This window comes from Cetorhinus maximus, chromosome 4 (assembly GCF_964194155.1).
Source record: "Cetorhinus maximus chromosome 4, sCetMax3.hap1.1, whole genome shotgun sequence".
Lineage (NCBI taxonomy): Eukaryota > Metazoa > Chordata > Chondrichthyes > Lamniformes > Cetorhinidae > Cetorhinus > Cetorhinus maximus.
In genome coordinates, this window is record NC_135882.1 from 76438996 (window position 1) to 76698975 (window position 259980).

General features: G+C 40.5%; 1 protein-coding gene across 9 annotated transcripts; it reads left to right on the forward strand.

Moving 5' to 3' along the window:
• Window positions 1-34946: 34946 nt before the first annotated feature.
• Window positions 34947-238491, forward strand: ncoa2 (nuclear receptor coactivator 2). 9 transcript variants are annotated; one of them, XM_078540350.1, is made up of 22 exons: window positions 34947-35030; window positions 98069-98191; window positions 103368-103475; window positions 110168-110340; window positions 142163-142263; window positions 150538-150715; window positions 151537-151725; window positions 155890-155991; window positions 156120-156260; window positions 157769-157916; window positions 159845-161123; window positions 169797-170010; window positions 176445-176648; window positions 189584-189805; window positions 189969-190098; window positions 191879-192053; window positions 195705-196001; window positions 203219-203308; window positions 205890-206328; window positions 211582-211759; window positions 213495-213693; window positions 237974-238491. In XM_078540350.1, the coding sequence occupies exons 3-22, from the start codon at window positions 103387-103389 to the stop codon at window positions 237983-237985; spliced, it is 4560 nt and encodes a 1519-aa protein (XP_078396476.1). In that variant the 5' UTR covers window positions 34947-35030; window positions 98069-98191; window positions 103368-103386; the 3' UTR covers window positions 237986-238491. The 9 variants fall into 9 exon arrangements, with proteins under 9 accessions (XP_078396476.1, XP_078396475.1, XP_078396481.1 ...); XM_078540349.1 differs by lacking the exon at window positions 98069-98191; XM_078540355.1 differs by lacking the exon at window positions 98069-98191 and having other exon boundaries at window positions 205890-206121.
• The last annotated feature ends 21489 nt before the right edge of the window (window positions 238492-259980 follow it).

The window sequence follows — 259980 nt, forward strand, 5'->3', positions numbered from 1 at the left end:
TTTCCATCTAGGCGGTATTTAATACACACACCAGAGAACAGTTGATCTTTGGGTGAATAGGCACTGTCAAGCAGATTGTGAATATTATGGCAACTTTGCTTGACACCGGTCTGGATTTTGAAAGCGTCTGTTTCAGATCTTCTACTCAAGACGGTCACATTTAAATCATCATGAAGCATTGCAGGATTTTGATGAAGTTTCTTGGACATCCAAATCTTTGGAGCACAAACCACAGAGCCTCCTGATTTACAGAGTCAAATTCTTTAATCAGCTCAATGAATGCAAGGAAGTGTTCCTAGTGTTGTTCTCGATATTTTTCTTGGATTCGTCTGGGAACAAAGACCATGTTGGAGGTAGACGTAATCTATAGTTTGCAGATGACTGAAGGTGTCGTTAACCCACTCTGCACCAGATTTGCAATCCACTTTCAGTCACTTCAATTCTGCATACAAGGAACTTGACCTGTCCTTGAATGTTGACAAAACAAAACTCATCAACCCACACCTGGTCAATCAAATATTCCACCCCTCGTATGTGTTGAAGGAAAGACTCTGGAATACATTGAGAACTTTCCATATCTAGGCAGCTACCTCTCTCAAAAGGGCCACCATTGATGAGGATATCCAACATCAGATCAGCTGCACCAGCTCAGTCTTCTACAAACAATGGCTGCAAGTGTTTGACAACAGAGACCTCTGCAAGTCAACGAAAGGTCTCAGATACAGAGCAGTTGTTGTCACCACGCTCCTGTACTGCAGTGAGACCTGGACTGTCTATTCGTGACACATAAAAGTGCTAGAAAAATTCCATCAGCAATGCCTCTGCCACATCTTCCAGATCCAACAGGAGGACTTTTGAACAAATGCTAATGTCCTCCTTGAAACCAGGTACCCAGCATTCAGGCAAAACTCCGACAAAGCCAACTTTGATGAACTGGACGCTGTCCGGATGGCTGAATACCATCTGCCTCGCCAGGTCCTGTTCTCCCAGCTCTCAAATGGCCAACGTTCCAGGTGAGGACAAAGAAAATGCTTCAAAGATGCTCTGCAGCTCACCTTCAAGCACAGAGGCACTGACCTTAATGACTGGAAATAACTTGCTACCAGTTGTTCAGAATGTCTACAACTTGCCCAGCAAGCTGCATCACACTTTGGCCCCAACGGCTTAATAATGAGGGACAGTGGCGACAATTAAGGAAAGAAAAGGAAGCAAATCTTTCATTCCGAGTCCTATGACCTTGAGGAACGGCCTACCCCATTTGTCCAAAGATCTGTGGGTCAAGAATCTGCCTGTTCAGTCACTTGAAAACCCACGGCAGAAACTTCCGAGCCTGAGGTAGATGTCATCCTCAAACCGAGGGACAGCCAAAGACTTTAGTTGCTTCCTCAAAAGATTCAGACAGGTTCATTTAGGTATGACCTACCCTTCACAAATCTATGGATTGGCTCTCTTTGGTCAGTTCAAATTTCTCAAGTGTCCAGTCATTCTGTCCTTAATTAGATTCTAATAATGTTTCTCCAACAGTTAGAAACCAGGAAATTATAGAACTGTTAGTCTATCATGTTAAAGATGTTTATATGCTCTCATTTTGCATGCACTGTGCCCAATGTTTTGGTTAGTAGCCATGAAAAGAAATGTTTTTTTCAATGCAAACATTTAACCCTGTTGTTGAAAGTTTCTGAAGTTCAGGACGGGCTGCCCCATTGAAGTCTGTTCTAGGTTTCTAGGGTATTTGGTGTTTATCAACAGTAACTGCATGCCTTCAGATGTCCGTGTGTACCTATATTTGACCAACTGGCCGGGGTTGTCAGTCGCGACTATTGGTACTTTGGTGATCCAGCAAATAACTGATACTTTCCAGAGATAATTATGAAGCTTGATCATAAAGTTTCAATTAATTATGATGTGAGATGTTTACATTTTTAGGGTGCAGTTATGAACCAGCCAGGTAGAGTTTTCTTGTCTTTAATTTCATAGTATTTTCAATGTGCCTCCTTAGAGGCATCATTTATCATAGCTTATTTACCGATACTAGGGCAGATGCGAGTAGCCATCCTTGTGGTATTGATACACTGCTGTTCACAACAGTCTTTTAACTAAACCTGTAGGGTTCTCTTTGGTGACCTGATTCTGATGGGGCCAACTGTGGATTCAGGGGAACAAAATCCTACAAGCTACTTTTCTTTTCAACCATCTCCCTCTGTTACGAAGTGGGCACCAAGCAATTAAATGATATTAGCCGTTTGGAATTATGGGCAGTATATGTATTAAATGGTAATACTAAGCAGTGTGCATTTGTGCAAATGACATCACGATTGGGGAGGAGCTTATTCTTTTGCCTCCTGGCAGAGTGCATTGGTCTCCAGTTCATGGAACATCTCTCTTGGCTCAAGCATCTAGGTCAGACAGCACAACCTCACTCCATCCGGATAACATAGATCCACATAGATAATTTGTGGGACCATTGAGGTATCAGATTACCTGGAAATGAACATAGTTGCATTTCCAGTCACCCACCAATTCCTTTGTTTCTGCTTAGATTGGCCTGAAAATTGGATTACTTCACCTTTCTTGTTCCTGAAAGATCCTTTATATATTTTGTCCTTTACTGCTGGTCCCCATGTGAGATCTGCTACTGTAAATGGGTTGATAAATATCCTACTCCCAGGGAGTACTTTAGCTGATGATGTGTTGAATGATCATGACTGTTGAAACATTCTCCTCATAGTTCAGTTCAGGTTGATGTCAGGATGCAGCTCTTCTCTCTCTCTCTCTCTCACGCGCGCACACACACATACACACGCGCTCTGATTAATACTTGGAGTAGTCTTTGGTAGGATGCTGGAAGTAAACACTTGGAACAATTAAAAGGCATCCAGATGCTGTGATGTGATAGGTTTCAATGGAATGATATTCCAGATTTCTACATTGCTTTTTAGTGCTTGTGAACTGATTTGAATGTTATTTCTTTTTTAATTTAAGTGGAAATTAAAGTTGAATTTTGTTTGCTTCCGTGAATTATTTTAGCTGCACCATTGGTTTCATGCTTAAAAAAAGAAAAAAAATGCTTGCATTTATATAGTGCCTTTCATGACCCCTGGACATCTCAAAGCCAATGAAGTGCTTTTGCAATGTTGTAATATAGCCACTTATCAAATCACATGTACTGAACTAGTATGTGGTAGAATTTAGTTTATAAAGTATGCAAAAAACAAAAACTGGTGTGAGTAGGACAACAGATTTTAGCTGCAAGAAAAGCTATTTAGTCTAAAGGAGTAAATGTAATGGCTTAGGCTTATGAAAAAATAATTGGTTCCCTCAACCCAAATTGTTGATAGTTTGAGTCATGAGGTGGCCCATTATTTTAAGCAATTTGCCAGTTTGATTTTTGTCATATTTGCAGAAATTGCTCAAATTGATAGCTGGTGAAACAGTAAGAATGCTGAGCCGCCTTTATTTAAGAATCAATTACATAAACTGGAACCTTTTGGTTAAATATATTCTTATTTTTGTTAATATATTGTTTTTTGCTTTTCTGTTTACCAACAAAACATAGTAATTTTTTTTATTATTACAGACTTTGGAGATCTGTATAGTTTCACCTTTTTAAAAAAGTAAATTATTGAGAGGAATTACTCCCTAATACAACCTATTCCTTTTTTGAAACTGGTAGAAAGCTGTTCCTGTACAATGCAGTGAGATGAAAATGGATGTGCTTGACTGAAATGAATAAAGCACAAGCCTGGCGCTGCCAGTCGTTCATAATGAAAGCAGGTAGTGTAGTTTAGAGTCAGCTTCCTCCTGCTTTGTGAAGAAAAGCCTATGAGACAACACGTGATTGGCAATTAGCCTGGTGTGCCTTGGCAAGTAGAACTGGCTTAATACCAGCAGAATTCAGAGGGAAAAAATAAGTTTAACAGATGCGTAGTGCACAACATCTGAAGCATAGCTTCTTAGTTGTGGGTTATTGGCAGGGCAAAGCCATTGGAGCAGTGAGGGGAGACTACGTGTCTATATTAGCTAAAAATTGTTAAACTGTATTTAATGCAATTCTTTATTCAGTGTTTTTTAATGTTTCACATTTTGTTTTTTGTGAGCTGGAGCCAATTTCATTATTCTGACATTTTAACAAGTAAATGAAGCAACATGTCAACATTTTCTTGATCTTAATTACATTAAGAGCACTGGTTTAAAAAAAAATATCCTTCAGGAAAACAAAATGTAAGTTTTGGTTCTAATGAGACTGAATATTTATTTTCACTGACTAGGTAGGCGATTATTCATTCTAGCACAAATAAAAATGACACCAATTCATTGTTACTTTGGCAAGCTGCATGTCGTATTGTGGAACAAACCTGTGCATCTACTAGGAAGTGGGGCTAATTGGAAAGTTCTTTCAAAGAGCTGGCATAGAGAAGATGGGCCAAATGGCCACTTGCTGTTCTGTAAGATTCTGTGACACTGAAACAAATCTAAAGACCCTGTAGGTTAACAGGAACAGGGTGACAGGTGAATGGGACTTGGTGCGAGTTAGGATATGATCAGCAAGGTTTTGGATGAGCTCAATTTTATGAAGGGTGAAAGACGGGAGACTGACCAGGAGAGTGTTTCAGCAACAGGTGAACAGAGCCAAGAGTGGAATCGGGTAATATTATGGAGGTGGAAGTAGTTGGATGTGCTGATGGAATGAATATGATGTTGAAAGCTCTCCTCAGGGTCAAATAGGATAGCAAGGTTACAACAGCATGTGACCAGGGAGAGTGATTTAAGTCGGTGGCTAGGGAATGGAGTTGATGGGGGGGACCAAAGACGATGGTTTTGATTTTCCCAGTATTGAGTTGAAAGAAATTTCTACTCATCTGACACTGCACGATGGACAGTAGTGTGAAATCAGAGACAGTAGAGAGGTTGCAAGAGTTGATGGTAAAGTAGAGCTGAGTGTCATCAGTGTACACGTGGAACTGATGTGTTTTCAGATTTTGTTGCTGAGGGACCGCATGTAGATGAGAAACAGGAGGTGCTACTGCATTCTTCTGAGTAAGATAGGTAGACACGAGGCCTGAGCTGATGGACATATATGATGGACCATTGGTACATAACGTAAAATCTCTATCTCTGTTCATTTCATTGTTTGCTGTTTTACTTGCAGGTTCATTGTTGTGCCATGTAAGAGCGTTAGTTTATTAATATTTGCACATTGCAAAAGAGTAGTTTGAGAATGATCATGTGGGAAATTCTGAAAATAATCTGTATTCTTTGAACAAAGTTATCTTGATCTCTAGCTTCTGATCTGGGCTGAGTACGGGAGTTCACCAGTTGTATAACTTCAAACTGAGTGGTCTAAATGTTCATTTGGAAATGGATTTTAAATATTTAACCCTTCTGAGTGTTGCAGCAGGATTCCCCGTCCAAAAATATTAATTGGAAGCAATTTAACTTGCAGGCCTGTGCCATGATTTCTTCGAGTGCTCGACATTGTTTCCTGTTTCATTACAAATGGCTCATTTATGTTATCAATGCAATGTCAGTCTGTCATTGAAATTGTACTTAATTTGTACATCATTTTTTTGCCTGAATTTGCCCTTCAGATTCTGGTTTCTTTTGAGTTTTCAGCCATGACCCATAAAGGGTCAATAAGTACTCACTTTTTTGTTAATGTTGTGATTGCTTATGTAGCATATTGATTCTTTAGCAATTAACAAAGTATTTTACTTTATTTGGGAGTTATTTTTGACGAGAGCCCACTGGCAAGAATTGATGTTTGGCTGTTCGTGGTGAGCTGGCTTGAATTCTTGTTTGAATGAGAACTGCATTTAGCTATTTTTAGGAAACCATCTTTCCTTTCAGTGTCTTTTTTTAATATAGAAAAAGGATTCAGCAGCAGTTTAGTTTAACCTCTCCTCCGGAACATGGTGAGTCATGCCAGGCAACTGTCCCACGTGCACTGGCACCTCTCTCGTCTCACCCAAATGGCAGATGAGAGCCTAAACTGGAGTGTTGATGAGCTATTTGACTATGAGAGCATCCTGTCCTGGTCAAACATATGCACATGCTCAAATTCCATCCGGGTTCATTTGACAATAATTAACATCTAAGAATGAGACCAAATGAAGTTTACCTACCACATCACATGCTTGGATTGGGAGCTGAATCTGGGACTGCCTGAGCTGAGTTGTCTGGCTTAGAAACACTGCCTCAAGCAGACTTTCTCAAGTCTGACAAGTTTATTCAAAGAATAAGTCCTTTTAGTATATCTGTCAGGAGTTCTCAAAGTTTCAGCTTGAAAGAATAAGCTCAGATTTCAGTTTCAACATGTTAACTGTTTTGATTGTATCTGTCAGTTCCTTTGCCAGTTTTAGATGCTTGATGATCAGCATGTTTCTGGTTGAAGTTGTTGCTGTATACTTCTAGTTGTTTTAGATCTTTTTTGCATCGAAAGATTCTGCCATTTGATATTAAAATTACAAGTTATAACAAAATAGTGCTTTATGGTCCTCTGCTTCGATCTTATTTTGCTTGAGAATTCTGCATATTAACTGAGTCATCCCTTTTAAGGGAAGGCAAGGTTGCCCAGGGCAATTGGTTTCACTGAAAAATGGTGTTTTGAGTTATCCATTCCATTAGTCTGTAAAACAAACTGGTATGTTTGGGAACAGGGCAAGTTTTCAATACTGATTTGTTTTCTTCCTTTATTTCCCTCGTTTTTAATTCTTAGCTGTTTGGAGGTGATTAGCAGTGTGGCCTGTACATCAGCATCTCATTGGCCTACCTATCATTGTCTGTAAATGAATTGAATCAAAACTGTATATCTGTTTTTAAAAAAAATTCACCTGTGTAAGACATGTCGGTATTTCAAGTGTGAGTTAGGCTGTTCAATCTTGATATTTTATGACAACTGAAGATAGAAAACACACAGTTTTTAATGGCTTTTTCCTTTTTATTTTAGCTCGGGATTAATATTCTTTAGTGGCTAAATAAATTGCACCATTTTAAGGTTTCATGCTGCTTGCATTTAGGGTATCTACGTGATTTTTCTAGCTTTCACTATTGATTTGGTAGAGGGCTTTGTTTGGAAGTTCTGATATGCGAGTGGAAGAGGAGAGGCTTTTCGAAATGTTGGGATGCGCTTGGTATTGGTGGGAAGGAATCCGTGGGTGCTTGGAGTGGTTGTGCGTACCCATAATTTTCAGGTGTTTTCCCAGATCCAATTGTGGCTGCTGTATTGATTTGCTTTTATACACAGTATCTCTTGAATTTCCTGAGTGGGAAGGGGAAGAATTTTGCTACAGCACCCTTTGCGGATTGACATTTCATTTCCACCCTTCAAAAAGCCAGAATTTCTAGTGGGGCTGGAAACTGCCACAGAATGCACTATCCCGCCTGACTGTGTTATACCCCAAGTCTGGTCAGATAAAGCAGCACTCCCTCACATGACAAGGCTGGATGGAGGCAATACATGCGAAACAGTCAAATTGCTGCAAAGTGTTTTGGGAGGATTTTTTTCCCCCAGAGGAAATAAGGGAAAATATGTTGAATGGCCTTAATCATTTGCCTTTGTCTTTGAGTTTTTGAATAGCAAGTGTTCAATAAGCTGATCCAGCTGAGAATCCATAGGAAAGCAGATGGGTATCAACTGCTAGATCTTTAATTGTTCTGTATTTTTAGCCTACCCAATTACTGCGACTATAAGAAGAGCAATTGCACCACACCCCTCATCACATTTCTCTTGATGTGAGCTGTGATGTTGGGCTGTTGGTGATGTAGAGGAACAGACATGTATGCAAAATGTTTAATTATCCTTGTTGCAAATGGTTACTTGTGGTCACTTTTTGAATTAACTGGAAAGTGGCCTCTTTTTCTTAGTAATTCAACAAAAATGTATAATGTGCCTTTGAATTCAAGAAGGTTACTTTCTTTTAATAAATAGGTAGGATTTTACTTTGTGAGGATAATCAAGTCTCATCAGTTTAATTTTCTCTTTACAGGTGACTGCCAGCCATCTTTCATAAACATTTAGCTTGTATTAAAAGTTAATTTCTGTCTTGATCTATGCACCAGATGCTCATCACGTGATGATGAATATGTGAAAAATAATGGACAGGCAAAGACCTACTGGCCCATTCAACCTGTCCCAGAAAATCGAGATGCCCTGTGCAAATAGTTTTCTCCTAACAATGTGCAAATGTATGGAAAATGAGCTATAATTAAATGTCCCAAGGTGCTTCATAGGAGTGTTATAAAGCATAATTTGACTACAAGCCACACAAGGCAATATTAGGGTAGATATAGGTTTTGAGGAATGTCTTAAAGAAAGAGAGGGGACAGAGATTTAGGGAGGGAATTCCAGTGCCTTGGCAGCTGAAGGCACGGCCACAAATGGTGGAGCAATTAAAATTGGGGATCATCAAGAACCCAGAATTAAATGAGTGCAGATATTGTGGGGGATTGTAGGAGATTAGAGGTAGGCAGAAGCGAGGTCATAGAGGGATTTAAAAATGAGGCTGAGAATTTTAAAATGGAGGCATTTCTTGGCTGGGAGCCGATGTAGATCAGTGAACATGGGTGATAGGTGAACAGGACTTGGTGTGAGTAAGAACACACGCAGAAGATTTTTGGATATCCTCCAGCTTATGGAGGTTAGAATGTGGGATGCTAGCCAGGACTGCAGTAGAATAGTCAAGTTTAGAAATAATATAAGAATAGATGAGGGTTTCAACAGACAGTGAGCTGAGGCAGGGCTCGAGTCGGGCAGTGTTACAGAGACTGAAATAGGTGGTCTCACTGATGGAGCGGAAATGTGTTTGGAAACTCACCTCTGGGTCAAACACAACACCAAGGTCACGAACAGTCTGCTTCAGCCTTGGGAAGTTGCAAGGGGGAGAGATGGAGTTGGTAGCTAGGGAAATGAGTTTGTAGCGGGAACTGAATTCCGTGGCTTTGGTCTTCCTAATGTTTAATTATAGTTGGAAATTGGGAAGTACAGTAAAGCATAGTGTGCATAAAGAATTGCAAATTGGTATGCATGGATAAAAGTCAGTGAAATGAAAACAAATAGCTGATTGCTGGTTCACATTATAATAAAAGGTAAAATAATGGTTGAATAAGTTTTTGTATCGAAGTGCATATTGGAAATTAGGTTTCCTAGAATGTGAGGACAGGTTCAGTGTTAAAATAGCTGTCATCATACTGAGAACTGGCCCCCTCTGTGGGGGAATTGACAGATGGGAGAGAGTTATGAATCATGGTCACTACTGCTCTTGCATATTGCTTCCCTCTAGGCATGCAAATAGATCTGTATTTGTGTCTAATCTTTTCTATGTCTGTTTTTTTGCTTCTGGGTTAATAATGAAATACTTTTTCCACAGTAAAGGATAAGATAATGATCCCAATAATTGTTTGGGGAATGGGTGTGGATGTGGTGGAGTTCAGAAGAGGAGGAGAAATATTTCCAGTTTACATGTTACTTGGCTGACTGTTTCACTAGTTAGTATTCTATGTGTGGTTTTAAAATGAGGTGGATGAGAGGGTGAGTATTTAGTGGGTCACACGGTACAGATGTAACTTAGTCCATGTATATATTATGTGTGTGTGTGTGTGTGTGTATATATATATAATATATATGTATATATATAATATATATATATATATTTATATATATATGATATATACATATATAATATATATACCCTGAAGACATGAGTGTCACCACTTTCATGAAGACATGAACTTTGTAATGCATATAAGGCTGTGATTGGATGGCAATGAAAAATATTGCTTAACCAAAAAACAGACTTATTTCCCTTAATGTATTAATTTTTATTAGGCACCATATTCCTGTGCATCTGTCTTCTCAATGGCACTATGGTAAGAATGGCGCTGGGAGTCCTTAATATTAGCATCGTGGCTTCAGGCCAAACAAGAACAAGGCAATCCCTTCAAATGATGAATCTGTGGTATTCCATGTTGTTCAAGTTGGCGAACGCACTTTTAAAAAAAATTCATTCATGGGATGTGGGCTTCGCTGGCTGGGCCAGCATTTATTGCCCATAGTTGCCCTTGAAGGTGGTGGTGAGCTGCCGCCTTGAACCGCTGCAGTCCATGTGGTGTAGGTACCACCCACAGTGCTGTTAGGAAGGGAGTTCCAGAATTTTGACCCACCAACAGTGAAGGAACGGCAATATATTTCCAAGTCAAGATTGTGAGTGACTTGGAGGGGAACTTCCAGATGGTAGTGGTCGTGGGTTTGGAAGGTGTTGTCGAAGGAGCCTTGGTGAATTTCTGCAGTGTATCTTGTAGATGGTGTACACTGCTGCTACTGTGCGTCAGTGGTGGAGGGAGTGAATGTTTGTGGATGTGGTGCCAGTCAAGTTGTCTGCTTTGTCCTGGATGGTGTCAAACTTCTTGTGTTGTGGGAGCTGCACTCATCCAGGCAAGTAGGGAGCATTCCACCACACTCCTGACTTGTGCCTTGTAGATGATGGACAGGCTTTGGGGAGTCAGGAGGTGGGTTACTTGTCTCTTTACTCCCAGCCTCTGACCTGCTCTTGTAGTCACAGTATTAATATGGCTAGTCCAGTTCAGTTTCTGGTCAATGGTAACCCTCAGGACGTTGATAGTGGGGGACTCAGTGATGGTAATGCCATTGAGCATCAAGGGGCGATGGTTGGATTCTCTCTTTTTGGAGACGGTCATTGCCTGATACTTGTGTGGTGCGAATGTTACTTGCCACTTGTCAGCCCAAGCCTGGATATTGTCCATGTCTTGCTGCATTTGGACATAGACTGCTTCAGTATCTGAGGAGCCGCAAATGGTGCTGAATATTGTGCAATCATCAGCAAACATCCCCACTTCTGACCTTAGGATGGAAGGAAGGTCATTGATGAAGCAGATGAAGATGGCTGGGCCGAGGACACTATCCTGAGGAACTCCTGCAGTGATGTCCTGGAGCTGAGATGACTGACCTCCAACAACCACAACCATCTTCCTTTGTGCTAGGTATGACTCCAACCAGTGGAGAGTTTTCCCCTTGATTCCCATCGACTCCAGTTTTGCTAGGGCTCCTTGTTGCCACATTCGGTCAAAGGCGGCCTTGATGTTAAAGGCAGTCACTCTCACCTCACCTTGGGTGTTCAGCTCTTTTTTGTCCATGTTTGAACCAAGGCCATAATGAGGTCAAGAGCTGAGTGGCCCTGGCGGAACCCAAACTGGGCGTCAATGAGCAGGGTTTTTGCTAAGCAAGTGCCGCTTGATAGCACTGTTGATGACCCCTTCCATCACTTTACTGATGATGGAGAGTAGACTGATGGGGTAGTAATTGACAGGATTGGATTTGTCCTGCTTCCTGTTTACAGGACATAGCTGGGCAATTATCCACATGGCTGGGTAGATGCTAGTGTTGGAGCTGTACTGGAACAGCTTGGCTAGGGGTGCAGCAAGTTCTGGAGAACAAGTCTTCAGTACTATTGCTGGAATATTGTCAGGACCCAAAGCCTTTGCAGTATCCAGTGCCTTCAGCTATTTCTTGATATCAGGTGGAATTAATCAAGTTGGCTGAAGACTGGCAACTGTGATGCTGGGGACCTCCGAAGGAGGCTGACATGGATTGTCCACTCAGCACTTCTGGCTGAAGATCGTAGCAAATGCTTCAGCCTTATCTTTTGCAATGATGGGCTCCTCCATCATTGAGGATGGGGATGCTTGTGGAGCCTCCTCCTCCAGTGAGTTGTTTAATTGTCCACCACCATTCACGACTGGATGTGGCAAGATTGCAGAGCTTGGATCTGATCTGTTGGTTGTGGGATTGCTTAGCCCTGCCTATCACTTGCTGCTTATGCTGTTTTACATGCAAGTAGTCCTGTGTTATAGCTTCACCAGGTTGTCACCTCATTTTTAGGTATGCCTGGTGCTGCCCCTGGCATGCCCTCCTGCACTCTTCATTGGACCACTGTTGATCCCCTGGCTTGATGGTAATGGTAGAGTGGGGGGATATGCCGGGCCATGAGGTTACAGATTGTGTTCGAGTACAGTTCTGCTGCTGCGGATGGCCCACAGCACCTCATGGATGCCCAGTCTTGAGTTGCTAGATCTGTTCAAAACCTATCCCATTTAGCACAGTGGTAGTGTCACACAACACGATGGAGGGTATCCTCAATGTGAAGGCGGGAATTCGTCTCCACAATGACTGTGCGGTGGTCACTCCTACTGATACTGTCATGGACAGAAGCACCTGCGGCAGGCAGGTTAGTGAGGATGAGGTCAAGTATGCTTTTGCCTCTTGTTTGTTCCCTCACCACCTGCTGCAGACCCAGTGTAGCAGCTATGTCCTTTAGGACTTTGCCAGCTCGGTCAATAGTGGTGCTACCGGGCCACTCTTGGTGATGGACATTAAACTCACCCAGGGGAGTTGGGAAATGTTTTTCACCCAGAACATGTTGGGGATGTGGAACTCACCACCTGGAAGGGTGGTCGAGACAAAAACACTCATCACGTTTGTGCTTGGATGTGAACATCAAGTGCTGTAACTGGCAAGGCCACAGAGCAGGAGCTGGAAAGTGGGATTAGGCTGGAGAGCTCTTTTTGGGCAGCACAAACTCCTAAATTGAAAAACATGTACTGTAAATTTCTGATTGTGTATTATGGTCCCACCACCGTGCTATCCCTGATCCTAATTTGTATGTTCCGTTTGCTAAGTGCAACAGACTACAGACAGATATTGTAGCCCAAAATTGGGCCATTGGCAACAGAATTATATATTTCCACAATGGGTAATCTCATGACCTGGCACATCCCTTGCTCCTTGTTGCTATCAAACTGGGAGACCATCCTGGTTCAATTCGCACGCACTAAAGTGAGGTACTAACTTAATGCGACTACTGCACAGAGCAGCCTTCGTGATGAACACCAAAAGCAATAATTTGGAAATAGTAGTGGTCGCACAATCATAAAAGCAAAGTTCTGTACTACATCCAGTCAAGAATGGTGGTGGACAATTATGCAACTACAGGAGGGGAAAGTGCAGTGAGCATTCACATCCTGAACCATTGGAGCCCAAGAGATCAGGCTGAAGTGTCTTCAGGCCAAATTTAATACTAGACTTCCTCCCATGGTTCCTGTCATCATAGATATCAGTGTCCAGTCAATTTGGTTCACTCCATGTGAAATAAGATAAGGGAAATATTAAGTAATTAGGAAGTTTTTTTTTCAGCTTGAGTGCTCAAGTGTTCAGCTGTAGCTATCCTACCTCAGTTGAGCAAATTGGAAAATAACTGACAAAATATTAACCAGTTTCTGTCAACTAACCACTCTTAAAATCAAAACCTTATGTAGTAGCGTGGAACAGTTGTTTAGTTATAATATTCTGCAGTATAGACCTAAACAAAATCCTGTTTGTTTTTATAAGTATTATAAATTTCTATCTGTTCATACAAAGGAAATTGGTTTGGACTAAATTCTAGATTTTACAACCGACTCAAATAAAAAGGAAATAAACTACAAAGCTGCAAATCTGAAATTAAAAACATATAACATTGGAAATATACAGAAGGCCAATTGATATCGGTATAGAAAGAGGTAAAAGAAACACACATTTTCAAACCTTTTATGTTCTCAGGAAGTCACTGGAATTAATTTCATGAATTATTCTTTTAATTGTATACATTTTTTGGCATTGTGTTTCATTTCTCTATAGTTGTTATAGGTTAAATGAAACATTTAATTGACTGCGTAGTCAATTGAAGAATGGTGGTCCACTGACCAAACATACAAGTATTTTCTAGTTTGTATACCCGCAATCCTTTTTGAGCAGCAACCCCACCCACTCTGTAGTTCACTGTTTGCAACTATCATTAAGTGACAAATTTGACAGCATTTAGTATTAAATTGACTACATTTAATTTGCTAATCATTAATCCAACTGGAAACTAATTTAGAACCACAGCATCCCTTTTCATTATAAACAGGTCTAAGATCCTAATGTATTTATGTTGATTTCTTTCATAGCTAAGAAATTCACCAGCTGGTTGACTAAATAAATGTTTTGTGAAATTGAAGGAAAGGGTTCCATTTCAAGAACAGCATTGCAGTCAGCTTCAACTGTCCAAATACTGATGTGCATTGAAACTTCTGATATCTTCCAATTTAAATTCTGTAAATATTTAAATACTGTATTGCCAAAGCAGATTTGCAAAAGATTTTTCACTCAGCAATTGTCAGAAGTGGATAATTTAGTTAGTTTAAGATGACTTCCAATCTTGTTGGTTCAGGGTCTAAATTATTTTATCAGTTTCTCCCATTTAAAATTTAAATTCCAAACCTGGCTGTTGTGATCATAAGAAATGGGAGCAGCTCAGCTCATCAAGACTGATCTGATTGTGCATGACCTTGTATTTTGGTGTGGGAATTCAGCTTAATTCTTGAAGTAAAAAATCTCAGTTCAGGAAAAAATTAAGAGGAAAGAAAATGAGCATTTAAACTTTTTTTAACAGGATATTGTCTTGGAAAAATATCCATTTGAGAAACCATATCTACTGGACATGTAAGAAACAGCAAGCAAATGCAAATGGATAAACAGATGGCCAATCTGAACGGTATCTGGGGGAGACTGACCCGATATAGTCGGACTAGCCATAATGACCCGTAGTCTTAATCTAAATGTGGGTGTATATCTTAAGGCTAGAAGATGTTTGAGAGACTTAGCAGTCATGATTGAGTTTTGTTTACAGATAATTTGTTTATTCCTTTTGCTTTAGCATAGAAATGATCCTGTAATTATAAACGTGAATGATACTTAATTGTATTTTGAGTATTGTGCTGTACATGTCCTAAATTTTGTGCTCATAAACTTTAAACTACCAAATTCGAAATTGCAAATTGATTATGGGGCAATTGTGGACCAGTGGTAATATTAAATTGTTCTGATTTCCAGGCAGAAACTAGAAGCCTATTTATTCTAACTCCCCAATTCTGGTTAAGATACTGAAGTTTTTGCAGCCAAGTTCAGTTTGTCCATACTCATCCTGACATCTCCCATTCACCTTGGTTCCTGCCAATTGCTGAGGAACCATCTAGAAATGGAAGATAAGTAGAGAATTAAGTATGTGAATCCTGCCATGCTACAACTGACCTCAGGTGTGAAAATATGAATTATTTGGGAGAGACCTTATTAACTGGCAGATAGGAGTTAAAGAAACTTGCATTGGTGATGTGAAATAAAAGGGTAATTGCATATCATTTTAACATTGCATGAAATCTGCTGCATGTCTGTACAAGTGGATTTCAATTGATTGCTTTTGCAAAATTTTTTTAGATCTAAGTCCTCATGGATTTGGAAGTTTAATCAGCGATCATGCTCATACTTTGATTTTGGACATTATTCAAAGAAAGTTCTGCATTTAAAACTATGGTACATTTCAATCTTGAGTTATGAAAATTGCTCAAGCTGGAGCTTTTCATAGTCCAAAATTCTATAATTTTGTGTAGCTTGTTTATTTAAAAAGGAAACTACTTCAAAGCAGTTTTTGATGGGCCTGCATAAATTATATTTTTGCTATGCATTTTCATAAGTTTCATAAATGTTTCATTAAATGTAATGTACATAAATGATGTATAATTGTAAACACTAACATAACAAATATATTGATTCTTCAATAATATACTCCTGGTATCCTAATTAAAATATAGCTACAACATTAGATGGTTATGAAGTGCATTTGTGGGGACCTGGTGTGCTCAAATTCCCCAATATTAAAAGCAACTTGGTTAACCTGTAGTTGAAACACTAATGCAGTGTTTGTGGGCAAATTGTATTGAATTCCCAGGTCAGCAATTAAATCAAAAATATTTATCCTACTGCTTCATGGCCTAGGACAAATCCTGTAAACCTCCCATATAGCATTAATACTTTGTAGGCTTTGAGCATATTGTAAATGTGAAGAGTGATATTTTGTCAGTGCTTGTGAATAGTGATTGATTTAAGTCTTAGTAATTTTGGGGGAGAAAGTTGTTGAAACTTTTCAGCCAGCACTTTGGGGCAGCTTATAAAGTTAGCTCTAATCCAGTCACTTTGTCCAAACAATAGTAAACCCTTGGGAGCAGTTATTGGAAAGTGAGGCAGTAGCTGAATAATTAGCATGCCAACCTTTGTATGCTTATGAAGTTTAGGTTATAGTTAATAATTTGAGTGATTATAATGGCTGGTGTTTTAAGGAACTCGATCTTTATTTTTGTCTAAAGGCTATTCCAAAATATTGAATACCTGCACACTGATATCTCATAGCTTTTTATTAACAACTCATCGTTCCAATGCTCTTGAACACCCTATCCTGGATGGTAGAAATCTCTGCATAGGTTACAGGCTTTGTCTTGAGCAAAATGTGTAATTGATTTGTGTTATTGATTGTATTCAATATGCCCACTTACTAATTCAGCTAACACTAATATTAAAAGATTTTATTTTCTAAGTTTTCTTTTTCTCTGAAACAATATGAATTGAATTAAGAAATTTGAACGTTTGCCTGACCATGGTGGGGAAATGTACTGCTTTGGCTATGAAGCACATTGGCATGTCTTGAGTTTATGAAAGGTACTAATATAAATGTATGTTATTTTCCTTATCTGAGTTATATATCAGAACAGAGTCCCTCCCTGCCACCAAACCACGCCCCCCCTGTCTTTTCCATGAAGTTTGTGAAGGACTTAGACCATAAGACATAGGAGCAAAAATTAGGCCATTCGGCCCATCGAGTCTGCTCCGCCATTCAATCATGGCTGATAAGTTTCTCAACCCCATTCTCCTACCTTCTCCCTGTAACCTTTGATCCCCTTACCAATCAAGAACCTATCTATCTCGGTCTTAAATACACTCAATGACCTGGCCTCCACAGCCTTCTGTGGCAATGAATTCCATAGATTCACCACTCTCTGGCTAAAGAAGTTTCTCCTCATCTCTGTTTTAAAAGGTCTTCCCTTCACTCTGAGGCTGTGCCCTCGGGTCCCAGTCTCTCCTACTAATGGAAACATCTTCCACACGTCCACTCTCTCCAGGCCTTTCAGTATTCTGTAAGTTTCAATCAGATCCCCCCATATCAATGTAATTTAAGGGTAATTTTATACCACACATCTGCTTCATTGATGGTAGCGTCTTTAAATCAGTCTCTTAATTTACATAGAAACTAGGAGCAGGAGTAGGCTATTTGGCCCTTTGAGCTTGCTCCGCCATTCATTATGATCATGGCTGATCATCCAACTCAATAGCCTGCTCCCGCTTTCTCCCCATATCCTTTGATCCCTTTCGCCCCAAGAGCTATATCTAACCCCTTCTTGAAAACATACAATGTTTTGGCCTCAACTACTTTCTGTGGTAGCGAATTCCACTTTCTGTTTACGAAGGATATGCCAGTGTTCCTGTTTTGGTTTCTTGGCCAACGTTGGGAGGCTGCTTCACTTCTTTTTGGTGACAGGTGTGTTTAAGACCACCTAATGTCCAAGCATTAACTGCTTGCAGTGAGTGAGCAACTTGCCTTATATTCATGAAGCTAAGAAGTTTGCTGCAGTGCTTTGACTTTTGGAATCTTCAGAATGGATGACTGATTTCACATACTGCGTGAGACTTTTATACAGGTCAATGCTACATTATGAAGTAAAAATTCTATTGTAGTTTATGCCTAGGTTGCAAACTTTTAATTTGAAAGTTGTGTGGTAGACAGTTTGCATATGGGAAGAGGTTTCTGTACAGTTGCTCTTCTTAGGTCCATCTTTCTCCCTCCTCTCCCCCCCGCCCCCAAATTAAATACACAGCAGTAGTAACCCACTCTGGTTCTACATTGAATATTTGAGTGAAGGAAAACGCTTTCCTCTTCAGTCTCTGGCACGTGCCCTGTCTGTCTCTCTAGGTTTAATTATGATCATGTTACATCATGCTTGAGAAGGCATTATAACAACTGCAGTGAGAGCACCTCAGGAGATTTGATAGTGCATGTCCCCAAGCATGAGCCTATTGGAAGTTCCGAATACTAGATTTGTGGTTCGTTAATTAATGTTGTAAATTTATGACAAAATTAGCAAATAACGAATATTCACTTGCTTGAATTTCAACAGCATCTATGTTGGCAGAGAATGAGACTGAAGTTTCTAGAGACTTTCTGCTGGCTTGAAACTGCCGATTAACAGGAATAGAGTTCAGTGAATATCAGAATTTTGCTACAGGCACTAAACTACTACATTTTTGATTAGGCTTGCTCGATTTAGGAGAGAAATCTGGAAACTGTTGACGGCTCTTTGCCTTATATTTTGGCATGTGAATGCTGAATGGGTCTGCAGATTTGCAATAGCCATATTTGCTTCTGTTTGTGACCCTGCTACTATTTTCCCTAGCGTTCTGTAATTTGACACCATTGCCAGATGTTGAGGTGGAGCTTAAGCTTTCATGAATACGTGAAGATTGTTCAGTACAAGCATAGTCTAAAATCTCAGTAAAATAGAAGCACTTTTAATCAAGATTGAAATAAAAGCCTTATGGAAATATGAAGTAAGTGCAAAAAACTGAAATTAGATGTCAAGAAATCCAATGCAAATACTACCGATAAGCAGAAAGTTAAGCATAATTATCTTTATGGTCTGGATTTAGTTTCGACAATCAAATGAATAAATTAATTAGACAGAATCAGGACCTTTCCTGCAGGGCTGCATCCCCGTATCATTTTATAAACAGCCGTATGGCTCATTTTATTTAACTTCAGTTTATTCCTTAATCAATTGGAAAAATTACTGACACCCAAGTATAGCAACATTAGATATTAAAGTAAAATTGATTTTATTCATTTGTTTACTTTGACATTTGTTTGCCATGGGCGTGTAAACACTCAAGTGTGCATGTGAAGTTTCACCTTGTATCTCTCTTACCTGTCATGTTTTCAGCAGCTGCAATGCAATCCTATTTTGTGGATGACTTTGACACACAAATGCAGCTGTAACAACCCAAATTCCTTCATATAGAGCAAGGTGTGGTCAAATGTGCCATTTGTGGCTAACAGGTCACAACTTGTATTTGCATAACGCCCTTTAAAATAGGAAAATTTCCAAAGATATTTCATGGAGGTGTAATTACAAATAAATGGACTCAGCTCAAGAAGGAGGTTAGGAGAGCTGGCCAAAAGCTTGTTAAGGGGGTTGGGGTGGGGGGGGGGCGTGGGAGATGCTTATGCATAAATTGTAGAGTTTGGGGCCTAGTTGGCTAAAGACACAGCTACCAATGGTGGGGCAGAGGGGCTCGGCCGGGAGTGGTGGCAGGTGGGGGGAAGCAGGGGAGAAGGAGAAATTAAGCATGCACAAGAGACTGGAGTTGGAGCACGTCAAGGGGAGATGGAATTAGGGGGCAAGGTTGTGAGACTGGAGAGATAAGGCCATGAAGGGGGTTTAGCACAATTTTTGGAGTTTTTAATTGGAGGAGTTGGGGGACCAGAACCAGTATAGCTCAGTGAGTACAGGGGTGATAGGGTGAGTAAATTGGGCGTAACAGGATGCAAGCATCCAGTTCTGGTGAACATTTAGTATGGACATGAGTAATGTCATAAAACCTTTGTATTTTAATTTAGAGGTGTCCAAGTTTTTTTTGTTCCCTGGTTGCAGTTGTGCATACCATGAAATCATGGGGAACACATAAAGTTTGAATCAATGTTACTGATATTATCATAATTTACATATGTCTCAAGTTGCTGACATCAATAGACAGTGGTGTCCTGGTTAAGGATTTATTCATCATTCAGGCAAGTGCTTTTTTTTTGAAAAAATAAGAAATTCTGAAACCTCAAATCCTCCCCCCAACTCCAAAGAGAATCAGCAGATAGGATCTCACTTGTCTCAATTTTAAGGGCTGAATTGTCAGGGCTGTATGTGGCTGTCTGGCTATAGGCTGGACACTGTTGCTTTCAGTAGCTTCCAATTATTTTGTTTAGTAATGTTTCCGTAAATATTTGAGATAAAGATAATCCCATTTACTGAACCCCTTCTGTCCTTCCATCGTACTAAAGCAGTAGTTTCGGTTATGGAAAGGGTACCTTGCCTATATTTTATGGTATGCTCCATTTCAATTGGCAGAGGTTTCCATAGAAAAGTTACAGCACAGAAGGAGGTCGTTTGGCCCATCTTGTCCATGCCAGCCCGAGGACACCCTTTCTAATCCCACCTTCCTGCACCTGACCCATAGCCCTGTAGCTTACAGCACTTAAGGTGCAGATCCAGGTATTTTTCAAAAGAGTTTAGAGTTTCTGCCTCTATCACCAACTCAGGCAGCGAATTCCAGGCACCCACTACCCTCTGCGTAAAAAAAGTTCTTCCTCATGTCCCCCCTACACCTTCTGCCACTTATCTCGAATCTATGTCCCCTGGTTCTAGAATTCTCCACCAAGGGAAACAATTCAATGTGCTTTCAAAAGAAACCCAAACAAACATTCATATTTTTAATGGTAGTAAATTGCCGTTCTGAGCATGAACCTATAAAATCAGTAAATTGAACCCGTTTTGAATTTTAATTGTCAAGCCAGATGAAACCTGGAGAGGTGCAAGGACCCTGGCAACATGCTTGACACAGCTGATATAAGAACATTGTTTTCATTGGAGCAGAGAAGACTGAGGAGGCGACCTGATCAAGGTGTACAAGATTGAGGGGCATGGACAGGGTGAATAGGGAGAAGCTGTTCCCCTTAGTTGAAGGATCAGGCACAAGGGGGCATAAGGTCAAGGTGAGAGGCAGGAGGTTTAGGGGGGATGTGAGGAAAAACTTTTTTACCCAGAGGGTGGTGACGGTCTGGAATGCACTGCTTGGGAGGGTGGTGGAGTGGGGGTTGCCTCACATCCTTTAAAAAGTACCTGGATGAGCACTTGGCACGTCATAACATTCAAGGCTATGGGCCAAGTGCTGGTAAGTGGGATTAGGTAGGTAGGTCAGGTGTTTCTCACGTGTTGGTGCAGACTCGATGGGCAGAAGGGCCTCTCTGCACTGTGTGATTCTGTGATATGTGAATAACAGTTGGATGGACTGTGGATTTGTATGGTGTCTTTTCAGCTGTGGGATTGGGTTTGAAATTGGCCTAGAATAATGAATAAAGGTTTCCCTCTTGTCCCTGTAAACATTCTAGATTTTTACTGAGAAACCTAGGTCAAGGTCCACTAGGCATGGCAACACCCAGGTTGAAAACAGTAGGAGCGATGAGGCAAATGAAAGTTGTAGTGGTCTGATGCCAATTTTATATTAAAAGCTGGCAGCTTGTAGAAGAAATTGAGTTTCGGCTTGGTTGCAGACTCTTTAACACAAAACTGTCCACAAGTGGGCAATCATTTGGCAATTTCACTTGGGTTACTGGGGTGGCTGGTGTCAGAAATGAAAAATTCACAGGTTGTCCTTGAGGTTGGAAATAAGGTACATTTTAAGGCAGAGTACTCTTGCTTGAAAATGCCCCATTGATCGGCACTTGTCACCCCACCTTGTTCCGTGTATTCATTTAGCAAAAAATCTTATTAGACCAATGCATTGAGTTGGTGCTTCCTTCCTCAGCAGTGTATCATGGGTATGATATGTTTGTTAGGAAGTTTAATTGTACATCTGATTCAGGTGTGTTTCATATATTGCAGAGCCACTTGAAACTACTTTGTTTATGCTAAATATTGGTTCCGTGACTGCCGTAGAAACATTTTGCATCTTTGCTAGAGTTAATCATGAAACTTTCAGCAGGCCAAGACCATTACATACTGTGTTACCCACGTTCTGCTACGGTGGAGCAATTTGTGCTAATCCCATTGTTCTGCTCGCTTCCTGTCCCATTTAATACCTTTCATCAACAATTCTTCCTTCAACGCTATGAAGTGTCTGCTTCAATAGCCACTAGTGATAATGCATTCTTATAAAAAAAAACTTGGAGCTCTCTATGTCTCTAGTACTGTACTAATGCTAAATTTATGCCACTGTTATCTCTTTACTGACAGTGGAAGTAGGCCTTTTGGTGTTATCATCTCAGAAGAGTTCAAAATTTTGAAATATTTTGAGATTTACCCATCAACTTTCTCTGTTCAATTAGGTGCATCACTAATTCTTTTAAGTCTCAACTCTACTTTGCACATTTTCCTATGGTTTCGCCATGCCAAAACTGGACTGATACCTCCAACAGTCCTCTAACCAATATACTGTATTATTTCATCATTATCTTGCTTTTGTTATCAGCACCTTTTATTTATATATATATATATATAAATAAAACCCAGGATCCTATTTTGTCCCTAAGGTGACCCTTCTACTTGTAATCCTGCCTTTTAAAGAGATAACATATCTGTATCCTTCAATGTACCTCTCATCACTCTCTCTCTCTCCTTTTTCCCCCACAAATTGCAGTTTACATTGATCAATGTAAACCAAATTTGCCACATATCTGCCCATCTCCTAACCCACTTATGTCTGTCTCCAGTCTCCCATGCTCTTCCTCCGTTTCCTCTGCTTCCTAATTTAGCTTCAGTAGAATTATCTGCAACAAAGATTGCTGGGGCCTACTACAAATAACATTTTCCCAATCCAAGAAACATCCATTGATTTTCTTTGCTTTCTAACCTTCAACCTTCCGTCTATTTATTCTGCTACTTTACCTTTTAACACTGAGTCTTGATCTTCAAGAAACCCCTTGTGCGCAACTTTTCAGAAGTTCAAACCTATTGTTTTAATACATTCCTTTAACTAAATTCCTCAAGGGTATATATAAAATAATCGCGCATTGCCTGCCTTTGGCAAACCTACCTTGAGGCTAATTAATCTATTGTTACCTGGATTTTTTTTTTATGAACATAAATATAACATTTACCACTCTCTCATTTGGTACAGCCCTGTTTGCAAAGATGTTGTGGAAATGTATGGCTAGCACCCTTGCTATTTCTTCTTTAACACTCGCTGGAGTGTAGGTTGCTTGGGCCTGTTAATTATCAATATTAATTCCCATTGAAGGTAAGACCTCACATTTTATATAGCGACTTTCATGTCCTCCGAGGCTCCCAAAGCATAAAAATATTGGACTGTGAAGTGCAATCACTTCTGTAGGCAAACAATTTGCACACAGCAAAGTTGAACAAATAACAAAGAAGATAAAATGATCACTTACTCTGTTTTTGTGGTGTTGGTTAAAGATTGATTGGCCGGGGCACTAGGAGAACTGCCCTGCTCGATGGGGGGAAACTATGGGATCATTACATCCACCCAAACAAACAAATGAGGCCTCAGTTTAATGTCTTTTCCAAGGTTCAGTACTCCTGATAATGCAGAACTCCCTTGGTTCTGCATTAAAATGTCAGCCTCGATTATGTACTTTGGTCCTGGAACTTGTAACCTTTTGATCCAGAGGTGAAATTACTACCATTTGAACCAAACTGGAATCTGCTAAATGAAGTTTTCTTTATAATATTTAGGCAACTTTTAATTGTGGTTGATAGAGACTTGATTATTGTTGCTTATGAAAATCCTATAAATAAATTTCATTTTCTCATGGGTAAGATATCTTTTATACATTTAGTGAATAATATTCAAGATGTTTGAGACATTGCTTTGTTTGTTAATCAAAGGAAGTCAACATAAAATTTTAACTAAAGAAACAAGAAATGAATGTACAAGTGAGGTTTTCATCATAACTCCCTTTTGTTCATTTATTAAGTCTATAATTAGTGTTTCTGCGAATGTTCATCACGACCGGAATACATAGTTAAAATGAAACAAAAACAGAAAATGCTGAAAAAACTCAGCAGGTCTAGCAGCATCTGTGGAGAGAGAAACGTGTTAACATTTCGAGTCTATATGACGCTTCTTCAGATCCCTTCTTCATGGTTAAAATGAGTTTGGTAAGGAATTGCCTCCATTGTATTTTACTGCTTTCCTCTCTGGATAATATATTTGGAATAATTTTACTGAGCGACATTAACATACACAAGTCACAAGCGCAAGTTTGTATGCCAGGAGACTGGAGGCCTCAAGTGATCTTTTTTAAAAAAAAAAAAATAGTTTTTTGTAGCATTCAGTAGAACCCTGATACAAATTTTCTTTAGTTCACCAATGGACCAATGCTGTGTTAGAAATATTATGTGGCAGTCATTCAACAGGATGTGATTACGTTTGAATAAATTATTCTGGTTTTGTAAGTATGGCAAACCATTGGGCAGAATTACACAAGTGATTTGTTTTCTCTAAGGGATTGCTTGAGCTATATTTGATACAAATACAAATGTACTAGCTGAGATTTGGAATCCACCATCTGGAATATTGCAGGGACACATCCACTTACTCCCACTTTTGGCACAGCATTTTGTGCTATTTTGATGTCTTCATCCAACAATGTATAACTGGTAGGTATGAGCAAATGTATTGGATCATATTTGGTTCATATTTTGCCTTTGTAAATCAGCCGGGTATAACAACTGAACAGGTGGGTTTTCCTAATCAAAGTAACTACCAATCATGAATTTCTAAAATCTATAAATCAAAAATGGATAGTTAGCAGCAGATATTGATCAAAAAAGGGGAAGGTGAAAAGGCAAAAAAATGAAATCACTATGTTTAGAGACTTTTCAAAAGGCTAACCTTCAGCTTGTCTGGATTTGGAAGGGAAGCCTTGCCAACAGTGAGTTTGAAAAAGGTTTAGAAAGTAGTTGTGTACAAACTCACAAATACACCTACCAAGCTGAAGTCGTCATAAAATGTGTCCATTATAGAAGCAAGAACTCCATTAGGGAATAACATATTTTCTTCAGCGCTCAACTTGAAGAGCAGGATCAGGATCGATCTTGGGTCCTGAAATATGCTTTTTTTAAAAAACATGGCAAACTTCAAAATTAGAAGATATACCCCATTTACCGTGGCATTTTCTGTGTTAAATGTGTTTTTCATTGAGGCTTGTGTCTGACTTGAAGCTTGAATCTTATGATTATGTAGATTCCCAGACATATCCCTGTCAGCTGAAGAGACTAATTGAGTTAGTAGACTGCTGGTCTCATAACTGTGCCTGTAAGCACTAGAAATATTTGACAGGTTGACTGACCATTCACAGAACGGGAAAAAGTCGTCTTCCTGTCATTTATTATGAAAAATTTACTGCAAGTAACACCATCCCGCCCAAAAGTAACACCACCCTGCCCAAGAAATTCCCTTTTAGATCTAGTTAAACTAATTCTGAATTTGTCTTGTGAACAGCATCAAAAACAACTTAAAACATCAATTTCAGTTTTTTCTGTGTAACTTTGAAAGCAAAGTTTTACTATACTGGCCAAGTAATTCAGAAGTACAACACAAAACCCACTCGGTTAAAGTTGACAAGTGGGGGGTGAGCGTATTGTGCAATTAATCGTATTTAATTAAATGTAGGTGGTGGAAATTAACTAGGAATTCAATGTAAAAAGGAAAGGATTGAAACTGTGGTGGTGTGTTCAGAGGTGCATATTTCTAATATACATTTATGTAAATAAAAGCTTATAAAAGTGTGTAAAGATTAAGCTCCGGTTCTATTCTTCACCGCCCAGCTTTCTAAAATAGAAGAGAGCAGTCTGTTATTTTGCAATGTACTTTAAGTTGTTACAGCAACATTTTATGTCTTTCTGAATAGTTACACCATCTTTTTATTTATGTTTACACTGAGAACTCAGAAACCTTGTTTGTATACCGAATAGCAAGTTATGGCATTTTTCAAGTTTGGAGACAAATACTGAATAAAGTCCTGAATTAAATACCCATTTAAGTAGAATATTTTAGTAATATTGAGTACCGGCGCAGAGAGATTTGGTAAAGAAAGATGCTATTTAATTTATTCTTCTTGGGATGTGGCTTTTTATAGCAATCACCAAAATCAACCTAACAGACAGTAAAAGGTCACCATGTATGCAGAGCTCTATGCATTTACCTACAGTGAATAGGTGAAGAAAATTATTTCTCAGGAACCCATCAAAAAAAGCACTATATTGTATGGGGAAGATATCGTATAAGCCTACTAAATTTTTAGTGTTGATATTTATTCCTCCATCACTTTCAAAAGGGATTATTTGGCTTTGTAACAGTTCAAATACTAACTCACCTTAAGTAATGTTAAAGCAGGTCTGCTAATATGCAAACATACGAATTGGGAGCATACTGATACAAGATTTATTTTTGTACGTGAAGCAGATTTAACCATAATTATTATCAAATTATCCTGTGGAATACTTTGCAAGTCAATCCAACTGAACAGGTTCAAGAGTCCCATGTCATTGTGGTCAAGACATTTTTAAAACTGTGCATTGAAAATCGGACTGCAGCAACTGTATCCATTTTATTTTTTAATATTTAAATTGAGCACTGAAGCAAATACATTATTTCCTAATGGAGTTCTTGCTTCTATAATGGACACATTTTATGATCACTTCAGCTTAGTAGGTGTGTTTGTGAGTTTGTACACAACTACTTTCTAAATATTTTTCAATCTCACTGTTGGCAAAGCTTCCCTTCCAAATCCTGACAAGTTGAAGGTTAGCCTTTTGAAGTAAAACGCCTTTCATCTAAAATGCTGTTTCATCACCAAAAACATTGAGTTCAGAATAGAGCGTAAACATGCTTTAAAATTGTTTTTAACACAAAGTATAAACTGCAGATTACAAATTCTGCAGAGCTCTGATTAGTATTTTGTACCAAAGTGGAAACCTGGTTACTGGTTCAGATTGGAAAGTTGCTACATCTTGCATTGGAAAAGCTATTGTATTTTGAAGATAAAAAGCACAGTGCAGAGCAATAACAGATCACATGACAATATTTGAAACTGAAAGGGATTAGGATATAAAATTCTAGTTCTGATTTTTTTTTAAATATGGGGAATAAAGGTCAAACCTTTATTAAAGTTGCTGCATAATGTGATTCCTGCTTCAAAGCATAAGAAACAATAGCTTATACCTTGTATGCAGATATGTAACTATATAGTGCCAGTTCCTTAATTAGCTTGTCACTGTTTATTTTTAGGAGATTCAAAACTTACATCTGACACAAATACTTTCATTATTGCTTGGCCTTCCCTCTGGCAATGTTAACTTTTCATTGCAGGATAGGGAAATGCCTATAGCAATAAGATTCAAATAAAGTGGGGCAAAGGACTTTCACCTAAGGCATTGATTGAAGGATGCACTAATAACCACCTGCATTTATATAGCGTCATTTAATATATTAAAATGTTCCAGTGTGCTTCACGGGGGTGTTAATGGAGAAAGTTTGATCCCGAGTCACAAGGGATGTTAGGACAGGTGATTAAAAGCTTGGTCAAAGAGGTAACTTTTAGGGAGTGACTTGAAGGAGGTGAGAGATGAGAGAGGTTTAAAGAGAAAATTGCAGAGCTTGGGGACTAGGCATGTCAAGAGGTGAAAATCAGGGGTGCCAAGAAGTTGTATTTGGAGAGCAAAGAGATTTGAGGGTTGTAGGACTGGGGGAGATTTGAACAAGAGTGGAGTCAGGCCATGGAGGGATTTGAACAGAAAGATGAGAATTGTTAATTCAAGGCATTGATTGATCAGGAGCCAATATTGATCAGTCATAGGGGTGATGGGTGAATGGGGCTTGGCAGGAGTTTGGACACTGACAGCAGAGTTTTGGATGAGCTCAAGGTTGTGGTAGGTGGGAGGCTGGCCAAGAGGGCATTGCAATAGATAGCTCTGGAAGTGGTCAGAGCATGGGATTCTGAGGCGGGGCAAAGGCAAGTGTTGGAAGTACGTAGTCTTTGAAGGGCCACCTCTCCCAGTGGTTTCACATTGATCAATGAGGGTTCTTGGCGATGCCAACTTTAGTCTAGACATAGTCCTTTGGGACTGTACTGAGAGGTCTTTGGTCTTCCTGTCGCTCTTCAGTGACAGTAAATTCCATTTGCAGATTATTTTTGTGATGTATAAAATGTGTAAACAGCTCTTTTTCATAGATCATACCACCTAGATAAGCAATTGAATTGCTAACTTCAGTCCATGTAAGAGATCCAGTACCAAATCTTTAGGTAGATTTTATGGGGGAACGGTTATGGAGAAGAGCACTTCTTGATTATGCTTCTTGATCAAGTTGTACATTGGATGGTAATTATGAAGATGCTAGGAAATTGGCTTTATTCTGCCCTAGGAGAATAAGCCTGAAACGTTTTCCCAAACTACTACTGCATTTTTCAGGTGGGGAGGCTGCAGTTGTCATTTGTAAATCTGTGATCTGTCAATATTGCGTTGAGAACATGATTGTTGAGGATAATTAAAAGTAGTCTTTGAAAAGATACTAGGCAATAGAAAAGCTGATTGTAGGCATAAGAAAGAATGATGCAAAAAATGTTCCATCTATATGCGTAGTCACCAGAAGATAGATCCTGCTTTAGGGATAGATTGGGCTGAAATATAAGAGAACTAGGACCTGGCAGAGATGTTAAGTGGATTCTTCTCATAAAGTTTTACAGACTGTACTGAAGTTCATTTTGGCGCATAACTTCAAAATACAAATATACACCAGTAAAATGTGTGCTTTGAAGAAAGTGAATAACTATATCTGTCTGGCTAGACCAGTGCTTCTCAAACTTTTCTGTCCGCAGACCACTTAGGTGGGGCAAAAGATCAACACCACCGCCCCCCCCACCACCACCACCACCACCACCACCACCACCACCCCCACCCAAGACCACTTACCGGTTCTACCTCGCCACTTTTTTTGCTGCTACAATGCATCAGAATTAATGAAATGTTAAAAATCTGTGTGCACTTTTTAAATTAATTATCATAAGCCAATGCTTAATTCATGCCAGGAACAAAAGTATAGACATTATCATATTATGAACAGTAATGCTACAAGAGAACGCGCTTACTTGAAACTTCTCATATGTTGTCAAATCATCACAATCGTCTTCTGAAAAATTCATACCTTTCTTAGATTTATATTAATCAAATAAAATCAGCAGTAACATAAGCAAGATTTATGAAACTACACTGTTGTTGCTTGCACTTATGATTACTCGTGCTACACGTGCAGGAGCCAGGCTGGTTGTGTGAAGTTGTGCAAGTGGTTGGGATCAGGGTTCTAACTTATTCTCTCATATCTGGCCTCAGCCTTGGCATTGTGTGTCAGCGACTTTCATTTGGGACCAACCCTGGTGGTTTGAGGACCACACTGAGAATCACTGGAGCAAACCTTAGAATCTTCAAAGAAAGAGTAAGGCTCGAGTTAATGATTTCAGGAAATCCAGTTACTGGTGCTGTACCTAAGAACTAATGGGTTGATTATATTATCACAATTATTCAAATAAAGCAGGGACTGGAACCCGGAAATTGTACATCTGCAATGTGATAAATGCTTAGTTACTTATATCAAATGCTCCTAATTGTTATCTAATGAGCCCTAGGACAATAAGATATAACCTGTGAATTTAAAAATGAGATGTGAATTTTTGGTAATTTGTTGGAATCATATAAAATTTTAACTTGAATACATTATGCAGTAAATGTAGCTTGGACTTTTAGAATGCTTTTCGTGAAATTCTTTGAAGTTTCCTTTAAAAGACCTGTTGAGGCTTGGTAGAGTCACTGACTACTAGAGATTTTTTGTCTTTTCAGGGTTTCAACACTATAGAATCTCTTTTATATTTATTTCTATATCTCCATATTTCTACCTATGGCCGGAATTTTCCAGCCTGTTGGCGTCATGGTGGGCGGGAGGGTGGGGGGGGGGGAAACGACAATATGACGAGAAGACCAAAAATCTATTCCACACCGTTGTGAAACCAGTTTACGATCATCTGTTCCACCCATCAATGGCGGGCCATGTTTCCTGCCATCACATGTCGGGAGCCTACTTTCAGTACTTCAGCATCTCAGTGTATGCCCTGCTCACCGGAAATAATCCCCACAACTGTACATGAGCGACGTGCACATGGCAAGCTGCACTTCTCTTAGGACTTTGAGGCATGTTTGCCTACCTTGCTTCGGGCATAACTTGCAGTTGTCAGCACCAGGCTTCGCAGGCAGCGAAGGGGGCTCATGGGCAGGTCTCTACCTACCAGACCACCATAAGGCGGGGGTGACTTTTCAACAGCTATAGGGCTAGGGCTTGTTTCGGGAAGGGGGAGAAGTGGCCTCAGGCAAGGGAAGAGGCTGCAGGGTGAGGGCTGTACTAGGGAAAGGGATTATCCCAGGGTGTGTGGGAGCACGTGTTGACCTATGCAAGCAGCCTCAAGATGGTGAGAGCTGAGGAGGCAACCTCCAGAGGAGATGAGACCAGCTAGAGATTGTGAGGGTGTGTGTGGGAGTGAATGGTGATGTCCCTTGAGCTGGCAGTGAGTGAGATGCCAGTGAATGTGTGATGGCCTTGAGTGTGTGAGTTTAGAGTGATGAGATGGTTGCCATATCCTGGTGGCACAGATGAGATCATTCATCTGTTTTCTGCACTAGATGGCCGACCACTTGTGTGCAGCATTGGCACTGACCACCTCTGCCGCCACCTCCCAATCCGGAGTGGTGAGACTGATGGGCCTCCTGTGGCCACAGTGGGGGTAGAGGACATCACGGTGGGCCTCCACAGCGTCCAGCAGTAGTCCCAGGGATGCGTCACTGAATCGAGGGGCTGTACTCTTCTTGGTTTTCACTGGAGCGGTTTTGGGCTGCAAGCATTGAGAAGTGTGTGTGCAGGTGCAGTTTAAATATGGTGCCCTGTGTGAGGAAGTGGCGAGCTAGCAATGTGGTGGGCTAATCGGAGGCCAGCTGCCAGCGATGTGGCTGCATAATTTGGGGCGGGAATGGGATGATATGGCGCAGAAACCTGCCATGGCGGTCGGTGGGTACAATGACATTTTCCCGCCCACTACTGCACTTAGGGCGGAATCATCCCTTTCACATCTCCCTTTCCCCTCTCCTTCCCCAATCGCTCTCTCCCTCCCCCTTCTCTCTCTCCCTCCCCATTTTTTTTATTCGTTCGTGGGATGCAAGAATCGCTGGTTAGGCCAGCATTTATTGCCCATCCCTAATTACCCTTGTTCAGAGGGCATTTTAAGAGTCAACCGCATTTGCTGTGGGTCTGGAGCCTATATGTGACTTCAGACCAGGTAAGGATGGCAGAATTCCTTCCCTAAAGTACATTAGTGAACCAGATGGGTTTTTGTAACAATCGGCAATGGGGTTTCATGGTCATCATCAGTCTTTTAATTCCATATTGAATTCAAATTCCACCATCTGCTGTGGTGGGATTCCGTCTCTCTGTCCGTCTCTCTGTCCGTCTCTCTGTCCGTCTCTCTGTCCGTCTCTCTGTCCGTCTCTCTGTCCGTCTCTCTGTCCGTCTCTCTGTCCGTCTCTCTGTCCGTCTCTCTGTCCGTCTCTCTGTCCGTCTCTCTGTCCGCCTCTCTGTCCGCCTCTCTGTCCGTCTCTCTGTCCGTCTCTCTGTCCGTCTCTCTGTCCGCCTCTCTGTCCGCCTCTCTGTCCGCCTCTCTGTCCGCCTCTCTGTCCGTCTCTCTGTCCGTCTCTCTGTCCGTCTCTCTGTCCGTCTCTCTGTCCGTCTCTCTGTCCGCCTCTCTGTCCGCCTCTCTGTCCGCCTCTCTGTCCGCCTCTCTGTCCGCCTCTCTGTCCGCCTCTCTGTCCGCCTCTCTGTCCGCCTCTCTGTCCGCCTCTCTGTCCGCCTCTCTGTCCGCCTCTCTGTCCGCCTCTCTGTCCGCCTCTCTGTCCGCCTCTCTGTCCGCCTCTCTGTCCGCCTCTCTGTCCGCCTCTCTGTCCGCCTCTCTGTCCGCCTCTCTGTCCGCCTCTCTGTCCGCCTCTCTGTCCGCCTCTCTGTCCGCCTCTCTGTCCGCCTCTCTGTCCGCCTCTCTGTCCGCCTCTCTGTCCGCCTCTCTGTCCGCCTCTCTGTCCGCCTCTCTGTCCGCCTCTCTGTCCGCCTCTCTGTCCGCCTCTCTGTCCGCCTCTCTGTCCGCCTCTCTGTCCGCCTCTCTGTCCGCCTCTCTGTCCGCCTCTCTGTCCGCCTCTCTGTCCGCCTCTCTGTCCGCCTCTCTGTCCGCCTCTCTGTCCGCCTCTCTGTCCGCCTCTCTGTCCGCCTCTCTGTCCGCCTCTCTGTCCGCCTCTCTGTCCGCCTCTCTGTCCGCCTCTCTGTCCGCCTCTCTGTCCGCCTCTCTGTCCGCCTCTCTGTCCGCCTCTCTGTCCGCCTCTCTGTCCGCCTCTCTGTCCGCCTCTCTGTCCGCCTCTCTGTCCGCCTCTCTGTCCGCCTCTCTGTCCGCCTCTCTGTCTACCCTCCACCCGCCACCTTGCCTCATGAAATCAAAAATTGGGACCAGATAACACTTGAAACATGTACTGGCAGTGAATTTTAGGCATAGCTTTTGAGGTGATACATATTGGAATAGTTAACGTGATTTACACAGGTATACACAACAAAAGGGTAATCTTATTATGAACTGCAAAAAGATTTAAATGTGACTTATTGATGATTAATTGCAAGTTACGTGTTAATGTTCAGTAATAGAAATGCAGCTCTCTTTTTCAGTTCCCCGATTGTACTTTGTAGTTGCGACCAATTTCGCATTATTGCCCTTCCCCAGTCACTCCCCAATTGTGCTTCTTCTCACTGAATGATCTCGATCCTTATGATGGTTTTAGCTGGGGAGTCCCAGGGTTATGATCCAATAATGGTGAAGGCAAGTCAGATGGTGTAGAACTTGAGAGGGGTAATTGGAGGTGACTGTTTTCACATTCCTATTGATGGAAGTTGGTGGGATGGAAGGTGATGGCGAAGTTATCTGGGTTAGTTGTTGTAAAACATCGTCACTTAGATAGTACACATTGCTGCTGTAGTGTGCTGGTGGTGGAATGGATGGATATTGTTCAGCACAGCAGACACTGAACAAGTGGGCTGTACTCTTCTTGAGGTGGTGGTCTCCTTGACTGTTATGGTTGCACCTATTCTGGTGCATAGTGAGTAATTAATAGGAAAGTGGACTGCTTAATGTGAAATAGCCAATAACTGCTGTGCTTTTGTAACCATACTGTGAATATAGCTGGTTTCATTAAGCTCCTGGTCAGTCGTGATCTCAATTTGCGTGATTGATGAGGAGTGTCTAAGGGTGTTGTATGTTTGGATTGCTTAGGCATTTGTTAAGGTCCGCATGAGATTAATAATTAAAATATAGTGCCTTTGACGACTTCAGGACATCTCTGAGCACTTTCCAGCCATTTGAGTACTTTGGAAGTGGTCATTCCTACAATGTAGGGACTGTGATCAATTTATGCACAGCAGTGAGATGCTGCTTGAGGGATAAATATTGGCCAAGACATGGGGGGGCGGGGGGGGGGGGGACTCCACTGCATTTCTGCCACTAAAAGTCATGTTAGGCCTGTTTTTGCTTGCGACTTATGTGGGCCGAATGTTACTTACTACTTGCCGGCCTAGGTCCTATTGTAGGCCAGCATGAGCTGCTTCTTTATTGGAAATGTTGTGATTGGAACTGAACATTGCAGAACATCCTTTCTGGCCAATATTGGGCTAAGCAGCTCAGGCCATCTGTGGAGGCCTGTAATGTGCGAGATATATGGGTGTTTCATGCTCCAGTCCTTATTGAAGCTGTTAAATAAACCATAGGTTGCAGCGTTCTTTCACTGCAAAGGGGCCCCATTTAGGGTATATTAAAGTTCACACATAGAGTACTGTTTAAAAAAAAGCTGGCTCAGGCCAATTTTTCTGAAAATTATTTTAATATTCTCCATGCTGAAATAAGTCTAGTTTAGATCAGGAAGAATTTAAAAAGTTCCATGAGGCCATAATCCTAATTTTAGGTTTTAATTATTGTGTAGTTGTAGTTGCATTGCTACAGCTGGTACTACAGAAAAGTGTGTGTGTTTATACATGTATCTTCTGCAAGGGTTATATATAGAAATGTAAACAATGCAGTTAAAATTACAATCAACATAGTGTGTGCCAGATGTCAATTTAATAGTTCAGCTGAGATCTGGCAGAATTGTTCTTGTATGATTTTGGAGCCCAAATGCGAATGAGAGTGGGATTGTCAGTGTTATAGTTTGGTTCTTGTGCTACAGTGCTCAAATAGAGCTTTAAATATTAGTTCTGATAAAGGGTCATACGGACTCGAAACATCAACCGTATTCCTCTCTGCAGATGCTGTCAGACCTGCTGAGTTTTTCCAGGTATTTTTGTTTTTGTTTTAAATGTTGACTGTTGGGGTGAGATTTCACAGTTGTATTTTTGAATTGGAAATGATAAGATTATCAACTTGTGCAAATGTTCAAGCAATGTTTGGATTTCTGGTGTGCACAGGTAAGGGAACGTAAGAAAAATAACTTCTGTTAATTGGGAATAGTCTTTGTACTGTGACATGATACAGATTTAGAAAAGATTTATATAAAAGAGGCTAAAACAGTTTGATGAAGAAAAACAGGATTTTTTCTGAGGGATTGCTCAATTGGAATTGAGCACTCCTGTTAAGTAAAAAACAGATACAGTGCTGCCTTAACCTCTGCACTGAACAACACCCCCTACTGCATCAGTGTGGCATTTCTGTTTTGTGCATGCTTGTAGCCTAAGTACTAATTAATTCAGAATTCAAGGAGAGAGCTTTTGTGAAATAATGTCCACTAGAAACACAAGCTTATTTAAACCCAGAGCCTTAGAGCTAGTAGAAATGATGCTCAGCCTGGGATTCCGGTCATGGAATCCATGTGTGAATGAAAAGATGGTATGTTGACCCAACTAAACCAATCTAGTATCTGCTTAAATGCATTCTAATGCTTTGATTTAACAAATCCCATGATGGTGTAATTTTGTGCAGTTTGTTCTTCAGTGCTTGGTCCAAAGGGGTAAATCATGATTGCATTATAATCATTAATTATTCCACTGTCGTTTGATTCGAGTATATATTCTGAGTGAAGGATTGGATTGGCAATGTATAATTTTGATAAATATTACATTTTCTTTGGCAGAGTGAGGAGGATAATGTCTGAAGATTGTCAATCATATTGCAACCGAAATGCCCTAGGGGTGTTTTTGGAGTAAAGCCAAGGTATGTTAACATTTTGACTTTTTCCAGATGATTTTAACTGTTAAGAGTTTATAGTACTCAATTGTCATTGGTGCATAAGGCCTGTAGTGTTGTAGAAAGAAAGAACTTGTATTATAAAGTGCCTTCACATCCTCAGGATATCCCATAGTGCATTGCAGCCAATAAAGTACTTTGTGTTCTAATGTATGGCAGAATTTGGGATCCGCAAGGTTGTGTGACTGAAAATTAGATAAATGACTAGATCTATTTTAGTGCTGCTGGTTAAGGGATAAATGTTGGCTAGGACACAGCGAGAACTCTTCTGCTCCTGGAACACTACCATGGGATCTTTTACATCCATCTGAGACAGCAGACAGAGCTCCTGGGTTAAGCCTCACCCAAGTGATGGCACTTCTCACAGTGGAACGCTTGCTCAGTACTACACTGAATATGGGCTATGTTGTATGTTTTTATTTAACAAAAATAATATAAAAATATTACACTATTTTACAATATGCTTTTATATAACAGAAGCAATGGTTGCTTTGATTGTAATTTTCTGTCTTGGATTCTATATAGCTTGGATGCTTTCATAGGAAGATTTAAATTGTGAACAATTCTGATCCAAATTCATATCTGATTTGTATCTTCTAACTTGCAAATTTTTACCCACATAATTTCCTATGTTATAACTAGCAGATAGGCCAGCAGTGTTTTCTATGAACAGGCTATAACGGAGCTTTTGAATCTCACAATTGTAAGCTTATTATTATCTTCATTAACAGGAAATTCTGCACTTGGAAAAGAAGTCATAGGAGTTTTCAATTACTCGGCTGTTTGAGTTTGAGGACCTATCTGATTAGCAAGTCTAAAGGATTTGTGTAGCTAGCTTGTCAGCTATCATTGGGTAGATGACAGAGGAGATAGATAAGCTACTGCTTGCCTCCCTCAGAATGTGCTCTGGTTTACTTCATTTCAGCAGTAGTTGGTTTAAGGTTGTCTGCTTGCTGATGAATTTGTATTAAATAGTTATGAGAATGGAACTAAAGGTTTTCTTTACATCAGACTTTAAAAAGACAAGAATGAAGGTAATATTAATACCTTTTTTACTACAGTCAGTATAAGTCTAGTTAGCTTCCGGTTTGGGCTACTTTGCCCAGTCCCATTTCATCATGTAGCATCTTTTTTCCCCTCATTGTCTCGCGAGCACAATTCAACACGAGCTAACAAATAGTGACTTGAATAACTAGGCGAACCCTTTCAGAATTGATCACTATAATTATCAGGCTAAGTCATTACATTGTACATGGTGGTAACTTAAATGTAGTGACTATTAGAACCCAACTTGGGGAGGAGATCCAATCTTGATGCTATCCAAAAAGCAGCTGCCCTCAATGGCTGACTTTTGTTTACTCTTGACTGAGTCACTATTTCACCTTGGGGCAAAGTGAGATTGGCAAGGAGAGTAACTCCATGCTGCAAAGTGTGCCTCCTGTTGGCTTACATTAAGGTTTTGAAAGCAGTTGTGGAGATGTCCAGGTGGTTTCACCATCTGAGCTAAAATGAGACCAGATTGAAAAGTGAGAGAAAGGAAACAAAAATCTAAGTAAGATTTGATAAATGAAGCAATTTATCTTAAAGATATTTGAAAATACATTAAAAGAAAGGACATACTGTTTCATTGTAATTCTTGGTGTGTGTGTGCCTGGATTCCCTTTTTGGATTGTGTAATAGGTGAAATTGATCGCATCACAATTTTTTTTACCAGTTTTCTTGTGAGACTAACTGAGAGGTGCCTAACCAAGTTGCAAGTTGGTGAAATATGTCATCCAAAAGGCTTCCATGTTTCCTTATGCACACACAAACTGAGGTGATTCAAGGTGAACTTCCCTGGTCTGGTTCGTTCACTTTTGTACAGGGCTTTTCTGTGCATGAATCAGTACTAATGCAGCATTCCATGACCTGAACTACAAACTTAAATGACTGGTTGAAGATTTGAATGAAACTTAAAATTTTATTTATATTCAAAAAGATTTTGTAATAATGCAAGTCATTTATTCGGTGATAAGATTTTCTACACAAACCACATGTTTATTTAAAAAGTGAATTCCTTATGGTGAAAGATCCCTTAGTCACTGCACTGTATTAATTTCTTTCTACTGGCAAGAGGCATATATATTGATAGATTTATTAAGTTATTCAAGTTTCACTATTCTCCAGCCAACCATTTCACTTGCTTTTAGCCTGTGATTGAGACCAAGGAATGTTAAGCAAGCATTGTGTTGCCGTGTAGAAATAATATTGTCTTTTTAGAAGGCAAAAGGCATTTGTTCATTTGAGGCCAAGTGTGGTACTGAACCATTTTTCCTAACAAGAATCCTTAGTAAAACAGGGCTGTAGGAAAATCTTCCAGTGGTTGGTATACCTGATATGCAGGAAGATGGTCCAGATTGTTGGAGGCAAATAATTGCATTCCCATGAGGTCATTAATGGACTTACAGCAACGTTTTGGGCCCCAGGCCTAGGTAAGGTCCCATGCTCAAGGCCAATGGTGAAACCAGAGAATTTTCAGTGCTGATGGCAGAAGAACGAAAACCTTGAGGGACAGCAGTTGTTTACAGGTGCAGGATCCTTTATAAAGAGGATTTTAATCAAACGTGAAGCCTCATGTCTTCTTTTCCCTTGTTATATTGTTTATTGAGATTGAAAATTTGAGGCTCTTGGAAGCAACTGAAGAGGAAAGCGCAAGACCACAAGGCATGGAGAAATGAGAGGAGGACCTGGTCTTGGGTAGATCACCACTATATTTTTAGCTGCTTTACCATTCTTTCTGTCCTTCTCTCTAACAAAGATAGGAGTGGGGCCATTTGCTGATGATTGTACAGTGTTTAATATCATTCACAACTTCTCCAATAATGAAGCAGCCTGTACCAACCTACAGGAGGACCTGGACAGTTTCCAGACTTGAGCTGACAAATGATAGGTAGCTTTTATTCCACATGTAATTATGGCACCACATTTGCACCAGACAATGACTATCTAAAATAAGAAATGGTTACCCCATCAACTCCTGGCCTTCAGTCAGCCACCATTACTGAATCCTTTGTCATCAACATGCTAGGATCACCTTTGACCAGGATTTCAACTAGACCAGCTCTGCCAACACTGGCTACAAAAATAGGGCAGTATCTGAGAACACTGTTTCACCTCCTATTCGCTCTTGGCCACTTCATGATCTATGAGGCTGAGTCACGAATGTAATATGCTACTCCACAATTGCATTGAAAGGCGCCGTCAAAGAAGCTCAACACCATCCAGGATAGAATAGTCCAGCCTATAACACCCCTGCAGCAGAGCTCAATAGTCACCCCCTTCACCGTCGGCAGTGTGTGATTTGAAGTACTAACTGCATACAGCATATTGCAGCAACTTGCCAAGCTTGCTTCATAGCTCTGCTTGCCCTGAGACCTCATTAAAAAGGACAAAAGCAGCAATGTCAAAGTGACATTTAACACCTCCAAGTTGCATATCATTCTGACTTGAACATGTATCACTGTTCATTATTGCTGGATTAGTATCCTAGAATTCTCTACATAAAACCATCATGGGAGCACCATCGCCTACACTATACTGGGACAATGCATACTTAATGTTCACCCAAACCTGTTCTCCATTTGCAGGCCTTGGTTTAATATCTCATTTGAAAAACAGCAGTTTCAGCATTGAAGCCCTGTTTTAGTACGGCACTGGAATGCCAACTTGTTGGAATGATTTGAAGGAGAAGGCCCACCACCTGGTTGCAACTCGAGATTGGTATTAAATGTAGTCCTGCCAATGGTACCTACAACCTGATTACAGATTTTAAAAATTGCAAATGAGGAAGGACCCACGTTTGAAATCTGATCTGATTTATGCTAGCTAATTGTTCTTGGTTGGGTGGCACCTGTGCTTTGGGAGGGAATGAAGAACAACTAGAGTTTCTGGTCTTGAATGTCTTGAACTAGCATTCAGTGATCACTGGAGCTTCATTTGTGTGCTATTGTTTAAGGAATTAATTCTGACGTGATACGGCTCACACATGCTGGCTCTCATTATTTAAGCTCAAGTGAAGAATAACAATTAAATGGGAGAGGACCAGTGAAACTGTTGACTCTGCAAAATGTCTTTACTTTCAGGAGAGGAACTTGATAGTGGATGGGGTAAATGTCTCTAATGGCCTCTTTCATTTTGGGGGATGTCCTTCTCCATTGTATTGCATACTTGTTTCGTTTGCACGCTTTTATTAAAACCTAATAAGCTGGAAATCCCAATATGATTCTGTTGATAATGGGTTGTGCTAAGTGTGCATGTAAGTCAGCAAATATTTTTAGGTTGAGAACAACACCTTATCTACTCAACAGGGGTTGATTTGTTTTAGCTCAACACACAGAGACTATGTTAATTAAAGTGCAATCTTCCAACTAGTCCCGTATGCTGGACAAGCGGCACTTAGTCATTTTAAAAAATGTAATTAATTGGTCAAAATTGGAAAATAATTTTGATTCTTCCATTCATCTGACTGAAATTCTCATACCAAATGCTATTCGATATCGTGACTGATTTCACTGTTCTTGGTAGTTTTCGAGTCAAAAATTATTTTTGTGAAAAGGGTAGCAGATCAAGAAGATAAAATAAACTTGCTATTGATTTGAACCATTAACAACAGCAACAGATCCAATTATTTTTCTTGTTTGCTTTTTTTCCCTAAAAGTACCATGTCATAACTCCCAAAAATGTGGCGAGTAAGGAGAATGTAAGCAAGGATTTCAGTAGGGCACGCAACTCTGCAAATGATGCTGTGAAGTACTTTGTGCCCATCTAAACTAATCCTCAATTTACAGGATCTTGGTTTAATATCTTATTTGAAAGAAAGCGCCTTCAACAGTGAAGCACTTCTTCTGTATTGCACTGGAGTGCAACCTAGTTTACATTCTCCTGGCTTCAATATGTGATTTTTGTTGTGGTATGGTTCCTTGGATTCCAGTTATATTCTAGTACCTTGCTCATGAGCTTGGATGGTATTGGCAGGCTATTTGGTTACAGGAGCATCAAAGCGAGCCTGATTCTGTCAACATATGTGGGTGTTCAGGTTTTGCTGATTAGCAATAATTAGTGGGAGTTCTGGACAATTTTTTTTCCTTTATAACCCAGGGCTGAAATATATTAATCGCAGCTTCCTTGACTGACTGGTTTAACTATTCGCCAGATAAACTCATTGAGGCATTGGCAGAACCCTATAGTGAATTGCTTAATTCTTTAATCACTGATTAAAGTTGTACATCCAGGAGCACTGAATTTCCAGTGCTAGTTATGGCAATTACAACATGTTTGATACAACACCATTAATTATGCTTTGTCTGAATTAAAAAACAATCCTCGTTAATTGAAATTTTCAGTTCAGTCAGTATTCACTTTTTTTTGGTTTGGTTAGAAAAAGATTGCATTAGTGTCAGCATTCCAAAATGTATATCTCTTAATTTTTTGATGGCATTAACCTTTTAATTTTGCTTCTGTTAGTTTTAATTTTTGGTTTAAATCATTTTACATATAGAATGTTCTGTAAATAAAATGTGCATAAACCAAAGAACTTTGAAATTTGTAGTCATTTTCCAATTAACTCTACAGTGTTCTTATGTTGAACTTCTGCACCATCAAGAACTCAGAAGTGCATTTCCAAATTGTGACTTTTTGCACAAAACATTTAAAGAAAAAAACAGTTGTATCATCACTTTTGATATAACGCCAGTAGAGATTGTGCTATTACAAGGAACTGTGAATGCTGCGTTGTGCATGTGAGAGAGATACAGAAGCCCATTGAGAATTTGGGAGAATTTAGAGATCTCTTCAGGAACAGCAAAGTGTTTTTTGATTGGTCCCTGGAAAGAAGTACTATAGATTATATAATGAATACACTTGCATGGAAAATAGAGTAATTCTTAACTGTTTTGGGAGAGGGATAGCAACAGAGTTTAGTCATCTAACCTGCTTTCTTTATTCCTTTACCAAATATCCCTGCAGCAGCAATAAAACAGAAAAGGCTGGAATTACTCAGCAGGTCTGGCAGCACCTCTGGAGAGAGAAACGGTTAACATTTCAGGTGGAACTGAATGATGCTCATGATGCAGTCTCCTCTGCATTAGGAAACCAAATGCAGATCGGGTGACCACTTTGCAGAATACCTCGGCTCAGTCCACAAGTGTGACCCTGAGCTACTAGTCGCCTGTATCTCTGCCCCCATTTTGTTTCCCTTCCCTTTACTGATTTTGGTTTTCTCTCTCATTTTTCGGGGGACAGCTGTTCATGGTTCTGCCATTCACACTGCCTCTAAACACATTTTTGATCCTTGTCCTCTTATCAAACCTTTTGGCCCTGCACCATCAATCCTTTTTGTTAATCGATCGCTCCTATTTCCCATCCTATCACAGGCATTCCCTTTTGTTCTCGTTCCCAATTTTCCCCTTTCACTTGTTTAAAACCTGTTGCATTTCCGACTTTTCCTTGTTCTGATGAAAAGTTACAGACCTGAAACATTAACTGTGTTTCTCTCTCCACAGACGTTGCCTGACTTTCTGAATATTTCCAGCATTTTTTGTTTTTACTTCAGATTGCTAGTATCTGTAGTGTTTTGCTTTTGTATCCCCTTATTTAAACTGAATCTTTTCTTGTTAAAGCATTTTATGTTTGACCATTTTCAGAGCATTCTACTAAACTGAATAATACAACAGTTCCTTCAAAAGTTTATTTTCTTTCCTTTTGTCACTTTTGCTGTCCTAAAAATGGTTTGTGTGTGAGTTTTTGTTCTTGGTATTTTCCATTTGAGGCCCACACTTGAGAAAAGCAAGACCTGGCCCACAGGTCAATTTTGAGAGGTGTAATTTGCCTGCATAGGGATCTTCAGGTAATCCTGATGGATCTGAAAACAAGAGCCTTTGGTTTCTTATATAGTAGAGCCCTCTGATGGAAAAGATTTAATGGACATTTTAAGTCTAGAGAAAGCTATTCTGTAGATGGGTTAAACATTATTTTGATGAGAGATGTAATTTTGGCAGATCTGGAATGAGGATCAAGATGCCTGGATTTAACATTGAGTTCAACAACTTCAGATCATGAACTCTCTCCTCCATCCCCACCCCCTTTCCGATCCCCCACCCCTTTTCCAATAATTTATATTTTTAAATATATTTTTCTTTTCCCACCTATTTCCATTATTTTTAAATGTATTTCCATCCATTATTTCATCTACACCTTTTTAGCCTATTTCGATCCCTTCCCCCCACCCCACCCCCACTAGGGCTATCTGTCACTTGCTCATCCTGCTTTCTACCCTTAATGTCACCATTAGCACATTTCTTAGCTAATATCACCATCGTCAACACCCCTTTGTCCTTTTGTCTATGACATCTTTGGAAATCTCTTCTTTGCCTCCACCTATTACTGGCCCTCTATCCAGCTCTACCTGTCCCACCCCCCTCAACCAGCTTATATTTCACCTCTTCTATTTTTCCTTAATTCTGATGAAGAGTCATACGGACTTGAAACGTTAACTGTATTCCTCTACGCAGATGCTGTCAGACCTGCTGAGTTTTTCCAGCTATTTTTAATTTTGTTTCATGATGCCTGGTTGTCTACAACTACAATATAAAATGTGCATTGCCCTAATGCCAGCTATCAGGGCTAAGTTGGGTCAAGTGAAGGTTGCAGCGGCAGACCCAGGAGCAACAGCAACATTGTGAGGAGAAATAGCCTGAAAGGTGTTGAGTGAAACCTGTGGATTTACTATGGTTATATTGTGGAATACTGTTTCCACTGGTGGGCAAATGAGGAACAAGGAGACTAAGACAGAGGCACTCAATAAAAAAAACCAAAGGAGAAGGAAGAATTGTGAACTGTACACTATTACAATCTTCTCTGAGTGGCTATTAAGGTTCTAAATCTAACCACCTTCAGCTGCTTCATCAATGACCTCCATCACAAGGTCAGAAGTGGGGAGGTTCACTGATGATTGCACGATGTTCAGTACCATTTGCAATTCTTTAGATAATGAAGCAGTCTGTGCCCGTTTGTAACCAGACCTGGACAACATTCGGGCTTAGGCTGATAAGTGGCAAGTAACCATACAAGTGCCTGACAATGACCATTTCCAATGAGAGAGAATCTAACCATTTCAACTTGACATTCAATGGCATTACCATCACTGAATCCCTCACTATCAACATCCTGAAGCTTAGTGCCACCCAGGACAAAGCAGCCCATTTGATCAGACACCACCTTAAACATTTACTCCCTACATCACTGACATGCTGTGGCAGCGGTGTGTACCATCTATAAGATGCACTGCAACAACTCAACAGCACCTTCCAAATCCATGACCTCTACCACCTAGAAGGACAAGGGCAGCAGATGCATGGTAACCACCTGCAAGATCCCATCCAAGTCACACACCATCCTGACTTGGAACTATATCGCAGCTCCTTCACTGTCGCTGGGTCAAAATCTTGAAACTCCTTCACTAACAGCTCTCTGGGTATACCTACACCACATGGATTGCAGCAGTTCAAGTAGGTGGCTCACCACCACCTTCTCCAGGGCAATTGGGGATGGACAATAAATGTTGGTCTAGCCAGCAGCTGCTGGCGCAAAATCTCAAACTGAACTGCAGGAGACCATGTAACTGTCATCAGGTAGTCATGTGATCAAAGCTCCCCAGAATGCCTCGAACCAGAGTTGGGAATTCCAGTGAGAGTGTGGGATGTGACATGAGGGACAGAAAATGAATCCATGCAGATGTACATGAGAGTATGGACACATGCCTTATATCCCTCCCTAATGTTTCGATACAGTGTTGGTGGCCCGACGTGCACTTTTATGACATTGTTATGGAAACTGGACCCTAAGCTCTGGAATTACCTCTCTGCCCCTCTACCTCACTTTTCTCCTTTAAGATGCTCATTAAAGCCTACCTCTTTGACCAAGCTTTTGGTCATTTTTCCTAATATCTCCTTATGTGGTTTGGTATCATATTTTGTTTAATAATGGCCCTGTGAAGCACCCTGGGATGTTTTATAATGTTAAAGGTGCAATGTAAGTTGTTGCTGTTGCCCAATGATCAAACTACAGAGAAATTTGCTGTGTGTATCTTCCTCCCCTCCCCATTCCCTATCTATGTTTCTTTGAACTCTGATTCCGCATCTGTGAAAATCATTGCAAAATTTAGCATTCACTGTGGAATCTTAGCTCCTGCCACTTTTTTTTTTGCCCACAGACATTTTGCCATCACCGGCTTTGCCAATTTACTAATTCACTGGGAGGTAATGTCTACATTATTAATTCAATGCAGGTCTTTAATGCCTATGTATTTTATACCCTGCACATTCCAGCTGCACTTGAAATAATGTACAAGGTGTAAAATGTGTGGGGACCATGTAACACCATGGATTCTGTTTCTTAATTAAATGACATTGCAAAAAATTTGGAGTCCTTTTTCAGCAGTGAGGAAGTGTGAATATCATGGGGGTTAATGAACTACATTAATAGGGATAAGAAAATTGATGTCAGGTGAAATTAGTGGCAACACTTATGTAAAGGTACAGGTGGTGGTCACCTGTTATTTAATACCTAGCTGCTACTTAAAACCTTGCTATTTTACGACGTAAAATGTCAAATCCAACAGCTGGGCTTGAGTGACAGATATGAGTAAAAACATGGAGATTTAGAGAATAGGCATATGGAGATTTAGAGACTAAGCACAAATACATGGTGATTTGCATACTAGTTATAAACTCTCTAACCAGTGGAAATCATTTTCCCCCTATTTACTGCATAGTGAACACCTACAAGATCATCTTTTGACTACTACAAATGGAAAGGACCCCAGTTTCTCTAGTGTCTCATAACTAAATCTCCTCATCTTTGGTACCATCTTCGTAAATATCTATGGCCTTGACATTCTTCCTAAATTGGGAAGACCAACACCATTGCTTTTAGTCCCTGCTCCAAATTCCATTCCCTAGCTGCCCACTCCATCTCTCTCCCTAGTAACAAGTTGAGACTAAGCCAATCTGTTCACCACTTTGGTATCATATTTAATCCTAAATTGAACTTCCGGCCTATTTGGACCACTGTACAACTACCTGTTTCCACCTCCATAACATCACTTGACCTCACCCCTGTCTCAGCTCGCCTGCTGCTAAAACCCTCGTTTGTGCCTTTGTCACCTCCAGAGTTGACTATTTCAGTGCATTCCTGGCTGACCTCCCATATTCCAGCATATGTAAACTTGAGGTTATCTGAAGCTCTGCTGTCCTTGTTTTAACTAGCACCAAGTCCCATCCCATTCATCTATCACCCCTGCGCTTGCTGACCCACATTGGCTCTTGGTTAAGCAATGTCTTAATTTAAGAATTTTTATTTTTTCAGATCTCTCCATGGCCTCAGCCCTCGCTATCTTTCTAATCTCCTCCAGCCCCACAATCCTTGGAGGTATCTGTGCTCCTCAAATTCTGGTCTCTTGTGCTTCCCTGATTTTAATTGCTCCACTGTTAGTGGCTGTGCCTCAGCCCCAAGCTCTGGATTTCCCTCCTTACACCAGTTTACTTCGCTTTCCTCTAAAATACTTCTTCAAAGCCCACCTTTTTGAGCAAACCTTCGATCATCTGACCTAATATCTCCTCATGTGGTTCAATGTCATGCTTGAAAGCTCCTGTGAAGCGTTTTGGGACATTTTATTACATTATAGAGGAAATATAAATATTTGTTTTAGTTCTGCTTTTTAGATTATCTTATAGGTGAAAATATTTTCATAGACCCTTAGTTCTATTTACTTTTTTCTATCATTGATTCCATGATTTCTGGCCATTCTTTTCCCTTGCAGTTCTTTTTACACTTGCTCTGTAGATGCACCATAAAATAATAGAATGTTTACAGCACAGAAGGAGGCCATTCAGTCTTGTCCGTGCTGGCTCTCTGCAAGAGCAATTCACTTAGCATCACTCCCCTGCCTTTTCCCATAGCCCTGCAATATTTTTCTCTTCAAATATTTGTTGTGAAAATGTCTAATTTCATGATTCATATGTTTTAGGAGTATAACTTTTAAGTGGGGATTGAAATTGTTAAATGTAAGATAACGGAAGTGCTTGGTGAGAGGCTGGTAATTACAATTCAAAGGGTAGCCTATGTTTGCTTAATAAGGTTAGAGTTAGAAGTGGGAAAACAGTAAACAATAGGTGGCCCCCTTCATAGTTTCTTGGTATAGACAATATGCTTACAGTTGTCACCGTAGGGGTTTAAATTATTCATGTGGATCCCAGATTTAAGAAGCTTGAAAGCAATGGGTAAACAAGTGAAAACCTTAATGTATCCATAGGCATTTCAGATCCAAGGACAGGTTTAAAGTGAGGAATAATTAAGTCTCTATCTGGGACATCTCAGGTGTGCCTTGTTGTGGGACTAGATGACAGGGAGGTCTGTTTTGTTTTGGGTCTGTGTTATGTCACAGAAACTGTTAGCTCGGGGGCAGCTTTGAAACGGGCAGTTTGTGTCTGGAACTGGGATAGCTTAGAAGCAGAAAGAGAGAGAACACTGCCAGAAGCTGTAGACCAGAAGCAAAAGGCTATCAGAAATCAGGGGCATTTCTGATTTTGGAGTAACTGAGCAAGAAAGCGGTGAGGCCCATGCTTGAGCTGGGGTGTCTACAATTGTGAGGTGCTTAAGGACAGTTTGAGGGTTGCTTAGCCAAATCCTGGTGGAAGAACTCCAAGAAATCTCATACCTTGGAGAATAGTGGGAACCCTGAGGAGAATCCAAGTGAATTCCTGAAAGCTGTAGCACACCTTGGTTTGGCCCCAGGAGAAGAGAACGAGCCCTCAAGATCCTGTAACATATGGGGGAACACTTAGGTGGAAATATATATTTTTTTAAAAAAACATGGAGTGTCATGTTGAGAGTATTGGGCTTGAAGTATAAGTGTTTATGAAACATAGTGTGGAGTTAGCACTTGTTTGTTTAGCTCTTGTACAGGTTTTTTGTTTAAAACATGAAACCTTGTGGCATAATTCTTTCAGTTAATAACTGAGTTTAAATTTCTTTTTAAAAGTTAATGGTCTCCCCAAGGATCATAACATAATTACCCAATTCTCTTTTGAAGGCCTTGATTGAATCTGCCTCTGCCATTCTCTCAGGTAGTGCATTCTAGGCCCTAAACACTTGCTGCATTTTTAAAAAACAAGTTTTACATCTTGTTGCTGTTGCTTCTTTTTCCAATCGCCTTAAATTGGTGTCCTCTGGTTTTGGATCCTTTTGCCAATAGGAACACTTTCTCCTCTCCTATCTTGTCCAGGTTCCTCATGATTTTGAACACCTCTATTAAACCTCTTAATATTCTCTTCTCCAAGGGGAATAGCCCCAGCTTTTCCAACCTATTCCTGCAATTGAAGTTCCTCATCCCTGGAACCATAATCTTGAATCTTCTGCATCCTCTCTAATGCCTTTACATCCTTCCTAGAGTGTGATGCCCAGAACTGGGCACAATACTCCAGCAATTGAGGCAGGACCAGTATTTTATACAGGTGTATCATAAATTTATTTTTTTTGTACTCTATACCACTATTTATAAAGCCCAGAATCCCTTATGCTTTCTTAACTACAACCTGCCTTGCCACTTTCAATGATTCGTGCACATATACCCCCAGGTCCTTCTGTTCCTGCACCCCCTTTTTAGGATGGTCCCCGTTATATCACCTTTCCTCATTCTTGCTACCAGAATGAATCAATTTCAAACTTCTCTGCATTAAATTTCTTCTGCCACTTGCCTGCCCATTCCACCAGCCTGCCTATGCCCTATTGAAGTTTATCACTATCCTCCTCACAGTTCACAATTATTGCATGTTTTGTGTTATTTGCAAATTTTGACATGCCATCTTTGCCCATGCTTTCCTGGTTTCTTGCCAATTCTTCCACGTCTCCCCTATCTGATTCACCTCATGCCTTACCCATGTCTATTTCTCCGCCTTTAGATCTATAGATCTACAGCTACTGCTCAGACTATATGTTTACTTATTACCATAAGAGCCTTGGAAATAGGGGCAGGAGTGGGTCACTTGGCCCCTCAAACCTGCTCAGCCATTCAATAAGACCATGGCTGACCTTAGCTCCACTTGCTCCCCAATAAGACTTAACTCCCTTGTAGATCAAAAATCTGTCTAACTCAGCCTTGGGTATATACAATGACTGACTGAGCCTCCACTGCTCTGTGGGGTAGAGAATTACAAAGATTAACAACCCTGGAAGGAGACATTCATCCATCTTAATGGAGACCCATTATTTTGAAACTTTGAAATTGTGTCCCCTCGTGTTTCCTCTCACAGGGGAATCTAGAGCCTGCCTCCAATGCAAGTATGTCCCCCTTTAAGATGACCAAAACTGTATACAGTAAACTAGGTGTGGCCTTACAGTAGAGCTGAGGCTTCCCTACTTTTATATTCTATGTCCCTTGTAATAAAAGAGTTGGCATTCCACTTGCCTTCCTAATTACTTGCCGTATCTACATACTAACTTGTGGTGTTTCATGTACGAAGACACCCAGGTCCCTCTGTATTGCAGTATCATGCAGTCTTCCTCCATTTAAATAATAATTTGCTTTTCTATTCTTCCTGCCAAAGTGGACAACCTCACATTTTCTCACATTACAGTCCACCTGCCAAATTTTTGCCCACTCACTTAACCTATCTATATCCCTTCGCACATTCTTTGTATCTTCCTCACAGCTTATTTTCCTACCTGTCAGCAAATTTAGTTCCAATACACTCAGTCCCTTCGTCCAAGTCATTAATATAGATTGTAAGTAGTTAAGGCCCCACCACTGATCCCTGCAGCACCCCATTTCTTGGACCACTCCTTGTTGTATAAAAGATCAGAACAGCACCTCTTTCCCCAGTGGCACTGAATTCCCTCATTCACCAAATTCCTGAGTCCAGATGAAGCTTTGCTCTGTTGAACTGGCCTCCATATTACTTCACTGCATTGATGAACTTAATTCTCTCCCTCCCTCTTCTCCCACTCTCGCAACACCAATTACTCTATATTGCAGTGCAATTGCTCACTATTAGTGAACACTAAAACTTTAGAGATTACCTAGCTAACATGATTGAAGAAGACATGAATCAAGGTTTTAAATTTAAAGATGACTTTGAAGAAATGAAGCAGAAATTGAGCACAGTAGACTTGCCTGAACTGTTAATGGATAAAACTACAGAGAAACAGTGGGAAATGTTCAAAGTAATATTAGGTACAATACAACACTCTAAAGGGCATGAGCTCTACTTGTGTAATTATATAACCTTGGACAACAAAAGAAGTGAGGGAAAGTATAAAACTGAATGGAAGAGCTGTACAAATGCAAAGAATAGTGGAGATCCCACAGACTAGATGAGATATGAAGAATGCAAAGGGATCCAAAGAAAATAGCAAAAGCTGTAAAAAGAAAATGATTAAAACGTTGAAGCCCTGGTACAGATCCCTGAGGGATAATACTAGACACATCCTGCCATGAGAGACTTCAATTACACAGATTGGCGAAACTCGGGCTGTTCTTAGAGACGTGAAGGTTCAGAAGAGATTTGACAGGTGTTCAAAATCATTTGAGGCCTGGACAGTGTTGATAGGGAGAACACCGATTTAAAGTGATTGGCAAAAGAACCAAAGGCGATTTGTGGGAAAAACCATTTTACGCAGTGAGAGTGGTTAGGGTCTGGAATCTGCTGCATGACAACGTGATGGAGGCAGATTCAATTGTAGCTTTCAAAAGAAAATGTAATAATTACCTGAAGAGAAAAAAAAATGTAGCGCTGGAGGTGAAAAGGCAGGGAAAAAGAGTGTGAAAAGCTGAGTTGCTCTGAGAGCCAACATGGACATGATAGGCTGAATGTCCTCCTTCTGTGCTGTAACTGTTTTATGATTCTAAGTTCAATGTGAGGAAGAGTTAAGCGAATCCAAGAAAGACAAGTGGAAAATGTTCTTAATGGTGATGCTAGAAACTAGAGCAGCAAAGGAATTTGGATGCACAGGTCTGAAAGGTAATCAGGCTAATGAAATGTTGCATTTGTCATAATGGGGCTGAAAAACAAAGGGGAGGAAGTTACGCTTCACTTGTACAAAGTCTTGGTCAGACCTCATCTAGAGTATTGTGTTCAGTCCTGGGCACTGTTCCTTGTGAAGGAAACATTGACCTTGGGAGGGAGCTCATCACAGATCCACTAGAATAGTACTTAGGGTGGATGAGTTAAATTACCAGGAAGGGATGCTTAGACAAAGCTTACACTCCACTCCCTTGATTATGGAAAATTAAGAGATGATCTAAGTGATTAAAGGATTTGATATGGTAGATTTTCTGTAGTGGGGGAGTCCAGAACAAGGAGGCATAACCTTAAAATTAGAGCTAGACTATCCAGGAGGTACTTCCTCACACAAAGGATGGTGGAAATCTGGAACACTCTCCCAAAGAGTGTTGCAACTAGCTCAAGTGAAAATTTCAAAACTGCGATCAGTAGATTTTTGTTGGGTAGGATATTAAGGGATATGGTATCAAAGAGGGTCATCGGAAAGATACAGATCAGATATAATTGAATGACAGAATAGGTTCAAGAGGCTGAGTGGCCAACTGCTGTTCCTTCATTTTTATTTTGGTGTTCACCTTCCCCCGAATTGTTTTCATTGCCGCAAGTATTAAGTACTGAATGTCTGTTTTATAATGCAGTACCCTTGGGATCCCTGCACTGCTTCCTGTCTTCTCTTCCTACCCTAATGGATGCTCACTCTGTTCCCTTCCTTACTAACTCACTCCATCTGTGGGGTGAACACTTCCTGGAGTTTTTAGTTTTCCAGATGAAATGGAGTGTCCCCAGCTGCTAATCAGGCTAACAAACGTCTTAGATTGAGCATAACCAGTTAGAGACACTTCCTGCCTAGGTAGCCACCCTGCACACACGGAGCATTGGAATCTTCTCTTATTGTGCAGACGCTACACGTCACAAGCAACAGCCCTTTCTTCTCTTTTCTTTCCTAACTGCCCCTCACCTTCCAAATACTAAGCTAAGAGTTACTTAACCCTTTGAGTATATCTTTAAGTCGCTTGTACCTCAAGGCTAAATGCCACACCCTTCTGTCCTTTTTCAATTCAGTGGTCTCATGTGCAATACTAAGTTGAGCAACAAAACACTCTTCAATCCATTATCTTTATACTGCTGACTTAGTTGTTCTTTAGGTTCAGTTTTGACAAAACAAAATGACAGTAAAAATTGCTACAATGAACTTTAATATTCTACACTGTGCTGTGAATTTGATGAATCAGACCAATGTGTATTTTCACACATTTCCTTAATAGTAGCTTTGCAGAGGCCATTATAGAAATGTTCTTTTGCCTCCAGATGAAGATCACAATCTTTAAAAGAAGGGGATTGTGAAAATTTGCTGCAGATTGTATATTATTGGATCCAGCATTAGGAAAATGTGATTTTCTGGTCCTGAAGACTGAGGACTTGAATATGTCTGTGCCTTTTTTTATTTTCTTAGTCGAGTACATTATGATGGTTACCACAAATTCCCCTTAATCAGTAGTTTATGAAAGTTATGTTGACATTACTAGTTTTTCATATGTTTCAGTCAGGCTCAGTTAGCTCCCTGCCATCTGTTTATATGAAGCTATTAATGATCTTACTGAAGTAGTTAATAGTTTCTACAAGTATGTGGAAAACATTGACTGAAACCTGTTTATAGTATGTGAATGAAATAATAAAAGATTAGCTTTGGGAACAGAGTGTTTTGGTTATAAATATGTTGAGATGCTGCACTGGTAGTTCAGTATTACTGAGCTTATTTCACGCACTGGGCAGAATGCCCTTTTCATATTCCTACCATATGTGTTATTTTATGAGAAAGCCACAATGCATAAGCACCTCAGTGATTTATGAGATCTTCATGATTGAGGCCAGTATCCCACACTGCAGTATTCTGTATATTAAAAGTAAAAAATGGAATTTTAGAGTTAGGAGTGTAGCTGGCACTTGGATAGGAACAGGAAGTGAAAATTTATTAAAGCAGAAATGGAAGCAGATTGCCAGGGAAAAAGCTAATTTGTTTCAGAATTTTACATAAATGCCTGATGGTTCCAGTGTGATTTTTGTACTTAAGTTGCATGCAATCAGTGCTCCTCCTCTCTTCTTCGCACCCCACCCCCAAGTTATAGAAGGGGGTCATTTTTGCTATGGACTGAATGGGGGGAAAAAAGCAGGCACTCCTATTGAAAGTACCCTACTCAAGTTGCAGCTAACCAAATAGCAGTATAGAACTTCAGAAATTATGATGTGTCACCATTTTGTAGAATATTACAAGTTTCATTTGTGAATTTTTAAAGTAACTGTACAATAGCTTAGAATAAGAATGAAAAGAAGCTAAATGGGCTGGAAGCCTAAAATAAAAAAAATTCTAGACGTACACGACGGGCCTGTCAGTATCTGAAAGGAAAAAAGATGGGTTTACTCATCAACAGAGGCTTCGGGACAGTCCTTTGTCAGAAACACCATCTTTTTCTCTTTCAAAGGCAGGTGGCCTGTTTTATGGGTCTCTCTTTTTCTGTCTGATTTCATATTGTAACGTGTAATGTTAAGTGCTCATTTTTGAAAAGAAGGGGATATAATAAAATCAGAGCTAGACCAGTTAGGAAGAAAATTAGGAAGCACTTTTTCCACACCAATGGTGGAAGTCTGGAACATACTTGCCCCAAATGGCTGTGAGTGCTGAGTTAATTGAAATTTTCAAGACAGAGATCAAACAGCTTAACATTAGTTATGGAACAAAGACAGGTAAATGGAATTAAGGCACAGATCAGGTAATTGAATAGTGAAACCGAGTACAGGTGCTGAATGTCTTATTCCTGTTGCACTTGAGATAATTTGCGTCATGAAAACAACTTAAAATATGTTTAATGAGGACTTTGGGCCTTAATTTAATTTCATTGGAAAACCTACCATTTTAACTTTGCGCTGCCAGAAACCAGTATGTCACAGCATACCAGTCTTGCCCTCTTTTTTTCTTTTTATAATTGAGAACATTTTTTTGAGCTGAGTTATTACTGTACAATCTCCCATAAGCTTAGAACCAGTACCTCTTTGTAGGAATTTATGCTTTTGATATTGATGCTGTAGTATAAGGGTCTGGCGCATAGAAGGTAACGTGGGACTGAGTACATTACCGCCCACACAGTGAGGTAAGAGAACACATGACCCGCACCTAGGGGGCCAGCGTAGTGTTGGACAGGGCTGTATGTAGAAGCAAGCATGGAGACAGCTCCTAGATTGGACGTTTGCTGTATCTTGTTTCTTTATAGTTCAACAGTATTTATTAACTATCTAAGACTATGAATATCTTAAGACCTACTGAACTATTCCCAATGCCTTACAAAATGATGGTAGTGAATAGAACAACTGAAAACCTCAGACTGAAGAAAATTAAAATCCTGAAAAAATCAAAGTAGTGTTCTGACCTGAAGAACCGAAAACGCTGAAGGAAATTGCCAGAGGAAAGCTCCAAAGAAAGGCTTGGAAGCTGAAGGCAGGAATTAAGTTCCTCACTGCAGCAGAAGACTCCATTGAAGCCTGTGGAAGTCCAGCTTCAATACTCAGTGTGCAGAGTCAGCAGACCTAGTGGGGGTGAGCTAAAATTCCTAGACAACAGAAGTTCTGAAAAAAGTTAAATACTGTAGTGGTCAGAAATTGCCATTTAAATTGCAGCTTGAGAAACTGTTTTCCAAGACCTGAGCAAAAGGTGGCTGAGCTCACTCCGATCAAAGAAAAAAAAAATTAATTAAAAAATAATCATGACTGGGAGGCAACTTAAAAAACCCAGCAAAAGCTAGGAACTGACACTTCCAAGACCTGAGAACATTGCGCTAAAGTGAGAAGACTCTAACTAGCCGATCCAGGTAACATTGTTGGAAAAGTTTAAACGCCGATATTGCGAACACCGTTTCTATGGGAGCCCACAAAAATTGGCAAGCGCAGGAAAACCCTTTGCAAAGAAGCATAAGATGACACCATCTTGGATTTTTGGAAACCGCTTTAAAAAATTTTAAATTGCTGGTTCAGCTTTAACCATGGATCAGAAATCCACTCTTTCAGATCAATCCAAGGGCCAGATCAATCATAAAATTGGGGGCTTTGGAGAGGGAGATTCCTTAGATACATGATTTCTTTAGGCCTGAATAAAAAGATGAAAGCTGAACAAGTTAACACACTGCTTTATTCTGTTGGCCCACTAGCCACTAACATAATAGCTCGACAAGGAATCAATGAATCATCTGAAAAATTTGCTGAAATTTTAAAATCATTCAACACCTATTTTAACCTCCAAAGTACCAAAATCCTTGAAAGGGCTAAATTTAATAAACGTGTCCAGCAGCCAGCAGAACCTGTTGACTTCATTACTGAGCTGTCCAGAATGGCTGAAAGCTGTGATTACAGTGACATGAAACCTGAGCTATTCGGGGATAGAATAGTTGTAGGACTGGCGGACAACGCACTCTCAGACATGCTTCAAGTAAAGGAAAACCGAACCCTTGAGAAAGCCACCCAGATTGTCAGGAAACCTGAAATCCATTGCAGCATAGATCCATATTATGGGGAGAAAGCAAACTGTGGTACAAAGTAAATCCGTCTGTCCAGCTAGTGAAACAACACAAACAGGGGCACTGCAGGCCAACAGATGCAATACCTTAACTGACCAGTAGAGTGACCATGCCAATGCTGTGGAGCAAAGCACCTCCACAGGTATGATCATTGTCTGGCAATTCCGGCCCAATACTTTAAATGTAACCGAATATGGCACTTTGGGAAGCTGTGCAAAGCCAAAGCATCGAAACGCACAGAGGATCCCAAGAGGATTCAAGAGGCTGAGACAGTATACCAAGGACACAGAACCATGCTACTTGGGTGAGGTTTAGAGATCCTGGATTTTCATCTGGAATGTGGACATCTTGGTTAATGACCATCTCTCAAACGTTGTTGGACATGGGAGCCAGTGTTATGGTCCTATCGGACAGAGAACTATGTGCTGGCGATCCAACGGTTGGTGACACTCACAACGCAACTGTATGGAGCAGGAGGCACACAGCCCCGGTGAAAGGCACTCTGCAGATGACATTCGGGTGCAAAGACAAAAGAATCAGTGAGACCCTGTTTGTAATCCAACTATTCACTGCTCAGCCAAAAAGCCTGCGTCAACCTTAACCTTTTACAAAAAAATTGGTGAGATCACCCAACAAAGGCCTGGCTCCAAGTATAAAAAGGAGTTCCTGAAGCTCTTCACAGGATTGGGGTGACAGAAAAAAACACAGCATCACACTGAGGGAGGATGCTAAACCTTGTGCCTGTTCACACCACAGAAGATTCCCCATCCACTCACGAAGCAGAACTGAATGGGTCCATCCCCATACTTACATTGACTTCACACAGCTCAATATAGCCGTTGCCAGAGAAGTACACCCGATGTCCTCAGTGTACGAAAGCCTGACTAAACTCTATAAGATCAGTCTTTGCTAAACTCAGTGCCAACAGCGGCTTTTGGCAACTTCCCCTAGATGAAGAGTCCAGGCTGCTGACCACATTCATTACCCACTTTGTCAGATACTGCTTCAACCACCTGCCATTTGGAATCACCTCAGCACCGAAAATATTGCACCGTACAATGTCAGTCATTTTACAAGGTCTACAGGGTGTCACCTGCCATATGGATGATGTTTTGATTTGTGGCACAACAGTGGAACTCAACAAAAGACTTGCAGTAGCCCAAGAATGCCTGCAGGAAGTGGGGCTGATGCTGAATGAGAGATGCAGTTTTTAAAACTGAAAGATGTTTGTGAGCCATGGCATTCCAGGCGAGGTTGTGTCAGATAACGGCCCACAATTTTCAAACAAGTACTTTGCACAATTTGCCATCACACCTGGCTGAGGAAGCTGAAAGAGGGGTCCACACTATAAAAGCTCCCCTGAAAAAGAGCAGACTTCTAAACAGCACTGTTAACCTACAGGTCCACCCACAATGCAGTCGAGCCCAATACAAACTCCTGACGGGCAGAAAACTCCACACACAACTTCCAGTCCTGGCGAAGAAACTAATACCGGGGTTAGTAGACAAGAATTACCAGGACATCCCAGGCAGAGCAGTGCTACAGGCAGAGCCAGGCTTCCACCTGCAACAAAAGGTACTGCACCAGGTATTTGCCACAACTTCAAAAGGATAACGCGGTCTGGATTAAAGACCTTGAGAGAGAGGGCACTATCATCCGGAAGGACGATGATAAATCCTGGTCATACCTGGTTGGCACCCCAGAGGGTATGGCCAGGAGAAACCAGTCTCCTCATCTCTTGAAGGTCCCCTCCCACTGTACAGTGGAGAGAAATTGAGGAAGACACCTAGATTTCAGGACAGCCTCCAATTCAACAAAGCTTACCTGCAGCAATAGAGCCTACCATTCCTCCGACAGTAGTGAGAACAAGATATGAAAGGATTATAAGGACTCTGGATCTATGAACTCGACTTTAGTTGGAGGGGAGGGGGAAGATGAGGTAAACTGGGATAAATATGTTGGTTAAAGACTGGGAGGTGTGGTACAAGGGTCTGGCACATAAAGGGTTAATGTGGGACTGAGTACAGTACCGCCCACGCAGTGAGGTAAGAGTACACATGGCCCACACCTAGGCATCAGTGTAGTGCTGGACAGAGCCGTGTGTTGAAGCAAGCATAGAGACCACTCCTAGCTTGGACCTTTACTGTACCTATGTATATGGTTTCTAGTAGTTAATAAAACTTAACTGTTGAACTACCTAAGGTTACGAATACCTTACAACAGATACTGATCCAAAATTTTGCACCTCTGGTGTATTACCACAAGAACACAAGAAATAGGAGCGGGAGTAAACTATACAGTACATCAAGTCTGCTCCACCATTCCATACAATCATGGTTGATCTTGGGCTTCAACTCCACTTTCCTGCCCGCTCCCCCATTCCTTAATTCCCTGAGACCAAAAATGTATCTGTCCCTGCCTTAAATGTATTTAGTGATGGAGCATCTGCAACCCTGTGGGGTCAAGAATTCCAAAGATTTGCAACCCTTTGAGTGAAGCACTTTCTCCTCATCTCAGTCCCAAATGATCAGTCCCTTATCCTGAGACTGTGCCCCTATATTATAGATTCTCCGACCGGCAGAAATGATCTCTCAGCGTCTACCTATCAAGCCCCCTTAAACCATTGCTTTAAAAGGAGAAATACAGTGTAGTGAACTCTATCATTTAGAAATTTATCAGAGCTTTTCACATTGATAACAAAAATGTGCAAGACCACTTCATACTTGTGTAGCCACCCTGGCTGGATTCTTATAACATGTTAACTTAGCGCTATCATGTAAATGAGGCAGCACTCCAGTACCTGGAGGCACAGCAATCCACTTTGAGGTGGATGCTCGCTAATTGATCATTTTATTTTTTTCTGGGTGCAGTTTCTATACTGCACAAGTATTTTCTCCATAGGCATCAGCTGTGATTCAGAAGATTGGGTTCAGGTCCCACTCCAGGACTTAAACACAAAAATCAACACTTCAGTGCAGTATTGAGGGAGTGCTGTTAGATTAGAGGTGCCGTCTTTTGCATGCCCCATCTGCCCCCTCAGGTGCATGTAAAAGATCCCATGGCATTATCAAAGAAAAGCAGTGTCCTGACTAATATTTATCCGTCAGTGAACATTACAAAAACAGGTTATCTGGTCATTATCACATTGCTGTTTTCTGGAGTTTGCTGTGTGCAAATTGGCTGCTGCATTTCTGCTATTTCAACAGTGATTACGCTTCAAAAGTACTTCATTGGCTGTAATGTGCTTTGACAGGTCAGGTGATGGTGGTGAAAAGCGCTATATAAATGCAAGTTTTGTTTTTTTTTAACCAAAAATGTGCTCACAAACACTTATTCATTCGTTTCACAGGATATAGGCACCATTGGCAAGGCCAGCATTTATTGCCCATATCTAATTGCTTTGGGAAGCTGATGGTGAGCCACTGCAGTTGATATGGTGAAGGTACTCTTACAGGGCTGTTAGGGAGGGAGTTCCAGGATTTTGACCCAGCGATGATATGCAGGTATTCCCAAGACAAGATGGTGTAAGATGTGGAGGGGAACTTGCCAATGGTGGTGTTCCCATGTGTCTGCTGCCTTTCTTCTAGATGATAGAGATTGCAGGTTTGAGAGTTGCTGTTGATGAAGCCATGGCAAGTTGCTGCAGTGCAACTTGTAGATGGTGTGTTCTGACGAATATGATTTGGAAGCAATTTGTCATTCCGAGCACCAGCACCTTTAATCCAATCTGAAAAATAACCTCACTATTGGACCCCTGCATTACAGCTAAATGGTGGGGAGTGAAAAAAATGAAGGATTTACTCTTAATACCAAAGTGGTTGATGTTCAATGAGAATTCAAACGTGTAGAAATGGATCCAAAATTGCTTCTACTGTCCTGTTTTGAAAAAAAATTTGTCCTGACATCTGAATGACCTCCATTTGCCACTCTTTTTATATTTCCATGGTGTTCTGATCCTTACAGTGAACCCCACCCCTTGATTCTCAAGACACAGATCCTGATTTCTTTTATCCCTGCTGCAATGCGTTCCACAGATATATTTCCCATTGGAAAAAAGTGTTATTTTATCAAAGGATCCATTTCAACCCCTTTATTAGTGTGAGGCTTGCAGGAAGAGGAGGATGTATTCTTATACAATTTATTTAAATGTAAAGTAAAAAATGGCTTAAAAGGTCAACCTGGTGTGATTTGTAAGTGCGCCCTGGCCTAGAGTTTCCATGATATTTATGTCTAGATGCACACTTGATTCAAATGTAAACCAATTATGTGACTTAAAAGATTGTAGAATTTTGGGAGTAACTTTGTTACAACTTGCCTACTGATTTGATGTGGTGAATGATGGTTGAATAAGTTGAAACTTTTAGTTTTAAGACTCAAAGAATTCAGGGTTTCATTTGGCCCAGATCATTTTTTTTGAACAACAACTTAAAGGGGGCTGACATGTGTAGGAACCTTTCGGCTGCCACATGACTATGTAGCTTGGAGCATTGGCTCACATTACTTATTCTGATTTTCACCCATGTTAAGTTTGAGTGTATTATAATGAGATTGTCAGGATACTTGAGTGTAACTTTGCTTTGGCAAAATGGATATAACCTGTGTTGCCCTCAAGAAGGAAACTTCAGGCCCCTATGTTTATTTTCTAGAAACAGAAGTCTTTAATCCAACATTGGATCTGTACTCCTTTATATTGCGGCTTGTCCAATTGCTTATACAGTGTTTGGGAATACAGCTACTACCCAGGGAAATGTAAATTTGGAATTGGCTGCATTCCTATCATGGGCAAATGCCTTAAATAGAATGTTCATTGAAGGCAAAAGTATTGGCTATTTTTAAAATGTTATTGTTTTGGACACCAGAGTGCAACATTTAAGAAGAAAGAACGTTTGCTTTTATATACTGGTTTTGTAAACATCTAGATATTGCAAAACACTTACAGCCAATAAATTCCGTTGACTATTGGGGAATGTTTCGGAAAGTTTGTGTACAGCAATGTACCACAAATAGTAATGAAATAATAACCAGATAATTTGTTTTAGTGATATTGATAGAAGGATAAATATTGGTAGGACCTTGGGGAGAAACCCCCTGATCTGCTTTGAATAGTGCCATGGTATCACCCATGTTCACCCAGGGAAGGTAGTGTCACCCCAAATACTTCATCTCCAACAGTTCAACACTTCTTCCCGTATTGCACTGAAGTATTGGCCTGTGTTATGTGTTCAAGTCTCTGGAATGTGTGATAGAATTGTGAACAAAGTTTGTATTTTTTGAGAGAGACCCTAATTGAAACTGAGAAGAGAAACTGACCCTCGCAGTTGCTAAGAAAACTAAGACTGGAACTGAGAATTGGAAACCAAAACTTCTGGTTGAAACAATATAAAAGGATATAAATCAGAGCTCAGATTAGATGATGATCCCAGTGGTGCAGTGCAGTACAGGCTGAAGAGGAAGGCTAGATCTAGAAGCCGAGAATAAGCAAATACACAGTTACTGCAGCTGTTTCTGTTACTTGAAGGTAACATTCAACGCCATCCAGATTGAGTTCAGGAGGTTCTGCAGATGTCATCTTAGAAACTGGTTCACCGATATTCTTTGGGAAGGAAGTCTTCCATTCTTAACTTGTGTGCCCTATATGTTACTCCAGTCCTATGCCAACATGGTTGACATTTAACTACCCTAGGAAGCAAAAACAACATTGTGGCCCTGGACTACCAGTGAGTAAAGATACAGGAGATCTATCGCTGTAAGCGAGGGCTCTGGAGAGGAGTAGTGAGAAGCAGTCTACTCGGCATACAGGTCATTGAACTTAGTTACAATGTCCTTCAAAACTCTGTCTTCCTTACAAAGAATTTCAGCTCATCCTCTTCTAGAATGTAGCATGATCTTCAGCTGACAGCAGGGCACAACCAACCCAAGTTCCACGGATATGGTCTTCACCAAAATTGATCGCTTTTTCTGATACTAGCTTATTTTATTTCTAGACTTTCCTTTCAAAAATCTAAACTAAAATGAGCCCAAAGCTTTGGATTACTAGTTCAGTCATTTAACCACTGCACTAACATACCTTGCAAATTTAATGCTATATTGAAAGGCAGCATCTTTGACAGTGCAGCATTCTTTCAGTACTGCATTGAAATGTGAACCTAAGTTACATGCTCAAGTGAAGTTGAATCCACAACCTTCTGACTCGGGCAAGAGTGCATCTACAGAGCCAAGTTGAATACAATTTGTTTAATCAGGAATTGGAAGGGAGAGAGGAACTAGAGAAAATCACAATCACCGGGAAAGAGGTACTGAGCAAGTTGTTGGAACTGCGGGTTGACAAGCCCCAGGTCCTGATGGATTTCATCCCAGGGTCTTAAAAGTGGCTAGTGAGATAGTTGATGTGTTGGTTTTAATTTTCCAAAATTCACTAGATTCAGGGAAGTTTTGATTAGGTTGGAAAATAGCTAATATAACTCCTTTATTCAAAAAGGGAGGGAGATAGAAAGCAGGAAACTATAGGCCAGTTAACTTAACATCTGTCATAGGGAAGATGTTAGCTATTAATAAAGATATCATAGCAGGGCACTTAGATAAATTTCAAGGTAATCGGGCAGAGTCAACATGACTTTGTGAAAGGGAAATCCATGTTTACCAATTTATTGGCATTCTTTGAGGAAGTAACAGCTGTGGATAAAGGGAAAACCGGTGGATGTGCTGTACTTAGATGTTCAGAAGGCATTTGATAAGGTGCCTTAATCAAAGGTTATTGTGGGAAAATAAAAGCTCGTGGTATAGGGGGTAACATATTTGCATAGATAGAAGATTGGCTAACTAACAGGAAAGCGAGAGTAGGTGTAAATGGCTCATTTTCTGGTTGGAAGGATGTGATGAGTGGTGTGTCATAGGGATCAGTGCTGGGGCCTCACTCAGCTCTTTACAATTTTTATATAAATGATTTGGATGAAGGGATTGAAAGTATGGTTGCTAAATTTGCTGATGACACAAAGGTAGGTAGGAAAGTAAGTTGTGAAGAGGACATAAGGAGGCTGCAAAAGGATATAGATAGGTTAGGTGAGCAGGCAAAGATCTGGAAAAAGGTGTATAATGTAGGAAAATGTGAGGTTGTCCATTTGGCAGGAAGAATAAAAAAGAGGCATATAATCTAAATGGTGAGAAATTTCAGAACTCTGAGATGCAGAGGGATCTGGGTGTCCTAGTGCATGAATCACAAAAGGTTAGTATTCAGGTGCAGCAAGTAATTAGCAAAGCTAATAGAATGTTATTATTTATTGTGAGGGAAATTGAATACAAGAGTAGGGAGGCTATGCTTCAGTTATACAGGGCATTGGTGAGACCACATCTGGAGTACTGTGTACAGTATTGGTCTCCTTATTTAAGGAAAGATGTAAATGCATTAGAAGCAGTTCAAAGAAGGTTTACAAGATTAATACTTGGAATGGGCAGGTTATCTTATGAGGAAAGGCTGGGCAGGCTAGATTTGTATCTGCTGGAGTTTAGAAGAGTAAGAGGTGGCTTGATTGAAATGTAAAAGATCCTGAGGGGACTTGACAGGGTGAATGTGGAAAGGATAGTTCCTCTAGAACTCGGGGTCACTGTTCAAAAATAAGGGGTCACCCGTTTAGGACAGAGGTGAGGAATTTTTTTTTTCTGAGGGTTGTGAGACTTTAGAATTCTCTTCCTCAAAAGGTGGTTGAAGCAGAGTCCTTGAATATCTTTAAGGCAGGGGTCGATAGATTCTTGATAAGCAAGGGGGTGAAAGGTTATTGGGAGTAGGCAGGAATGAGGCTTTAATCAGATCGGCCATGATATTGAATGGTGGAGCAGGCTTGAGGGGCCGAGTGGCCTACTCCTAATTTGTATATTTTGTGCATATGTTCATACGTATTGAGCAACATGGACTGCAGTAGTTCAAGAACCACCACCTTCTCAAGGGCAGTTAGGGATGGACAATAAATGCTGGCCTAGCCGGTGATGCCCTCATCCCATGATACATTTTTTAAAAAAGTACCCAAAAATGACCCACTTATTTCTGCTATCTGTTTTCTACCCATTAACCAATTGTCAGTCCGTGCTAATATATTACCCCAATCCCATGAGCCCTAATTTTGTGCAATAAACTCTTGTGTGGCACCTTATTGAATGTTTTTCAAAATCCAAATACACTACATCCACTGGCCCCTCCTCATCCACCCTGCTAGTTACAACTTCAAAACTCCCAGTAACTGATTAAATCCATGTTGGCTCTTTCCCTTTCGTAAATCCATGTTGACTCTGCCTCATAATGATCTTCTAAGTGCCCTGTTATCATGTCGCTAACAATGGATTCTAAGGTTTTCCCTACTACAAATGTTAGATTAACTGGCCTATAGTTCTGTTTTCTCGCTCTCATTTTTCTTAAATAGCAAGGTTACATTTACTAACTTACATTCCATGGAGGACCATTCTGAAATTTTGGAAGATCAAAACCAATGCATTCACAATCACTGTAGTCAACTCTTTTAAAACCCTAGGATCTAAATCATCAGGTCCAGTAGATCTGTTGACTTTTAGTCCTATTAATTTCCCCAGTACTGTTTCTTTACTAATTTCTTTGGTTCCTCATTTGCGCTAGACTCTTAGTCCCCACTATTTCTGATTTTTTTTTTGTCGTCCCTTAGGAAGACTGTCTCTGCCAGTTCCTTATTTTCCATTATAACTCCTCCTGTCTGTGCCTCTAAGGGACGCATGCTTTTGCTAATCCCTTCCTTTTACATACCTATGGAAGCTTTGACAACCTTGTTTTTATTTACTCTCTTTCTATTCTCTCCTCCTCTATCAATTTCTTAGTCATCCTTTGCTGAATTTTAAAATCCTACCAATCCTTAGGGCTATTGTGCTTTTTAGCAACATTCATAAAATTAGAACACGGTTACAACACAAAGAGGCCATCTGGCTCATTGAGTCAGTTCCAGCTCACTGCAAGAGCAATTTAGCTAATCCCACTCTCCCTTTCTTCACTCCACGGCCCAGCAAATTTTTCCCCTCCACGTGCTTATCCAATTCCCGATTAAATCTGCCTCCATTATCCTCAGTGCATTCCTGATCCTAACCACATGTAGTGGTTTTATCCTTACACCATTTTTTTGACTAAGGATGTAACATTTTCAATTCTCTAGTCCTCTGGCATTATCCCTGTATCTAAGGAGGATTGAAAGATTATGTTCTTGCCACTTTTGGCTCTTTTGCCAGTCAACTTAAATCTGTGTCCTCTGGTTCTTGATCCTTCTGCCAATGGGAACAGTTTCTCATTATCTACTCTGTCCAGACCCCTCGTGAGTTTGATGACGCCTTTCAAACTTCCTCTTCTCTAAGGAAAACAGCCCCAGCTTCTCCAATCTAACCATTTAACTAAAGTCCTTCATCTCTGGAAATATTCTCATAAACCTTTTCTTCCACCCTCTGTAACGCCTTCACATCCTTCCCAAAGTACGGTGCCTGGAATTGAACACTGTACTTCAATCGAAGCTAAACCAGCGTTCAATAGTGCTTCATCATCAGGGTAATTCTGTCCCTCCTGGATGCTCCACCCTGATGCCCTACAATGTCAGACTCCAGCTCCATGATGCAGACACTGCAGATGTGGTTGGCATTCAGTATACACCAGGAATTGAATCAGAGGCTTTCCTGTGTTCATTGGGTGAACATGCTGAGTCATTAGAATGAATATAAATGTAATATGTACTCTTATGCCTACACACTTTCTTACCAGCTGAATAACCTGACTTTGTAGTAAATAATGCTTGGAAAGAGGATGCTAAGAGCAATTGAAAACCAGCTTCTGCTGTTTGTTTTCTACGTTTCATTGTAACACATAAATTAATTAATGATTTGTAATATATATCTGTTGTTGCTGCTGTCCTTTAAGTGGGACAGCGTGTAATTGTATTTAAGTTAAAGATGTTGAAATCACATGATTTGTTACAACCAATGAAGATGTAACTCTCACTCCACAGGTTACTGTGGCTGCTTGATGTCTGGTCTGGTTTGGTTGTTTCTGGTTACATTTAAAACTGTTCTAGACTAAATCATCTCATTGTGGACACTTTCTGCTTCTGCTTATTGGAGAAACGTTCCCAGCATTCTTACTGTGTAGTCAGTAGCTTAAAGGTGAAATACCATATGCTGTTTACTGCATGATGAAGTGGGTGAGTCTTGATCTTAATAACAGCCTGGCTCTGTCAAAGGAGGACCTGTTAAAATCCACTGTCGTATAAGTTATAAAGACACTGCTGTAGCACAAAGATAAAAATATGCACCAAATAGCTGTACATTCTTAACCAATACTACAATTTAAGCAACTGTGAAAAATTGTGAAGTGTGCAATTGAACTTCTCATTAAGTCTCTAAGGTGCATGCATTAACGTATTCATAATGGTGTGCTTTATACGCTGAGAGCTGGTTAACACACCAGGCTGAGCTTTAATCTTTATTGTTCTATTGCAAAAACCTTCTATAATTTTATTTATCACCATTATTAGATGAACCTGATGCAGCAAATAATTTCCTTAAAATTCATAGGGAGAAATGGAGAGGAGGTGTTGCTTTTAACAGCTGACACTTGATCTTTGAGCCTTTCCTAAAAAATAGTCTGTGCAGTCAAGCACACCTAATAATTTAATATCTGACTCTACCAACTAAGATTGCTAGAATTCAAGTATATCTGCCAGTGCTTTTTTAAAGCAAAGGCCCAGCATGTAAATATAATTCATGTATTGCTACTTTAAAAAAAATAGATCTTTGGTATAATTGAATATTTGCTGTAAAATTTTCATAGTACAAAGTACATATAGTCAATAGATTATAGATAAACATAGAAATTATTAATTTAAGGCCTGTTTGTCATAGTATTGTACCAGACTTTGATGACTCATTTGAAATCACTGATATTCACTGTAGCCGTTCCTGTGCATTAGCAGACAGGTGTGTTAGGAGTATGATGGAGCTATTTTGCTTTTTTACCATTAGTATAGTAGCCAGGATTTTGCTTCTTTAGTTGAGGCTGAGAAGCCCACTGTAGCAAAGGTTGACTTGTAGACTTCTGGATGAATCAACATTCCAGCTCCTTAATTATTGTATATTACCAGATTTGCAAATGTAATTGTGACCTGCACTTGAGCAGACATGAAATAAACCTGTTTCTTTGCAATGGTATTCAGACCAATTTTTTACACTTATGCAAATAAACATTTATTCTTTTATAGTTCCCTCTGATTTTCTTATCTTCTTAACCTCTTTTCCAAAGGTTAGAGATTCTTAGTCTTTTGAGGCCAGAAGTCTTCTGCTACCTTGCCAAAGTGTAATTCTTCATGTACAGATTTAGTCAGTGAATTTCTTCGAGCTCCTGGACTTTCTGCCCTTGCTGACACCAGAGATTGAACCTGGCAATTTCCTGGTTTGCATGATGCTTGTTGCAGCATATAATGCAATTTAGGCAGAAGTAAAATATACCATAAGGAAAAGGTTAAGAATAGTTTTATAAGTTGAAGATCTGCAGTCTCTAATGAAATTGAAATTAAATGATATGGTTGTTATGGTAAGCAATGATATCACTATTAATTCAAACTTTAATTGCATAAAAATATAATCTGCAATCTCTAGTTAAATGGCAGGAGAGGTTTTATGAGGAAAGAATACAAATAATTGTAAACAGTCTTTTACTTTCATACTTGCCTAGTAACAAAATAGCAAGCCTGTTTGTGACAGCTGATGCTTTTCACTTCTTACTGAGGTAGGCATAGCACTTTAAACATTAACTGGGTGCTGTTTTGATTTTTTTTTTGAAGATCAAATATGCAGTGCAGTTATACAACCAAAAAGTGGTGTAGTCTGTCAATACCTAGAGGAGAATATTTTGAATATTTCTGCAATGAACTGGCTTGTTATTGTAATTATCTGAATCAGTTAATGATATCTAGGTATGTAAAGCATCCTCTGATGAAGGGCAATTTATTTTAACATTTAATATCTCACCTAATTCACTTAAAACCATTTGTGTGGAATTCCTCCTGCAATTATATAATTGAAGAGAGCAGTTGTATTCATGGTTATTGGCAGAAGAAAATTCAAGGTGTCACTGTTTTGTCAGTGGTTTTTAAATCTATATAATATGATAGTGGTATTTAAGATTGTTTTGCCTTATTTCTATACATTGTAATATACAAAATCAGAATCCTACATTTTATTATTTACATTTTTAATGATACAGGATAATTTCAGATTATATTTAAGCTAATCATTGAGCAACTAGCCTTTGAGGATAACCTGCATATTGAGGGAAAGGTATTGTGTAATGTTTTGGTGGAGCATTGTTGCTGCATTACAGTCAGTGTGTGTTGCAATGCTGGCTACAGTTGAGTTTGTGCTTGTGTAGTAGCATGAATATTACCTGCAAATTCCATCTAATAGGATTATCTGGAAAAATTTAAGGCAACAGTTGGAAGATTGCTCCTTGAAGGGCTGTTGTTTGAAATTTAATATTGTGGACAATAATTAGGATGTTTCTGCATGTATTAGAAAGCCATTGCTATCCATTTGCAGGATAATGTGTTATCACACAGTACTATCCCAGTGGCATCTTGAAGTGTCTATAAAATAAAAAATTCATGAGGGTGATCAGCTTTCAGTCAGTAAATGTAATCTGGCTTTTTGTGCTGACTAATGCGTCCATTTTTGAGCCATTAGAGGAAAGTAAAGATCAAAAGAGTAGCTCAGAGGTGAAAAATTGGAGCTGATGTGTTCACTTTTTGAGTTGGACCTCTAGAATGGATCCTATCCATTTAAAATGGTAACAAAACTTTGATAGTTTTTAATTTTTTTTTAAACATTCCAGTAAATACCAGTGTGTTACTGAAGAAGTGCTGCACTGCTGGTGATGTAGTTCAGATAAGATGTTGAACATAAGTTGTGTTTTCCAGCAAATGTTATACAATCAAAAAGTGAGTTAACAAGTTAATGCTATTAAGAGAGAACATTTTAATATTCTTGTAGTGAAGAGCCCGTAAGCAGCTTGCTAAAATTCATTATTGAGGCTTGCATAAATAATGGCCTAAATTTTGCAATGAAACTATCAGTGTCATCGTTATTATGGAGTAAATCAAGCATCCGCGCATGCAGTACGATGGAGAAATCGGGAAGATGATTTGATTTGACCTTCTCCAGAAGCTTGGCTACACCAGTATTTCACCAAAAGATTCTGCATTGAATCAACTAGAAAGCTGTAAAATTGCATTACTTACCCATTAAATGTGCCAGAAAAAAACTTAGTTCATTCAAATATGTGAATCTTTACAGCGTCACGTCTTTAATTACTGCCAAACAATCTCTGTGGTACTGAAAATTTACTTTACAAGTATGAACTCCCATTCCTTTCAAATTTAATTATTGTAGGAAACTTTTTAAAAAGCCCGACATTTTTGATTTCATTCTCGCCCCTCTCAATCTCCATCGTGTCTCCCTCCTTATTTCATGTTCTATACATGATTTTATATTGAATTACATTCCAACTTAAACTTGTTGGTTCAGCCTGTGTAACTCAGTAAGGATTCTTCGGTCAGGTTGAAGAGACACGTCAGATGTTACTTTCCCTGCTCTCATATATCACAGAACCCCTGTTGAGGGTGCCACGCTGAAATGGCTCTCTAATTACTGTTAAATTGCCAAGCAAAAGCACACTCAATGACTGTGGATAGCTGTAAGCGTCTTGAACAGTTATTTTGCTCGCTCATTGGCTTCGAATCTGCAGTTGTCAGTGACTTTGCAGGTCTGCCTGCCTACCCGAAGGTGTATGGCTCATATCTTAGCAAGAGGTCAGTGCCTTCAGGATAGGAATAGCAAAAGTTGGCAGGCAGAACCCATCGCTCTCCCTTCCACCCCCATGTCTTGCACCCATCACCAATTAGAGATTTTAAAAATCTCAACATTGTTAACCATTACAGCAGCTGGAACACTGGCTGTTTTAAATATAAAAAAAAATCTCATTGAGGAACATTGAACTTAGGAGCAGGAGTAGGCCATTTGGCCCTTCAAGAAAGTTGTGAAGCGGACATGAGTCTGTAAAGGGATATAGATAGGTTAAGTGAGTGGACAAAAATTTGGCAAATGGGGTATAAGGTGGGAAAATGTGAATTTTCCCACTTTGGTAGGAAGAATAAAAAAAGCAGCACATTATTTAAATGGGGAGAGACTGCAGAACTCTGAGGTATAAAGGGATCTGGGTGTCCTGGTACATAAATCAAAAATGTTAGTCTGCAGATACAGCAAGGGATTAGGAAGGCAAATGGAATGTTGTCATTTATTGCAAGGGGAATAGAATATAAAAATAAGGATGTTTTGCTATAGTTTTATAGGGTATTGGTGAGACCACATCTGGAGTACTGTGTACAGTTTTCCTTTCCTTATTTACAAAAGGACATAATTGCAAGAGAAGTAGTCAGAGAAGGTTCACTTGACTGATTCCTGCTATGAGGGAGTTTTCCTATGAGGAAAGGTTGGACAGCTTGGGCTTGTTTCCATTGGAGTTTAGAAGAATGAGAGGTGATCTTATTGAAATATATAAGATTCTGAGGGGACTTGACAGGGTGGGTGATGAGAAGATGTTTTCCCTTGTTGGAGAGACGAGAGCTAGGCTACGTAGCTTAACAATAAGGGGCCTCCCATTTAAGATGGAGATGAGAATTTTTTTTCCCTGAGGGTCATGAGCCTGTGGAACTCTCTTCCCCAAAGACCAGTGGAGACAGGGTCATTGAATATTTTTAAGGCTGAGTTACATAGATTCTTGACTGATAAAGGGAGTCAAAGGCTATAGGTGGTAGGAAGGAAAGTGGAGTTGAGGCCGCAGTCAGATCAGCCATGATTTTATTGAATGGCAGAGCAGGCTTGAGGGGCTGAATGGCCTACTCCTGCTCTGAATTCATATGTTCGTATGTCCACTCTACTGTGAATGTTCATTTGACTCAAAGTTACAAAACTATATCTGAAACCAAAATGAAGAGAGAGTTTGCCATAATTTTCACTCGGAAAAATAAATTTCCCTTTGAATAATCATTTATTTAGATTTATAAGTAGCAATGACAGAACAGTTGGTTAAAAAAAAAATAGAATGTGAAAAGTGACTGGGGCAGAATTGGTTCATTTTATTCTTTCAGTATACATTGAAATCATTTGGAAAGATAAAGCAGCTCAAAATAATTTTTCAGGAGGAGAATCTGACTGATGTACCCTGTGAATTGTGCACAATGCTCATACTGTACCATCTCCCTCTTTAGCTGACAGTGAACACTCTGGGGAAATGTATCAAGACCGGGCCAGGCTGTTAAGAGATGCTGATGTCTTCAAATTAAAGTGTTAATGAAGCTACTGGAAAAACAGAAATGTTATAAGCAAGCTTAACAATGTTATTATCTGTGAGAAATGTGATTTTTATACATTGTTAGGAATTTTATTTTGAGCTGGTATCAGAACATAAGAGGGGCGAAAAAGTGGTGAAAAATTATCAGGCTCATTTTAATGCGTTTGGTTGGTTCCTTCTGACTGCTTATTCAGGATTGGTTGTTTTCATAAATCCTTGAGAATTTCTCCTTGATAGTCTTATAGGAGTTTTCTTTTATTTGTACATTCACACTTTATTTGTCACAGTCTTTATGACAAAGTGGCAGATACAATTGTGTAAAAGTGTATGATAGATGATCACAGATGCATACAGTGATTTACTAGATATAAAGATCAGTATGTTTAGCCCAGATGTAATTGAATGTTCAGGTCATCTGACCACATTAAACCAATTTTATTATCTTGTGTCCAGTTTGCTATTTGTGGGATGGAATGGCAATAGACAGTCGAGGGCTGGGAACAGACAGTTTTTTTTTAAAAAGTGGGCATAAAACTGACTTTGCTGATTCAGACACCCACTTAATTAGAGATTGATTGGTGTTAGCCATTAATCAGTAAATGGTGTAAACTATTTAATCCATTTAGCTGAGGGATTAATTGTAGCTGGAGATGGCGATGATAAGATAACATAAGCAGTGAAAAATATGGAACATAGTTGCTTCTCTTCTCTGCACCCTCACCCCATGAAAGTTTAAGTATGAAGTGGAATATTACAGTATAAATCCAAAATAATTTGACCACTACCAGTTGAATCAGTTTTTGGAGTATCCCAACTGAAATATTAACCTGTATCTCTTTCAGGTGCTTTCTTGATCTGTACTTTCCCCAACAGTCTCTGTTTTATGGCTAACCTCATTTCTGGTTGTGTGATTGATTTTATACTACATAATCTCTGACTGGTTAAAATGTTGCTGGCTCAAGTACAGATGATGAGGGGAAGCCTTCTGGAAACTAATGATTGCATCATCCTAACATCCACTTATTCCAGATTCTGCCTCCTCTGTCCTAGATAGAAAACAAATTTAGATATGAATCATTCTTTGTAGTCCCTTTAACTGCTTTTTATTCTAGGGTCACAGTGGAGACCAATGATAACATCCACATTTCTCTGCTACCATTGGTTTCTTAGACCTCTCTCTCCCCTAAGCTTCATGGAGGGGGGAGAAATTGTTTGTGTAGCAGCACTAGGAAGACTAAATCGATTCTCCTGAGGCAGACAGACAGCAGCATGGGCTGCACAGTATTCTTCGCTGATAATGAAGAACACTGCACAGGTGGTAACCCACAGCGCCACCTGCCCCAGGGGACAGTGCTACACGAACAAATTTCTCCCTCATGCTTTTACCATGCTTTTGACAGTTTGTGGCTATGTTCCCTTGTCCTACAGTTATGATTTAGCTTAACTAAACAGTTAACAATAAATCATCAGAAAAAGGCCTGGCATTTTATTTAGTGGAAAGTAAAAATTGATTTTAATCCCCAACAATGGAAGATGGAATTAATCACCAGATTGGCGTTGGAAGATCTTTAGATGCTGCTTTGAGGACTGTATACTTTACATTGCAGCAAATATCAGTTGTTTATTCTTGATGCATTTATTACAGTGAGATTCCTGAGGTAATGTCATTAATCAAAGGTTGACTTGGGATCACACAGTAAAACATTGTTTACCAAAAGCATGTTGCGGCTGCCTTTACTATGGTACCACCATAGTGGCTGTTGACACGATAATAAATGTACCTTCGTCAATTTTGCTTAAGCAATCAAAAGGATTAAGAAAGAGTCTGTGGTGAACCCTATAAAGTGACATCAGTAATTGTGAGTTGTTTGCCTTGACTTTTGTGGGGTTCAAAATAAAAAAAAAATTGAGGGTGTTTCTCTGAATTGACAATTATTTTAGGGTCTGTTTTTTTTCCCCTACCCTGCTCCACTGACTTTCTATCACCTATAAAACTCAAGGTAGGTGATCTACAAGCTTGTTCTTAATTGTCAGTTTTATTAAGTTGCCAATTTCTCATGTAGAATTAGCTGGGTCTGTACTCATCCAGGTTTGATTTATCACATTTGTTGGAAAATACTAGTTGATCAAGTGCATTCTTCAGTAAAGTGAAATTAGTGGTTGGGGTTCATTGCATCAGGGTATGACAACATAGTTCAGTTGCCATTTTTAAAAAGTTTTATATTCTTTCTTATTTTTTCGATATATAATAGTTGACTTTGCATCATTTATATTTGAATAATAAAACATGTGGCAATTTGGGAAGAAGATAAATAAAGTTGGATGGAGCAACATGGTTTTTCTGCTGCGTAGACAGATGATTTGGGTAAATCAAAACTGGGATTCTACGTCACCAGTAGCATGAGGGTATAGGTGCAGCATATCAAGTTTACCCAGGCAGCTTCTGCTATAAATATGGACATATCCATTTAAAATGGAAACACTTGACAGGAAGCGTAAGTAGCTATAAGATTTTTAATGTTGCTAGTTAATCTCTTATGGTATTGCACGTGGGGAATGGAGAGTATATGTGGTGTTAGATTGCAGTGTATAACTGGACCCCGGTCAGTGGAGAATTGTGATGGTGGAAGCCTGAAAAGGCCAATGGGGGGTGGGGGGGGGCGCGATGAAACCAAAGTTGCATTAGAGATGGGAAGAAAGAAAGTGGAGCAGGGTTAGAGGCTGAGTAATGGAAGATAAAGAAGTGTTGGAGAGGAAGGGAAGGTGGCATAGTGGTATTGTCACTAGACTAGTATTCCAGAGATCCAGGGTAATGCTCTGGGAACCCGGGTTCGAATTCCATTTGAATCCAATATAAAAAAAAATTTGGAAAAAGTCTGATGACCATGAAACCATTGTCATAAAAACCAATCTAGTTCACTAATGCCCTTTAGGGAAGGAAATCTGCTGTCCTTACCTGGTCTGGCCTACATGTGACATACAAAAACATTGAAGTACATTTTGACTCTTAATTGCCCTTGTTCAGAGGACATTTAGGAATGGGCAATAAATGCTGTCTGACCAGCGATGCCCACATCCCATGAACGAATTAAAAAGAGAGGAGATAAATTCTTGTTTTGGAGGGGTAGGGGTGGTGTGGTGCGAGTTAGGTCAGATCAAGAGGCCATGTCAGGGGCTGGTGGAGGTGGTGAGGAAGGTAGTGTTTCATCTAAACCTTGGTGTGTTATTCCAGGAAATTGAGCTTTAATATCATTAAGAAATTTGTGCAGAATTCCACTGGTGACACTGCTGCCTATTAAACTCTGACACTATTGTTTAGAATTCTGATCTTCCAATGCTGACTTGCTGAACCAGTATTGCTGGAATGCACATAAGCTATGGCAGAATTGTAACTTGCCTATTGGTGGATAATTGTATAAGTCTACCAAGTTTTCTTGTGCTTTTGCATCTATCTGTTATGTCTGGCTGTACTGCGTATGTCAGCTGTTTTTTGTATATCATTCACTGATGGCCACTGTGGATGATGAAAAATATTGAGATACAGAGGACACCTTTGAGGTTGGCGATAAAGCATATTGTTGCAGTAAAGTACAGAAAACTATCTGAAACAAAAACAAAATGCTGGAAAAACTTGGCAGGTCTGACAGCATCTACAGAGTTAACGTTTCGAGTTCATATGACTTTTCTTAAGAGCCAAAGGGAAGTAAAAATGTGGTGAAATATATACTGTTTAGGTGGGGCTGAACAAGTGAAGCTGGATAGAAGGCCAGCGATAGGTGGAGGCAAAGGAGAGATTGCGAAAGATGCCATAAACAAAAAGTCAAAAGGGTTGTTAATAGTGGTGGTGCTGGCTAAAGGAGGTGCTAATGGTGACATTAAGAGTGGAAAGCAGAATGTGATACTGGCGGGACCAGGGTAAGCACTCTGGAAAGTGACAGATGGCCCTCGTGGGGGTGGGGTGGGAGGAGGGGACATTGTTGGGAAAAAAGATCGAAAAGGCTAAAAGCTGGAGATAAAACAATGAATAAAAATGGAAATAAATTTAAAAAATAATAGTCATGAAAATAAAATAAATAAAAATTAGGAAATAAAAATGAATAAGAAAAAAGGGGTGGAATCAAAAGGGGGTTCGGATGGAAGAGAGAGCTCATGGTCTGAAGTCGTTGAACTCAATGTTAAGTCCGAAAGGCTGTAAAGTGCCTAGTCGGAAGATGAGGTGCTGTTCCTCCCAGTTTGCGTTGAGCTTCACTGGAACATTGCAACAGGCCAAGGACAGACATGTGGGCATGAGAGCAGGGTGGAGTGTTGAAATGGCAAGCGACAGGAAGGTCTGGATCATGCTTGTGGGCGGACCAAAGGTGTTCCACAAAGCGGTCACCCAGTCTGCGTCTGGTCTCTCCAACGTAGAGGAGACCGCGTTGGGAGCAGCGAATGCAGTAGACCAAATTGAAGGAGGTGCAAGTGAAGCGCTGCTTCGCCTGAAAGGAGTGCTTGAGCCCTTGAATGGTGAGGAGGGCGGAAATAAAGGGGCAGGTGTTGCACCTTTTGCAATTGCATGGGGAGGTGCCGTGGGAGGGGGTTGAGGTGTAGGGCATGATGGAGGAGTGGACCAGGATGCCCCAGAGGGAACAGTCCCTACGGAATACCAACAGGGTGGTGGGATGGTGAAGGGAAGATCTGTTTGGTGGTGGCATCACGCTGGAGTTGGCGGAAATGGCGGAGGATGATCCTTTGAATGCGGAGGCTGGTGGGATTAAAAATGAGGACAAGGGAAACCCTATCATGGTTCTGGGAGGGAGAGGAAGGTGTGAGGGCAGAGGCGCGGGAGATGGGTCGGACACGGTTGAGGGCCCGGTTGAAAACTATCTTCTGTTCTTACTTTCTATTCCTGACATAGGTGTGTAGCATGAATAGTAAACAGGTAGCATGAATGCAAAATTCACAGCATGGCCCATTACCCTTCCCAAAATAAATTGAAACTTAACCTAGTGGAACCAAGTGCTGCTTGTGTCGTATAATAAATTACATGAACCAGAAAGATTACTTTTGAGTAAACTTCTTGTGGTCCAATCTCAATAGATAGTAAAAGGAAACTTTTGAGCTTAATTGGAAGCCTTCCAACTACATTGAAATGTGCTTTCCAGATAGAATATTGTGAACCTCATTCATCTGTAATAGTGTTGCAATTCTTTGCAAAAAAAGGAAGTTCAAATGTCAAATTATGTCATTTAAGGAAATTGTACAACTGCTGAATTGTTGTATTGTACAAGATTGCACTCAAAATGAGACATTTTTTGCTGTTTCTGCATGCAAAACTAGGCATTTCTGGAGGGGGCAACCAGATTTGTTCATTGCTTATATTTCCAGTAATCACTGGAAATGTAGTGTTTGCCTTCCACCCCTTTCTGGAGAGTAATGGATACAATTTTTTTTTGCAAATTTTAGGAAATTGCTTAACTGAGTGAGAGCAGATCACTTTTTTTGTTCTTTAAGTGAACTCTGAAATAGTTGCAAAGAAGTTACTTTGAATTTTATGCCTTGGAATGTTTTGTCATTCCTGTGCCTTTCTGGAATCTGTGATGTCAATTGGCAGTTAGAAGCCATTGCAACTTCAGGGCATGGCATAGCAGTTGGGGAGGTTCAAAAAGCAGAAGCTGCACTACAGACTATTGAAGGAATTGAAATCTAAGCTTTGTACCCGGAGAACAACTCAGAGCCCAGATTGAGTCAAGTTTTTGATTTGTGATTTCTTCCTTTTCCACTGTGCACTAAAGTCCATTTGGTTAAATAATTGCTGCTGTTGAATGTCAGGTTTCAAATTTATTTAATGTATAAAATTGTATCATTGTGGATGGACTAAATGAGTTGCTGGAATATTTAGTTGTCCATGCTTTTATGCACAAAAGCTATTTCGATCAGTAACACTTGTTTTGTTAATGATTTGAATGCATGTGAGCATGTTATAAGCTGTCTATTGTGGGTTTATATGTTTATAAAAGCTTGATATGTAGGTTAGGCATTGTATTATCACAAAGGCGAGGCAGCAGTCATTGTGTAGGAAATGATGGTAGGAGAAATGAACTGGGTGTTTGGAAAACAGCTGTTGATAAATGTCTGAATTGTCTTTGTCATGGGATTCTTGTTATGACACTTAGTGGTAAATCATTCATAGCAAACAAAAACATTTGCACACTCTGCTAAAATGACAAAACAAAAAGCAATAAACATACAAAAACATTGAAGTACATGTGCATACCATTATCCACGTGTATTGGACAACAGTGCTACAGAGGATGTTGCACCAAAAATTAGCACAACGATTTTAGGGTAATGAGTCAATTGATTTATGTCTCATAGTTTGCTTTTGCATGCCTATACCAAAAAATGATTACATAAGGAGATGCAAGTATCAGTGATATAATAGCTTTCAAAGGAATTGCATAACACTGCATTATCATTATTAACATTGACCAACACTTAATGTAGTGTTGTAAAAATTCACAGGATCTGCCTAAATGCAGTCCTGTTAATATATTCATCTATGGAGAGAAACTGAATAATTTCATCTACTTAAGAAGTTGACACTCAAAAATTTTGTTAAAATGATTTTAAGAGAGCAGCTCCTTGTACTTAAGAAAAATCAAAACAACTTTTTTGAGTTGTGAAGTAAATCTAGAACACCATTTAGTTATACCATCCTGGCAATGTTCATCTACTTAATATTGAATTTGCTTGATTTTTCTTATTTTCATCCTCGCTTATTTAAAATTTGCTTCCCTTAGTTTCGGCACCAGTGAAGTTAGTGCATTTTTTAAAAAACTCTTCTTCTAAGCGACTTGTTTTTTTCATGCTGATGAATATTGCAACATGTGTTTTCATTTTATATAGTTAATAGAGGATGTGGTACTTGTATTAGTACACATCCAGTATCTCATTGACATTGACCGATTTACTCCATAGGAGATTGAGTTGTTGCATCTTAGCCAGGGTTGATGGCATAGTTGGCTTCAGCGTTCCTGTGATGGGAAAGAGTGGAAGGAAATCAGCCTGAATTCCTTCTCCCGATCAATTGGCAGTATCTTTTTCTGGCAAAACGTGGTGGGTGCTGAAGTAAAGATAGGGCAGGGTTCAAGTACAATGGTCCACAGTTGAAAAAATTGTTCCCTCATCTTTTCAATACCCTTGTACACTTAGTCAGAGTGTGTCAACAGATTGTTAGCTGGGGAGCTCATCATAGTTGGGCAAATTCTATCTTCAATTTAGCACCTGGATAAGCATTCTGCAACAGAGACCACTGCCAAATAACTCTGAGAAGAAACCCTGACTGATACAGTACCGTTTCTAGTTGAATTTTATTTTTGTTTAAGTGACTGGACTCCGAAGAGAGGGGAGGCAAAAGTATAAATGTAGTGTAAGAAAGTTAGGAAAACCTGGTTTTTCTTTATGATATTTTTAATTATTATTAAGCCCATATTTTGTTGTTCCGCCTAAGAATAAATCAACAATTTGATGGCAATTGACTTGCTGCAAGCTAAGTGAAATAATTGTGCTTCCACCCATGGATCTGCATGAAATAAATTTAAGGATCACAGTTCTGAATCTGCCATAAATAAAACTTGATCACAGCGATACTAGTCTGAGTTAAAGCGCAAGTGCCTCTCTTTCCGCAGGGATGACCTGTTGGCGCCTCCTGATGGGCTGATAAATGCTCAGCATTAAATTATGTAAAGCTGTCCCCAGGCTAGATCAGTTTGTTTTGTAAGCTAAGGAGGGCCAAGGAGACATCATTCGTGCCAACAGAGGTGCAGTCAATGGGAATTATTTCTCCCATAGCTGCAGTAGATGGTATGTGTGTGGTGGTTAGCTTGAGTGATGAGTAGAAAATGGAAGTACTTTTCTTAAGTGGTTTACTTGAATGTTGCCATCACATATATATGCTGAGGCCCCCATCACCTGTTCAAGTGGACATAATAGATCCCAAAGCAATTTTTTGAAGAGCTGAAAATGTTGGCCCGCACCTACAGAACAGATTAACTAGTCAACAATATTGTTGTTTGTAGGACTTGCTGTGCAAAATTAGAACAGAGAGCAGTGGAATGTGTTTCACACACAAGATTGATTGTGAGGTTGTGGAATGCATTAAGAGCTTTAATGATTATATGGAGGGCATGTGTACGTTTAAAAATACGTTAGCTGGTTGGCTAAAGGGAAGAGTATAAAGGAATATTGAAATAGGTCAGGCTCATAGATTGGGACCATTGTTTGTATGGCGGATGCACAGCGTAATTTGGGTGGGCCCATCAATTTGTTTCTGTGCTGCAGTTCTGTGTCAAATTGTTTGCTACAGTTCCCTGCAAACAACATTAGCTACTCTTCAAAGATAATTCATTGGCTGTAAAATACTTTGGCCATCGTGAGAACTTGCATTTATGGAAAGCTTTTCGCACATCGTTTTTGCATTCTACGCGACCTAACCATTAAGAGCGCAGCCCTTGCCTGAAGGCCTTTGGCAAGCACCTCGGGAGGAGGAGGGCGGTCCAGCTGTGTCCTTCCACATAGCCTGTACTGAAGACACCTCTGGGAAACGCGCTGAAACATCAAGGATGGAAGTTTTACAGAGGGATGATATGCTGGAGTGTTTAAAGATTGAATCTATTTGGTTGGAGTTAAGGAACAGGAAAGGCATTACATTGATGGGTATTCACAATAGACCCCCAAATAGTGAGGAGAAGAGAGAGGAGTAAACCTATGAAAAATAATAGAGCTGTGATATTGCAGAACTTCAGTCACCTGAGTGTAGACTTGCAGGGTGGGCGGTAGAAAGAATTTAGGGCAAGGAAGGTGAAGAATTCCTAAAATGTGTACAAGAGAACTTCCTTAACCAGTATTTCTAGCCCAACCAGGAAGCTCAAAGTGCTGGATCTAAAGAATGAAGGATGGTGAGTAGAGTGTGTTTCACTTGAAAAATATCTGTGTAACAGTGTTCATAATATAATTGGAAGTTGCAGAAAGGGGCAAAAAAAAAATCAGTGAACATAGCCAACTGGAAGTGAGCAAATTTCAGTAATTTGAGAAGTATCTGGTTGTGAAGGGATAGGCGGATTAGAAATGGATTAGCCAAGAAAACAATAAATGAGCAATGGCGAACCTTTAAGGTGGAGACAGTTCAGGTAAATCCAAGCATATTCCCTTAAGAGGAAAGATGGGACATCCAAAGCTAGAACTCTTGGAAATCAAAGGAAGTAGTGATAAAATTAAATAGAGAAAGGAAGTTTATAATTAATATCAAGTACGAAATACAATAGAAAACCAAGCTGACATTGAAGAGTGCAGGGGGAGGTTGAAAAAGGATAAATGAAAGACAAAGGAGAGAGTATAAGAAAATATTCAAGGGCGCGCAACATAACAGGGAACCCAGAAATCTTTTATAAAGTAAACATAAAAGGGTAGTTAAAGGAATGGTGGGACCAATTAGGGATTTTAAAAAAAGAAATCCTATGGAAGCAGCAGGCATGGGTTAATAAAGAAATAGGGAATAGTTAATTGCAAATCATGTTTGACTCATCTGACTTGCATGTATCTTTTGACCAAGTAATGGTGGGGGGTAGATATTGTATATATAGACCATCAAATATTGATTAAAAATCCCACAAAACAAACTGTTCAGAAGATAGATGGGGAACGTGGGATTAAAAAAATGGTGGTAACTTGGAATACATAATTGGTTAAGGGATAGGAAGCAGAGAATATTGGTGAATAGATTTTTTTTTTGATTGGAAAGAAGTGTGCAGTGGGGGTCCATTTGGTATTTGGTCCATTGCTTTTCTTGTATATAAAAGTGACTGGACTAAAGCATAGGGAATGCAGTTTTGAAGTATGCGGATGACCAAAACTTGGCAACATAGTAAATTGTGAGAATAGCAGCAGACTTCAGGAGGATCTGGTGAATTAGGAGATACAATTTAAAGGGGATGAGTATGAAGTGATGCACTTTGGGAGGAACTACATGGAGAGGCAGTATAATCTAAATGCTACTATTTTGAAGGGGGTACAAGAACAGAGAGACTGGGTGTGCATATTTACAACCTTTGAAGGTGGCAGGGCAAGTTGAGAAGGCTGTTCAGAAAGTGTATAGGATACTTTGCTTTATAAATAGGGGCATTGAGTTCAAAAACAATGAAGTCATGCCATACTGTTGCAAATATCTGGATAGGCCTCAGTTGGAGTATTGTGTACATTTCTGGGCACCACACTTTAGGAAGGATGTCAAGGCCTTGGAAAAGATTCAGAGGAGTTTTACCAGGAGATGCCAAGGATGAGAGAGTTTAGTTATGTGGAGAGACTAGAGAAGCTAGGATTGCTCTCCTTAGAGCAGAGAAGGTTAAGTAAAGACCCAAGAGGTTTTGATAAAGCAAGTAGGGAGAAACTGCTCCCCTGGCAAGTGGGTCAGTAACCAGAGGTCATAGATTTAAAATAATTGATAAAAGAAAGAGGAGAAATGTTTTCATACAGAGGGCTGTTATGGCCTGGAGTGCATGAGTTGCAAGGGTGGTGGAAGCAGATTCCATAGGAGATTTCGATGGCAATTTGAACGTGCTTCTGATCTTATGATGGAAGGAAGGTAATTGATGAAGCAGCTGAAGATGGTTGGCTTAGGACACTGCTATGAGGAACTCCTGCAGTGACGTCCTGGAACTGAGGTGACTGACTTCCAGCAACTACTGTCACCATCCTTTGTGCTAGGTATGACTCCAACCAGCAGAGAGCTTTCCCCCTGATTCCTATTGATTCCAGTATTGCTAGGGCTCCTTGATACTGCACTCGGTCAAACGTGGCCTTGATGTCAAGGGCAATCACTCTCACCTCGCCTTGGGAGTTTAGCTCTTTTGTCCATGTTTGAACCAAGGCTGTAATGAGGTCAGGAGCTGAGTGACCCCAGTGAAACCCAAACTGAGCATCAGTGAGCAGGTTATTGCTAAGCAGCTGTCGCTTGATAGTTCATGGCACCTTCCATCACTTATGATTGAGTAAATTGATAGAGCGATAATTGGTCGGGTTGGATTTGCCCTGCTTTTTCTGTGCAACAATGGTTGGGTATTGCTGGTTAGACCTGGATTCAGAATAAAAAGTATTGTATAGTGGTCTAATTAAATTGTTACCTGTTTAGCAGGTCAGTGCACTTAAGAACACCTTAGACCAATGTTGGGAATGCTTATAGTTGTTCACGGCACATAATTGGGCCTTTTTTAAAAAAAAACTTGTTTGTAAACTATTTGAATAGTATATTGTAGCGTTGCAGAAACTTGACCTTTTGGTTCTCAAGATTGCCATCGCGGTCCCATAAAATTTGAAATAATACTGATCAACATGAAACACAGTGTCTGTCAGGAAGATTAAAAATGCTGGTCTTCTGTTTTCATGGGATAAATATGGAGGATTTACCTTATCACCAAGAACAGGCCAACAATCCTATCATGTAGGGGCTGCGCCTGTCCAAGCCTCTTGTCCAAGCCATTTAGAGACTGATGACTTTAAATGAAAGATTTGAATTTCCAGAGGCCACCTTAAATGAATTGCACAATAAAATTTCAAATTTTAAGACTTTTACTGTAACAAACTAAAAGTAGCATTGACTAAACATTACTTGATAAACAACTAATAGTTTAAACTACAGAAAATATATCCCCTTTTAACTTAACACAACCGTAAGCCCCACGCTACAGTTATGCTTTACTGTCTTTATAGGAAATAGTTCAACACTACTCCCAGCTTCCAACGGATTCGCTTCTCCCCGTTTTTGCTGAGTTGTGAAGTCGAAAGACCGTCAAAAGTTTCTGAAACAGTTTGAAATCGAATACCAGCAGCACGGCCGACTCTGGCAATCTGCCCCCCGTCCCGGCCGCACCCCTCCAGCCATGCCAGGGCAAATCTTCTGGGTTCCTTAGATTGCCACAGGGTGGTCTCTTTGACCAGTGACAGTCTCTCCTCCTGCATTGCAGTTTGCTAGCTCATGGAAGGGGCTCACCCTCCTCTCTGCTGACTACACGAGCTGCAGCCCTTTGTCTCTTCCCAAGACACCTCTCTTTTCTGCCCAAAAATTAGAGACTGAAAGTCTATCCACAATCAGCACAGCTGCTCTTGCCTTTGTTTTCAGATGTGAACATTTAACACTTTTCATTCTGGGCCTCCCTGTCCACATTGTAACCAAGCCACCCAGGCTTGTTGCTGGGCAGAACTCACATCCAGTCACATGACTTCTCTTCATTATCCCATTTTTCCTTATATTACAGAGACAGTTTAAAACAGAACAATCTTATAAACTTTGCATTTGTAACAATATTGGAGGTTGTAACAATATTGGAGAGAGTGAACTACATTAAGGCAGTGGCCTTCCTCAGTCCATTGCTTCACACAGTTTAAAGCTGCTGGATTCCAAGGGAACCAGAGTGTTTATATTCCCCTCCTGTAGACTGTTGAACAAGTTTGCTCAGAAGCTGGAAATCTGTAACTGCATAGAACATCATCAAACCTTGTGGTGATGTGTGGACATTTTAACAATTTATTTCTCTTAACCAAGTTATTGGGCAGAATTTAGCCCTTGTTGGGTGGGCTCGGCGAGGGCAGTTGGGAAGCCGCCTTTGCCTGCGATCAAGGCCGGAAAGCGATTTCACGCTGGCGAGCCAATTAAGGCTCACCCAGCGTGAAATGTGAGCGGCAGTGCTCGGTGCTGCCTGTGCAGGTGGGGGAGGAGCACAGAGCTGCCTCAGGGAGATGAAGAGTTTTCAAAAAAGAAATAAAGAATTAAAAAATGTTATAAAACATGTTCACTTATGGTTACCAGAACTGAAATTATTTATGGATGCGACAGCCTTTAAGCAAGACTTTAAGCTTCCCTGGTGGTCTAGTGGGTAGGATTCAACGCTTTCACTGCTACACTCTGGGTTTGTTTCCTGGTCAAGGAATGAAGATTTATCAAGCGTGTCTCTCGTATAGTAGTTATCACATTCACCTCAAACACGAAAGGTCCTCATTTCAAAACCAGGCAGATTGTGGGGGTTGGTTAGCTCAGTTGGCTAGAGTGTGATGCAGAATGATGCCAACAGCATGGGTTCAATCCCCATACCGGCTGTGGTAGATCATGGAGGCTTGCCTCTTTTCTTGCCCACACTTGATGTGGAGTGGTGCCCCTCAAGCTATCTAACCAATTGTCTTTCTTTAATGGCTAATTACCATACCATTAAGCAAGGCATGAAAAAGTGGGAGGGGAGGGATGAACAACAGGGAATGTCTGTGATAGGGTATAAAACAGGAGAGATTAAATGTCAAAAGAGATAGTATTGCAAAGCAAAAAGGAATGGTAACGGACAAGTAAAGCAACAAAAGATTCTACAGGAAGTGTAAATGCAAAAAGCAGAATCAACCACAGCTGCCATCGATAGAAGGGGGAGGGGGCAGAGGTTACGATCTGAAATTGTTGAACTCAATGTTCAGTCTGGAATGCTGTAAAGTTGTTTCTAGAGTTTATGTTGAGTTTCATTGGAACAGTATGGGCAGCCGAGGACAGGGGTTGGAGTGGAAGTGAAGAGCAAAATTGAAATGACGCAACCGGAGCTTGAGATAATGTTTGTAGACTGAATGGAGGTGTTCCACAAGGCAAACACAGCCAATGGTAAATGCGAAGTTGTTCAAATCCCAAAGGGAAACTTGAAATAACTTCCACAACTTGTTTTGCAATTTGTATATATTTCGAGATATGTGCCTTGAATTCAGTAGTAATAAGACTACCAAGTCTTATAGGCTTTTACAAAACTGGATTAAACATTTATTAATAAGAGAAATTATTTTAATCACATACGTAGATCTACAAATTACTAGTATGATAACTCCTAAATCCCCTACTTAACCTGCCTCCCAGTTACACTTTCATTAAGGCAACAGTAAGATGCATAAATTTCAAAAGACCCAGGTTAGATGACACACAATACCCTGAACCAGTCGAATTCAAAGTGAGTTTTCTTAACTTCAGTTTTTGAAAATAGCAGCTTGAGGCATAGATGCTGAAGGCTTTTCACACTTGTTAGATCTTAAAAATGCCTACCCTTACACACAGCCTTCATTCTTTTATACATATTTTCCCCTTTGACTGCAAATTCCCATTGTTTCACTATTATCTTTGGACTTTATCTTTCTGATAATAAAAATCACTCATAGCACTAAGTGTTACCAGTAATCTTTGGGAAAAATAAACACTGTTTCTAAACTTCACCTGGCCAGGTGACACATTTCACCCCTCCTTTGAAAACAATCTAGTCTGGTTTATTTAAAAATGCAAATGCCCTTTTACCCCTTGCATTTTATACTTCCCCCATATTTATCATGTTTATATCAAAGCCTTCAGACCAGCTGCCTTTAATCCAATTAAGTCTCTCTCTCTCACACACATACAGATGCAGATACCACTATTTTAAAATAAATTCCAATAATATTGAGAATTATATCTTCCTGCCATCTCCCTCCTAATTAAAAAATGAACCTACAGATTTAAAAAGACAGCTTCATTTTTATTAACCCATCTTATATCTTATACTATCCCCTAAACTAATCTATATACTTACACCATTACATTACCAGATGCATGCATTAGCATAATATATATACTAATCCTTCGTATTAGCAGAAATCATTTCAGTTCAGTGTCCAAGTTTTAAATGTCCAATTTTCCCTTTAAGCTTCAAACTCTTGATAATGCATCTGCAATCAGATTTTCTCGTCCCACCATATGTATGATCTGTAGATGAAATGGTTGCAGTAATAAACTCCATCTGAATAGCCTTGCACTTTTGTCTCAAAATTTGTCCAGAAACTTTAATGATTATGGTCTGTATAAACAATTGTTTCTGATGAATTGTTTGCAACATAAATCTCAAAATGCTGCAATGCTAACTCCAAACCCAGAGTCTCCTTTTTGATCATTGAATATCTTCTCCGTTGTACATTCAACTTCCGTGAAAAATACCCTGTCGGTTTTTCAATTCCAGGGTCATCTGCTTGTAACAGTACGCCAAATGCCTATATCACTTGCGTCAACAGCCAACTTAAATTGCTTGGCATAATTAGGTACTGCCAAAACTGGTGTCATAGTTAATACAGTTTTCAAGCTGTCAAATGCCTTCTGACACTCCTGTGTCCATTGAAACTTCTAGTTCTTTTTTAGTAATTCAGTCAGTGGAGCAACCGCACTGCTAAAATTTGGTACAAATTTCTGATAAAACCCACTCATTCCCAGAAATCTCAAAACCTCTTGTTTTGTTGTAGGTCGGGGAAACCCACGTTAGCCTTGACTTTCATATTTCTCAGAGCCACCTTACCATGTCCAATGGTATGGACTCGATACGTTACTGGAGCTTTTGTAAATTCACTTTTAGCCAAGTTCATCAGCAAATTAGCTTCTTGTAATCGAGTAAATAATTCTTCCAGATGTTGTAAATGCTCTTCCCACATCTGACTGAAAACTATCAAGTCGTCAATATTAACAGCACAATTGCTCAGCCCTGCAATTACTTTGTCAATGTTTGAAATATTGCAGGTGCATTTTTCATACCAAATGGCATGACCTTAAACTGATTTAGTCCATCTGGCGTCACAAAAGCCAATATCTCCTTTGCTCTCTCCGATAATGGTACTTGCCAATATCCTTTTAGCAAGTCAATCTTTGTGAGAAATTTTGATTTGTATTGAGAAAGTGGGACAACCTTCCAACCATGGTATAGGATATGAATCCGCTTTTGTCACCGCGTTCACCTTTCGATAGTCCACATAGTCTTTGTGTTCCAACTGGCTTTGGTACCAGCACAATAGGCGAACTCCAGTTACCGGAACTAAGCTCAGTGATGTCATTTTGAAGTATGAATTTGATTTCTTTCTGTACTTGTGATAATTTTGCCGCATTTAATCAATAAGGATGTTGCCTTAGCGAAGATGAAACTTCTACAGAGGCATTATATATAGCTAAATTTGTCCTCCCCAGCTTACTTCCACAAATATCTTTGTGTGATCACAATACCTTTTCCAAATCTCTTTGACACTTTTCTGGAAGGTAACTCAATGTTCCATTTCAATTTTAAAGTACCCCTTCATTATCCAATTTGATTAGAGGGAAATTAATTTCAGAATCCTGCATTTCTACTTCTTTCTCATTATCACCACTAACGCCTCCTTTTGGTCCTCTTCCCTGTCAGAGTACTTTAATTGTATTTAAATGACACAGCCTCTGCTTCTTTCTTCTATCTGGACCATTTGTTAAATAATTCACTTTACTCGGCTTCTTTTCAATCCTGTAAGGCCCACTAAATCTTGCCTTTAATGAGTCACCCAGTACTGGTAACAGAGCTGGCACTTTTCCCCCAGCAACAAGACTACGAGATGCAGCTTTCCTGTCTGCTTTCATTTTCATCACTTGCTGTGTTACCTTTAAATGTTCCCTAGCCAACTCACATGCTCTGTCCAATCTCTCTGAAAGTTGATACATAATCCAGGAGAGTAGTTTTCTGAATTTTGACCCACCAATTTCTCAAGAATCAATTTCAATGGTCCCCTTACCTCAGGACCATGTTCAGAAGGACTAAAACCAGTCGATGCATTTGGAGTGTCCCTAATAGCAAACAACAAAAATGGAATTCCCCTATCCCAATCCTGCGGGTAATTCTGACTGTACACTCTAATCAGTTTGATGCCATCTTTCCAAAGCCCCTTGTTTTTTTTTATTCATTAGATGTGGGCATCGCTGGCTAGGCCAGTGTTTATTGGCCATCCCTAACAGAGGGCAGTTAAGAATCAACCACGTTGCTGTGGGTCTGGAGTCATAGGCCAGACCAGGTAAGGACAGCAGATTTCCTTCCTTAAAGGACATTAGTGAACCAGATGGGTTTTTACAACAATCGATTCATGGTAATCATTACACTTCTATTTTTATTAAATTCAAATTCCACCATCTGCCGTGGCAGGATTTGAACCGGGGTGCCCAGACGATTACCCTGGATTGTTATTCTAGCAACAATACGCCATCGCCTCCCCATTGACCCAGGATGATGAGCTGTTGACTTCAACTGTTTTATTCCCAAACTGTTCATTACTTCCTTAAACAGCTGTGACATTAAATTTGAGCCCTGATCTGATTGTATTTCTTTAGGTAAACCATATCTTGTTTAAAAAAAAATCAGTTAACTCTTACACAATTTTCTTTGCTGTAATGTTTCTCAACTGTATTGCTTCAGGAGGCCTGGCAAACTCATCCATTATTGTCAGTAAGCACTTATTTCCACTTTTAGTCTTAGGGAGGGGTCCTACACAATCAATCATGATCCTAGTAAAAGGTTCTTCAAATGCTGGAATTGGAATTAAAGGTGCCGGTTCAATCACTGCCTGTAGTTTCCCTGTCACCTGGCATGTGTGACATGTTTTGCAGAATTTGACAACATCCCTATGCAATCCAGGCCAATAAAAATGTTTTTGTATCTTCACCTGTGTCTTTCAAATCCCTAAATGTCCCCCCCCCATTGCAATTTCATCAGCTATCTTCAGAATCTCATTTCTACATGAAAATGGTAGTACAATCTGATGCACCTCCCTCCAGCTTTCATTTGCTGAAGCATGATAAAGCCTCCATTTTCTCATTAGAATATTACCCTTTAGGTAATAACATTCTGGAATACATTTTGCCTCTGTTTCTGATTAAGCTGTCTGATACAAATGTTTTAATTGCAAATCCTTTTTCTGTTACTCCACTAACATCAAGTTAAACATTTCAGCTGAATTGTCCTCTTGTCTTTCTTCCTGAACAACCTTATCAAACACAGTGTCAGCTAACTGGGTTTCCACACCTCCCTGCCTTTGAACTTCCTGTTCTTCTTGTTTCAACCTATGAGCCTGTGATCTCGTTATCACACCATCTGGAAATGATCTAGGATGCTCTTTCTGCAACACTTCTGTTGAAAACACTTCTACAGGCTGCTCAACGATTATAGGCACCACCCACATTTGTGATCCAGCTATATCATTACCCATAATAAATTGAACCCCTGCAGTGGGCAATTTTTCCACTACAACAATCTCTTTACCTGTTTTCCACTTACTCTTTAAATTTACCTTCCACAATGGAATAGGTTTAGCATCTCCATGAACCCCACTTATTATCACCTGTTCCTGCAATACTCCCTCTGAACAACAAATGTCACTATCCTACAACATTGATGATTGACTAGCCCCCGTGTTTCTTAACATTTTAACATCTTTACTTACTCCTCCCTGTACACACGGAAAGACTTTCCCTTCGTGCACAAAATCTCTAAACATTTCTGCAATCTGCTCCTCCGAGTTCTCTTGGGTGAATTGTGAACACATTCCCACTTCTTTACCTATCACTGATTCTCCCCGGTTTACCTGTCCACAAACCACTGGTTTTTCCTGTGCCTTAACCTCAAAACCCACAGTACTTTTACTTCAAGGACTTTTCTGCATCCCTATAATTTCAACAGAATTTCCCTGCAATTTCCAGCACACTTTATTACAATCCAAACACCTCAATTTTCAAGTGTCACTTCTACCCTCAGCACCTTCCTTTTTATTCTGAGAAAAAACTTCATGCGAATTTCCACTTACTCCTCTTCTCTGACAACCCACTTTCCTTTCACCTTCCCACTTTCTATCCTTTTCTGATTTAAAAGGGTGACAATAAAAAGGTTTAACTCTGTGAACTAACTTATAATCATCAGCTATCTCTGCTGCTTGTCTTATTGTTTCAATCCTCTGTTCCTCCACATGTTTTCTCACTAACGAAGGAATTGAATCTTTAAATTCTTCCAAAGGAATTAGCTGACAGCTGCATATGTTGTCTCTATCTTTAATGCCCGTATCCACCCATCAAAATTACGTTTTGTTCTTTCAAACTCAATATAAGTTTGCCCAAACTGTTTTCTTATATTCCTAAATTTCTGCCTGCATGCCTCAGGAACCAACTCATATGCACTCAAAATAGCCTTATTTTTACCACATCATAGTTCACTGACATTTCTTCTGACAGTGAGGCATAAACTTCATGTGCTGTACCCACCAACCTGGATTGTAACAACAATGTCTGGTTTCCCTGTGGCCATTTCATCTATTTAGGTTTCTTTTCAAATAAAATAAAGAATGCTTCCATACTTCTTTCCTCAAACTTTGGAAGTGCTTGTACAAAATTAAACTTCTCCCCACTGGGTTCTGGTCTGGAAATAAGTCCTTCCTCACCTACTGGTGTCTCTTTTTTAACTGCCTGCATTTTAAGATGGAATTCTCTCTTTTTCTCCTTCCTCCTTTTCTAACTTTGCCATTTATAATTCCCTTTCTTGTTTTCTTTCCTTCTCCTGCCTTTCGGCTTGTTCTCTTTGAAATGCTCTTCCTTATTCTTCTGCCTCTAGTTTGTTTTTTCATTTCCAATTCTTTTTCCTTTTTGTTTGCCTCTAATTCAAGTTTTCTCAGTTCCTTTGCTTGTTCAAATTCAAGCCTCTTCTTTTCTAACTGAAGCCTCACTACCTCCAGCTGTGACTCACTAGTGTCAGGCATCACTTCCAACTTTAAATGCTGTACTATACCTTCAATTATACCTGCTTTCTTCACCCCTGCAGGTAACCCCAATAATCCATTAATTTAACTTTAGTTACCTTTTGTAAACCAGCCTTAGTTATAAGTTCAACTCCCAGACAAGTCTGAGCAACTGCCAAAGCCATATTGCAGTCTCACCACTTCAAAAAAAAACCTCACAACAACTCCTGAATTCAAAATGCATCTCGTACTCGTAACCTTAAGATTCACCAACTCCAAACCAATCAAAGAATTTCAAATTTATCCAGCAAAGAGCCCCCAACTCTGTTATGGCACAGCTGATGGTAAATGCTGAGTTGTTCAAGTCCCAAAGGGAAACTTCAAACAACTGCCACTTGTTTTGCAACTTGTATAAATTTTGAGATACAGGCCTTGAACTCAGTAGTAATAAGACTACCAAGTCTTATAGGCTTTTACAAAAGTAGATTAAGCATTTTATTAATAAGAGAAATGATCTTAAACGCATAGATGTACAAATTACTACTACGATGACTCTTAAATCCCCTACTTAATCCGACTCCCAGTTACACTTTCTTTAAGGCAACAGTAAGACACACAGATTTTAAAAGACCCAGGCTAGGTGACACACAACACCCTGAACCAGTCAAATTCAAAGCGAGTTCTCTTAACTTTAGTTCTTTGAAAACAGCAACTTGAGGCTTAGATGCTGAAGGCTTTTCACACTTGTTAGATCTTAAAAATGCCTAACCTTACAGACAGCCTCTGCTCCTTTATACATATTTTCTCCTTTGAAAGCAAATTTCCAATGTTTCACTATGTCTTTGGAATTTATGTCCTGAACATTTCAGTTGGCGGGCAGGCTCGGCGGGAGCGGTCGGCTCCATGCCGCTATTTTATGCGGATGGGCCAATCAAGGCCCACCCAGCATAAGACGCAAGCGGTAGTGCTCAGTGCTACCTGTGCGGGCAGGGGGAGGAGCGAAAGTCAGGGCCAGCGCTCTTTCGTGCATGTGCGTGAAAGAGCGCTTCAATCTCCCTGAGGCATGGAGCTGCCTCAGACATTGAAGCGCTTTATCATGTGACTGTCACATGAGATGGGACATGTTTTTTATATTTCAGAATTTTAAAAATTGATTCATAAATACTTTAGGAAACCTCATCCTGCTCGTGGATGAGGTTTCCTAAAAAACGTGAAGGCTGCTTGGCCTTTTCTCCTGCCCGCCAACCTTAAGGTTGGACAGGCAGCGTAAACAATTACCTTAATTACTTCCTTAATTACCTTATTAGGCCAGTTAAATATTGGTGGGTGCGCAGCCAACTCTGGTGTGCACCCGCCGAATGAAACATTATGAGACAGCGTGATGACGTTGGGACGCATGCCCAACGTCATCGTGTGTCATTGGGCCCGCCCCCTGCACGCCGACTGAAAAATTCAGGCCCAACTTTCTCATGATAAAAATCACTCATAGCACTAAGTTTTACCAGTAATCTTTGGGAAAAATAAACACACTTTCTAAACTTCACCTGGCTAAGTGACACATTTCACCCCTCCTTTGAAAACAATCTAGTCTGCTTTATTTAAAAATGCAAATATCTTTTTACACCTTGCATTCTATATTTCCCCCATGTTTACATCAAAGCCTTCAGACCAGCTACCTTTTAATCCAGTTGTCTCTCTCACACACACAGATGCACGTATCACTATTTTACAATAAATTCCAATAACATTATGACAATTATTATATATTCATGACAAACACCCAATCTACATTTGAACTCCCTAATGTAGCAAGATCACGTCATGAGCAGCGAATGCAGAACACTAAGTTGAAAGAAATATAAGTAAATTGTTGCTTCACCTGGTGGGTGTTTGGGCCTCGGGGGAAAAGGGCAGGTGTTGCATCTCCTGTGCCTGCATGGAAAAATGCCATGGGAAGTGGAGGGGATTTTGGCAGTGTTTGAGGAGTGGACCAGGGAACAGTCCCTTCAAAGGTTGAAAGATGTGGGGATGGGAAGATGTGCTTGGCGGTGTCATAATGCTGGAGATGATGGAAATGAAGGAGGGTGCTGTAACCTGCAAGACTGTGGACAAGGTGCTGGAAGGTGGGATTAAAATGGACAGCTAGTTTTTTTTCTTTTTTGGCTGGCGCAGACGCAATGGGTTGAATGCCCTCTTTGTGCTGTAAATTTTCTATGGTTCAGTGGTTGATCTGTTGAATGTGGAGGCTGATAAGATCTTGTGTGAAGACAAAGGGAACCCTATCATGGCTTGAGGTGGGGTGGAGTGGCTGGTGTGGTTGGGGGAAGGGGTGACAGCAGAAGTGCGAGAAATGGAATGGACATAGTTGCGGTCCCTGTTTTACACGGTGGGTGGAGAATCCTCAGTTGAGGGAAAAAGAAGACATCAAAGGCACTGGTATTGAAGTTGGCATATTCAGAACAGATGCAACAGAGGCAGGGATCCTAGGAGAGTGAAATAGAATCCCCCAAGAAGTAGGGTGTGTGAAGTGTAGTCAAGGTGCTGTTGGAATCAGTGAGCATATATTGAATATTAGAGATTGAGTATCAGTCTCATTTATTGCAAGGCAGGATTGACTAATAACCAAGTTGTTGTCTTGTTCATTTTGATTTAAATGAATTTTAATTATCAACATTAGGTGAAGATATGGCTCTGTGCCAAGTCATTCCTGTCAATAGATGTAAACTGACTTCTGCTCAGATGGTAAAATTGAAACATGAACTAGTGATGTCTTTTAGCTCTTAGAGTTTTGAAAGCCTGAACACCTGTAAAGGCCCTGCCAATTATTTTTCCAGGATCAAATTTTTGAGGTCAATGTTTAGCTTTCACCTGATTTTCAAATTGATCAGGTTTTTCCACTTTAATGAAAAATAGCTGACATTTTAGAAAACAATAGTTCAACTTTATCCACAGAAATATGGCCAGCAACTTTATTTGTTACCAGATCATTCATGCATTGCAAGGACGTAAGTGGACCCTTTTAAAAGTAAACAAATCTATGTAGACTAACCTTTCGGGTCTGGAATGCTTGGGTCATTTCTGGATTTTGGAATTTTCTGGATAATAGAATGTAATGCCTAACCACAGGTGTGTGAACTGGAAATCAGTGTAAGTATAAATATTTACCAGAAACATAAAACAGTGATCAAATATTATAAAGCAGTCATAAAAGTTGTTTTACTAATCCAAATACTGTATCTTCCATGTTTCCGCTCCCAAAGTACTAGATTAAAATGAAGCTGATGACATCGAGGGAATGAGGCCAATGATGTTTGAGCTAGGTGCTGGGGATGATGGGAACATGGGCATGAAGATCAGTAGACCAAAGACCTAATTTATGTTCTTATGGTTTGAGCCTAGGGAAGAGGATCAGAGTGGAGTTGTAAAGATTATGGTTGAAGACTTGGAGAAAATGAGTAACTTCAAGTACCTGGAGCCAATGGTGGCAGAAGATTAAAGTATGGAAATTAGCAATGGATTAGCTCTGGTTGGCGTAATTAGAAGAGGTGCACAGGAGTGTTATGTAGTTAAAAAGTATCACCGAAACTGAAAGGGACAATCTACAAGACAGTTGCGAGACCGGCCTTGTTATACAGTGCAGAAACTTGGGTAACATCAAGAAGAGAGGAACAATGACTGGATACTATTGAGACTTGGGCGCTGAGATGAATGTGTGGAGCAATGAGAAAGGACAAAATCAGGAACCAGCACATCAGGGGGTCAGTGAAGATTGTGGGAGCATCAAAGAAAGTAACCAAGAAGAAATTGAAATGGTGTGGCCATCTAATTTTGGAGAGAGAACGAGGAAATGTGGTGAGGTGAGTGATGGAGTTGGGACTGCCAGGAAGGAGAAGAGGAAGACCTGACATCAAATGGAAAGATGTAGTGGAGAGAGACTTAAACACAAATGAATTGGAGGAATGGATGATTGACAGGAGGAATGGAAAAGAGTGATCAACCAACATTGTGGTGATGCTAAGTAAAATGGGAGAAGCTGAAAGACGATGTTGAGGAAATGCATGGGGTGGTTCAAAAATTTCCTGACAACTGGTTTTTCCAAACAGTAGATTTCTGGACTGGAGAAGTTCCAGTATATTAAACCTTGTATTAAAGAAATAAAAGACTTGCATTTATATGGTACTTTTCATGACATTGCACCCCAATGCACTTTACAGCCAATTAAATACTTTTGAGGTGGTTTCACTTTTGTAATGTAGGAAAGCTCTAAGAATTTGGAGGCCAATACTCTCAAATTCAGGACATTTTGGGAAGAGTTAAAGAAAAGTCTGAGCTCAAAGTTTAAGCAGGGCAACAGATCTTTAAAGATTCTGTGCATAAAGCACAAATTGAGGCTAATTTTTTTGGAATGACATCAGCAAAATATTATTTCTCAGGTTTGTGAGAAAATACTGTGTTAGTTTCAACATAATATATCCCAGTGTTTGTCACTACATAGTTCCCCTGAAGAAATTACCCACTGGATACATTTTGTACACTGTGTTTGTGTGTGCTTGTGTATGTGGCGATACATGAATGGGTCGTGCAAATGCAGCAATTTTTTAACAATGGTATCAACATTCTCTGTCAATTGTTTTGTGTCAGCTATCTGGCTATTTTGAGAGGGGGAGTAGAATTTAACCCAAAGTGCAAAAGGTTAGCATGAACCATCTTTCAAGACAGTCACAAAATAACTTGGATTTGATTTTTGAGTTTCCCTATTCATCAGGCAGTTTATGGATGGACCAAATGAAACTCGCTGGAGGCCCGAATCATTCTCATACGTAGGCCTGATTAAAATAGATTCAACATGATGCCAGCATAAATTGAGCATTGACGGAGCACAGGCTGATTGGAAGGCGGTAGTAAATCCAGTGGCCCAGCTATGGAGCTGAGATGGCAACTGATGCATAAAGGGAAGCTGCGGCCACTTGCGAATCAGCGCAGCAGAAGGTGAAGTGGGTGAGAGGATTTTTGTGAAGGCACAGGAAGAACATTTCTGCTCCTCCCCCAAAGCCATTCAGTTATTCCAGTACAATCTTGAAGAAAAACTGGTTTGACTGTCTTGCACAGTGTGTGAGGTTGGGGATTGTGTAACACAGCGACCACACATCTTCATTTTCAAAGTTGAGTGAAGCCCTCGCCTGTTTCTGGTGACAGCCTTGGGCACCTATTTCCCAGCTCACTCCAAGATCATAGCGAGTGGGAACAAAGCATTAAGCCCATCACTTTGAATTTCATCCGAGTCTTGTCGCAATTGCACAGGAAAACCGGGCAGAGACACTAAAACAGGCTCCTTATGGAAAAAGTAAACATGCAATTGTGAATTTGCTGCATTGCTTTGTTACATAATACTAAGTGTCAAATGCACTCCGATGTTGAGGCTATTGGCAACGAAGTGCACATTGGAAACCGCATACTTTGAGGATGGCTATTTTGGTTACATCCTTGGGAGTATTTGAGTCAGAGTCCTGGTTATGTAGCTGGATCTTAAGATTGGGTTCTTGTTTTTGGGACTTCCTTGAAACTAAAGAGAATCCTTGATGACTTGTGACTGACTAGGTTTCTAGAAAACAGCTTGAGAACACCTGGTGCTTCCAGAGCTATACATTACTCATTCCACCTGACGTGGCCCACAAGGGTTTCACCCAGATGTTTGTTGAGGAGATGTATTCCTTTTGAGGATACATATTACAGTTAATAGTGAAACTGAATAAAGTTACATAATGCTAGGAGGTTGCATTCTTTCATATAGGCCCAGACCTGTATGTAGTATACCAGAATGTAGTATTATACCTTTCTGACAGTACATGACTATCATGGCTCATGGAATCATTTTGGCAGCAATACCAGGCTGTAGAGGAAATCTTTAGTTTGGAGGTTATGATTTTGTTTATGTATAGCAAGGTGGAGACCATTGGCCATTGTGGGGAGGTAGTTGGGGAGGATCCTTGAATTGAACTCCCCTGTGGCAATCAGAAGGGAGACTCCTTTGTAGCTACTGCATCGGATTTGTTCCCCTTCTCGAATACAGCCATGATCACAGTGTCTCTGAGATGCCCCAGCATGCACTTTTTTTTCCAGATGAGTGATATGAGATTGTGCAGCCATGCCAGGAGTGTATCTCAGCTGTGTTTCAGAAATTCAGGGATTCCATCTGCTCCAGAGGCATTACTGTTTTTAGCTGGTAACTTTTTTGACTTTGCTCCAGACTGGGGTGACACTGAGTCTGAGCTAGATGGAATATTGATGAATGGAGTTGAGGGCATTCGAGTCCTGTTGAGGAATTCTTCAAAATGTTCTCTCTCTCGAGCAGTGACTGTTACCCTGTCTTGATGAGCTCCCCTCCATGCTTGGCTCTCAGCTGGGTGAGCCATTGAGTGCCTGGGTCATACATTATCTTGATAATGCTGAAGGAACCACATGTGTCATTGGTGTCCATTAATTGTTGGATCTCCTGCACTCTACCCACCTTTTTGTTCCTTATAAAGTGTGGATTTTATGCTGCACCTTTTGACACCTGTCAGACTGCTGATTTTCTCTTGAGGTGTGAAATTTCCAGTCTGTGAAAGCTTTACGAAATTTATCATTGCCTTCATTGTCTCAGCTTAGCCTTTGACTGACTGAGGAAAAGTGTATTTATGGACCAGGATCTTGAACCCGAGACTAAGGTCATGGTTTACTGGGCAGCAGTGGTCGTCACAATCCCACGTGCTTCAGAGACTTGGACTGCTTACGGAGAGACTTTGTCGGGAACGTGCAGAGACGAAGTTGAGGGGTTGGAGAGCGTGCACAAACCTCCCAACAACTCAACTCATCTACCTGACCCTTCAAGCACCACTTGCCCTGCAAGTGGCAGCATTTGCAAATCGCACGTTGGACTTATAAGCCATCTCTGAACCCATCAAACTGGAGTGGAAGCATGTCATCCTCTATCCCAAGGGGCTGCTGAAGGAGGAGTCAGGTGAAATCTAACTGCTAGTTGTTGAAAGGAGATAACCTAGCTCCTGTCAATGGTGGGAGGAGCAAAGGAGACTTTATCCCCTATAAAGATCCTATTTGGGGGTGGTGGTGGTGGTGTTAGCTGGGTGTCAGAATTTCCAAAGTCACAATACTAAGAAATCCGCAAAGGTAGAGCTTGTTTGCTTGTTTATGGAGTACACATGCGGAGGCGATGGAATATTGGTATTGTCGCTAGACTAAAAATTCAGAGACCCAGGGTAATGCTCTGTGGACCTGGGTTCGAATCCTGCCACGGCAGATGGTGGAATTTGAATTCAATAAAAAAAATCTGGAAATAAAAGTCTAATGATGACCATGAAACCATTGTTGTAAAAACCCACCTGGTTCACTAATGTCCTTCAGGGAAGGAAATCTGCTGACCTACATGTGACTCCAGACCCAGACCCACAGCAATGTGGTTGACTCTTTTTTAAAAAAAAAATTGCCCTCTGAGCAACGGCAATTAGGGATAGGTAATAAATGCTGACATATCCTTTATTTATAACTTAAATGTGACGACATTGATGTGAAAGCTGATTGTGTTTTCACCAGACCGACACACAGACATGCACACACTTTCAAATAGAAATTAGTGGATAGCAGTTTGGAACTGATACTTTTTACCTCCAACTGTAGCTGCCTCAGTTGTTGAGAATTGAGGCTAGGAGATACTAGCATATTATTTGTTGGTCAATTATTTAATTGACACTCAGAGAAGTTCCTTTTTAAAATTTAATACAACTTCATTTTCAAACTAAGTGCTTCTAAAAGTCAGGAAAGTACAATGGAGCAGTTGTCTTCGAGTGGATATGTGGGTGTGTGTCCTTAAGCCACCGAGCTAAGTTGTTGATCTTAATCATGCTGCTCTGATTATGTAACAAGGTAAAGAAAGCAGTTTGCTGCAGAAGTGATGCAATATTGATAAATAATTTGTCACTGGGCTTTCTTTGTGCTATCTAAGTATTTGGCTGGATTTTGAATGCCTCAATCCTATCTCCACTCAGCTGTCATCTTTCCAGATGGAAGATGCTCATATCCTTGAGTCATATTAATGTGCAACTTTATCATAGCCTTTTACTATGTGTTTTCCAGCTCAGCTACATCCTTTCTGAAGTGAGAATTCCAAAACCGCGCGCACTAATTTAGGTCAGAAGTGTCCAAGAAACAGCCTGCAGGGCCAAGAGTGGCTTGAAATCTCCTTCGATCTAGCAAACAAAATTCTGACCATTCCTGTCTTCTGCACTTGTGTTCAAACCCGACTTCAGAACGAGTCACCTAATTGATATATTGATCAAAATCTGCAGACTAACTTCTTTAACTATCTTGTAATCTTCACAGTTGAATTTGTACCAGAAGTAAACCAGTGAACGGACCATAAGAAACAGGAGCAGGAGTAGGCCATTCGGTCCATCGAACTATTCCATCATTTAAAGATCCTCAGCTTCAAGAGTTGGAAAGCAGGTCTCTAACTTTTGGGGATCTCACATTTGTGTGTAATTTTATGTAGCCCATTCAATGTCACATGTATCCAGTACCCAGCTTAAAAGTTTTAGACACTTCGACTCTAGGTAGCTATGTGAGAGAATGTATATGTGTAGTTTGCTTGAGTTTTAGTAAGATAATTAATAAGATAACTCAAAGAAAGCAAGGACACAGAATCAGCTGATGGGGGGAGTTTGTGTGGTTTCTTCCACTCACCCATCAAAACATTGCTGGAAAATCCGCAGAAAACCCTGGAAAATAGACAAGAATATCATTTGCACCATGTTTCTTAAGGTTCCTGCAGCACTTCTGCCAGAGTTGAGGCAGGCAAGTGGAAAAGCATCTGTGGAGATTGATCCCATGGTGTTGGTAGAGTGAACAAAGATAGATTGAAATTTTTTTTTAGTGGCCCTGTGTGAATATTCCTCTGAGTGTGCATATATAGAAAGGACAAGGCAATAAGAGAGGTAACAGAACCAAACACCTGTATGCAGAACTAGCACTCACTATGACTAGAGACATCAGAGGGCTATGGATCATCATTATAATCACAGTACCTTGCATAAGAATATTCTTGTGAAAAAATCCTTAGAGTTAATTCTCTTGAGCAGTTTCTATCTGTCTTGTGGATTGTGTTGACACTAATTTTTTCTTTTATCAAGATTAAAATAGCAGTTTTCACTTTCGCTTTGACACTCATCCTTTCCTGTTTGAGCGCAGTAGAAGAAGCAGCAGTGTGAACAAGACCTTGAGATTAAAAAGAAGTAATGATAGCAGAATAGCAGTGTAGTTTTGTAATATATGGGGAATATTTTGGTCATGAGAAATTTTCATAAAATCAAAAGGAGCACCATCACTATTCAGTCATTTTTCTAAATCAAACAATTGAAAACATTTTAAAATCATTTTTGAATATTTTTCTCAAATATATCTGAAGGACATGCATTGGTATGATCAATCTGAATTAAATTAAATTGGTGTGTATGCTACTTTCTACTTCATGCATCCTTTCTCGTACCCTTCCCATATATTTACTTTCTCTGTTGCAATCTGTTCCTCTTCATTAGTCTCCTGTTACATTCAGTTCCTTTTGAACTTCTCCTTTATAATGCTCAGTTTGTTTGTTTTTTGCTATAACTAATGTTTGCAAGTGCTTAACATTTGGAAAGTGTCAGAGTAATATTCAAGCTTCATTCCTGACCCTAAATTAGTAATGAGTAAGTTTGGCAGTTTTTCAGACATTTGGTAAAAAATACATTACAAATATGAAGTGTATTCCAATTTATTTTATTAATAGAGGTACTTTCAAAATAAAGTAGTCCCTTAGAATTCCAGTCAATCTGGCTTCTGCAAATCTAATATGTCAATAATAAATAAAAACAGAAAATGTTGGACATATTCAGCAGCTCTGGTAGTATCTGTGAAAAGAGAAATGGAATTAACCTTTCAGCTCTGTGACATTTCATCAGAATGTTATCATTAAAAATAACAACACATGTCAACAAAGCCATTAAAATGTGAGCAGGGCACTGGAATTGATTTCTAGAGGAACAGAGTGTGAAAGCAGAAAAATTGCTAAAAACACAGATCATGATTAGAGCATAATGCGTATTTTGCACAGTTTATCTTGCAATAGGAATATAGAAGCTGGAGCAAGTACAAAGAAGATTTAAAAGAAAGCACCATCTCTATTCTGGCATCAATCAGGAAACTTACAGAACTATGGGGAAAGAGCTAGGAGTGGAACTAGTTAGAAAGCTCTTCCAAATAGCCGGCATAGGCGTGATGGGCAAATAGCCGCCTCCTGTGTTGCATCAATCTATGAAAATCTGAATAGGATAGGGCTCTGTTCGCTAGAAAAACAAAGATTTGAGAGGTGACCTGATAGTCGTCTTTAAAGTTATGAGTGGGTTTGATGAGTAGATGTAAAGACATGTTTCCACTTGTTGGGAAGTCCAAATCTAAGGCCCATAAATATAAGACAGTGACTAATAAATTCAATAAAGAATCCAAGAAAAACTTCTTCAGAAGTAAGTTGCATACTTTACCCAGAAAATTATGAGAATGTGGAACTTGCTACCATATGGAGTGGCTGAGATGTTTAGCATAGATGCATTTGAGGGGAAGATGGACGAGGGAATAAGATTGGAAGGATATGTTGATGGGATGAAATGCAATAAGATAAGAGGAGGCTCGTGTGGAGCATAAACACCATCATAGACCTGTTGGGCCTAAAGACTTTCTGCATTATGTACTAACTCATCAGCCGTTATAGCTGTAGCCCACAAAAAAACTTGTGTTGAGTTATCGCATCCATTATGTAAGTTTTTCTCACATGCAAGTCTCACTTTTGCTCCTTTTGGAAAGTCTGCTTTACTGGGATTGATAACTCAAATAATGCTTATGTCCCACTCGTCATGTAAATGTGTTAATCCTCCAGCTTTGCCACCATGGGAATTTTGTGAAAGCATCTAAAAGGTCAAAAAATGTAGCATTTAAAAGTGGAATGAGTCATTTCTGAGATGATTCATATTGGCAACTGCTCAAGTTGCCCTCCTTGGATATTTTATTGAGCTACTTGTACAGTTGGTCACCTAATTGATGTATTGGTCAAAATTTGCAAACTAACTTCTATAGCTATCTTGTAATCTTCATAGTTGAATTTGTAGTTAACTACCAGAAGTAAACCAATGGACAGATCATATTAGAAGCAGGAATAGGCCATTCGGTCCATCGAGCCTACTCTGCCATCCAATAAGTTCATGGCAGATTTGATTGTGGCCTTAACTCCACTTTCTTGCCTGTCCCCCATAACCCTTGACTCACTTGTAGATCAAACATCTGTTCAACTCAACCTTGAAATATTTGATGACTCAGCTTCCACTGCTCTCTGTGGAAGAGTGTTTCAAGGACTAATGCCTCTCAGTAGAACTTCCCCTCATTTCTGTCTTAAATGGCAGACCTGTTGTTTTGATCTGTTCTCCCTAATTCTATATTTCCCTCCCCCCATGAGGGGAATCATCCTCTTGGCATCTACCCTATCAAGCTCCCTCAGAATGTTGGAAGAAAGATCATTTCTCATTCTTCCAAACTGCAGTGGTTATAAGCCCAACCTGCTCAACCTTTCCTCGTAAGACAACACCTTCATCCCAGGAACCAGTCCAGTGAACCTTCTCTGCAAGGATATCCCCCCTTAAGAAAGGAGGCCAAACCTGTACACAGCACTTTAAGTGCGGCCTCAAGGCCATCTTTCCTACTTTTATATTTCCATTGCCCTTGCAATAAAGGCCAACATTCCATTTGCCTTCCTAAAAACTTGTGCCTAATGCTAACTCTGGATGTCCTTGTACATGAACCACAGACTCCTCTGTACCTCAGCGTGCTGCATTGTGTCTCCATTTAAATTATATTCTGCTTTTCTATTCTTCCTGCCAAAGTGGACAATCTCACATTTTCCCACATTATACTCCGTCTGCCAAATTTTTTGCCCACTCGCTTAACCTGTCTATATCCCTTTGCAGAGCCTTTGTATCCTCATCACAACTTGCTTTCCTACCTACCTCTTAGTATCATCAGCAAATTGGTCCCTTCATCCAAGTCATTAATAAAGATTGTACACACCTGAGAATCACTTGAACTGTATCCTTCATTATAACGGCATTATGTAACAGCCAAGCTAGCCCAATGTTCTAGGTTACACAACTGAACACTGTTGAGTTAGCTGTTTTCTCAGCTTGGTTAGCATTAGCGTGTGTTAGTGGTGTGTTGATCAAGAGAACATCTTGCTCTTTAACTATCTGACTGTTGTATTTTCAATGATTCCCTGAGAGGGCATTGGGGTCTTGGTTTAACATCCCATCTAAAAGTGAGCACCTTCAACAGTGCAGCAGCCCTTCACTGGCATGTCAGCTGAGATTAAGACTCAATTGCTGAAGTCTTTGCATTGGGGCTTTAACATATAACACTCTCAGCTTCTCCAGAAGGTTATCACTGAAGGCAAGTACATGTTTGGGTTTAGCTAGAAACAAACCTTCCTTGATCAAGTAGCCTGCTGAACACATGCTGACCAAGCACTCACATGGTGAATACAGTGCAATGACCAGAGCTGCCTTCACTTACTATGGTCAACGATTGAAAATATTTTGTGCTCTACTCATTGAGTTTATACCACTGCTATTTTTGACTATGTCCTTGTAAAGCAACTGCATTATGTCTGACCTAAGGTAATTTCCATTGAAACATGGTCAGGATTGATGTACAGTTAAGCAGAGAATTCAATTTTTGTGTCTCGTGCTGTGGTAAGTCTCTGCTTTTTTTCCTTCCTATGGTACTGACATTGTCATATCAAAATACACATTTATACATCATGTATTTTCCTCTGTGCTTAAAGTTATGCTAATATTGTGTTATTATCACACTGAAGGATTAATGCAGGTTAGTTGCATGCCATTATCTAAATTTGGCTAAACTATATTGTGTTTATGAAGTGAAGTTTTAATATACTTAGCTATTAATACTGATTCCAATTTTTCTATATGAAACCTCAAATGAATTAACAGTTTAGAACTTGAATAAGTTAAAACACAAACGAAGACTGATCTTGGGGATCCATTGGTTTACTGGGTGTGAGAATTTGAATCACAGCAAATTTAATAAGATTTAAATTGCTTTTTGAATAGTGAGGAATAAGTGAAATACTTTTTTATCCTATATTTATACTGAGCACTAAATATTGACCAAGAGGCTCAATAGTTCTGTTGAAAATGTGGTCATCTATGGGATAGAAAGTGATGAGTGAAATTGTATGTGAGCAATCACTGGCAGCATTGCATCTATGGGATAGAAAGTGATGAGTGAAATTGTATGTGAGCAATCACTGGCAGTATTGTATTTTCTGTAGGGTTTTCTGTGTTAGCTGAGCTGACCCAGGGAACCTATACATAATTGATGTATTTCTTGTCCAACAATTGGAATAGTTGAAGTTGTGCTTGGTTAAGCGTGTGCCTATGTTACCATCTTAAGCAGCAGTAGAATTATGCCAAACAGGTAATCATAAAAACTTGTACAAACCTACCAGGTGTCAGGTATTTATAACTGAGAAAGTTGAGCGATTTTTGTAAAGTGCTAATTGAAACATCTCTCTTAACTTCACCAGCTGCTTATATGTCCACAAGATGAGTGGGATGGGTGAAAATTCCTCTGACCCTGCCAGATTAGATTCAAGAAAGCGCAAGGAATCGCCATGTGACCACCCACGACCGAGGTAAGATATACAGTTAAGGGAAATAATTAATTTTGGATTCTTTTTCAGTTTTTTCTAAGGCAAAGGCATGTCACAGTATATCAAGTTTAACTTTCAGAACGTTTTTTCTTTAAAACTATATTCTTCATTGCTTATAGTAAATGTGTAGTGATCTGCTATGTCCATTTTCCTGAAATGTTTTGTTTTTCTTGTCCATCCTTTTTCATTTTTTTGGATCCCATTCAGTATGCAGCTCACTGAATTGAGAGTCTGATCTGAGGTCTAGAACGAGAACTTCTATGCATGTTGGCACCCCAGTTTACTCTCTCCTTCGTCATTCCATTTACACCCTATAGTCTAATCCTGTCCTTATGTCTACATACACATTTTTCTAGCAATGGTCACTGGATTTTAATCAGGCGCAGATAACCCTGTTAATTTTTGTTCTCTTTCCCTTCTCTTATGCCGCCTCCTTCTCGAACCCAGGTGCACTAAAGCCAAATATAACCCTTGCTGAAATTAGCTAACTTAGTAGCTTGAAATCTTCCAGTTATGTTTGGCTCAGTTTCTCCACTAGCTGTATAATTAGAATTCCCTTTTTCCAAATTGTAAAAGCCGTTTGATAGTGACATTTTACCATTGGGTAAATGGCTGCAGAAATGAAATGGGAGGAATGAACAGATTGGCCTGGATTTAGTAGTCAATGATGAAGCAAGGGCACTCGCCACTGACCTCATAGCTGCCCACTTAAAGATCTAGTGATTTCTGTGGCAGGAATTTCCCCTTTCCTGACATCAGTTTAAATCTGGTGCCAAGTCAAGGGGGTATCATGACATCCAGCAGCAGCGATGTCGGCAAGCTGGCAGTCAACCAATCAAATTGAAATATCCACCCATGGCAAATTAGGAAGTTAAAAGCGCTTAAAATCTTTTGTTTTTAATTTAACTTTTCAGATTGTGAATTAAATGTATGACACAGCTAAAATAAAGATAAGCAGAAATTTTTCCAAAAAAAAAGTTTTTAAAAAATATGTAGAACTTTTAATTATTGTGAAGAAATTTGGCATTCCATAAATATAAAATGTAGCTTTTCAGGGTCAGTAAGAATGATCAGTTATTATGAAGTTAATACGCCATTAAATATCCAGTTACACCTCTTTTAACAAGGTGTAACTTTTCCCAGGGTTTTTAGAATGAGACTGAACAGGGTTAGAGTGGAAGCTCTCATCAATTCATGACTGCAAGGAAGACTATAGTCTGTGGGAACCTCACCAGTGAACCCCATGGAGGAGCGTAGTTTTAATAATGGCATCTTCTGGCCTTCTGTGCTCTGTTTCAATGGCATAATGGTGGTGAACAGTTTTGCCATCATTATCACTTCAGAATCCAGGCTGTTAAATTGCTTGTATAGCAATGTTTAAAGCATCAGCAACTAAAGTATGATAGCTTAAAACATGTGAGAAATATACCATTAGGACATATGGGCTGGGTGGGGGACAGTACCTAGGTAAGATTTATGTCCATGAATGCAAGTAGCATAAGAAATTAAATGGGTTAGAAGCGCAAATTCAACTCATGGGATATGAAAATGTGGCCATTAGAGAGACTTGACTACAAGCTGCGCATGGTTAGAAGCTAAATATTCCAAGCTATAGGTTCTTAGAATGGACAGAAAATTGGGAAAGCAAGAGGAGTAGCAATATTGATAAGACACAATTGCAACAATGGAAAAGAAAAGATTTCAGTGAGGGTGAATAAGCAGTAGAAACGGTAAGTGTAGATGTACAGAACAGTAAAGGATACAAGACTGGTGAAAGTTGTTTCCGGATCTCCTTTTTTAAAAATTCATTCATGGGATGTGGGCTTCACTGGCTGGGCCAGTGTTTATTGCCCATCCCTAGTTGCCCTTGAGAAGGTGGTGGTGAGCTGCCTCCTTGAACCTCTGCAGTCCATGTGGTGTAGGTATGTCCACAGTGCCGTTAGGAAGGGACTTCCAGGATTTTGACACAGAGACAGTGAAGGAACGGTGATGTATTTCCAAGTCAGGATGATGAGTGACTTGGAGGGGAACCTCCAAGTGGTGGTGTTCCCATCTATCTGCTGTCCTTGTCCTTCTAGATGGTAGCGGTCATGGGTTTGGAAGGTGATGTCTAAGGAGCCTTGGTGAATTCTTGACAGTAGTAATGTAATGGGAGAAATGTATGAATGCAGAGATCAAGGAAGCACGTAGCAGAAACAATATGGTTATAATAAATTTTAGTTTCAGATAGACTAGAAGAAATAGAATAGCTCAAGCAGGAAAAACAGTTCATTTCTGGAATGTATTCTGGGCCATTTTCTGGAGCAGTGTTTTAGAACCAACATGGGATAAGGCCATTCTAGATTTCGTGATGAGAAACAAATCAAAATTAGTTAATAATCTAACTAATGCAATATCTTACAAATAATGATCATGCTACAATTTGATATTGAGAGGGAGAAACAAGTCACAAATTTCGAAGAGGTGAGAAATAAATTGACCACATTAAATTGGGCTCAGCTGCAAAATAGGTAAATCTATGACAAACAGTTGGAAATATTCAAAGAAGTATTTGCTGTTATACAAAGCCAGTGCAAACATCAAAAGGTAAAAGCTACATGTGTGCAGTTAAGCAAACATGGTCAACACTGCTTGCAAAAATGTGAGGAAAAGTAGAAATCCAGCAAACTGGGATAATTATAAAAAGCAACAAAGGGATGCAGAAAGTTTTTAAAAAAAAACAAAGTTAACAGTAAAATTTTATACATTAAGAAAAAAATTGTGGTCAAGGAGAATGTTAATCCATTAAAGATGGGCACAGATGAGAATATAATGGATAATATGGAAATTTAAGACTTGTTAAATTAATACTTTTCCATCTGTTTTCACAGAAGAGGAAGAGGGAAAAATTAGACCAGTACAAGGAAACCTAAAAATAAATCAAGGGGAGGAACTTATTGAATTTATTTTTTAAAATAGGTGGTTGAGAAAATAATGGGACTTACGGTAGACAAATCTCCAGGAGCTGATTTCCATCCTGGGGTATTAACAAAGTGAAATGGGTGGGAAACTTGCAGATGCGTTTGCCATAATTTACCAACATTCTCTCGATTCAGAAGCAGAGAAATTACATTTAACATGTATAGAACCTTGGTTACACCAGACAGAGGTCTGTCCATGTTCTTGTTACAAAAAATATAGAAATATTTGAGAAAATTCAAAAAAGATTTACATGAATGATATCAGAATCAAGATGGTATTCGGAAAGACTGAATAGGCTGGGGTTATTTTCCCTAGAAAAGAAAAGGCTTGAGAGGTGACCTGGTAGAGACCTTGAAAATTATGAAGGGGTTCATAGGATAAATATAGAAAAAATGCTTTCACTTGTGGGGTTGGGTCCAAAACTAAGGTTCATAAATATAAGAGTCGCTAATAAATCTAATAGGGAATTAAGGGAAAACTTCTTTATCAGAATTATGAGAATGTGGAACTTGCTACCAGATGAATTCAGACAAATATGGCATGGATACAATTAATGGGCAGCAAGTTCCACATTGCTACAAAAATAATAATAATTATGGGGGATTTTAATCTACATATTAGACTGGAAAAATCAGATGGGCAAAGGTAGCATAGATGAGTTCATAGAATGTTTTCAGGATGGTTTCGTAGAACAGCATGTTCTGGAGTCAGCCAGACAGCAGGCTATACTAGACCTGGTATTGAGCAAAGAGATGGGATTAATTGATAACATTGTAGTGAAGGCACCGCTAGGTAGCAGCGATCATAATATGTTTGAATTTTACATTCATTTTGAGGGAGATACAAGGACGTCTAAGGGCCAGTATTTTAAACTTAAATAACGGCAATTATGAGGGCATGAAAGTGGAGCTAGCTGAAGTGAACTGGTAAATGAGGTTAAAGGATAGGTCAATAAAGATTCATTGGCAGACATTCAAAGGGATATTTCAGAATACACAATATATATACATTCCAATGGGAAAGAAAAATCCCAAGGAGAGGGCTCACCATCTGTGGTTGACTAAAAAATTTAAAGATAGTACCAAACTAGTGCAAAAAAGCATATAATTACGCAAAGGTAGGTGGCAGGTCAGAAGATTGGAAAGAATATAAAGAATGTCAAAGAATGATAAAAGGATTAATAAGGAAAAAATTCGAGTACGAGAGAAAGCTAGCTAGTAATATAAAGATCGATAGCAAGAGTTTATGTAGATATTTAAATAAGAAAAGAGTTAACAAAGTGAGCGTTGGTCCTATAGACATTGCATCTGGGGAACTGATAATGGAAAGTAGGGAGATTGCAAATGAATTAAACAGGTATTTGCTTCAGTCTTCACTATGGAGGACGCAAGTAACATACCAGAAATAGCTGTAATCAGGAATTGGAAGGGAGAGAGGAACTTGGGGGGGAAATCACAATAACCAGGGAAGTGGTATTGAGCAAATTGTTGGAGCTGCAGGTTGACAAATCCTCAGGTCTGGATGGACTTTACCCTAAGGTATTGAAAGAAGTAGCTAGTGAGATAGTTGATGTATTGGTATTAATTTTTCAAAATTCCCTAGATTTGGGGAACATTTCATTAGATTGGAAAGTAGCAAATGTAACTCCTTTATTCAAAAAGGGAGGGAGACAGAAAGCAGGAAACTACAGGCCAGTTAGCCTAACATCTGTCATAGAGAAAATGTTAGAAGCTATTATTAAAGATGTTATAGCAAGACACTTCAAAAAAATTCAAGGCAATCAGGCAGAGTCAATAAAGTTTTGTGAAAGGGAAATCATGTTAACCAATTTATTGGAGTTCTTTGAAGGAGTCACATGTGCTGTGGATGATGGGGAACTGTTGTATGTACTGTACTTAGATTTCCAGAAGGCATTTGATAAAGTGCCATATCAAAGGTTATTGCAAAAAATAAAAGCTCATGGTACAGGGAATAACATATTGGCCTGGATAGAAGATTGGCCTAGCTAACAGAAGCAGAGAGTTGACATAAATGGGTCATTTTCTGGTTGGCAGGATATGACAAGTGGTGTGCCACAGGGATGAGTGCTGGAGCCTCAACCTTTTACAATTTGCATAAATGACTTGGATAAAGGCACTGAAGGAATGGTTGCTAAATTTGCTGATGACACAAAGAGAGGTGGGAAAGTAAATTGTGAGGAAGACATGAGGAGGCCACAAAGGGACAAAGGTTATGTGAGTGAGCAAAAGTCTGGCAAAATGGAGTCTAATGTGGGCAAATATGAAATTGTCCATTTTAGCAGCAAGAATAAAAAAGAAGCTTACTATCTAAATAATGAGAGATTGTAGAGCTCTGAGATTCAGCGGGATCTGTGTGCCCTAGTGCATGAGTTGCAGAAGGTTAGCTTGCAGGTACGGCAGGTAATTAGGCTAATAGAATGATATCATTTATTGTGAGGGAATTGACAACAAAAGTAGGGAGATTATGCTTCAGTTGTACAGGGCATTGGCAAGACCATCTGGAGTATTGTGTACTTGTGTACACTACTGGTCTCCTTATTTAAGGAAAGATGCAAATGCATTAGAAGCAGTTCAGAGAAGGTTTACTAGACTAACACCAGGAATGGGTGGGGTGTCTTATGAGGAAAGATTGGACAGATTAGGCTTGTATCCACTGGAGTTTAGAAGAGTGAGAGGCGACTTGATTGAAACATATAAGCTCTTGAGGGGTCTTGTCAGGGTGGATGTGGAAAGGATGTTTCCTCCTGTGGGAGAATCTAGAACTAGGGGTCACTGTTTCAAAATAAGGTGTCATTCGTTTAAGATGGAGTTAAGGAGAATTTTTTTCTGAGGATAGTGAGTCTTTGGAACACTGTTCCTCAAAAGGCAGTGGAAACAGAGTCTTTGAATGTTTTTAAGGCAGAGCTCAATAGATTCTTGAGTAACAGGGGGGTGAAAGGTTATCGGGGTAGGCAGGAATGTGGGGTTGAGGTTACAATCAGATCAGCCATGATCTTATTGAATTACAGAGCAGGCTTGAGGGGCTGAATGGCCTATTCCTGCTCCTAATTCGTATGTAAGTAAGTAGGGGACAGAAAGTGGGAATAAAAGTAATCCTCTTTAGATTCAAGAAAGGCGGTTGATGTTGAGCCAGTTGAAATTTTCAAGGCTGTGATCAACAGCTTTTTTATCAGGGAAGGGCATCAAGGGATATGAATCAATGGTGGGTAAGTAAAGTTGAGGTACATATCAGATCTGATCAAATTGAATGACAAAACAGGCTTGAGAGGCTCTATGGCCTACACCTTTTCCTGTAATAGTTTGAGCCGAAAAAAAATATTTAGGCAGTTCACCTCATATCATATTCTTTTTCTTGGCCATTGCTGGACGTGCTTGTGTTGCAGAGCAATGTCTGCTTCTTCAGACTCTTAGAAAACAATTTTATGATCATTTTGCTGTCATGAAAATGGTATCATTAATCGGGAAAAACAGAATACATTAATTTTATTCCCAATTTGCTACTTTAAATTGGGTAAAATATTCATCTGCTCTGCGAATGTGTAGTTATCCCTTTGACAAAATCTTGTATGTATTTTTTTGATGGAATTGCAATAAGACCACCAGTTTAACTGCTGACATATAACAAAACCAATGCAGAAAAAAATTTCTTCTGTATTTCTGGCACTTAGCATTGATGCTTTTGTCTTTCAACAGCCCTAAACGTAGCACTGAGAAACGTCATCGAGAGCAAGAGAATAAATATATTGAAGAACTTGCTGAGCTGATATTTGCTAATTTTAATGACATTGACAACTTCAATGTAAAACCAGACAAATGTGCAATCTTAAAAGAAACTGTGAAACGAATCCGTCAAATAAAAGAGCAAGGTAAGTTGCTTAATGCGCACAATGAATCTAGTTATAAAATGATTGATGTAAGATACAAATGATGTGTTGTGATCACTGTTCCTAATCAAGTTATAGTGGCCAAAACATAATGGTTGTAGTTCCCAGTATTGGATGCTTTGTTCATAATGAACATACACACTGACCTTGAGCTCATTTTTATGAATTTGAAATTATTAGAGATGCAGAGAGTACATACAAGAGGGAACTAAGTGAAACAATTTCAGCAGTATAGCTGAAACCCTTGAAGCTCATCTGTGTAAGGCTACAGTTCACTTATAGTTGTAATTTATCTGGATTTTCAAAAGGCCTTTGACAAGGTACCCCATAAAGCCTAATGCATAAGGTCAGAGAATGTGGAACCAGGAGAAGAGTGGCAAAGTAGATTGCTTAGCTGGCTTCAAGACAGAAAGCAAAGAGGAGTTATTCAGAGTGGTAGAAGGTGGAAAGCACTGTTCCACAAGGACCAGTAGTGGGACCACTGCTGTTCACAATTTACTTAACAATTTGGACTTTGGAATCAAAAACACAATTTCTAAATTTGCAATGACACCAAATTGAGGGAAGGATAGTCAATACTGAGGAGGACTGCAACAAATTACAGGAGGACTTAATAAACTTGCAGAATAGGAAAATAATTAGTAAATTAAGTTACACACACAAATGTGAAGTAGTACATTTTCTTAGGAAGTATAGGCATGTCACTTATTACTTGGAAGGTGCAAGACTAGGTGGGGTAGAAGAAAAAATACATGAGTCACTATAAGTTCCACCACAGATTAGCAAGGCCATATTAAAAAGAACAAATCAAGCACAAGGATTTATTTCTTGGAGATAGAATTGAAAAATAGTGAAGTTCTGCTTAACCTGCATTGAAACTTGGTTAGACCACACATACGGAATACTACGTGCAGTTCTGGTCGTTATATTATAAAAATAATTTGGAGGCACTGGAGAGGTTGCAGAGAAGTTTTGATACCAGATATGTGTGGGTTATATACACATACCTAGGAGAGAGATTTTAAATTATGAAATATTTTACTATAGGGGGAATGTTTCCTCTTATGAGAATAGCATAACTAGAGACCATCAATATGATAGTCACAAAGAAATCTAATAGGGAATTCAGAAAGAGTGGTAAGAATATGGAACATTCCATCACAGGGAGTGGTTGAAGCAAATAGTATAGATACATTTAGGGGAAGCTAGGCAAATGTTTGAGGGAGAAGGGAATAGATGATTACGATGGTAGATTTAGATGAGAAAAGATGGGAGGATGCTCGGATGGAGCATAAACTCTGGCATGGACTGATTGGTGGAATGGCCTGTTTCTGTGCCATATATCCTTGGCTCAGAGGGTCTGGAGTTGATATCATCCCAAGCCATCACTGAAGATATCATAAATCTAAATATTTGGGCAAAAAAACGGATACATCACTAGTTACAGTATTCTTCTCTCAAGTATGAGTCCTGTAACTCATTCCACTTTAGTAAAGTTACATTTTCGGGGATCCTCAATAGCCATTGACTTTAATTGTGGTCTAATTGAACTATGTAACTTTTGCTTCAGGCTGCAGCAGTGGAAGTCCTCATCCCACCCCCGTTCCATTAGCGGGTAGCATTTCATATCTCTTCATACAAGGAGTGAATTCCTATTAATTAAAGGAGAAATTGTCATAAACGATCCAGAGGATGTACCTTTAATTTACTTCTTGAGTTTATTGCTACTTACTGCAATATTCTTGTGCTCCTGGTGAGTTTGAAATTAATTCTCATGATGAGAACGGTTGTTGGTGTTCACCAGAGAAATTTCACTTTTATTGCATCAGAATAAGCCACCCTTGTTTATTTTTATCATTGAGAAATCAAGGCCAAGGTCCAGGCTACAGGTTCCAAGACTAGAAAAAGCAAAAGAGAAGACCAGGTGAATTGGCAGTGAGTAGATAGATGACACCAAGCTTTTTAAAGGCTTGAGTTTTGTAGAAGGAAAGAAGCACTGAGGGAGGTAAGGGATTCCACAGTTTTGAGATGTTGGCAAAGAAGTTTAAACAGGTGATATTTTGAGCTTTGTTTTCAACATTGTGAACATGTAGGAAGGAGTTTACAAGATGGTGTATTTGGTGCTTAGAGAAAACTAGATGTGGATGTTCAGAGGAGCACCAATCAGTCATTTTGATAAAATAGAAGAAGACCCGAAAGGATAAATTAGTGTGAATGGAGTGAATTCGAGAGAGATAGGGGCTGAAGGATGTGGATAAGAAAATGATTGCCTAGTAAATGACCATCTCTTTCTTGTGTATCTATATATGTGTATGTGTATAAAATACCCATAAAATGTAACAATTTCAACTGTCCATTTCAGTAGGCAGTATCAATTATTATTTACATTTGCAATATCTTGAAATAATTTACAATAACAAATGGCAATGATCATGTAGATTAATGTATACTTAGTAAACAGTACAGTTATGCTGCTCCTTTTACTACCAGTAGAGCATAATTTACAAATCTACAGTATTCCTTACGTAGGGACACATCTCAAAGGGCTTCACGTTGAAGAGTTGCAAAACAGCAGATGCTAAGCAGGTAGGGAAAGTTTAAAAATAAAGTGTAGGTTGGGAAATGAAAGGTACAATAGAGGAAAAGTGTTTTTAGGGAGCTTTTGTTAAGCAGAGAGAGTAGGACTGTCGTGGCTAAGTAAGAGACCATCAATATCAGAATCAAGAAGTGAAAAATAGTAAGAAGCTTGGTGTTAGAGTAGTGGAGGGTCAAGTGGGAATTTGAAAATTAGGCCAACAATTTGTCAATCCTTTTGCAGGGGGCGGGTGGTGGTGATGTTTGGGCAGGGGGTGGTTGGGTGTGGCAAAGAACCAGTAGAGCTTGGAGAAGATGGTTGATGGGAGGGTATGTGGGATGCAGTCTTCATTGAAGCTCGTGGAGGAGTGTGGAAAGGAGGCTGTTGGGAGACAGTTAAAGAATTTAAACCTTGAGGCTGTGATATCAGGAATTAGTGTTTTAAGTGGAGGCAGGAACCAAAAAGGATGTCTCCTATTTTGACAATATTAAGCAGGAGAAAATTTTGACTCGGGTCTTCATGTCTGACAAACCTGCTTGGTATCATCAGCGGCCGCTGGGCTGATTGGCATTGGTAGAGCCAAGTGACATAGAAGCTTGGCCCATCCTTCTGGATAGTGTCTCCTGTTCTTGCTACCACCAACAGCTCTGCTCGCGCCTCTCCTCAGCACTGCATGATAAGACCAGCAATCTAACACCACCATTGACCCATGTTCAATGATTGATGCAACAAAACCTTCCACTCCTCTCCTATTGGGCAGTGTTCGAACCGCCCATCTTATTAATAATCAGTGAGCTGCCTCCTTATCATTGTTTCAGGGAAGGAGCAGGACATAGCCTCTGAAGGGCATATTTGCAAAACTGCCTATGAAAAATCCTGATATTTCCAAGCTCTGTCGTGAGATTGAAAGTGAGACTTAGTAAATCGCATTTCTTACGATAAATGCACGAAAGTTGACTTATCTGATACTTCGGAAGAGAGGTGAGGTGTTTTGAACAAGGGTGATATACTCTCAACAAAGGTTTTGCCAGAAAATAGGTGGAAGCAACCACTGACGTTCGTGTTGCTTCCAAGTAGAGACTTCAGTCAGTTGGAAATTGTCATACCTGGAGTAAGTTTTAATATGGCCCATGACCATTTTATAGGATCATCCATGGTGAGGTTGCTGATAGGAATTGAGTAGGCCAACAGTTAAGAGTCTTCTAGAAAAATCTTATGGGAGTAGAGAGCATGGGAAGGAAGTTGAGAGGTATATCTCTGATGAGTAAACTGTGTTCGATCTCCACTGAGAGGAGATGATTTGGGAGAGACATGGTGGGCTCCTTAGAAGATGCTTAATATGGTGTTTTCGGAAACCGTGGGCAAGTTCAGGAGGGACATGAGTCTCAGTCCTGGTAAGAGGGAGAGTTGGCAGAGTAGTGCACTTGGAGTGAGATGCGATCTGTGAATAACAGAGGCTAGATTGGAATTGAAAGCATTGAAGTTGGGGAGACAGTGGCATAGTGGTAATGTCATTCGACTAGTACTCCAGATGCCCAGGCTCTGAGGAAGTACGTTCAAATCCCACCATGGCAGCTGGTGGAATTTCAATTTAATTAATAAATCTGGAATTGAAAGCTCGTCTCAGTAACAGTGACCATGTTATAAAAATCCACCTGGCTCACGAAGGTCCTTTAGGGAATCCTTATCCATCCTTACCCTGCCTGGCCTTCATGTGACTTCAGACCCACAGCAATGTGGTTGCCTCTTAAATGCCCTCTAAAGGGCAGAGCAAGTGACTCAGTTCAAGGGTAATTATGGATGAGCAACAAATACTGCCATGGCCAGTGACGTTCACATCCCATGAAAGAATAAATTAGTCTAGATAGTGGAGTCCGAAGACGCAACTTGAATGGACGCTGCAGTAGTATTTTAGGCGGTATGAAAATGCGGCAGAAAAACAAAACATACCTAAATTGGTCATTTGTGAAGTGATGGTCTGAAGGCAGGTCCAAAGGCTGAAATGTTTGGTAACCCTCATATCTTGCCTGAAGGACATAAAAAAAAATGAAGGATCTGGTTACTAGCTGGAAGACAATGGGCTATCTGAGACTGCCCAGAGATTGGTGAAGCAGAGGACTTTGTGTGGTAAGCAACATAGGGCAAATCAGTGTGCAGTTATTGATGGGGTGTCTGATCTATGACAAAATGACATGTTTTATTCAAGAGTTTTTTTGTCTTTTTTCTTGGTTCTTTGAGTTAAAGCTGATTCACCTAAATGTAAATAACTCAGTCAAATTGATATAATTCTTACAGGTCTCATTAGCATGTAATTACCTTAAAATTGCATCCTTATTTACCTTACAGGCTAGCTGAATGTTTCCAGCATTTTCGATCCTTGTTTACCTACTTACTTTGTTTATAGATTTCAGAAGGGCTTAGATATTTGAATTTTTCAAACATCTATTTGATGGAAAATGGTTTGGTATTGTACTTTTGAGCTTTTTTTGCACATTTCTGTTTGCTATACATATTGAAGTTTGGCAGCTTCCCGAAATATCACCTTGGAGTCAGCTTCTAGAAAAGTTTACTATTATCTTTGAAGTCATGTGAACATCTGTCTGCATGATTCAACAAGGAAAAGTGCATATTTGATTTCTCTTCCTCGCTAGTTAAAAGCAAAAGAAGCCATCAAGGAGAGCGAGAAGCCAGAGACTGACTATTGATTCAGTCCCCCTTCCTGCTAATGTCTCTGGTTGAAGCAGACTGTTCACAATCCCACTTGACCCAGAGTCAAGTTTGCAACCCCATATTTTCCATCACTTGTACCATCTGCTTCCACCTCCATAGCATCATCTGTCTCTGCCCCCACACCAGCCCTTCTGCTGTTGAAACCCTCATCTATTCTTTTGTCACCTCTGGACTTCAACATTCCAATGCTATCCTGGATGACCTTCCAATCTCCCATGGAGGTCAGCCCTATATAAGTAACCAGTATTTGCTACTACACAGTGGGCAGAATTTTATGGCCCTGTTTCGGCTGGCACGGGGCCGTAAAATGCAGCGGGCCGTTATAAATCCCATTGATGACAGCGGGAACATAAAATCCCGCTGTCGTAAAATCCTGCCCAGTGTGTGGAGTAGAGTGATTGTAAATGAGTACTGAAGTTGGGAATTTGATGAAAGTGGGAATGCAGAGGGGAAGGAGATGCTTCATTTTTTTAAATCTTCAGTAACTGGTGAATGTTCTTTGTAGTTAAGCTAGGAAATTTGCTATTACTTTAAATTAGTGACTTAAACAAGGTAAACCAATTACTAAGACTAAAATAAGTGATTCAGTTGAAAAAGATATTTCAAATATATTAAGTTAGGTAGACATGACAGGGCAAATTGTGTGCCATAACGGCAGTGGGTGAGAGTTTGTGGAGAGCATTGTGATCCCAGACATTATATCTGCAGTTACTCTCTGAAGCTTGTAGACAGAGGACAGAGCTATTTAACTGCTGTCCAACCTACAAACATTGCAGGATATCAGGGAAGGGGAAAGTTACCTGAACACTTTGTTCCAGGAAGCAGTCACATCCCTTGAGTTCAGTACAATTTCAGAGTTAGCCATTGGTCAGGACAGGAGGATGTGACTGCAAGTCAGACACTTGTGCGATCCAGGATGTTGTGATGGAGGAGCCTTGACTTTGACCAACAGGTACGAGGTATTTGCTATCTGTGGTGAGAATAAGGACTGCAGGATAGATAGACAAACTGACCATAGCAATATGCTGCAGGAAGCCAATTATGGGGAGAGTGAAAAGGAGTGATGGATGAGCCATATTGGGTGTGGGATAGAACGCAAGCAGCAGTGTTTTGTCCGGGCTAAGATTTAAGGAGGGTAGAGAACATATCATAAAAACATAAGAATTAAGTGTAGAAGTATGCCATTTGGCCCTTGAGGCAGCTCCACCATTTAACAAGATCATGGCTGAGCTCCTATCTCAACTCTACTTCCCACCTTAATCCCCCTATCCATTAATTCTCTTAGTAGTCAAAAATCTAATTACCTCTGCCTTAAATAAACTCAACTAATGAACATCTGCAGCTCTGTGGTAGAGAATTCCAAAGACTTGCAACCCATTGAAGAAGAAATTTCTTCTCATCTCATTCTTAAATGGATGAGCCTGTATTCTGAGACTGTGATGTTCTAGACATATTCTAGATTCCCCAGTCAGGAGTAATTTTTCTCAGCATCTACCTGTCAAGTCCTTTTAAAGGATGAGACTAGGGTATTAATAATGGGAACAAGGAAATGGCAGAGACTTTGAACAAGTGTTTTGTATTTGTCTTATGGTAGAAGACACAAAAAAGCCCCAAAAATAGTAGAAAATTGAGAGACACAGGGAAGAACATAGAACAGTCACTACCTCAAGAAAGAAAGTACTAGATAAACTGATGGGACTAATGTTTATTTTAGTTGCCTTTCCTTTTTATATTCTTGTAGAAGCCCTCACTTCTTTCTATATATTTCTTTCTAGTTTCCACCCATATTCTAATTTCTCCCTTTTTTTTAGGTATGCTTTGCTGGTTTCTAAAATTTTCCCAATCTTCTGGCTTACCACTAATCTTAGCAGCATTGTATCCCTTTTCTTTCAGTTTGATACCATCCTTAACATCCTTAGTTAGCCATGGATGATGCATCTTTTTCATAGAATCTTCTCAATGGAATATATCTTTGTTGACAGTTATGAAATATCTCCTTCAATGTCTGCCATTGCTTATCTACCATCTTAACTTTTAACCTATTTTTCCATTCCCCTTCAGCCAACTCTGTCTTCATACCTTTGTAGTTGCCTTTATTTAAGTTTAAGACATTGTTTCAGACCCAGGTTTCTCACCCTCAAACTGAACATGAACTTCTGCCATGTTATGATCACTCTTGCCTAGCACATCCTTCACTGAGGTTATCAGTTAATCCTGTCTCATTACACGTTACCAGGTCTAAACTAGCCCTGTTCCCTGGTTTATTGAAGAATGTATTGTTCTCAGAAACTGTCCCCAAATACATTCTATGAACTCATCCTCAAGGCTACCATTTTCAATTTGATCACCCAATCAATAGGAAGATTAAAATCATCCACAATTATTGCAGTGTCTTTCTTTATAAGCTCCCATTATTTCTTAACTTATACTGTCCTCCAGTCTAGCTACTGTTACAGGGCCTATAAACTACTTCCACCCATGCTATTTCTCATCTCCACCTAAACTGATTCTACACCTGGGTGTGCCAAGCCAAGATCATTTCTCAATGCTGATCCCATCATTTATTAACAGATCTACTCCACCTCCTTTAACTTTCTTCTTCTTCTTTTGAAATGTCAAATACCGTTGAATATTCAGTTCCCAGCCTTGGTCACTTGCAACCACTTCTCTGTAGTGGCTATCAAACCATAACCATTTATTTCTATTTGTGTTATCAATTTATCTGTCTTGTTACAAATGCATACATTCAGATACAGAGCCTTTAATTCTGTCTTTTTACTATTTTCCCTACTTTGACCTTATTTGCTAGTGCACTTGGATGCTCTGTCCCTTCCTGTCACACTCTGGTTATCATTACTCGTATCACCCTGCGCTATTGCCTTGTCTTTTCTTGTTAACTTTCCAAATCTTCACTCAAGTGAACCCTTCTTCCCCCACCACCCCCACCCCCACAATTTTGTTTAAGTAGAATGTGGTTTTGTTTTAAGAAGTTTTAAGGGGGGTGATGAATGTGTTGGAGGGGAGGGGTGGGGGGGGGGCGGTGGGAACAGTACCTGAGGAAAGAGAACCATTTGCAATGTCATCCAGCATGGGAGACAAGAAGGGAAGTTGACACAGTAAAAATGTAATGGGAAAATTGTCAATGGGGCAGGAACTGGGTTTCTTGAACAAGCTATTCAAGTTTACTAGACTCCATCTTTGTCCATCAGGAGGTCCTCCTTGGTAATTAAATTGAATGATTGAATGCAATTTGAGAGTTTGGCTTGAAAGCTTTGATACCGAACTGATCCTCAATGTTGTTGAATTAGAATGCTGACTAGAAAAATTCAAAACAGTAACGTTTTGATAGTTTCTATTAAATTGAAGACTTGGCAACTACAAAATGCTAAGGATTATCCATGGTGGTTCAAATAATTATATAAGCTGATTTTTTCATAAATGTCCAACTTATATAAAGCAAGTCCTTTGCATACGCTGATCATTAGTATTGTGTGAAAATGCAATTCCAGCAATTATATCTACTCTTTTTTCCTTTGTTTTATAACCCAGTTTAGTTGTGTTTGAATTGTATGGATTTTAGTGATGTCTGAAAGCTTTTATGGTTCATTTACAAGTGTGTTTTATATGATGTCATCAAATCTTTCACAATTTTAGCTCTTACAATGGTTGTGACCTGACTCTTATGTAATTATTTTCTGACCTGCAATATTTAGAGTTACAAGCACAGATCAGACATTTTAAAAAGGTGGGATCAATACTTTTCCAGTGTTGCTTTTCCAATGCATTTCAAATAAATAATAACTTTAAATTGGCAACAGCAGTTTTTAATGTGGGGAAAATAATAAATTCATATGGACTGAGTTTGCTTCATTTTAGAACCATAGAAAAGTTACAGCACAGAAGGAGGCCATTTGACCCATCTTGTCCATGCCAGCCTGAGGACACCCAGGTGCCCTTTCTAATCCCACCTTCCTGCACCCAGCCCATAGCCCTGCAGCTTACAGCACTTAAGGTGCAGATCCAGGTACTTTTCAAAAGAATTTAGAGTTTCTGCCTCTACCACCAACTCGGGCAGTGAATTCCAGACACCCACTACCCTCTGCGTAAAAAGTTCTTCCTCATGTCCCCCCTACACCTTCTGCTACTTATCTTGAATCTATGTTCCCTGGTTCTAGAATTTTCCATCAAGGGAAACAATTTTATCCTGTCCACTCTATCTATTCCCCTCATAATTTTGTACACCTCAATCAAGTCACCGCTCAGCCTTCTTTGTTCTAAGGAAAATAACCCCAACCTATCCAATTTCTCCTTGTTGCTAAAATCCATGTACACAACATCCACTGCATTACCTTCATCAACCCTTCTTGTCACTTCCTCAAAGAATTCAATCAAATTTGAGAGGCGAGACCTTCCTTTAACAAATCCATGCTGACCATCCCTGACTAGTCCATGCCTTTCCACATGACAGTTAATCCTATCTCTCAGGATTAATTCTACTAATTTGCTCACCACTGATGTAAGACTAACTGGCCAATAATTGTTTGGCATTTCCTTTGATCCCTTTTTAAACAATGGAACTACGTTTGCATTTCTCCAGTCCTCCGGTACATCCCCTGCATCTAGTGAAGATTGGAAAATCATCCTCCGAGCATCTGCTATCTCCTCCCTGACTTCCTTCAGCAGCCTCGGAAACAATCCATCTGGACCTGGTCACTTATCAACTTTCAAGGATTTCAACCCTTCGAGTACTTCCTCTCTCTTTGTGACTATCCCTTCCAATATCTCGCAGTGTTCCTCCTGGACTACTATATCTACATCCTTCCTTTCCTTTGTAAACATGGAGTCAAAATATTCATTGAAAACCCTTCCCACAGCCTCTGCATCTATACACAAGTTTCCATCTTCATCTCTGATAGGTCCCGTTTTTTCCTTAACCTTTTAGCATTAATGTATTGGTAAAACATCTTTGGGTTATCTTTAACTTTACTTGATAATCTTTTTTCATGCCCTCTCTTTGATTTCCTTATTTCCTTTTTTACTTCGTCCCTGCACTTCCTATATTCGTCTAGGCCATCTGCAGTGCTTAGTTCTTTGTGCCTATCATACGCTTTCTTTTTCTGTTTGATCTTCCCCTGTATTTCTCTAGACAACCAGGGGGGTCTAGATTTGGCAGTACCACTTTTATTTTGTGTATGTTGAGGTGAAGACAGTGTGTCTAACTGTATCACCTCTACGTTTTCAGAGATGTTTTTACATTACGTTGTATCGTAACTTTTCCAGTCCAGATTCCTTGAGACAAGGCATTCTGGATTTTGGAATTTTCTGGATTATAGCATAACATTAGAATTCCAAACACCAAATGTGTGAATCACAGAATTGTTATGGTGCAGAAGGGGGCCATTCGACCCATCGTGCCTGCACCGACTCTCCGAATGAGCATTATGACTCAGTGCCATCCTTCTGCCTTTTCCTCGTAACCCTGCACATTGTTCCTATTTAAATAATCACCTAATGCGCTCTTGAATGCCTCGATTAAACCTGCCTCCACCACACTGCCAGGCAGTGCAGCCCAGACCTGAACCATTCACGGAGTGGAAAAAGTTTTTTTCTCACATTGCATTTGCTTCTTTTACAAATCACTTTAAATCTGTGCCCTCTCATTCTCGATCCTTTGACAAGTGGAAGCAGTTTCTCCCTATCTACACTGTCCAACCCCCTCATGATCTTGAACACCTCTATCAAATCTCCTCTTAGCCTTCTCCTCTTCAAGGAGAACAGCCCCAACTTCATCAATCTATCTTCATAACTGAAGTTTCTCATCCATGGACCCATTCTTATAAACCTCTTCCGCATTCTTTCCAATGTGTTCACATTCTTCCTAAAGTGTGGCACCCAGAACTGCACACAATACTCTAGCTGAGTTCTAACTAGTGTCCTATACAAGTTCAGCATAACCTCCTTGCTCTTATACTCTATTAATTATTATTAGTAATAAAGTCTATGATGCTGTATGTTTTATTAACTGCTCTGTCCACCTATCCTGCCACCTTTAATGACTTATGCACACATACACCCAGGTCCCTCTGCTCCTGCACATCCCTTAGAGTTGTACCCCTTAGTTTATATTGTGCCTCCATGTTCTTCATGCCGAAATGAATCACCTCACAGTCCTCTGCATTGAACTTCATCTGCCACCTATCTGTCTAGTCCACAAACTTGCCTATGTCCTTTTAAAGTTCTATACTCTCCTCCTTGCAGTTTACAATGCTTCCAAGTTTTGTATCATCCGCAAACTTTGAAGTTGTCAACTGCACATCAAGACCTAGATCATTAATATATATATTAGGAAATGCAAGGGTCCCAATACCAACCCCTGGGTAATTCCACTGCAAACCTCCCTCCAGCCTGAAAAATCCATTAACCATTACTCGCTGTTTCCTATTATTCAGCCAATTTTGTATCCATGTTGCTAATGTCCCTTATTCCATGAGCAATAACATTTCTCTCAAGTCTGTTGTGCGGCACTGTATCGGACCAGATATAATATCTAAGACATAAAACATGCCAAAACTAGCGTTAAGACAAAAGCATGCCTTTTCAAATCCATTCATTTTAAACTATGGACTGATGCACTAATGCACAGGGGTCCAGAAGAAAATTGAGCATCGCCAACAGTTGAGCAATACACCTTTATAAATGTTCTTTACGCCTTATAAATCTCAATGCATTAAGAGTTTACATTTGAAGACACCTGCAGTTAGCTTGAGTTCCTAACTAACCTATCTCCCACATCAGTGCTTCCCAAGCTATTTCCCAATGAGATCCCATTTTAACACACGCACAATAAGTCCCTCACCAACCCTCATGTACACAATGTAATCAGCCCCTCTTCCCCTCATGCACTGTAATAAGCCCGCCACACACACTATAATCAGCCTCTCTCCTCTTATCTCCCCCACACACATTGTAATCAGCCCCTCTCCCCCTGCATGTTGTAATCAGCCCCTCTCCCCCTGCATGTTGTAATCAGCCCCTCTCCCCCTACATGTTGTAATCAGCGCCTCTTCCCCTGCCCTCCCCATACACACACCCCCACGCCCACACACACACACACCCTCACCCAGAGTAATCAGCCCCTCCCCTACACACTGTAATTAGCCCCTCTTTTCTTTCTTTCTCTCTCTCTCTCGCTCTCTCTCTCTCTCACGCGCGCTCTCTCTCTGTCTCTCTCCACACACACACACATGTTGTACTCAGCCCTTCACCCCACCCTACACACAAACACTGCAATCAGCCCCTCTCCCCACTGTGCATGCACTGTATTTAGTCTCTCTCTCTCCAGTGCATCAGTCCACACACCCCCCCCCACACACACAAACTCACTCTAATCAGCCCCTCTCTCTCCCCACACAATCTGTAATCAGCCCCTTCCCCTCTCTCATCTTCGTTGTGAGTCTTAGGTGGGGTTTTCGTTGGTTATGGCTGATAGAGACTACTGAAGGCAAGGTTGTTGGTAAACATTACCTTTTATGGTAAACATTACCTTTTATTAGACATTCTACCAGTATAAAGCTTATCACAAGGCTTCACATAGAACTATCTCTCAGCATAATCTGTTATCCTGTGATCTTACGTCACTGACAATGTACTCTGTCCATTTACAAATTTAACAGTAACCTCTTACAGTACATCTCCCCCTCTCCCCTGCAACCTGAGTCTCTGAGCCTATTAAATACATTATTTACATTACCCTATCTCCGCCCCCCCCCGCCCCCCCAGGTTCACAGAGATAAGTGTTATTGTGGTTGCAATCTCCCCGACCTTGTGGTCAATTCCATTAATGTTAGTCTTGTCGAACAAGTCCGCTTCTGTTTCTTCTCATTATTCTATTTTCAGTCTCTACAAGGTAAGATTGAGGATGTATTGTTTTTTCCAAAACTTGGCCTTCACAATTCTGGTCACGAATCCTACTGATTCACCTGGTTGGAGTTTGGTAAGTCATGTGCTCTACAGCTTTGATTATAGTTTCTGGTTTGATTTGCACAATACTCATTCTCCTCCCTTACTCTCTCTCTCTCTATATTTGCTGCCTTGAGACATGGTATAAACCTGTGTGGAATAACAGGAAGTTGAGTCCGTAGTCATCTTCTTATTAGAAATTTGAATGAAGCCAAACCATTCTGGAGTGGTGTGGAATGGTAGCTCAACAGTGCCAAGTTGATATCGTCATTTTTCTTCAACAAAGCCTTTACCACCTTTGCTCCTCTTTCGGCCTCTCCATTAGCTTGCGGGTATCAGGGTGAACTATTGGTGTGGACTGCTTAAAACATTTGCTTGCAAACGATGGGCCATTGTCTGAAATGACTAAATATGGAATGGCATGTATGTCAAAAATTTATTTTAGTAATTTAATGTCTGCTTCCGAGGTTGGACCATGAAGATATCTGGAGTAATAGTCAACAGCCACGAAAAGTGTCTTCCCCTGGAGTTCTAAAAAATCCATTCCGAGAAGTTCCCGTGGTCTGGATGAAAAGAGGATACAAAGTTCCCTTTGCTCCTGGCGATGGATTGTTCAGGTGATGCAGCTCAAAATCATTTCTTCTGATGATTTTGAGATCCCTGGTCGCCAAATGGAATTTCACGCTCTAGCATGACACTTTTTGTAATGCCTGGATGTCTCTGATATATTTTATGAAGGATCTCAAGTCTGAGGACTCTAGGTATGACCAATCTCTCATCATAAATCAGCAAGTCATCCATGACACTGAGATGCCTTTGTTGCTTGAAGTATTGCTTCAGGATGAGATTATTTGGAACATATAATCTCTTACATACAGTAGTCCTGAATTTTAGCAGATTCTTCATCTGCTTTTTGTATCTTTCGAATCTCATTTAGCCTCTACCACTGGTAGAAATTTTGTGGTCAATGAGGTAGAGGACTCTACATCTTCAATGAAATTTATGTCCTATTGTTCAAGCTTTTCAACAAAAATGCATGATAATGCGTCCGCTGTTTGTTGTTTTCCATGGACATATTCAGTTCTGGACTCTTGTTGGCATCTTTGCTAATTCTTTAGCATTTAATAAGGTAACCATTGGTTTGTTGTCTATCTCAATGGTAACCTTAAGGCATGGTTGGCAAATTTCTCACAGGCCCTCTTTTTTTCAATTACAGCATATCCTTGTTCCATTTCAGTCAGTGATTGGGATTTGAAAAAGTACTGCTCCTGGTCTGTATGCTGATGTATCTGTAGCAACTATCATAGGCAGCTCTGGATCATAGTGAGCTAATATGTCTGGTGAAATGAGTATCTCATGTTTTGAAACAACATTTGTTGATGTTCTTCCCAACACCATGCTTGGTCTTGCCTATGCAGTTGTCGCAGTGGTTCACTTACATGTGCCAGATTAGGCAAGAACCTTCCTACTTGATTGGCCATTCCCATGAAGTGCTGAAGCTCCGTAACGTTACAGGGTGCTGGAAAATATCTGATTGCCTTGTTTGTTTGGTTTTTTTTGTTCGCGCATCAGGGATGATCTCCAATGTGTCGAGAAATTTTATGGGTTGGTTGTAAGAACTCACATTTATTGCTGAGAGTGAGTCCTGCTTCCTGCTTCAAACATTACAACACTGCCCCTCACTCTTGCATCATGCTCCAGAGTAGTGGACCCATGGATCAGGATGTCGTCCATGTGGCAGATGACCCCTCTTAATCCTTCTAAAATGCCTGTCATCGACCTCTGATAAATCTCTGGTGCTGATGTAATTCCAAAGGATTGAAGCGATATCTCCAAAACGGTGTGATGACTGTAATCAATATTTTGGATTCCTTCTCCAAAGGTAGTTACCATAAGCTACTGTTTGCACCCAGTTCTGTAAAAATTGTGTTTTTCGCTAGCTTTGCTATACTGTCACCCACAGAGATCATTGGGTGTATCTCTCTTTCAACTGCTTTGTTTAACTGTGTGTGGTCAATACAGATTCGTAGTGAACCATTTGGTTTTGGTACTGGAACCATAACTGAACACTAACTTGTAGGTTTGGTTACGGGTGAGATAACATTGACTTAATTTCTTATTTCACCTTCTGTGTAAAAATTGGTGTGGAACTTTCCTTGAAGTGAATAAGCACACTGGTTTTGTGTCTGGTCTCAATGGGATGTTATAGACTGTTTTCAGCTTCCTCAGACTGCTTAAATAAGTTTTGGAAATTCTGTCCTGAATTCTTTTGGTTTTTCTTGGCTTCCCAATTTGACTATAGATGAGTTGTAAATCTGTGCAAGCTTTTGAGCTTAATAGTGAACATTCATGGTTTTGGATCACATACTAAGTTCCTGTGATTTCTTTTCCTTTGTACTGAAGTTTAGCAGTCTACTGTCCCTTGACCTTCAGTTGAATGCCTCCTGGACCATGGAATTGTATGGTCACTGGCTGGAGGAAGTCTTGTTTTAGCCACTGTTCTGTGTCTGAAAGAACAGAAATTCCTGCTCCAGTGTCTAATTTGAAGTTTGTTTTATGTCCGTTGAATATAATGTTTGCGCTCCAGTAGCTCCCACTAGACCTTGTAATTTCTACTAAGAATAGCATCTTCAGTTTCTGAATGTTACATGTTTTAATTGTTTTTTCCTTAAATTTCGGTGTTTGGCACTTTTTGCTGCGGCATTCAGATCTTCTTACAGGAATGGCGCTCCACATTTTTGGCGGAGCATCCTTCGCGCTGGTGCAGCCTTTTCCTGCCACAGCAAGAACACTGAGGAATGGTGCCTACTGTGCTTTCTTTGCTCTTTCCCTGTTTTTGATTCGGTGACTTCCTACTTCATTGTCTGACAAGGTGCACTGTTGTCAGTCATTTTTCTCCATGAAATCTCCCTGTCACCTCGAATAAATACCTGATTTTGTTTCCTCATGCCTGCCTGCCTTTTTAACCGCACAGCTTTCAATAGCGTTTAGACCTCCCTTGATTGTAGAAAATCTGATAAAGCCTCCTCTAAGACTACTACAACAATGCAATCTCAAATTAATTAATCCTTCAGAGCTCCATATTCTCAATTCTCAGCTAGTTGATGTAAATCATTTATGAAGGAATCCATGATCTCTCCCAGTCTTTGGGTATGCCTATTGAACCTCACCCTTTCCATGATGGTGTTCCTTCTAAAGCTTAAATATGTATCAAATGCTTTATCACCTCTTTGTATGTCACGTGTCTTCGTTTATGCCCTGTCTGACCATTATGTCATCTGCACTACTGCATATGGTGTAGATAAGGGTATTCACCTGTTCCTTGATAGACTTCCCTGCTAGTCCTGAAGCAGTTCTGCACCTGGTAAACATACAACACCAGTTTTGCCAGTTCTCAGCTTGATCTGGGCCTTCCATGTGGTCAAAGCACTTTGGTCAGGGTAAGATTTTCTCCACTGTAACTTTCTTCGAGTTCTGCTGGTGTTTTTCTCGTGCTGCCCTTGTCTCTCAGTCATTTCTCTTGCTGATTTTTCCAGTCACTGGGCTCTTTAGTTGCTGCTTTTTCTGTCATCTTTTCTGCTATCACCATCTGTTATCATCGTTGTGGGTCTTAAATAGGGTTGCCCGTGGTCAGGGTTGATAGATTGCTGGAGGCAAGACTGTTGGTAAACTTTATCTTTTATTGAACATTCTGCTAACTATGTACAGTACAAGCCTTAGCACAAGGCTTCACATAGAACTATCTCTCAGCATACTCTGTTGTTATGTGATCTTACATAACTGATGATGTAGGCTGACTATTTACATATTTAACATTAACCCTTTACACCCCCACACGGACACTGTAATCAGCCCCTTCCCCCACAAACACTGTAATCAACCCCCATCACCCACCACATGCTCTGATTATCAATGTTGGAGTCAGAGTTGGATCTGACACCCAGCGCTGTAGGTGAGAGATGTGAAACCACTATTAGTAGATAATCACAGAATTCACACCATATGAAGTATAAATCCAGCCTGCTGAAAGTTGCAGTTTAAAAATTCCCATGTTGTCCACTGGACTGCCCAGAGACTTATTAATTTTAATCAATTAAAATAAGAAAGCAGTTGCTTCCACTCACACTATCATAACATTAAAAAATAGGCATCCATGAATCAGAGCTCTGTTCTTTAATCTGAGCACACATATTGAACTTGGATGTTGCTAATTTCAGTGTACGGTGCAGTTGCCAGTATAACTAGAGGCTTGCACACTGTAATCAGCCCCTCTCTCCCCACACAGACACTGTAATCAGCATCTCTATACACACATGTGTGCACATACAAACACACCCTTCCCCCACTTTGGCCTAGTTGCCAGTGCCTGTGATTCAGCCTTCAGCCCGGTTTAAGGAGCCTCTACAACAGGACCAGAAACACAGCAAAGTGTGAAGCTGCCACTCACCTTCCTGGCTCAGCCATGTGACCTCCTGGATTTTCCCATGTGCAGCCAGTGACTTAGTTAAACTTACCTGCTTCTGCCTGCACCAAGTCAGTGCACAAATACCCAAGCCCTCTTGGCACTCACTACTGAAAATTTTTTCTGAAGTTAAGAGCACTTTGGCCTCACTGTACGCCCCACCCTGTTTGGTGACATCAATCCAGTTGGTCCAGGGATATCTTGCTGGAGCCCCTTGACTGAGACGTCTGCTCTCCGTGGTCTCCATTGCTGCCTCGAAGGAGGGGGCACTTGCGAGCCTAAAAGCCACCTGCGATCCCTCAGCTGAAATAAAATCCCAGATAACTGGTGCTTCTGGATTTCGGAATTCCATATTGGACATTGAGTGGAAGAGGACATGGTCCGTTGTGTACACGAGCCTTGATTGCCTTATCCTTTCAGCATCATAGACTCACTGAAATTTGGGCGTCAAGATAACAAATTAATTGTTACGTTGTAATTATAGGAAGCTGGCCTACAGAAGCTAGTCTCCTGCACCATGAGCTAAAGTACAAAAATAAAAGCACTTAAAATAAAAAGTACATTTATATGTGCCACATGAAAAAGTTCAGTTAGAAAACTTAATTTTAAAGGAAATCTGGGTTCTAATAGCCCTTTTTTAAAACACAGAAATTTTCCTGGACCAAATATGTTCAAAAAATGTTATGTTTGCAGAGTAAAAGAACAATCAAACTTGCATTTATAAAATGCTTTTCGTGGTTTCCTAATATCTCAAAGCACTTTACAGTGGCATGGCAGAATGTACATGTTATCTCATTGCTTGCAATCAGTACGTTTTGTATGAAAAGAAAAGTGCCTTTTCTTCCCTGTTTCCGTGTGTATCCAAATTAAATAATTCAGCAGCAGTCTTTTGAGTTTTAAAATAAAGAAAGTTATTTATTTTCACACGCTTGTCCAAATTAAACGCAACATCAGACATGCTAGTTCTCTTACACATACTCACACAAAGGTTAGATACAGAGATAAGTCAAGCACTTTTACAGATTACATTTATCTCAGTCTCTGGTTTACGATCTCTGATATGATCCCTGCTTGGCAGGCCTGTGGTTTCTTGGATGGCTTTGATGCTTTAAGGTTGAAGGGAGGCTCTTGTAATGTGGAGGAGTCACAGCAGGTTGTGAGGTTTCTTGTAGTCGAATTTCAAGAAGATTGACTCTCAGGTGAATTTTAACTGGAACAGGTTATGTACTTTGCCTGATATCTTGCAACTTGTTTTGAATCAGGTTCATAGACTGGCTGAACATATGGTTTTGACGACTTCGGTGGTTCTGCCTGCTAATGTCTCCTAGCTGATCTTTTTAAACTGATAAAGACAACATGGCTGTCTCCATATGGCTTTTCACAAGTCCGAAGCCTTTTTTCCAAATAAGGTGGGGTGTTCATGTTGATTATACATCCTGTGTTGGGGGTTAATGCCCCTGAGGGTTTGAGACAGCTAGTTCTTTGTGTAGAATGACTCATTCAAATCAGATCATACCCCTTTGATTGGAAGAACATCGACTCTCATCAGTCTGGAATGTTCTTTTGTTCCTTCTTGAGACGGGTGTGGTTCTAATCCAGAAAAGAAGTCAGGTGACCCTTGGGCGGCTGCCTTTTTCAGCCACCTTGTCCAGTTATTTTTCAGATATAAAATTAGTTTGAACTTCAGAATATGACGTGCTGGTACTGGGCATCACAATAGCCAATAGAAATACTTTTGAAGTGTAGTCGCTGTTTTAATGTAAAGACATGCAGCAGCTGATTTGCAACCAGAAAGGTTCCAGAAACAACAGTGAGATGGATGGTCACATTTTGGTGATGGTTGAAGGATAAATGTTGGCCAAGACCCCAGAAGAAGAGCTCTTGTCTGCTTTGAATAGTGCCATCAGTTTGTAAGGTGGTGATTTAATGTCTCATCCAAACAACAGCATCTCCAACAGTACTGCACTTCCACAGCATTACATGCAATTTTCAGCCTAAATTATGTCTGGGTATGTTTGAACTCATGACTTTCTGATCTGGAGGTGAGAGTGCTACCAGTAAGCTAGGGATGAGGTCTTCAAGGTGCTGGTTGATGCTGGATATTCAGTATTGCTTGATGCCATTATTACCTATGCTTTTCGGAAGAGACTGAGCAGAAGTCGGATATTGAACTTGCATCTTCTAACTATGAGCTCAAAAATAATAATCCTGACGCCCAGAAAGCTGATTGCTTGTCCATGACCATGGTGGGAGTTTGAACAGTGCTGAGGATATATATATTTAAATACCAGGTGCTGTGGAGGGTTCTGAAAAAGCAAAGTAATGCTTTGCAGTATTAAAATACTGGGTACTTGCTTGTAGTAGGCGACCAGGGTTGTAATGCTATTACCAATAACTTGTAGGTTGGTATTTAAATAGTGTATTGCTCAGTTGGCAGACCCAAGTTATACTGGCAACTGCACCATACACTGACATTAGCAACGTCGTTCTGCATGTATACTGGGGTGAAAGAGCAGAGCTCTGCTTCACTGGTGCCTATTTTTCAGTGTGAGTGGCAGCAACTGTTTTCTTATTTTAAGGACCATCCAGTGGACCATGTGGGAGCTTTTAAAATGCAGCTTTCAGCAGGCTGCACTTATACTTCGTGTTGAGAACTCTGTGATTAATACTAATGGTGGTTTCACATCTCTCACTTATTGTGCTTGGATGTCAGATCCAACATTGATAATGCCTCATTGGTATAGAAGCAAAGTGATTTCTGCTGTGTACTGGCATAAAAGTGGTGGAATAACTTTATTTCTTGCCGTGCTGTCCATTATAAATTACCTGCAAGTTCAGTTCATTGATTCGTTTTTGGCTTGAGTTAAGTGTGTTGAGACTGACTGGGCTTCAGTTGTTCTGGTCTTTATTTTTAAAATAATTGGTGAATTGCATGTTTTCATTTCAAAATATTTGCAATTCTTCAAAACTATATAAAACATTCAAAAGAAAGGTTTATACTTCAAGATGGGCAGCCTTCAGTGTTTGAACTTTAAGATAGTTCATTTGAGGTAATTTCAGTTGTCAAAGTTTTTTCTTTATTCATTCATGGGATATGGACATCGCTGGCTAGGCCAGCATTTATTGCCCATCCCCAGTTGCCCTTGAGAAGGTGGTGGTGAGCTGCCTTTCTTGAACCACTGCAGTCCATGTGGTGTAGGTACACCTACAGTGCTATTAGGAAGGGAGCTCCAACGTTTTGACCCAGCAATAGTGAAGGAACGGCGGTATATTCCCAATTCATGATGGTGAGTGGCTTGGAGGGGAACTTCCAGGTGGTGGTGTTCCCATGTGTCTGCTGCCCTTGTCCTTCGAGATGGTAGCGGTCGTGGGATTGGAAAGTGCTGTCTAAGGAGCCTTGGCAGTGCATCTTGTAGATGGTACACACTGCTGCTACTGTGTGTCAGTGGTGGAGAGAGTGAATGTTTGTGGATGGGGTGCCAATCAATGGGCTGCTTTGTCCTGGATGGTGTCAAGCTTTTTGAATGTTGTTAGAGCTACACTGATTTGGGCAAGTGGTATTCCATCTCACTCCTGATTTGTGCTTTGTAAATGGTGGACAGGCTTTGGGGAGTCAGGAAATTAGTTACTTGCCACAGGATTCCTAGCCTCTGATCTGCTTTTGTAGTCACTGTATTTATGTGGCTGGTTCAGTTTCTGGCCAGTGACAATCCCTAGGATGTTGATAAGAGGGAGATTCAGTGATGGTAATGCCATTGAATGTCAAGGAGTGATGGTTAGATCCTCTCTTGTTGGAGATGGTCATTGCCTGACACTTGTGTGGCGTGAATGTTACTTGCCACTTGTCAGCCCAAGCCTGGATATTGTCCATGTCTTGCTGCATTTGGACATGGACTGCTTCAGTATCTGGGGAGTCGCTAATGGTGCTGAACATTGTGCAATCATCAACGAACATCCCCACTTCTGACCTTATAATGGAAGGAAAGTCATTGATGCAGTAGCTGAAGATGGTTGGGCTAAGGACACTACCCTGAGGAACTGCTGTAGTGTTGTTCTGAAATGAGATGATTGACCTCCAACAACTGCAACCACCTTCCTTTGGGCTAGGTATGACTCCAACAAGAGGAGAGCTTTCCCCCTGATTTCCATTGACTCCAGTTTTGCTAGGGCTCTCTGATGCCACACTCGGTCAAATGCTGCCTTGATGTCAAGGTCAGTCACTATGACCTCACCTCTGGAGTTCAATGGTGAACTATTTTGCCTTGACAGCTCTTCTCTCAAACTTCGGAATGGCATGTAGCTTCAGTGCACAAAAAGAACATCAATAAACCTGGTTAGTTTCCTTTTAACGTTAAGGCAGCTAAGGCAGGGCAGCAATTAAATAAGATGATATTTAAAAGGGGGTAGGAGAGAGGAACTAAGCGATATCAGAGCACCTGTTAATAAAGGGTGCATCTACTCAACCTAGTGTTGAAACAAAAACCTAAAGGGAAAACAAAGATGGTACATCAGTAAGTAATGCAATCAAAAAGGAACACCAGAGATAATAAAGTAAATCTAAGAGGGCTAATAGGAAGTACATAATTGGGACCACTTCCAGAATAAAAAGGAATGCTGCAAGATGGACCAAATGCACTTAAAGTAAATAGGAACAGCAAAACATCCGAGCAAGATTGGGGTAGCAATTGAAAATCATTTAGACTGCTATAGATAGAAGAGGAGTGTAAGGAGGTAACCAGACCCCAGATGGGATGGCTGTATGGTAAAACATATTCAGCTGGTAAGTATGCTCACAATACCATGGGAGATATACGTGTGACATTAAAGGAGGCAATTCTACATTAAGATGCTTATACATGAACGTTGGAGGCATCAGAAATATGATACTAGAACTGGACATGATTGTGATAGGGTATTCCGTTGTGAAGGCAATATCAGAAACATGGCTAAACACAGAAAATGGAAACTAATTTTAAAAAATTTCTGCAAAGAGATAAGGGTATGTGAGAACAGGAAAGTAATTTTAATGGGAAACTTCAATCAACCAAATATAAACTGGGAAAACCCAAGTGAAATAGTCAGATTTATGATGCATGGGATATCTAGGTCAATGTGTTGCACCTAGTGTGTGAGTGAAGAGCATTAGCATGCTTTCTGCTTTTGTGTGCCAGTTTGCTTCTCTTTCTCAGCCCACACTGCTGGCTAGCAGCAATGTGAAAAAGAGACCCAAATGTGCAAGTCTTTCCCTGTCAGTACAGAACCTGTCCATCAACAAGTCCTCAACTGTATCTCCTCATGATGACACATGGAAACTGGGTCCCTTGTGACCCCAGGCTAACACTTCAGAGGAACTCTAAGGAAGTTTGCCCCCCCCCCACCTCCACAGGCATGTGGACACGCCTTGGCACGCATGAACCAAACTCCCAGCCATGGCTGAATAGCTCCACTGCCTTTTGGATACCTCAGGAGAGTTGATGGTTAAGGGAGTAAACCCTGACAAAAAAAATCAGGAGTGGAGTCCAAAGGTGGACTGATGTCTAAATATGTCATCGTTCCAGCAACTCCTGTAACTAAGCAGGTGCAAGGCATAGTGCTTTGTATTCCTTTGAACTCAACCGGTAGGTCGAGAGCAGGCCTTGACAATTGGGCAGCCCAGGGTTTCCATAAATTTTGCCCAGACTTGCGGCCTGGAGAGGACACTCCAGTTTCACTGCAGACTGTTAACAACACTCAGCAGTTACGAGTGATAAGCTCAACTCAATTGACAATGAGAGCGGGTGCTATGGGCTGTCTCTGATGGTGGGAGGGACCATCATGTCCCACTGGTCAGCCACCTCTAATCTCAAGTCAGGCAGCCTCTGACCAGTAGAAGCTGACCCGCTTCAGTGGGTGCTTGGAGATTAGCATCTCTGCTCAACAAGCGAACGGAATCCATCACACCAGACAAACAAACAGAGAAAGACTATGCTAAATCTTCAATAGGCAAGTTGGAATGTCAAGACCATGTGCACAGGACTGACAGATGACTCGCAGCTGGTCAATAATGTGCACAAGTTGGCTCTGATCGACATGGAACTTGATGGGCTGAACAGTGACTTAGCTTCCCTACAATAGACCTGGCTAGCCGAGAGTGGATCACTAAAAAAAAAGTTATACCTTCATCTGGCAGGGGAAGAGTTCAGAGGAAACATGTGAGGAAAGTGTAGGCTTCACTGTAAGGAAACCGCAAAAATGATTCAGAACGCCTTTTCTCCATCCTCTTCACAGCTGAAACAGGGCCAGTTAACCACATGAATATTTATGCTCCACTTCAGAGGTGAAAGACCAGTTTTATGAGGGCCTTGACGCTCGGAATTCTTAACTCAGATACTGGGGGATTTCAACACGAGTGGGTGCCAATCATGAGGCATGGACCTCCTGCCTCAGACATCATAACCTGGGAAAAATAAATGAGAATGGACATAGACTACTTGAGCTTTGCTGCTACAATGAGCTTTGTATAACTAACGCCTTCTTTCAGAACAAACCGTGTGACAAAATGTCCTGAAGGCTCTCACAATCAGGGCATTAGCACCAGCTAGACCTGATCATCAACAGGCTTGAATCTCTAAACAGTATTCTCAACACACATAGCCACCACAGCCCTGACTGTGATACAGACCACTCCCTGGTGGGCACTAGGGTGAGGATGCAATCTTTGAAGATTTTTCATACAACGCAGAAATGCCATCCTATCAACATCAACCATACTGCCTACCCAGATAAAAACTAATAGTTCCATGACTTGATTGAACAGGAGCTCTCCAGCATTCCCACACAGAACGCAGAAACGAAATGGAACATACTCTGAGACACCATCTACAATACCGCACTCTCCTCATATGGGAAGCAAGAGTGGAAAATTGCTGTTGGTTCGAGGCCAACATCATTATGGTGGAACTTGAAGCAGTCTGCTCTCATTAAATACAAGAGCAATCCAAGCGAGAAGACTCTGAATGCACTAAGAACCGCTTGAAGTAGAAGTCTAACAGACTGCTAGGTAGTGCACCAATAGCTACTAGTTACAACTTTGCCTGAATATCCAGATGTCCTTTGATACAGGGAATGCTAGGGGCATGTATGAAAGAATCAAAAAGACAACAGATCCATCAGCAAAGAAAACTGTTCCATTGAAAACAAAGGTAGGGAGGTCATCACTGACTACAATAAACAGTTGGAGAGATAGGTGGAACACTACCTTGAGTTGTGCCCTAGGAAGAACACCGTTACTGAAGATGCTCCAGACACAATAGAAAGCCTGCCTGTCATGGCAAAGCTGGGTATTGAACCCACAGTGGAAGAGCTTAGCAAAACTATTGACTCACTTGTCAATAGCAAAGCTCCAGGTGCTGCTGCTATTCCGTCTGACTTCATCAAGCATGGGAAGCCGGCACTCCTGTAGCATCTGCACAAACTTCTCTGTCTTTGCTGGTGGGAGGGGCAGTGCCCCAGGATATGCGTGATGGAAAGATTATGACCCTGCGCAAGAACAAGGGTAACCGTAGTAATTGCAACAACTATTGAGACATCTCCCTGCTGGGCATCGTGGGAAAAATATTTGCCTGCATTGCCTTTATCAGATTGCAGATCTGGGCTGAATGCACCCATCCTGAATCCCAGTGTGGTTTCAGAACTGGAAGGTCTATAAGTGACATGAGACCAGTTGAGCAGAGGCAGTATATTTAAGCTGCAGGAGGAAATTACTGTCACCAAAGCTGCTCAATGTGATCTCCTCTTTCCATGTCAACATGATGGGTAAGGTCAGCTATGATGGGGAAACATCGAAACTCTTTGAGATCCACAGTGGGATCAAACAGGGTTGTGTTCTGGCACTGACACTCATGGCATATTCTTCTCTTTGCTGCTGTCATATGCCTTCTGTGTGGTGAATTGGCCACTGGGTCACGACCTCCTGGGCATCCATACCTCCACCACAAAGGCATCTGCAAGCAAGATATGAAGATTGTGGACATTGACACTGACAGCTAGGCGATGGTTGCTGACGACTGTGACCTCCTGGAGGCTGGCCAATTGGAAGGGCATCGGAAGAGGCAAGCAGAAATGAAAAGCTCAGCTGGCTGAGGAGAGGACCCAGAGAAAACTGATGCAGGCGAATCGTGCACCTTCTCAGCCCACTCTCTTGTTCTGCAGCAAATGCGGCAAAGTCTGCCATACCAGGCTGGGGTTCCTGAGTCACACCAGGCGATGCTTAGCAAAGAGTTGACCCCCTTAACACAAAGCATCATCTTATGAGATGGATAGCTGCCACCAATATAGTGCATTACTGCTTCATGACCCAGTGCATCCATGAAGCTTGAAACGGTGGTGCTCATCTAAATCTGGTATTTGTAAATAATCCAGGTGACAAATTGGAAGTAAAAGTCATAAGCACCCTGGGAAGCAGCAACCACAGAATGAGCAAGTTTTAGTGATTTAGAAGTAAGATATTCTACATAAAACTAATAGTGGTGTAGTCAGACCATACCTTGAGCACTGTCTCCATTTCTGGTTGCTGAGATGTAGGAAGACATCAAGTGCTGGAGGCAGTGCAAGAAAGAGCCATGAGGCTTATCCTTGGGGTCAGGACACTTAAGTTCTGAAGAGCGACTGGAGAGACACTAGTTTGGAAACGAGGTGCCTGACAGATAATCCTACAGAAGTACATGAGATAAGTAATATAGCAAAACTTATTTAGGAATAGCACACAGTTTCAAACTAGCAATTGGGACTGATATTGGTGCAAAGAAGAGGTGATTAAAAAGAATTAAGTCTGAAATAATAGAAATGATGCAACAATCAGGGTCCGAGCGTTACTCTGGGTGGATTAATTAAGATGGCATTCCTCGTCCATAAGTATCATGATAGCTGAAGAAAAGGCAGGGCGAGACATTGTTGAAGAAAAGAAAAGCTTGATTTATATCATAGCAGCTGTAACTGGCACAGTGCAGAGCTTTGTTCTTTCCTTGCACCCAGTAAGTGTAAACACTGAGAAAACGTGCAGCTGTGGTGTTTAATATGCACTGCAGGAAATTTCAGCAGCACTGTGAAATATAGTGCATTAATGTTGAAAAGATAAACACATTCAGAGAGCACAGGAAGGGTCTTGTGTTTTTCTGGAAGTAGAAGGCTTCCTAATGAATATAAATGCCCCTCGTTTCATGGAGCCATATGGTGGTTTTTCTAATTTTAGTTTGTTGCAGATGTATAACTGGCTTGTTGGTGGGTTTTTTTCTTCCCCATGCCCTATATGTTGGCTGCCAGAGCTGCTGACCTGAACATTTTACTTTCAACAGCACTGTATATGCGATGTTGATTTTGCTGCCTTATCGCTGAAAGTAGATTTTGAATGGGTTTATTTTAAGGCAATTATAATCTTGTTGCAACAGCAGTTTGGTTTGCGTAAAATGTTCCACAGTTGGTTAAGGAAGTATGATAATACCACAAGTAAGCTCATTGAGCTTGTGTGTCTTATGCTTTAAGTACAGATCATTTTGGAGAGATGCACTTGGCTCTTGGAGGTGAACTTCAGATGTGCACTCAGCTGATGGTGGGAAGCATCAGCACAGAGATCTGCAGGGAGGCTTGAAAGAACTTACAATCATGTAAAAACAAAATCTGAAGAATAGGTGCTTTTTTTAAAAAATAAAAAGCATCTTTGGCAGATGTTAATTGGTCTGAAGAGGGTACTGTGTGTGGACTGTCTGAAAGAAATAGTGGTGCAGGACTACTTATAGACTATTACCCATGTAATTGGTTTATTTTAGGTATTATTCAGAAACCATCTCATTGAGGCGTTACACCATTAATGTTACTCTATTGCTGTACAAACCACTGGTGTGTGCAAAAATCAACCCTTTCCTCTATATTTATGTCATGCTTTCTACCAGTGGGAGATATTGATTGCTAAATGATTTCTTTGTCCAGCTATGTGACTGAGCTGCTTGATTTAATTGGATATAGAATATGTTTGATTTATTGCTGCATGGACTGCTAATTATTTGTGTATGATGTGTATTTTGAGCATTTGGTTTTTGACCTATAGCTATAGAAATGGATTGAGAAATATTTAACATGAAAACTGTACATATGTTGCTTGTTTTCAGCAGGGAGTAAAAAATATTCAAGTTCAATGTTAAAGATCTATTTATTGCATGATTTTTGCCATCATGTATTTTATTAATTGGCATAATCTGATCTGTGGGTAACCTTTTAAACTCTTCTGCCAATAACATACTGTAGAGATCGTGAGCAATTTGCATTATTTCTGGCTATGAGCTGTCTCTGTCATTCCTACTCTATAAAACCCGGGTAAAAGAGAAGTGAAGCTTTTCTAAGAGAGTAACTGGTGCATTTGTTTAACTGAATTCTATCCAACATGGTCAGCTTGCAAGCAGAGTTGATGCTGCTACTGTTAGTGTAATTATAAACAAAGTCTCTTTAGACACTGCCATAATCCCAGTGGAAAGGCACACTCAGCAGGAAGGAGTGAGCCTCCCTTCTGGCAGGCTGTTGGAAATGTCCATGTTGCATCTGCTTAGAGCCAGATTGCACCATGCACTTTGGATGAATCTTGTTTTTGCTTCATGCTGATTTCTAAGAAATTAAAATGCAGAATGGCATACACAGCAGCTGTTCAGAATGAAATTGGAAGAGGTGAAGGAGGATACTAAGGAGCAGAACATGAGAGATGGGCATAGTTTTAGAGCATCAGACATTGGATGCTTTTAAATTATGCTCAGTCAAGCATATAGTTGGAAATTACGGAAAATATTTGGTTTGTCATGATCTTTTCAACATTTTTATCAACTAAAATAGTCGTTCACCTTTGTAACTGACTAAAATTAAGCCTAAATGTCTCAAAGGCTATAACTAAAATTCCAGATACAAATGATGCAACCTAATATTACTCCTTAGGCTAAAATGTTCGTCGGTAGCTCACAAATTTGGGCACAATTGTTACACTGTATTTGTATGCTTCAGTTTTATGTTGTCATTCAAGCATCAGTTTATTATTTCTCAACATGTCTTAAGAGCTTGGTTGAGAAATAAAGAATAGTTGACCTTTTATAAACGTTAAATTTCAAAAAAAAATCCTGAAAGCATTGGAACTAAAATGTGGAAAATAAAGTTGTGAAAATACTAAAATCAGAATACGGCTGTAATTTGTAAAGTACAATACAAAATATATGCATATATGAGAATAGACGTTGTAGTTCTGCATCTAACAGTAATAATGCAATTCAGTCTGAGCAGGTTCAGACTTGGATAACAGAAGTGAAAAAAAAAGTTGCATGTATGCAGCACCTTGACATATCTCATGGTATACATAGGCTTAGTTTACTGTGAAGTGCAGTGACAATTAGACAGATGATAGAATGGTAATCCATATTTTCTGATCCCCCAAATGTTCTTTTACATTTTGATTTTAAAAATGCCATTTTGTTTTTCATAGACATAAAATGATTTTAAATTGTGCTTTTTGTAGCTATTGTGCCTTTTGTAGCTATTAGTTTGTTGAACTTCTTTGTTGGCAAATATATTGATGATAAATATACACAGGTTTTTGTGGAGTTTTTAATTTGTAGCATCTTATGTCTTCCAACTAACCTAAATAATATTGACTATACAAAAACACCACCCCTTTCACAAGATAATGGATACCTTGCCTAATTATCCTCAACATTAAGGTTTTCTTTTAGCGTATTCTCTTTGTATTTGTCATCTACTGTGCTTTTTCAATTGTATGAAGAGAAATTTTCCTTCACTTATTCCTTGGCCATGTTGTCCATCAATTTTTCCCAGTTTTGTGGAGATGGCACTCAGTATCATAGAATGGCTGCCTCCTGTGTTATAACCATTCAGCCCATTATGTCTTTGCTAGCTCTCTGCAAGATCAATTTTGCAAGTTCCACTCCCCCTCCCTTTCCCTATAGCCTTGCAGGTTTTTTTCTCTTCATGTCTGGAGAATAAGAGTTCAAATCCCACCAAGGCAGTTTGAGAATTTGAATTCAGTCCTAAAAATCTGAAAATAAAAAGCCGGTATCAGAGCTGGTATGAGACCGGCCTGAGATGGATGTGTGGAATAACGAGCAAGGACAAAATCAGGAATCAGCACATCAGAGGGTCAGCGAAGATTTGGGAGCATCAAAGAAAAATAACCAAAAGATTGAAATGGTGTGGTCATTTGTTTGTGCGGGGGAGAGAGAGGAAATGTGGTGAGGTGAGTAATGGAGATGGGACTGCCAGGAAGAGGGAGATGAGGAAGGCGTGAGACCAGATTGAAAGACGTGGCGGCGAGACACTTGAATGCAGCCGGATCGGAAGAGAAAAAGGAGGTGATGGGGAAGGGTGATCAACCAGCATTGGGGTGATGCCAAGTAAAATGGGAGAAGCGAAGCTGAAAGAATAAAAGGCTGGTATCAGTAAAGATGACCATCAAACAACCCAACTGATACACTAATTTCTTTTTAAATGAAGAAGATCAGATATCCTTGCTGGGTGTTGTCAGTGTCTCCAGTTCTCATCCCTCGCCCCACCCCCACCTACCCTTCTGAAGTAAGCTAACAAACCACTCAGTTGTATCAAACTGCTTGCGACGGTCAAAGAAGAACTGTACCACCTTCGGGCAACTAAGAAAATAGGTAACAAATAAATGCTGGCCCTGCCAACAACGCCCATGTCCCAAGAATGAATCTAAGGGAGAATAAGGAAAATGTTGGAGAAAACTCCACCTCAGTGCCAGCCAAAAATGGGCCTCAGCAACTGACCACAAATGGTGGGAGCAACAGTGGCCAACAATGGAGCAGATGGCCAAGGAAGTGGACAGCAGTACTGGGGAGAGAAAAGCAATAAATGCTAATTGCATTAATGTGGAAAAGATTTATATTGGAAAATATTGACAAAAATGTAGCACAAAAGGGACACAAGAAGGTTTTTTGACAGGAAGCTTCAGCAGACTTTTATTAACCGTTAAATATACATGTATGTATATATCTAAATACATGCACACTGTGAACTCCAGTATCAAGGGTGTTTAGTAGTGCAACTGTAACCACGCTGTAGGATGGCTTCGGTGCCTCCACATTGAGTCAATTTTCTTTCTAACCAATATGTACCAAGGATTGAGCAAATCTATATAAATGTCATTTCAAAAGAGTTAATTAGGAAACCTGAAAGGCTGGATTATTTTGTTAGATGAGGGCTAATTTTGCTCATCATTTGCCAAAACATGCTTGGAGAGATGTCATGATTTAAAAAGCAGCAGTTGGCTGCAGTGAGTCCAGAAGAGGAAAGAACTGAAGACTTTATACCAAAACAGCCGACAACTGTTGAATGAGAGCTGCTGGTAGTCACGCATCTGTCCTTTTGTGGCATTCTTAATTCCATCTTTTGGGTTTCCTGCAGGCTATTAACGCTGAAGGGGCATCAATCGTTCCTAGTTCTGCAAGAGTCATGTTTATAGGAAGGACTACAGACATTTTATATAGTATTGCTCCTTTAGGTGTGCAATTATGTTTGATTTTATTCATGCCTTCCACTTATCCTCAACGACAAGAATTCCTCCAGTAGAAAGAATCAGAAGTCTCCCAATAGTTTAAAAACTGAGGCTGCCCTGCTGCCCCATTGGCCTTGCCTTCTATCACCATAGCATAGAATATGACGAGATTCAGTTGATTTCTTTATTCCCCTGAGAGTTAGAATTGCAATTGACTGGATGGATAATCCTTTCATTAGGCAGCTAAATGTAATTAGCAAAGTGAAACATGAGAGCTACGTAGTATTGTTTTGTAAGCTAGAAGCAGTTCTGAGCTTTGAAGAAAGGACTTGATCTAGAATTCATCAAAATCTTGTTGAAGCATTATTTATTTTATAGGAGACAATATTAAATCACTTGGTGCTACTTTCCTGTTCTAAATCTGGTCTTCTGAAATGTATTTACACTCCCATTAAAAATCAGTGTAAAGCAGTTTCATGGTTAACTCAAAGCTTTGGCAATCCTATGGATCTACGTGTTGCAATAATTTACTTTTGTTTTGCAGAAAAGGCTGCTGCAAATGAAGATGCTGTGCAGAAGGCTGATGTGTCCTCTACAGGTCAAGGTGTCATTGACAAGGATGCACTTGGACCAATGATGCTTGAGGTCAGTTTAGAACCAAGAAAACTAGAAAATTGCCATTTCATTTTTATACCTCAAAAATTAAATATAAAGGTTGGAATTTCCTCACTTAACACATTTAGTTACGCCAATATTAGCACTGGAATTTATGTTGATCTTGCAACTTGCACCAAAATTTTCTAAGAACCTCATTTGCATGCAAGAATCAGCATAAACAATTGGGAGCCAAGGAACGTGTGCAACCATGCCATTTTCCATCATTAAATCTTATGTATGAAGATTAAGGGGTAAAGTCATAAAACCATCCTTTATACATTTTGAGTAAAGTGGCCAAGAACTTCTGCTTTATGTGCAATAAGCAATCCAGGTGCAAATTGTACTCAAAATTGTGCTAATTTTCAGAAGTTTTTTTTTGTTTACTCAAGTTTTTGCTCAAATTTATTTGCATGGCACTGAATGTAAAATATTTTATAAAACAGAGCAATCGGGCAGTGTTATTTTTTTAATGTATTAAAGATAATTTCATGATCCATTTAAAAGTGGTAATCTGGTGCAGATTTATTCAAACAGCTGATTATGGGTCTATCACAAAAAATAAGCATTTTTAATTGCTGTCTAACCCCACTACCTGACCATTTATAAATAACTAAAAATGACTTTAAAAACTATAAAGAATCATTTACTAGGTTCATTGGTGTACAGTAATCAGTTAAAATCTTTTTAAAAAGTGCCTATTAGTGGACTTCTGCCTTAAAAAAAATGCTTAATTTTAATAGCCTCTGAGAGGGGCTGCAACAGGCACAAAAAGTGGAAACTCGCAGTAGTGATGAATTTGACCTGGGATCATGGCGAGGTTTGTGGGTGAGGTGGACTTCAACGCAATCTTTTTTAAACCAATGCAAAAGATTGCGGGAACTTGGTTTGCACTCGACCTAATTTGCGCTTGCAATTGCTCAATCTTTTTCACTGATTTGGCCAATTTTGGGTCTATTGCACCCAGTGTAACCTAGTGGAAACTCCAGGTCAGCATGTTTAAGACCGTGTAATCTTGAAGTTTTTCAGTTTTTAATATAATTCATTCTGAAGCGATAGATACAGAACATACAGTGTAAGTTTCAGTGAGGAGATTTTTAAAAAATCACAAGTCACCAAAAATACAACTTTGGGCTCTGCTACACCAAAGGTTTTGCACACACATTTACATTTGTTCAGAAGCGGCATAAATGCATAAAACGCTCAATTTTTTTGGACTTATACGTGAGCGTGAAGCTATGTGGTGGAGTGTTTTGGCAGAGGTTTTACCGAATTGTCTCAAAAGATCAAAGAAAATTGGTTGTAGCATTAAAGTGGTGAACTGAACCAAATTTCCTTGATGATCTTTACTAAAAACTGTCGTGGTGGTGGTGCAGGTTGCCCGGAATTTCCGAGCCAAAGTGAGATTTCATTGTCCACAAAGCAACTTAAAACTGTAAAATGTGTCAAACAATTAAACTATATTTCCTTTAATACAGTAAGCTAATGGCAATACTGTAACATACATATAGCAATGAGACATACAGAGCAGAAGACCTCAGCTTTGATTCTGAGTTTATATTGATTAAACTGATTTTTCCCAGAACAACAGTTGAGTGGGACAGCTGACCTCACAGACCTGGGATTGAAGTGTGTAACAAATGATAGAGGTTTCTGGTGACCTTTGCTGGAAAAGTGCATGTGCAGATGTTGGATGAAAATGAGATTTGGTTCAACTGTGATGACCTCCTGGTCAAATACTTTTCTGACACTGATTCCAGCCATACATATGGAAAATCATCACCTGAATAAGATACTGGAATGCTTCGGGTACTCAGCAAAAGCTGGCACTTTCTGTGGGCAAAGTGGGAGGAGGGAATGAAAAGTAGAAAATGGTAACAATGACTTGCATCTATATAGTGCCTTTAACATCATGAAATGTCACAAATTAACAGACAAAATTTGGCACCTAGCCAAAAGCTTGGTGTAAATAAGGCGGTTTTTAAGAAGAGTCTTAGTGAGAAGTAGAAGGCTGAAGAGGTGTAAGAAGGGAATTCCAGAGGTTAAGGCCCAGGTAACTGAAGGCATGGTTGCCAATGGTTAGCCGATTAAATCAGAAATTGCAAAAGGCCAGAATTGGAGGAATGCAGAGATCTCTGTGTGTTGGAGGGCTGAAGAAGGTAACAGATATGTGGAGGTTGGAGGCCATGAAAACCAGGATGAGAATTGTAAATTTGAGCCATCACTGGACTCAGAGCCAATGTTCATCAGCAAGCACGTGGACAATGGGTGAACGGAATTTGGTGTGCGTTGGAATTTGGATATTAGTATTTTGGATGAGCTGAAGTTTAGAGTTTGAAAGATGGAAAGCTTGCAAGGCAGGTATTGTAATAGTTAAATCTGGAGGTAACATAAGCGTGCATGGGAGGAACAGCAGCAGATGGGCTGAGGCAGGGCTAGAGATGAGCATTGTAACAAAGGTGGAAGTTGGTGGTCTTGGTGATGGAGAGGATATGGGGTTGTAAGCTCAGCTCAGGATCAAACAGGACACCAGGGTTGCAAACACATGCATGTCCACATGCATGTACATCCAGCAGAGATAGCTATTAAGAAAGGAAACCATGGTATTTATTCCTCCAATATAATCCAACTATCTCTATTAGGCTGGAGATTGAACCTGGGACCTTTGCTGTCTATATGGCTCAACAAGCTTTTGCATAAACTTATGAGCTATCAAGAATCTTGGTTTGGGAGTGTTTATAATTTAATTTATGTTTATCAGGCCAATGTGAAATATGTGACTAAAGATCATCATTATCTCTTTCTCTCAAATTATGGGCTGCATTTTACATGCCCCTGGCAGGTGAGTTTCTGGTGGGGGGAGTGGCATGTAAAATAGGGCAGTGCCCACTCCAGTTCCTTCCTGCTCACCCCCATAATACAAGGGGGTGGGCGGGCGCTGAAATCAGCAACCTCTGCCATTTTCAAAGTTACCAAGCTAATTGGCCCTGATAGTACGCTCCCCATGCTGTAAAACGACTGGTATGGTTAGCTGGGCGGGAGCGGGCAGTCCTATTTTTTTTCTTTACCTACCTACATTAAAGGGTGGGAAGGAAGAGATCTTTGGGGGCTGGCCTTTGCGGATCGGGGGAGGCCTCCCCCCCCTTCTTCCTAACCCACCCCCAGCCTTAAACCCAACACCCCGCCCCCCCCCCACCCCACTATCCCCTTGCCCCCCTCTTTGACCATCCGAAACCATCCCTGCCCAAAACCCTAGACTTAGCAATTCCGGGGATCCATAGGCCGCCTTTGGCATCTTCGGTGTAGTCCCACCCTTGGCGCTGCTGGACTGATGGAGCTGCCAGCCAATTGGATTGACTGGCAGCTCTAGAGGGCAGGACTTGCTCCCCAGTGAGGGGCTGAAGTCCCACTTGGCCCTCGTTAAGTCCGCCTGCAGCGTGTTATGGCTGATATTTTATAACCTTCCTAACTTTAACTATTGTTAATTCAACCATCTGTTTATCTTTAATATTCTTTTGAAGTTTGTATCTCAAATCGTAGAATTTTAATTTAGTACAAATTCCAAATTACTGAAGCAAAGCATGCAGTATGCACATAGCATATACATGGAAATAATTCTCTACGTAATGTATATATTCCACTTTGATTTGATTTTCCTGTTGCATAACCAGTCACTGCCCTTCAGCTTATGGTGGCATTTTATCATAATAAATAACAGAACACTCAGTCGCGTGTTAAACTAGCTTTGTAAATACTGCAACTAATCTCTAATTTGGTGGTTTATAGTTACTAAAGTTAGTTAATGCCCGATGATTTTTTTCCTTAATTACTGAGAGTTAATAAGTACCCATCCAGCGGATTAGAATACTTTTGGCAACAAAGATCAGCCATTTCAAACGAGCTTATTGGTTAGTCCTCATTGAGCATATTGGCTAGAATTTTCCTGTTGGCATGCAGGGGCAGGCCCCGCACGTAAAATGACATGCGGTGACGTCGGGTGAATGCCCCAACGTCACCGCGCGTCATCGCGATATTTGGGAAAGCGGGCACTATAAGTTAGGATGCGTGCCCGCCATCAATTAACAGGCCAGTTAAGGCCCTTGAGGCAGCAATTGATCTTGACTTTTCGCAGCCGCTGTGAGGGCTTGCAGGTCTGAGCACAACCGGAGGAGGACCCGATTGTTCTCCTGGAGGTACCTCTTCACGAGAGTCGCCACTCTCTCCATGGAGGAAGCATGGTGCTCAGCATCGGTAATACTGCACTTGGACTCCCTCCAGCACGGGCACCATGCCACGCATAGCCTCATGTATCTCCACCCGATCGTCCCACATACCCTGCTACACTTCCAGCGTTCGCTGCCTCACGGACAACTCCAGAGGCACATCATCAGCCACCAACCAAGCAAGTACCTGGTCCCCAGAATTCCTCTGACTGCTGGTGCCCTGGGCAATCTGTCTCTGCCCGCACCTCAAGTGAGTGTGAAGTGCCCTCACCGCTATGCCCCGGGACACTAGCCGTAGATCTAATTCCCGCTGAGGTGCTAGTATCTGTGCTGGTGCCTGCCTGGCTGAGATGATGTGACGCTGGAGAGTGCATTTGCTCGGGGGCTTCAGGGGTGAGAGGTGGGCCCTCTGCATCCTCCTCCTGGCCCTGCTCCAGTGATGCTGAAAGGAAGAAAAAGGACATTTGATTAGTTACAGTGCAGACAATGTCATTGTGCATGCCGCTCCCCCAGATCATTTTGCGTTCATCCTTCAATAATCAAGAGTAAACCCATGTTACTAACTTCAATCGCGGAGCATTCAACAGTGCCATGGCTTCTGTGACACGCATGGTGACCTGACTGCTCGCCAAACATACCTCCCTGTGGCACCCCAGCCTCACCGTTACTGGTGGACCTGGGGGCATGGTGCCTCTCAAGGCCCATGGCCTGCTGCTCGATAGCCGTAAGGATGGCCAACTGGGCCTGCCCTCCGCCAGTCCGCATTCATTCCGACACATTGTGCGCAGTCTTTTCCTGAAAGAGAGAGAGGAGCATTAATTAATCCGGCCTGCACCTGAATTCCCATCGCATCCCTGCCAACCCAGCCAGAGTGGGACATTGCAGGACTCCAGTTCTTCGTTACCCTGCAGCTGACGCACACTCACCCAAACAAGCCAGGGCTGACCCCCCCCACCATTGCCCAAATGCTGCCTCCTTCACATGTGGCACCACAAGGTGCTACTTTGCTAAGCAAGGAGGCACAAGCACATGGAGCACAAACACCAGAAGATGGATTGATGCCCCACCAACTGGAAGCTCCCCTCCCAGCATTTTAGCACCCTGACTTTGACATGCTCCACAGTTCCAGCATTATGCCTAGGTGCAGACCCTTGACTTTCAAACCCATTCTACGCTTTGGGTGTCAGTGTCACACATGCTACAGATGCAGAACACATCCTAGCTCAACCCTCTCAGGTGAACTAGGCATGGGCAATCTCTGCTGTCACACCCAGCGAGGGATCCATGCTGTGAGGGATTCAGTGACGTTACTGTTCTCGGAGTTGGTTGGGGGTAAAGGGTGACGGCTGCATGAAGTGACTTGAGGCAACATGGTACTCACTCTTCCTGAGCGCAGGAGATCATTGAACCTTTTGTGGCACCGGAGCCATGTGCGCTGCACCACAACATGGGAGCTAACACTCTTGGCCATCTCCTCTCACGCACGTTTGGTCAGGTGGGGAGGCCTCCACCTCCCAACCCTCGGAAGAAGGTCCTCCGCCGCGCTTCCACCTCCTCCAAGAGGACAGCTAGGCACTCATCTGAAAAACGAGGGGCACACTGCCCCGATGGCCTACCCTCCGGCCTGGCCTGGCCTGCCCCGATGGCCTACCCTCCGGCCTGGCCTGGCCTACCCCGATGGCCTACCCTCCGGCCTGGCCTGGCCTGCCCCGATGGCCTACCCTCCGGCCTGGCCTGGCCTGCCCCAATGGCCTACCCTCCAGACTTGTGTCGCCATCATTGCCCTTCTGCAGAGCCCTACGCCCAGCCATTGAGAGCAGCCTTTCCAAGGCTGCCAGGCCTTCCTTTATACAGGCCACCGGGTCGCCATTAGACCCGGCAGGCTTAGCACGCTTGCCCACTGCAGCTGAGCATGGGAGTCGTGAAGTACGCTGGGTGGGCCTTAATTGGACTGCCCACATAAAATGGCGGCGTGGACCCGATCGCCCATTCCCGACCATCCCCATTGTGTCTGGTTTTGGTCCCACATGATTGGTGACATGGAAGCCCTGGAAGCGGTTCAAGATTGATACTATGCCCTTAGTTACATGTTAGACTTGGGGCGGAAATGAATGCCCTCCCCTGTAGCGAGTTTGGGTGTAGGAGACATTTATTCAGGTGGGAGGGTGGTGAGTGGGACCCTGCTGCCTTGTCAACACTGCCTCGATTAAATCCAATGTGGGAAGGCCCGTAGACATTCATCTTGCCCTGCTAAAGGCTTTAAGTGGGCAGTTAGTGCCCACTTAATGGTCTCATCCCACTTCTGCTGCTATTCACCCAGCAGCAGACAGGGACTTCCCATGCAGGAAACCTGAAAAGCAAATCCTGTGCGGATTGCTTGCGGGCTTCCAGGGAGGGGGGTGGTGGGTGGGGTTTTGGGAGGACCAAGAGACAAATGTACAAAACTAATGCTTATGTAAGGTAGTTACTCTTTTGGAGGTGGAGCATCAATCTTTGCAACAAGTTGTCGGTTCAAACAATGAATGAATTTACTACGTTCTTCCAAAAGGGAGCTAGATGATTCCTAGCTCTGGCTGATATCACGGAGTAGAAAAGACACTTGGGTTATTGGATAATGTGTCTTCTGCCTATTGTGGTCTCCATGTTTTAATCACCTTTGGCTGCTGGAAAGGAATTTCCCAGACTTTGTTTGCCCTGAAATTGGCCTTGGGTTGTTTTATTGGTGCCTTTTTTGCCTTTTCTGAGGGCATTACATGGCCGCTGGTGGGTGTGGGGCATTGGGGATCATGGGCCTTGCACCATGACAGCATAGGACAGGCTTGTTTGACCAGCTGCCATATTGGTCTGCATCATTATTTTTAGGTTTGTATATTTACTTTGGAAGGCAATAAAGATGCAGGTGAAATATCTTATCAAGTTATTGAGCTGTAGGAAGTACAGGAAGTTCCCCAATGTAGCTCCCCATCAGCCCCTTTTCTCTTTGCTTCTGTTTTAAGGTCTTGATTTCTTGATGAGGTAAGGCTCTGTGGGCACTGGATGCCCTTCAGTTCCTCGTCCAAATGACCATTCGTCACATGTGATCCTAAACAATGCAGATCAGCAGAGCATCCAACAATAGCAGAAAGCACAGCTGATCCTAGCCCTGCTCCCAGTCTAGATGTGTACTTTCAGCTGGAGAAACTAACTGGTGTTCTGAAGTTGGAACCCAGCCTTCCCTACTCCACACATCCAACATTGTGAGCACTGAGGTTGGTACTACTAACTCTGTAGCTCCAGCTGAGATCATCGAATACTGTCCAGATTGGGGATGGATCCTAGCACCCTCTTGGTCTGTGGCTCAACTACTGGCTGCTTTAACCAGCTGAGTCAATAAGTAATCCTCCACTTTTTCTCCTCTGTATTGTCTGTCCTCTCCTACAAGGTTACTAATTACTTTTTTTCTAACCTATAATTGCTCATTTTAATTATTTTTAAAAATATAATGCACAGTGAAAAGCCTGCTATTTGAATTGTGAAATTGTTTTCAATGTGTAACAATCAGCCTTTGGTTAGGTGCACTGGCATAGAGCAGTGATGGAGAGAGGTTTGATGTGGGCACTTCTATTCCTAGCCTGACCATTGCAATATGAGGAGATAGGCAATAAATGCTGTTAAGTCTAGCAGGAGAGTGGAGGGTGAAATGAAGGCAATCTAAAGGGACAGTAATGTGTGGGGGAAATCTGTGGCACTAACATCGACATGCTAACGTTAGCTTAAGTGCAGTCTATGCATTCACCCAATGCAGTTGCTAAAGTGTCAAGAGGTGGCTGAAAAAGGGAATAATGTTACAGAAAAAGGAAGCAACTTGTGCTTGCTCCCAAAAGAAAGTGTTTTCAAAAAATAATTTACATGAAATTTGAAACAATAAGAGCTGATGATATTTGTAAGCAATCCTCTCATTTTCTAATGAACTTTAGCCGAATGCTGTATCATCTCATTATGGGTGGAAGGGTGTACTATCTAGTAAACACTGTATTTACATTGTATCTTTTATTCTTTACAGGCCTTGGATGGATTCTTTTTTGTGGTCAATCTTGAAGGAAATATAGTGTTCGTATCTGAGAATGTGACCCAATACCTGAAATATAACCAGGAAGAACTTATAAACTCCAGTGTATACAGCATACTACATGTTGGTGACCATGCAGAATTTGTGAGAAATCTTTTGCCTAAGTCTCTTGGTAAGAGTCTATTTAAATACCTTGAAGTGTGCCCAGTAGTTTACTCAAAAATAATTGGCTGCTAATCACCCAAAACTGACAATGGATCACTTGGTTCTCTATTTACATTGATGCACTGGCTACCATCGTGGAAGGTGATGCTAGGTCTTTTTAATATACAAATTGGGGTCATATGACACAGAAGTGCTCCCCTGGGCCCCACAAAAATACTATGAGCTGCTGTGAATCACTACTTAGCAGCCAGCTTGTTCCTCCTCTGACCAACTAGCAAGCTACAGTGTGTGTCCATTCAGGGTCTGCAGCTTGCCAGGGTCATATTTATCAGACCTAAGCCTCAACATGGCTGGTCTAATGGGTGGACAGCTGGTGTTCTTTGCCAGTTAACTATCCCAAGGTTGTTTGGGTTAATAATGGTCAATATGGTCGATCGAGAGCTCAGAATATTACTGTTTTCCATTTTTGTCATATTACAAGGCTAGCAGTTACACCTCAGAATAAAATGACCAAATTATATGTATTCAATATGGCTAAATTTATACCAATAACGCTACGCAATAGGTTACTTGTAAATTCCATATTGTTGGTTACATTATGTGGAGTAAGAAACTTTCAGGATATTTTTTGCACATGAAGCATACATATTTATGTACTGGAAAGTCAATTAAGTATTGTACTTAAATGAGTAAATGGTGTCACATGCTATGAAACATTTCAATTGTATATGTAAGTTAAGCAAAACAGATTTAACATTTTATTTTTGCAGTATTAAAAATTGTTTTTCCAATGTCAAAGTAAACTGTGTAAAACATTACATTTTCCAGTAAATGGGGTGCCTTGGTCCAATGAAACTCCAAGACGGAACAGCCACACTTTTAATTGTCGTATGTTGGTTAAACCACCTGGTGAAACTGATGAGGAAGGGCATGATAACCAGGAAGCACCTCAGAAATATGAAACTATGCAGTGTTTTGCTGTATCTCAACCAAAGTCCATAAAAGAAGAGGGGGAAGGTACGATTTCGTATAATCACGTTGGCATTATAGAACCCACAATCAGTGGTAAAATCACTAACTTTGTAATGAATTTAAAAATGCATAATGTTTCATAACTCCATACGTATTGCCTCTCATGCTAGTGAAGAACTGTAGATCACAGATTTACACCTATCACACTCTTGTATGGCAAGTACATGCTACCAAATGTCACTGTATGGCAAGTAGGTGTTTTCCCCACAAAGGCAAAGAAAATCAAACTTGCATGCCACCTAATGCATGAGTCACAACACACTTGTGATAGCCTCCTTGCTCTCTAGGCAGTGACTGGTACATTACAAGGGATGCCTATGAGTAGGAAAAATAATTAACTAGTGAAAATTTCTGCATCAACATACTTTTTTTGGAAGCCTTGAAACAAAGCGGTTTTAAAGGCACTTTTTAATATTTTAAAAAACGGAATCTTCCTTTTGGTGCCAGTAATTGCAGAAGAGGTGATTTATTGAAATTTTCCCTCAATTTTGTTTCACCTTGTGCAATAATAGTTGCTCAACTCTGCTGCGTACCTGACAGCTCAGAACAAAAACTGATAGATGAACCCTAATAAACAACACGAAAATCAATTGTAGAAGCGTAACTACCTTACCTAAAATCCTATTAAAATTTGCACATCATTAAAATTAGAGATCCATTGATATTTTGACCTGAATTACCTTAACAGAAATCATTTCTACAAAGAAAATTGCAGTAATTAAAAATGCTACACACACAATTTTTTTTACTTCAATCACAATTAATTCTATCAGGATTTAGTGTATAACCTTATTGCCAAATGAAAAATCATATGAAGGTTTGTTTTGCTCCATAATAAAACCTGGAAAATGTCACCATTCCACACAGGACATTTAAAGTAGATTTAATGTAATAGGATGGAACAAAAAAAATTGCTATTTTCAAGAGTTTGGCTGCATTTGAATTTGTACAGAACTTTCCTGTTTGACATTTTTTTAATTGTACTAAGCAATGTTTAGGCAGGACACTATCATATCCCCTTTTAAAAATGAAAACTTTACCTGTGGCCACAAGCATGGAACATGCAAATTTTTAGTTCTGAAAGAAACTTTTATTACCAAAATTTGCTCTTAAAAATTAGTTTGGCATCATTTTGTGACATGTTTAATCATATTCTACATTTCAGAAATGTTCAGTATTTTTGCTTTGCCTGGGTGGAAAGAATTGGGTTGGCGTTGGGAGGACAGCAGAGTAACAGGTTCAATCCTTCCCTATTTTTATCAGTACTTTTCAATTGAAATTAAAATATATCAATTGATTTAATTTTAATTCTGATCTTTAAAGCAGGGTGTGATATTTATTATCATACTAATCAATCATAATTTTTACAAAAAGTCTTCCATAGCTCAAAATTCCAAAACCTTGATATGACAACATTGTATTCACAAAAATAATGGCAGTTAAGCTCCATGGATGGCAACTGCATAATGAACATTCATGTGTCTGTACATACCCAAATACATAAGTTGACTAGTGTCTGTAAAGAGGAATCCTGAATGTGCGTGGTATTTGTAACGAATGGATGAATTGTTAGCTCAGTTGGAAATAAATATGTATGACCTGATAGCCATTACAGGGGCATGGTTGAAAGGTGACCAGAGCTGGGACTTGAATGTTGAAGGGTATTTGACATTTTGGAATGACAGGAAACTATGAACATGTGGTGGGCAGCTCTGTTAATTAACGATGACAGTACAGTAGTGAGAGATGACCTTGGCTTGAAAGGGCAAGATGTAGAATCAGTTTGGGTAGAGATAAGAAATAGGAAAGGTAAGAGGTCACTTGTGGGAGTGGTTTATAGGCCACCTAACAGTAGTCACACTATAGGACAGAGTATACAGGAAGAAATAAGTGGAGCATGTAAGAAAGGTACTGCAATAATCATGGGTGACTTTAATCTACATGTAGATTGGATAAATTATATTTGCAAAGGTAATCTGGAAAATGAACTCAGAGTGTATTTGGGGCAATTCTTAGAGCAGTACATTCTGGAGCCGAATAGGAAGCAGGCCTGGTAAAGTGCAGTGAGACAGGATTAATCAATAACCTCAAAGTAAAGGAGCCCATAGGCAACAGCGATCATAACATAATAGAATTTCACGTTCAGTTTGAAGGTGAAAAATATAGGTCAAAGACTAGTGTTTAAACCTAAATAAAAGTAATTTGGATAAAGAGAGATGACAGTATAGTTCCAAGGTAATGGTGAGTTCCAGGATTTTGGAGTCTATGGAAAGTTGAAGATCAGGAATGTGGTGGAGAATGAAGAGGAATAGCTAGGTTTATTTGATGCGGTTTGGGAGGGCGCGAGGTGGCTGGTGGGTGGGGGAGCCTTGACGAAAGCAGGATCTATGCTTGAAGATAGAGACTTTTTGGTGATGTCAGCAAGAGAAGGGCTGTATAATATTGGATAGTCGGCATAAAGAATGGGTAATTAGGCTTCATAGAGGGGAGGACAAGTTGAGGGGCAGAGTGGTGGAAGCAATGGCAACAATGCAATGATTTTGATTTTGGATGCAAAGCAGTCCATGAGTTGCTCTCCTTTTGAACCAGAGGTGAGGATACTCTTTCGAGTTATCAACAGTCATAGATTGCAACTCTTTTGAGTACAATCACAGTTCTTGGTTTCCAGGAGTGGGACATGAACCCACAACCCTCTGATTCAAAGGCGAGGGTGCTATGAACTGAGCCACAGCTGACACCTCCAGAGGTGAGGATAGTGGTATGTGTGATTGATTGAGGGAGGAGCAGATAATTTGTGGTGGAAAAGGCATTGTCAATGATCTTTGAGTAATCAGTTTTATCGAAGAAGAGTAGTAAATAATACCTAAATAATGGCCTAGGCAGATCTGGTGATGGACTGTCAAAATACAAGTAGGTTAAAGTTTACAGCCTTTTGATTTAAGGCTGTTAAATTGTTGAAGAGATGGAGAAGAGGCACTATCCAGGATGTGCCGGAGGATGAATTCATGGAAAAGGCAAGAAGATTGTAGAGAAGCTCAACAGAAGTGTCCATGTCATCATGGATGGAATGTGAAGTTCTTTGGGATCCCTCTGATAAATATGAGAAGGTGCTATGTAAATGAAGCCTGGTACTGGCCTTTCACTTATGCAAACTTGGTTCAAACCAGTGCAGAGGTTAGAATAAAGCTGTCATCTGTCTACTGGCTGTGGAGGTCCTCTTTGAGTTGAGTTTGGACAGCCTCACCTCAGTCAATTTCCAATCCATAGTACAGAATTGCTCCTAATTTGAAATTAATTGGCAATCTCAAACCACAGAATGGTTATTGTGAGAAATTGAAAAAAATGTCAAACTGGGGGTGCAGTAATGGTGTTTTTCTGAAGTTATGGCTGAATTATGTTTGACCAAAGTAGTGCTATACTGAATATGGGAATGCCCGAAATGAAAGAAAGTTCTATTCCCCAGTGCTTGCATCCATCGCTTTGAGCCAAAAGTGTCTCGAAAGTAAATAAATGCAAGTATTATCTAATAAATTTGTAGACCTGTCACAGCTGCAGCATAAACGCTATGTGAAGTGTTTAGTTTGTTTGCCAATAGCTTTCTTTTCTCCAAATGGCCCCAGAAATAGGAAGCTGGTTATGTTGAATACTATTCTCCGAAATAGCCTATAGCTGTCAGTTCACCAATAACTTCTCTTCAATTTTTGTAAAACCTGGCAAAGATGCCAGAGCTTTGGCTGTCACTCCTGATGCCTGTGAACTAAGATGAGAGGCATTTACAATTATTTTGGATGTTGATTCCAGATGTGTTTCATCCAATGCCAGAATATCTGTTCCTTGAATCATGCAGAACATCTGCTTTGAAGAATAAGACCATACCCAAGGGACCAAGTTGAACACAGCCCCTAACACTCGTCAATTTATGATGACTACTATACTCCAGTTATCTTTAGATTATATAATATTGGCAGGGTGAGGGATATAATGGAACTTGGGTGATGTGTTTTCTCAAACTAGTAATTGCTTTAGGAGAAATTGTATTGGTTACAATATAGTTTCTGTGTACATATTTAATTGTGTGTATGTGTGAGAGATCTATTACATTACAGAGTATTCAATTTTAAATTAAATTTTTTTTCTTTCCTCTTTCAGATTTACAGTCCTGTTTGATCTGTGTTGCAAGGAGAGTTCCTGTGAAGGAAAGGCCACAATTTGCTAATACTGAAAGTTTTACCACAAGACATGATTTAACAGGTAAAACAACACAATACTTTTTTGATTTGAGATTTTGCTCATATTGAAGACTTGACAAACTAGATTTGTTTTTTCCTCTCCCATTCTTTCTCTGCCGCCTCTCCCTCCCCCAACCAAAAAAAAACTAGGCAAACTAATATCTCTGGATATAAATGCATTACGTGCATCGATGAAACCAGGCTGGGAAGACTTAGTGCGAAGATGTATTCAAAGATTTCACCTGCAAAATGACAAAGAGATTGCATTTGCTAAGAGGCATCATCATGAAGGTAAGAACTTTTGTAGATACAAGGCTATACAAAATTAGATAAGTGTGCAATACAAAAAAATAAAATTATATTTCAATTTGAAATTAAAGCAGTAAATGCTAGAAATGCATGGCAGATCCATCAGCATTTGAAAAGCAGAAAGACAGATTAACACTGAAACCTTCACCAGAACCTGTCTGATAAGACATCTGCATCTGAAATGTTAGCCCATATTTTCTTTTTCTTTTGTTAAAGAACTTGCCATGTATTTCCCAGCATTTTCTATTGTTTGTCCCTCTTAAACATAGCACTGTGTAAAATGGGATATGCATGATGAATTTTGCCAGATTTTTTCCCCCTACCCTTCTGAAAGCTTTACTATTTTTCTGGGTAGGCCTTGATTGCACATGTTGCAGGCCATTTGACTGCAGGGGACATTACAGTTGAGTGTGACCCTGCCCCAGCCCCTACCTCTTGGCAAAGACAAATTATTGCTACTCTACCTTTCATTTTGTCAGCTGTGGCTCATTTGGTAGCACTCTTGCGCAGAAGGTTCTGGCTTTAAGTCCCATTCTAGGACTTGAGTACAAAATCAAGGCTGGAACTCTGTAGTCATTCAGATGAGATGATAAACTGAGACTGCATCTGCCCTCTCAGGTGGCTGTAAAAGATCCTATGACACTATTTCAAAGAAGAGCCTGGGAGTTAACCCACTCTTCTGGCCAATATTTATCCCTCAATCAACATCACTAAAACAGGTTATCTGATCGTTCTCACAGCAGCTCTCATATACAGAAATGTGTTTCCTCCATTACAACAGTGATTACTTTTCAATAGTACTTAATTGGCTGTAAAACGCTTTTGAGACGTGGGGTGGTTGTGAAAGGCTATCAATAATACAACCTTTTGAGATTACATTAATTAGCACATTTTAGAAATTGAACCTGCAGTCTCCTAGGCTAGTACAGTTCATTAGATAAACTCAGTGAACCATTAGGAGAACCAGTAAGCATGATTTATTTAAATATAATTTACAGGCAATCATTGTAACTGCTATATAGTTGTATAAAAATCTTGCATTTTTATCGAAATTTATAGCTTAAGCTTTCAATTTGGGTGCTGCAGAGATAGTTGAGACTGAAGTTGTGAACATTTATAAGAAAGAGGCTAGAAAAGTCCCATATGTGATCCCTGATTAATGGTGAATTAGCTGACCTAAGCCAGGGATGTGGTGAGAAGACAATGATTTGCCTAGATGTTCCCTGAATTAGACGGAAGAAATTCCGGCTTCCACTCTGGTGGCAACTGCTGGAAAGTGTGCTTGTGAAGTTAGGCTTAATCTGTTGCCACTCTCAAAAATGGTTGTTGAGTGAGATATCAAAGGACTACCATCATCAATGGAGTGGTTTCCCAGTGTAACTCAGCACTTCCATTGGAAGAGATTTTTCAAAATAGTATACCTGATAGTTGGAACACTTAAGACAATTTTCTTTCTTGCTTTTCTTCCCCTCAACTTCTCTGAATTGTAGTGTTGAGGCAAGGTCAGGCTCTGAGTCCTGTGTATCGGTTTTCGTTATCTGATGGCACCATGGTTGCTGCACAAACCAGGAGCAGGCTTATGCGCACTCCAAATACCAATGAGCCTCAACATATCATGTCACTGCATGTTGTTCAAAGGTAAGCAAAAAAAACCTCCATGTTGATTTAACTAACTTTATATATGCTACAAACCATTCAGTCAAATTTGTAACTTAAAATTTGTTTGTGCATTCAAATTAGAATGTGACAGTAGCACCAGAAGGATCCAATTTGATATCTTTATCATGAACTACAATGTGCCTGAGTCACTATTTTGGGTTCCGTATCAACCTGGTACCCATATGTAGATGTTACATTATCAATAACCCAGAGTGCCCCTTCTGCTACTCAATATCTAGCTTAACTGGAGCATGAGACAGAGTAATAGACTCAAACTCAAAGACAGGCTCAGCCTCAGACTCTGAAACAGAGTGATGGGGCTCAACGCTCCAGGCTGATTGACGACAGGCCGGGAGATGGAGGAGCTGGCAAAATGATGAAGGGGGTACGTGGGGAGGGGTCAGAGGTAAAAATTCCTTACTGGAACGGTCATCGCAACCCCCTCCCCCCCCACCACCTTCCCACCTGCACTATATTTAATTCAATATAGTCTGATTTTCTGTTATTAATATAGTTAAACCTAGCCTATTTTACCCATTTGCACTGAATGCTTTGGCCACTTTCTTACCAATATGCCAGACCGACTTACTTTCCCCTCTGGACGGGGTGCCCATCATCTTCCCAGATCCACACCATATTGAGAGCAGCGGGAAAAATGGCGACTCAGCCAATTGAGCCACTAATTTGGTTAATTAAGGCCACTTCCATGTCAGGAGGACCTTTCGTGTAGTGAGACACCGGGTGAAATCTGGTGGTGGGGGGAGGCACAACCCTCCTTTATGCCACTCCTTGGCTCATGGTGGGGGCCTGTCATGGCAATTGCAGCATTGGTGCTACATGCCCATCCCCAAACCCCCCAGGCCTGGTTTCCCCCAACTTGCGTCACCTTTCTTGGAGGGCACCCTGCCATTGAGGCGCATTCTCCAGGGAACTGCAGCTTCGGCAATGATCACTACCAGTGGTATTGCTGAATTGCTGCCCTTGATGGGGCTGACAGCTCTTGGGTAATGTGCTATCCTGAGTTACGTGGTTTGCTGAAGCAGAGTCACCTCCTGCTTTTGGCCCCAGTGGCATGACATGCCAGTGCGTGACAAAATTCAGCCTGTAGCCTCACATTTAGACTCGTACTTAGTGACAGACTCTGGCTACATCTTGGCCTCCGCCTGAAATAGTAACATAAAATATACAAATGAACAGAATACAGTTTTCAGTGAAATTGGGCAATATCCTATACTCCCACTTTCATGCACTCTTGACAGCTGCAGCATAGACTTGCACTCAACCAAAGCTGTTCCAAAGTTTGCTGATTCTAGCTTTCGGTTATAACATTCTTGTGCTCGGCCATTCCATCTGTGTGCAAAAGATAACGATGGCATTTTAAGACTGTAAAGGTGGTGTTCGGCCCACCAAGTTGTCAATCACCAAAAGTTCTAAATTCGACCCCCCTCAGCCCTTAGTATTGTGAGAAAACAATATGTCTCCTTGTTCAATTAACCCAGAAAGACTGGCTGTCAATGCTATGTATTGCTGTGTAGCAAGGCTGGTTGTGTTAAGATGCTAAATTTAGCACTATAAAAATATTGTAATTTTTAAAAACCCAGTTGAGATAATATAATTCAAGACCAAGGCATTACATTCTGACTTTGATGGCTTGAACATTCTGCACAGCAACAAAGTATTTTAACTTTGAGATAAATTTCTATCAAAAAGCAGGATGATGCGTCCTAATATAATTGATTTAAATGATGAAAATCTGATATGGGCCGGTATTGTTTTGGTCAAATTGTGTAAAATACAATTTTGAAAATACAAACACCTGGCCTTAAAAAAAAAATCACATTTTGATGCTATGCATTTCATATTTTCATTTCAGTTGTATGATTTGTATATTTTGTTTAAAACTGCAGAGAACAAAATGTTTGTGGGATGAATCAGGAAGCAACTGGACAAGGAATGGTGAAACCTATGAATCCAAATTCCAGTGGTCCAGCCATGGCAAATGTTTCTGCTGCAGCAACTGGCCAAGAGATGACAATGAACAGCAATACAAGCTTTTCTATGAATGGCCTGAAGGAGCAAACAGGCATGGGACAAATGCCAGGAAACAGGTTTGTTACAGGTGGAATAAACCATGTATCAGGCATGCAAGCAGCCACTCCTCAGGGTAGTAACTATGCACTCAAAATGAACAGCCCATCAAGAAGTAGCCCTGGTGTAACTGCAGGGCAGCAGAATTCAATGCTTTCACCTAGGCATCGTGGAAGTCCTGGTATGGTTGGAAGCCCTCGCATCTCAACAAATCAGTTTTCTCCCATAGGAAACTTGCATTCTCCAGTGGGGGTTTGTAGCACCACAGGGAATAGCCATAGCTACTCCAGCAACTCCCTTAATGCACTTCAAGCCCTGAGTGAAGGTCATGTGGTATCACCTGAACTAAAAATGGTGACTTCACAAAATTCTCCTGGAAGCATGAATCCTTCACTGGTTAAAAAAGGGGGCATAGACTCCAAAGATTCTTTTGGATTGTTCGGTGAGCAAGTTCAACCAGAGAATGCATCTGGACAGTCGGAAAGTGGACTTTCTGGAGAGCAGAAAGATAGTAATGAAAGTAGTTTGAATCCATTTGGTGGCGGTGGAGAAAGGACTGATGGGCAAGGCAGAGGGCATGATGGCAAAGGCCATACAAAACTCTTACAATTACTGATCACTAAATCTGATCAAATGGAATCTTCCCCCTTGGCAAGTACCACTGGGGATTCTGTTAAGGACTCTACGGGAAATTCATCAGGACTACTGTCTACTTCAGCAGTGACATCATCCACAACCAACACCTCTTCATCACATGGGCCCTCGCTGAAAGAAAAACACAAAATTTTGCACAGACTTCTGCAGGACAGCACTTCTCCTGTAGACTTGGCAAAGCTGACAGCAGAGGCCACAGGTAAAGAACCCAACCAGGACATGAGCAGTTCAATTCCTGGTGCAGAAATAACTGTTAAACAGGAGCAAATGAGCCCCAAGAAGAAAGAAAATGCACTACTTCGTTACTTACTGGATAAAGATGACACAAGTATGCATAATATTAAACCTAAACTAGAACGGTTGGATAGCAAGTTGGATTCCTGCATGAGCACTAAAACAGCCATAAAGTCTGAGAAGGAGATTAACTTTGAGCCATCTGAACAGGTGATTGTGATCATTTATACAGTTCAGCATTAAAATATGATGGTGATAATTTTTTGTAATCTTTAGTTTCTTGCTAAAGATGCATGATTCCACTGGTGAAATCTTTGTATTTGGGACTAATGGACAATACTTGCGCTAAAATGGGAAGTTTTGTGAACTATTAATATGTGCTTTGGACAATCCAACTTAGTCACTTAATTTCCATCAGGAGGTTAGACACAGATTGGATCACTGCAGGCATAATTAATTTCCCACACATAATCTTTTAGGGGATGGGAGTGGAAGACATTTTCCAGTATGAGAAAAAAATGATCCTTTTTTTTGAAATGAAAAAAGTTAAATATCTTTATCTGCTTGGGGAATATCTTGTCAACACTGTTCAGTACTTCAGCAATATTAAGTGATTTGGAGAATCACCTGGAGTTTCATACTCTTTTAAATGTATGATCTTCACTACTTTTTGAAAAAGGATGACCAGTATTGCTACTTGCATTAATGATATTCATGATATTTATATAGAAAATCTGCATTTCAATGTGTGTGGTGTTTAATTTTTGAAATAATCATTATCTCTTCAAATGCTAACTGTTTCCTAAGTGTATGGTAAAACATTTTATATACACCACAATATTTTATAGATTTTTAAAGTATTAATTCCCACACATGATCTTTGCAGTAGTTCTTTGTACAACTTAGATAATTAATGGCTCAAATTAATGCGAACCATGCTAACTGACATTCTGAGTTACAATGCCCCATGATTTCATTGCATTTAGTGCTGTCGGTTAGGTGCAAGCTTCAGGCAATGTTTCTTCCATCTCATTTTCTTCACCTTCACTTGAAAGGACTTCTTTTTCCTGTGATATGGCTCCACCTCACCCCCCACCCCAAAAAAAGACAGACCCCATTGCCTTACCCTGTCCTCAAAACAACTGAAACTTTGAGCATCAGCAGGAATATTAGCCAGCAGTGAGGTGAGAGCATTATCAAATTACAGCTAAAGCCAGTTGTAGCTGTACCCAATATTCGTGCAGGGCTTACTGGATAGCGGTCAGGAGCAGGATCACTTGATGTTTTCCTTCCTCCTTTCCCTTACTGAGCTCGTGTATAATGAGGTCAATTATATCAGTTCTAGTTGCCATGACACATGGAAGACACTAGAACCAATGCAGAGAGGAGCCAAGAATGCTGATCCCCAAGCATCAAGTTTTCTGAGGCAAGACTGGAAAAACTTGTGTTTTTCAGCCTGGAATGGAAGCATCTGATCAGTGATTTTATAAAGTTATTTAAGATGGGTGGAAAATATAAATCCGGGTTGTTAATGTAGTTAAATAGCAATAATAGTATATGGGGACATGGATCCAAGTCAGTAAGAGGACTGATGCTAGGAAATCATTCTTTATACAAAGGGTGTTCAGCACATGGAATAGACTTCAGGAAGACCAGTTGAGGCAACTACCCTGGAACGTTTTAAACAATTGGCTGTTGAAATGGGGACCTTTCAAGATATAATGAATTTAGGTGGACCATTCGTTGTCCATTAATTTTCTTGTGATTCTGTTTGGTTGCCCCATCTGAGGTGAGCTAACTGAGTACTTGTTGGGAATTGAATCTGGGCCTTCTGGTCTTAGTGCCATATGAAGCAGAATTTCTACCTATTAACCAAGTATGGAGATTTCAAGTACATGATAACTGAGGAGTTTAGTTTGGCAGGACAGATTTATTTCATGCCTATAGTGTCTGCTCAAGTGCAGATCAAAATAATTTATACTATATAGTGCTTTTAATATAATAAAATGTCCCAAGTCATTTCACAGGAGTGTTACGAAACAAAACTTCACACCAAGCCACATGAGATGTTAGGACAGATGACCAAAAGCTTGGTCAAAGGAGAAAATTTTATGGGACATCTTAAGGAAAGTAAGAGAGGCAGAGTTACAAAAAGGTTTAGAGAGGGAATTCTAGAGCTTAGGCCTTGGCAGCTGAAAGCACCATTACCAGTGGTGGAACAATTAAAATCTGGATGCTCCGGAAGCCATAATTAGAGGAGTGTACTAGGGCTGGAGGTAATTACAGAGCAAGGTATAGAGATTTAGTGCAGCTTTTTGATACAATATTTGTATATTTAAAAAAAAGCAAAGTTCTACTCTTTACACAATAACATATCCAACTATAGCAGCGTATAATGATCCTATTTAATATATAGTTATGGACAAGGCAAACAGCAAAACCCCTTTCCATCTCAAGTCAGAGTCCTGCTGGTGTAAGGACCCCCAAGTAGCCTCCAGGGGCCATCTTCATGTGTCACTTGGGTGGTGCACGTTGCCTATTCAACCATGGATGAAGGCATTTATCGAGCACAACTTAGCTGAGTCCAATCCTTATACATACTTTCCAACAAGGTCTGCTGGCTAGCAATTGGAAGTGGGCGGCCTGGTTAATTTTGCTCTCTTCAGCCTCAGTACCACAGCATGAACACTTGTCTAAGCTTTAGACAACAGATACATCCCTCACTCCATGCTAGGCAAATCTTTTTCCTTATAACCTTTGAGAGAGCTAAGTCTTAATTCACCTTCCTCATCTATCTCTGCACCCTCACTTGCCCCACGTGCCATTGCCCTTCCTACTTCCTCCTATTATCTCTTGCTTTAAAGACATTGTAGCTGGTTTCCAGGTCATGGCAGCAAGCATTTTCTCAGTGGCAGCCCACGGCCCTCTCTCTAAGCCAGCAGCTCTCCTCCAGATATCCTTCCTTATTGCCACAAGTATTCCAGTGCTGCCAAACCCAAGATCACACTCACACATGGCCACACCCTGGATTCCTCCTCTTCTACTTCTCACATATCAAGGACTGCCTTTATAATTCTGCTGGTGTCTCCAGTGTATAGCCCTAAGCACTGGAATTTCCTCCCTTAACCTCTCCACCTCAATCTTCTTTTAACATCCTTCTTAAAACCTCTTTCTTTGACTAAGCCTTCTGATGACCTGTCCTGTTATCCTGTTCTATGGCAGTCAATTTTTTGTTTTATTACCCGTACGAAGGTGCATTGGGATGTTTTTTCTATGTTATGAGACAGTCTGGCATGTCAGTTGTTCTGTTGCACTGTTTTTGTATCTCTAATTTATCAGCCATAAATCAAAATGTCAAAGCCCATATTACTCCCAGACTCCTTTCTGTTTCTCCCCATGCTAATTCTTCTATTCCATTCATTTCAGTCTTTTATCTGCAGTAATTCTGCAAACTACAATGAAAACTAGGTAAAACTACAGTGTTAAATCTCCTGGCTGACTTTAAAAAGCATCTCATTCAGGGAGTTTGATTTTAAAAGTAAAATTTTGTTTTAAACAAAATCACACAGATTTCACAGTATTTTCTCTAAAGCCAAGTGTTGCAAAGTTTGCATTCTGTGGTTTTTGTTCTGCTAAGGTTATTAATAATATCACATTGCACAGTGTATACATTAGTCTCAAATTCGATTTGGATCAAGCTTTGCTTTTTCACATCACATTTTATAGTGCATGATACTTCTGGTAATAGACTTCTACATGACAAGCCAGAGATCTAGTACAGCCCATATAATGAGTAGTCTCTACTGCTGATGATGCTGGCCTACATGCAGGGAGCTGAAAGCAAACATTAGCTTCATAATATGCTTTGAAATTTAATTTCAAGAATGTTGAGGTATGCTCATCGTCTGGCACTGTTTCAATCTGGTTGGAAATGTTAAACGAAAGCTGCTAGTAAATATAGTCAAGCTCTGGGGGAGGCGGTGGTAGGGAGGATGGTCAGTAGAATATCCCATAGCTTCACGCTCAATTCACTTCTATCTGGTATTGTCAAACTATTGAATTAAAAGATCAAATAGGCCAATAATACTGTTGTGCTATCATTGAATAGTTTTTTTTTGTCATTTTTGTACAGGAGCTACCCTGCAATTAAATGCCTAGAAACTTCAGGTTAATTTGTCTTTAAAATGGAAATAGTAACTGTTTTATGTAAATTGACTTTTTCTTCAAGATTCCTAGGTTCTTTTGCAACTGCTAGTTGCCATCTATTTTGATGGCTATTGGGTGATTTAGCTTGTAGGGAGTTGATTTGGCTGTTTCCTTTGAGTCCTCCAACTCTAGTCTGTCTGACATGATAGTTGAACTCAAACCCTGCCTGCATATACTAGTTGCAATGTCCTTAGTACCATCCCTCTTTGGATTAACCTATTCAACACAAACGTGACACATCTGTCCTATGCAGCTTAGTTGTGTGCTGAGTTTACCAAGCTGAGTTATAGAGATCAGGTAGCGAGTCTTGCTGTTGTCCTTTTCTGTGAAGGAAAAGCAAACACAAGAATTTTTTGGGATTTTGTTGATTTTATTAAGTTTTAAACATTTTAGTTTGATGTGGGGGAGTGCACAAATGAATAGTAAGGGTGGGGTTATTACACACCTCATTAAAAATGCCAATTATTTGAAATGTCACTGCAGCAGGAAACTCTCATTTGTAGCACTGGAGAATCTTTTTGATGATAATCGCAAACACAATTGTTCTTTACATCAGAAGAGATGACCAATTTAGGAATAATGAATAATGGGAAAATAAGTAAACTAGTAATCTCTGGAAGCATTCACCATCCTGGCCTGGCTGCTGGCTGTTGCCCTTTCTTCATTGTTCATTCTGTGAACGACATCCGCTCTTTTCTAGTTCATTGTTTCCTAGGAAGGGACTGAAATTCTGTATGTACCTGATGAGCATCCATACTAAATAATTCAATAACTTCCGAAGAAGGAGCCCTTGATACCTTAAATGTTACACCTTGTTAATACAAACATACAAATTAGGAACAGGAGTAGGCCATTTGGCCCCTTGAGCCTGCGCTGCCATTCATGGCTGATATGATTGTGGCCTCAACTTCACATTCTACCGATCCCCGATAGCCTTTGACTCTCTTGTTAGACAAGAATCCATCTACCTCTGCCTTAAAGATATTCATTGACCCTTTTCTAGGAAAGAGAGTGACCAAGACTCATGACTCTCTGAGAGAAAAAATTGCTTCTCATCTCTGTTTTAAATGGGAGAACTGTATCCCCTAGTTCTAGACTCTCCCACAAGGGGAAACATCCTTTACGCATCCATCCTGTCAAGTGCCCTCAGGATCTTATATGTTTCGAGAAGATCACCCCGCATTCTGCTAAACGCCAGTGGATACAGGCCCAGCCTCTCCAACCTTTGCTTGTAAGATAAACCCCCCCTACCGCCCCATCCCGGGCATCAGTTAGGCGAACCTTCTATGAACTGTTTCTAACGCATTTATATCTGTCCTTAATAGCTGTAAAATTTAGAAAAATATGTTTTCTATACAGTTAAATGTGATGTGAAATTGACTAATTCACATGCAAGTGGTTTTTAAATGCTGTTGAGGTTTTCTCTTTTGACTTGAAACTTCTGAGGTATATTTAATCAAAACATCCTAGTTGGAAATGTTCAGCCTTAAAGCTTAATAACACTTGAGCACACTTGCTACTTTTTCAGAATTTAGTCCTGAATTTTCCTCATGTTAAACATAACTTAAGAAATAGGAACAGGAGTAGACCATTCTGCCCCTGAAGCCTGCCCCGCCATTCAATAAGATCATGGCTGACCATCTTGTGTTTCGATTTCCACATTTCCATCTAACCCCGATAACCTTTGATTCCCTTGCCTAACAAGAATCCATCTACCTCTGCCTTAAAAATATTCAATGACCCCGCCTCCACCACCTTCTGAAGCAGAGAGTTCCAAAGTCGCACAACCCTGCGAGAGAAAAAATTTGAGCGTGAGTGTGTGTTCAGAAAAGAAATCTAAAAAAGCAGCGAACAATGATAAAATGTTACTGTTTATAAATTATCTTTACTTTGTTTTCCGTAAAGTAGTAGATTAAAAGTGTAAACACCATTCAAACTTGGAACCATTTTGAGCCAAGATGAGATTATTAAGAAACACAGTAGAATATCTGTTGTATATTTTGGTGCATTCAGACACAGATCTTAAACTTTACAGCTATATATTTCCAATATAATGTACATAGTTAAAATACTGAAAGGATAGAACAAAATTGAGGTCAACAGGAGTACATGAATATTGTCTGACACTTCCTTTTACTTATTGCTGTTAATTTGCATGTGGCTGCAAGTTCTTCACAAAGATTTATTTTGTCTCAATACCCCATCAAGACAGCCCTGGCATAGGGCTTATATAGCAATCTTTATTGAGACATGGTAATCAAAATCTACCTGAAAGTCCAAATATATAATGTTGAATGAAATACCTGTATCCATCAACCTGGTGTCTTCTTCAAAGAATTTCACCAGGTTAAGACATGGTCTCTGTCTCCCTGATTTCCCCTCCTCTATCAGGTTGGTTTGAATATATGACCAATGGCCTCACTTAACACAGCTCTATTTTTTTATGTAATCTTGGGTAGATGCTATCTGGATCACCAGCTCAATTTGATTTAACACTCCTTGTTCCCTTCAAGATCAGATCTAAATATTCACTCACCATTTTTGTTTCAACTGTACACCTTATAGGAATTGTGTCCAGTGGCAAAGTAACCACTTAGATCTCGACCATATCCTGGGAAACCCCTTATTTGCCGTGAAGAACCTTTTAACAGTCCATTATCACTCTCTGAAAGTTACTATTCCTACCAAAGTTATCCACAATTTTTTTTCTGGTGACCCTTTGACTGCTCTGATAGCACTTTTGCTACCTTAAGCTGAGCACGATGCCTATCCCCATTCCCTAGGAATGTTGTCTGAATCTGTAATAATAATAAAGTCTGGCTCTTGCAAATGACCATTTAACCACCTTGGGTTTTACTGTGTGTCCTTTGCCTATTTGACCTTCTTTGCATGGAATGTCTTAAAGACATCCTATTTTTCACCTGAATTGTTGCTATCGCCAACTGTAGGGCTCCCAATTAAATGACTGAGTTCCTCTACCATTTTTGAAAATTTAGCTCTAGTATCCTGGCTGAATCTCAGCAGCCAGCACTACTGAAATGGGTGTCATTTAACTAATTTGTTGTTTATGGGAGTTTCCTGTCCACAAATCAGCTACTGGGTAAATAATAACAATTGGACTTCAAAAGCAATTACTTGGCTGTGAAGCACTTTGGCATGTCCTGAAGATTTGAAAGCACAGTGTAAATTGGCAAGTCCATTCCTTCCTTTAAAATAATTAAATATAATAATTTTATGAAGATTCTGATGGTAGGTTGTAGTGTTACACTGCCTGTGATATGCTCCATGTCTTTCTATATTCTATTTGATGGGTGAGGAGAAGATCTTTTTCATGGAATCCACTGTTTCAATGCCAGCTTCAGTTTGACAATATATTTTAAAAATTGTAACTATTGTAAAGACTATTAAATGTCTGGCAGTGAGCTTAAGATGGTTGTACAATATTGGAGCTCTCTTTTTAATTGCTATTAGTTTATGAACCCATCAACATGGCTTGGTCTAATTAGTGCCTTACACTGTCAACCATCTAATGTCCTGTCTGAAAATATACATTTAAAATATTGAAGTATAATATATGCAACTAATTGAGGTTTCCTGTAAGGGGTTGTAGCAATATCTAGGTGACAGCTGTTTGTCCTTAGTCATAAGCCTAGCACTTGTGCATTCTAGTATTATAAATTCAATTTTTAATATCTCATCAGACACTCAGCATCTTGAAACAGAAAATAATTGTACTGTGAAACTAAGCAAAATAATTGTCAAAATTCATTATGCTGTTTATACTAACAATTTTGGTTACCTGATGGTGAATTGAAAGGAACTAACCCGGCCAAAATATTGTATTAAATTGTGAAAAATGTATATTTATGATGTGTGAAACTCAAGATTGGATTACTCTATGTAATTCGCTAAGGGTTATTTATTTTTAACTGATTTCCAAGAGTGCAAAGTTGCAACCAATTGAAATATATTTTCTAAATTCTTAACAATACTAAATATTATTCTTGAAATATAAGCAACCTTAATGATATGTGGCAAGGTGAGTTTTTCATAGTCATTATACTCCATGTGCTTCTGAACTGTTTCCAGAGGAAATCCAAGATTATCGCATCTCCAGGTACATTCACTACAAGAGCTTTACACTCTTGATTTGGGTTGGTATGCATCTTGTTTGGATTGAAGTTCACTGACAGTCACTGGCAGATAGCTGTTCTGCTGATTTGGTGGGTATATACACCTAATAAACAGCATTAATCCCAAGACCCTCCTTTCAGCCAGTGCTGAGTTAATTGATCTCAGCCAGAGTGCTGCAGTTTCCTTAGGTGATGGAGGGAAATAACCTGAGTTCTCGTTTCCTATCTAGTCACCCAGGCTACAGTTTGTGTATGTGCATGAACTGATGATGGGGATCAGACTTGACTGAAGAGCCCTCCATCGTCTAACAATGGCCAGATTATCACATGTATTGGAGGGTTCATGATGCCTAAGAAATTTTAGCCCAGGGAAAGTTCATACCTTCAGCAAAGAAGGAAGAGCGCTGAGGTTGGATAGGATGGGGCAGGGGCGGCAAGGGGAATTTTAAAAAAAGGCCATCGTACTTAATTAGTTTCTGCGCAAATCCACTGATTGGGCTTGAACACAAAATTGACGGGTGGTAATTGGCCTTGTTGTTGACAGCAGATCAGCAGTGACTTGGATAACTTAGAAGAAATTCTTGATGACCTGCAGAACAGTCAGTTACAGCAGCTTTTCCCAGACACGAAGACGGCACCTGCCAGCGGACCAGTTGACAAACAGACCATCTTCCAAGACCTTCTCCAAATTGGCAATGAAAGTGTCTCTGCACCACCTCTTGGAACACAAAACCCATTACCCGGGATGTTACAGAACAGTAAGTTTCATATTTTTCACCTCCAGAATGTAAATGCCATTGCATTATTTTAGTTGTTATCCCTTTCTTTAGTATTTGGTCTTTAGTATTTGGACTTTAAAGCATGCAGACTCTAAGTCTACAGTTAGTATAATCTTGTAAAATGGATAACTCATATGTACCCAGAATGATGTGTGATGGCACATTTTCTACATTTAGAGCTGTGTCTACTTTTAATAATATACCCCATTTTAATCTACATTTTTCAACCAAAATCAAGATGGGGATTACATTAGTCTAGAAGCATGCATACATGTATCTACGTACTACATCCTTTACCTATTAGAAAATGGAGATGAAGAATTGGATCTTGCTGAGATTAGGTACCAGTATCTCTGTATCCCAGTATTCCTCAGCTCTCTGCTTCTTCTGCATCCTCTTTAGCCAGCTGTTACCCCTACCGAAAGTGACTTGATATTCATGTAGGATTGATTGATTTGATAAAGATGCAAAATAGTGAAGATGTGTATTGTTTCATAATTTTATGCATTGAAAGAAAAATAATACTACCCAATCTCTCAACACCTGAGTATATTTTGGTTTGCATGCAAGACGATTTATGGTCTAAACTGTGTACTAGTCTGCAGCATCTGCCAGTGTTGTTCCATCGTACCAACAAGAGGGTTCAACTTGTTTCTCTTCTCCTTATCCTGAAGTGATGTTTAATAATCAGGAGTTCGTCTGGCAGCCTGCCTGGGAAATTGTCCAGCTACAGGATACTCAGTTTGAAGGTCTGCAGTTCGTCAGAGAATGAGTTATGCAGAATGGGAATTCCACTTCTACTGATTAGAACTTTCAAGCTCCTTAGTTTATAAATGGGCAATTTTTAAAAAATGTACGTTGTGTTTTGTGCAGTTTTTTTTTTAAGAATAGAGAGAGTGCCACCTGATGGTGTAAGTAGGAACTGCTGCTGTTTTGAATTTCATTTTGTTACTCCCATTTATCCTTTATTTTAAAGCCTTACAATCTTCACATTTTGGTCCACAACTTTAATACAGTGCAGCTATAATAGCTAAAGGAATTCATCACTGGCTAGTTTGTGGGGAGTGCAATATGCCATCTTACTGATTTGGTTTTACTTCAGAGATGTGGTTTACATCAGAGATTCAGTGTTCCATGGAGCAACCAGACTGATTTCTTGCAACAATATAAACAATGGTTTAGAATAAGTTCCAAGGAAGTAGAATGATATCTGGGTACTTGTTACCTGGAATGGGGTCAGATGGTTTAATGTCATATCATCATTTTTAATTCCCTCTCCAGCCTAATAGGATCAGTGTATTTGGGTTATGGTACTGTTAACATTTCTTGTGACTTCACGCTCATAGGTACATAAAATGGCATACTGGATCCCTAACTTTTTAAAAATGTAACTAACTATGCTGAGGAGGCTACTGTGATTGTGAATCCTTGTTCCTTCTGACAGCTGATATCTTTAATTATGCTCCATATCTCATCTTAAAACGGACAATAACTTTCAAAGTCCACATTTGAATTTTAAAGGTTCGCAAACTATATTCTGTCTTCCCACTTGGTTGCTTTCTCACAGAAGCATTGCAAATGCACTTCATCGATATCTCTGTGCCAGCCATTTGTAACTTATTCAGTTTAATAAAATTGCAAGAGGTATGAAGAAAAAATGCTACATCCCACATCAGGTTTTCAGTGCTGTAGTGAGTAACCACAGTATTAATCAAATAAAATACTGTCATTAGGCTTTTTGCAGGCAACCTGAGTCTGTATTGGCTCAGTGGTAACATACTTACCTCTTGAGTTAGAAGGCCGTGTGTCCAAGCTCCGCTCTGGAGAATTAAGCACATTGTTTAGACTGGTTACTTCAGTGCAGTACTGGGGCCACCACCAGGGTTGGCTCCTTTTTGGCTGCCGTTGTTCATGGGGTAACTTGAATGATAGATTAACTATTTCCTATTCACAGGGTTAGTGAAGAGGAACAACTGAAGTTCCAAGTTCATAGTAAGTTACCCTGTATCATAGAACAGGTCGAGGAGCAGCTGCTTTCCAACATCATTATATTGGAGACAATCAGAAACATTCACAGCTCAACTTCATGTTATATGAAGGAGGCTCTCATGGGGTGGAATCACTGGCCAGGATTTTATGATGGCAAGGTTTGCCTTCCTGCCATCTGAGGAGTCGGCTTGCCCCAACAAGTGTGAGTTGGCTGAAGACGGAACTCCTGCCCCTCACTCGGGAGGAAGTCCTGCCTCAAAGACTGATTGATTGGCCAGCAGCACTTTAGACCCTACAGCGCCAGAAGCTGCAGTGGACAGGACTGGGACTGCAGAATGAGCCCTGCGAGTCCAGGACCAGGTAAGTTTTGGGGTGGGGGGCCTCTGGGTGAAGTGGAAAAGTGAGGCCCAGGGGGAAGGGAAACGCCCATAAGTGGTCAATAATTGACCACTTAAGGGCCTCAATTGGAGCAAGGGTGGGCGGGACAGCCTAGGCCTCGTCTATCCCAGCATAAAATTGTGAAGAGGTCAGGTCGGGCGTGAAACCCCAGCCGACAGGGGAATATAAAGTTCTGCCCACTGATCAGGCTCAAAACCAGTGTTGCCAACTCTGACTAGACATATTCCAGGAGATGTCAGCAGAAGTGAGGACCTGGAAGCATGTTGTGAGTGGGTTCTAAAGGAGCACAAAAAAGGAAAACAAATCCCTGGAGAAAGAGTGTGAGCATCCCTGTTTGAACAGAGTGGGAAATATATCTCTTTTATACAGGGCAGACTTGAGAATTCAGCATTGTCCTATCACTGCAGCTTTGTGTAAACCAGCAATAATGCAGGATTTCAATGAACTGCCCTGAGGTTCATCTTTACCCAAAGTGGAAACTTGAAAAACATGTAAATGCTTCCAGTTCCTGCCTGGATTAAAATCCCATTCAGACTGATTTTTTTTTTCCCTCCCCACAAAATAAAATCCCATTAGGATCAACTTCTCTTACAAAGAGAGACTCATTCTACCAGCGCTGCAGATTCACATTGATTCCCCAGGGACAGACACTCATTGAAACCATTTAAATTGCCCAGCAGTGCTGCCTGTCCCAGGGGACTCAATGTAAATCTGCAGTGCTGGTACAACGAGTTTCTTCCCCCAAAATCCCATTAAAATCAGAATCTTTCCCCCAATCCCAAAGAAAATCCCACTGTATCAACTTCCAACCCATCTCCATCCTGGAATCACCTGCATTAACTCAAAATCCCCAAAAGGTTGATTTTCCGCAAGCTATGGGCGGTGAACAGGAAGTGGGGAGGTGGGGAGATGTCCTGGAATCAGCACCTATTCTCCAGCACTGTCTGGCTCAGTATCCAGCTCCCTCTGTGGGGATTGCAGAGGTCAGAGACTGAGGAGCCCCCCTTCCTCGATACACAGTTAAAAACAAACGGAAACTAGTGACACATGCTGTGAACTGAGTTTAACTTTTTGGGTATTTTCTCACATCGTTAAAACCTGGACATCTGATAGAGAAGTGAATCTGATACTTATCAGTACTGTTAAGCTCACTTTCTTCTAGCTATAATGTAAGCAGCAGCGCTCCTTTTAGCAAATTACCTCAGCTCAGCAAAAGCTTTCTAAGTTTCTAGACTTTTAGGGCTTTAATGTAATTTTTCTAGCCCAGCAACAGGCAGCAGCGCTCCTTACCTCAAGTCTCGGGACTCTGTGTGTAAAAAGCTTTCTGGACAGGCTTAGGTGTATACTATGAGTTTTCCAGGCAGATGAAAGTTCCGTTGCTCTTGCAGCAGCGTTCGCTTCTCGTTTTACCACCACCTATCCTCGAGGTCAAGGCTCAGTGCCACCGAGAAGATGTGCAACGCAGCAATATTCGTGAGTGTAGTATGCATACAGGGTCGGTTTATGTTTTGTATCATGCTGCTACGAACGCAATCGGATCACCGTTTTCAATGAATGATGACTGACCAGAGATTCTGTATGAGTTATGAGCATTATTTGCTTGAAATATTGTTTTAAAATCTCCCAGATTAATATTAATAGCCACCGGAGTTTGGTAGGGAACCTGATAGACTCCCGGCCATTCCAGGATGGTTGGCAACCTATTTCAAAACGGAAAAACCTTTCCTCAGCTGATGAGTCAGTGCTCATCCACATTGAACGCCACTTAGAGTAACAGCAATACAGAATGTACTTTGGGTGGAGAACTTTAACGTCCACCTGCAAAAGTGGCTTAATAATATCACCACTAACCAAACTGGCCAAGTCCTGAAATTTGAAGCTGCCAGACTGGGAATAAGCTACTTGACCTTAGCAATCTAATGTCACAGATGCATCTGCGCATGACCGTGTTGATAGGGCACTGTCATTGTGGAGACCAAATAGGTGTTCACAGTGAGGACACTCTCCATTGTGCTCTATGGCATTAAAACCATGCTAAGTGGCATAAGTCAAGAACAGATCTAGCAGCTCAAAACTGGGCATCCACAAGGCACTGTGGGCCATTAACAGCCGAAGAATCGCATAACACCACAAATTTTAACCTCATGGCCAAATATATCCCTTATTACTCCAAACCGTCAAGTTCAACCCTGGTTCAATGGGGAATGTGGACAAGCACGTCAGGAACAGCACCAGACATGCCTGCAAAATGAGGTGCCAGCTTGGCAAAACTACAGCACAAGATTACACACATGCTAAACAGCAAAAGCAGCATCTATATATAGACATTCTACAATTAACTGATCGGGTCAAAGCTCTTAACCATGGCAGATCCAGTTGTGAATGATGATGGACAATTAAACAATTGATGGGTGGAGGAGGCTCCATGAACTTTCTCATCCTCAATGATGGCAGAGCCCAGCAAATGAGTGCAAAAGATTAGGCTGAAGCATTTGCAACTATCTTCAACCAGTAGTGCAGAATAGATGATCCTTCTCTACCTCCTCATTAGGAATTCACAATCACAGATGACAGTATTAAGCCAATTTAATTCACTCCATGTGACATGAAAAAATACTGAGTGCACAAGACACAGTAAGGGCTATGGGCCCCAACAATATCCTAGTTGTACTGTTGTAGATCCGTGCTCATGAATTAGCTGCTCCGCCCTAGCTAGGTTGTTCCAGTACATCCAAAACACTGTAATTTTCTTGACAATCTGGAAAATTAGCCAGGTTTATCCTGGCTGCAACAAACATCACAACTGCCATTTTTAAAATTCTTTCATGGGACATGAGCATCATGGTCAGCACCTGTTGCTCATTCTTAATTGTCCTAGAGAGGTAATGGTGAGCCACTGCCTTGAACGGCTGCAGTCCATCTGGTGCAGGTGCTATTAGGAAGAGAGTTCCAGGATTTTAACCCAGCAACTGTGAAGGAACATCAATGTAGTACCAAGTCAGGATGGTGCGTGACTTGGAGGGGAAGTTGCATGCTGAAGTACACTTTGATGCCCTTCAAACATAGTAGATGAGAAATAGATGAGTGCAACCTTACATTGGGCAGCTGTCTGCTTCTAGGCTACAGAAAGACAGAATAGTTGAAGAAAGCAGTAATGATGCCAGGAAGCTTTGACAACTGAAGTCAATGGAACTGAGGATATTGGAGAGAGCTGTAGTAGTAACGGAGTAACTCTTCACTTTGCTTTGCAGTAAAGTAATAGAAATGAATAGTTGAAAGTGCTATCCACTTTCTTGCAAATACAATTTTAATATGGTTCAAAATGACCCATACCTACTAAAGATGTTTATGATAAGACAAACTTCTGCCCCCAAAAATGCATATATCTGGAAATAAGATTTTAAATATTCTTCAATTTGGTATAAAAATTTAATCCAACGTTTGGCTTGCTTTGCATATGGAAATGAAAATATTCAGCCATCACTTGCTGTGACTGGGTATCTGAGAGTCTGGCATAATTAGAGTGGGCGAATTCAATGCCAAATCACACAGAGGAAGAGAAATACAGTAAGATTATCTTGAAAGAGACAAAAATCAAAAATTGATGAAACGGACTGTTTACTTTGTTTAGTTTTTAACTACCACGCAAGTGCATCACCTTCATGCCTTTCAATGGTGAGCCAAACAGTGAGATGCAGTTTTCGGGAAGCTAACACTGGTATGACACACCATCTTCAGCAACACTGTGGATTTCTGCACTTAACCGTGCGTCTGCTCTCAGCTGAAGTTGCTGTAGCATTTGCGCATAAGTAAGCTCTCGCCGTTATATTGACAGCAAATTATAAACTAGAAGTTTTTCAGCAATACTTTTGTACATTTGTGTCTATCATAGCAGGAACACAATAGTTCTGGTGGTTCATTTATTTTTTCTTTGAAAGACTGTTCCCCGGAAAATGTTTAATGCTGGCAAAGTAGCTCATGACCAATGTACGTTCATTTATTTTCTTTTAACTCTCAAATTATAGCTTTCAATAATCCTCGAGCTGTACAGACAACCAGATCACAACAACAGGGTCGAAATACAGCATTGGACATACACATGCAAGGTCAGACAAGTGCTGGACAATTCCCACCAATGCGAAATAGTGGCCCATATGCTGTAATGTCACAGCAAGTGATGGGTAATCAAGGGATGATGGCAAGTCAAGGAAGTTTAGCAGCTAATACAGGTATGTTCACTTAGTGTTGGACTTGTTTTGGCTTACATGTTTTTTTTCCCCCTTTGGATCAATCTGCAACTAGTTAGGAAGCATTTATATAATGAGAAATAGTTTATTAGGATAGTCCGAGTAAAAAACTCCTTGAAATTTGCACAGGGTGCATTTTGTTTCTGTTTTTCTTTCTCTACTAAAGGAACTAACTTTTTCTGAAATCCGGCTCCATTGCAAAACACTAAAGGACTGATGTGCGTATGTAGCAATTCCTTATGTTTAAATTTAAACAGTGAATCTCAGCAGGGTGCTTGACCATGCCGGGTAACTCAACCTGCCTGATTCCATTTATCTTCTCTACTTCCCCTAGGCCTCTTTGTCCTGTCATCGTACTCCTTTCACTTCTCTCTTGCTGGGTTTACTGCCTGCCCCCCAAATCCCTACCCCAAACTTCAGCATTCCTCGAGCTTTCCTCCAGCCTTGCTGCCATCCCAGGCTTGTCTCCCTTGTGAATAAAAATACAGTTTCCTTCAGTGCCTCTCTTGGCATTTTCTGAAGTGTCCATCAAGCTATTCAAGTTGTCTCTTATGAACAGAAACTCCAACTGCCCAATCCTACTCTCTCACCAACCTCAATGTTCAACGTGCCTGCTGGGGGCTAATCTTGTCAATTCATCTTCCCATCCACCAACCCTTCCTAATTGCAGTGGATCAGCTATCACTGTCCTTCTCTGCATCTCGCTCCAGAATGTCCTTCCATTTGTGAACATGGCCCCTGCCATCCATGAATTTAGTGTGGATGATTGCATCGACATCATAGCCTTGACAAAAACTTTGACTGGTGAAGACACCTTCCTCTTAAATGAAGCCTCTCCGCTTGTCTATATCTTCCACCACTTGGCTATACATTCCACCACTTGCCTCCTCCAGACCGCCCTTATCACCAATGCACTTTAGCCTGCCCCCTACTCCTTTGGCACCTTCTCTTTTGAGCATCTCACCTTGTCCCCTTCTTCTCACCTCTTCTTTAAAACTCTCGCCCCCTACTTTCACTGGAATATCTTCACAGCTTTCCTTTCTCAGCTTCTGCGCAAATCAACTTCTCATCCTCAGTGACTTCAACTTCTAACTCACCCCATCATGCATTGAGTTCACTGCCCTCCCATCCTCCCTTAATCTCCCCCTCCTTATAAACTCCCCTATCCAAATTCATGGCCAACCTGAAGGCATTGCCATCTCCCGAAACCCCTCTATTCCCATTGTGTCAATCACAGAAAAGGGCATTTCCCTAGTATCCTTCTCCACTCGTAATTCTCTTCATCTTCCCACCTTGACTTCCTTTTCTTTCAGCTGCTGGAAAAAAAAACTCCAAGTCACTTACAAGAGCACTTTCTCCGCTGTCTAGCCTTTGGCCCTCCATTCACCAGTGTATTTCTACAGCTACAGATCTGCTTTATACTCACCTCCACCTTTGATGCCATTGTTCCCGTTTAACTCATTATTTTCTCTCACCTTGGCAGTCCTCCACACCCTCCCCCAAACCCCCTCAATTTCTGCTTCCTTAAGTCTAAGAAATACTGGTTAGCCAATCTTCACCAGATCTAGCTGAACCACATAAAGTACTATCAGGTCTTACTCTCCTTTATCATAGAAGGTTACAGCACAGGAGATGGCCATTCGACCCATTGTGTCTGTGCCAGCAAAAAAAAGATGTCCAGCCTAATCCCACTGCTGAGCTCTTGGCCTGTAGCCTTAGGTTACAGCACTTCAAGTTCTTATCTAAGTGCTTTTAAATGCAGTGAGTAAACTGTCAAAACTGCTCACTATACAGCATCATTTTCCCTTTCCCTCTACAAAGTGCTGCCTTAAACCCTTCTACTCCATCTCTTATACCTTCAGCCCCAAAAAGTAGTGTGAGGAAGCCATGAACTTGCCTGTCAGTAAAATTGAGATTATATTGTGTTGTTAGGTTGGAGTAGTTTCAGTAACTTCTGAAGACTCTTAGATGCAAATGCTCTAACTTTATTTTAACATACTTACAGTTATGAGAACAATCCCTTACACCAGTTTGTTTCTATGCTGCTTTCTCCTAGACTCGCTTAGATCATATGCACTTCCTCCTATGACATCACAGACTATATGGTTCTTAGTTTAACATACTCCCTTACACTAATCTCCCCCCACTCGAGCCTCTGTTAAGACTTCAGTGTTCTCCGACCTTCCTGAAAAACCAATGCTTCAGTCTCCTAATCATTCTGAACACTTCAGTGTTTTGAAGTCTTGTAAGAAATGTAGCCTCTTTTGCTGCCTTAGGTAAATGTCATTTTTCTTTCTCTCCACGTTCTTCTCTTGCTCTCTCTTCTCTCTGGTTTTGTTGAGATTCTCGCCTTCCCTTACACAGATAAGTGCTGTGATGTCTTCACTAGTCTACCATACCTCATCCTCCTCTCATTTGGAGGAAATAAGGCCGCCTCATTCTGCTGTTGGTGCTCTGGACATTATTAAACAGAGTTCAAACTAGCAGAAGGTTCAGAATCACTGCTTCGGTGTCTACTTCTAATTGCAATGATGGCGATCTCTCTGGCCTCTGATTTTCACTCTGTTCTCAACTGCAATCAGAGCCCTTCTATTTCTTCTTACTGAGCCCTATTCCATCTGGACAATGTAAAGTCTCGAGTGTACTGAATTCTCCAAATCTCGATTGATCTCTGACCCAAACCTGTTCTCTCTGCTGAAGATCCAATAATGTCCTTGTTCTGTGACGACTATCATAGTTTTTCATCTGTTTACTTCAGTAAGCTTCCTTTCTTTCTCGTACTTTCTCTAAGCCTGTGTCTCTGACCTTGGCAAAAATGTATTTGGAAGGGTAGGAATTTGTGTCCACAAGCTTCTTCCCATGAGTAACTTTGCATGGAGTCAATCCATTCTGCAAGGCTGAGGATCTATAACTCAAGAATGCTAGTTGAAAATCCCATTCTTTTTCAGTAATGGCTTTACAGTTCTGACACCTCTGTCAGCTTCTCTGTTAGCCTGAGGAAAAGTTAGTGAACTTATTGTGTGAACAAATCCAAATAATTCTGTAAACTCTTGAAACTCTGTTTGTGAATTATGGACCATTAATTGATATTGCAATATCGGAAATCCCTTGGACTGCATAAATTTTTTTTCAATAATCATTACTGCCTCTGATGTGTGAACATGTAACTGTTTCACTTCAATCAACCTCAAGTAGTATTCTACTACTATTATGAATATTTTCCCTTTATGCTCAAATAAGTCCATTCCTAGGCATTCCCATGACCTTGTAGGAAAAGAAGATGACAGTAGTGGTTCTTTTGATTCCTGTCTGTGAATTGTACGTGATACATCTGAATATCATTTCTTCCAAGGACGTCAAGAGACCCGGCCACCAAACTGAATACAGTGTTCTTGCCCTGCAATTGGTAATACCTGAATGACCTTGATGTAAGCGTTGTAAGATCTCAAGTCTCAACATTCTTGGGATTACTTTTCTATCATTGTTTAACAGTAAATTTTGATCACTGTCAGGTCTGCTCGCTGCTTGAAATATGGTCTCAAGTAAGTACTATGTGATATATATGTTGGCCATTCTCTAATGCAAAATTCTCTGATCTGTTCATGTTTCTTGTCTGATTTTTGAGCTCCTGATTTCACTCAATTATTGGGTAATTGGCAGTAACATATGGACTGTCATTGTAGCAAACTCCTCGACGCCTTCCACAAATTCAATATCTCATTTTTCAGGGTTCTCTGTTTCAATGTGTGATAATACACCTGCTTGTGTTCTGTTGTTTCCCTTGAACATATATTGTGCAGGCATCAAACCTCACCAATCTTAATTTAAACATTTGAACTTTTGATGGCATCGCTGGAAACCCTTTCAAATTCAGTAGTGTGACTAAAGGTTTATGGTCTGTTTCTATCGTAATGTGAAGACCTAAGACGTAGTCATCAAATTACTCATGTGCCCACGTGGCTGCTAACGCGTCCTTTTCAATTACTGTGCAATTCTTCTGTTAATGACCGTGATGCGTAGTAGACTGGTCTGCATTTTCCATCTCTTTGTACCTGAAAAGGTACTGCCCCCAATCCTGTATAGGGTGCATCCGCTGCTATTATTGTAGGTAACTCCGGATCATAATGTGATAAAAACTCTGATGACATCAACCTCTCCTTGATTTTTTTCCGAATGATTTTTAATGTGTTTCTTCCCAATGCCAGTCGTTGTCTTGGCATAACAACTGATGTAGTAGCTCATTGAGTTAAGTTTTTTAGAAACTTTGCCACTTGATTCACCATCCATATGAATGTTTGTAACTCTGATGTTCCTTGGAGCTGGAAGTTCTTGTATGACTTTGGTCTTCATTGGATAAACCTTTATTCCTGAGGCACTCACTATGTGACCAAGAAACCAGATTGACGGCTGTGAAAACTCACACTTAGAGTTCGCTGTCAATCCTGCCTCTTGTAATCTTCTCAGCACTTCTCTCACTCTGAAGTCATACTCAACTTGAGTGGACCTATGTATCAACACGTCATCCATGTGGCAAACAATTCCATGTAAGCCCTCTAAAAGATTTGACATTGTTCTTTGAAAGATCTCTGGTGCTGATATTACTCCAAAGGGCAACCTGTTAAAAACTTAGTCTCCCAAATGATGTTATGAAAGTTGTGAGAAGCTTGGAATCCTAGTGGTATTTGCCAGAATCTGCTATTAGCGTCTAATTTTTAGAGAAAATTGAGCTCTTCCCTTATTTTGCTAAACTCTCATCTAAAGATACCATTGGATGGACTTCTCTTTTCACAGGTTTAAGTTTTGAGAGATCAACACACATTCTTATGGAACCACTTGGTTCCAGAACCAGTATCATCCCCGAGCACCAACACATTAGCTCTTTTATGGGTGAAATTACTCTGTCTTACAACTGAGTCGATCTCTTTCTTTATCTTTGGAAGTAAAGTGTGTGGAACTTTCTGGGTGTACATAAGTATATTAGTTTCGCTTCTGGGCTTAGTGTTATATGATGCACTGTTTTCAGCTCTTCCAATCCTGAAAATAACTTCGGAAATTCTATTCTGAAGTCTCCTGATTGACCTTCACCATTCTTTACTACTTTGATTCTGCGGATTAGAATCAATTCCATACATGTCTTTCTGCTTAAAAGTAAACAACTTTGATCTTGAATTACTTTAGTACTTCCGAAATTACTTTCTCTCTATGCTTTAAGGTAGCTGCAAATTCTCCCAGAACCTTCACTCTGTTTCCCCTGGTCTGTGTAACTTTTTGCAGGATAGTTGAAGAACTCTCTTGTTTAACTATGGTTCAGAGCCTGAAGAAAACTGAAACTGCTGCTCCAGTACCTAATTTAAATTGTGCCCTGCTACCTTTACAGGATCCCTGCACTTCAATAGTTTCCATTTACTTCTTTAATCTCTCCTAAGAAAGGCATCTCAATGTTTTGTGAATCTTCAACTTCATGGATTCGGTTTTCTTCTAAAGCTTTTTCTTTTTGAGCGTTCTGGCCATTTCTTCTACTGCAACATACTGCCTTAAAACGCCCCATCTTTTTGCATCAATGGCATTGCATGTCTCTGGCTATCAATCAGTTCTGTCACCCGATCTAAGCTTATCTACTTAATTGAATAGCTTCACCAGCGTCTTCCTGGGACTGCAAATTGTCTGATAATATATCACCTGTCACACATTACTGTACTCAAAGTCTTCTGATCAGTACAAGCCATTAAAATGCTTTCCCCATGTCTCTGGGTACATTTATTGAACATTGCACATTCCACGATGGCGTACTTGCCGAGATTGAAATATATGTCCAATGCATCAATGACTTTTTGGTAATTGTGGCTTTACCCTCATTGATTCCCACAGTAACTAAAATGTTGTCCGCGCAGTCGCCCATCGTGTACAAAAGTCTGGCTCTGATTAATTTTGTTCTTAAATTTTGCTCTTAAAATCTAATCTAGTCTGTAATTAGCAGTAACTGGAAAGCATTGTGTAAGCAGGCTGAGTTATTTCTTTCTTGCAGTTTAAACAGGGTAAACTCACTCTCAGCTGTAGGAGCTGAGTAGTTAATTATCTAACTGGTTGAATCTGGTTCAGTTTAGTTTACGATAAATTCAGGGTTCTTTAGTGCAGCCAACTAACTGAGTGAAGACTTGGAGTTTGGTGAGAGGGGAGTTAGGAGAAGGAGTTGTTCGTTTCCTCTTTATATCCTTCTCACCCCATAGAAATTGGTCCTTGCTCTACTACAGGGAAAGGAGCTAGCTTGTTTGGTGAGTACCTGGTAAGTCGGTAAATTTTATTCTATCCCTAAGGTTTAAAATAGCACATAATTTGGTGGTAAAGTTAATAAAATATATAAGAAAGCAACACAATATAAGTGATTAATATAATTAATTATTTAAAACACATTAAGGATGGCAGAATAGGTAATTTGTCAAGGCTGCATGCAGCATATGGGAGCTCCTGGATAACATTGGGATCCAGGGAAAACACATCTGCAGTAAGTGTTTGCGGCTTAAGGAACTTTGGCTCAGAGTCATTGAGCTGGAGGCTGAGCTACAGACACTGCGACACATCAGGGAGGGGGAAAGTTACTTGGATGCTTTATATCAGGAGGCAGTCACACCACTTAGGATAGGGTCTTCTGATTTTGTCAGTGGCCAGGGACAGGAGGGTGTGACTGTGAGTGAGGTAGGTAAAGGGACCCAGAGGGCAGAAGTGCAGGAGCCTCAGCCTCTGCAATTGTCCAACAGGTTTGAGGTTCTCTCAGCTTGTTTGAATGAAAGTGGCAGCTGCAGGGTGGATCAACAAACTGATCATGGCGCTGTGATACCAGAAGCCATCTGAGTGGGGGGAGCAAAAAGGAATGAAGTGGTAGTAGGGGACAGTATAGTAAGGGGGATTGACACCGTTATCTTTAGCAAAGAGCGAGAGTCTAGACAGCTTTGTTGCTTGCCCAGTGCTTGGGTTCACGACATCTGCTCAGGGCTGGAGAGGAATTTGCAGTGGGAGGAGGAGGATCCAGTGGTCGTAGTCCATGTAGGTACCAACGACATATTCAGGCTGAGGAAGGAGGCTCTGCATAGTCAGTATGACACACTAAGCATGAAATTAAGAAGCAGAACTCCAAAGGTAATAATTTCTGGATTATTACCTAAGCCACGTGCAAATTGGCATAGGACAAATAAGATTAGAGAAATTAATCCATGGCCCAAAGACTGGCGTGTGAGAAATGAGTTCCAGTTTGTGGGGCATTGGCACCAGTATTGGAGAAGTGTGATCTGTACCATTGGGACAGTCTGTACCTGAACTATGCTGGGGCTGGTGTCCTCGCGAGCTGCAAAACTAAGGAAGTAGAGGGAGCTTTAAACTGAGGGCAAGGGATCAAATTTGGGAAGATGTGGTAGAGACACAGCAAGAGAGATAAGTGTTAATATGAGAAATGATAAACAGACTGTGACAGGAAGGGCCAGAGAGTACAATTCTGAAAGTAAATCAGATAAGGCTAGATGCTACAAAGATAATAAAAGGACAAAACTAAAGGCTTTGTATCTAAACGTACGTAGCATTTGAAACAAAACAGATGAACTGATAGTGCAAATAGAAATAAATAAGTACGATCTGGTAGCCATTACAGAGACATGGCTATGGGATGACATAGATTGGACCTGAATATTTAAGGTATGTGACATTTAGGAAGGACAGGAATTTAGGAAAAGGTGGAGGGATGGCTCTTTTCATTAACGATGGTGTTAGCACATGAGCGACGGATGACCTAAGTTCAGGAAACTAGGATGTAGAAGCAATTTGGTTAATGATGGGAAATGATAAAGGCAAGAAGTCACTTGTGGGAGTGGTGTAAAGATCTTCTAATTGTGACTACACAATAGGACAGGGTATAAAAGAAGAGATAATGGGAGCTTGCCAGAAAGGTCAGCAATAATCATGGGGGATTTTAATCTACATATAGACTGGAAAAATCAGATGGGCAAAGGTAGCATAGATGAGTATATAGAATGTTTTCAGGATAGTTTCTTAGGACAGCATGTTCTGGAGCCAACCAGAGAGCAGGCTGTACTAGACCTGGTAATGAGTAATGAGATGGGATTAATTGATAACCTCATAGTGAAGGCACCCTAGGTAGCAGCGATCATAATATTATTGAATTTTACATTCATTTTGAGGGAGAAGCGAGTGCGTCTAAAGACTAGCACTTTAAACTTAAATAATAAGGGCACTTATGAGGGCATGAAAGCAGAGCTAGCTAAAGTGAACTGGCAAGTGAGGTTCAGGGATATGTCAATAGAAGTTCAGTAGCAGACATTTAAAGGATTATTTCAGAATACACAGAATAGATACATTCCAATGAGAGAGAAAAATTCCAAAGGGAGACCCCACCATCCGTGGTTAACTAAAGAAGTTAAAGACAGTATCAAACTTAAAGACAAAGCATATAGTTACGCAAAAATGGGTGGCAGGTCAGAAGATTGGAAAGAATATAAAGAACAGCAAAGAATGGCAAAAGATTAATAAGGAGGGAAAAATTCGAATACGAGAAAGAGCTGGTTATTAATATAAAGACAGATAGTAAGAGCTTCTATAGATATTTAAATAAGTTAACAAAGTGAACGTTGGTCCTGTGGAAAGTGCATCTGGGGAATTGATAATGGAAAGTAGGGAGATGGCAGATAAATTAAACAGGTATTTGCTTTGTTCTTCACTATAGAGGACACAAGTAATATCCCGGAAATTGCTGTAAATCAGGAAATGGAAGGGAGGGATGAACTCGGGAAAATTACAATCACTAGGGAAGTGGTATTGAGCAAATTATTGGGGCTACGGGCTGACAAATCCCAGGTCCAGATGGACTTCACCCTACAGTCTTGAAAGAAGTGGCTAGTGAGATAGTTGATGCACTGGTTTTAATTTTCCATGAAAGGGAAATCATGTTTAACCAATTTTTTGGAGTTCTTTTAAGGAGTCATGTGCTGTGGATGAAGGGGAACTGGTGGATGTACTGTACTTAAATTTCCAGAAGGCATTTGATAAAGTGCCACATCAACGCTTACTGCAGAAAATAAAAGCTCATGTGTAGGGGGTAACACATTGGCATGGATAGAAAACTGGCTAGCTAATAGAAGCAGAGAGTTGGCATAATTGGGTCATTTCCTGGTTGACAGGACGTGACAAGTGATGTGCCACAGGGATCAGTGCTGGGGCCTCAACTTTTTACAATTTGTATAAATGACTTGGATGAAGGGACCAAAGGAATGGTTGCTAAATTTGCTGACGACCTAAAGATAGGCAGGAAAGTAAATTGTAAAGAGGATGTAAGGAGGCTACAAAGTGACATAGGTTAAGTGAGTGGGAAAAGATCTGGCAAATGGAGTATAATGTGGCAAATGTGAAATCGTTCATTTTGGCAGGGAGAATAAAACGGAACCTTATTATCTAAATGGTGAGGGATTGCAGAGCTCAGATTCAGACGGCTCTGGATGTCCTAGTGCATGAATCACAAAGGTTAGTATGCAGGTACAGAAGGTAATTAGGAAACCTAATAGAATGTTATCATTTATTGTGAAGGGAATTGATCACAAAAGTAGGGAGGTTATGCTTCAGTTGTACAGGGCACCGGTGAGACCACATCTGGAGTATTGTGTACAGTACTGGTCTCCTTGCTTAAAGAAAGATGTGAATGCATTAGAAGCAGTTCAGAGAAGGTTTACTAAACTAATACCAGGAATGGGCAGGTTGTCTTATGAAGAAAGGCTGGACAAGTTAGACCATTGGAGTTTAGAAGAGGAAGAGGTGACTTAATTGAAACCTTTAAGATCCTGAGGGATTTTGACAGGGTGAATGTGGAGAGGATGTTTCCTCTTGTGGCAGAATCTAGAACTAGGGGTCACTGTTTAAAAGTAAGAGGTCGCTCATTTAAGATAGAGATGAGGGGAATTTTTTTTAAGGGTTGAGCGTCTTTGGAACTCTCTTCCTCAAAAGGTGGTAGAAGCAGAGTCTTTGAATATTTTTAAGGCAGAGCTAGATAGATTCATGACTAACAAGAGGGTGAAAGGTTATCGGTGGTAGGAAGGAATGTGGGGCTGAGGTTACATATCAGCCATGATCTTATTGAATGGCGGAGCAGGCTCAAGGGGCCGAGTGGCCTACTCCTAATTCATATGTTTGCTGCAAGACCCAAAGCACTGGCAAGTCAAGCGAATCTCTTATACTATTCTGGACACACTTCAGCCTCATTTAGACAGCAGCTTTCTCAAAGCACTCTGGTAGAGGTAGAGATTCTTCTAGTGCCATCCTTTTACCACTTGCCACCCTATGTTATTGTGTTGTTGGGTTACAGTACTTCCAATAACTCCTGAAGACTGTTAGCTGCAAGCATTCTAACTTTCTTGTAACATACTTACAGTTATGAGAACACTCCTGTACACCAGCTTCTTTCCATGCTGCTTTCTCTCAGACTCGCTTAGATCACATGAGTATATGTACTTCCTTCTATGATATCACAGACTTTACAGTTATCCCTTTATGGGACTTAAGCTAACATATTCCATTATACTCCAGAGACCATCCATTCAGCTGCCTCTGCTGCTTCTCACTCTTCCCTTCAGCCACATTTTGCTAAGATCCCCTCCATCTAAGCTCTGAACTTGCAGCTTTCCCTTATCTCCCTTCGTGCTGTCTCTGAGCTCATCTTGTCCGTAAGACCCACCTCCTGCTCCCCCAACTCTATTCATACCAAAGTGTTGACCACTCCCTCCTTGACCCCCATGTTAGCTGGTGTTAATGGTTCTCTCTCCTCTGGTACTGTCACCCTTCCCTTCAAATCTGCTGTCATTATCTTCTTGTCAAAAAAAATCTTTTTTTTTTTAAAGAAAAAATCCCACCTATGTCCCCACTATTCTTGCAAATTACCATAACGTATCCAACCTCCCTCTCCTGTCAAGTCCTTCAACATGTTATCACCTCACAAAGCAGTGCCTAACTTTTCCACAGCTGAGATCAGTTGTATTCTCCGTACTGATATCAGCTAGCTCACGACAGCCTGCGCATTGAACTTGTGAATCTTTCGAGGTATATGTGGCTTAGGTACTTTCTAGGTAAAGTCACTGAGCCATTGTGGAACTTCAGTTAATTAATTTTATTTTTAAAAAGACTAAAATTAAACTTGTTACATTTGACCATTTAGCCGAGAGAGAGAGAGTAACTAATGCTCCCTTTTCCCCTCTCAACCAAGAATCCTGACGATCCACAGTGTTTTGTTTCTGCTGAAGAATTCTGGGGGTTTTCCTTTCAGCTATAAAGGCAATTAAATGTTGAAACATAATAGTTTTTCTGCAAACTGTTACTAGCCAATATGCATGTGCAAGAGAGTGGAGAACGTAAAAGATATTGGAGGATTATAATGGTATTTGGTGCAATTTCTGACAGCAGCAAGAAATCTCATAATAAAAAAGGCAGCCAATGCAATTTGTTAAAATTGAGAACTTTGAGCTATCAGCTAACTGAAATTAGTGTCAAAGAAAAATTATGATTTAGGTGTGGTATAAGCCTTTCCCCCAGTCCCTATTTAACTCCTCTCTAGCCAAAAATAGCTTCTGTAACAGTTACACTACCTGCCTCAAACTACAATATGGCATTTGTAAGGCTTCGGTATTACTCCAAAAATTACTTCAGAATGAAATGCTGCATGTCCTATAACCCTGGTTTGTTGTTGTTTAATTTGACCTGATAAATTTTAGGGAAAACAGATTGTAATTATTCGGGGGTGCACTAATGTAGTATCTTTCATCATACTGAGCTTTATAATAGCACAAGACATAGGAGCAGGAATAGGCTATTTGGCTCCTTTCTTATTGACTTCAACTTTCTTTCATTGTTCCGTTGTATTAAGCTTGAAATCTCTTGTTAAAATGTCGTGAGCTTATATAAACTAAAGGATGACACTGGAGGTAAACATTACTTTATCATCATCATTATACCGTTTGAATATAGCGTTATGGTAAATTATTATTTCTCTTTCTTTAAATGACCAGCTTTAAAAGAGATTATTCATGAAAGTTTATTTTTGATCAATTCACTGGAAGTGGTCTGTTTTAAGTAGCTGGAGCATAATAGTTTACGTGATTCTTTAATCATAATGGAAGGAGAAGGATTTCCCCAGATGAGGGTATACCCGTAATGAATTGCAGTTTGAGACAAACATCGGAAAGTTTTTTGTGAAATTTCCCTGTGCCGTGCAGTACTAAAAACTTGGCCAAAAAGCGCATACTTATCCCTTTATAACTATAATGTTAGTTTGTGGCCTTGTTTGTCAGTAACTAATATATATACATATATACATACACAATATATATGTATATTATTTTCTAGTTGTACTGAGCTATATTTTACATTTAAATTAACTCTTACTGTTTGATTTTGGTGGCTTGTCCTCAGCTCATTTGGAAAGTAAAGTATTGACGTATTCAGTAGCAAAAGTGATTCACTTCCTCAGGAAGGAAGTTAGGGGTTATCCACACTCCCCAGCACCTGTCACTAGTACATAAAGCAACACTCCTTATCATCAAGTGTTTTTTTACAACATTTTAATGCAGAGAAGGGATGGCTTACATGTTCAGTAATTTTCAAGTGTAATATTATAGTGACTAAACTCTGAACTACTTGAAGAATTTATCAAGATAAATGTTTTACAGTTATATATACAACAAGGAACTGCATTCGCCTTGAAAATGTTTGCAGCATGGCAAGAACTGCAGATTTGAAAATAAATAGGTGAAAAAGAAATTGTTGAAGAAGAATAACAATTTGTTGGGTTTATATGTAACCATGTGTACTGCTCAAGGAAGAAAAATGAATTCCAAGTACTGCACCATTCTCCAACCTTCATTGTTCCTTTCTAGGAATGGTCAGTAGTATGGGAAGTGGTGCCCCTCGATCCAGCATGGCTTCTATGGACTGGGGTCAATCGAGCTCTGCTGCCAACACCACAGGTAGCACAGGATCCAACACAATGACCAGGGCAACATTGCAAGGTAGTATGATATGCAATCCTACACCTGGTATTCCTATGAGACCGAACAGTCAGCCTGGTCAGAGATCGATGATCCAGACACAAATGATGGGTACGTTACATCATTTTTGTTTCGTGTGCTATTGGAACTCCTTTGTTACAAATGTCCTTTTGTGGAGCTAATCAATGTTTGCTTATTCTTTTCAAGGCTATGTTGTTACAAAATGTCATTTTGGAAGGAAATCATTTTGTTACTACTTTTTTGTACCAATTAGGATCATCTGAAATTGAAATGGGTATGGGAGGTCCTCCATACAGCCAGCAGCAAGCACCACCAAACCAAACAGCACCTTGGCCGGACAGTATCATGCCTATTGAGCAGGGACCTTTTGTGAATCAAAATCGGTGAGTTTCACAGTTATTAAGACAATAGGAATTTTGCTTTTTTGAGGAATTTGAATTGCAATAATTTTTAAAATGTAGTAATTGATCATTTATCCAACTTTATCCCATATTTTCATATGTAGAGAGAGATGAGTTTCTTGAGTTGTAAATAGTTCAGTGTTTCATCCCTGAGTTCAAAGGAGATCCTAAACTGACAGTCCAAAAGTGTGGAGAGGAAAAGCAAGAACATAGAGCTGGTTGTGGGGTAAAAGGAAAATCAATTTTGGATGTCTAGGCAATATACCAAAAAGGCTGAGATGATAAACTGGCTGTGACAGTAAAAATGGACAAAACAGAGAAAACTTTGCAAAACCAATAGAATTCAAACTAAAAAGTGGATAAATCATAGCACAGAATGTGAGCAATAAATGGGGAAGCTCAGGTCATTGATTAAAATAGAGAATGGTGCAGGTGGAGGGGTAGGGAATAAAGAAAATGAGGGAGGTTTGGAGTATTATTTAGAGACATCTTCACAGCTTTGGAAAGTAAGAATTAGTTGTGTTGAGAAATTGTCTAAAGAGGATCCCTTCTGGAACGAGCAAGGGATTGGTTGCACTGCTAGGACTATGTTATTGACAAGGTAACTTGGATTTAAATAAAGTCCCTTGACTTTAAAAAAATCCCACTGGTGCTTTTCAAAGTTATAAGAAAAACTGGGAGAAAGCCAAAAGAGGATGGATTAAGTTAGGTGACCAAGGGCTTGGTAAAAAGAAGTGGATTTTAAGAAGGCTAGTCAAAGAGAAGAGATGCAGATGCGGAGGGAGGGCATCCCAGAATTTAGAGCCTGGACAGCTGAGGGGATGGCCACTAATTGTTCAGTAAATGGAAGGGTGCAGAAGAGGGTGGTGTCTGAGGAATGGAGAGTTATGGGGATAGAAGGTGTCCTTGGAGATTATAGAGTTGAGTGTGGCAAATCCAGGTATTGCCGAGACATCCAAAATTGATTTTCCTTTTCACACAACCAACTCTACATTCTTGTCCTTGTGATTATATCACAAGGACAAGATTTTGAGGCGATGTGAATCAGTGAAGGAGGGGATGATGCATGACCTGGTCTTGGTTTGGTGGTAGGTTAAGGACAGCAGAGGTTTAGTTTGTGGAAGCTGGGAAAGGACAGCATTGGAGTTATCAAGTCTAGAAATAACAAAATCATGGGTGACAGGTTTCCTTACACTGCTTTCTAGTATGGTGATGTGTCTTGCTGGGTCACTTAAGAGTGCAGTTGAGGGTCAACCTTGTTGATGTTCTGGAGTTACATATAGGCCAAACTGGGTAAGAGTGGCAGACTTCCTTCCCTAAAGGAAACTAGCAAATCATTTGGCTATTTATGGTATTTCAGTAGCTTCGTGGTAATTTTTACATTTACTGGTCCCAGCTTTTTATTCTTGGTCTTTGTTTCTCAGACTGCCATGGTGAGATTTCACCTCATGCTCTCAGGGCTTTTTACTAACACAATAACATAATTATGCTATTTTACCCAATACATTTCTGTAAGCTGCACATTTCTGTAAGTTTGGTCCTCTGAACAAATATCCATTGCAGAAATTTATTTGTGATATTCTGCTGCTACAGTTCAGTTGCAACAGTCTGCCCACTTCCAATTCAATTCACTGCAGTGTGAAGGCAGTAATTTTCACATAGGGAACATCTTTCAGATGAATTAGTACCTGTGCCATGATTTTCACTTCTAACAATATAGAAGCTTTTCTAGGTTTCTTTATATTTATGCTTTTTATACTAGTAGGCAATCCTACAGCAGTTCTCAAGATGATCTGCTTTGTCCATCTATTCCAATGGAAACTGCTAATGATGAAGGTACAATTCTTGATCAGCTGCGTTCAGCACTAAAGAATATCGATGAACTGGGTCTGGAGGAAATTGATCGGGCCTTAGGAATCCCTGAACTTGTCAACCAGGTAAATGTTCATTTATGCACAGAAGATTCTGAGGTTAAGAAGATTCATTGTAACTTTTTTCATGAAAGCTCTAGTCATAGTAGGATGTACACTAATAGCAGGGAAACCTCCTCCACACCCCACCCCACCAACCCACTGTGGATATGCAGCTACGTTCCTTACTAGTTTATATTCAGTATGAGTGAAGGTTGCCATGTGACTTGTGCACAGCACATAATCTTAATCACAAAGTCAGTGATAAACTGAGAAACTGTCTAGCAAAGACGAGTATTTTTGATTAGTGCTAAATAACCTTACTAGATTTATGGTGAAACCACAAGAAGAGAATTGACAATGGCCATCATCCTTTATCAACTATTTTAATTTTAAAAATCTGGGTTTGTAATTCTTAAGTTTTAATTGTTTTCAAATGTCATTTGTCATTACTCCCACCTCTCTCTTCCTGTCTTGGTGTTCATCTCATAAATACCTGTCTTTGAAGATTCTTGGAAAAGTTTTTACTTTGAATGCGTTATAAAAATGCATGTTGGCTGATGAATCATTGTGTCCAGCGTAGCTTCCTGAAACTGTCATTTGGATAAAACTAGTGGTGCTCCTCCATTGTGAGTTTGTTTCCAGTTGTTGTGAGCCAAATTGACCTGCAAACTGAACATTGTCAGTGCTGTAAATTTGAAGAGCCTATACTGTGAAAGCATTCTGCGTTCTGTCATAATCATGCAGCTACTGGCTATAAAACGTGAATGTGACACTGGCGAGATTGGCAAATTGCGTCTGAAGGGACTACACTGAATTTTGTACAGTCATGCACAATGGACAATGCAAGGACTGTTATATTTTCTGAATGCCTTGAGTATGTGGAATAGGTCAAGGAAAAAAGTGGCTTGTTTAGTTGGCTCAGCTACTTGGTAAAAGATACTTTGATCCACCTTGTATTTGAAGCTCTCTAGGTTGGTCCGTCCCCATTTTGTATCCAGGTTCTGTAGGTACTGAAGAGTGCACCTCCTCAGAGGAGGGTGTCCTGGAGATCCAAACAGGGAAACAGGGACAACCCTACTGGCATAACCCTCACTCATTTGCCAGCAGTTCTGCTACTTTGATGCTCCTTTTTTATTTCTGCAGGTAAACCCTTCAGTGACTGACTTGAAAAATGCTGCTCCTGGCTCACCTCCATTTTTAAGTGACTGGCACTGCCCTTGAAATAATTGCAGCAGTTGCTCCCAAATCTCAGCCCCATACATACAATCTTCAAGGTACCGCCCATATTGTGGGCTGGACTTACAAATATTTAATTTAATATCCAATATGAAGCTCAGATATGTGTTAACAGTCAAGCAGATGTCCCAGGATGCTCTGATTCTGGTCCCACCGAGAACATTTGTGCTCTGATGTTCATTGCACATGGACTTCCAGCAAAGGAAGTAAATATCCTGGTTGACTTTCCTTCTCTCAGCTCATAAACACTCAAGGGTCATTGCATCATCCCCATTGCAGTCCTGGCTTGGTCAACAAATTTAGCAAAGATTGTGCCATGAACCTTCTGACCACATGCTGCATTTATCTACCTTGTTTTCAGGGTTTGGTCCCACTGAATGCTAAAAAGGGTTAATGATTGTTGTTATGTGAAACAGTGTTATGTGTCAAAATCCACTGTTGTGGATTTTTTTAAAAACTTACACTGTGGTAAGTAATTTGTGCCAAATTGATCATTTAATCCAGTGAATAAGATTGATTAAAAGCTGATGAAAGTGTTTTAACTTTTTTTAAAAAGGTATATGCTACATAGCTGGTTTGGTATTTGGAATGAGAAGTTAGGAAAAGTGCACTTCACTGACTGAACAATTCACTTAGCTGTGAGGACAGTATAAGATAATGATTTCCATAAGAATCTGAATTGAGTCCATTTTTAGATAATTTATAATCTCTAAGCAAGTAGAATTAAGAATTCGTGAATAGTTTGAATAATGGTTACATGGTAAAAGATTCTGTAACCTGCACTAGCTGCTGAAAAAATGTTTCACAAACTGTGAATTTTGAGTATAAAATCATCTGCCCAAAGAAACTGCTTTTTAAAGAATTCAGATTGTTGTATAAATAGTCCTAGATGAACAGTAATCTGTAAAGTGTTGAATACAATAGATGTTTGTTTGTTGAGGAATGGTATACATTGGACAATATCATTCCTTGAAGCAAACATAGATATCAACAATGCTACAGATAATGGAAATCTGAAATAAAAGCAGAAAATATTCTGAATATTTAGCAGGTCTGGCAGTATTTGTGAAGAGAGAAGTGGTTAATGTTTTAATTTGATGATCTTTTTATCAGAACTGTCAATAGATATTGTCAGTCCAAGTTTGTGTATATGAGAAACGGGATTTCATCCCATTTTATGTTACAGAAGACTTATAAATAGAAGGAATTGGAAATATTAAAATTGTGATAGTTTAAATGACTGGGAATATTATCGTTGAAAATTTTTTTATCTCTTCAGTTATCAAGGTCAAATCAGCTCCAGTGGTCTCTTTTATTGCTAATACGAGAGATGTAGTATTAGAATTTGTTCACTTTTTGAAAACTGAGTTCTGACCAATGTGCCTTCTAATTTTTATTTGCAGCGCAGGTGAGTCTTAAAGGGACTGGCTTCTGCATTGGGACCTTTTGGGTTGCACAGCTGAACAGTTTAGAGGGGGCATTGGTTCTAGCCCATTCCCACATAAGCAATAATATATGGCACTCTGGAAAAACTTGACAACTGCTATAAGAAATTATGTGGTTTTTAATATCTGTTTTAAAAAAAAATTAAAATCTGTGCTAATTCTGACAATTATTACTCCTTAATGCAATCCTGAGTGAAGAGCATTTTGTATTGTGTGTGCCTCAATACCTTTTGGAGCTCTTGAGAAACTATTTGTTTAAATGTAAATAGGGAGTATAGATTTTTCTTGTGCTTAGGTTGCAAAAGATAAAAGACGTGCATTTATATAGCGCCTTTCATGACCACTAGACTTCCCAAATACTTTACGGCCTACTACAATCCTGGACCAAACCCCCAAGACTTTGGTACAATCTGGTTAGGGACCAATAACTTTTTGTTTAAAGTAGGCATTGTGAGATTTAAGACACTGGCTAAGAGAATAAAGCCGCAAGATTCCACAAATTTTGAACAAACAAAAATAAACTTTATCTTTCTGACATTATATAGTAAAATAATTTCTCTAATATTCAGGGTTAATAATGAGGTACATTAACAGGCAAGCTGGCCAAACACACCACATGCTCAATAAATGGCAGATGCAACCAAGACAGATCCTGCAGTTTTCACAACCCACCCAGACATCAGTAAACAATGTGAGTTAACCAGTCTCATTGAAACCCTGGCTCTTTCACGAGGGTTTCCAGTCTTCACCTTTTCATCTTTAGTGTGGGTGCCCACGCTCAGCCCAAAGAACTTAAAATGCTGAATTGCATAATGCACAGCCTGCTCCCAGTCTGCACACATGCACAGAAACTCTGAGATCTGTCGGGACTTCGGGTTCCCAACCTCTGCTCTCGACTTTAAAGTAAGTGTCTCCGATTTAGGAATACTAAAGTGAAAGAGAAAAGGCCATTCAGCACATCTTGCTTATTATAGTTTTGTTTTTGTTTTCACAGAGCCAAACTGTGGATCACCAACCAGAATCGTTTCCTAGCCAGAAGTCCACATTGATGGTAGAAAAACCTCAAGTTTATAATCAGCCATATGGTTCTCAGACTACAGTAGTACAAGGAAACTACTCCAGCATGCAGGAACCTAATTTTCATCCTTTGGCTACTCAAATGGGGCAGCGACCAGGATACTCAATGTTACGAATGCAACCAAGGCCTGGGCTAAGGTCTCCTGGTATGGTAGCCAGTCAGCCCAATCAGCTTCGGCTTCAACTGCAGCAAAGGCTTCAAGGACAGCAAATGGTAATTCCTAATGGTCATTTCAAAGTTCATGTTTACTCATCTTATTCTTCTTAAGAAGTTACATGAATGACATTTGCCTAGGTAATGTTCTAGTTGTCTTCATTAATGAGAATCATAGAAATTTATGGCACAGAAGGAGGATCTTCAGCCCATTGTGTGTTTGTCAGCTGAAAAAGAGCTGACTCCCTAATCCCACTTTCTAGCTTTTGGTCCATAAACTTGTAGGTTATGGCAATTCAAGTGCAATCCAAGTACTTTTTAAATGCCATGGATTTCAGCCTATTCCACCCTTTTGAGCAGTGAGTTCCAGATCCCCACCACCTCTGGGAGGAAACATTTGCGCTCAATTCCCCTCTAATCCTGACAATTATTTTACAACTGTCTGCCCTAGTTATTGACCTCTCTGCTAAGGGAAATAAGCCTATCCACTCTGTCTAGGCCCCTCATAATTTTATACACCTCAATAAAATCTGCCATCTGCATCATCTGTTTCAAAGAAAACAACTCCAGCCTATCCAATCTTTCCTCATGGCTAAAATTTTGCAGACCTGGTAACTTACTCATAAATCTCCTCCGTGCCTTCTCTAGTGTGATCACCTCTTTATGGTGACCAGAACTGTATGCAATACTCTAGAATTGTAGGGGTAGGGGAGGCTTGTACCCCCATTGCAAGAGTAAGCCAGCAGCCGATGGACCGAAAGAAAAACCCGCTCCAGAGCAATAACACCACTCAGTGGGAGAAAGTCCCGCCCTCGAGAACTGCCAGCCAATCAGATTGTCTGGCAGCTCCAGCAGTCCCAGCAGCACCACAACTGAGTGGTGAGTAAACAAAGTCCTGAGTAGGACTTTGATGGATCTTGGAGCAAAGTAAGTCCTAGGCTTTCAGGGCAGAGGGAGATCCGGCAGCCTAGGGAGGGGATCGAGGGATGTCGGGGATGGGTTTTGGAGGCCAGGTGGGAAGGTAACATCTTGGGGGGGATGGGTGCCCCTGATGTGCAAAGGGCACTCCCCCGAATGCTGTGTCTCCCTTCTTTCCTGCCTTTACAAAAAAAATTTTCAAAAACGGACTCCTCGCTCCCACCTACCTGCTCATGCTAATCATTTTCTGGTGTATGCAGTGTGAAATACAGGTCAGTTGCCATGGTAACAAGCTCAACTGCACGTTAATTTTTTTTAAAATGGTGCCCACCGTATTATGGGGACTGGGTCTGGGGTGGGCGGGAAGGCAGAGAACTTGCCAAATCTAATTTTATGTGCATCCACTCGCCGAAAACATGCCCAGCGGGGGAATGGACTGTAAAATCCAGCCCATTGATATTTTCAGAACAGAGGGAGGCCATTCTGCCCATTGTGTACGTGCCAGAGAACAAGAGGAATCCAGCTTCGTCCCATTTTCCAGCTCTTGATGCATAGCTTTATAGGTTACAACACTTCAAGTGCAAACCCATGTTCTTTGTAAATGTAATGAATATTTCTGCCTCTACTGTTCTTTCAGGCAGTGAGTTCTACATCCCCATCGCCCTCTGGCTGAAAAAATTCCTCTTGAATCCTCTGTTACCCTAAATCTATGTCAATGGTTATGAACCCCTCAGCCAAGGGAAATAGGGCCTTCATATCTACTCTAATTTTATAATCATAATTTTATACATTTCAGTTAGTTCTCCCCTTAGCCACCTCTGTTCCAAAGAAAACAACCCAAGGCTATCCAATCTTCCCTCAAAAATTAAATTCTCCATTCCAGGAAACAACTAGTACTCTCCTCTGTACTCTCTCTAGTGCAATCACATCTTTCCTATAGCGCAGTGACAAGAACTGCAAGCAATGCTCCAGCTATGGCCTAATTTGTGTTTTATGCAGTTCCAGCATAGCCTCCCAGCTCTTATCTGTGCCTCAGCTAATGATGGCAAGCATTATGCCTTCTTGACTGCCTTAACTACCTGTCCTCAGGGATTGGTAGACGTGGACTTCAAAGTCTCTCTGTCCCTCTACACATCTTTTTATCCTACCATTTATTGTGTACTCCCTTGCCTTGTTAACTTTCCCCAAATGCATTACCTCAAACTTCTCTGGATTGAACTCCATTTGCCACTGTTCTGTCCACCTGACTAGTCTATTGATAACTTCTGGCAGTCTATAACTCTTTCATTATCAACCACAAACAATTTTTGTATCATTTGCAATTTTTCAAGGTGTAGTCCAGATCATTGATATAAACTACAAAAACCAATGGGCCTAATATTGAGCCTTGCAGAACCCTCACTGGAAATGAGCTTTTCAGTCACAAAAACATGCATCAACCATTACCCTTTGCTTCCTGCCTCTGAGCCAATTTTGGATCCAGCTTTTACTTTCATGACCTGTCTACTGTTAGAGATAAGAGAGAGAAGCAAACTGAACTTCTTCATCCTCTCTGTCTGTCCGTAAGCAGAGGTGTTTTTGAATTATTTTTAGAGTAGGCTGTGGATGTTTCCCCAAACCCTCAATTTGTGTAGTCCAATTTTATAAGTAAAACTCAGCAAACTCACTTTATGATTAATTCAGAAGGTTAGTTTATTTCACATTCAAACCCCAGGGAGGGTGGGGATGTTCATCTCTCTCTCTCCCTCACACACACAACACGCACGCACACACACAGTATGGGGGATAGAAAAGAGGGAGTTTTTACAACTATGGATAGCAATAGTAAAGGAACCACTGGAATGAATATTAGTTCACATGATTTCCAGAGTCCAGAAAGTCAAAGTCCATAGGGAGTTTCCTTTGTGATGGAGTTCAGTTCAGATGAATGGCTGGTTGGAGACAACAGCACAAAAGTCGTTGAAAACGAATGAGGATGCTTTTAAAATAAAAACAGGCTTTGACGAACTGAGAGATGGTGGCCACCTGCTGGTCAGCCAAGAGCTGCACTTTTCAGGCTGGAAGTAATCAGCAGACTGAAATGTGAGGCTAGGAATGTAATATTAAACCTGTCCAAAAGGCTAGAAGCATGGGGTCATGTGATATGGCCCATTAATGAGTTAATTGTCACTTTGCAAGCAGTTTCTATGCTTCTGGCCAAAATTCATTGTTTCCCTTAAGAGTGAAATGGTGGCTGTTAACTCATTATACCTCGAGATGTTTCGATGTCTCTGCCTGTGTTATCACCCCAGCTGGGGAACCAATTCATCTATTAGCCTTCTGGTTTTATAATTATAATGTGGCCTTACATTGGGGTGTGAGATTCCACAAGGATGAGTGTGGCACTCTTTTGTTCTTGAAATCTCTATTGGAAGTTTCCAGGATGGATGGCCAATCCTGTGAGTCATGTGACCTGTAGCAGCCATCTTTCAGTTCAGGAAAAGTCTATTTTCAAATTGCAAAAAAAAATAAAGTTTGAAGTACCTATGTTTGATTTCTTTCATGGGCAGGATATTACGCTCTGTGTGCAGGAGTGTGCCCAACACGCCCGAGCGTAAAATGACGCGCAATGATATCGGGCGAGCATCCCGACATCATCGCACAGTCTCGCAACATTTCGCTCAGCGAGCACGTAGCAGAGTTGGCTGCGCACTTGCCGACAACTAAAAGACCATTAAGAAGCTAGTTAAATTCAAATTTACGCTGTCCGTCCAACTAGTGGTTGGCGGGCAGGCGAAAAGACCAAGCAGCCTTTACGATTTTTTAGGAAACCTCAACCGTAGGCAGGATGAGGTTTTCCATAGCAAACAAACATCAAATAAAAATTTTACTTTTGAATTAAAAACATGTCCCAGCTCATGCGACAGAGTCACATGAAGGGACATGTTTTATGATAATTTTGTTTCCTTTTTTTTTAAACAGCGCTTCATCTCCCTGAGGCAGCTCCGTCCCTCAGGGAGATTGAAGCACTCTTTTGTGCGTGCACGAAGATCGCGCTAGGCCTGCTCGCCCTCCTCCCCCCCCACCCGCATAGGGAGCGCTGCCGCTTGTGTTCAACGCTGGGTGGCCCTTAGTTGACCCGCCAGCGTGAAATGGCGGTGCAGAGCCGACAGCCCCTGCCAAGGGCACAATCCTGCCACGTGCCTTATTGAATTACACTACTATGTGGAACTTTATCAAAAGCCCTGCTAAAATCCAATACATCAAATGCAGTGCCCTCATCAACCTTCCATGTTACCTCCCCAAAAAAATTCTCACTCATGATCTTCCCTTAACAAATCTGTGCTGACTCTTTGCTTAATTCACGTATTTCTAAATGAACCCTGTCCCTCAGAATCTCACAGTGCAGAAGAGGCCCTTTGGCCCATCGAATCTGCACCGACACGGGAGAAACACCTGATTTACCTACCTAATCCCATTTAGCAGCACTTGGCTCATAGCCTTGAATGTTATGACGTGCCAAGTGCTCATCCAGGTACTTTTTAAAGGATGTGAAGCAACCCGCCTCCACCACCCTCCCAGGCAGCGCATTCCAGACCATCACCACCTTCTGGGTAAAAATATTTTTCCTCACATCCCCCCCTAAACCACCTGCCCCTCACCTTGAACTTGTGTCCCCTTGTGACTGACCCTTCAACTCAGGGGAACAGCTGCTCCCTATCCACCTTGTCCATGCCCCTCATAATCTTGTACACCTCGATCAGGTCGCCCCTCAGTCTTCTCTGCTTCCATGAAAACAAGTCTATCCAACCTCTCTTCATAACTTAAATGTTTCATCCCAGGCAACATCCTGGTGAATCTCCTCTGCACCCCCCACAAGGCTCTATACAACTCCAACATGACCTCCCTACTTCTGTAATCTATGCCTCAATTGATAAAGGCAAGTGTCCCATATGCCTTTTTCACCACCCCACTAACATGCCCCTCCGCCTTCAGAGATCCATGGTCACACGCCAAGGTCCCTTTGTTCCTCAGAACTTCCTAGTGTCATGCCGTTCATTGAATATTTCCTTGTCAAATTAATCCTTCCAAAGTGTATCACCTCACACTTTTCAGGGTTAAATTCAATCTGCCACTTATCTGCCCATTTGACCATCCCGTCTATATCTTCCTGTAGCCCAAGGCACTCAACCTTACTTTTAACCACCCGGCCAATCTTTGTGTCATCCGCAAACATTACTAATCCTACCCCCCACATAGTCATCTATGTTGTTTATATAAATGACGAATAATAGGGGACCCAGCACAGATCCCTGTGGTACGCCACTGGTCACTGGCTTCCAGTCACTAAAGCAGCCTTTTGTCATCACCCTCTGTCTCCTACAACTAAGCCAATTTTGAATCCACCTTATCAAATTACCCTGTATCCCATGTGCATTTGCCTTCTTTATAAGTCTCCCATGTGGGACCTTGTCAAAGGCTTTGCTGAAATCTATATAAACTACATGAACTACACTACCCTCATCTACACACCTGGTCACCTCCTCAAAAAATCCAATCAAATTTGTTAGGCATGACCTCCCTCTGACAAAGCCATGCTGACTATCCCTGATCAAACCTTGCCTCTCCAAGTGGAGATAGATTCTCTCCTTCAGAATTTTCTCCAATAGTTTCCCTACCACTGACGTGAGACGCACTGGTCTATAGTTCCCTGGCTTATCTCTACAACCCTTCTTAAATAGCAGAACCACATTAGCTGTTCTCCAGTTCTCTGGCACCTCCCCCGTGGCCAGAGAGGAATTAAAAATTTGGGTCAGAGCCCCTGCGATCTCCTCCCTCAGCAGTCTGGGACACAAAACATCTGGACTTGGAGATTTGTCCACTTTTAAGCCTCCAATACCTTGTCACTCTCAATATCAATTTGCTCAAGAACCTCGCAGTCTCTCTCCCAGAGTTCCATACCTTCATCCTCATTCTCTTGGGTGAAGACGGATGTGAAGTATTCGTTCAACACTCTACCGATGTCCTCTGGCTCCACCCATAGATTGTCCCCTTGGTCCCTTATGGGCCCTACTCTTTCCCTGGTTATCCTCTTCCCATTGATATATTTATAGAATATCTTGGGATTTTCCCTACTTTAACCAGCCAGAGCTTTTTCATATTCCCTCTTTGCTCCCCTAATTGCTTTCTTAAGCTCCATCCTGCACTTTCTGTTCTCCACTAATTTGCTCCCCTTGTACCTGCTAAATGCCTCTCTTTTCCTTCTCATCATATCCTGAATATCTCTGGTCATCCACGGTTCTCTGGGCTTGTTACTCCTTCCTATCACCCTAGAGGGAACATGTTGAGCCTGTACCCTCCACATTTCCTTTTTGAACGCTCCCCACTGCTCTTCTGTAGATTTCCCCACAAGTAGCTGTTCCCAGTCTACCTTGGCCAGATCCTGCCTTATTTTACTAAAGTCCACTTTTCCCCCAATCTAAAACATTTTTTTGCAACTTGTCTATTTCTTTGCCCATAACGAGCGTAAATTGTACCACGTTGTGGTCGCTATCACTAAAATGCTCCCCCACCACCACCTCAGCCACCTGTCCTGCTTCATTCCCCAGAATTAGGTCCAGCACTGTGCTGTCCCTTGTTGGACCCTCTACATATTGACCTAAAATGTTCTCCTGTACACATTTCAAGAAATTCACCCCATCCAAGCCTTTAACACTATGTCTATCCCAATTAATGTTGGGAAAGTTGAAATCACCTAATATAATTACCCTATTATTGTTTTACACACCTCTGCAAATTGTGCCCATATTTGCTTCTCAATTTCCCGCTGACTATCTGGGGTCTATAATAAACACCTAACCATGTGGCTGCCCCTTTTTTAATCCTAAACTCTACCCACAAAGCTTCATTCGTTGCCCCCTCCAAGATATCATCTCTCCTTACTGCAGTAACTGACTCCTTAATTAATTCTCTCCTGCTTGCCTGAAGATTCTATATCCCAGAATGTTGAGCTGCCAATCCTGCCCCTCCCTCAACCATGTCTCTGTAGTTGTAATAATTTTCCTTGCGATAATTTTCCCACCACCAAAGTTAGGCTGACTAGCCTGTAATTACTCAGTCTATCTATGTCTCCCTCTTTTTAAACAATGATGTGCATTAGCTGTCCTCCGGTGCAAGTCATTGATTTAACCCTTTTGGTCCTTTCCTTTGCGGAAAAACTAACAAAGCTGCTTGTATCTCTCATACTTAGGATGTTTTGGTATTTCAGATCTTTGAAATAACTGGTGTTTATGTGTCATCTGCATCTTGATACCTTGCTTTTAAACTGTCAACACTTTCATGATAATAACCAATTTCATAATTTTTATTTGGTTTGTTAGAATCGTCAGCCACTAATGAACCCACTTACCACCGTCTCCAACATGAATCTACCTCTAAGGGCTAGTGTGCCACCACAGATGAGTGGTCAGGTAGGCATTAGAAACTACTGTAAAATGTTTCTTACCTCTTTTATTTATCATTAATAGAAAATAGTTGTGTTTTCTTCGCTAGCTCAATTGATGAGAACACCATGGGAAAAATTTCCCACCCCCATTGGGGGGGTTGTGCGGGGGCAGGCATGAACCCGATTGGTTCCCCCCGATCGGGCCGTGCCGCTATTTTACGTGGGTGGGCCAATTAAGGCCCGCCCAACGTGACACTGGCCCAGAAGCGCTGAGCGCTCCCTGTGCGGGCAGGGGGGTATTCCGTGAGTCAGGGCCGGCGCTCTTTTGCGCACGTGCGCAAAAGAGCGCAGAAATCTCAGTCACAGAGGTGCCTCGGCGATCAGATTGATATTTAAAAACTGAAATAAAGTAATTAAAACTTTTTTAAAACATGTCCCCTCATGTGACACTGTCACATGAGCTGGGATATGTCAAAGAGTTATTTTAAAAATTTTAATTGAAGTTTAAAACACTTCATGAAACCTCATCCCGCATGTGGATGAGGCTTTATGAAAAATGCGAAGGCCGCCTGGGCTCTTCGCCTGCCCGCCAACCTTAAGGTTGGACAGGCAGCTGATTTAATTGTTTAAATTAGTTTTTAACAAGCCTTAGTAGGCCTTTGACAGTTCGGCGGGCCACCGAACTGGAAATCTAAATGACGCGCAGTGACGTCGGGGTGCCCTCCCGACGTCACCACGCGTCATTTTACCCATCGGTGAGTGGGCCCCGGCTCCATATATATGGAGAATTCAGCCCCATATAATCTAGTACTGACCCATTAGCTCCAAAATGTTCGAAGCATGATCGCTGGTCTTGGCTTAGTTGATTGATCTAGCCAGAGTGGAGATTGGGTACCACAGTTACCATCTGCATCTTGCAGTAAAGAGATGGAAAATCAATCAGGGTTCTCACCCCTGATGACTGTGACCCTGCTGGAAAGAGCACTTTCACCATCATTGATCAACAGGCCAGTCGAGCTGATCCTGTCCTCGCTACTATAGTTTTCCAACACTTACTGTTTCAGTTTAAGGGTAAAACTTGCTTCCTTGAGCATGAAATTGTAGTTGGTATGAGTCTGCATTTTTAGGTGAGGAAAGTGAGAAAAGTGGGAAGTGGAAATTATATGTTGCACTGATTTTAAAATAGCTACTTTGAAGCATACCTGTTAAATGTGCACTTCTAATTTATAATTCAGTTCTGGATATCAGCAAGAAGCCTGTGAAAGCTGTACCAATCTTCCAATATTCAAATAATTTATTTGTTAAAAGAATAATTAGAATAAAATGATACCAGATGGGACAATGGTCTCTGACATTGATGCGAAACTTGACTGTATGGTGATACAATTTGAAACATAGATTAATAAATAAAAAATAACAGATGGGACAATGGTCTCTGACATTGATGTGAAACTTGACTGTATGGTGATACAATTTGAAACATAGATTAATAAATAAAAAATAATTGAGTAATGAATTATGAACATTATTTCATAAACATTCTTTCTGAAAGAAGACAGGGCCACAATGATCTTAGCATTGTGGAAAAATTATGTTGCCAGTATAGTATGCAGAATTATAGTATTCCACAAAATAAATCAATCTGACAATTTGGACAAAAGCAAGGCTACATTTTAATTGGAAAAATCGATCAACTATCAATGAATGATGTTGGAATAAACCCTCTGTGTAATTTTGGATAATTAAAAGTTATGGAAAAACATTGGCCAGAATTTTTACCTTGATGGGCGGGCGGGCTGAACTCCGCCACCGAAACGGGGCCCACCGCCATTTTGAGTGGGCGGGCCAATTAAGGCATGCACGCAAAAGAGCGCACATCTACCTGAGACTAAGTGCGGTGTCAGGGAGATTACTGACAGTATAAAAATAGAAAAATAATAAAATTATTAACATGTCCCCCTCGTGACAATGTCACACGAGATGGGACATGTTAATAAGAAGCATATAAACTTTATTGAAGTTTTTAAAAACGGACATGAAATCTCATCCCGCCAGTGGATGAGGTTTCATGTATTATCAGAAGCCCGCTGGGGCTCCTGGCCTGCCCGCCAACCTTAAGGTTGGACGGGCAGGGCATTTAACAAGCTTAATTATCCTGTCAATGGCCTTAATTGGACATTGACAGGTCGGCGGGAGTACAGCTGATTTCACTGTCCGCCCACCTTCCTCAATATTTAAATAGAACGTCGGGGGTTCCTCCCGACGTCATCCTGCGTCATTTTCGCGTCGGTTAGCGGGCCCCGTCCCCAAATCGCCGACGGCAAAATTCTGCCCATTGTATTGTAAAGTAGAAGTGTGGAAAATTCCTACGTGAATTGATATAGACAGTTATTGCTATTATTTATTAGTCAATATAATGAACTGTGCTTTAGTTTTCAGGGTCATACGTTAGATAATGAGGCACATAAAGGTGTGCAAAGTTTGTCTGCGTAAATATTCAGTGAAAAGCACTTAGTGATATTTACTATTTCTAAACAGTTTCTAATATTTGAATATTAAATATTTGAATGATAATGCTATAGATATGTTTTCCATTTATTCTTCAGGGACCTATTAATGCACAGATGCTGGCCCAGAGACAGCGTGAGCTTTTGAATCAGCATCTGCGTCAAAGACAGTTGATGCAGCAGCAGGTGCAACAAAGAACCATGATGATGCGGCAGCAGGGTTTGAACATCCCACCAAACATGGCAGCCTCGGGCACCATGGCAGCTGCCATGAGCACTCCTCGGATTCCTCAGGCATCGCCACAACAGTTCCCATACCCTCCAAACTATGGTACTGGGCTTACTTCCCCACCACCTTCCACCAGTCCTTTCTCCCCAGTGTCCCCAAATCCTGGGTCACAGCTCCTCTCTCTCAGCTCCTTGCATGGCTCCCAGATGAATCTGGCTAACCAGGGAATGATGGGAAATGTGGGAGGACAGTTTGGGCCTGTAATGAGTCCCCAAATGCAGCACAATGCCTTCCAGTTTCCCAGTTCAGGTACTGCCTTTCCTCTGAGTGCTGTTGACTATTAGAATGGCAAAAGTATTTATTATAAAAATTGTATTATTCTTTCTCTTTGTGTGTCGGGAATGATTGAGCGAATCAATTTTGGCTTTGCATTGGGTGTGGAGCTGTTGCTTGTCATATTTTAACCTTATTTATCCTGACCCACCTTCCCTTTTTTGTGAATGTGGACTTTCGGTACTAACTTGCATGCACTACCTAACTCGATTCTGGTTAATGGCACTGTCGCTCTGAGAGCACAAGTCTTCAACCTCTGGAAAAACTCACAAAATAACTTTTTTTAACAGCTCAATTTTACTGCACCTTGATAAGATTTTCTATACATGCAGCTACATTAAAATTAGTTTATTCTGACTTGTTCCAAAATTGTTTACAAGGATTATAGGTCCAAGATCCAGTTATTGTTACCGATCTCTCATTAATTAGTTCATATTTGTTTGTAATAAGAGAGATATTGGAATGTGGAATGCTTTATTACAGGTGACTACTGAGACACTCATTAGGGAATTGGATGAATGGAAAAGGGATTGTGTAAATATGGCGAGGAAAGGGCAAATAAGTGGGTTTTGAGTAGATAATATAAATTGAAGAACTAGAACCAAATGGTGTCCACATGTGCTGTAACTCTTATTGAAACATATAAGATTCTGAGGGACCTAACAGGTAGATGCTGAGAGAATGTTTCCCCTCGTGGGGAATTTAGAACTAGGGGATACCGTTTAGAAATAAGGGGTCTCCCATTTAAGATGGAGACGAGGAGGAATTTCCTCTGAGGGTTGCTAGTGTTTGGAATTCTCTTCACAGAAAAGAAGAGGAGGCTGGGTCATTGAATATGTTCAAGGCTGAGTTAGACAGATATTTGATTTACATGAAAGCCGTGGGTTATGGAGCAAGCAGAAGAGTGGGGTTAAGGCCACAATCAGATCAGTCATGATCTTATTGAATGGCAGAGCAGGCTGGAACGGCTGAATGGCCTGCCCCTGCTGCTATTTCTTATGTTATTATAAAGAGCATAAATTTGCTCTTGCCTGTAGAACTGCCAATCCTCCTCCTTGCGCAAAATATTCTGCTTGGAAGCTGGATTGTAGTGATTTCTAATGCGTTTCACTGTATGTCCCTTTTTTTGTTGTGAATATCCCTTTTTACCCAAATAAATTATGTTGTAGTACTTGTTTCTGCCCACTGATTGGTGCTGTGTCGAGAATGGAGATGGACTACTTGCTTGGTATTCTGTAGCGTGTAGATGAATATTGTAAGGCCAATAAAAGGCTTTACTGCCAGCAAGTTTCCAATTCTACTACAGCTGGTGCTGGGGAGAAGCATTGAGTGTCTGAATTGGTGGGATTAAGACCTGTGTGATCCAACTTGTTATGGTTCATCGCTTGCCTATTTATAAAAATAAAAAAGTCAGGATTTCATCAGTGTCACCTGTGGTAGATTATTGTAGTCATCTTAAGTATAGGCTGTCAATCACTCAAACATCTATAAATGATGTGAAGATAGAATGCTGGAGTTTTAAATAGCAACATTTTTAAAAGATAGCTGTTAGTTTTAAGTAACACTAAAGCAGAATAGAAAACCAAACTGAACACAGGAGCCTTTACGTTGAGGACCGTGGTCATTATTTGTCCTGCACATTTTGTTGCTGTTTAACATACATGAATTCAAAGTAGTTGGATTTGGTGTTTCCCAAGGTATAGATTTTTAGGGTGGAATTTTATAAATTAGCTCCTGAGATAATACAGGATGTGGTAGAATTTTACTGTCAGCTGCTAGATTTTGGAAGTTGAGTAGTGTTCAGTTACTAAACTAGACCTTCTGAAAATATTTTACTTTGTGTTTACAAATTCACAAACTCTGTTGAACCGTAGTTAATTATATTGAATTTCCTGGTGTTTTTTATGCCCCTGCAAACCTCTTGGCTACAAATGTGTGGTATGATATATAAATCGGTGTTTATACATCTTCTGTCCTATGCTTGGTTTTGCAAGGGTGCTTTACAAATTCTAGCTTAAAGAAGTTGGCATTTGAGCAAGCTTAAGCTTTTCTTGTAGTGGAGCTATTCCAAATATATAGCGTACGGTGGCATCAATTTAATGCCTTGCAAGTTTAGATTTCAGTAGAACACAAAAGCATGTCAACTGTGTCATTTTTCTTTTATAACGCGCTTCTCAAGCACCTTAGAGTGTTTATAAATATAAGTTGCTGTTATTGTTTACAAAACCTGGAAAGTTATCAGGAATAAACTGATAAATAATATTTAGAGACGACTCACAGGCTAACAGGAATGTCATCTTATCATACTTGTAAAAAGAAAACTTTTATAAGGATTAACGGTTATTAATCCAAGTACTTTGATGTGCCCGGAGCTTATGTGCAAGAGTTAACTTCATTGGTAGCAAATAAATACTTAAATAAGTGTTTTCACATTTTTTTAGATGTATGTGTTCAGAATATCAAGCTTTAAAATTAGTTAAGTACAGCGCTACAGCCCCAAGAATAACTATTCAGAGTTACTGAAAGCTTCACACTTTCATAATTGTAGTGAAAAATATTATTTGTAGCACTACCACTGTAGGGAGGGTGTAACAAATGTGATTGGTTTATATAGCCAAAACCAGTTTCCATTATAAATGTAGATGTAGGAATTTATGGTGAACAAGTGGGCAGGAACTACTTTTACATGTAGCATTCATAATGTCAGGGTAATAAATAAAATGTTACAAAGAAAAGGACAAAATATATAACTTTAAAATGGGGATTGATTAACTTCGCACTTTGATCAAATATCTCTAGCCTGTAACCTCAGTACATCTGAAGACTACATTTGGCCTTGACTCACTGTGTAGAGTGGCACAGGAAATTGAATAGTACATTCTAGATTTACAAATCCTGACTGACTAAAATGTTATCTAGGGGAACACATGATCAAATTCTGCTAATTAGATCTAATTTGAAATCATTTTCTATTTTTATGAAACAATAACTTGGATTTAATTTATAAATAAACTTTTTTCTTTATTAAAATACTTTGCTCAGTAAATTCTACAAATTTTACAAAACTTGAAAGGAACTAGTAGGTTCCATAATTGATCTAATTTGATCTAATTTTATCTAATTGATCTAATAATGTACCATAATACATTTAGCAGTTGTCTTCCATCAGCAATTTCATATTGGCATGTTGTCTAACTGGGAGATGCCAGTACTGAAATGGTAATCGCACAACAGCATTCAGCATCCAAACAATAATGCAATTGGATTAAAGTGAATTTCAAATGCTGTATGTGCTTTTTGGTTTTGGTACACTGAAGCACATTGTCAAAGTTTAGAAATTGGTAGTGATTTCTATTTACCAAATGTTGTTCTAACCAGAACAGGGATCCATACAGCATTGAAGATACCAGGTATCTGATACCGAACATTTGAAATAATTTGATTACTTTCGAGAGTAGACTGTAAGCTGCTGTGTTAATGGGAGGATTGTTTTATTAATCATAGACTGATGGGCTGTTGTCAGGCAATTTATTGTATCCCAATTAAACTATACAGCCTTAATTCCTTTACTCCTTTGTTATGTATTGTAGTGACCATACAGTAAATTCAACTTGATGAAAGAAAAATTAATCTGAAATAAGAAATTCCTTTATTGGCAATTTTTCTAGTACAGTAGTAGAATTGCTAATAAGGTAATTCCACTACTAACAGCCTGCTAAATTTGATTGTAGAAATGACCATTTTCCAAGAATATGTGCATTTTGAATTTAGGCAGGCTAAAATTGCAACTTTTTGTTTCTGCCCTTCCCCCTCCAGAGTTTGACATGCCCCCACCCCCCCCCACCCCCGCCACTATAACGCAAAACCATGAGTGTGATACACTTGTGATTGAGTAAATTCTTTAAATACACATTCAGTATCTTTAGTTCTCTGGTTTCTAATGGGGTAAATGCATCATGTAATGTGGAAAAAACTTCAAATTAAAAAGGCCTTGGGTCTGAATCATGGCCCCTATGAATTAGCTAGTTTGACTCCAGTTGTGCTCTATATCCCAGGGTTAGTGCTCCTATTCAGGCCTCCGGTGTGAGTCTTGTTTGGTGGGTCAAGGGTAAGCCTTGACTACAATGGCCTTGACATTGACTTGCCAACTAAAGGAGAGAAATTATGAAAAGTACACGAGAGAGAATGCTACATTAGATTGAAGGAGTCTTTTAAGAAAAAGCTCCTTTTTTAAGAAATGTGGCTTAAAGAAAGCACATTGTCGTAAATTGCTAATTTTGTGTGAACATATTGTGACAATTTTCTACAGCAGTGCAGTGAAATTATGGCAGAAGTTAATCTTGCTATATTTTATGGTACAAGAAAGAAAGGTAAAGGATACTGAAGGCTGGATCTCTAAAATGGGTTTTGAGGAGGTTTTAAAAAGCTAGTCATAGCTAGTCAAAACCTAGGACTTAAGAACACTAACAAAATGAATATGAAAAATAAGCACATTTGTTGAGGTAGGGGAAGCAATACCTTGCAGTCACATTATTCTCGTTCTTGTCTCTTTTCAGCAGTTCACTTGGATTTTATTTTGTGGATACCATCTTACAAACTGTTAATTCCTGTTTATATTCATCTTTCTAAATGCCTAGAGAGAATCTTATGGTGTCACTTCAGTCTGTATAGACAGATTCTTGTGCATTGGGTTTTATTTTAATGTGACTGAGAATGATGGATTAACTAGAGACTGATGTTTTCAATGGAATCAATTGGTAAATCAAAGTATGTTTGTGACATTAGCAGAGAGACAAATCACACTAAGACATCATTAATCCTGGAATCCTCTAGCCACAGGTTAACTGATCACAATTCTAGAAGTCTGCTTGTGTTTTAATATTTAGCTTCTTTTAGTTATCAAGTTCTATACAGAGGTGTTCACTGTTCTTAAGAGTACTGTTCTAATTATTTGGCAATGGAGCCAAAGCATCCAACTGTAGTGACAAACCCATTTTTTTAAATTGCATAATTTATAACAAATATGTAGCTTTAAGTAAAAAAAAAAAGAAAAATTTCTGTCAGCCATGTTGACATTTAACTGGATTTTTTTTTCTAATAATTGATACTCCAAGCATTGTGATCTAGGTAGGAGAGTTGTTTGACATTTATTATGTTTGTATATTTTAAAATTGTACACAGAATAATAGCTTGTTCAAAATTACTATATTTGGCTTTTTTCATTCACAGGGATCAATCAACAGTCTGATACAGGATTTGGTGGGGCTACAACTCCCCAGAGCCCATTATTGTCCCCAAGGATGAGTCATACACAGAGTCCAATGATGCAGCAGTCTCAATCTACACCTACTTACCAGTCACCTTCTGAGATTAATGGCTGGCCACAGGGAAACCTAAATGGAAATGGGTACTTCTGATTATCTTTTAATTTAAGCTTTAAAGTATTCTGTATACATACAACCAGAGGTGGCAGTTGATTAAAATAGCCATGGCCCTAGCCTACAGGGAAATACAGTATGAATTCTCTTCAGTGCGACTGTAGTCATGCCTCTGCCATAATGTGGCATCAGTCTTGAGGAACAGGTCTACCACCACATTTAGGGCACCTTGCAATAGGCAATAAATACAGCCTTGTCAGTGTTGCTAACTCTCGAAGAAATAAAAAAAGAGTAATGTGCTTATTGTCTGATAGTCCAGATTATGTGCTTACATAGAAAGGAGTTGTTTGAGTTTTGCAGAAAGGAAAACAGCCATCAATGTTGATCTAACACGCTCTGGATTTGCTGTTGTTAAAGCCGGTACCATTTTTTTGAGTAATTTTTACTACAGGCTATATTTGCTTTATGCAGTGGGAGGGGGTCATCAGAAATAAATTGATAGAAAGGTAAGTGCAAAACTGTGTTGTCATGTCTACAGTGTTAAAATCTCAGTCAAGACCAGCAATTTAAGTAGAAGAAATCTGAAACCCCAGTTATTTACTAGAAGAATGAAGCCACAAGATTCCACAGTTTGAAACAAAGCAAACACTAAATACTATCTTAGTTAATCGCCTATACTGTAAAACCCAAAATCAACATTAGTTAAACATGAATTAACACGCAAATTGCAGTCAACTTTAAGCCATAAATTGCACATTAAATGGCAGATACAACTAAAACAGATCTTGGGAAATAGCTTAGCAGTCTACTCATCATATAGGTCATCAAACTCAGTCACAAAATCCTTTATAGCCTGATCCCCAACTGATAGCAAAGCACAACCAACTGAGTTACACAGATATGGTCTTCACCAAAAAAATGGCACATGTCTGCAGAACCTCCTGAACTCAATCTGGATGGCATAGATCCACCAATGTTATGTTCAAATAATAGAAACAGCTGCAGCAGCTGTGATTTGCCTATTCTCAGCTCCTGAATTTAACCTCTCTTATTTAGCCTGCCTATATTGCACCACTGGATTCATCAACTTCTCCTGAGCTCTGGTGACTCTGTCTCCTCTTCTATAGCTTCAACCAGAAGTTTTGGTTTCTAATTCTCAGTCTCAGACTAAGTTTGTTTAGCAACTGGGAGGATCAGGCCCTCATTTTTGGGCCCTCCTTTTCAATTAGCATCTGTCTCAAAAAATACAAGCTTTGTCGCAGGTTCCATCACAATAAGATCTTCATTATTCAGGCAGCTTCTGTACCAGATTGTGGCAACAATAACTTGTATGTTAAAGCTGCTAAGCAAATTCAATATGTATTCAAAGCTTTACAAAGGAACATATTTTCGGGGACAGTGAGTGGCGTAGTTCAGTGAGGACCAGAGTGATTAGCAAGTGAGCTTTAGTATGGGGTGGGACACAGATGACTGAACTTTGGGTTAGCAGAGTTTGTGCATTGTGGATGATGAAAGGCCAGTGAGCAGAGTGTTGGAGTAATTTGTTCTAGTTGTGGCCAAAGTGTGGATAAGCATTTTGGCACTGAAAATGCAAACAAAACTATTGTGACTTAAACTTAGCTAATGCCCCTTACAAAATAATTATGCCTGCCCTTTGTAAGGTTCATAACATCTGACAGATGAGACCCATGTGATAAAACGTTTTGGGAGAAATATACTTAGTCTAATAGTTGATTTTTCTTTTCTCTCCCTCTTGTAACACAGCATGTTTTCACAGCCATCCCCACCACAGTTTGGACAACAGGCAAACACCAGCATGTACAGCAACAATATGAATATCAGTGTTTCTATGGCAACCAATACTGCCGGTATGAGCAACATGAATCAGATGTCAGGGCAGATTAGCATGACCTCAATGACCTCTGTGCCTACATCAGGATTGTCCTCTATGGGTGCTGAACAGGTAAGAGATGAACAGTGTTTTCTGAATGTAATTAAAACTGAACACGGTTATATTAACAGCAAATCTTTGGAGCAATAGCTAATACTTAAACACATGCATCTTAGCAAAGATGAGAGACTTAAAGATGATACAATTCCAGGATTATTGCGAGAATGCTTTATTAAAGTACTATATATTGGAAAGCATTTCAAGCATTTGTAGTCTAGGATAGAGATCAGTAGTATTAAAAGTAGAATATTTCCTTTGCAATCAGGCTTCATTGAAAGAGGATACTGTTCTTGCAGTAACAGGTAGCTGCTATAATGTGCTTGGCTGATCTTTCAATGTTGTGTTGTGAAAGCAGCTAACACACAGATTTTTAAAAATCATTTAATTGTATTGTCAGAGGGTATGCTGCTTTCCCTTAGCTAAATGGAAAGTTATTCCATCTTTTTTACTAGATATGTACGATACTTCATTTAGCATTAAAAGTCTAAAATTTATTTATTTAAATTCTGGACATTTGAATTTTGGGGCAGAATTTTCTGCCTGCTGGGCGGGCGGGGAGCCGATCCCTGTCAGAGAGGTGGGCCCCGCCGCCATTTTACGTGGGCGGGCCAATTAAGGCCCGTCCAGCGTGACGTTCGGCGGGAAGCACTATGTGCTTCCTATGCGGGCGGGGGGTGATTCCCAAAAGTGAAAGTGCGCTCTTTTGCGCATGCACACGAAAGAGCACACATCTCCCTGAGGCTAAGTGCTGCCCCAGGGAGATCTCTTCCACTTTTAAAAAGATTAAAAATAGAAAAAAAAAAATTCCCTAACATGTCCCCCTCATGTGACAATGTCACATGAGATGGGGCATGTTCATAAATTACTGTAAAACTTTATTAAACTTTTTAGAACCCTGCATGAAACCTCATCCCGCCTGTGGATGAGGTTTCATGTTTTTTCTATTTGCCGCTGGGGCTCCTGGCCTGCCCGCCAACCTTAAGGTTGGACGGGCAGTTCCTTTAATTATTTAAATGATCCTGTCAATGGCCTCAATTGGCCATTGACATGTCAACAGGCACACAGCTGATTTTGCTGTGCCCGTGCCTTCCTGAAAATTTAGGTGGGGCAGGATGACGTCGGGGGTTCTGACTTATGTTTTTATCTGTCCACCTTGTTCTTATTTTTTTGATTTGCCTGTACTAATCTGGACCAACACTGTTTATAGCAAAACTGTAAATACATGTACAAAAAAGACGTGTATGATTCCTCTGTTAAGAGGAAATCTAACGGTCAGTAATGTTTATGATACTGCACATACATTTTATTGCTTCAGCATTTATACTGCCTTTCATATTATTAGGATATCACAAACACTTCACAGTCAGTGAAGTACTTTTAAAGTGCAGTCACTGTTATGTAGGCAAATGTAGCAGCCAATTTGCATACAGCAAGAGCCTGCAAACAGCAAGCCACTTTACCTGTTTTTGGTGGTGTTGGTTGGCAGCTAAATATTTGCCAGAACACTGGGAAAACTCCCCAGTTTCTCTTTGGGGTCTTAAATAGTCAGATGATGTCTAAGTTTAATGTCTCATCTAAAAGATGTCACAATGCAGCACTTCTTCAGCCTATGTTGTGGTCAAGTCCATAGGAGGACTGGAACCAAAATTTGCTGATTCCAAGGTGAAAGTGCTACCACTGAGCAAAAGTGATAACTTTTTGAGGCCAACTGCAGCACTTCAACAAGGAACTTTGAATTGTCAGAAAAGTCAGGCAAAGCTTTTGATGTACTGTTGACTCATGTACAGCTGCTAACGCCTAATATCCTCCTGTCTGACAAATGAATCAGACAACCCAGAAATCTTTATTTGAATTGTACGTTTCTTCATTTCTGCACCTGTATATGTAAGACCAAATTTTGGGGTCTTCCGGTTATGAACCTAAGTGGATGTGGGGGTTCATGATAGTTAGTAGAGGTATGCTATTGCTCATTTAAGTTTCCAAGGTGGCTGAATGAATTTATCATAAAATCATAGAAACTTACAGCACCGAAGGAGGAATTTGGCTCTTTGAAAGAACAATCATGCTAAGTCCACAACCCTACTTTTTAATCCATAACCCTGTAAGTTCCTCATCCTCGAGCACCTGTCCAACTTCCTTTTAAAATGATTTATGGAATCAGCTACCATCGCGTTTTCAGATTGAGCGTTCTAGATCCGAACATCTGAGTGAAAGAAATTCTTCTAATCTCCCCTCTTGGTCTTTTGCCAATGGTTTTTAACCTGTGACCTCTAGTATGGGTCCACTCACCATAGGGAATTTTTTTTCTCTATATCCTCTATCAGAACTATTCATCACCTTGAAAACCTCTATTGGATCACCCCTTAATCTCGGTTCCAAAGAGGGCGCTCATAACTTTTCCAACCTCTCCTCATAATTGAAGCCATTCATCCCTGGTAATGTGCTGGTAAACCATCTCTGTAACCTTTAAAGGCCTTTACATCTTTCCAAAAGTGCAGTGCCCAGAATTGTCCATAATACTTTATCTTGATCTCTGTTTTTATGTTCTACTCCTCCTTATAAATCCAAGTAACCCATATGCTTTTTTTTTAACTACCTTATCAACTTACTCTATCATAGAATGATTACACACAGAAGGAGGCCATTTAGCACCATTGCGGAATTGTATATATGCACACGAAAGTCTCTCTTATTTTTCAAAATTGTGCCATTTATGGTGTACTGATTTTTCATATAAGTCCTTCCAAGGTGTAGCACTTCACGCTTCTCTGCATTAAACTCCATCTGCCATGCTTCTGCTCATTTCATCATCTGGCCTGTCATCCCGAAACCTACAACTATCCTCATCACTATCTACTACTTTAAGTCTTATATCGTCTGCAAACTCCATAATGCATCTTCTTGTTTCCAAGCTTAGGTTGTTTATGAAAGCTGAAGATTAATGAACCCAAACTGAATCTTGAGGAACACACTGAAAACATCTTCCCAGTCTGAAAAACATCCATCCACCACCACACTTTGCTTCCTGTCACTAAACCAATTTAATATATGTACTGCCACTTGCCCTTAATTCCATGGGCTTCCATCCTTTTAATAAACCTCTTGAGTGGCACTTTGTCTAATGATTTCTGAAAGTTAATATATAAAACATCCACTGCACTACTTTTATCACCCTCCTCTGTTACCTCATCAAAGAATTCAATTAAGTTAGTCAAGTTGCCTTTAACAAATTCATGCCAGCTCTCCTTGATTAACCCATATCCCTGATAATGTTCAAGAACTTCCCTCCCAACAATGTTAGGCTGACTAGCCTGTAGTTTCCTAGTTTATCTCTATCCCTCTTCTGAGTATTGGTAAAATGTTAGCAATTCTCCAGTCCTCCACCACCACTCCTGTATCCAGTAACAATTGAAAGATTATGACCAATGACTCTGTTATTTCAACCGTTGCTTCTTTCAGCAACCTAGAATGTGTTCCGTCTGGACCTGATGACTTACCAACTTTTAGTAATATCTTCTTCATCACTATCCTGTTCATAACTTCCCTCTCCTCTTTCAGTGTAAACTTCACATCAACCACATCCTGTGTGAAGACAGATGCAAAGTACTCATTTGATACTTTTTAGTCATGACCTCTACCTGTACATAACGATTTCCCTTTGAGTCCTCAGTAGGCCCCACCCATTTTCGTAGTTAACTGCTTATACTTTATGGCTATAATATTGGGCCCTGGAGCGCTGCTGGTGCAACAATACAGAATCCCCAGTGCTATAAAATGACATGGATGCACTTCTGGCCATGGCCTGCATAGGGCTCCATACTGGGAAGGGTGGTAGCGTGTGTCAGAAGCATTGGGAGCAGTCAGATTGTAATGTTCCATCTGATTTGATACAAGTTATTAAAACATTGTTTTGCGTAGGACTTGCCGAACAATCTCTCACAGCTGAACTTGCTTTTATCTGTATGAGGAATACCGCCCCCAATAACGTTTATCTTATTTTGCTCTGGCAATGTGTGTAGAAGTACTGTGGCTTGTATTGTTGGTGAGCTTGTGCGTTTAATCAGGAGGGAAGAGGATATGTCTGCAGGAGGCATGGAGGCTGTGTTTGCAGTGTCTCTGGGGAATATGACCCGCAAATGCAGGAGAGAATGTAGAGAGGGGAAGCACTGCAACAAGGAAGGAGGAGGCCCTATCCATAATGCGTTTTCTGAGAGTACTTCTCATACATCCATCTGAGCCAGGAGCAATGCCTTTGTCAACTCGTGTTAATCAAGGAGATGGTCACAGAACTGTGCCACCTTCTTCAACATGACCTGGAGCCTCTCACAAGGTTGAGGACGCTGTTGCCAGTGGCCATAAAGGTCATCGTGGCATTAAACTTGTATATGATCGCATCTTTCCAGGCAGGAGCAAACAATATATCCAACATTTCCCAATACGCCATCTTTTGATGTGTCTGGGAGATGATGGAGGTCCAAATGCCGAGTGAGGCAATCACACTGTGTTCTCTTCAAGGAGGGCAAAGGATGAACAGCCGCGTGGATTTTCTAGGATAATGGGCTTCCTGCTAGTGCAGGGAGCCATCAACTTTACACACTTGACTGTGAAGAGGTACGAAAACCACGAGGGTCACCATTCCATTAATGTACAGTTGGTGCACGGTACATCATGTTGGTGAATGCTGACTACCCTGGCAGCAGTTATGATGCCTTCATTCTGAGGCTGTCTTTTGCATCTTCAAGAATAAGTGGAGGATGACAGCTTGGGGACATGGCTACCCCCATTCATGAGGCCAATGACTCCGCAATGCCCTGCCACCGGACCACAGGAGGACAAAAGAGCATGTTATGAGAACCATGTAACCAGTAGGAACATCATGGAGCAGACCATTGGCTTTCTCAAGCGACACCTCCGATACCTGTTTCACTTAGGGGGCCCTTCAAAACTTGCCAGAGCGTGTATCCAGCTGTAACTTACATAACATTGCCATCATGAGGGCACAGCCATTGCCACCAGGAATCTGACGCCCACTTTGAGAGGAAGAGGAGGCAGGGAGTAAGCAACCAGGATACCTTCATTGCTGACGAGCTGTGCAAGAACAATCGCTCATACTCGGCTCCCTGTAGGACAACTACCCTTTACTGAGTGAGTGCTGCAAGGATCACTGCTGGGCCCTCAGCTATTTACAATCTATATTACTGACTTAGATGAAGAGGCAGAGAGTAGTGTATCAAAGTTTTCTGATGTTACAAAGCTAGGTGGGAAGGTAAACTGTGGGGAGGACACAGAGAGGCTGCAGAGAGATATAGACCGGTTAAGTGAGTGAGCAACAAGATGGCAGATGGAGTATAATGTAAGGAAGAATAGAAAAGCAGAATATTTTTGAAAAGGTGTGAAAGTTGTAAGTGTTGATGTTCAAGGAGACTTGGGTATGCTCGTCCAAGGAATGGAGAAAGTTATTATGCAGGTGCAGCAGGCATTTAGGAAGGTAAATGGCATGTTGGCCTTTATTGCAAGGGGATTGGAGCACACAAATAAAGAAGTCTAATTACAATTGTACAGCGTTTTGGTGAGACCACATCTGGAATATTATGTGCAGTTTTGGTCTCCACATTTAAGAAAGAATATACTTGCATTGGAGACAGTAGAGCAAAGGTTCATTAAACTGGTCCCTGGGATGAGAGGGTTGTCTTATGGTGAGAGGCTAAGTAAATTGGGCTTATATTCTCTGAAGTTTAGAAGAATGAGAGGTGATCTCATTGAAACCTACAAAATTCTGAGGGGGTTTGATAGGGTAAACGCTGAGAGATTTGTTTCCACTGGTCAGGGAATCTAAAACAAAGGAACACAGTCTCAGGATAAGCAGCCGATCATATAGGACTGAGATGAGGAGAAATTACTTCACTCAAAGGATTGTGAATCTTTGGAATTCTCTACCCTAGAAGGTTGTGGATGCTCTATTGTTGAATATATTTAAGGTTGGGATAGACAGATTATTAGACTCTAAAGGAATTAAGGGATATGGGGAGCAGGCAGGAAAATGGAATTGAAGCCCAAGATCAGCCATGATCATGTTGAATGGCGGAGCAGGCTTGATGGACCATATGGTCCACTCCTTCTCCTATTTCCTATGGTCTTGTGCTTTCCAAAGGAAATTGGATGGGCCATTGAAGGAAATAAACTTGTAGGATTATGGGGACAAAGCAGGGGATTAAGATGGACTGGATTGCTCTACAGTGTGTCAGCATGGTCTTGATGAACCAAATGACCCCCTCGAGTTGCTCTGGGCCGTGAAGGCCCAGCCATTAACTGCACCTCCATGGCATGGGCAGCAGCGGTCAGGGCTGGCTAAGAGGCAACACCAAGGGCACTGACAAAGTGGCAATGGGAGGATGAATTTTGTTGACCTGCGAGAGGACAGCAGGTTTGTGCTCCATGGAGCCACAGCCACTCCCATGGGACGGTCTATCTTAGCAATCTGTTGGAAGGCAGATTGCTGGGCTCCCATGCACAGCTGCATTCCCTTTGAGAACTGAGATCTGCAGCTAGGATGGCAGCTGTCTAAACCTGCTTAGCAACAAGCATGGATCTCATCACCTACATCTGAGCTTCCACTACAGCACTGAGACATTGAGTGGCTTCCGCCTGTGCTGCAGTGGAAGCTGAGACAGAGGCCACTGGATGCTGCATCATGGCTGGGTCCACTAGTGCTGTCATAGAGCTAGCCACTACTTACATCTTGGGAAGGATGGGCTCCAAGCTCTGCACGATGCCTCGGGCTTTGTTGGAGCCAGACTCCTCCATGCTCCTTGATGGTGACAAGAGACTGTTTGGCAGGTCTGTCAATGCATCAAGCCCCTTGGTGTGCATTACCATCAGTGTTCTCCTGTAGGCTGTTCCATCAAAGTCCTCATCTGAGTCTCCTGTGGCAGAAGTTGTCAGTGACCTCACCCTCCAGGGAGCTGGCACATGAACTATCCTTTCCCTCTGTCCTGGCTGGAGCCTACTCATGCCTGCTGACTCACCATGTAGTGATCCTGACTCTATACTGCCTCCAAAGTTCACATATTGAGCTGATAGCTGTGAGTGTCAGATCAAGTGATGGTATTTCTTGATTCGTGGTGTGATGTTGCTCTTTCTCGCTTTCTGTGACTGTTGTAGCTGGGTAGGCTGCAGCCAAGGTCACATCATCTGCAGCTTGCACTTAATGCAGGATAAGGGTGAGAAGGGCCATAGTGCAGGAACATACCAGTCTCAACAATATCAGATGCTGTGGGCTCTCCCACAGCCAATCCATGGTGTGCAGCACCATCCCCTCTGAGCTCGGGATGAGGGTGTGCCTGTCCCCCACCTGTTCAGTTTTGCTCCTTTCTATCATGGAAAACCTTGCCCTGCGAGGATTTAATGTAAGTGATTATTCTTGCAGTTTGTTTAGTTGATGTGTCTGTCATAGCTGAATAGCTGGAATAAGTTGAGGATGTGAGAAGTGGGTGTGAGGATGGCAGCATTGGAAGATGTGTAAGAGTGAGCTGGAGTATCCGAATGTTAGGCATGAGTCCTGAATGCTGGAGGTGCGTTAAGCAGCATAAAAAGCTGGTGGTGCGGTGGGTATGAACAGGGCCAGGGAGAGAAACCATGGGCCCTGGTGCTTCTCCTGTTTCTGGGCCCCTCATTCCCCACACCGTCCCTCCACTTAAACTTTTTCCCTTTTCAAGATTTACCAATCACGGAAAGGTAAAGTGAAGACACCCATTGTTGGCATTTAGTATAAGTAACGTCCGATTATATATGCAGCATGGGTCATTAATATTAAGAGCAGTAACAATATCATGTAGTGTTAGCTTGTGTGTGTCTTTTAAGTGATCCCACCACAACTATTAAACAAACCAGAGACTGCAAATTTTACTTTGTCAGCATCAAGCAATATTATTAATTTGACAAGAAAATATCCTATTGGTTATTTATAACACTGTGCAAATGATAACGTCTGACTTTGGTAACTACCTCAGCCCTCGTTAGCATGTTCTACACATTGCACCGTATGAACAGGGTGACAGTAAATTCATATTTGGGGGAAAGATTCGATCCTTGCAACCCAGATAAACTGTGCAAGATCTTTTCCATTCTATGGAAGAATTAGAAGACTTTCTCCTGCCTGGGTGCATGATATAATTCAACGTAATTATTTCATACCAAGGGTGTAATTGGATTCTATTTTATCAGTAATCTCACAGGGTAGAAAGATCAAGTGACTCCTGAACGATAAAGTGGAATGATTGAACAAGAGGTCTTCACTATCAGTGAGAAGCACTGGAGTCCTTGGGTGTCTTTGTGTGACACAACTTTTAAGAGGCCAGAAGACAAAAACTGGTTTACATTTGTATCTATGTTTCCTTGATCAGCAAGTCTGAAGACTCTGCTAAGTGCTGCTTCTCACTACAATATGTTTTCAATATCTACTGTGCAACACAACTTTATCGTGATAATTCAATACTTCAAAAATCTCAAAAGCACCACGATAGATTGGGATAATAGGTAAATAGACAAAAGGACAAGGTTGAAATCAATGGAAAAAAACTCTTGAGAATCATGTGCAGGATAAAACAGGTTACTGATTCACTTTTTGAAATTAATTCTTTGGATTTGGGCAACGCTGGTTAGGCCAGCATTCATTGCCCATTCCTAATTTCCCTTGAGAAGGTGGTGGTGAGCTGCCTTCCTCAACTGCTGCAGTCCATATGGTGTTGGTACAACCATAGTGCTGTTAGGGAGGGAGTTTCAGGATTTTGACCCAATGACAGTGAAGGAATGGCGATGTATTTCCAACTCAGGATGGTAAGTGGCTCGGAGGGGAACTTCCAGGTGGTGGTGTTCCCATGTGTCTGCTGCTCTTGTCCTTCTAGATGGTAGCAGTCGTGGGTTTGGAAGGTGCTGTCTAAGGAGCATTGGTGAGTTCCTGCAGTGCATCCTGTAGATAGTACACACTGCTGCCACTGTGCGTTGGTTGTGGAGGTGGGGAATGTTTGTGGATGGGTTATCAATCAAGCAGGCTGCTTTGTTCTGGACGGTGTCACGCTTCTTGAGTGTTGTTGGAGCTGCACTCATCCAGGCAAATGGGGAGTATTCCATAACTAACACTCCTGACTTGTGCCTTGTAGATGGTAGACAAGCTTTGGGGAGTCAGATGGTGAGTTATTCTCCACTGAATTCCCAGCCTGCTCTTCTAGCCACAGTATTTATTTGGGTGGCCCAGTTCAGTTTCTGGTCAATGGTAACCCCAGGTTGTTGATAGTGAGTGATTCAGCGATGGTAATGTCATTGAATGTTAAGGGGCGATGGTTAGATTCTCTCTTGTTGGAGATGAGCCCATTACGCACTCATGTTCTGCTGATTTCACCCCACAAAGCCCACTCCCAGTAAACTTTCATTAGCAACAAATTAAACAGAACCCCAGCCATGATTCCACCCTCTGTTCGCAAGATAATTATCGATGACAAAGGCCATCTAACCCAGCTCATTTCACCCATCCAGAATAACTTGTGTGTTAGGAAAAGGAGTAAGTCGTTTGGCCGTTCGAGCCTGCTCCACCATTTGATAACACTACCTAGATTATACCAGTGACTACAACTCAGAAGTATTTAATTGGCTGTAAGGCGATTTGAAACATTGTGAAAGGTGCTGTACAAATGTAGATTTTGTCTTTCTTTCTTTATGTCTGCATGCAGTAGACAGAATGACTAGCAATGATGAAATTGGAGGCCCAATGCTGATTCTCTAAGGATAATTAATCACAGAGCAATCAACTGATGTTAGGAAAGTGACCACAAAGAAATCACTACATTTACAAAGTTCAACTCTGTAGCTAATACAATCTTACCATTCTGACTTCGCTGGTGTCAGCCCGCAATAAACCATAAATGACATCTGCCCTATTTACACTAATAACACTCCCCAGGATTTGCCAGACATCTGCCAGCAGCTTAGGAAAAATGTATTGTAGATTGAATTGCTGTTCAGAATTTTTCAAAGGGGAATGATACAAAATAAATAAATTCAGTATGGCCTTAACTCAAGAACTGGATTCTTTCTCCTTCCCCCCCCCAGAAACTGTCATACTAATTGTATTGCGCACTGTGAGTTTACAGCCTAAAAGGGAAAAATGGAATTAATAAATCAACTCCCAACAGCAAAAAAAGAGTGAAACCCCCAGACCCCACACCACGTCACCCACCTCTCCAACAGCCCTCAATCTCTTCTTCCTCTCTCCCCCCCACCCCTACCCATGGCATCCGCTTGGCTCTAAAATAGAGATTTTACTTTCCATTTTTCAACCAAGACCTCTGTTATTGCGCAGCTCCTGCTGACCTTCGGCTAGTTCCATGGTTTTCTGGCAGGCTCTTCAAAGAAGAATCAGAGCCACAAAGCTGCCCGAAGGTCAGAAGCAGCAGCGCAGCAACTCTGAAATTGACATTGACAGACTGGCTTAAAAAAAACCTTGACTCGGCCTGAAGGTTCCAATTATCTTTTTTTAAAGTCTGTCTTTCAGGTCTGTGGCTCTGCCTCGGGCTGCTCAGGCTGGGGGACAACGAGAATCTCTGTTTAGAGGACGGAGCCTGAGCTCTGGTGTTTGGCACTGTTTGTACCCACTTCTCCTAGGCCCTGGGTATGAGATGTCCTTTGAAGATGCCTAAACCCACGTGAGGTCATTAAACTTATTCCAGCATTGCTGCCAGATCTTTGGGATCAGGCTGCAGGAGTTTACCTCCCTGGCCTCCTGTTCCCTTCTGAGGTTGTTCCTTGAGGGCCTCCTAGCAGAAACACAGGCCTCCTCCTGTCACCTCCATGACACAGGCTTCCAGCACTGCAGCCATAAACCACCGGGCCCTCTCTCTGCCCTGGTGCTCCATTTGCCTTCTCTCCAATTGCAGCAGTGACAGTCAGCAGTAATGTCCTTATGCAGCTTACCTTTAAGAGGGACAGACAGCCTTTACGAACTGGAGGCTAGCTGGGACATGTGTTAGCCTCCCACACGGTTGAGCCCCTTGTCGCACTGGGCCGCACGCTGAAATCATTCCAATGAGGAGGCAGCACAAAATTTGGGTGCTGTCTCCCTCAACAGGAATAGGCACATCACGAATCAATTGTCTGATGCCCAAAAACTGGTACAACTGAAATTTTAGCCATATATGTTTGAAACGTTTTAGAGTTTGTTTAATATTGCTTGCTAATCTTTTCTCATAACCACCTTATGCCTCCTGTGTTAACTTTCTCATTTCTCTGCTTTACTTTCTATAATATTCCTATTTATTAACTGAATCTTGCTCCTAACATTTGGTCCTTTTTCTGAGATGGTTAATTGAACCATGCCTCTGTTAATGCAACCACATCAAAATTCTATGCAGCCCTTTGTGCCTGCAGCTGATAACCATATTAGTTGCATTATGGACATTGTATGTACAGTTTAAACTTCCTTCACCACTTTTGCTATTTTTGTCAGTCAGGTCCCTGCGATTTGTGGGATATTTCTAATTTTACTGCTGTTTATATAACTTTCCTCTCATTTCTGCTATTGGCTGGTTCGCCTTCCCTTACCAAAATAGTTTAAACCTTCACCTACAGTACTAGTTGACCTCTCAGCAAGAACATTAGTCCCACCTTTGTTCAGGTGCAACCTGTCCAACTTGCATCGATCCCCAGTTAACCATGTGCGCAGGAAGTGTCTCCAGTTTCTAGAGCTCAAGTTTCAAAACTGCCTTACGTGGAAATAACTTCCCACATAGAACAGGATGCTGATGGACTTTTGTTAGAAGAAAATGCTTTACTGTTCTGTGCAGGCATGTTTTCAGCAAAGAAGCAAAAGTTTTTGTATTTTTTCAAGTTAGTCAGCATAACCAGACACACTTCTGCAAGCTCAGTATGAGTTTAAAATAAGGTCAGTGAGGTAACCTTCTGGAACATTACATTACTGTAATCAATACTAAGAAATTAGATGCCAACTCAAATTGTCATAAGCGTTATACAGTTTCCATCCCATTTTCTCTTGAGTCTAGAGAGAAAAATACTTGATGTTTATTGGATCAGTTACGTACATAATGGTTTTATAAACACGTGTGAGACCACAAAAAAAAATTCCTTTTCTTTCCCAACCTGATTCACTTTTTCTTTGTATCAAGAGCCTTTACAGATCAGAAAATATGTCTGTAAATAGTACATTAGGCACCCAATGTTGAATGTAGGCCATTAGACTGGTCATAGGTGAAGAAATCAAACTCTCCTACACCATTAGTTCTGCCTGCTGCTTGTTAATCAGAATTTTTTCATGGCAACTGACAGATTTACTAATGACAAGTCAGTCGAAGAATATTGTTTCCTCCCTCAGGTTTAATTAGAATGAATATTCAGATACATGAGCACTGCAAGAATCATGTTTCCTTGCCATTACTTTTGTGGAATAGGTACCATCAGCTTTTTGTTTGAAATTTATGCTCCACAACCCCTCAGATGGTAGTGCTTGAAAATTAAAACAGACTTTCATTTATGGTACACAGTATCTATAAGCAGTACTTCCCAAACTTTTTCTTGGTGTAACCCCATTTTAATGCCTCCGACTTTGTGACCCAGGGTAAATTTTTAGCTGACCAAGAAAAGTGGGGGTGGCTCCTGAACAGGGGAAGGTTTAAGTTGGGGTGCACTTTTGGCTCCTGGGTGATGGTGGTTGTTTAGCACCTGAGCAGTGGATGGGGTACTTGTTTAAATTGCAGGGTTTTTATTCAAGACAAAACAAGCACCTACCTTTTCACAGGCTTTTTTGCAGTAGTAGTCAGGTCTCAAAGATGTCCATTAGGCCATGTACACCAATTGGGGGGAAAAAATGGAAGGATTTAAAGGGGCTGCACAGCTGTTAGCGCTCAGTCCAAGCTCCACGACAGCCATTGCTGCCTCAGAGCTTGCAACCCCAAAATCTCATCTTGCAACCCACAAGAAGGATTTTAAAAGCCTGTTTTTATCCCTAATATGAAAATTAAGGTTTTCATGTTTTAATTTTACTATGAAATATAGGAGGAAAATCATTGAGAAATAATAGGGTCCCAATATGTAAGGAAATGCGGAGAAAAGAATGAAAACAAGAAGTTTAATTGAGCTAAATGACAACCCAGTTACACTACTTATGGCTTCATCATCAAAGTCTCATTTAACCCTCTTTAAATTTAAAAGTGGAACTAAAGAACGTATGTTTATTATTATGGCTTGAATTATTTACCTGCCGCAACGATGGTGGAATATAAAAAAAAGTCAGATTATACACATGAGAACAATTAAAACCTTGCTTTTAGTAAACAATGCCTTGGTATGGTCCTATGTCAGTCTCTGATTGATGACCCTGTGTCATCAGGGAACTATCAATGTTGTAACTTTGTAAATTCACTACTGTACTTGCTCCATACCAAATTTGGAATGAAGGCTGGAATTTGTTGCAGCATAGGGATACAGGTTATTACAGCTGTGCTAAATAGAAGACCCAGCATCCCTTTTTTAAAAAAAAAAGTCCAAATTGAACAACCTTTGTTTCTTTTCCTACTAAAAATCAGTTGAGGTCATCAAATGTGTGATGCTGGCAAGACTGGTACAGCATATGTTGTGTATGTGCAACTCAGGAACTGACTTTTAGTAAGAATAGAATGGGTAAATTGGGGTTGGTTTCCAGGACACCAAGGGCAGCAATTCCCCCCCCCCCCCCCCAGTTGGAGGGGTTTTGCGGGAGCGGGCGCAAGCAGGCGGGTTCCCGATCGGCATCCCCGGTCAGGGTCGCGCCGCCATTTTACATGGGTGGGCCAACTAATACCCACCCAGCGTGATGTCCGCCCGGAAGTGCTGTGTGCTCCCTGCACTCCCTGAGCCGGGAGTGCGCTCTTGTGAGCATGTGCACGAAAGAGCACAAAATCTCCCTGAGGCAAAGTGCCGCCTCAGGGAGATCAGTGTTACTTTTAAAAACCTAATTAAAGACGGGAAAAAAATTTAAGGACATGTCCCCCGCATGTGAAACTGTCACATGAGATGGGACATGTCCATAGCTTTTATTAAAAAATTTGTGAAATTTTAAATCTTGCATGAAACCTCATCCCGCCTATGAATGATGTTTCGTGCATTATCCGAAGGCCACCTAGCATCCTTGCCTGCCCGCCAACCTTAAGGTTGGACGGGCGGGCCCATTAAGTTCATTAATTAGTTTTTTAATGGCCGTAATAGACCTTTGACAGTTTGACGGGCATGCAGCCAACTCAGCTGCGTGCCCACTGAACTGGAAACCTAAATGTCGTGGGGTGGCGTCGGGACGCGCGCCCAACGTATCCCCACATCATTTTACGCACCGGTGAGCAGGCCCCACCCCCGCTCACTGACCGGAAAATGCTGCCCCAAGGCTTCAAGCAGTCTGGTTCAGCCTGGGAAAGTGACCAGTGATAGTGGAGTTTGCGGTGGAGAATGAAGATAGTGGCTTCAGGCATCCTAATGTTTACCTGATGGAAACTCTTTTGAGTTACCAACAGTCACAGATTGCAACTCTTTTCGAGTACAATCACAGTTCTTGGTTTCCAGGAGTGGGACATGAACCCACAACCCTCTGATTCAAAGGCGAGGGTGCTATGAACTGAGCCACAGCTGACACCTCTAAGTTGCAGTTCATCAAAGTCTGGATAACAGGCAAGCAATCTGACAGCACAGAAACCACAAAGTGATTGGGGGAAGTAGATTAGAAGCTGGGTACATATGAAAGCTGATTCCATGGCTTTGAATAGTGTGAATTATATCAACATTGTTTTAATTTCCATTCCCTTCCTTCATAAACCTCTGCAGTTTTACATAAAAGCCTTCAAAATATAATTACGTGTTTTCAATTAAATCTAGAAATTCTAATTGATCTGCCACTTATTCTACATTAATTTATTTTTAACTATTCTTTGTACCTGACATATATGTGGGGGAGATAATGTCACTGGACTAGTAATCCAGAGGCTAGGCTAATGCCCTGGTGACATTGGTTCAAATCCCACCATGCCAGCTAGTGGAATTTAAATTCAATTAATAAATCTGGGATATAAATCTAGTCTCAGTAATGGTGACCATGAAACTATCATCAATTGTCATTAAAACCCAACTGGTTCACTAATTTCCTTTTCGGGAAAGAAATCTCCAACTCTTTTCCGGTCTGGATTTCATGTGACTCCAGATCCACAGCAATGTGGTTGACTCTTAACTGCCCTCTGAAATGGTTTAGCATGCCACTTAGCTCAAGGGCAATTAGGGATGGGAAACAAATGCTGGTGTTGCCGGTGATCATAGAATTTTAATGGCACAGAATTCAGCCGATTGTGTCTGCACCGGCTCTCCAAATGAGCATTATGACCTAGTGCCATTGCTCTGCCTTTTCCGTCTACTCCTGCACATTGTTTCTATTCAAATAATCATCTGATGCCCTCTTGAATGCTTCGATTGAACCTGCCTCCACCACACTTCCAGGCAGTGCATTCCAGGCCCGAACCATTCACTGTGAGAAAAAGATTTTTTTCTCATGTCACATTTGCTTCTTTTGTAAATCACTTTAAATCTGTGCCCTCTCGTTCTTGATCCATTTACGAGCAAGAACAATTTCTCTCTATCTACTCTGTCCAGCCCCCTTGTGATTTTGAACATCTCTATTAAATCACCTGTTAGCCACCTTCTCTCCAAGGAGAATAGTCCCAGCCTCTCCAGTCTGTCTTCATAACTGAATTTTCTCATCCCTGGAACCATTCTTGTAAATCTCTTCTGCACTCTTTCCAATGTGTTCACATCCTTCCTATAATATGGCACCCAGAACTGTACACAATAATCCAGCTGAGGCCTAATGAGTGTCTTATATAAATTCAGCATAACTTCCTTGCTCTTGTACTCTATACCCCTGTTAATAAAGCCCAGAGTACTATATGCTTTATTAACTGCTGTCTCCACCTGTCCTGTCACCTTCAATGATCTATGCACTTATACACCCAGGTATTTCTGCTCCTGCACCCCTTTCAAAATTTCACCTCTTATTTTATATTGTCTGTCCATGTTCTTCCTATCAAAATGCATCACCTCACACTTCTCTGCATTGAACTTCATCTGCCACCTATCTGCCCACTCCGCCAACTTGTCTATGTCCTTTTGAAGTTGTACACTGTTCTCCTCGCAGTTTACAACACTCCCAAGCTTCGTATCATCCACAAACGTTGAACTTGTCCCCTGCACACCAAGATCTAGATCATTAATATGTATGAGGAAAAGCAAGGGTCCCAATACTGATCCCTGGGGAACTCACTACAAACCTTTCTCCAGCCCAAAAAGTATCCATTGACCATTACTCTCTGCTTCTTATTTTTCAGCAATTTTGTATCCACATTGCTATTGTCCCTTTTATTCCATGAGCAATAACTTATCTCACAAGTCAGTTGTGTGGCACTGTATCAAATGCCTTTTGAAAGTCCATGTACCACATCAACAGCATTACCCTCATCGACCTTTTTGGTTACCTCTTCAAAAAAAACTCCAGCAAGTTAATTAAACACAATTTCCCCTTTAGAAATCCATGCTCACTCTTCCTTCGCAACCCATCTTTTTCCATGTGACTATTAATTCTATCCCAAATAATTGTTTCCGGAATCTTGCCTACCACTGAAGTTAAACTGACTGGTGTGTAATTGCTGGGCTTATCCTTACAACCTTTTTTGAACAAGGGCACAATGTTTGGAATTTTCCAGTCCTCTGGCACCTCCCCTATGTCTAGTGAAGACTGAAAAAGTATGGCCAGTGCCCCTGCAATTTCTACTCTTACTTCCTTCAATATCCTTGGATGCACCTCATCCAATCCCAATGCCTTGTCAACTTTAAGTAGTGAAGGTCTATTCAACATTTCCTCCTTATCAATTTTGAACCCTTCTAGTGACAGTGATTCCTCACCTGTCACCATGGCCTGGATAGCATCTACCTCCTTGGTAAAGATGAATGCAAAGTATTCATTTAATACCTCAGCCATGGCCCCTTCATCCATGTGTAAATTTCCTTTTAGGTCCCTAATCGTCCCTACTCCCCCTTTTATCATGGTTTTACTATTTATATGCCTATAGAAGACTTTGGGATTCCCTTTTATGCTGGCTGCCAGTCTTTTCTCATAATACCTCTTCGATTCTCCAATATGCTTTTTCACCTCCCCTCTGAACCTTCTGTATTCCTCTTGGTTCTCAATTGTATTTTCTACCTGACACCTGTCATAAGTGTACTTTTTCTTCTTTATCATAATTTCTATCTCCTTTTTCATCCAGGGAGCTTTGGATTTGTTTGCCCTACCTTTCCCTTTCGATGGAATATACCTTGACTGTGCCCGAACGAAGTCTTTTTTTGAAGATAACCCATTGTTCAGCTGCAGTTTTTCACGCCAATCTTTCATTCCACTCTATCTGGCCCAGCTCCCTTCTTGCCCCATCAAAGTTAGCTCTTGTCCAGTTAATTATTCTTACTCTTGATTGCCTATCGCCCTCTTCTATCATCATCCTAAAACGTATAGTACAATGATCATTGTCTCCTAAATGTCCCCTCACTGACACTTGGTCTACTTGGCTCACCTCATTTCCAAGAACCAGGTCCAACAATGCGTCTTTTCTTGTTGGATTGGACACTTACTGCTGTTAAAAAAAAAAAAATTCCTGAACACAGTCTAGGAACTCTTGCCCCTCTCCGCCCTTTACACTACCACTGTCGCAGTCTACATTTGGGTAATTAAAGTCACCCATTATAACTACTCTCTAATACTTGTATTTCTCTGCAAGTTCTCTGCAGATTTGTTCTTCTACGTCCTTCTCACTAGCTGGCAGTCTATAATCTGCACCAAGCAATGTAATTGCACCATTTTTGTTCCTTAGCTCTAGCCAAATTGATTCTGTCCTTGAACCCCCTTGGACATCCCACAAAGTTTTTTTAAAAAAAGCAAAATGTTACTCGCCAGTATGAAAACAACATATTGTGCAAAATCATGGAGGTGGAGCCTGAAAAAACACTCAATATTCCATAATAAAAACTCAATGTAACTTAATCACAGTTAATCAATAGCCCATGTATGTTACATGTATCCTGTAACTCACAATGAGCAATTTCATGGAAGATCTACTAGTATTATTTATACACTATTCTGCAAAAGTTTGTCCATGTAGGGTTTGTAGAAACATGAGCATCATCAAGATGACACATTTCTGTTATGCCTGAACATTCTGATTTAGTGTAAACTTTGGATGCATCTTTACATAAAGTGCCATAATAACCCAATTGCAATTAATATTTTGCTACTAGATCCCCACTGGGCTCTCCAGTGAGTACTTGAGTTTATTATGAAGTGCACGAATGGTTTAGGTGCAAATTCTGTTAAGTGACATGGCCGGGCTACACACATAATTAGTTTTACAGCTGCACGATTAATTCTCTACCCTAATGCACGTCAACATCTAGTATGCAGAAATAGCGGAGAACATAGATTGAGCCATCTTGCTGATCACACCATTTATAGTCCTTTAAACAACTTACTATATCAAAATAAATTTGTAATACACCATACAAGTGTGTGAATGGTTTTTAAAATGTGTTATTTACAACATTGTGAATTGCCTAGAAGTAATTCCTTTAAAATGATTATTCTTCCATTTATTCAAAATCTACCTGCAATTTCTGTCATCTTCCTAGGGACAGACATTTGGAATCCCAAGCTTTAAGGAAATCATGTGCTGAACAGTCAGATGGTTGTCATGCATATCCGTCAGTTAGATCAAATGTTGCTTCAGATCACATTTAGTTTTCTCTAAAATCTTCTGTCATCTGAACATTTGCTTCCCGTATAGTATTAGAGCTCTGGAGTGAAAGGCAAGGTAAGCTCCTGAGTTTTAAAAAATGCAAATCAAACACCACAGACCATTTCCCAGTGGAGATATTTTATGCCTGAGTGTAATGTCTTGCATTGTATACTTGTTAATTGTAAAGCATTCTCATTTTATGGAAGGTGATGGTTCAGTACAAGAATGTTGAAGCCTTTTCTTCATTGCAGAGGAACTTTGGGATCCAGACTATCACAGAAGTGTTTTTTTATTCCTGTCCAGACAGAGAATCATACAGGCTTAGAGAACCACTGGTTAAATACTGGGAGAAAGCAGTAAGATTCTGTGGGCCCCACATAACCTCCAGTGTCCCTCAGAGCACTTCTTCTTAACATTAAGAACTAATGACCTGCATGAGTTAACTGGTTTCAGGGTGTCACAATGCAGTGTTTTATCTGCTATGCTTTGTTTCTTCCATTGAAAGTATTATTTAATTGAAGTGTACAGGATACAAGGCTTTAATACAAATTGGATAAAAGATCTTCATTGGCATTTATTTGTTTCATTTGGGAGCAATACTTCATGATGAAACCTGTTAATCAAAATTAGAGCTCATTTTACTTGTCTCTCCTTGGGTCCACATGCAGAGGGCAATCAATAGGAACAACAAACATGCTTTTCCTAACATTGTGCTACCAATAACTCTGGGTAGAACTTGGCAGTACCATGTTCCAACCTTGTATCCTCAGAACTGCAGTGGTAAATTTTGTAAGACCTGTGTAGATCTCTGACTTTGCGGAGCTTGGAGTAAATTCAGTTGAGGCTTTCTAAACTAGAAAGGTTTTGATAGAGTAAATAAGGGTAAACTGTTGCCACTGACAAGAGAGACATATTTAAGGTTATTGACATAAAGGCTGGAGGGAAAATGACATTTTTATTTATGCACCAGGGATCTGGAATCTGCTGCTTGAAAGGGTGGTGGAAATAGATTTAATAGCAACTTTCCAAAAGGAATTGGATAGATATTTGAAAGAAAATATTATCAGGACAATGGGGAAAGAACAGGGTACCGGGGCTAATTGAATAGCTCTTTCTGAGAGCTGGGGCAGAATTTTCTGTTTGTTGGGGCGGTTTCCCGATCGGCGCCCCCGGTCGGGAGCGCCGCCATTTTACATGGGCGGGCCAGTTGAGGCCCACCCAGCGTGACGTCCACCCTGAAGTGCTGTGCGGGCGGGGGGGGGGAGGGTTTCCCTAAGCAGGTCTCTGTGCTCTTTCGCGCATGCGTGGAAGAGCACACAGATCTCCCTGAGGCAAAATGCTGCCTGTGGGAGATCGGTTCAATTTTAAAAACTGTGCTGAACGGAAAAGAAAAAAATTATTGACATGTCCCCTCATGTGACACTGTCACATGAGCTGGGACATGTCAATTACTTGAATGTTAAAACTTAATAAACATTTTTAAAACCCTCATGAAACCTCATCCCGCCCGTGGATGAGGTTTCATGTTTTTTCGGAAGCCCGCCTGGGCTCCTGGCCTGCCCCCCAACCTTAAGGCTGGACGGGCAGCCCTGACAACGACCTCAATTAGGTAATTAATAGGCCTTTCACAGTTTGGTGAGCACGCAGCCGATTCGGCTGCGCGTCCGCCGAACTGAAAATGTAAATGACGTGGGGTGACGGGATGCACACTCGACATATCCCCACGTCATTTTACATGTCGGCATGCGGGTCCCAGTCCCACACACCAACCGGGAAATTCAACCCCTGGTATAGGCATGATAGGTGGTATGGCCGCCTCCTGTGCTGTATGATCTTGTGAAAAGTGAGAGAGAGATTTAGAGCCCTTTCAGCAGGTAGTAAAGGTACCTCATGTCAACCAGCTCTGATGAGTTTAGCTTCAGAACAAGATGGAAGTCGTTCTGGAACTAATTTATCAAACATTACTAATTGTTCTTGAATTGTGTTTAAAAATCGAGTGGAAAAGTGAAAAGAAATGGCAAAAGGGAATTAGACTGTTATCTGAAAAGGAAGAATGAGCAGGGTTACAGGGAGAAAAGGCGGGGAAATGACACCAGGTGAATTGCTCATTTTTGGAGGGCTGGTGCAGACATGATGGGTCAAATGGCCTCCTTCAATGCTGTAACAATTCTGTGATAATGACCTTGCTTTTTTTTTGGAGGCTTTTGTGGACAAAGATCCAAGAGTACAGGTCAGAATTCTTTACAACAGAATTGGTGGGGGTGATGTGGATAAAGTTAATAAGGGGAGGAATCTCCTGACTCCATATAGGACATCGTTTTCTGAAGGGGACTGTGCACAAGGTTTCCCTTCCCTCCCAGTGAGGAAATATTCTATCGAAAATGAAGACGACTAAAATTTTGAGCTTCAGCAATCCATCATTCTACTCTGCAAGATATTGCAAATAATGTGATTCCGTTACAATATCACGGAAGGAATTTTTAATCTTGAGATCAGTCAAGTAGTTTTAACAGTTAGCAGTTAAATGAAAACAATGATGAATTTGAAGAAACTCCAAGGCAACATGATGCAATTTAATTTTTTCATAAATTAAGTCCATGTATTATATAAAAATAATATAAATTATTCATGATGGTGGCCTCCACAATTGAATTACCTGCCAACATTCAATATCTAAGCTCAGACATGAAGAATGGTTATTTGAATAGGTGGTATCTGTGGAACTATACCCAAAGAAGTCAGCATTTTCAGGAGAGATGGGAGAAAATGCCATAAGGAAAGGTGTCACCAGTGCTGAGTAATAGACCTTGTTTGCAGCAAATATTTGTGCCAGGTTAGCTATAATGCAGCCAGATAAGGTAAAACTTCCTCTACTCTCACTTCAATGATATGCTTCAATCCTAACTAGTCAGGACTTCGCTAGTTCCCATATTTATCATCCTTATACTCTATCTGAAATAGCCAATTTGTGCTACAGGTTCCATTTCAAGAGGAACTGAGTTTTGATGGTCCTCTCTTTTATGTTAAGATTCTTGAAGCCATAAGAGACAGATAATACTCATCCCATCAGTTCAAGTTGGATTTGAAGCTAGGTGCCAAAGCTGAAAGGACATTGCTATTCCGCTGATAAACTAGTCACTCTACAGCATGTTTATTAAGCATTCAGATGTATACACCAACCGTGTGAAGTTTTTAATTCATGGTAGGAGAGATTAAAATATGCTAGTTATTTAGATAACTTGCTAGTCAGCATTTTGATTTTAGCATTGAGGTTAACTGGTGCCTTACTGTCAATTCTGATTCTGACTGGATTCAAATGAAATGCTTGTCAGCCATGGCTCAGTTAGTAGCACTCTTGCCTCTGAGTCAGAAGGTTGAGGGTTCAAGCCCCACTCCAAGACTTGAGCACAAAATCAACGCTGACACTCCAGTGCAGTACAGAGGAAGTGCAGCACTTTTGGAGATGCTGTCTTTTGGATGAGACTCCATCCAAATCAAGGCTCCATCTGCTGTCTCGGGTACTGTTTCAAAAAACATAGCCCATATTGATCTCTCAATCAACATCACAAAAACAGATTAGCTGATCATTATTGCATTGCTTTTTGTGGGAGCTTGTGGACAAATTAGCTGCCACAATTTCTGCATTATATAAGTGACCACGCTTCTAAAGCATTTAATTGGTTTTAAAGCCCTTTGAGACATTCAATAGTCATAATAGGTGATATATGAATGCAAGCCATTTTTCTTAAATAACCCTTTTGTTCTTTTGTATTGAAAGTATGATATAGGGTGGATTTGAAGATAAGGAGATAGAGAAAATAAGTTTCCAATGGAAATCTAATTTTTGGTCCTTGAAATGAAAATCTCTTTCCAGAAGGATAGCATTGAAAGCAGAATTCGATTAAATTGAATTTTATAGATAATTGCAATTTGGTTAAAGATGTGAAGTGGCATAATTTTTTGTATTGGCTCTTTGTTTGTTACTCCTCTGTAAGTAACTTCTTTCAGCTCTTAAACAGCAGATGACATTAAATATTTAGCACCAAAGCTGGCTTTTGATTGTTAGTTGTTGCTGATGTGAATTTAAAAGTTTTTTGCTACTTCACCAAGAAAGATTTACTACAAGAGTGAATAATCAGTTGCAATAAATAATTGATTGCATTTCCATTAGTACAGGGAATAGAGTTATTAACTAATGCTGAATAGTAAAAGCAGAAAGTCTAAACACATTCCTATGTTTTAAAACTCATTAAAAGGCAATACTTTTAAACTGCATTTGAACTGTATGACATTGGCCCGTAACTTCCAAACTTCCTAGCATTGGATTTGGGGGTTCCCCAAAGAGGCACTGGGGAAACCCCCTGGGAAGTTCGCAGGTAAGGGTTTGCACGGCAATTGCCCAGAAGCGCACACTTCCTCTGCACTAGGAACCATCTGAAAATGTGATTTAAATCATAAACTTTGGATGGTTCTGCTGGTGTTGTACCAATAGTTACCCAGAAAAGGTTAGAAGAATTAAAACCTCTTCTAACTTCTGAGTAACTATTGTAAGGACCCAGACTGACCCCCATGGGAGGAGGAGCCTCCAACCCCCCGACCTCTGACACCAGCCCGCCGACCTCCGACACGACCCCCACCACCGTCCGAGCCTGTCCCTCCTTCTGGACTTGCAACCCCACCCCCACCCCGCCCAGTCTTGCAACCGGCGGCACCCCCTCGCCCCACCCCCAACCCCCAAATCCTATGCACTTACCTTCCCCTGCCCTGTTAATTCTCCTGACTCTAAACTTACCTGCTTTATGGCAGCTAGTGCCATAAACAAGGGGGCGTGGCCTCCTTGAATACACTGGAGCTAGACTTTGCTGGGGCCTGTGAGGAGTCTTTCGATGCAGGCCCCAAGCAGCTCCGGCCAACGGAAGTGGCAAAGTAATTTTCAAGACCAGGTATTTCTTCTAATTCCTGCAAGCCAGCACTTACTGACGCTAGTCTGAGGTTGCAGCCCATTGTGTGCGCGGTGCTGGCTTATTAATTCCTGTACCACTGCTGTTGACTCTCACGCTTTGGAATTGGAATTTTTCTATGAAACATAACCAGTACAATAGGCAGGGATTATAAAGTAAAAATATTGAGCATATGCTGTAAGTGATAAATGTATTGTGAAACAGTTTTACTGCCATCAAGTGTTCATTTTGGATGTTCTGGTTTTTAAACTTGTTATTACACCAAAATCCTGGGTGTTAAGTTTATTCTGAAGTACATAAGCTGTTTTCTAAACTTCTAAAGTTTTGAAGCAAGCATGTCTGTGAGATGAAGAGAGAATGCCGAAGAAGTGTTAATATTCTAAAGTCACCTAAGGCTCCTAATTCTGCAGGTTTCAATTTGTCATGTTGCATTGTGTTTCTGTTAATTAAATACTTACTTCATGTTTTTCCATTCTGCAGAAATATTGCTGACCCTCAGGATTGCTATTCCTTCTGTCTTCAACAAGGTCCAGAAGATCAATGTGTTTGCTGATGTACAGTGCAAGGTCAACATTTAGGTGGTAACAATTATAACCAACAAACGAACTCCACCGGATCAAGCCAAGAAAAGTACAGCAGCCAATTGAACTCTCAGCCAGGCTTAGAGAAATTGTTTGTTACAAAAGTTGCTAACAGAGTGACGGGCTCCTTAGTAGCAACATACTTACCTACTGAAGCTGCTTTGCCCATTAATTGCATTCACCATAAGTGTGACTTAAGTCTGTCCTCACAACAGATTGACATCGGCTTCGAACCTTGTCCGATGAATGTATTTCTATCGTCGTTTTGCAGAATGAGCACATCTTTGCTCTTTTGATTTTGATCCTCAGTGGTTGCTGACTTTTCCGCTATTTAATCCAGTGCGCAGGCTTTTGGCCATGTTTTCCTCCAACAGTATTTAGAAATGAAGCCTTTTTTTGAAAGGTTTTGCCGTGTGTAAAAAAAAAAGAAAAATAACTTGCAGATAAGCTGAGTGAATGCTGCAAGAGTAACAGATTTTTGTTTGGAAAGTATCTAAATGGAATTTGAAATTGTTTTTACGTTTTTGATAAAACCAAATGGGAATAGACTTCAGGTAGATCGCCAGTTGATGTCAGCAAAAGAATTAATGTATTATCTTTTTATACTGGGGGTTCTGCTCTGTGGAGTCATGACTTAACATCCAGGATGTATGATTTTTTGTCACAATTTTTAATTACAACAGTTAACGAGTAGAATGTTTCTGGCTCCACAGACCAAGACTACCTGTTAAACATTCTCAACCCTGTAGATTCCCACCAATTGCACAGTAATAACTTGTCCAACAACTACTGCTACAAGCTGACAGAAAAAACTAAAAGCACCAACAAACTCTGACCTGTTGCATAAACAGATGGAACGAGGTTTCTGATTCCTACAGTGGTTAATATCTTGTCAAGTTACTCATGTCTGAACTGTAACTCTTTTCCTATTTCTCCTTTGAGATACAGATACTAGTGGTCTCTCAGGCCAAGTTTCCACATCAGCTACCACAGGAGCAGCTGGTTTCTTCTGAGCTAGTGACCCATGGCACTACCCAAATAACAAAGACAGGAGCAGTTCACTCTCAGGCAGTTGGTCTGTCTCAGGAAAGCTCCCACACACCACCATCCCAGTAGCAGCGTCACCAACAAAAACAATTGATTTTGTCTGAGCCAGGAACTCATGGTCACTTACTTTGTTGCAGAGGCAGCAGAAGCTGTTCTGTCTTTCAGCCAGCCCACATTCCTATTCCTATAGTAGTAGCTGGTCTCTTCATACAAAACATAACTGGCATCCTTTGAGCTAAGGACTGATTTTTCCTTTATCCCAATTCCTAAGCTTCCTTCCTTCTCTCCCTCTCCTTTTTCTCAGAGCAGTTACTGATGCCCCTCAGACCCGTGGTCTTTTACAGCACTAAGCAGCAGTGGCTGACTCTTCCAGGAGTATAACTGGTCCCTTGCAAACTAGGTTCCCTTGCAGCAGTAACTGGTCTCTTCTCTGTCCACCACAGCATACAGTTCTCTAACGGGATCCTACAAACCAAACTGAGCTGTGATCTGGAATTCAGGTGCATCACTGAAAGCTGCCAGGTCCCTCTCCACCATAGACACTTTGAAATAACTCTGTAGAGACAAAATAATGAAAGCAAAGCTAAAAGTTATTTCCCTCTTCCCTCCTATCTCTTTATAGTATATTGCTTGTGCATTTTGTATAGCTTTTATACAGCTGGCAAGTGCAGTTTGTGTTCTCTTGTAGAAGCTAATGTATAATGGCTCTATCTGCATGAAAATGCAGAAGGATTACTAGTTCACTGGCAACTAGCCCAAGGATAGTGCAGAAATTGTGAAGCTTTGAGAGAAATTAGACAAATTTATTTTTGCTGAATTTCTAAAAATGAGGTGACACCTGGTACCAAACTGCAAAGAACAATTGGCTTGAGATGTCTGGGTTATATATATGGAAATTAATTAGCATTTGACCAGATCCACGTTAATTTAAGTGATCCAAATCCCTTCATGTGCATAGAGCCAATAATATATTAACCTCTGTTTATAATATTTCTGGTTCCTCGTCAGCATCCTTCTATCGATGAACAATGATGGACATGCAGCAAGCAATCCATTTGAAATGGGATGTCTTTATATGGCACATCTTTGCTGATGTCTAAAGAGGCCAGTCCTTGAGAGGCAGGTTCTGCCACAAGTGTCACACATGAAGTTACCAGGTGTCATTGTGGGTTGTTTTGGGGTTGGCATCTGTTAGCAAGCCACGATAGCCACTGGTCATCGTGGAGGTGCATGCCAGCTGACAGGAGATGTCGCCATTTTCCTCTACCGTCAGCTAGTGACTCCCAGGTGTAATAATTGCTGTTTAGGGCCTTCACGTCAAGCCTGCAAGCATCCTTAAAGCGGAGCTTGGGCCTTCTACTAATCATCTGGCTCCAGCTACCTCACCATATAAGTCCTTGGGTATGTGGCTGTCTTTTATCCTGTGGACGTGTGCGAGTCGACGAAGCAGCCTCTGTTGATTAGTGCTAACAAACTTGGGAGCCCTGCCTTCTGAGAGGATTGCCACATTTGTGATTTTGTCCTGCCAGGATATATCCATAACATGTTGCAGACAGCGTAGATGGAAATTGTTGAGCTTGTTGCCCCTAGCAACATGATTTTTGTTCTAATGCAGAATGTTGAATAAATCCAATTTAAACTAGCCATTCTGATGACCTACATAAATATGTTCAGAATTTAGAGTTTTGATGACTTTCTATTAAGTATGTGCCTGGGGTAAGTATCGGTTTTTTCCCATTCTGCATTTATTTTGTAACCAATCTAAAATGTTGACTTTGAGAGATTATGAAGTTTACTGGCACAATAAACCAAAAATTTAATATCATCCGTTTCATTTTGGCAGAGGAGTCAAAGCAATTAAACTGATCAGATTACAGTGAGACTACAGAGTAGGTTAACCCCACCACAGTACCATCTTATCTACTTACATTAGTCCAGATCATTTTCAATGCCACATTGACAAATTATAAAACACAGACAGATTAGCTGTGTGTGTAAGTTTTCTGTAACTAAACGGAATTCATCTTTACACTCATGACTGTGCTACTGATATGTTTAGTTGAGTTTATTTGCATAAGCATTCATGGAATAGTAATGCTTGTATTGTGAGCCATAAAAAAATAAGGCATGGGCTGTTCAAGTTAACGTTCTAAATAGTTTGTTGTTCATGATAGCTTTACAATGCTGTGGGATCAGAGAGTACAGACTTTTTTGTAAGCTACAGAAACCCAATGCTTCATTATGATTTCCTAACAGTCAGTGGCAGTTTCCAGATGCAAAATGCTGCAGGTCTAGGACCAGATGTCACCACAAATAACATAATACAAACAGCCATAACATTTTCATATGGTAAAGTATTTTGTAAATTTAAGACGGGATGACTTTTGGAAAGCAGTTGGGTATATAAGCGTCTGATGTATGTAACCAAGCAATAACTTTTACTTGAGAGCATATGTTTTACATACTTGTAGAATTTTGATGAAGTAAAGTTCTTAAGTTGTTGATTCAAAGTGAGGTACAACAGTATTACATTAGATACCTTGGTAGCAGTGTCTCTCTCTCTCTCTCTCTCTCTTATTGTGTAAATAAAGAATCATGATGCCTTGATAAGTAGCTAACGAGTTTGTTTCAGTAACATTTGTGAGGCCAGTAAATTAACTGGCGATTCTAGTAGATATTGAGCAACCATTTTTAGTTTTCCAAATTGTACAAATATCATGCCTAACTACCCAACAAACTGCTACTCTGGTCTGCATTGTTTCCATCAATCTAATAGTATGATTAAAATTGGAAGACTTTGTGAATAAGTTGGAAGCAGGTGCTTACTTTCTTAGTTTATTAAGCTGTTATAGGGTCCTGATGCCTTTGTATTTGTGTGTCAGGCTACATGGAACATGCTGTCATTTATGGCCTAAAACCCACGCTGATCATATTGATCACTGTACAGATACTGAATAACATACCTGTTTTTGCCTCAACAGTTGCTTTTAGGAAGAAGTTCAGCCACATCTCACAGCTACAGATCACTCAGTTGATAAAGAACTATGTTCTTTCTGTATTAAAATGACATCATTGTGTTTCAGACTGCTTTGGTATGATATAGCTTTATGTAAATATTGCTGTGATTTAGGAAAGTTTTCTGAAATGCAGGCATTTAATTTTGCAGATTTTAGAGCCTAGACCTTTGCATTTGTGTCTACGGGAACATTATGTAATACCTAACAAGTTTTCTGTATTTATTCTATTTTATATCTATGCTTTATCTTAATAGATATGGTTTACAACTGGATGTGTCACTTAGCTTTGTGCAAATGATAACTCTACAGTTGCCTACAGAGCCAAAAGATTTTTAAAACAAAAAAATCAGGTGGAAGTGAGGAGGTCTATGTCATATTGAGCTCTGTATAGTGTAACCCCAATTTATAACTTCTATAGATTTGAATGCATCAAGGTCTATTCTCTTGGAAAGAGGGTGCATGGGAGCTACTTTCATTGGGAAGCAACATCTCTCTGATTGCATTATGTTCAATCTATAACATTTTCCTCTAACAGATTTAAAGTAACGATGCAAAATTAACATTAAGAACTATGTATTGTGATGCTGTACCTTGCAGACAAGCAGGGCTTTGTAGCTCCGTTTGCAAAATCCAAAGATTTCACTGAGTTGATTTTAAAATACAGCTAAGCCATGGTATGTTGGTGTGGTTCAACATCATTTTATAGTATTTCTACACAATTGATTGTTGACTGGATGCAGACACATTCTCTGTACAAACTATTCTATGGATTTTCAATTTGATAGGCAATTCCCGTCTACTTTTTTTCATTTAGAGCTTGAACTTGTTTTGTAAAATCTGTCAATTTCTTAGTACAGTGCAGGAACCTCAAATGCTATAACTTAGCATAATGCCTTAGATATGTTTTTATGTCCTGTATATTCCTAGCAGCTGTTCGTTGTATTATATTGTTTGTATAGTGAATTGTGTAAAATTTTTGGATGTGTCATCAGTTATTAATTTTTTTGTCAGATAAATAGAAATATCAGCAATATGGACCCATGGTTATTGCTTAGTTTTTTGCTGTTATTTTGTTCCTTTGTGGTCAGTAGGGGTCACTATTTGTAAAATGTTTTTTCCCAAGTCTCTGAGGTGTATATTGACGAGTTGCAAATTCTAAGCAATATGTAAAGTAAGATTCTTCAGAAGGCTTACAGTGTTGCAAGTTCAGAGATGTATTTTTTTTAGTTCACACTAAACACTTTTGTTTTCTTCTTCTGGCATCCATGTTTGTATCCTTATTGTGAGCATTTTATGCCAAGTTAGGTATATTCAAAGAAATTAAAATAATACATTTATGCAAGTTGTTAACTAATATTGCTTTTGCTGATGTCATTTGCTTACTTGATGTTAAATAATGCTGTTGTAAATAAAGAATTCTGTTATTGCAATGTTTAATAAAATTTAATTCCTTTGAATTTTACATTTTTGATAGAGAAAATGCAACAAAGTTTATACATGTATGTTGCACATTAGGAAACATCAGATTTTGATGGGAACGTTATACGTTAATGTTGACCAAAACAAATTTCCATTCTTTGCACCAACCAGCATGTGTACACACTAGCCTGCCTTAAGAAATCTGCAGTGATGGGCAGCTCCATTAATTAATTGAGAGTTAAATGGCCTTAATAAGCCTTTTGACAGTTTAGCGGGTGCAAAGCCGACTCGGGTGCACGCCTGCTGAACTGAATGACGTCAGGACGCATGCCCGATGTCACCACACATTGTTTTACGCCTTGGCGAGTGGGACCCGCCCCGCTCACCGAGCCAAAGATTCAGCCCATAAAGTAGGATCTCAAAATAGTAACTCTGGATGACTCCCAGTGCCACAAGCTAAGGAGCATAGAAAGGAGGATACAACAGCTGAATGTGTGGCTGGAGAGAGGGTGCAGGAGAGAGTGCTTTAGATTCCTGGGGCATTGGGAATGGTCCTGGAAAATGAGCCAGACAAGTTGCACTTCAACAAGCCCAGGACCAATATCATGGCAGAGAGGTTTGCTAGGGCTGTTGGTGCAACTTTAAACTCGCTTGGCATGGGGATGGGAACCTGTGTAGATTCAGAACAGAACAAAATGAAGTAAAATGCAGAAAATAAGTAATGAAAACAAAATGTTGGAAATGCTCAGCAGCTCAGACAGCATCTGTAGAGAGAAAAACAGCTGACATTTCAAGTCTTTCATTAGAACTGGGAAAAGTTAGAGATCTAATAGGTTTTGAGCCATGGGGTGGGTGGGACAAGGACAAAAGCACACTGTGATAGGGTGGAAGACAGGAGAGATTGGATAACAGAAGAATTAGTCTTCCTGGGCCAAAGAGACTGATGATGGGGCAAGAAAAGAAACAATATATACAAAAAAGAAAAACTGAAAGGTGCAAAGAAAAGGAAACAAAGTGGTTGACAAAATTTAGTCTGAAATTGTTGAACTCAACGTTGAGTCCAGAAGGCTGTAAAGTACCTAATCGATGACATGCTGTTCCTCAAGCCTACATTGAACTTCACTGGAACAGTGAAGCAGACCAAGGACAGAGATGTCAGTGTGAGAGTAAGGTGGAGAATTAAAATGACGGGCCACTGGAAGCTCAGGGTTGTGTTTGTGGACTGAACAAAGGTGTTCCACAAAGCGGTCACCCAGTCTGTTTCGTCTCCCTAGTGTAGAGGAAACCACATACTGAGCAGTGAATACAGTAGACCAAATTGAAATAGGTACATTTAGATCGCTGCTTCACCTGGAAGGAGTGTTTGGGGCCTTGGATAGTGAGGAGAGAGGAGGTGAAAGGGCACTCAAATGGAAAGGTGCTATGGGGAGGGGACAGGGTGTTGGTGATTTTGGAGAGAACCCGGGTATGTCGGAAGGAACCCTCTCTTCGGAATGCTGGGAGGGGAGGGAAAGATGTGTTCGGTGGCAGCTTCGCACTTGAGGTGATGGAAAATTATCCACTGAATATGGAGGCTGGTGGATGGAGAAGGTGAGGACAAGATGAATCCTATCATGATTCTGGGAGGGAGGGGAAGGGTGAGAGCAGAAGCGCAGGTAATGTGGTGGACACAGTCAATGACCCTGCCAACAACAGTGGGGTGGAGTGGGTGGTGATGGTGGTGGAATCGTCAGTTGAGGAAAACAGAAGACATCTCAGAAACACTAGTGTAGAAGGTAGCACTTTCAGAACAGAGCAGGAGGAACTGGGAGAATGGAATGAAGTCCTTACAGGGTTTAGGGTGTGAGGAAGTGTAGTTGAGGTAGCCATGGGAGCCAGTGGGCTTATAATGAATATTAGTTGATGGCCTATTACCAGAAATGGAGACAGAGGTCGAGGAAGGTAAGATAAGAGTCAGGTAGACCATGTAAAGGTGAGAGCAGAGTGGAAATTAGAAACAAAGTTGATGAAGTTTTCCAATTCAGGATGAGAGCAGGAAATGGCACCAACAGTCATTAATGTACTGGACAAAACATTGAGGGAAGAAGACTGAAATAAAGAATGTTCCACATATCCCATAAAAAGACAGGCATAACTAGGACCAAATTCAGAGGTGGGGATGTAATTGGATAAAGCTAAGTCCTTTGCAAAGTACAGATTGTTCAGTGTAGAAGAGGGAGGGTTAGAGGGTATTGTGAATGCACGGCAGCAGATGTGGAATGTTGAGCAAATAAAATTGGAAAATAGATAACAAAAGAGTTAAGTGATATATACTTCATTGCAAGGAATCTAGTGAATAAGAAAGATGAGCTGAGGGTAGAGAAAGACACTTGGAAGTATGATATAATTACTATTCCTAAGACATGGCTTAAAGAGCAGACTCAAAGGGCTGAATGACCTGTGCCCATTTATGTCCTTTTGCTCTTATGGACATGAATGTAGGGGGCATGATTAAGAAGTTTTCAGGTTATATGAAAATTAGCCATGTGGTTGATGGTGAGGAACAAAGCTATAGACTGCAGGAAGATATAATTCTGGATAGAAAAGTGGAAAATAGAATTCAATCTGGAGAAGTGTGAGGTAATGCATTTGGGGGATGACAAGGCAAGGCAATACACAATAAATGTTCAGATTCTGAGCAGTGTAGAGGAACAGGGAAACCTTGGAGTGCATCTCTACAGATCCCTGAGGATAACAGTAGACAAGGTGGACAAGAAGGCATATGGGATAATTTCCTTTATTGGCTGAGGCAGGGAGGTCATGCTAGAACTATATAAAACACTAGTTAGACTGCAGTTAGAGTACAGTGTTCAGTTCTGGCCATCACATTAGAGGAAGGATGTGATCACACTAGAGAGGGAACAGAGGATATTTATGAGGATATTGCCAGGGATTGAGAACTTTAGCTATGAGGAAAGCTTGGATAGACTGGGGTTGTTTTCTTTATAATAGAGGAGACTGAGAAGAGATTTAATTGAAGTGTATAAAATTGAGTGGATTGGAAGAACCTATTTCCATTAGTAGAGAGGTGAATAACCAGGGGTCGTAGATTGAAAATACTTACCCGAGGTATTAGAGAGGAGTTGACTAGCTTTTTCACCTAATAGTGGGGATCTAGAACACACTGCCTGAAAAGGTGCTGGAGGCAGAAATTCCCACCACATCTTTAGAAACACTGGGATATGTACTCGAGGTGCTGCAATGTATAGGCAACTGAACAAAAGCTGAAAAGTGGGATTAGACTGGTTTAACACTCTTGACTGCTACAGCCATGATGGGCTGAATGGCTTCTGTGCTATAAATCTTTCTGTTTCTATGTATGCCAAGTGAAGCCAAGATGAGGACTAGTGATGTGGAAGAACTTTGCACCTTACCTGTGTTCTGCAATCTAATCTTGTAAAGTGGTAACACTGGTACATCCAGCCTGGGGCTATTGATAATGAGGAGAATGCACTGAATGATACTCTCAGTATGAATGAGTAGGAGCAGATAGTGATAACACGGGGGCAGTAGAAACCTGACATGGAAATCAGCTCACTTCCTTCCTTAGCTGATGAGGATATGGACAGAGACCTCAGGGGACTTTTAACAAGATTGCATTCAGAACATCAATGATCAATGGAGTCATTGACAAGCCTTCTTCAACATGGCAGTCATTGTGAAAGAATCCAGAAAGAATCTGTCACAGGATGACAACATATTTGGATGGAAGTTGTGGAATGGTACAAATATGTTGTCATAACTCCACGAGTGTGGGAAAGTGGGTAGGGCTAGGCTACCCTCCCTGCAGCTGACACAATGCAACTGGGCAATTTCAGGACCCTATGTGAAGAGCTTTCAGGCAATCTTTGTCTCTGGAGCCCCTCAGAACACTGCAGCCATTTACTTCCCAGCCACTAGGAGGCATGCAGCAAAAGCAGTAGATTGGGTAATTAGTAGGTAGGTCACACCAATCACAATCATGAAGGGGAAGCACACAGGTGACTTGCTAGCAAGACACATGGATCACATTCAGAGGATCAATACTAGGTGGTACTTAATTTGTACCTTGCCTAGGGAGTGTTTTCAGTATGATATTGGATACTATATTATCAGGTGAACAAAATTGTATGCTTGGCAGCTCTGTAGGAGTTCACGTTGTTGAGAGTATATTGAAAATGTAGAGAGGATTTGTTCATGCAAGGGTGGATGAGGTAATTATGAGAGAGCCTCCTCAAAGCCTTCCCAGCTGGCAGAAGCGGGTCACCAGTGGTGTTTTCAGCCTCCTGTAAGTTGTGCCTTAAATGATCAGTGCTCTTATCCTCTTGGGTGATCCATGTTAACTCCTTGTTGTACAAGCAGGGTTACAGAGCATCCGGCAGATGACTTATGGGCCTTTAGCAAGGCATTGGAATTTGCTTGATCAACCCTGTGACGTTATTTAGGTGTGCTTGATGGTGGCTCTTGTAGATGCACACATCTTTATTCTTGTATTCAGCAGCTGAGGGGTTACGAACATACAAACAAGGAGCAGGAGTAAGCCATTCAGCCCCTCGAGCCTGCTCTGCCATTTAATAAGATCATGGCTGATCTGACAGTAACCTGAAACTGCATCCCACCTACCCCCGATAACCTATCACCCTCTTGCTTACAAAGAATCTATCCACCTTTGCCTTAAAAATATTCAAAGACTCTGCTTCCACCACCTTTTCAGGAACAGAGTTCCAAAGACTCTTGACCCTCTGAGTGAAAACATTTCACCTAATCTCGGTTTTAAATAGGCGACCCCTTATTTTTAAACAGTGACCCCCAGTTCTAGATTCTTCCACAAGAGGAAACACCATCTCCTCATCCACCCTGTCAAGACCCCTCAGGATCTTATATGAGCCAGATATTCTAAGATCTAACTTTGCATTTTTATTTCAGGATCAAATGATACAAGCAGTGTGGAATGTCTTAAAACTAAGGCATCGTAATTGCTAATGGGCATTGGCCTGCATGATCTTCCTTAGCTGCATATTGATAGATTGGTAGCTCTCAGTTCATAAATACTACTGCAGTGTGGAGAAGTATGCAAAGCTGTGCCTATGCAAATGATGTGACCTTGGGAAATCGTTCTGGGGGGAGCTGGGGGGGACAGGGTTAGGGCATTGGGAGTTGATGGTGTGAGGAGGAACCCAAAGCCTCCTATTGGGAAAAGACATAATGTTGCCCCAAAAAATATATCAATCACTTTAATACATTTATGGTCTACAGATTGATATTTCTGATGTCTCTTCTAACATCAGAATAATGGGTGAAGCCTGGATAAAGCCTGATGTTAGGGCTGAGATGACATTTACAGTCACTGACATGGAATATCCTTTATTGTCTGTGCCCATACATGAACAATGGCTACTTTCCAGAGACTGATCAGCAACTTTGGAAATTTTTTTTATTCTTTCACGGGATGTGGGCTATGCTGGCTGGGCCAACATTAATTGCCCATCCCTAATTGCCCTTGAGAAGGTGGTGGTGAGCTGCCTTCTTGAACCACTGCAGTCCACAGTGCTGTTATAAAGGGAGTTTCAGGATTTTGACCCAGTGACAGTGAGGGAACGGCGATATATTTCCAAGTCAGGACAGTGAGTGACTTGGAGGGGAACCAGGTGGTGGTGTTCCCATCTATCTGCTGCCCTTGTCCTTCTAGATGGTAGTGGTCATGGGTTTGGAAGGTGCTGTCTAAGGAGTTTTGGTGAATTCCTGCAGTACATCTTGTAGATGGTACACACTGCTGCTACTGTGCATCGGTGGTGGAGGGAGTGAATGTTTGTGGATGTGGTGCCAATCAAGCGGGCTGCTTTGTCCTGGATGGTGTCAAGCTTCTTGAGTGTTGTGGGAGCTGCACTCATCCAGGCAATTGGGGATTCCATTATAGTCCTGACTTGTGCCTTGTAGATGGTGGACAGGTCTTGGGGAGCCAAGAGGTGGGTTGCTCCTAGCCTCTGACCTGCCCTTGTAGCCACAGTATTTACATGGCTAGTCCAGTTCAGTTTCTGCTCAATGATAATGCCCAGGATGTTGATAGTGGGTGATTCAGTGATGGTAATGCCATTGAACATCAAGGGACGATGGTTGGATTCTCTCTTGTTGGAGATGGTCATTGCCTGGCACTTGTGTGGCGTGAATGTTACTTGCCACTTGTCAGCCCAAGCCTGAATGTTGTCCAGGTCTTGTTGCATTTGGACATGGACTGTTTCAGTATCTGAGGAGTCACGAATGGTGCTGAACGTTGTGCAATGTTACCCCAGCAAACACTTAATGTCTATTTTACTGACAGAAGTGATGGAAATGTTGACACATCCAGGAGTTATTGTTAGGTATGACATATGGTTGTAAAGTATAACAACAGCCCTAGGGCTCAATGCTGTGACTGATACAAAAAAAACAGATTGAATGGACTTGAACAGAGAGTGGAAAGAAAGTTGAATGTATTTGCCTACTAAACCATTGACTACACTTTAAATTTATTTCATTGACTGTAATGCACTTTGAAATGTCCAGAGCTAAAAAAAAGTAAATCCTTTCTACTTTTATTCTTACAAAAGAAAAATCTTACATAGCTAGGTAGTAATAAAACATTACAGGACCTTTGAAAGAAAGGATAGGTTGTAGATACAATGACATTGGAGAAAATAGATAGGACAAGGATAGACTTTATAAGAAGCAGATTGATGATGGTGGTTTTGAAAGTGATAGGGATGGTGCTAGAGGATTGAGAAATGTTCATGATTTTGAATACTGAGTTCAAAAAATGGTACTTGGATAGTTATGAATTTGGTGGGGTCAGGAGGGAGAATATATGGTGATCTCCATAACTGCAAGGGATGGGGAAGAACTAAGTTTGAGACTATAATGGAAAGCAACATTAGTTAAGCTTTTGGAATAGAAACAAAGGCTTACCTGAAATAAAGTGAGAAGATGTTATCAAAAGAGCAAAGGAGACAGATTTTGAGATAGCGAAAAGTAAAAACATTTGTTGGAGGAACATAGCATATTAAAAGATAAAATGAAAATCCAGGGGAAAGTATAATTGTCAATGTACCAAACAATTTGAGTCAGAAATGAGTGATGAGTCCAAAAAACTTCAAAATTGGAAAATTAAAGGCATTGGTGCTTATGGAGGGATATGATGAAGTAAATGTAAGAGAAACATTGCTTAAGTTTGGACAAGACTTGGAACTTATTACTTTCAGGAAAGATAGGGAAGGAAAGAAAAGAGGGTAGGGTGGCAGTTGAAGGTTCCGTGCTAGAATGTACATATTCTCTAGGGCATCGTGTTAAGATAGAATCCATATGCAGCCAAGAAATAGGAAGGAAAATGATACAATTTTTAGTCTGTATTACAAGCTTCAAACTGTAGAGATTTCATAGTGGTGAAGATTTGCAGACATTGGGAGAAATGCAAGAAGAAGGCAAATAATATTGAAAGGGGGGGTGATGAAAAAGGTTCCAAGACTTGTCCAAATACATTTGCCTACTAAATTAGTAATGAAGATAGACTGAAATGAAGATAATACATATTGTCAAAGAAGGGCCATCTTTTAGAATACATCCAGAGCTGTTCCTACATAAGCATGTTTCTAACTGACTAAGGAAAGAAGCACTGCTTGATTTAGTTCTGGGAAATGGAGTGGGGAAATAACTGATGTGTGAATAGAATAATAATTGGAAAATGGTAAATGGTTCGGTTTAAGAATATAAAAAGGACAAAGATAAGGATATTAAGGCAAAGGCAAAGTGTAATGAGATAAAAAGGGATCAGTCCCAAATTAATTGGACAGACATGTCAATGATGAATCAGCAAAGTGAAATTTTGAATATGAGATTGAAAGAATACAAGATAAATACATTCCTGCATGGTAAAAAAAAAAGTCTATTAAAGAAGAGTTCCATGGCTAAATAGAAATTAGAACTAAACTGAAATTGAAAAGAAGGAAAATGATAAAATTTGGGCTAACAATGCAAAAAAAGCGAGAAATACAGAATGTGTGTTGGGCGGTGGGGAGAGGAATTAAATAGGAGATTAGAAGGGTTTAAAGGAAATTGGGAAGAAAGGAAGCAGATAACACAATGGGTGGTAATTTGCTGTAGGGGATGAATCTAATGGTGCCTGCCATTAGTTAGACTTGTCCTTGCATGTTTAGGTTCATAGAATAATAGAATGGTTACAGCACAGAAGGAGGCAAATTGTGTGTGTGCAGGCTCTCTGCAGAGCAATCCATCCAGTGCCACTTCCCCACCTTTTCCCTGGAGCCCTGCAATTTTCTAATTTTTTTCTGTATGGCAAGTTGCTAAAAGTGTGAGCTGATAATGTCACAACAAGGGCAACAGGGCATCTGGGACCTGAGTGAACAGGACAATTAACTATACATCCCCTTAACCAATGAGATTGAAGAATTGTGAAATAACAGTGCAAGAACTAAGAAGGAAATGTAAATTAGAATGGGTGAATTAAATACCACATTGGGTACAGAAAGAGAAATAGAGAAGGAAATAAGGTTTGGACTAAGAGAGAGAAAAAGAGACAGAAAATAAAAGTTAAATAAAATTATAATTAAGTGCCATAGTTCTCATTTATATGGATCTTGGAAGGTGTTTGATAAATTGCCTGACACAAAGCTTGTTAGAAAATTCGGATATAGGAGGAAATGTAGCAGCATGGATAGAATGTTGTTGCCTGATAGGAAACAATGAGTCAGGATAAATGCATGTTGCTCTGATTAAAGAAGGTTTCCCAGAGCTAGTAGAGAGTTTCACAAATAGTGAAGAGGACTGCAAAGACTTCAGGAAGAAATAGGCAGCTCAAAAAATGGGAAGACAGGTGGAAGATGCAATTGAATATGGGTAAGTGTGAGGACATAAAGAGCAGAGTGTTCAACAGACTCACCAAGATTATTTCAGGCCTAGTAAACTGTGGTTAGGAGGAGAGAGTTGATATGCTAGGACTATTTCCACAAAAGTAGAGCAGGCTGTGGAGATGCCGTACAGGATTTTTAATTGTGATAGCGTTGGTAAGTAGTCCCCTGGTTCGGAGTCAGTGATGAGGGGTTATCAATATAAAATAGTCACTAAGAAAATGAGAGAGACTAGGAAACATTTCCTAATGCAGTGTGCCGATAGCATAGAATTATTTGCCAAAGAGATTGGATGAGACTGGTGCATCTTTTAATGGAAATTTAATACATATTTATTAAAAAAGACTTGCATTTATATACGATTTTCATGACCACTGGACATTTCAAAGCCCTTTACAGCCAATGAAGTACTTTTTGAAGTGTAGTCACTGTGGTAATGTAGGAAATTCAGCAGCCAATTTGCAAACTCCCACAAAGAGCAATGTGATAATGATCAGATAATCTGTTTTTGTGATGTTGACTGAGCAATAAATATTGGCCAGGACATTGGGGATAACTCTCCTGCTCTTCCTCAAAACAGTGCCACGGGATCTTTTACATCCACCCGAGCAGCAAGATGGGGCCTTGGTTTAACATCTCATCCAAAAGACAGCAGCTCCAACAATGCACTGCCCTCTCAGTATTGCACTGCATTGGCAGCTTTGATCCTTTTGTCGTCAAGCCCCGGAGTGGGATTTGAACCCGGAAGCAAGAGTGCTACCAACTGAGCCATGGTGATACAACAGAAGTAAGTTTGGATTTCTCTTGCATGGAGTCAGTACAGACACAACAGGGTGACTGGCTGCTTTCTATGCTGTTAATTTCTATAAGAAATTACTTTAATGAGGACTGTGGAGGAAGCACTATGAAGTGGAGGAGTTGCATTGGGAGAAGGGCTTGAAAGAGTGAGGGCCATTAAGATGGGAACCAGAAGCGGCTGTGCAGATTGCCTTGAGTTTAGAAACAAAGAGCTCCTTGCATTTCATGTCAGATGTTTAGGATGGATGGTGTGGAAGCAAGGAAGATGTAGCTGTTCATGGTGACGAGGAGGAGCTTGGATTTATTTATGCTCTGCTGAATTTGATCCTAGAGGGGGAGTACTAGTTCCAATTGAGATTGTCAAACTGATCTGATGGTGACCTGCTGCAGGGTTTCCTCCTAAGTAATGTTAACATTAACTGTTCTGAAGGTGGCAAAAAACAAAATCTATTGGCTGTAGATGTACATTGATAATTTGTATGAAAAAAAAACAACCAATAGATGGCACTTTAAGACAAGTAATGAGTTTAAAAAATGACAGATATACAGTATATGTTCAAATGTATCATATGCTGAAATATTTATTTAAATTGGATGTGATTAGTTGCCTTGGTAACAAATTGTTAAATGATTTATTTTACAGTCACAAAATTGTAAACTGGATATAGGCATTTGAAATTAATTCTTTATGTTGCAGAACCAATCAGATGGGCTTGGGAATCAACAATATTTGCAAAAATTAGGAAAGCATAGAATTGAATACAGACAATCCAAACCAAATAATCAATATGCTTGAATGCTGAAAGAAATAGAGAAGGAGATATAGGCAAGACTTCAACTAATATTTTAGGGATTCTTTAAATACTAAAACTACACTCAAGTGCTTCAAATGCTTTATGTAATTTAATTATTTTAAATAGAATTATGGACTTATTAATCTAGAGTGTTAGACAAGGTGGGTTGGGCCTTATAAATTTTACTGGGATTCTTTGAACTAAATGAATTGGTAAGGTGAATGTAATATATTTAGAATTTCAGTAGGTATTTTATAATTTGAGGCTTTTGAAGAAGATAAAGGAATATTGAATTAATGACAATTTAGCAAATTGGATTGAAAATTGCCTTAATAAGAGAAAATAGAAAGTGATGATGAGCATGATCCCTCTTGTCTCAGCTGGTTAAGTAAGTGAGTAATTGAGTCGTTCATGCAAGGATGGTCCCTGGTTCAATTTCCTGCATTAGCTGATTTCAGCCAGCACAGCAGCAGGACTACAGCAGTTGAACCCAGAACCTATCTATATCTAGGGAAATAAAAATCCTGATTTTAAACGTGAAACCCTGTATTTTAGAGAACAGATGTGGAGATCAGGTAAGGATAGGAGTGAAGTGTTTGTAGTGTCCCCTTCTTGCCCCACCATGGCCTGATGCACTGGGGTGATCTATCTGCAGTTATAGTCTCCATCACCTCTGTGATACTGGAGGGAGAGGAGGAATGAAGAGGGAGTTGACAGAAAAAGGAAGAAGAAACATAAGATGAAAAAGACACATTGGTCTGAATATCTAGTTGGAGAAGCTCAAAAAGGGGCAGTAGTGAGAATTGAATAGTGACTGAAAAGTCTATTCAAAGGATTGAGTTTGTTTTCATTCAAGAAATGGTCTGCTAACTGCTTGGGGCCATTTGAATGCCAGTAGGTTAATGTTTTAGGTCTTGATAGTCGATTGACACCTGGGAAACTTGCTGCTTCGCTCTGGGGTTACGGGAAATTTCTAGGTGTTGACAGTTTTATCTATGGATATTCATCGTCGCTGGGGATTAAATATTTTGGGGTGGCGAGCAATAATGAAAAATAATGTTTGGAGTAGAATTAATGAAGCACAAAAACTTTTCTTCTGTATTGTCTTACCTTGAGCCTTCTTTCAGTGAACGGTGTCCTTGCGGTCTGACATCTGCTGTTGGGGATGGAAGCTTTCCCTCCCAGGCAGATCGCTACTGAGAATCCTTTTTCAACCAGGGCTGTAGTTTTTTATGGAAGTGGAAATACCGGACTCTAGAGTTATTTGGCGTGTCACTGAACATTGAGAGCAGCATCTTATAATGGACCACAATGGACCAAAAAGTGGAGAATAACAGCACACTTAAAAAAAAACACTTCTATATACCTTTACTCAATTATTTAGTGTTATCAGATGAAAATTGTCAACAGCATTTGTTTTATTACAGTGTGAATCTAACGAGATTCACTGGCCCATATCTCAGCAGACTATGTAACCAGTGCTGTGAGAAGTCAGCACACAATATTCGTGGGGCCAGTGATATAATTTCAACATAAACTGCTGAACTGGAGTCAGTTGACTGCAATGGGCAGTTTTCCTCGATTTCCAACCAGCCACACCTGGTGAATTTAATTCAATATATCTGTGTATTTAGACACATGAACTGCGGGTTTGGGATGGTTATTTTAACTCTTTAATGAAAAGACTTTAAACTTGCGACACACAGCCACGACCCACAAACGCTCCTGCCCATCTCAAGAACCAGTCACAAAGCACAGGATTGAAAGCAGGGGGTATTTTTGCTGAGGTATCGCTCGAAATAGGTAAGAACATGATTTTTAAAAAACAAACTGAGCGATCTCAAGAACAAACTATCAAGTATAAAGCACTGTAGTGACTCCAACATCTATTCCAATAAAAAGACTATAACTTCAACCAGATCACTCGGCGCTGTAAAATAAGTTGATTTTCATTGAGAAAGTTTAACTATTTTTCACGCATCAAGTGCGTTCTGCAAAAGAGATCAAAAAGTAGCGCAACCAGAGAACCTTTATATCACCCGCCCTCTGACTTGGTGAAATGCTGTAATACAAGGGCCGGCCCCGCAATACCAGGTAAATACCCTCGGCCCAAAGATGACCATTAGTACCCCTTGTCTATGTTCAGCATTCTCTCTGATTTCGAATTCCCAATTTTTATCGTTCTGTGTGTTTTTATTGCGACGGAGTGCTCATTCACCCCCCAACAAACCGTGCACCCAAAGAATGGATCTTTTCGATGTTAATGGCACAGGTATCAAACATAAATCCGTTATTCCCAATCCAAACATTTGGGCTTCCCTTTGTCGGTAAGTGAAGGTCCATTATCCAACGCCCTGAAATGTAGATTGTTTACTGGTGACATTCCTTTTACTTATTGAGTAGCTTCCTGACCTTCAACTTAGGTTTGATAGGTCAGCTTTCATTTTCTAACATAAAATGTTGAGTTCGCAACCGTTTTATTAAAACCAGACAAACCATTTTTTCCTTTTTTTGAAAACCTATCTGAAATTCCCAGCACTTCGCAGTTTTATTATCCTGGACTTATCGATCTAAAAAAAACTCTCGTTAGTTTTACGCTTTGCAATGGTTACTGCAGCTTGACATTTCATTGCAATCTAAAGGCTACTTTTCGATATCACTGTCTGTCTGTTCCTCTACAAACCACGAGGTTAATTCTTGCTGTTTATGCAAAACGGAACTATTTGGGATATATTCTGTAATCCGTTCTGCGCTGCATTCACACTAGCTGCAGGACGCGGTACTATGGCACTTCGGCCGATTGGAGATGTTCCCCCCCCCCCCGTTTACATTTCAGATTATTTTGCAGAGTTGATTCTTTTTGTAATAATGGAGTGACATGTTAGTTTAAATGGTGCTTTTCTTTCTTGTGCCGTTTGACATGTTCGGCGACGATGTTGCAGCACATTTCCGATTGTTGGCAAAACCTTTGACTTTATTCAGTAGGCTTGTGCCAGGTAGTTATGGGCATTTTCGAACAGTTAATATTCAATACTATATATTAAGGACCTTATAGAATCGAATGAAACACCCGTTGTGACATTTCGAAACATCTCCAGTCAGTGAGAGATATTCTAGTAAAGAGACACTTGAACGGCTTGTGAATCGCGCTGCGGTCATTCTCGAATCTTGATTCATCTATAGATCAATTAAATATTTGATAAATATGGGCAACAGATAAATCAGTGTGATATCATTATGTTACTATCACTGTGAAGGGACTTGTTTGGGGTTAGTATTTGATTTAAACCTTAAGCTATTATACCAAACCATGGGTTCCTTGTTATCTGAGAATCCTTCTCCCCTGGTCGGATGAAGAGAAGGTGTCCGCTTCTCCACTACGGCCGCTGACCTTGGAGAAATGACCGAGCGCTCCTATCTGGATCATCCAGCTAATTCTGATCCAACTGTTACAGTTTCCCAGAGAGAAGCCTTCTGAAGATTTTAAATTGATGTTTCTGGCGTCGTGTTGGACATTGCTGGATAGACCAACACTGATGAAATCCCATTTCAATTTGGTGTCAGCTAACGGTGCTTTTCGTATAGGAAGCCTCTGCCAGGGTCATTGGATGCGATGACAGCGAGCTCTGAGCTTCTAATGTGTTAAAGTACAGTCCCCGAGGACAGATCTCTCTCTCTTCCAAACCCCCCACCCCCGCTTTCTCTGCCTCCGACCAATAGCTGCAGTGAGGGGATATGCCGCAGCCCCTCCTGTTACTCTCTTGCCATCTGCCCTCAGCTGACCACAAGCACAAAACAGCAGCTCCGCATCCAGTCTTAAAATATACAAGACCTGTCCCCATCGGGCAACTGCTATAGAAAAGGAACTCGCAAAACAGTTTGCAGCCAGTGTCCTGAAGGATTTAGAGAACTTTATAACAGGTAAGTGACAGCAACTTATCTCAATGCTTCTCCTAGTGACCCCCAGGAAAGAGAGTGCAATTCTTTGAAAGTCTCACTATTTAAAAACAAAAATGAGGGTCGAGTCCTAACATCCGTTTTCCACCAGTGACAGTATTAAAAAGTAATTGATCAAACTGGCGTTTTGTTTACTCAATGCTTAACCAAGGCGTTAGATGTGTTCATTATCTAGTTCCGCCTGACCTCTGCGATTGACCCCATGTTCTTTAATTTAAATGTCACGACCCTGTTTTGTTTCAATTATTGGCGAATATTGATCCAATGGATAATATCGAATTCATTGCCCTTTGAGCTCAATGTTTAGATTGCCAACTTTCTGCGCTGCAAAGGTTCGTATTCATCCTTGTTTTATATCCATTTTCAGCTCAGCAATTAACCTCCCGCTCGCCACTTTCGAATAAAGAGGGATATGAGAAGACAGAATGCGTGAATCCGTAACCATTTTTTTTAAAATAAAAAAAAGCCTTTATATAATTAAACTCCACGGAGTAGAATGAGCTGTTTAGGTTTACTGAAAGGTGCACACGACTACAAATTAACTGCAAAGTGATACCTCATTATTTCATTCGTAAGTACAAACCATGTGCATACAATTCCTAATGGTAATTTATACTCATTAAACATAAGCATTGGAAACGAGTAAAATGGTGGCCCAAATATTTGTGGTTTGTTTCTTTGGACTGAAACGTTTGTAATAATGAAGATTTTAATTTAATAAGGCGGATTCCTCATCAGTGCGAAGTCGGTGTCAATTTCCGGCATTTTCAAGGAAACGGTGAAGACTATTTCTCACTGTGATTTCCTGGGTACAGCAGACGCCAGAGCTGCGGCAATGTTTAATGACAGCAGATTTTCAGAACGCACAGCATTTGGGGAACACAACTGAGGTCTGGGTGGGTGGGAAGAGGGGAGGGCGGTGTCCACCAAACTGATATTACTTTGGGGATAATAACTTCTTCAGATAATAACTGCTGTTCCCAGGCAAGTCTGCAAGCATTCCGGCTTCCAGTCCCATCGCTTCCTCATCAAATCTTTCTTTAAGAGAGACTTCGCTGTTATTGTTGTTCCTCCTGTGGGGGGATTGTGGGCAGCGTTGCTTTTGTTTCTGCCCTTGACTGGTTAATAGCTGCAGGCCGTTCATTTAGAAACGAGCCGGTAGTCTGGTAATTATCTGTCTTTAGAGTCGCGCCATAATTTGGGAGCCGATTGTTCTCCAAGCTTTTGTTTTGCAAAAGCTAAAAGTTTTTTTTTTGAGTTTGTTCCCGCACACAGAACAGGTAGGGCGTTTTCAGCTTGTCTGGAGGAGGAGGTAACTTAGTTCCCTGTTACAAAATCGACGAGCATTACATTTGTCTTTAAAGCTCCTCAGATTTGCAAACTAAAAGTGCCCTAATCGTTCTTGAATCTAATTTCAAATTGAATGTAAATTTCGTTGTGCCGAATTCCTCAGGTATCTATTTCCAGTGTGACATTCAGACTGTTTGCTAAGATTTGTTGCATATGCACAGTTGTAACGGTCAGTGTAGCTAACAGCCAATCGACACATTGGAAAAATAACATTATACAATACAGCTTCTTCAATTTTTACATTAAATTGGGTCTAATAGGTGTACATTGTTCATCTGATTTTTTTTTTCCAAACTGTGCTTTTAAATTCCTTATTCAGATGTTTTTTAATTGAACGTTTGTTGAATGTCCTAATTCCTGGTTTGTAATTGCTTTCAGCTTCGATAACACTCGTTTGGGAACGAACTAGATCTGCGATGTTGGCTCACTAGAAGCACAGTGCGCACCACAGTGTGTCCTGTCCGCTGGATGTGAATCACAAGCTTTCATACAGCTTCCCCCATCTGCATCAGGTGAGAACTGGAAAGGGATGTCCAGTCACAATGCCATGAGAGGTGGTTAGGCAAATGTCCAGGCAAAAATGTTATCAGACCGAGGATCCCGGCAAAT

Bases quoted from the DNA above. Each gene is read 5' to 3' on its own strand.
- ncoa2 (XM_078540350.1), top strand. From the start codon at position 103,387: ATGAGTGGGATGGGTGAAAATTCCTCTGACCCTGCCAGATTAGATTCA. The intron at 156,261-157,768 runs GTAAGAACTTTT...TCTGAATTGTAG, and splicing joins TAAGAGGCATCATCATGAAG to TGTTGAGGCAAGGTCAGGCT. The intron at 196,002-203,218 runs GTAATTCCTAAT...TTGGTTTGTTAG, and splicing joins GGCTTCAAGGACAGCAAATG to AATCGTCAGCCACTAATGAA.